At 41.5% G+C, this 288,358-nt stretch overlaps 1 protein-coding gene and 1 long non-coding RNA gene across 4 annotated transcripts; one reads left to right on the plus strand and one right to left on the minus strand.

Annotated features, from left to right (window-relative positions):
• Nucleotides 1-66,829: 66,829 nt before the first annotated feature.
• NR5A2 (nuclear receptor subfamily 5 group A member 2) lies at nt 66,830-189,488 on the plus strand. Of its 3 annotated transcripts, XM_059728440.1 has the most exons (8): nt 66,830-66,981; nt 67,054-67,185; nt 69,122-69,240; nt 70,532-70,673; nt 73,418-74,064; nt 126,069-126,188; nt 145,164-145,311; nt 186,302-189,488. In XM_059728440.1, the coding sequence occupies exons 2-8, from the start codon at nt 67,104-67,106 to the stop codon at nt 186,547-186,549; spliced, it is 1,506 nt and encodes a 501-aa protein (XP_059584423.1). In that variant the 5' UTR covers nt 66,830-66,981; nt 67,054-67,103; the 3' UTR covers nt 186,550-189,488. The 3 variants fall into 3 exon arrangements, with proteins under 3 accessions (XP_059584423.1, XP_019346739.1, XP_019346740.1); XM_019491194.2 differs by lacking the exon at nt 66,830-66,981 and having other exon boundaries at nt 66,999-67,185; XM_019491195.2 differs by lacking the exons at nt 66,830-66,981; nt 67,054-67,185 and adding an exon at nt 68,162-68,574.
• A 23,912-nt stretch (nt 189,489-213,400) lies between these two features.
• LOC132250823 (uncharacterized) lies at nt 213,401-228,997 on the minus strand. The gene is made up of 3 exons (XR_009462466.1): nt 228,892-228,997; nt 218,974-227,067; nt 213,401-217,377 (listed from the first exon to the last, which is right to left on the minus strand). It is a non-coding gene; the product is annotated as an uncharacterized LOC132250823 (long non-coding RNA).
• Between the last annotated feature and the right edge of the window lie 59,361 nt (nt 228,998-288,358).

Genomic DNA, 288,358 nt, shown 5'->3' on the forward strand with positions numbered 1-288,358 from the left:
ATGAAGGCCCAGTTTTACTGCCTTGATCAATGCCAGGAACACCAGAGAGATTGTGATGGAGCACCAGGATGGAGGAGGAGCAGGGCTTCTTGGAGCCTGAAACAACATCAGTAATGGTTTTGGTGAGGAGAATGGCTGTTATGGAAGGGAAAGTAGACCAAGAGATGAGAAGTGACTTGGAGAGCAGAAGCAAAGGTCAAGAGTCTCATGGAGGATGGCCAAAGGTAAGAAAGAAAGGACAAAGAAAGGTAGGAAAGAAAGGTGTGGCAGGTTCAGCAGTTTTGGAGGAGATAGAGAGGAGGTCAGGAGGAAGAAAAGAGGAATGAAAAGGTGTTTGAAGGGAAGACTCATGGGAGGAACACTGGTGGGAGGAATAAAGCAGACCTGCAAAGAGAAAGAAGATGAGAGGAAGTGAGAGATGGAAGAGCAAGTAACCTACACCTGAAAATAAGAGCAGTAGTACCAGGGGAAGGAGAACAGAGAAGTGGGATGGTGAATAGATATGAATTTATGAAAAAAAGCATTGCCTGAAGTTTTGAATGTTGAAGTGGAGCATTTGAAAAGCCTGGTTACCTTTCCTAACTGGAAGTCTTGGGAAATTTCATATTGGAGCCAAAAAGGTTATGAGATTTTTGGAAGATGTATGCAGTAGTGAGAGAGAAGAACTTACAGGGATAGGTTTTATTGCAGGAGAAAAGACAAGTGAAAGGACAATAATTATTTGAATGTACATGGACATGCTTGAGATGGGGGAGATAGGAAAATGGTTGGAGAATTATGTACAAAAGTTATGTATGTTGAGAAGATATTCAATAAATATGGTATATGGATGGGATTGTGGAGAGCTCAAGTGGTAGACGGGTAGATGAGAGGAGTCCTAGTGGGATAATGCATTTACTGTCCATAATCCAAGTAGGACCACACCAAGGTTTTACAATGTATTTCAGATAACCTAAACTCTATAGCAACTTTGGGCAGGAAAGAAACTTGGCTGCATACTGTCAGTATACAATACAATACAGATGTGAAGAGACAGGGTACATTGCAGCAGAGTGTCAGGAAATACTGAAGTGTGTTGTTTTGGAGGAAGAGGGACACTTACATCAGTGATGCCTGCAGTCTTGCTCAAATAAAGCTAGATCTACAAAGAAGCAAGAAAGGGAAAGTGAGGAAGAAGAAGATGTTGAGTCAGAATGCATGACAGTGGAGGAGACTCCATAAAAAGGAAGAGCCAGGGAGGAAGACAATGAAAGTTCAGTGGTTGAAATGTCACAGCTGTCAACAGATAAGGGAAGAGAAGGAAAGATAAGTGGAACAAGGGACTTTGAGACAGAGAAAAGAGAAGGGAAAGAGGAGAGAATAATACAGGAAGGAGAAGAAGGAGTGAGGATAGAGCAGGAGAAAGTAGAAGAGCCAAATTGGAGAAAGAAAGAAATCATACACTATGAAACTTAAAAGAAGATGAAGGACAAAGGGGTGGGGGAAGGAAGATGGGTTGATGAAAACCTCAATGGAGTTGATATGGTCTGAGACTAATGGAGAGGGGAAAGAGGAGTAGAGAAGCAGAAAGGTGGGGGAGAGGGGGAAGGGGAACCTTTCTTAAATATTAAAGCAATAAAACAACTGGGGAATAAAAGATTATGGGGAAGTGAAGAGGGTGAGGATTAGAGCCAACAGTGTCATGCAGCAGCATAGAAGACTCAAAAAATGGTAGAGGTGTGTAATTTAAATGGACAACCATAATTTTGTGTATTGCATCTATAAATATCAGAAGTGAATGATCGAAGAAGAGGTGGGATAAGATTATGCCAATATTGAGTGAGGTAAAAGCAGACATAATATGTTTACAGGAGTGTGGAATCCCACAGGAGAGGGATTACAAGCATTTTGTAAAGAGATAGGGACGGGGACCATCATGGCGGGTGAGATCAGATTAAATAAAGCAGCTGGAATTGCAATTTTGCTCAAGAGTGGGGAAGTGGAAGTGTGGCAAGTGCAAGTGATTTTGGAAGGGAAACTACAATGGATGGTGATGGAGTTTGAAAAGAATGTGTCAGAGACTTCTAATATATACATGCTGGCTGAAAGAGAAGGAAGGGCCACCCTGTTTAAGAACCTGTATGTAGGCGGCAGTGTATGTAGGTGGTAGGTGTATGTAGGCGGCAGTAGGCAGCTAATTCTGGTGGGGGGTTTCTATTGCATTATCAAGGAGGGGGATAGAAGAGGGGATGGAAGAGAGGGACAGCTAGACAGCTTGTCAAAAGTACTGATTAATATAATAAAAGAAGGAAGTTTAAAGATTGTATGAGCTGGTAAGAAGATGATTGCAAGGATGGAACGAGTGGGAGACAGGTGTCGAGAACTGATTCTGTATTAAACATCAAATGGGCTTGGAAAGAAGGAGATCTTAGGTGTGACCTTCAGCAATTACCAAATGCTGAGAATGAAAGTGAGTTTAGATAAAAGAGAAGGTAAGAGGAAAGGGATGTGGAAGTTAAATGTTCAATTATTAAAAGATGCGAAGACCTGTCAAGAATGTATGGAACTGTATAAAGGATGGAGGACTCTGAAGAGATGTTACAAAAGCATCTGGGAGTGGTGGACTATGATAAAGAGAAGAAAAAGATACTTTTTCAGCAATATTGGTAGAAGAGAAGCAAGGTAGAGTGTGGAAGAGCTAGAAGAATTGCAGGCAATAAAGCAGGAATGATTAAAGGAGGTGGCAGGAAGACTACCAGTAAAAAAAGAAGTTTTAGAAGACATATAGCTTTGAGAAGACATAAAGCGATGGACTGAAGAATGGTTCAGAAGGGAACCGGATGAGAAAATATTTATGACCAGAGTACCTGGGGTGGAGAAGGGGGAAGTATGGTATAAGTATTTTTCAGCGAAGTTGAGGAACAGAAGGAAGGAACTGAAAGCAGTGAGAACTGAAGAAAGAATCTGAATAGAAGAGTGCACAGGTGTTGAACACAGTGGTGGAGTTTTATAAAGACCTGTATGAAAAAACAGAAGTGGATAGAAGAAAAATGAAGGTGTACCTTGAGGGGATAAAGGAAGGAATAGAGGATGGAAAGAAACAAAACTTATAGGGAAAGTTAAATATGAGAGTGGTGGAAGACTACTTAAAAATTTGCAAGAGAGGGAAGGCACCAAGAAAAGACAGACTTCCAGAGGAATTTCATGAAAAATATTGGCAATTGCAGGGAACAAATGTAATAGAGATATATAGGGAAATAATGGAGGGTGGAGAAAGAGGGCAGAGTTTTGCAAAAGGTGGGGTAATTTTGATATTCAAAAAGGGAAAGGAAAATGTGTTTGGCAACTGGAGGCCAATAATCCTTTTAGACATAGACTACAAATTAATGGGAAAAGTATTGTCCAAAAGAATGCGTGACTGTTTAATAGATGTGATACAAAAACAAACGTGTGCCATTCCTGAGAGGAGAACCCAGACCCTATGGGTAATAAGAGATGTCATATTGGATGTACAAGAGAAGAAAATAAACACAGTAATAATAAATTTATGATTAAGTTTGCCAGATGATAACAAGCTGTGGGGAAATGTGGGCACACCAGAGGATAGGGTTAAGATACAGGACAACATTGACAGACTGGTCCTATGGGCTGATTGGAATCAGATAAGGTTCAACAGGGCAGTGGCAAGGCGTAGGGGGTGCACACGCAACCCCTGAGATCACTGTTGCACCCCCTGACAGGCCATACTCCCTGCTTAGGCAATGGGCAGGAGGGGCAGGTGGGAGCACCAGTGCCCCCCCTGCAAGTGCCAGCTGGGGAGTGGGCGCACCGGATATAGGCTGCAGCCGCTTCCAGAAGTGCTGTGACCACTTCCAGGAGTGCTGTGGCAGCTTTTGGGAGCAACACAGCTGCTCACTGGCCAGTGAGATTGGTCGCGGGGGCACCCCTCCCCCCAGTCACTGACTGGTTGTGGGGGTGGGCAAATGCTCCCCTGACTAAGGTGGTACCAGTCACCCACACAACAGGGAAAAGAGCCAGGCCCTTCATCTGGGTAGAAAGAACCTTCACCACAACTATATGATAGGCATGAAGACCAAGCTCCTGATAAGGACACCTATTATGTGCATGAAGGTTTGTTAGGCCTTCAACCTCACCAGACATCTATATGATTCGGGACAACAAAGGGTTCATTCCCCTGGACACTGGCCTGCAGCCTGGCCTCACCCAGAGGTATACCATTATCAATGAGAACTTAACACTAAGGCAAAGGTTAACAAGAATAGATTATCAAGGTAAGTATAAAAAAATACAACAATAATAAATCCACAATACAACAATGAACCAGTCATCAGAGAGTTAAGAGAACACAATGTACAATAATAGATACAAGAAAGAATCAATGCAGGCCTGTCATCAGAGGTGGCAGGTAAGATCACTCTGAAGCTGACAGGCAAGATGGCCTGTCAGCCTGTCACAAAGTGCCTATTCCCTAAAGGATTTCTATCTTTTCCTCACTCTCACTGAGTACTCAGTATCTTGAAAGGGATGAGTGATACTTTACCATCCAAAGGTATGCAAGTGAGTACAAATGTGTAGAGGATGGCTCTGTGTATGAGCGTATACCTCCGCGAATGGATGGAGTTCAGTTACACACTCCACTCTACATAGTCCACTCAAGCAACTCCCATACTAATCGCATATATGAGCAGGTTTCACACCACACGCTTATCAAGTGACTCAGTTTCTCACAAGCTTTCAGTCCCAATTGGACACAATGCACACTGACACCGACTCAGTCACTATCTCAGGTGAGCAACCAGCCACCACATGGGCTCACAACGCACACAAACTCAATCACTTCCTCTGTAGCTCCCCAAGGGACAGTCCTGGCATGTTTTAGAGTGTCCACCTCATGCCACCTGTCAATCATATGCCAGAACCAGTTATCAATCAGACCCTTCCATCATTCATCTGTCCATCACATTACTGACCAATCTAGAGGGTTGTTACCTCAGGCAAGTATTTCATGCCACGCTTTACATTGGAAACATGTTCCCTCCAAATTCAACATGTATAATACAGGCTGATTGCACATGCTTGTCACTAGGTAGGTCAATAGACTCATAAGTTTAAGAGTTCACTCTCCTCCATGCAGCTGACGTTAACAGGCAATAGCCCACTGGCTGGCATGGCATCTGAATGGGGCATGAGGGGTCACAAATGACCAGAAGATGAACATGAGCCAACAGTGTGAGGAAGTTGTCACCAGTGCAAATCGAACTCTGGCATGCATCAGCCGATGTGTTGACAACAGATCCAAGGAGGTGCTTCTCCCTCTCTACTCAGCGTTGCTGAGGCTGCAACTGGAGTACTGTGCCCAGTTTTGGGTGCTGCACTTGAAGAAGGATGCAGATAAACTTGAGAGGGTGCAGAGAAGGGCCAACTGCATGATTAGGGACCTGGAGGATAGGCCCTATGAGGAGAGACTCTGGGATCTGGGCTTGTTCAGTCTGGGTAAGAGGAGGCTGCAAAGTGACTTGATAGCTGCCCACAAATATGTCAGGGGGGAACACCAGGATCTGGGGGAGCAACTCTACAGGAAGGCACCCCTTGGGAGGATGAGGACCAATGGTCACAAACTAATAGAGGGAAGATTTAAGCTGGACATAAGGAAGAACTTCTCCATAAAGGTAATTAGAACCTGGAACACACTCCCAGGAGAGGTGGTGCAGTCACCATCCTTGGAGGTGTTCAAAAGAAAGCTGGATAAGCACCTCGTTGAGCTAGTTTATGCTTTTTAACCTCCTGCCTATGGCAGGGGGCTGGACTTGATGATTGTAAAAGTCCCTTCTGGTCCATTGACTCTATGACTCTAAGATAGGAAAGGAGAAGGCAGAGAAAAGATGGAGGAAAGAAGAATGGTGGTGTTTCTTCCAAAAGCACAAAGAGACAGAGTGATAGTTGTTGCTTCTTCCTGGGTTGGGGGTGTCTTGTGACAAGTTAACATGTTAATGGTGAAAAGGGGTGTAAGAAGCACAAGGTGTTGTTGTAAGGGAGGTTATCAAGTTTTGTGTTAATGTAGTTTCTTTTAGTTGTTTTGTAAATTTTTATATAAAGTTCCCATCAGCATTTTCTCATCCTCTGGGTAAGATCAAGTGATCAGCTGAAGCCTGATCAATGTCTTAAGTGCAGAAATAGGGATCATCACTTCTTCTGGGTATAAGGAGTAGAGGAGGAAAACCCAAAACTCAAAATAATGACAGTGGTGGCAAGTAACCAAGAGGTGGAAAGTGAATTGAAAAGCAGAAAAGAAGATCTAGAGACAAATGGAGAGTGAACAAAGGTAGAGAAGCAGAGAAGAAAGATGAAGAAGATATGAGCAACAGTGGAAGTAGCAATGACAACAGAGGCAGCTACAAATAAGAGGGAAGACGGGAGCAAAGGGGAATGGGAGTTAGAGTGTGAACAGCAGGAGAAGGTACATCTGACCAGAGGCAGAAAGCAGCAGGAACTTGATAGAATGGCAGCCCACTGGAACTGAAACAGTGGGAAGACAGACGATGCACTGAGAGATGTCAGGGAGGATCAGGACTGTGGATAAAAGCAATATCAAACAGATATGAGTTTATAGAAAAGATACTGTTTAAGATACTGGAGGTGCATCTCACCAGCCTGATTGCAGAAAGAGTCAGAAGTTTACTTACTGGAATAGTGAAGGGCATGAACATTTTTGGAAAAAACATGCAGAAGACCATGGGAGGGAGGAATTAAGATGGATAAAGTTTATAGCTGGGGAGAAGTCAAGGGAATTAGTGAATATAGTAAGAATGTATATGGATTTATTAGAGCGTACGACATAGAAAGGTGGATGGAATTGCATGTGCAAAGAATAATTTGTGTAGAGAAGGTGCAGGACAAATATGGTATTTGAATGGGGTCATGCAGGGCACTAGTTGTGTTGAGAGCAGATGAGTGGAGCCCAGGTGGGGTGCAACACCTTCCATCTATGATCCAGCCCACTGTGGTGTTATAATATACCACAGGCAACCAAAGTAATTCAGCAAATGTGACAAGGAGGGACACCTGTCTGCACACTATCCCCTAATGGTGTGTTACAGATACGAAGGGAAGGGGGCAAAGATCTGCAGAGTGCCAAGAGTCCCTAATATGCACTACCTGTTTTGGGGAGGGACATCTATTCTGCAGGTGTCCCAAAGCCTATGCAAGCAAGGTCAGACCACCTGAGGAAAAGTGTGAATCAAAAAAGGACAGTAGGGGAGAAAAGGAAGATGAGAGTGAGGTAGAAATGGTGGACAAGATCCTGCAGGAGGGAGGAAAGGAGAAAGAGGGGAGTGTAACATCTGTAACTGAGGTGGCTCAAGAAGAAACACAAGAAGAAAGGGAGCAGGAAAGAGCCAAGACCTGGAGGTTAGGGTCGGGTGGGGGAAAGAAACCAAACACTCAAGAAATAAATGTGGAACAAATAGAAGAGCCTGGCAGTCAGTGAGGGAAAAGGAAGAAAACACAAGAAAAGAACCAGGTAGAAGAAACCAGGAAAGGAGGGAAAGGAGTCAGAGTCAGAGCTATAGAGCAGCTTCTCACCATTAACTGCCTTGGGCTCCGGCCTGGAGTAGTGAGCTGGAAGTGGTAAGTGGTGGGGAGATGGGAAAATGTAAGCCTTCCTGAATGCAAAGGCAACTGGGCAGCTTGCAAAAGTAACAGGCATGAGAGTGTGGGGGGGCTGGAGGGAGTTGACCACAATGAGCAGCTTAAAGGAACAGGCACATTCTTTCTAAAACAAGCATAATGGCACGGGCTATAGCATCTATCAGTGGCGACGCATAGCGGGTGCATGGGGGTGCACATGCAATTGGCTGCAAGGGAACTCCCTCCGGGCATTGAGATCTGCTGTGAGGGACCCCCCTCCCCTGATTACGTTTGCAAATGATACCAAGCTGTGAGGAAATGCTGGCACATCAGAGGATAGGGTAAAGATCCAGGATGACCATGACAGACTGGTCCTATGGGCTGAACAGAATCAGATGAGGTTCAATAGGGACAAGTGCCGGGTCCTTCATCTGCATAGGAAGAACCTTCACCATAACTATATGATGGGCGGTGGTCCACTGGCTAGCACTGCATCTGAAAGGGACCTGGGGGTGGCAGTCAACCAGAAGATGAACATGAGTCAACAGTGAGATGAATTCACCAGCAGGGCAAATAGAACTCTCGTGTGTATCAGATGATGTATTGCCAGTAGATCCAGAGAGGTGCTACTCCCCCTCTATTCAGCATTGGTGAGGCCACAGCTGGAGTACTGTGTCCAGTTCTGGGCACCGCACTTCAGGAAGGATGCAGATAAACTCAAGAGGGTGCAGAGAAGGGCCACCTGCATGATTAAGGACCTGGAAGTTAGGCCCTATTAGGAGACACTCCAGGAACTGGGTCTGTTCAGTCTGCACAAGAGAAGACTGAGAGGTGACTTGATAGCTGCCTACCAGTATGTCAGGGGTGAACACCAAGATCTAAGGGAGCAACTCTTCAGGAAGGCACCCCTTGGGAGGATGAGGACCAATGGGCACAAACTAATTCAGGAAAAAATTAGGCTGGACATAAGGAAAAACTTCTTTTCCATAAGGGTAACTAGAATCTGGAACACACTCCCAGCAGAGGTGGTGCAGTCGCCATCCTTGGAGGTGTTCATGAGGAGGCTGGAGAAGCACCTCAGTGAGCTCATTTGAGCCCCACAACCTCCTGACCATGGCAGGGGACTGGGCTTGATGATCTCACAGGTCCCTTCCAGTCCTTTGATTCTCTGATTCACTATGAGATTCAAAGTTGGTTCCAGAATATTTCTCCAGAATAATTGGTTTAGAAAATTTCCAGATGTAAACAAAACCTAAATCTATGTTTACGTTTCAACAAAAATTTGCCTCATTTTTATAAATGGAGCTTCCATGATAATTGTGTGTTGTTTTCACTGCTGTACTATTGGTCCTTGGTACAATCATTATGGCTCTTATTTTGGTATTTAATAGTAGACATGTCTACATTTGTAAACTGGGCCCTGGGACACAAAGCATCAAGGGTTGTTTTTCGAGAATCTTGTATACCAATTTCATGTAATGTATTGTTGATTACTGTACTTTGTACTAATGCAACACGTAAGATTGTCAGTTCCCCCCGTCCATTTCTGTAATCGTGATGCCTGTATCTTGTGAATGTAAGAATGCTGGCAGTATTCTTTGTAATATTAGTACATTGTTCCTTTGCCATTATCAGTTTTACATTCTTTATTGCACCTTTTCACAATCATAGAATCATAGAAGTAGGGTCGGAAGGGACCTTGTAGATCTTCAAGTCCAACCCCCTGCCTGGGCAGGAGGGAAACTGGGCTCAAATGACCCCAGCCAGGTAGGCATCAAGCCTCTTCTTAAAGACCCCCATGGTAGGAGCCAGCACCACTTCCCTTGGAAGTTGGTTCCAGATCCTACCCACCCTAACTGTGAAGTAGTTCCTACGGATGTCTAATCTAAACCTACTCTCCAACAACTTGTCGCCATTATTCCTTGTTATCCTGGGGGGCACTAGGGGAAACAAGGTCTCCCCCAAACCCTTCTGTTCCCCCCTAGTGAGTTTATAGACAGTCACCAGGTCCCCCCTCAGCCTTCTCTTGTGAAGGCTGAACAGGTTCAGGTCCCATAGCCTCTCATTGTAGGGTCTGCCCTGCTGTCCCCAGATTATGCAGGTGGCCCTCCACTGGACCCTCTCAATGTTGTCCACAGCCCTCTTGAAGTGGGGTGCCCAGAACTGGACACAGTACTTCAGCTGTGGCCTAACCAGTGTTGTGTAGAGGGGGAGGATCACCTCCTTGGCCCTACTTGAGATGCACCTGTGGATACATGATAGGGTCCGGTTGGCCCTGCTGACTGTGACCTCGCATTGTCGGCCCACGTTCATCTTGGAGTCAATAATGACTCCAAGATCCCTTTCTGCCTCCATGCTCTCAAAAAGGGTGTTTCCCTTCTTATAAGCGTGCTGCTGGTTACTACTGCCCAAGTGCAGCACCCTGCACTTGTCTGTATTGAAACGCATCCTGTTTTTGTTAGCCCACCCCTGCAACCTATCCAGGTCTTGCTGCAGTCCTTCCCTTCCTACTAGCATGCCCACCTCACCCCAAATTTTGGTATCCAGCAATATTGTTTCCATTATTCTTCGCATAATCTTTCTTCTGCCTAGCATAAAAACTGGAATGGGCAAAATATGAAAATATTAGAAAAAATATTTTTTTTACAGCCTCAGGCTGTATTTTTTTAAATCAGCCTTGGCTCTTCAGGCACAGAAGAGTTAATACAGAAGCATAGATGGAAACAGTATGGAGGAAGAGAGAGCTCTAATCTCTGTGCTAACTTGCCAAGAAAAGCAGTACACACTATTATTGAAAGACCCTTCTTCAGTGCCTGGAGAGGAACAGCAGCTCCAGATATTGAGATTGGCCGTATTGCAAATCCTCTGTAATGAGAACCATACAAAACCAAACGCCATAATGCTGCAATCCTATTTACTTTCAGCTGAAGGTTATCAGTAACTCTTACCAAAATATCATAATTATGTTGGGTTTTTTCCTAGAATTTTCTTGTTTAGAAAGGATGGTTCTCAGCTAAATCAAGCAATGCATGTACAGTCTGTGAGGACCAGAGTGACCAACTAAACAATAGAAGGGCATTGGAATAATTTGTCCACTCTTAGAGTAAAGAATAAACACTAGTTTATATACAATTAAATAATATTTTTCATTATGATGGCTTTTCTGCATGGTATCAAGGAACATGTAGTCCTTATACAATACTGCAGTTTTCCTCAAGGATAAAATCAAAATGACATTCGTATTTTCTGCTTTATTTAATTTTGATTAGAAGCTATAGACTAAGGACCTTTTATTGTTTCATTTGCAGTGTCTCTCTTTTATCTTATCAATAAAGCCAAACCCCATCAATCTAAACTGGAGTTAAACAAACTGGATTACATCTTCCCCAGATCCACATGCACCAACTCTCCCAAATTCCATTTTCTCATGGTTTTGTCAGCTATCTCCAAAGGTGGCTTGTTAGTGAGCTTGTGTTTTAGAACAGCGTTTCTCAACTGGTGAGTTGCAACCCAAAAGTGGATCGCAAGAATATTTGAAAGGGTCATGAGAAGGTCCCCAGAAAAACCTATGAAAGCATGGATTTTGCCTTGCAGGCTGGCAGTGTTCTAGCCTGTAAGCAGCTGCCTGAGATAACTGGAGGCAGGAGGCACGTGTGCAGCTGCATGGGCAGACACACGTGGCCAGCATAGAGCGAGGCCAGGTTGTGGGAACAGCCCCAATCACTGGACACAGGTAAGTATGGGGAGCAGGTGGGATGGATGCCCACGGGACTCTCTGGAGGGAGTGGGGATGGGGAGGCAATATGTGTGTGTGCACAGGGCTGCTCTAACACAGGGGGAGCAGGGGAAGAAGGTGCCTGGCCCTTCAGCAGGGGAAGGAGGCAGGGTGATCCTTCACAATGGGGAGCTACATGCCTGGGCCAGCAGCACAGAGCCAGAGACCATACATGTAAGGGCCCCCACTCACTTCTCACGCTTCAGTCCAAACAGGATGGGGGCAATAGCTCTGGCAGAGCTGGAGGCAGCAGGGGACTACAGATGGGAAGTGAGGGGCACCAGCATGGTTCTGGGAGGCAGGGGGGTGGGGGGCTGTGGCTTGAGGGTGAGGGGCACCAGCAGGGCCTGAGGGGGAAGAGGACTGTGGGTTGGGCACCAGCAGGGCCAGAGTGGTGTGGGTCAGGACAAGCCATCAATCTTGGCAAATGGGTCTCAGTATGAAAAAGGTTGATAACCACTGTTCTAGAAAACATTAGGAAGCCCTAAATTGGCTGCCTGCTAGCTACATACTTGTTCTAACAGATTTTTAAAAAGACAGAACATTTAAAATCACTGAAAACTGGGACAAGAGGACACATTCAAAGGCACAGTGGCAGCACAGTTCCCACTGAAAGTCAGTGGGAGCCAGGCCCAGGTGTCTAACTCCTAGGCAGCCTTGAAAATCCCCGCTCCCAGGTTTATAAATGTTAAAGGTTAAATATTATCAGAAGCATTTGCTATGGATCACAGTACAATTTTCAGTCCCTGTTTACATAGTAACCACTTGTAAAACAGTGTCGATGGATAAGAGTATCTGCAGCAATATAAAGACCATGGCCAGATCCAGACGTGCAGGCATATGCAATCTGTGGCACTGTAAACCTCTTTGTAGTGCCACAAACGGCACATACTGCACATTAATCTGTGCACAGCATTGCTAATTTGCAGCGCTGGGCCAAATTTGTTACTGGGATTTCCTGGTAACAACAAAAAAAAGCAGAGGAAAAAAGCAGTGCAAAGCACACCAGAGGACTGCCTGCTCCCCTGTCTCTGCACACTGTGAAGCTCCCATGCTGAGGCACCCTGCTCCCCAGCTGGCTGGGGCACAATATGCCTTAAGAAAGGGGAGCAGGGAGCTCTAGGTAGCTGCTCCCTCATCTCAAGGCACACTGTGCCCCAGCCATCTGCTCCATGGCTGACTAAGGTGCAGGGTGCTTCAGTGTGCCTGCCTCCCATAACCCTCCCCCCCCCCCCCCCCGCAACACATGGATCAGCAGGACAATGTGTTCCACTGCAGTATTACCAACCCCACCATGTCAGAAATCAAAAGACATATCTAAATCATGAGATGCTGTTTTTAAGAATGAACCAATATAGAGATATTGACCATTGGCTTATAAATCCCATTTGTCACTTATTTAACTTCTAATAAGTCAGAGATTTATACAAAAACTATATTACTACAACTGATAATGCTTCAGAATAAAAAATATTAAAAATTCCTACCAGTTGTTACAATTGGGACATCTGCTGGACTGTTGTACATTTAACACTTTCCAGATGCAAAGACACAGACAGTGTCCAGTAGGTAAGTCTGTGGAAGGAAAGAGGCAGGGGGAAGAGGAAAGGGCGAGTGGGGGCAGATTGAGGACCCCATGGAGAAGGAAGGAGTGGGGCAGGGGTTGGGGTGAATGGGGCCCTGGGGCCATGGTGGGTTGTGCAATAGAGCCACAGGCAGCTCATCCAGAGACATGGTGGGGGCACAGTTCCCCCTGGGGGAGGCATGAGGGCATGTAACCCCCAGATTGGTGCACAGGGCAGAGGCAGACTCTGCACCCTGCTGCCTTGGCCCTGGGAGCTGCATACTGGCCGTGCCGCACATCCTCTGGCCACCCAGCAACAGAAGGCACAACATGGCATTGTGCAGCTCCTGGGGCAAAAGCAGCAGGGCACAGAGCCCCAGCCTGGAACAGGAACCCCACGTCTGCCCAGCACACAAATCCAGGTGCACATGCCGCCCATGCCTCCCCTGTGGGTGTGCACAGCGAAGGGGAGTCATGCTCCCTCCCCCATGCCTCTGGACGAGCCACCCACAGCTCTGTCACACAACCCACCCCAGGCCTGGGGCCCCATTCATTCAAGTCCCTGCCCCGACCCACTCCCTCCCTCACCATGGGGGCCTTGATCTACACCCCTGCCCTTTCCCTCTCCCCCCACCCCTTCCCCTCCACAGACTTACCTGCTGGGTGCTGCTCTACATGCACGAGAAGAAAAAATCTTGATATTTGAGAGTTCTATCATGTGATCATGAGTCAGACTTAATTTTACTTAAAAATCACGACTCTCATGATAACTTCACGAGAGTTGGCATTACTGCCATTGCAAAGCACATGTGCAGGGGTGTGCACTGCAACACAAAGTAGCAGTACAAATCTGTGCCACTACTATTTATGCTGCTGCTAATGTATGCTTCTGCTCATGTGAATGCAACCTGTGGGTGCAATTCTTCTTTTTTAGTCTTCTATTTTACATCAGTTTTTCCTCTGCAATTCCATTGATACCAGTCAAGTTATTCTTGAATTGCACTGCCATGAGATTAATATTGGGCCCTTCTATTAAATCTTGTTTCTGCATTTTAAAGGATATCTTAAAACTAATGAAGCAGGCTAAACATAAACTGAAATGCCTTAGCTGACTATTTCTTGATACATAATATAAAATGGCCTGAGTCTCCCTTAACCTTCCCCTTCTTTAGTCACTTACAGCAAAGGAAAGCAAATACAGAGTGTATGGTTACACTCTCATAAACTAGGCAAGAAGGCAGAGCAGGGTGGCACATTATAGGTTAACTTGTTCAGAAAGGTAAATTACAACCTACTTCATCAAATGCTATGAATGGACTTGCAGAGAACAGGGGTACTAAATAGAAAGGAATAAAACCATTTAAATACAAACCACCACCATTATGATTTCATAGGATTTTACATCCCCTCATACCAGAGACGAAGCATAGGAGGTGCATGCAGGTGCGCACGCACCCCCTGAGCGTGGCGGTGCAACCCCTGCAAAAAGGCACCACCGACACTGTCAGCAGCATATTGCAGGCAGTTGCTGCTTGCCACCCCGCCGCTGACACAACTGGCAGTGTCTGTGGGCAGTCTGTGATTCCCACTGGCCGCTGCCACCACTGCTGGCAGCAGCAACGGGTGGTCACCAACCCTTGGTCAGAGCTCGCCATCCCCCTTGCCGCTGACAGTGCTCCCCCGCTTACCACCGCTGTGCTTCTGCCACCACCGTGCCCTGCCAACCGCTGGGGCCACACGCCATTCATGCCTCACACCTGATGTAAATGATTACATCAGCTGCCAGGCATTGGAGAATCAGGCATACTATTTCTTTTGCTGAGAGAGATTGTACATTTACTACTTCTGAAGGGATCCAGCCTAACTGCACTCAAAATATGTGCAAATTTAATTAAACTGTTCATCAACAGTTTTAAACAAAGTAATGGCTTTATCTTTGTGGCTTGGTCATAAAAACATTATTCACGTATTCTAAAGATACCATAAAAAATAGTCCACTAGCATAAATCAAAGGGGGCAAACCTTGCAAAGCAATATCACCAATGTCTATTATCTAGATATGATTGATTATCTGCTTATCCCAAACTCATCTAAGTGCCAATCTATGATGCACAAGGCAAGCAGATTTCTTTCTAAGAATAACATGAAAATAACTTGACCCGACAAAGCCCAGTACCATTGTCTTAACACTTCAGAAAATGCACCTGAATCAGAAAGTTTTTAAAAATTATATAATCAACGTCCTATTTCTTGTACCCCAAGGAAAACATGGGGAAAATATTGCAAGACAGACCAATGTTCATTAGACTTCAGTTAGCATGTATACACAAAGCAATGGTATCATTCCTGTAGTCATCAGTAAGCAGTGTTTGTACCAAATGAGAAATCATAGATATTTCTTCCCTGACATTTTATCAGGATGCCTAAGAAAACCCTATGTATCTTTAAGATTAGCATTTTGATTGCTGTTTAACAGAGTTCTTATAACTTATTTGGGAAAGAAGGTTTATCCACACATTTGATTATAATGTAAGGTCAAAATCATTTTGACCCTGAATTATACATCGAAGTTCAGCATGTGCTCACCTTCCATAAATCCTATACTTAGTGCCTCTCCAACCTCAGCTGTAATTATCAGGGAAGTACATTATACTGTGTTAAAAATTGAAAAAAAAAAAAAGAAAAAGAAAAAAAAAGAAAAAGAAAAAAATTAAAAGTACATTTTACTGTGTTAACTGAAAGGAGGCTTTGAATCAAGGCTTATACTTATATAAAATTACAAATGTCCTAAATGCTGGTGTATAAAAATACTCTACAGTTGTTGTCTAGGTCTGCTATATTGTCAGTGGCCACTTTCTAAGCTTCATCCTCCAGGGGATACGTGAATCAGCCCTACATACCTAATGCAGTAGGAATGTTAAGAATATAAATACAAGTACCTCACAGTCCAAATAAAACTACTATTTTGCTTAAAGACTGTAAGTGAGGTTTGCTGAGCTCTACCTATATCCAATGAAAAAAATATAGGTAGAACCACTGAAAAAAAGGCTGACAGGGTTGAAGTCCCTCCCAAATGTTTTTATTATCCTGTTGTTCAGTAGGACTTAGTTTCTAACTTTCCCTATATGCATAAACTGTTATAATGCAGCTGCATATAGATGTGTTAAGATTCTAGGAAGGGAAAACAACATAAAAAAGAATAATAATATTTGTTTTGAAAATAAATACGTAGCAGCACATTTTGATGGACCAAGAAGACTGGAGCTTGGATTTTCTGTGGAGCAAATGTTGTTTCACAAAATTCCATCCAGTGGTCTTGTTTTAGTTGTAATCTCTTTAAATGACTTTTGCCATGAAATATGGATTTGCCTGATGTATAGAATTGCTTCTTAGTGATTAGACCAATTACTGAACTGAAAAATGGTGTTTTGGGAGTCCAATCAAAAGCCCAATGAAGTTAATGGAAAGTCTTCCATTGACTTCACAATGCTTTGGAACAGGTCCTTTGTGCTTTGGTGCACTAGTCCCATACGTAAAAAATGTTCTTTCCTAGTATTTACGGTTATAAATTGGATCATATTTAATAATGTGATGTCATGGTATTCTACTCAGCTCTGCCAGCCCTCAGTCTGAGACAAAAACACAATCAGCTTTTCACTTGGTGTGAATCTGAAATTGAGCCACATACACCATGTCATTTGGGGTTTGTTTTATGTATGTCATGATTTTAGGCAACCTGTTTCAAATAAATGTACATCTGCACATGGGCATGTGCACATACACACATACACAGGAACCTAAAGTTTCATATCCAAAGTCACATTAAATATCAAAATATCAAGATAAGAATTATTTGTTTTTACTTCCAGATTCTGATGAGAAGTGGAAAGCAAAAATACCAGGCCATAGGCTGATGTCACAGTATTCCAAACAAGGCTAGAACCAGAAGTGATAAAATATCTTGGGGAGAAGTGTCTTTTATATCAGTTTATCCAGTACAATTTTGCTGAATCAAAAGGATGGGGGGAAATGTTAGAGAGGCTGCAGACTGTAGTGATTGGAAAAAAAGAACCAGGAGTCATGAAAACTAGGTTCAGTCCTTCCCTCTACTGTTATGGCTAGACATTCAGAGCTGCAGTCATCCTCACACCAGAGTAGTGGAAAGTATAAGGATGGGAGAAAATGGCCCTGCTCCATACCAGGTTTCTTCTATAAGAACCGGTTTTCTGTGTACAGAAGGTTTAGGTTTCCAGAGTGAAAAAAAAATCAATGCCTGCATGTTAACTGAATGTGTCCAGTAACAAAAATGTGTCCAGATTTATCAAAAGGTTTACATATTCATGTTCAAGCCTACTTAAATCAGTGGGGCTTAAGCATTTGATTAAAATTAAGCACTCAAAGTGTTTTACTAAATCAGGGACATACTAAATATACAGCAGTGATTCTCAGTCTTTATGAACTCAAGGTACCTCTCCAAAAATGCTAGCTCTTAGTATTCACTCATTTTTTTACTACAGAGAAATAATAAAACAATTCTTCTGTTGCAAAAAACTCAGAAAGACCACAACACAAAAGAGTACATTTGACATTTTGGATTTGGATTTGAAATCTCTAATTTATCTTGTGAATCATGGAGATGTTTGCAAACCTATCAGCATTAATATTTCACAGCACCCTTAAAGAATCTTAAAAGAATCTCACGTCACCGTGGTTGAAAATAACTACAATATAGAATTAGATTGATTCTGATTATTTAAAAAGAGTTTATAGATTTTTATTTATTCAAATTCTTCATATATTTTATTATAATATTCTCTTTCAAATAGAGAAAACATACAGTACTTTATCAGCTTCCACCTGTTGAGTCCCATTCCCCATACCTTCTTCAGAACAACTTGATTGCAAATCCCCAGTTTTAGCACAAAAATGGGTACAGATAAAGCTAGCCACTAATTGGAGCTGTAAACTCTCATTTAAACTTGTGTGATAGAACAAAGACTGCTGGTTTTGACATTGAAGTGTTCTGGTCAAACGAAGACACGGTTCCTTGGGTGAATTTGATATCTTTTATTAGACCAACCCAAATAGTTGGAGAATATTTATTAAGCAAGCTTTCGGGTTCAAAAACCCTTCGTCAGGCTAAGGAAATTTCCTGGATGGAATGAAAAGTCTATGTCCTTAGACCAACACGGCTACAACCTAAACCCCTGGTCAAATGAAGACAGTCTAGCCCTAAAGCAATCAACTGAAAGAATCAATCAAGATGGACACAGCCCTACAAGAGATTGACTTTAGACTTTTCTATGATAGCAATGGTTGAAAAGGAAAAATATTTTCTGAAATTAACCCAAAGTATTTCTGATTAGAGGAGGATTCTGAAGCCAGACAAAAATAAGGGGCGGGGGAGGAAATAGCTAATTTATTTTTTCGATCTCATACTTTAGAATGTACCCATTCAATGTGAGCTAGAACTTTTCTAACTTGTACAATATATCCTTTAGCAGGATATAATCACTTTAATCCTTAATCAAGGGCATATAAAAACCTATCATTCTGTTATTCCTTTATTTTAATGTAAGTGTACATGTTTTGTCTGTATAATCTATAGAGTCCATGCTGCTGTGATATAAAGCTTTTATCAGCAACAGTTTAGAATCATTCAAGTACTTTAAAGCAATAAAGCTATGAGTGATGTAGAATATCCAGATTGTGTGCTGATAAGGCCTGTTTATCATGGAGTAAAATATTCTGAATATGTATGCCATATATATTTCTGGAAAATGATAATAATATTTTACAGAGATATTAAAGGGGTGTTTTTATGTCACGGCAGCTTCAGATTGGTCCCATCTCTAACAACAACTGACAATACCTATGGCACAGCCTGAACACCATAAACATAAGATACTGGGGCATACCTTCAATTCTTAGTTGTGGAATTTATTCTAAACAAATTTTATTTTTAAATCATATAATTAAATTTTGTTCTCTTTTGTTTTCTATTGCAAAGCACATAGATACTATACTTACTTACAGTACTGACAGATTTTTACCTGCTTGTAAATCCTGAAAATATTGATCAGTTAAAAATATTCGGATGCTTGCATCCCTTGATTTTGCTTACTGCAGCCTTTCTTCCTGGTCAGCTAGAAGAACACTAGCAATTTTGTTATAATGATAAATGACCCTCATAGACAGGTCACTCTTTTTTACCTAAAGCCACAATTTGCTCCTTCCTTTAGGTCACAACCTGATTTTTCAGGGTGACAGATTTATTACTTTCTTTGTGTGCTAAAAAACAAATCACCAACAATTGCTCAAAATACAATCCTGTCACAATAACTTTGAGCACTTCCCAGCCAGAATGATGCACCACACAAGTCTTCCTGTTTTAACGTGAAACAGCAGAATCACTTGTAAACTTACCATATCCTTTCTAAAGTAGACTATGACTTATTTAAATGTATACAGTATATTCATGCACTATACTATTTATAAAAAATACAGTGTATTTAAGAACTAACTGAAAACAAAATGCTGATATTTATGAATATTAATCAAGATTCAAGGCTTTTTAAAAAGAGTTCCCCATCTTTAATAGGAGCCAGGATAAACTATTTCACTCTGGTTCGGGTCACAAAGACAGGACGGAAAGAGTATCTGAGAATTTTTTCGATACTTTTGAGGGTGTTGCAGTGGCCACATAGGCTAGGGACAGACATAACACATAAACTCGTTTAAGTGATCAGAAACTGGTTTAAACCTGTAACAGAAAAGATGTTCAGTGCACCTAAGCCAGTTTGCAAATGGCTGAAACCGGTTTCAGATAAACCTGGTTGAATGTCATATCAGACTTAACTGATTTGGCTCAAACTGGTTTATGCAATGTCTGTTCCACACCTTGCTAGTTTAAGTTAAACCATACTCCCCCAGCATGCCAGCATGTTCTGGGCTGGGCTGGGCTATCTGCTCCACAGCAGAGCTGACCCCTCCCCTCTGCTCCCTGGCTGGAGCTCAGCAGAGATTGCAGGCATCTTCCTGGCTTCCCACTGCTCCCCCCTTCACCTCCCCACTTCCTGCTAAGCAGGGGTCTCCTCTGCCTTACACAGACACCTCTCAACATTAGCTAGCAGACCACATGTTGGCTACTGTCCATGCTGTGGCAGACAGGACAAAGGCAGAATCAACAGGTAGCTAGTAATGTCCCATTGTTGTTTTCTTAATGAGGTGATAAACACTGAGATGGGGGGGAAAAACTCTGTGTTATCTATTCCCTGCTGGGCTGGTCAGAAGGTGGGGGAACCCCTCCCTAATCAGAGTATCCTGCTGGGGCCTGGCCACACCCCCTCAGCTCAGCACTTTGAAGGGAAGGAAGGGCTACTCTCCACCCCCCAACTTCTAGCCTGTGCCTGCATGTCTGGGATGTTGGTGCAGTTGCAAACTGATTTAGCCTAGCCAGGTTAGACTAACCTGCAAAGATTGAATCAACTCAGGCTTTTTGAATGTCTGTCCCTGGCCATATTGACTATGAGGACAGTGGGCAGTCTTACTAGTCCCATATTTGACCAGGTAGTACAGGTCATCTCATGGCCTTGCGGTAGTGCAAAATGATGACCATGTCAAAATTACCATTTAAAATTCATTGTATACCTCTGAGAAGAACTTCTTCCAATGGTTGTGGGAATGATGCAAAAACCCCAGAAGCCCAGTCTAATACGGCACACGCAAACAGCAAGACTTCTGTTGTCAGTGACTAAAACCTGAGACAAAGACATGGATCCAAGTACCTAAATTCTTATAGGATTTCAGTCTTAGGCTGGAAATCTGGGAGAGGCAGAGCCTCAAGCTGAAAATACAGTATATTGTGATATGTTCTCTTCCTCTATGAGAGCCTGTGAATGCTCAGCAGACTCAAGAGAGTGTCCAGAGTATGATGGCTTCCATCCAAATGTTTACATTCACTGACCAGGTGTTCTTATTACCCCTAACATAGAGCTGAAAACACTAGCCCAATAATAGGGCCAGTGCAAGACTATTTACTTGGTAAGGTTGCTCTATTATGAAATCAGACAAAAAAAAAGAAGTCAAAACAAATTAAATGCATCAGTCTCTTGAACCCCTGACAAATCCTGCAGACTTTTTCATAGCCCCCTACCTTCTAAAACCAGAGCTAGAACTACAGTTAGCTAAACCTCAGTGACTAAGACAATACATACTGCCAACAATCTTGTGACATAACAGAAGGTACAAGCTGAACAACTAATAATCTTTACCACTTATGATTTCAGCCCTGCCAGGAATTCTCTTAGCTTCTCATTATATTCAGTCAGATCCAGGACAAGTCAGAGAAACAACTTAGTCTCTTTTACCAGAGAGATAAGGGAGATTGAAAAACAGAACTCAGGATTCTGACAGTGGAGCTTGGGGGCTATTGAAAAGACTCATACTAACTGGAGGAATCCTACTGCATTAATTCCAAGGCAGCTGATACTACCCCATTCAGTACTGACATCAGAAGAGTCAACGTCATCTCAAAATTTGACAGTATCCCTCACCATAAGCCTATGATCTATTGGATCAGTGGTGCAAGAGCCAGTATATTACTAAAATGGATCTGATGAAAGGGTCCTAGCAAATTCCATTCACTTCAGAGTTCCAGGAAAATTATAGTATTTTCCACTCTTTGTGATAGTGTATATGGGAGCAGTGTTAGAAAAGCATTGGACACAAAATGTTTCCACAATTTTGTCTAACTCAAGAGTTGTTCCAGCAAAAAAATATAGACTCACGTCACAAATTTTGCTAGTCCCCAGGGCCATCATGCCTACAATAATGTTACCACAATAGGAAGGAAGAACACAGTTTCTTTTTCAGAGCCTTGGATGCCACCAAGAAACTGAAGCAGTTTACTGGTAGTAGGAGGTTTGTGATGGAAAATCCAGGCTTAGGAAGATTGATCAGGGAGCTGGACATTAGGGCTGTGCAAAATTTCACCAGTTGTTTAGATTCAACACTGTTTTGACTAATTTTGAGCTCGAAACAGTGAGATCAAATCAAAAGGAAGGGCTTCAAAACAGCCTTGAAACAAAACAAGACTAGTCGAAACATTTTGAAAGTTTTGAAACGTTTTGAGTTTCGAAGCCAGCAGTGAGAGACAGGGAAGAACCAGGGTTGTGCTCCCAGCACCAGCCGGGAGCACAGCCCTGGCTCTCCCCATCTCCCACTGCCGGAAGCCAGTAACAGCACAGGGGAAAGGAACTGCAATACGGCGGCGGGCACTGCAATCCAGTGGTGGGGTGGAGAGTCAGCCCAGCATGGTGGGGAAGGTGAATCCAACTGGGCTGACTCTCCGCTCCCCACTGCCCAATCTAGCAGCAGGGATGAGGAGTCAATTCAGCTGGGCTGACTCTCCGCCCCCTGTGCGATCTTGCACTGATGGTGGGAAGTCAGCCTAGCTGGGCTGACTTCCCACCCCCAGTGAAATGTCAAAACAGCATCGAAACAGCCTTTCAGTTTCAATGGAACAGAATGGAGCAGCTGTTTTGAATCAAAATGAAATTCGAAACGGTACGCTGTTCCTTTGAACCAGCAAAACTGAAGGTGAAATAGAACAGTGCTGTTTTACACAGGCCTACTGGACATATGGAGACTGACGTAGGAAGACAGCATAGGAAGACAGGGATCATGTAAAAACTCCTATTTTCACTTTGTTTTCTTCTATCTTTTGGGGCTCTAATACATTAAAGAGAAAAGAACTGATCTGTGCCTTAGCCAGGGGAATCTTGCAAGAGATACTACTGAGTTAGTAGTATCCCAGGAGGCAAGGGAGCATGTGGCAGAGGCCAGCCTAGCCAGCCACATACACAAAAACACAGGAAGAGGCACATATTAATAATGGTGCCTTTTTTAAAGACAAAGTAGATATTAGGAGCCAAACTTTAAAACTGTTAACAGACAGCACAGTGAGAAACATTTGCCCTTTGGCTTCACGTGAACTGGGAAACATCTTTCAATAATATATTTAGCATGGAAAGAAACTGCAAAACAAGGTAGCATTTTACCTGGACAACAATAAAATTAAAAGAAATTTCTAGCACAAGAAGACAATACCTCAATGTTCATGAAACAGGTGGAATATATTACATTCATTGAAATAAATGCAGCAAACAGTAGTAATTCTTCCTAAACCTGCATGTTCCAGTCATACAAACAACTACCTGCATTGCTAGTGGCTATTCCCAACAACTATCCCTCTTTCTTTGGCAGCAGGAGAGATAAGGAAAAACTTATTTAACATAACAGGATTGGTCTTCCTTTGATGCTTTGCTTGATCTTTATAGAATGATTCCCCAAATTTATCCGAGATAAAATTATTCAGAGAATTTTACTTCCACATTGTGATAAAGGTCCAATATGTTAATGCCCCAAAATGGGAAAATCCATTCATTCCTAGATTTTCTGGGATTAGGGCAAATGATTACAAGGCGCAATAGTTTTGGCAAGCAGGTTTGCTGTTCTAAAAGTACTTCATTTCTTCCCTGATTACTGCAGTATCAAACACTAGATTCAAGTCCCAAAGAATCTTACAATAGTTGACTATGTGTAAGAACAAGGTTGTTATTAATTCAAATGCAGAATCACAGTGTTAGGCCAATTTATCTTTTTGCAACTTGTAATATCTAATATCTGTATAACAAGCTTGAGGCATGCTGATGGGATTTAAATTCCCCATTTCACAATAAAAATATAAGGCATGGCATACCAACTAAAGCATTTGTGTTTGTTTGTTCTTGTACAGTCTATAGAAACAAAGGAACTGCCACACTGGACCACAGAGGCCAATATCCTGATTTTGATAGTGGCTAGGACCAGATGCTTCACAAGAAGGTACAAATACCACTAAGTCAAGTGTGGCCAACCTGAGGCATACATGACACAAGTGTCATGGGCAGCTTCTGTGCATGGCTCATAGCAGATAGGGGAGAATCCAAGCAAAACAGCAGCAGATACATAAAGGAGCAGAAAGCTGAGCAGCAGATTGGGCAGTGAGCACATGGCAGGGAGCAAAAAGCAGAGCAGGGGATCAGGCAGAGAAAGGAGATTGAAGTAGCACCCAGGGAGGGCTTGAGACTTAATTTGTGGCACACCTGCCAAAACGATTGGCACTGAATCAAGTCTAGGGGCAAAAATTACACACAAACCAGTATAAGTGATCAAAAACTGGTTCAAATCTGTAACACTGTCACAACTCAACTGGCCGAGTGAGCCGATTACCCCATGAAAGGATCAAAACCCATGTTAAGGGGCCTCAACCCACAAGGGGAATTTGCCCGGTAAGGGCTGGTGGCAGGCATGACTTACCCAGAGGTTCAGGGTCCTGCAAAACAGAGCAGCATACACAGAGGCAGCCCTGATTTAAGAGTATATGCTCCCTGTGTGTTGGTGTGTACACAGGGAGTGACATCATAAAACCACAAGTGGAGTGTCAGAGCTGGGAAGCGAGAGAGCTGAACTGGAGTGGATCTGAGAACCCTGCAACTCCCTTGGTCCAGCAAACCCTGAGCAGGGAGAAAGTGCACCCAGAACTGCAGACAAAGAACCCACAGGGGTTCTTAGCCCCATAGGCCTTAGGCAGGGAAGACCCAGGTGATAGTTGGACCCCACATGCTGACTGGAGGGTATAAAGCAACATGTGAGTCAGGCACCCCATTTAGTGCAGGACTGCAAGCATTGGGGTTGCACCTTTCCTTTTTTCTTCCTTTGGCTTCCCTCTCCTTGCAAAAATCTTAGGCAACTGGTCATACGTTGCAATACTCTGAGAGGCCAGAAGAGTATTCATATATATATTAATTTAATAGCCCAGCTTCATCATAAGAGGCTGACATATTTGATTTATATACACGGATAAATTGATTGGAAAACAGTTGATATTGATATTAATATTGACAAAATCTGGAAAGAGATTACCAGGGCAGATTTGGCCCTTACACTTATAATTGATCAGGGTTGGTGTTGAAGGGATTAGGGTCTAAGACTTGGGATCGGCAAATGAATCTGAATATTTCCTTCGGACTGGAATAAGGTCCTCATGACTTATAAATTAAGTCAGGGAACTATTTGCCTTCAAAATTAATGCTAAAAGCGCACATTTATGAATTGACTTGGAAAGTTCTTACAGGAACAGCTAGCTCTTGAGGGTGGTGGAGGCAACCCAACATAATGCTTCTATTATGAAAACTTTGCCGTGTTGATTGAGCAGCAATACTACACACACTGGTTGAACCTGCCTGTAACACCGTGCACCATACAATTGATTAGATCTAGCTGGCAAGGGGAGGAGGAGCCCCAAGGATTACTCATAGTGAGAGCATACCCAAGGGTGGCATACCACTTATTTTTCAAATCTCCTTTTTTTTCTTTTCAATCAAGATGTGGCAGGTGAGTAGAGGGAGATCCCCCTAGGGAAAATGCTCAAGGTACCAAGCCACTAGTGTAGTTAGATCATCAAACTTACACAGAGCCATTGCAACCAACTCATCACCTGCTGCACTAGCATAAGCAGATACAAACACAACAGAAGTTCAGAGCCCATAAATTGCTTTCAAAATGGCCAAAACTGGTTTAAGATTAACCTGGTTGGATGTAGTATCAGACTTAACAGATTTAGGTTAAATGGGTTTATTAAACTTCTGTCCCAGATGCCACATAAAATTCAAGTTCACTCACAGTTCCCCCACCATCCCGGGATGCTTTGCACCTCCCCCACAAACTTCTCCTTACAGGGTGGACATTAGCCTTGGCCCAAGCTGTCTGCTCCAGTAGAGCAGGGAGGTGTGCTCTAGTACCCCTCTTCTGGCTTGGGCCACTGCAGGCATGTGGCTACATTTCTGTAATCAAAAGGGAATGTCTGTTCACTTGCTTATTGGTTCAATCTAGGCATTTTAGACTAACCTGTGAAGATTATACTAATTCAACCTCTGGCTTTTTTACTGTCTGTATTTAGCCTAAGTGGTTAGTTATGTTATGAAAATATATTGCTTACAATAGTTACCTGGTTTCTGAGCAGTTAAATATTAATTTTATTTAAAAGACAAAAAGATAACTTGACTAGGAAAGAAAATTCTGAAGATTGCTTTCTGGAGGAAATGGTCTATTGATATCTTGTATCTACAGTGGTAAGTATGGGTAATAATTTGAGTTGGAGCTAAGGAGATTTTTATTCTCAGCTCAGCTACAACTTTCATCTTTGACCTTGGATAAGATACTCTTGTACCTCCATTCCCCATCTGAAGAACTGAGAAATACACTATCTCCTATCTCTCCTCTATGCCTGTTCTATCCATTTAAACCAGAACTGATGCTCTCCAAAGTAAACATGTCACTTATTGTGCATATGTCATATTCTTAGTAAAACAGGGCCCTGAATCTTCGTTGTGCCTCTAAATGTTACTTAAACATGAATACATAATAATTATGAATGCCATATCAATGGCAGATAAGGATCTATAGACAACTGCCAAAGCCTCTGTGGGAATTGTTCTATTCACTAGACTGCCTTATTTAAGATAAAGGGCAGTTTCACTATATTTTTCTTTTTACACGGATAATTATCATAACTTCACAGGATTTGGTCCTGTGTTGCCAGTGTTTTCATTACCTGTATCAATACTTGTTTGATAGCATGATGATAATGCAAACCTCTGCAAAATAAGTGCTTAATTAAAAAGTCTTCAGATATCAAAATATGTCCAGGTAAGTGAAAATGTAGATTCAAGTAATTTTAAAAAATGTAATTTTCTATTGCTGTAAGGCCTACAGCAATACAGTGGTACTTCAGTCCCATGATCCTTACTCATTGAAAATTCCCATTGAGTTGAGTGGTTTTTGCCTTAATAAGGACAGCAAGATTCTATTCTATCTGTATGTGATCATAAAAGGTGCTTGTTCCAGGGGTGGCCAAATTCCTCCTAGTGACTGCTCAGCCCCTGCTTGAGCCTCACTCCTCAGGCTTGTCCCCCTTCATCTCACCTACCACACCTTGTTGTTCTTAGCTCTTTAGAAAGGAAGGCTGCCCCAGGGATCCCAGTCTCACGTGGGCATTCAGATGTTTCTGCTTCACCTTAAGGGCTTATAACATGGCACTGACTACCCTTTACAGCATGCCCATGCCTCACAGATCTTATCAATCATATTGATCATTAGCCCTCTTGAGCCATGGCCTCAGACCCTATGACTGGGCCTTCCTGCCTGGGCACTTTGCCAAGCTCAGCTACTCCCAAGTGTAGTTTCCAGGCTTGGCTTCTTCACCCAGGCACTTCACCTCCTACGGCTACTCCTGAGTGTAGCATGTTTTCCTGTACTCTGCACTTGGGGACTTTGGCTATGAAAACTACTCACAGGCACCATGTCCTCCCCTATCAAGCTCCTACTTCCATCCTCTTCTGGGCTTCAGGTCCCTGGCCCCAATCTCTGGGCTCCCTTAACCTACTTACACCCCTCTCTGGACTGCAGGTCCCTGGCCTAATCTCTGGGCTTCTTTGCCCTGCCTATACCCCTCTCCAGGCTCCAGGCTCCTGGCCCTAATCTCTGGGCTCTGTTGCCCTGCCTACACCCTTCTCTGAGCTGCAGGCCTCTAGCCCTAACTTCTGGGCTTCTTTGCCCTGCCTATGCCCCTCTCCAGGCTTCAGGCCCCTAGACCCAATCTTTGGGCTTCTTTGCGCTGCTCCCAGGCCTCTGATCCTCTCAACCCTGTTTCCAGGCTCCAGCTTTGCTCCCAGGACTCTGGTCACCAGCAATGTGTAGGGGGTGCACACAGGTGCACATGCACCCCCTCAGATTGGCAGTGCGGCCCCTGCAATTGACCACCATCAACACTGTAGGCGGTGCCTGCAGGCAGTCACTGCTCACTACCTCCTGCCCTCACCGCCAGTGGCATCTGCAGGTGGTTGCTGACTGCCATCCCCCTGCTTCTACTGCCAATACCGCTGCAGCCACCTGTAGGAGCTCCCTGCTGCCACATCCCCACCACTACCACCTGCGGGCAATCGCCGTGTCCCCCCAGCCTCCAGGGGCACACGTTGTTCATGCCTCTGGTCCTGCCTCCAGGACTGTTGGGACCTCCTCTACATCTAAGTCCCATTTACAAGCCTCCAGTGCTGCCTGCCCCAGCTCAGCTGTTACCCAAGAGCCCTGCTACAGCCCTGGTGCCCAGGAGCTCCTCTCTCTGTGGCTCCCAGGCCAAGAGTACCACACCAGCTCAGGTCCTGAGCTTATATGCTGATAGCCCAGCCCCTTGCCAGTCAGGTGACTCCCCTGATTTCCACCTGGGCCCTCACTGCAGCTTCATCTCCACTTAAAGTGATATTTTATTCATTGTAATCCATTTGCAAAAAAAAGAACAGTTGAATCTCTGCTATTGAATGCATATCTCCAAAGGTGGAGCAGTTAAGCATTTTCATCTTATAAAAAAAACATTCATTACTAAGCTATTGTCTTAAAATGAATTAATATTTATAACCCTATGCAATTAAACACATTTGTTTTAATTTTATACTTCTGATTAGCGCAGTTTAATGGAACAGGTTTGATAAACTAAGTATTCTCCTGCAGAAGATATAAAAGATATAAACTACTGTAGAGGATATAAAAAAGGTAGAAATGAAGCTGAACTATTTAATTTAAAGGCTAGTGCACCTTTGGAATAAACTGTCCAGTCAGATCTTTAAAATGAATAGCATAGCTGAACTTAAGAAAAGACTAGATACTTAGAGAGAGAGAGAGAGAGAGAGAAAGAGAGAGAGAGAGAGAGAATGAGCATTGAAAGATTCAGTGACAAGCAGTTAAGTAAGACTGAGAAGAAGCCTGTTGGGGTAAATGGCTTGCTTCTGTGTAGCAATTCTATGCAACATCAGACCTAAAATGCTGAGCTTAAATATGTTATATCTTCTTGACTTACAGTGTTTCATCCACATTATGTTCTACTTTTTCAGATAAAAATAAGGAATCTTTTCTTCCTGTATATCTTTCCGTACCTATCTTTTACAGAAGTGTGACGGCAACCTGGGTATAGACATACCCACACTAACTTTACACTGCTAGCTTGGGTACCAAATATAAGGATTAGCAGCACAGGTTTCAGCCTGGAACCCTGGATAGATACTTGGGAAACTAGCCCAAACCAAGTTCCATGCTGCCATAGCTACACTGCTATTAGTACCTCAGCTAGCTAGTTTAAAGAGAATGCAGATATGTCTACACAAGCTACTTCTGGACTGCAATGTAGATATACCTGAAAGAGGAGCCATTTGCCTGTTGCTAGTAATCAAGCTGGCACTCTGAGATTCCCTTCCAGTTCCCTTCCAAGAGCACAACAGTAAATTTAGAAAATGGTTTATGTGTGCATTAGGAGGAAAGGCTTCCAGTTCCCTCAGTTAAATATTTTTGAAGGATAACAGAGGTGGACCCTAGATGGTGAGTGTTTAGGGAAGTAATGAACACACTCTGAGATTTCATATTACTGCTTCTAGATCCTTTATTCCATTTGGCTAGGGACAGAAGTTACATATAAACCAGTTGAAGTGATCAAAAACTGGTTTAAACCTGTAACAGAACAGAAGCTCAATGAACATAAACCAATTTCAAAATGGCTGAAACTGTTTAAAATAAACCTGGCTGAACGTAGTATCAGACTGAACTGATCTGGGTCAAACTGGTTTATGAAACTTTGGTCCCAGATCCTTTCCTGGTTCAAGTTAAATCACAGTCCCCCAGCATCCCAGCATGCGTTCCAGCCCTGGGCTGGGCTAGGCTGTCTGCTCCAGAGAGCAGAGCTGGCCATAGCTGGAGCAGTAAGGGCTGCCTGACCAAGGGGGTGGGAGACAAGCCCAGATGGGGATGTTACCAGTCTACAATGAAGGGGAACTGCCCCCCAGCCAGGCAAACTCTAGCTGGGGTCTGGGGCTAGGTAGGGGAGTTAAACACCCTTTCCCCCCACTCTAACTTACTGCTGGCTGTGACTGTGGACTAGAAATCCCAGAGGCACCTGAAAGCATGAAGAGGAAGTGATAAGCAACCCTGCAGAGTCCTGCTGCTGTAAGTCTGAAAGAGGAAGTGAGCACATGGGCAGAGAGCTGTGCTCTAGCACCCCCCAGCTTCTGGCTTGACTCATTGCAGGCATGTGGCTGCATTTCCTGAATCAAAGGCAAATGTCTGTTCATTTCTGTTTCAATTTAATCTGTGCAGTTTATGCTAACCTGCAAAGACTGAATTGATTCAGCCTCGGGCTTTTTGAGTGTCAGTACCTAGCCTTGGTGGCCAATATGTATATGTCTCCTGATCCAAATCTATGGGAGCCAATGTAAAGACTCAAATGTGTGAGGATAAAAAGGGTATTTGCAAACCAAAATGAAAGGATTTTGCGCTGGAAGGTACTTAAAGAATCATTATTGTCAGTCTCACTAGTGCTAACTATATGAGTCACTTCTGAGCTGTTACTAATAAAATGCCAAGCACTGTTGCAACCACATGTGACTCCTTGCTCATTGCTCTTGCTGCCCCACAACACAACGGATTTCCCCACTCCTGTATTATGTGCTGCTCATAGTCTGCAGCAAATATAAGCATCATCAAAATGCTTTTAAGGAATTTAAATTGCCCTACCAGCTGCAATCCTGTGTACACAAACTGCTGCCTCCAGCTGACAACCCTTCATTTCAGGAGACCCATATAATGAACATAACTTGTTTCCATTTCTCCCCTATTGTCCTACCAACAAATTAGTCTTTTCTGAGATTGTTTAGTAAAAAACAAAATCCTGCTGTCATAACACAGGCATGACAGAAGTTATAACACAGGCAGAAGTCTATAGGAGTTCTGCAAGTATAGGGAATACAGAATCTACATTTACTCTTAATACATTTTATAATGAATTACTGACATAGGAGTGGTTAGCTTTCCTAAGGAGAGTTACTTATCTTTATTGATATGGGATGAAGATTGTTTTCTCTCAGATGCTTTTAGTACTGTTGAAAGAACTTACTATTTTTTTCAAGCCCATCCTCTGCACAAAAACAAAATGAGGTTGGTGATCATTAGCCAGTTTTATTTTATTTACTGAGATAAGGTTTACAGCCCCTATATGAGACAAAAATCTCTTGAGCCTGCCTACAGCAACCTTTTAACACACCAAATGAGTATCAGGATGCTAAAGGATGATGCCTCATAAGTAATGATTCTGCTGAGGTGTTATAGCCTGCAACAGTATGAGTTACTTAAATAACAACCCACAATAACTGAACTTACATCACATCATTGTTGATTTATTGTAGAACATTTTGGTTAGCAGACAAGTATGTCATGGTCACAGTAAAGTGTAGGTTAAATTGTGCTGCTTGCTTGATTTTGCCAGGATTACCCACATTTTATATAGATCCTAACCCAGGGGTGGGCAAAATGATGGATCCAGCCAGTGGCCAGACTCCATTTCCCAGTAGCCCCTTCCGATGTGGCTGGAGCCAGTTTCCATGAAGATCCCAACAGCTGCACTGTGATAGCTGGAGTTTCCATGGAGACCAGCCCAAGCAGCACTGGCAGGGCACACAGCAGGGTGCACAGCTATTCCAGAGCCCGGCTGGGATCTTGCAGTAGTGGCAGCATGATCCAGAACCAAGGCAGAGCCGCGATCTGCAGCCTGCATGCTCTGGGCAGGGGTGTGCAGGCAGCAGATTGTAGCTATGCCCTGGCTCCTTGCAGCCGTGACAGCATGGTCCAAAACCAGGGCAGAGCCATGATCCACTGCCTGCACACCCCTTCCCAGAGCATGCAGCCTGCAGATCACAGCTCTGCACTGGATCTGTATCTTGCGGTCACTACTGCAAGATCCCAGCCGGGCTCTGGAGCAGCTCCCTGCCCTGTTGCGTGCCCTGCCAGCAGGGGTGGTGCTAGGGAGGGTTTGGTATAGCCACCCCAAAATTCCCGGTAGCCTCCCATAGCCACCCCTCCCAGCATACTGCTGCCACCACTGCCTACCCCACGCGGGTGGTGGCAGCTGAGCCCACCACACTCCTGCCCACAGCACAGCCCCCCCCCCTGCAGCCCCCCCACCAGGAAGAGGCTGGCACTGCTGCTGCCTGCCAGTGTTGCTGGGGCTGGTCTCCATGGAAACCCTGGCCCCTATATCACAGCACAGTTGCTGCTGGGGTCTCAATGGAAACCAGTCTCAGCCACATGGGCAGGGTCTGTTGGGAAATAAAGTCCACTGCCTGCTGGAACCATCCCACAGGCCAGACTTTGTCCATCCCTGTCCTAACCTGTGCCCTGGTTTCTTCTATTTTCAAGCTTTTGCAAAATGATGGCCCTTCGCAACAAGTATCTACTGTGCATTCAGTTATCAGTGCAACAGAGCAAGGGAAAAGTGGCAAGTACATTAAACTGCAAGTCTTCCCCCTCTTTCTTGCCGGATGATGCCAAATACTCCCTGAGCAAATGCCAAAAATGAATATCAAAAAACTTGCCTGATTGGAAAACTTTTGCCAGTATAGCAAAACAAGGCACAGAAAACAAAACTGTAGGGGAATGTTCACCAGTCATGAGCAAGCAAGTATCTCAAAAGCTCATCTGCTAGACACTCTCATCATTACAAGCCGGAATGTACCCATTAGGCTCAGAGCAAAATAAAAATCATACTACTTTACCAATACAGTGGAAAATGCTAAATTTCCTTGCATGGATGCCAACACAGCTGCTAGAACAAAAGTTAATGCTCAGGGTGAGATTACTGTGTTGTGATCTCATTCTAAACATAATTGTTTTGTGAGCTGAAAGACAAGACATAGAGAGAGAGCTGAGAGGAAGCAAGCATTAAGGCCTGGTCTGCACACAGCACAGAGTTATACTGCTTTAAATAAAGGTATGATTTTTTAACCTGATCTAACACAACTAGTAAAAATTTGTGTGCAGATGCTCTTAATTTGATTTAAATCACAATCATATGGGTTTCATATGGCCCAATACGTCTTCAGGAGTAAATGAAATCAGTATAACCAGCTTTAAACTGATATCAGCATCTACCCACAGGCTTGTTCCAACTTACCTGAACGAGTTTGTGTGTGACCCCTGAGAATGCTTTATATAAAAAAGAAGAAGAAAAGAAAGATGCAGCATGGCATAAAGAATGACAAAAACCTAAAAACAGAAACAATTATGTTGACCAAAAATCACATTTCTATTTGCCTCAGTCTTTTCTAGTGCCTGCAATTATTCCCTATTGACTCCAATTAAGTTAATCTCCAATTTAGAAGGAACTTGGACAGTTTTGCTTCTTCAGCAGAGCAAGAAAGGCAATTTTGCCTACTGATTAGAGGCCTAGGCATCAAGACTCCTGGCTTCCATTCTTGGCTCAGTCACTGACTCTGTTTAGCCGTATGTAAAATGTTGAAAATCAGGCTCAGTACTTACTACTTCTACTGCAAAGTGAGGTTTAATTAACATTGGCAAAGGGTTTGCAATCAAAGTGCAAAAGTATAACTACTTTTGAGATCACAGATAGCACAGGTTTACCTAAACTCACGTATCTTAAACAGGAATCCACTTTAAAGTAAGAAAGAGAACGCCATTTTATCTGCAACAGAATAAGAATTGAAGAGAGGCCTTATCAAAAACCTATTGATGTTAAAATAGGTGTCTTTCCAATGATTTTGAATCAAGTTCTTAAAGGCTTTTGACTGCAGATTATGCAAAAGTGGGGGGGAGTAGGAAAGATGCTACAGGGAAGGTCTAAGAGACCTTGACAAATTGAAGGATTGGACCAAAAGAAATCTCGTGAGGTTCAATATGGAGAAGCGCAAAATCCTGCACTTGGGACAGAACATCCCCTTGCACCAGTACAGACTGGGGACCGACTGGCTAAGCAACTCTGCAGGAAAGGACCTGGGGACAATAAGCTGGACAACAAGCTGAACACGATCCAACAGTGTGCCCTTGTTGTGAAGAAAACTAACTGCATACTGGACTGCATTACTAGCAGCACATCCAGCAGATCAAGGGAAGTGATTATTCCCCTCTATTCAGCACTAGTGAGGCCATATCTGGAGTCTTGTGTCCAGTTTTGGGTGCCCCACTACAAAAAGGATATAAAAAAATTGGAGAATCCCGTGGAGATGAACCAAAATGGTTCGGGGGCTGAGGTACATGATGTATAAGGAGAGTCTGAGGGAGCTGGGTTTATTTAGCCTGAAGAAGAGAAGACTGAGAGGGGATTTAATAGCAGCTTTCAAATACCTGAAGAGTGGCTACAAAGAGGATGGAGCAAGACTGTTCTCAGTGGTAGCAGGTGACAGAACAAGAAGCAATGGTCTCAAGTTGCAGCAAAGGAAGTTTAGGCTAAATATTAGGAAAAACTTTTTCACTTGGAGGGTAGTAAAACATCCTTGGAGGTTTTCAAAACCTGGCTAGACAAAACATTGGCTAGTTGGAGATGGTCCTGCTTTGAGTAGGGGGTTGGACTAGATGACCTCCTGAGGCCCCTTCCAACCCTAATTTTCTATGATTCTGTAATTCTATTACTATAATGCTCACAGCACTACTAATGGCTAATGTTATCCTAGCTCATTGTAAATTAACAGATGAACAGTGCCACTAGACAGTTCATCAGCAGGGAGTGAACCCAGGACCCGTGCATTCACAAATATGAACTGCTACTCTTTGAGCTGAGGAACCTATTCTGAACAAGTGATATCCCTCAATTTGTCATCTGTATCAGTGGGAGTGGAAGGCATTCAGCACCTGACATAAGTGCACAGGACCTTGCAGAATCGCAGTCTGTTTAATTTTGAGGGTTTGATACATGGCTTTGTGTTTAACTGGAGTGACAAAATGCCAAAGGGAAAAAGGAAGCTAATAGCTTGGGGGAGACAGTAGCAGCTTACAAAACCAGAGTACATGAGGTCAGACAGCCGTTCTGGTGTGGAGGGAGGTTTTGGAAGAAACTCATGTTTGCATTTGATTCTTTCTCTCATGCTTGAATAACCTCTCTAAAGCCTGATTCAAATTCACTGAAATCTATGTCAAGTCTTTCCAGTAGTGTAACTAGGGTGGAGCAAGCAGGACACCAGCCCCAGGTGCTGATTTAGAGATGCCAGTTGCATCCCACAGTGTTCAGTACCTCCACTCAGGTGCTCAGCACTCCCTTGTCCTCTGCTTCAAAGGTATAGCAAGACATTTCATCCCCAGGGAAGGGGTGGGCAAAGGGGATGAATTATGCTAACTACTGAAGAGCGTGATGGTGGGGAGAAGGCGGAGGGAGAGGGAGCAGAATCTTACCAGCTCCTGGTCTCTTGTGCTCGAGCCACAGCTGCTATAGCTCCTGGCGTAGGAGCATGATCTTGGCTGCTGTAGCTAAGAAATAGGCTTGCTGCACGCTGGTGCGGCAGCCCAGCTGGGGCAGAAACCCCAAGGACACTCCTGGTGCCCTGTTCACTCCCCTTGTCCCCTCCTTGCTGCACCTCTCATGGCAAGGCCTGGGGAGCACTCCTCACTTACCCCCTCCACCCACAAATATACTACAGGGCATGGGCTGCTCCTGCCTGGCTCCCTATGCCTGGGCTGCTCAGAGCTGTCCCTGCCACAGAAGACTTCTGTGGAGGAGGGGGCCTCTAAGTTGGCACCTGGGGCTGGTGCACCCCTCATCCTGCCCTAATTATGCTTTGCAGCAGTTGGCACCAGCACCCTAGCCCAGGTGCCCAGGGCATTGAGATTACTAGTTATGCCTCTGAGTCTTTCCAAAGCCTTACATGTAAAGACTTACATTTCCAAAGACTTAAAGACTTACATGCCCATAACTTGGTCAGCTATGGACAGAACAGCAGAACCCAAAACTTAAATCACACAGTGAACTGTTTGGACTAAGATTTTGGAGGAACAACTGTAAACCAAAGTACACATATATTGAGAGCAAGTAAGAGTGATTAACTGGAGACACATCTATACATGCTATTAATGTACAGCAATAAACTCCAGCACAGTTCATGCCAGAGTTCACTGCTCCCAGGCTCACCTTTTGCACATGCACCCAGGACCACAGCATGTTAAGTCAGGGCAGAGCAGCCTTGGTTAGCAGGAGGCCCCAGGAGTCAACGTGCCAGCCTGGGGCTGCTCCTACCCAGTTCAACGTGCTGCAGAGGGACTGCCTGAGGCACCAGGGACATTTTTACACATGCAAGCACCCGGTGCTGCATCACTTACAGTTGTATAAGCAGCAAAATGTGCGTCAGTGGTGAAAAAAGTGGCAGCAGCGTGCTTTTGAATAAAACACATACATGTTTTAGTTCAGAAGTGCGCCGCCACCATTTTCTGCGCACTGACATGCATTTCACCACTTATACAACTGCATGCAGCACAGCACAGCTCATATCAGCTCACATGTGGAGCAGTCTTGATTAATTGAATCTCTTTCCAAGTGGCAGATCTCCAGTGCATCACGGGACAAAAAGTTATGTACAGGTTTCCCTCGCTTTATGCAGGTTCTGTGTGTGCATATTCGCTCTTATGCAATGACCCTTGTTATACCAAAAATTGGTTATATGCATGGTAAGTTTACTCAAATGCGATTGGTGTGGTGAAAGCCCGCAGTCAACTGATTTAAGTGGTGCATTGTGGGAGTGACACACACCAAAATATAGTGTCTTCTGGGTGGATCTGTGCTCCTTGCTCATTGTCTGCAACACGTGCTTCTATAGTTCCCATCCCCATTATGATAATGCCCTGTGCTTCTGTGTACTGTCTGCTGTTGGTGAGTATCAAAATTGTCTTCTAAAAGGGTTCTAGGGGTCAGTACAGTCGAGGTCTTGGAAAGTATCCCTACTTGTTATATTGTAAAGTGGGTTCCCTTTATGCAAATTCAAGTTATGCACCGTTTTCCAGGAACGCATGTACAGCATAAAGTGAGGGAAACGTATATAAAATGCCCAAGGGTGCTTCAGTGTGGGACTAGCCAGCAGGCAGCCCCCACCCTGAAGAACCCTTGTGCCCCAGCCAGCCCTGTCGGAGTCTACAGGTGGGTTGCTGTGGAGTAAAAAACTCCACCATAGGATAGTACTTGTGTTACAAGTACTATACTACCTCAGAGTTAATTAGTTTACTCCATCCTAATAGCACTGTACATGTATATGGTGACATTTTACTGCAGAGATCATTAGGCAACTCCACAGTAAATGTCTCATGTAAATGCAAGTATACCTTGAATAATCAAACAAATTAGAATGTTTTAAAGTGAATATACATGCTTATGAAAAAAAACATAAAATGTGAATTTGGGATAACTGATCTATGGAAACTAAAAGCCATTTGTGAGATTTGCAACAAAAACATGTTCAGTTTCTTGCAAAATGCAACCCTAACTTTGGAAAATACTTCAAATGAACTTTCCACAAAAATTCCTTTCAAATAAAGAAAATGAATTTGCCTTGGCTCAGTGGTTCCTCTTGTGATCATAGAGATAAACATGTGTATCAATGTTTGCAGGATCAGGACCTAGTCACTACTGATAAATTCACCCTATCCTTTACTTGCAGATTACAAATCAGAATGCTTACAATGGGGTAGAGTCCATCACTATTATTTTCCATATATGTTGAGAGGTTCTGCAATGTCCAATGTGCTATTTTAGGGCCAAATCATGCACCCATTGCTTTGCCACTTGCTTCAATGTGAACAAATTTAAACCAAAAGCTTGTAAAACCCACCAAATTTTATTATAAATAATTGGCTATAAAACTGTATTCTGGGCTTGTTAAGTATCCTCTGTGGGACCTTCATACTTTTTACATGATTTAAGAATGTAATGTACCACATACTTCTTTGAATGGTATAGTGTTAATGAAGTTGTGATGTGTGATGCTATAATTTTAAGGCATAATACCCAGTTTTATTCTTGTGTCTTCAAAGACCTTTTCCCTCCCTTCCTCTGAGCTCAGTAATCACAGAAATTCTTCACACTGGTTTGCCCCATTTCTGATCTTTACCACCTAAAAATTGACAGTTCTCCTCTTCTAGCAATATCCATTTAAATGGGACTCACAAGTTAATGGTTAAACTTGCTGTTTGTTGTGCCATTAATATAGGTCAGGCAGCACAATAGTTACAACTGCTGAGAGGGAAGGTACATAAAGACACAGTAAGCAGTTCAAGACCTTATTACAACATGTCTATCAAATGCAGAGGTACAAACAATGTGCCTGATTCATCAAAAAGATAACTTCTGCTGACAGTACATGCTGTTCCCTGGAGTCTCTTACACATGGTTCAAAAATTAAAATGGGAAATGTACACTATCCAGACACATACTTGTAAATATGGATATGTTTCAGCACTGTGAGTGTTTCTATGCAAACTGCAAGATACAGTCACTGGGGTACATCTCCATCAGTGAGAATCTAGGGAACTCAGCAATGTTTGTAAAGTTACTGGATTTTCTGTAGTGTCATTGAGGGATGAATTTTTCCCATAAGGCCTGAAGACACACATTTTTCACCATAGGATGCCCATGCTTTATGAGACATTACTTTATACTTTATTCAATAATATTCTAAAGAGCAGACTTCTGTTCCACAAAAAGTTAGTATTTGAGACATACTTTTCTCAAAATTAATGCCACCTTATCAGAACATGGATTACTTATTGCCCATGCCAGTTATTCACTCTCTGCTAGCTAAAAAAAAAACAACCCACCTTTATTCTTGACTTGGTTCCCAAACAGCCTGGTGGAGATTCCCAAACTAAAGTGAATTCCCAGACAAGCTACCAGTACTTAGATAGCTTAGAATTAAAGCTGAAGTAACCTATCATGTACTTTACCTGAAAATCCTTGTGATTATTAATTATGTGTATTACAATCATGCTTAAGAGACTTCCATCAAATTGAGGTCCTTTTAGACAGAAAATGTACAAACCAGAGTAAGATGTATAGTCTTTGTCCCAAGGAGTTTAAAGTCTAAATAGACAATAAAGACAAGGGGAATATTAGTGCTTCCATTTTACAAAGGGGTAACTGAGTCACAGAGAGATTAAGTGATTTCCCAATGTCTCAGATAAAACCTGTGGCAGAGCCCAAAATTGGACTCAGTTCTTCAGAGTCTTTTTTTAATGCATTCCCTGCAAACCCATATATTGTCTTGGAAATAAGTAGATTTCTGCTCAACTGGAATTAAGGGTTTTTTTAAGGTGACTTCCCCTCTCCATTGTCACCAATATCCAATCCATTCAGAATTCATAAGCTACACATCAAGCAGTTCTTAATACATATTACAGATAGATGTTTCCACTGAAATAATTACAAGACCAATTATAGCTCTCTCACACACACAAAAAAGAAAAATATTAGTGAAATATATTACTTTTACAATACCAAAAAAAAAAAAAAGCTGGCAGTTTCTAACAAAACCATTTAGAAAACATAATGAGCCAAAATAGCCCATTTTATTTTTAAAATTTTCACCATTTTATATCCACCTCCAAAAATCTCTTCTCCATTTTGCGCCAAACTTGCAAAAACAATATACTGACTATTAAGAACAAAGAGTTTCATGAAGGTTTTTATCATTGTGAACTGAAGGAGGGGATGTAAGTGGCAAAAGCCATCTTTTTGAGTAATTGCATTATGTAGGATCCCCTATTATGTGTGATAAAAAAGTGCAACTGATAATTAAAAACTTAGTAATGCACAGGTGCTATAACTTTTATATCACCTGTACAGTAATATGTTGCATTTCTATAGTACACATTATCTAAGATCTCAACGCTTTTTATGAACTTTGGACTAGATCTTCAGCCAATGTAAATGAACATAGCTCAATACTGACTTTAAAAGAGCTCCACTGATTTATTATACCAGCTGAGAACCTTTATTGACTGACAAAACTATACAACATCCTTATGTGGTTGAAAGGAGATATGCAGAGATCTCAACCTCTCTGGCTCTGAAAAGCAGTGGATCATATCCGCAGCTTCAACCAATTTAAAGTCATGTGATTTTACCTTAAAAGTATGGGAGTATTTTTTCTAGATGTGATATCATGTGACAGTTGTACTAAGATATTCAATATGTATAATATACCCACATGATTATCTATGGATTTCTGATTTTGAAGGAAAGGCAAATTCAATTCATGTTGCATCAGTCCCCTTTTGTGTTCTTTCATAAGAAAAATCAAGTAAAAAAAGCGATAGACAAAGCTTATTAAAACATTTAAAAAAACAGTTTTATGTAAAATCAACTCTATGTTATCATGTTGTTGTGCATGATTTGTGTGATGTTTTCCCATTAAAATCAAGGGAGTGACATTATTAAAATGCACTTGTGGGAATTACTGTCAGGCTGTTTACAGATGTTCAATTAAAGGCACAATGGAATCTGATCCCTAATCCCAAAAATTGTGCTTGCTGCCATGCCACAGAAGGCATGATTGTGGATTGGGGTTCAGATCCCAATTGTACCCTATTGCCAGTGCAGGGGGGCCCTGAGGTCATGATGATGATCATAAGCATGATCATGACAATCACAGGCTCACCCCTGTACCAGCAAGTAGCAAACCGGGTGCCTAATGCACCTACAGATGGGAGCATCAGGCTTTTGACTGGCACTCCCAGCATTGGGAGTGCACCAGAACCCTGAAAGGTGCACTGTCAACATGTTCAATTTAAGGCACAATAGGAACCAGCCACAAAATAATTACACAAATAATTATTACACAAATTTTGTGTAGCTGTAAGCTGTTCCTGGTAAAGTAGCTCCTACTTCATAGCTCTGCATGCTGTTTTTAATTCTAACTAACCACAGTAGCTCAGGTGTGGAAACATTAACTCAGGTGAACATTAACTCAGGTGTGGCAAAAACTTTCAACGAAGCATTGGATGCACTGTAAAGATGTTCAAAAAGACTTCATTCTATTGTATGAATCTGAAAGTCAGGTACATTTCCTTCTAATGACTGCAGGCCTAAAGAAGCAACATCCTTTAATTCTTTTTGCCTAGTTGTGTTTTTTAATGCATAATATATGATCTAGCATATCATATATTCTAATGAAGTTATTGGAATATGAATTAATTAATGCACATTCCAGTAAAGTTATATTTGTTTTTGCTTCAATCTTAAACTGAAAAATATAGCCCAAGGCCCCTAGCATATTAGTAAAGCTTCTACTTTCTTTTTACCTGGAGAAAAATATGTGTTGTTATATACGACCATACATCATACCACCTCCATCATACCACTATACCATCTTGCAAAATCCTAAATCCACCCCTGTCTAGTTCTCCCAGTGAGAGGGCAATCCTGGATATAATCAACCATTGGTGAAGAAATATAAAAAGTATTAAGTGGTGCCCCACTGAAGGTCTGGTTAATACTCCATAGGATGAAGCCCAACATTTGTTTCTTTTTTAAAGCAAAAAAATTCCAATTCTTCACCATATTAAAGGTATTTCTAGTTTGTGGATGCAGTTTTTAAATTGTCTGGTAAAACATTCAGATAGCTGCAAACAGGAAAGTCACCATTACAACACTTCAGCAACCTGTTAAAACAATAGGGCTTTTGTATTTTTACTAGCTGTATGACTGAATCATATCATCCTAGAGATTAAAATTCTCCCAATAGCTTATCAGAACAATGGTGTAAAAGCAATTGGGGCTTAAGGAGAAGTACAAAGTACCACCAATTAGCAGTCATCTTTCAACATTGGTAATCAAATTAAATAAGATAAAACAAGGAGTACATAATTCACTATCAAATCATCTAAGGTCTCTTGTCTTTGAGGAAGATGCACGCTTACACATCTGGACTGCCTATTTTTCTAAAACTCAGATAGACCTCAGAGTTCCCTTTGGCTCTTCCACATAAGGCTCAAAATTAATGAGGACTTTATTTTAGTATTCTTAATTTATGTGTTCTAGTCAGTCCCACTCTGCAGTGGAGTTGAGATAAGTAGATAATATGGCTATAGGTACTTTTAGGCTGTTTATAGCTAGGGTAGATGCATTGATCAATTAACACACGTTGAAGTCTGATTAAAATTACTTTTATAATACTGAAAGTGCAGAAAAACTTTAGAAACACAGAAGAAAATAAGGTCCTTCATTTGAAGATTGTATAACCCCAAGGTCCTTCCCAGAAGCGTTGAATGTGTTTTCACAACTGATTACCTCACATGTATGATGTAGTAGTTGCAGATATTTATAACACTGTCTGAACTGCCACTTCTCTCAACAAACAACCTATAGCAATAGAACAAGGATTATCCTCAAATCCCATAAGAATCTATTATAAATCCCCACAGCCAGAGCCATAAAAAAACAGTTTTTTATGAGAACAGAGCTTTCATAATGGCAGATGAACCAATGGGTTTAGCTGAGTGTATGTCTTACCTGGGGTATAACACATTTAAAAACATTTTCTTTTTCTTGTGGTAGTTTTAAAACATGTGTAGGTGAGGCTCCATTATTCACAGCTACTTATGAAAATCTAATATAGCCAGAGGAATTTGGGAATGGTAAAAACATTGTGGGTTGCAACTTTCCTACTAAAACTTTTGTGGATCAGAGTTTCATGCAGGGAATGATGAAATCTGTGTCAAAAGAAGTAGGAAACAAAGCACAAATAGCAGGAATAGTCACAAAGGTTAGAGGCAGCCCTCATAATGTGATGAATCAAAATATGAGCATTCAGAATAGTGACATCACAGTGTTGGAGCCTATTACTGTAGCTTGCTACACTTTTATGGGGGAAATTTTGCTCACCACACTTGTACTAATGGTTACCACAGGCAATCCAAAGGTCAAATCTTGGAAAGTGGTGAGCATCCTTAACACTTGCCTTTCAGGCAGTCTTTCTTCCAATCAAAGATCTTGAAGCTAGGTACAACACCCACTGAACTTAATGGAAAGATTCCCAGATGAGTAAAGGTAAAGACAATAAAGGAGGTGGCAAAGAGAGAAGAGATCTAAATCAGAAAGGAAAAAAGATAGGATTGGAAAGTGAAAGAATGAGGAAGAGACAAGAAATATAAATTTTTGGATTTGAAATAAAATGTACTTTATTCAGTTAGAAACTATTGAGTTTAATCCTTCCATTTATTAAATCCCACAGGTATCACAGGGAAAAAAGCTCAAAGAGCCTTTCTTGTCTGCCAAATTGTAGGGTTTGTTGCAAAATTTCATGGTGTTTTGCAAATTTTTGAGGATTTAAAAAAATAGCCCCAATGATCTCTCAGCATTTTACGCAATACTCACAGCATTTTACACAACTACAATGTCAACAACTGGAGCAAAAATTTTGTAAGTCATAGGAAGATTCTGGCTCAATATTATTTGAGTAGCAAAACTCAAAAAATTAAAAACAACTGTTACTTTCAATGGTAGCAGAATTAATTTTGAAATGTAAGCAATGTAAATAGATTGAAGTGTACTTTTGACATGAAAACAATCCTTAGTGTTTCCAATCTCTGCTTTCAGTTTGTTGCCAGTAAAAAATAGAAATGTCACTCTATTTCCAATCTACAAAAAACTCTACTATTTCAAAATTTCCTATCATCCTGAATTAAGAACTGAATTTTAAATTGCTTGTTTATTGTAGAATACAAATCTTGATATCTTTTGTTTCAGGAATGTAGAATCATCTTATCAAGCACCTCATGTAATTATCAAAACAATATAAAATATACTAGATATAATATAAAACAATGTTAAAAGTAAATGTTAAAAAAATCAAAAAGTAAAACCTGAAATTAAATGGTAAAACCAGAACAAAATGAAAGAAGAAAACTGAAACAAAATGAGGAAGTCAAGCCAAACTACTCCATTTTGCATTTTTTCCATCAAAGGTATTTCTAAAAACAATATTTGACTTCCTATAAAACAATACTTTCTGGTAGAAATGTTTTCTGGCAAAAAAAAAAATTTGACCAACCCAACTGATAGTACTTATCTTCATTCCCCTCCTCCCACCTTCCCTATCATGAAATCCATAGAAGTCTTTCTATTGACTTTACTAAGCTCTGGTTCAGATCCCAGGTCTTCTCATCTCTGCTCCACATTACCTTTCCAACTACTCTTCCGAACTTCCTGTGTATGGGTAGCACATACATTTCTACTCACTCGCTTCCAACCTGAACATCTTACTCTACTATTTGTGTTATTTCCCTGTTGCTTGAAAAAAGACTTAGTAAAGAATTGATCCAATGGCTTGCTTCCAAAAGTTTCCAAATATTTTTTAAATGAACACAACCTTGCTTATAAAATGTTGTGTAGAACCTGAAATTTTGTAATATCTTCTATGCCCTATGAAAGAATTTCCACGCAACTACTCATGTGGTATTTGCCAAAAGAGAAGAACTTTGTTTTCTTACTTGTTAGGTCACAAACTCACAAAACAATAAACTGAGAATGTTAACTCTGGAATCCTCCCATTCTAAATGTGACCAAAATTTGTCATGCCTGTTAATGTGAAATGAAGATCAATATTCATTGTTTAGTCACAACTCCCCATCAATTGATATGCCGGATCTTGAAATCAACAGTAGATTAAGGACATGCCAGGAGCTACCAGTTAAAGAACTTAAGACACCCAACAAGGCAACTGGTTTGTAATTAAACAGGCTGAGTCTTCAGGCAGCACGCTAACCCTAAGGCAATGATTAATCACTTTTATAGGGTTTGGCTGTACTTGGCAATTCAAGAACAATAAAATAATGTACTATAAACCCTGAAATAAGATCCTTCCTAGGTTTGGCTGCTTGTAGGGATTTCCTCCAGCACTTCTTGTCTTGCTCCCTCATTGCTTCTGGTCAATGACACCTTCAGAAAGCCAGTATGGTAGACCTTAAACATCACTAAGCAGCATACAGCATATACCACCAAATGCTGCAGTTCCCTTTTACATGTGGGCTTTCATTTCCTCCTGTTACATGGCATAGTTAAACCATTGAGAAGGGCAATAATCTCAGGAAACCAACCACTTGGTGATGCCTGATCTAAGCTCACTGAAGTCAATGAGATCCTTTCCAAATGTATGCTGTCACAGGGAGAGACAAACCGGGGAGACCCCAAAGCTCTCGAGGGGAACCCTAGGGCCAGGAAACAGGGGAGGAGCAAAAAGAAAACTTACCCACAGCAGGACTCAAGGAAAAACAAGAGCGACGGGAAAAGCCCGTGTGGATTATTAGCTGCGCCTTTATTCAGCGGCAGCCAGCAGATGACATCAAAATCAATTACCGGCCGGCAGAAACAAAAAGGATGGCACACAGAGAGGCAGGCGGCGGGCAGATACTAAGGGAAGTCCCAGCCGGTGGAGTCAGTCGGAGGCGCGGGACGGTGGGAGAGTGGACGATCGCTGAACGAGGAGGAGCTGACGACTTGGGCAACGAGCCAGTGCTGGGAGCAGGAGCTCCAGCAACAGGTAAGGCAGAAATAGGTGAGACAGTGAGGGGGAAGCTGCACGGGGAAGACCTAGAGAGAGGGCAGCTGCACGGGGAAGACCCAGAGAGAGGGCAGCTGCGCGTGGAAGACCCAGAGAGAGGGCCGCTGCACAGGGAAGACCCAGAAAGAGGGCTGCTGCACTGGGAAAACCCAGAGAGAGGGCAGCCACATTACGAAGACCCAGAGAGAGGGCAGCTGCACTGGAAGTCCCAGAGAGAGGACAGCAATAGTGTGAGACCCCAGAGAGAGGGTCACAATATTGAGAGGTTGGAGGGAGAGCGGCTCTAGCCCGGGCAGTAGGAGCTAAGCCATGAGGCTAGATGGTTTAGAGAAGACCCTGTGGGGTGAATAGGAGTACGGAAGGGTTATCTGCGTTCCACAAGGAGGCACGGTGTTGGTGTGGTGGTTTCCTTGGATTTACTGGTTCTTTTCCTTGGCTAGGGAAAGGGTATTTTATGTTTCCCCGCGTCAGAAAGGGTTGAGGAAGACGGGAAACAAGAAAGACGGGAAGACTAGCTGAAGGTTTGCTGCTGGGCGGGGATCGTGGAGCAGGAGATTGGCCACAAAAGCAACAGCGATCCGCCGGGCTGGGTATAGGGCGAGGTATAGGGGAGGTGGAGCCTCACGGAAGACCCCAAAGGAGCAGGCATCTAATGAGGGTAACCGCTCAGTATGAAGCCCCCCTCCCCCACCCCGTAAGAGATTCAAAGTCGTGGCAGGTGAGAAAGGGGCAACTTGCAGCTCACGTGAAGACCTCCCGCAAGACCACCTGCAACGGCAGGACGGGTCCCAGTGAACACCCAAACGAAGGAAGCACAGAACAAGATGTTCGAGGCTTGGTGGGCACATGCATTTTACACTATGCATCTAAGGACATCATCAGGGTCTTTACAAAAGATGCTCCTCTTTTCCTCATCTCCTTCTAATACATATGATTTGTTATAACCAAATAAATCACTCTCCCATTTCTTTGCCTTCCTTTTGGACCACAGGATCAAAGTGACTTCACACTGCTTAAACTAGAAAAGCAGAAGTTATAAATGGTGGTAAACAGCCCCAAGAGACACTGCAATTTGAACAGCCTTGGCCTTCTAACTTAAAAGCATGGACAAGTCCAAGCAAGTATGTGTGTCTCATTATACAAATTGTTATTGATCACTCTGGAAAAAGATGAGATGTATCTGAATAAACTCGTCAGAGTAGGGGTGGGGGGAGGAATAGAATAATGAATGATTTTATTGAATGGTATGCTGTTCACCTGAGGAGTCCCACTGAAGTAACTGGAAACCAGTAACAGTCCACTCTAAATGAAGGAAAAGAGTTGCTTATATAAAAGGAAGACTATTGCTGTGGAAGAGGAACACCTAGACTAATTAGAGAGAGGGAGCTGATAAAAAACAGGTTTTTAGGGCCAGGTACTAATCTGGCATATATCAGCCTTGCTTCATTGACTTCAGTGGAGCTGGATTTCAGTTACAGAAGATCTAAAATGTTTTGGGTTATGGATAAATGGAACAATTATACAGAATTGGATGGGATTTACAGCTCATAAGAACATATCAGCTAATCCCAGATGTAAAAACTATATGATTTATCCGTTGTGTCCCCGTAGTAAGTGGAAATGACAATTTATCCATGAATGAAACAGTTCTATATTACCACTGTTTAGCTTCCACTTACTGTAAGTAGCGAAATCACATGAAACGGTTACAGTGGATCAACTTGACATGTGGTAAGTTCCTCCTCCTTGCTTTATGATCTAGAATTTTGGCTGGATGTTGCAAAAAGTAAATAATAATGTGTCTGGGAAGAGGGAAGTTCTGTTGGTGGTTGGATTAATAATTTGGTTTTTAAGTGATGTCAGTGAACAAAGATGCCCTCTGTTATCCACAGAACAAGGAAAGCAAGGCCAAGAATGTTGTGAAATAGCCAGTTCTAAAGGTAAGAATCCAGTCTCCAGCGTCCTTTCTTTTTTGTCCTACTGACAACATGAACAATACTGCTAATTGTTGGGGGGGGAGGGTGTAATTTGAATACATTACAAGGAAGTAGACTGAGAATGTCAAACTTTTCTCATATTAAAGCATCATAAACACACAATATAATATCTCAGGGGTGTGGGTTGTAGCCATGTTGATCTAAGGACATAGACAGACAAGGTTCTTTGGGTAAATCCAATATCTTTTATTAGACCAACTCAAAATCATATAATATTGATTTTTGTCTTACAAGAGATCAGAGATGGATCTCACATACTAGCTTGGAGGTAGAAAAAGCTTTCCCTTTCATCAATCTTATTTTATTAGTATTATTAACTTAGCGTTAGAGCAGTGTTGTAGTCATGATGGTCCAAGAATTAGGTAAGAAGCAAGGATTTTTTAGAGTGGTATCTTTTATTGGACTAACACCATAGTTGGGATAGAGTTAGATAAGCTTTTGAATAAAAGATGTGAAAAATGTCTTGCATTTCAAAGCTTGTCTAACTCTATCCCAACTATGCCATCAGTCCAATAAAAATAATGACCTAAGAAATCCTTGCCTTTCACATATTATTACTTATTATTATAGAAGTGTACAATGAATATGGATCAAGACCACAACCTCATTGTATGGCATGATGGCACCACCTTTCTTCCTGCAACTTAGGGTATAGTAGGTATATCTAGCTGTCATGAAAATATTAAACTTAAAATTGGTCCTACCCAACAGAGATTACAACATAAATAAGGAACAGACAGAATAGTCAGGAGAGGAAAGCAAGGGTTCAGTAATAGAAACACGTTATTATTACTCTATTAATAACAATCCTAACTGGTATTTTGCTAGGTAGGTCATTGTGAGGCAGCTATTACTGGCTACAAGTAATAACTGAGTCATGGAGTATCTCATAATTTCACTTGGCACTGTACATACATATTGGCTGTACTGTGAGCAATGCCTAATAAAGTCTGATTTTCAAAAAGTGCGGAGCAGCCACATTCTGCACACCAGGCACTTTAAAGACATCTCAAGATGGGCCCCAAAAAATGGAAGCACCCACACTCATGTCACTTTTTAAAATCTTGCTCTCCTTAATAATATCTAATTCTCACAATAGATTATGAAGAATTTTCTACAATTTGTATGAAGAAATGACACGAAGTATTATAAAGATACAATAATAATCCATTAGTTATGTGACACTTAGGAAAACTATGTTCTTGATTAATGAAATATTTCCCAAATATGCAATCTGTTTGTACTGGCTATAAAGAATTAATATTGTATGCAGTACTTTCAAGTGGATAGTGCCTTGATGACTTTGAACAACAATGATAGAATTGTTCATATTCAATGTAAATTATAGTAATTCCATATATGCAAAATATACATTATTTTATTGTGCAGCTCACATCTAGATATATAATAGTTATGTACCATAAATGATTTTAGATGTCAGCATAACAAGCTACAGAAAACATAAGCTACAGAAAACCACCTTAAAATTTCAATTTCCAAGAGATAGACTAGCATGCTGTTTAATTATTAGTGCCATAAAACCAAACAATATTTACCTGGCCTATATCTGTGCTTCGTAAAATCCACTTATCTCTCTTTCCAGGTGCTACATTTCTCACAATTATTAAGAAAATGGCCAGAAATCTTTCTAAAGGGTTTTATCCCACCTCTCTGTACAATCTATTGTTTGTCCCAGGGAAAGTCTATTTAAAAATAGGGAATACTGTGTGTTTACACCTTAAGAAAATGTTGACTGTTCAACTGCAGTATCTCCCTCTCAGCAGATCCCAGTGATAGGGGTTTAAAACTTGATTCCAGCTTTATACAAGGTTGTCATTTGGCCTACAATGTACATAATGCAGAGCTCAATTATTTGTTGGCCTTCAGAAACATTTCTACCCCAATACAGTGTACAAACATCAATAAGAAAATATTCTTATATCTATATATAAAGCGCAGCCTCTGAACACCCATCTTTCTCCAGTCTTATGTTCTACAAATATACCACATTTCCATTGCTTCACAGTTCTTAAGATCCTGATCCTATGAACTGTAGAGATCCTTCAGCTTCCATATAAATCATTAAGTGTGCAAGGTATCTTACAGGGCTAAGTCTTATGAATTAAAGAGTTGATATTTTAATTCAGTCTTACCAGAATTTTTTTCTTTGCAAGTACCATATTTACTCAAATCCAGGATGAGGTGGATTTTTTTTTCTCTATTCAACATGGGGAAGAAAGCCACTCATCTTGGAGTTGAGTATGGGATGGGAGAGGGCAGGCAGCTGCTGCGGCTCCAGCTCTAGGCCTAGTGTGGGTTGGCGTCAGATCTGCAACAGCCTCCTGTCCCCCACAGCCTCTGCCCCACCTGGGCACCTTCCCCCTACCTGCCCCTTTAGCTTCTGCAGCCTGCCCTCTGCAGCCTCTTCCAACTCCCTCCCTGCTTAAGCTATTGCTACCACCATTGCAATCACTTCTGTGAAGGTAGGTTGGACCCAGAGCTACCATTTGCTATGTGCCCCAGGCTAGAGTGGGGCCAGGGCTACAGCTGACAGTTGGGGCAGGTGACAAAGGATTCTGAGGGGAGCCAAGGCTGCAGGAGGAAGCAGCAAAGGGAAAGGTGAGCAGCAAAGGGAAAGGGCCAGGATAGGAAGCAGTGCAGGCACTACAGGGCAGGTAGGGGAGCAGAGGAAAAAGGGTGGGGCTCAGGCCAATTGCCCCCCTCCCCACCACTTGCCCCCTTGCCAATTCCCCCCACCCCGCTGTCGCACTGCAGAGGATGAATTTAAGACAACCTGCCAGTAATTAGATTTTCTATATGGAAAATTCTAACAAATTTATAAATTTTCCATGTATAGAATCTAATTATTGAGAGGTCATCTTCAATTCAAAATCATCTTAGATTTGGTAAATATAAATATGTGCAGATAGTACTTACTCATATATGGCAAATAGTCAGGAGGCCTAGGGGTCAAATTCAAAAGTTGTTAAACAACAGACTGGATCTATTTAAGACCTTTTTCTCCTGTCTCCTTGCAGAGTAATAAGGTCCTGGTTTTTTTATTAATAGTGTTATAAAAAGGAATTGTTTGCAGCTCACCAGTTCTGTGTACAGTGATGGATGAGTTCAAAGCATCTGCCATTTATGCCATAGGTGGAATCTTTTTCCTCCTGCCTGTTTCACAAAAATCTGCTGTTTTCTCACAAAGTCAAATACTAAGCTTTTATTCCTAGTAAACGAGCCTCTCAGATAAGCTTCAAAAGGCTAAGTAACTCATTAATATCATTTTTCTTTGTATGCCAATAAGTTAGACTGGTGAAGAGAAAGAAGGCAGGCAGTAAATTAAAAAAAAAAAAAAAGAAAAGGTTTTAAAGATACAAGACCAAACTTGCTACCTTTGCAAAAGTAGTTCTTGCTTCCAGTCACAGCAACTCATGCCTTTACAGAGGGCCATCAGACATGTGCATCATCAAATCTCACAGAAAACCTCAAATTAAGGCCTAAAAGTAAAATGTATGTGGTTCATAGACCTTACACTGGCCTTTTGCAATGAGGTGAAACTCATCTGTGAGCAGTGAGTAGAGCAAATCCTGAAAATCTGTATGTGGGAGTTAATTTTATTGGAATATTTCAATTATTTTATTTCAGCCCTGTTCACATTCCTTTTGTATTTGCAAGAATTGTAAGAATTGCTGGCAGAAATATTTACTGAACTAGGCAACTATTTCAGAACATTCATGGAATGATTTTGGAAGTTGTAATCGTCAATATTTGCCTTAAATACCCAATTCTATAAATTATGGTAATTCAAGTAAAGAACAGAAATATGCATGAGAGTTATATGACCAGTAAAACTTGAATGTTGAACAGTTCATGAACACCACATATTCAGAACATTAAAATGACATGGTAAAATAAAATTAGGTGATCATAATAACTTGGAAGCATCTGAAGGAAATACATTTATTAAATAAAAATGTATTTAACATGAAATCCAGTATTATTTTTTGACTGAAACACTCACAAAAAAACCATAAATATCAATAGGTAGATTAGATTTTCTAATTTCCTCTACAGAGCTACATAACTTTCTTTTACAGGGTAAAACTAATTAACCTAATGTGAATTTTCCAATGAAATCTATTTAAACACAAAAAATAATATAACATGTTTTAAGAAGGAAAGAATATACTGAAAATTATTTTCTCCAAAAAAAACAGTTCAGGAAGAATAAGAATATTGGAAAAAAAATTAACTGAAAACAAAGTTTTAAAACAAAGGAAGCTTTTCACACGCAGCTAATTCTTGCCCTTGGTCCCAGCTAAATTACCCATACCATAGGAGTAAATACTCTAGATACAAAGACAGTAATGTTTAAAAAACTGAAAGAGAAGAGTAAATTCTTACTAAATTTAGAACCAAAGATTGAAACAGGTTTTAGAGTTTTTTCTGAAGATCTGTGTGCTCTCATCAAGCCACTTCCCAGTCTCTTATGCTTTAAGAAAAGGGCCACACTCCTATCCTGCTGAGCTTTGGCCCAATTAAAATGCCTGTACTGAATTACAAGACTTAAAGCAAACAAACAAACAACAAAAACCTTTTCACCCTGCCTTGTGATAAATGGCTGAAAAAGGATTTCATATGTAAAATTCAGTCTGGACAACCTTTTGAAAATCAGGCAGTTTTGAAATCATGGACTTTTTCCTCTTGCAATAAAGGAAAAGCTGTGGGTGAAATGTGTTTCTGTTTGTCACCTTCCCATCTCCCTTCATGACCTCCATGACCATGGACAGGAAAACGTGTGTAAAATATAACTGTAAAAGTATTATCTTCCAAAAGCCTTTTCTTGCTGTTGTCAGAAGGAAGTAGCCATGGAACACGGAAAGGTAGAAAATTATTGCATAGTGCCACAACTACAAGGGAACTTTGTTCTCATTTAAGATCAATGTGGTTTTTTTTACCATTGGTAGGACTCTAAGTTCTGGATTCAGCAGAGTACATAAGCACATGCTTAATTTTAGGCATGTTTTTTCAATAGGAGTACTCACATGCTTAATGTTACACGTGCCCTCATGTATTTTGTACAGTTAGAGTGCAAGTCTTTTTTTGCTACATATTTAGGAGCCTGGCTGTCCTTAATGATGTAGAATGTCCTTGAGCTTTCATACAACTTTCCTCCTTCCCATTGGACAGGGTACTAAGGAAAGTTAAAAGTCTGTTTGCCTATGCACCTGGCACAGATTCTTTTATCATTGGAGACAATGTTTCACAAAGGGAAGGAGGTGCATTTTTAAACGACCTTGACATTTTATATTGATGCAAAAAAGGAAAGGAGCTACAGACACTGAAGCCAAAAATGATAGTTTTCTTTATAATTCCTGTGATTTAGTGTCTTTCCCCCATTTACAGCAGATTCCTTTATAGATATTCTTGTACCTGGGCCAACAGAGCTTACATAGTCTCAGCTGACACAGGGAAAAGTTGTTAACTACATCATTTGTAACATTTCTCTTTTTTATTTTATTGTCTCTCTCATGGCAAAACAGTCTCTGTTTTTATAAGTTGAAAGCCTTGTGATCATCAAATTAATTAAAATAAAACATAATTTGAATCAAATAAGATTTTATGAAATATGTTCTAACTATTCTTGATAAACATAAAGTCACTTCAGTATATTTCAGTGACTGTGAAGACTCAGCTGAATTTTTATTAAAAGTATCTACTTAATCAGGCTTGTAGATTTTGGCTTTAACTATAATAACAATAATAAACTTTTACATAGCACTTTCACTTTCAAGACACTTAACAAACATTACAATATTCATAATACCCCTGTTAGGTGATCAAAAATAGGTGACAAGGGAAAAGGAGGAGTTTTAGATGCACTAATGTGCATGGATTTATATTGTCTCATGCAAAATTATGATGATAGAATGCACAAATGAATATTTATGAACATAACACATTAAATGTATGAAAAAATATCTGATTGACACATGCTACCAATATGATACTATGGTAAATTAGGCATTTTGTATATACTTGTACTTACACATTTGTTCATTTCCAATATTAAAAATCAGGACCTGTAGCATTTAACTTGCTAAAAACAGATTGTTGTAACCCAAATTATAAATCAGGTATATAATTTCATAGTTTCATCTTGGCTCCCAAGTCAGACCTTTAGGCGATTGATTCAATCTTTGCAGGTTAGTCTAACCTGGCCAAGCTAAATCAGTTTTCTAACCAGACAGACATCCCAGAATTGCCAGCACATGCCTGCAGTGGCTCAGGCTAGAAGCCATGGGGTACTAGAGCAGCCCTTCCTTCCCTTGTATAATACTGAGCTGAGGGGGCGTGGCCAAGCCCAGGCAGGATGCTCTGATTAGCCCAGCAGGGAATTGATAACACAGTGTTTATCACCCCTAACTCACTGTTTATCACCCCACTAATTAAACAACAGAGGGACATTGCCATTTACCTGTTGATTCTACCTGTTGTTTCAGCATGGACTGTAGCCATCATGTGGACTGCTAGCTAATACACAGACACCTCTCTGCAAGACAGAGGGTAGGCGGAAACTCCTGCTTAGCAGGGAGTGCTGAGACAGCTGGGTGGAGCAGCCCGCAGTCTTGGCAGAGCTGCAGCCAGGGAGCAGAGGGGAGGGCCAGCCCTGCTATGGAGCGGAGAGCCCTGCCCAGCCCAGCCCAGAGAGCATGCTGGGATGTTGGGGGAATCTGATTTATCTTAAACCAAGAAGGAAAACCACAGCCCATATTTGCTCGCCCATTCTTAAAAATAAAAGTCCTTCATCTCTAGCTCCATTCCTGAGCAGAACAGGGCTGAAAAGCATCTCAGTCTGTGTACTATATGATATGAATCCTGCCCAAATGTGTAAAAGTATGTGTATGTTGCTTTAGGGCCTGATGAAAATTTCATTGCTTAGTGCAGTAAATGTTCTCCATTTTGGAAGAGAGGAGACCTATCAAATTAATAATGTAAATTAGGCACAATGGATTTGATTCTGATCTTGCAAAAAATATCCTGATATGATTCCACTAACTTCAGCTGAGTCATTCTTGATCTTCACTAGCATGAGAGGAGAAACAGCCCCTATGAGCAGAATTCTCTCATCAATGACATGGGTGTAAAGTGCTGCATAACTACTAAAACTGAGTTCCATTGCATTTACACGTTTCTGAACTTGGCCCACTGACAGCTTTGTTGAAATGAATTGTAATGTTCTACATTGCTACACAGACTAACAATATTTCTTTTTAGCAAAACATTACTGACACCATTTATTTACATTCTGGAGAAAGTTTTTGCATTAAAGCTGCTTTAATTGGGTACATAGATATTGGCCATGCATTACAATCCCAGGATACCAGTATTTAACTATGTTGTAAAACCCTACTTTATTAGAAAAATAGCACATGCTCTTAACTAAATGGCTGTCATCCAAACACGTCTCCATTCTAATGAGTAGGTACAATAAAATGGTTTTGTCTGACAAAAAAATCACTTAGGTTTGCTGATGCTATTACTCTAGGTGTAGCATCCTAAGTAAATTCACAACCCTGGTTTAAGGAATTAATGTTTGTTTGCTTTGCCATCTAAGGAATATTTACAGAAACCAAAATAGCCAAGCTTGTTGTCCACTGTGCAAAGAGGTGATGACATAGAGAAGACAGGTCACAAGCCTAAGTTTATAGTTATTACGCTTACATTGGTACAGTTTTATCCACTTAGTATGATCTTCTGACCTCAGAACTTTACAACCTTCCACACTCTGTGCTTCATAGCACCTCTCCACTTCCAAGTTAATCATTTCTCTGCCATTATCTGCCAAGAGTTCTTATCTCTTCTGCTGTCACATTATAACAGGGTCCTCTTATCAACCTGTACAAAGTCATGTGACCATGCCAAACCTATCACAAGTTCCAATTCTTCTGATTAGAGACTATCATGAAATGGGATAGATGGTTTACAGCAGGTCACTAGTGTTGGAAAAAGTACAGAGTCCACTGAAAGACATGCTTTCTACTTTCTGAATTCTTGGATAATTTTTTGTTGTTGTTCGTCACGCTGACTTTCACTGAAGGTTATTGTAGCTTGGGTCCCAAGGCCAGAGAAGTTTACAGGCCGCACCTTTTGCCATACCCAATGCTGTATACCCTATACTCAAGGGCACTTTTTATTTGTACCTAATAATGTCTTCTAGTTCTCACACTGGCGACTTCCAGGAATCTATAAAGCATGGACTTACACCGGTTGGTAAGTAACCACTCTCTCTTATGTTTCTGTTAGGCATTTTGCCTAAATGTACTAACCTGGAGCCTTATCATCTATTCCAACTTAAAAAATCATCATTATTAGAGAACTTAACTCTTTAATTTGTGTTTATATTTAATCAACAAGAATATCAATCCACTGAGAGCATTTAAAAAGCTAAGTAAACTGTCAATGATTTAATTGACTCTCTTTTCACCAAGTATGCCATCTGTCCTTATGCTAATCTAAAATAATTGAAAATGCATTGCATAACATTATTAGGTTTATTATTTATGAAAATTACTAATAGCTGTGCAATTGTACAGAGATTTATAAGATATACACAGATGTACAAAATAGGTTTAAACTGAATTGTGTCTTCATTTTGGGTAAAGTCCACTCCATGCACTCTTAGACACATTGTCTGTTTTTGCACAAGTAGAAGAGATGTCAAATACATCTTCGGTTAGGTACTATAAAAAAGGGCAGATAGTCTTCACGGAGCCTGAAAAAGTGGCTCCATTGTACAAGTTATTTAATATTGCTACACAATTTGTAAAAACTTGGAAACCCCAGCTTTCTGCCTTGAAAAGCTGGAAGGCATTCATTTTACTGCATTAAAGGCTTTGCAGAATATGGCATGCTGGTCTGCGTTTTGTTGTGGTTTCACTTGAATGTTTTTTGAGGTTTTTAGGGGCATGCGCTTTGCCCCTTGTAGATTCTGCCTGAAATGCTCTCCCTGATTTTCATTTCTATTTACATTCATTCTGATCTTCCTAAAAGTGCTGAGTATCAAGTTATTCTCCCTTGCCCCATCCACAGAGTTCATGGGCACTTACAATAGAGGGTTTTGTTTTTTCTTTAATGAGAAGCTAGCATCCTAGAACGGGGGAGCTGAGGTGAGGCGGAGATAATTAAGAGCCCTGAAGTTGTGGAGGAGTCTCGGGTGCATGTAGTCAGGACAGCAGAGAAAAACCACAGTGTTGAGAAGCGGTCACGCATGTGCCAGGGCTGGAGGGGAAAGAATATCACTTTAGCAGCCATTCAGCTCACCTTGTGCACCCACTGCACTTCCATGGACTCTTTGTTGCCTTCCAGTTCCCTGTGCTCTCTAGTTCTTGCTTGCCCCTGACTAGCTTGCAAAGGGACTGCTGCAGCTCTTGCACAGGAGTTGCCTGTAGATGACAAATCTGGGGTTCCCCAACCCTGGCAGAGAGATCCTCCAGTTGCAGTTTAGAACACCCTGACTGAGCAGCAGGCAGGTAATTCCTCAGCACCATTAAACATGTGACCTATGGAGACAAGTATGCAAGCTCTGAAAGGAGTGGGGTTTTAGCCTGAACTTTTGGGACACAAATTAGAACCTGCACCCCTTCAAACTGGTTTTCAGCTGGAAAGTTTCCGAGGAGGCAGGTCTCCTCCAGTCCATGAGCGACATGCTTGCTTTGATGGTCTGGCCACAGAGGATCTGAGGAACTTTGGGCAGACAGGGCTAGTGGGCTGTGGAGTAAAGATCTTAATTTTCAGGAAATATAGACAGGGAAATGCTGCTGAATCCTGAGCTGTATCTCTTGGGAGGAGCTGCTGCAATTCCTTCCACTGGAGCCCAGTAGAGTATCTCAGACCGGGACTCTTTTCCAGGAGCCAGTGATCAATGAGCCCCAATTTCTTCCTAAGGCAGCAGCAGTCCCAGAGGGGCCCTGTTGGGAAGGGTGGCTAGCAGGTCCAAGGAATGATGTCTCCTTCTGAACCAAGCTGTTGCGTTTCATCGAAGACCAGCACCTGAGATCCTCATCCCCATACAGTCAACCAGGAGCAACAGGGCATGAGGACCAGCATGTCCTTGTGCTCTCCAAGGATGGCTCACTTGCCCGCAATAGCGAAACTGACTCCTGCCTTACAGGTAGAAGGCTCCCATAGGAAAACGTTCATCACTATGTAAAATCCGAGATCTCTTAGGCTGCAAGCAGGACCCCCGCTAACCCATCCTCTTTGGAGCTGCTTCTCTGTGTCCAGCAAAAAAAAAAAAAAAAAAGGCCTCTCTACCTTAACTAGATTCAAACAAATGGACCTGATTCCATTCTCTCTTGCGCCAGTGTTTTCACTGCAAACCAGTGTGGGAGACTTAACTGTGCCCCTGGTCTGCTTTTGGACATTTTAACAGTCAGAGTTATCGGTTCTCAAACTGCATGTTGTCAAACTGTGCGGGGGGGATTACTCCAGAGATACCAAGAGCGGCTTCTGGCTCAAGGACTGCATATATCTTCCAGATATTGGACTTCTTGACCTGCTGTACTTATCTCCGGTCATTTGTGAGATTTTAATGCAGATGTTCTCAGTTCACTTTAGCAGTCATCAGTTTGAATGAGGCTAAAGACAGTACAGGAGCTAAGCTGGGCTAGTCCACTACAGGTTTTTGTTTCCTGACTTGGTTTAGCATAGAAAGAACTGACCCTCCACCCCCTCGATCTTGCTCTTCAAAAGAGTGAAAATACAATCATGCTGTAAGGTGCCTCATGTGCTTCAGATCTATCTACATGCGGGCAAGATCCTGAGTTGGTATAAACTGGCAGAGCTCTATTGACGCAAGTTTATATTATGTGCACTTGCGCTTCACAGATATTGAGATAAATTCAGCCTGGAGAACACAGACATAAATCCCATGGAAGTTTCTGAGTTAAATCCAATGGAAATTCATGTCCTAGTCCAGATCCTGCTCTCTTTTTCTTTGGTATGTCAGGAAGAGGGCAATCAAAGGCCAGAGAGAGACTCCAGTTTATTACAGTATAATTGAAAATAGAATGTCATCCAGGGGTATAAAACAGGTCATAAACAATAGCAAGGAGGAAATAAATGCAACTTTCACCAATTTGGTACTCATTCACTAAATCTGTATAATTTGCAGGTTATTATTTGGAAATGGGACAGAAATTAAAGCAGCTGTTCTCATTTACACTAGAATAACTTCAGTGAGGTTAAAGAAATTATACTGATAGAAAATCAGTGTCATTGATCTTTTAGAATCAAGCTTATATTTTAAAGATAAAAGTAGAGAGGAGTGACTTAACTTTCTCTTACTCATTCCCAGTACCTCTTTCCCCTCTGACATAGTATGCACAACACTTAAGAAGACGGATTTTTTTTTATCCTTCACAGCAGTGTAACTCCATTACTGTCAATTAAATAACTCTTACTTTACACTGGTGTATAAAGAGAATTAGGGCAGTTGACTTCCATAGGAATTATTCCTTAAAACCAGAGCTGCATCTAGTCTTCCCTTGCTGAGTGAATTCACTTTGTACATAGTCACAATATTTTGCCATTCACTTCCATTCTCTAAAGAATTTAAAAGTAAGTAATGTATGCAACCGTTTTATGACATGACTGTAACTGGCCCATTAGTCTAATTTATTCATATCAATCAATTACTAGGTTTGTACCAGAAATTAGAATGGATGATCAAATCTAAAACTAATTTACCTTTAAGATAAAGGCCTGATTCTACTCCCACAGGTGCTCATGGGAGTATAATTTCTAATGATTTCAGTGGAAGTTGGGTCTGGTCTGGAAAAGTGAGTATAATTTAGAATATAAGCAGACTGCTCCTATGGGTTGGCTGTCTTTCTAAAAAGTGCAGACAATCCAAAAGCCTGAGGCTGAATTAATTCAATTTTTGCAGGTTAGTCTAAACTGCACAGATTGAACCAATAAGTAAGTGAACAGACATTCAGTTTTTATTCCAGAAATAAGCCCCATACTTGCAGAAGCTGGGAGGGGAGCAGGGGCGCTAGAGCACACTTCCCGGCTCTGCTGGAGCAGACAGCTTGGGCCAAGGCTGTGAAAGAGGTTGGCAGGTGAGCTGCAAAGCATGCTGGGGGACTGTGACGTAACTTGAATCTACAAGGGATCTAGGACAGAAGTTCGAAAACCTGATTTAACCTAAATCAGTTAAGTGTGATACTATATCCATTCAGCTTTATCTTAAACTGGTTTTAACCATTTTGAAAGCAGTTTATGTGCACTGAACTTCTGTTGTGTTACAGATTTGAACCAGTTTCCTATCACTTATACCAGTTTATGTGTAATTTCTGTCCCTAGCCCTTATTTCCAAACTAATCTCAAGGTTGGCAACTAGAATTCAATAGTTCTTAATAGTGCTCAAGATGTTGTGGAATCCTAAAGTGGACTTTTAAAATAGTCCCTATCTGATTTATAAGCAATACAAAGGCACTTTAATGGAGGACTTTTTTTCTTTACTTAGCCTCCTGTCTTAGGTATCGTCAGCGACACAATACAAATTTTAGCAGCTTTGATTATAATTATTTAACAAGGTTAACTGTTCCATTAACTTGAAAAACTGGTTACATGGAAAGAGAAACAATAATCTAGTTGTAGCTTCTAACTGTGAATTTTCCCTGCTTGTATAATATTTACTGCCAGCCTAATTTGAATGTACATCCTCAGGATATGACATGATATTATTGCAAAATGCTCTTACTAGAGTCTGGCAGGAAATATTTCCCTGTATAATTATTAGCTATAATAATTGCATTTAATACACTTCAGTATGCCATGACTAACAAAACATCAAAGAGTATATAAATAGTTAAATATGGATGTATGTGTATCTTTTGTACTGTAGCTAGCTAAAAAGGAAGTGAGATTTAGTAGGAAATATGGATTAGAGTCTCAGCATTAGTGGACAGTTGTAAATGCAGGTCTCGCTGCAAATTCTTGGATTTCCAGCCCCTCCCCCTAGCAGGTCGTATTCAAGCAAACTCCCATGGAAGTTAATGAGGTTAATTTGCCCGAATGAGGACTGCAGGTCGTGGCTTGCGGGGTACTTGTTTACGAGAGAGATTTTGCTACTGCCAGTCTTGATTTGTAGTATGTGAAACTCTACTCAGGAAACTTTTGGAAAGTTAGATCCTGATTGACTAACTTGTAACTTCTGTTGCCATTTTATATGGGAAAGAGTAAGATGACATCCTCAGTGTGCTGGTGTAGCTCTTCAATTCACGACATGACAACCGATTCCAAAGACCAGTAAAACAAGGCAGGTGAAGCAAAGTAATAGCCTGAGTCACCTGCCCTGCAGGGACCTCCGGGATCAACTCAAAGAAGAATCATCTTTGTAAAATGGATAGGGAAATCGCTGCAATTACATAGAGTGCACACACACACGCGTGCATATTAATTAACATAGGGATATAGTATTAATCTAGGAATATATTAATACAGACCTATTCTTAATATATTACCTGTATGCATTACACAAAGCTGCATGGATCGATCTATAACTATCTTTCACCCATGATTTCTCAAACGTAAACTTTCTGTTTATATAGTTTCTGTTGCAGCGGTTTACTTTATGACTTTGTATAGCTTTGTATACGTGTGTGGAGACATCATATACCAAATATATGCACGTATATTAGCGTATATATACATCTGGGAACAAACTGTGATCGTGACAGAGATGCACTTTTTTTTTTTTAATAAAAGTTTTCCAAGCTTCATTAGACAATTGAGATGCACGGGGTTCGGAGAAAGGCAGATGTAAGTGACTGTTTTGAGATCAAGGTCAGTTGTCTCAGGGGGGAAAAAGGTAATTTCTTCTTTTTTAAGCCTGGGTCTAAACTGTCGAAATCAAGTGTCTCAGTCTACAGAGACGTGGCCAGCCCTGATAGGATCCTTGTTTTATTCATACAAATATAGAGCTGTATTTCTGGTCTGCTCCAGCCTTACTTTTACTATGTGATCTGACTAGCCCAGATAAGGAAGCAGCAAGGCGGTCAAAAGACCCTAACCAGAAGAGCAGATAAACAGCAGTGCAGTTAGCCTGCAATAAGTTTGCAACAGGAAAGGTAAGTGCAAACACAGTAACCAGAATCGCTTTAAATAATAAAGGAAAGTGGCAAGCTCAAAAGCTGCGATTTTGCAAGCCCTTACTCACAGGAGTAGCGTTTACTCGTCTGGATAACCCAGTTGGGACGTCCGAGTACGATCTATTTTTACGTGCGAGATTTAAGCATAGGGTCCTGCATTTATTTGAATCCCTCTCCTCATTGCCTATTGGGCAAACATTAAAAACTTTCTAAACATTAAAAAATTATCAAAGCCGGGACATTTTCCCCTTCAGATTTGTTAATGGCAACAGGTCCGGGCTGCATTTTAATCCTGCTGCATTAGTTCATATTTTCCAGATGAAAGTCAAATACTTAATCACAAGGGGGAAAAAAGACCTAGAAGCAGTTCAGTGAGAGATCGGCTCTTTAGGTGTCTTAATGGCACAAGGGTAAAAGCTGCAGCCGAGGAGAGCTTGCACTTTGCTATTGATGCTATTGGTTCAGTTAATTCCTTTTGCAACCTTTGGGCACGTGTGTTGTTCACATCATAAAATGTACCAAAGGTTGGCTTCGCTGTATCTCAGGCTGCTTTGCAGTTACAGCCTCTCTTTCTCTCTTCCTAAACCCTCCACCCTAAGTCTAAGCAGGCAAGCTCCCGGGCTGCCTAGCAAAACATTGCCTATAAGAAAGTTGCATTGCAAACTAAAAGGGAAGCGGTCCCACCGCAGCCCCTGCTCTAGGTTTGAAGGTGGGTAGATGTTAAAGTAAAACATTGCAAAGGTGAAATGTGTTTTTGAAAGCCCATGATTTTTTTTAGTGACCTGGTTGCAGAAGATTCAGATTGCAACCGGGTGTGTGAAGCGAGGAAGGCAGGGTAGAGCCTTGCGGGGTCCCCACCCGGCTGGGCTGGGAGGTCCAAGGTGAAGTCATTACAACACCTCGCCGGTGATGACTCATTTAGCAATAAAAGAAAAAGAATCAAAGAGAGCCCCAGCCGCTAACTTAACCAGCTGTATTCCTCCTTCTATAAAGCCCTCGCTAAGTTTCACTCTCTGGGGTGTGCGAGACATCAGTCCATGCCAGTGTGCAGCTGTAAGCTTTATTGTTCTTTAAAAATAGTTGGGCAGTCAATAATTGACTGCTTCGAAACAGTCCTGCCTTTCGGAGTAGGAGGATCGACATCTCAGGAAGACATCCGCGAAGCACTCAATATAGACCAGTGTAATAGACTTTTGAAAGGACTGATCACCTCTGATGTACATTTTCCCGGAGAAAGTATTTCAGGCCGGACCCTCCCCCCCTTTCCTGTGTTATTTACATCAGATGCAAAGGGCGGCTTTGTTTTTTTCCCTGCGGTTGACTTTCTAAGAGCTCCTAAAGCACTGAGTCCCTGCCCAAGGAATCTCAAGGTGCGCAAAGTCCTTCTTCCAAGCGGGGAAGAACTAGGACTTTCTCGGCAGGGATTCGCCCTCCTCTCCTCTCTGCCTCCTCTGGGCTGGCCGGGGCGTGCTTAGTACTAGCTATATCCGAGAAAGGGATCTCCTAAAATGCGGTGCTGGAGGTCGAATGGACGGTTCATTTCCCGGAATAAATGTGCCCGAAATACTGGGAGAGGGGAAGAAGGGCTGGGGGAGGGAAGGGCACTTCTCCGGTTGCAAAAAGCTCCCTCGCACTCCGTGCTCCGCGAAGTTGACGCAAAGTGCCTCCTCTGTTGTGTTGTATTTGGGAGGGGAGAGGGGGGAGATGCATCAGCAAGTGGACTCTGGACAGCGGGGCTGATAATGGCTCTTCCCCCTCCCATCTGACTACAGCCTCCGTTTTTCACCATCTGATAAATTTGATAGACTCTGTTTGCAAACGTGCCGCTTTAACAGAGGCGAGGCAGAGAATGCAAACTTTGCTCCTTCCTGAATCTGTCCCTGTAACACTCTTTAGGAGTTAGACTTCCCAGCAGCACTTACAGTCTGCTTCCATTTATTTCTGTATGAGGGCTGGGGGTGGGGGGCAAAAAGTTCCCCTTGCCTGCTCTGATCAAGGGCTCCTTTCTGCCAGATTTACCTTTCCAAAAGAAACATATAAATAATGTGTGTGTGTATGACATAAATAATATATATGTATGTGTATGTATATATATAATACGATATATCAATAATGTATGTGCATGTATGTGCATGCACATATATATGATATATAAATATGTATGTGTACATATGTTTATGTATATATGATATATAATGTATGTGTGTATGTATGTGTATGTGTATATATATAAGATGATATATAATGTATGTGTATGTATATATAAAATGATATATAAATAATGCATGTGTGTATTTGTATATATATGTGTGTATGTATATAAATATGTGTGTACTCATATATTTGTATAAATATACTCATAGTCATACATACACACTATATATAATGTGTATCTTGATTGATGCATGTATATATATACACAAGCGTTTGGCTCATACACACACACACACACATATATATATATATCTCTGACTGTGTATAATGTGCGTGTGTGTGGGTGCATGGGTGCATACACGGATACATATATCACTCTCTCTGCAAGATACTTTTTCTGTACGCAAAGATAGCACAGCGTTTGCCCCTGCTTGGTGAGAGACCCATTAAGACTTATCCAACTCTGGCCTCTGTAAAGTGCTCGGAAACTAGAGCTCGGGACACAGAAACCAGGAGGGGCTGAAGAAGCCCGTGACTTTAAAAGAACTTAACTCAGCCAATATTGTTAATGTAAATGCACATACATTGGAACAGGGAAACATCACATATTCTAGGTCCATGCTCCTTGTACTGATCAAGGCTGCTGGAGGCTCCCCAAGCCATCATCTTTTATAATTATAATTACACGCGTCAATCAAGACCTTCAGGCAAAGTCAGAACAAGGCAGGCAAACTCAGGAGAGAGCTCACATAAAAAAAAGTTTGGAGAACTTAGCAAGGAGCTTAGAAGAAAGGGTAATTAAGGTTGCTCAAGGCAATTGCGAGAGCTAAAAGTCCAAGCTAAATTAAATGTAGCCACGAGGGACCAGGTATCTTTTATAATGCGTACTGCCCTAAACCGTTACTTCGGAGAAATGGAGCTGTGCAATAACCGCTCTAAAGTATTTCCATGTCGGTTAATAACTCGCGGGGCAGCTCTGCGATGCGCAGTCTGAGCTGGGGCCAAGTCGTGCCCCGCTGCGGGCACTGCCCACGCCTGGGTTTCTACCAGGGTTGTCCTGGACAAACCCAGGGGCTTGGGGAGCAGAGACAGGCTGGTCTCGGTGTGCGTAGAGGAAGAAAGCCCGAGCCTGAAGGGCTCGATCTTCCTGGATCGGTGGCCCTCTGGGCCACGGGGCTGCCGGATGGTCTCTGCTGAGCTAAACGAGGGCAGGCTTGCTCCAAGCCCCCTGCCATCCAGCCCCCTCCTCGCCTGAAAGGGCAGAGAAAGCGCACCCTATTCTTTTCCGAAAAAAAACCTTCGCGAGCTGCAGGACCGACGATCTGTTGTGGATACGTATTAATCTAACTTTCCAAGGTCTGCTGTAAATACTGTCATAGGCTCCGGTTTTAATAATCCCTCTCCCGCAGCAGGGAGGTGCGGGAGGCTGAGCTTCCCGCGGGGGAGCAGCCCGGCGCCTGGCGGGGCGCGCGGGGACGGGGCAGCTGCCGGCTGCCCCCGGGGCAGGTCCCGCGGAGGCTCGGCTCAGCTTCCCCCCTGCCAACAGCAGGGGCCGGGGACAGCACAGTCCAAACCTAAATCAGATCCACAGCAAGGAGGCTTGAAAACCCTGGGCTTATTTAACCAACTGGTAACAGCAAAGTTTGGGAGTATTTTTTTTTAATTAAGTAAATGATATGTATAAAAGGCCAGAGCAGCGTGCTCTCATTTCATACCTGTCCAAGAGAAGGGGAGGAAGGAAGACATCTTCCAGGGGATAGATTCAAGCCCCCCACCCCTTGCACCAGGGCTGGATGTGTGTAAAACTTACTTTCAGCAGAGGTGCTGAGCTAGGAAATGACGGCTTTGAAACTAGCCTTGATAATGGGCAGGGGGTTTCCTACTTTTTCTCCCAACTTGGCTCTTTCAAGTGTCTCCCCCGAAACCCACGAGGGGCTAAATGCCCCGGGTCCCAGCCTGGCGATCCCTTAGGCAGAAAGGGGGAAGGAGCCTCTCCTGCAGCGGCCACACCAAGATCCGCGGTGAATCGGACTTGGGTGTAGATCCTGTTTTGAGTGGCTCGGCAGGAAAAGTTCAGATGAACTAGACACCGAGCCCGTTGTCGCCTGTTAAAGGACCTTTGTCTGGCAGCACCTGGTTGGTTAATAAATGAAGGCAACGACACCGCGCTACAGTGGGGGAGCTGGGTGCTGCCTGGAGCCCCTTCTGGCTTGTTAGGTGCGTTTTAGTGCTCAACCCGTTTTGCTTGAAAGGAGGCACCCATGCGTTATTATCACTGCTTTTATGGGGCGGGGGGAGGGAATAAAGCTCGTCTAATCTCAATAAATATCTAATAAAATATCTATAAAGATATAAAACATGTGAACGGCTAATGGGGCGGTCATGCATTGGCAGCTCCCCACACTCCTGGGGCCCGGCCGGCAGATTTGGAGTGAAGCCCTGCCTTGCCACGGCATGAGGCTTTCAAATCCTCCAGCAAATGTCCAGATCCCCGTCCCCGGAGAGCTGGCAGGGCGGATCCGACTTCTGGAGACCAAAAAATGCTGTGGGACCCGCTCCCGGGAAGAAGGAGGGGGTGTCTAGGGCGCTCGCCGGGGCTGGGAGGGGGGAAACTGAGGCTGAGCCAGCCCCCGCTCGGCTCTATAGACTCATAGCTTGTCAGGGGGCTAGAAGGGACCTGGTAGATCATCGGGTCCAGCCCCCGGCGCTGGCAGGAAGAGCTCAAGTGACCCCAGCGAGGTGACCCTTCGTGGGGGCAGGGAGACGCCGGGGGCGCAGGTGCAGCTTGGCAAAGCCCCCCCTCGGGAGGCCTCAGCTCCGCGCACGGCCGGCTCTCGAGGGGGTCAGAGCCAGACGAGCCCCACGGTGAGGGTGAGGGTGAGGGTGAGGGCGGCCGGCGAAGGGGCAGGGCCCCGCACCTCCGGGGCCGGGCGGGCGGTGCGAGGCGAGGAGGCTTTACCAACCGCGAGGCGGGGGCGGAGGCAGGGGAAGGGGCAGGGGAGGCTTTGGGGAGGGCGCTCATTGGCTGGCGGGGCGCCCCCCCGGAGCCCTCGCACACTCGCTATCTCCCACCCCCGCCCGCGGCCCCCGGCCCCGCCAGCCGGCTGGGAAGCGCCGCTTCTCCCCGCCCGGGCGCGGACGCGGACGCGGCAGCCGGGAAGGTCCCAACTTCGCAACTCCGGGAGCCGCCGGCCCCGCATGGCTCGGGCCGCCGGGCCGCCGCTCTGAGCCGCCGGGCCAGGTGCGCGGGGGCAGGGGCGGGGGCGGGGGGCAGCGCTGCCGGCCCCGCCTAAACCTCTGCTGCCGTGTCCAGGTGCGGGTGCCCCGGAGGCGCGCGGAGCCCCGAGCCCGGCCCGCCCGGTCATGCTGCCCAAAGTGGAGACGGAAGCCCTGGGACTCGCCCGGTCGAATGGGGAACAGGGGCAGATGCCAGAAAACATGCAAGGTAAGGGGCGTGCGGCCGCCCCCCCGCTCCTCCCCCGGGCCAAGTTGGCTCAACTTCCCCCGCTGCGGGGCACAGGCGGCCCGATCCCCGAAGTTGGTCCCGCGGGGGCTGCGCGGGGATCCCCGCCAGAGGAGTTGCATCCCGGGGCCCGCGGGCTCTCGCTGCGCGCCGCTCCGAGGCAGCGGACGCTGGGCTCCCGGCCGCCCTCCGAGACCCGCGCCCAGGCCACGGCTTTTATTCCCTCCCCCGCGGGAAGATGGGGGAGCCGGTGCTTGCCCGAGGCAGGCAAAGGGCGGGCGGGGAGAGGGGCAAGGAGCCTCTGCCCACCTGTCCGGACCTGCCCCCGCGCTGCTCGGGGCAGGGCCGCGCCCCGGGGCAGGCTCCGGGCTCTTCCCCGCTGCCTCGGGACCGCGCGGCTCTCCCCTCCCGTCCCAGCCGCCTTCCCCGCTCCCTCCTCCCTCCCTCCCTTCCTCCGCTGCTGCTGGACTCGACTGTAGTTTTGAATCGCTCGGGCGATTCGATATCGTGACAGCTGCTGAATGCTAGTGGAAGGAGAGGGAAAAAAAAACCCACCCTAACTTTGCCGCCCCGGGGTCCATCACCGACTCTGCCGCCAGCGCTCAACCGCTGCGGCACTTCTGGCCAGGCTCAGCGGCAGGAAAAGGGAAGGGAATAGGCTCAGTGCTGAGCAGCGGGGGCTTCTTTTGGGGAGTCACCAGCTAGTGCTGACTGAGCTCTTTGCTACTGGGAGGGGGAAGGTGGGGTCCAGCTCAAGGATCCCTTTCCCTCTCCCGGTTTCGTGTGTTCATTCAGGTCCTTGTGCACCCCTCCTCCTCCCCACCCCTCCTCCGCCTTTCCTCCCACGGGCAGGGGTTTTGTTGGATTCCTGCGCGCAGGTTTTCCGAGCAGTTTTTTCTTTTTTTGCCAGTTTTCCTTAAGGCTGCACAGGGATGTTTGGGGAGCTCCGAGTTTGAAAAGTACCAGACCTTCCTGTTTACATTCTGGGCATCTTTCAGATCTCAGCAAACACTGCGGTTGCTTGTGTCTCCTAGGATCATGAACCTGAATCACTGGGGTTTAACTTTGCCTAAACTTCATCAGAATGGGAAGGATCTGAAATGAATTAAGTTCCCATACTTTACCACCCAAAATACACCCAGAGTCCCCTGCATGTCTCTTCTGTTTTGCTTCTCTCTGCTTTGGCGGACTTAGAACAATTTCGGAGGAGAAAGTCAATGAAAAAGGAACCAATCCATTCAAAATACACTTCGTATTCAATCTGATCAATTGGGGCCTTATGGAAAGACAGGATATTGTTACAGGTGGGGTGATGATCAGAATCCAGCATGAATGGTTTTGGGCATCAGGATAGTATCCTAAATTCATCCTGTAAGTGATTTACATTAAACACACCACAAAAGTGCTGACTATGTTGATTTCAAGTTTAAGTTAGACAAATATTTACAGATTGGTATTCTAACCGAACTTCAAAGGAAACCAGTGGAGTTAAAGTTAATTGAAATACATCAGTGACATTTAAGCTTGACAGTTTTCATTCTGACTTCTAAAAGCATGTTTCATGATAAGTGGTGAAATGAAGTGACTTGACTTAGTTTTTGTTTCCATAGGCTATAGGTTGGTCCAAGAGCACTGCAGTTCTGTCAAACTCTACCTTTGTTTCTTAAGAGTATAAAACTATGACGTTTATGTTTTTGTTCACTTGTTAAGAAGCTCTATTGCTTTGCTGATCATGAAGAATTACATATTCCAATGTGGACTTTTCTTCTTTAAAAAAAGTTTGTATTTAATTTGCAGAGGGTGGTTCTCTCTCACGAATTGTTTCCCCAGATCCCAGTGGATATGATAGTTGGAGAAGGAAAGGATTTGAACTATTTATGTAAATGATCACTGAATGTGTTCTTTCTGCTTTTTCCAGTGTCTCAGTTTAAAATGGTGAATTATTCTTATGATGAAGACCTTGAAGAGCTGTGTCCAGTTTGTGGTGATAAAGTGTCTGGGTACCACTATGGACTCCTCACCTGTGAAAGCTGCAAGGTTTAGTATAAATTACTTAATAGATGATGAAGCAAAATAGTTTCATATAAGTAAAGGAAAAATGTTGGTTTAAAAAAAAAAGATGTGTAGTTTGGCTTCTTTCTGATTCTCTTGATTTGATTGATGCACAAAATTAAAACAAATCCTCTTCAGAATACAGAAGCCTCTTGGAGAGAGAGAGAGAAAGAGACTTCATTTGCAGAAATGTAAAAAACACCAGTCTGGTTGTTTTGCAGTGTGGCTGCCTCTGCCGCTTTTAAATATTTTGTTGTTGTGAAGTGATGTAGTTGTAGAAAGACTTTCATTCCTAACTGTCCTAAATATTGATTTTAGTTGATTTATATACATTCAGAGTATTATTGTTCTGTAGGATAAAGTGAAAAAGTAGTATCTTCAATAAATTTCAACTTTACAAAATCTAATGTAGTTGTTCTAAGATGTTAATCTTTCAGTATAACAATATAAAGTTCTGTTGTCATGATTTAATGCTTATTTTTTCTACAAAATATTCTATTTCAATATTTACTTGGAAGCAAGCAATGATAGTCAAGAAAAGTTATCTTATAAAATAATGCGTTAATATAAAAGTATATACTCACCTTCAATCTAGCCTATTGGAAACTAAATTCAGATCTAATGATGTTAACTGTTAAACAAGGAGCCTTTTAAGTAAAATAATGAAATTCTATAGAATAGGTTGTCATGAACAAACCTCATAAGGTTCTATATGATCATGTAAATCAATGCACTGTAAAAACACTTCACTGGATAGAAAGTAAAATGAATCTGGACAATCATACTTTTGTAAAAATCTGTAATTAGATACGAATATCAAGTATCTGTTATGACTCTAGTATACGTCATAGCTATGTACAATGAACAGATATAGTCTGTATTCCTATTATATTTGCACCAACATTCTCATTTACTCTATATAGGGTCACTTGATATGCAAATTTCAGTCATTTTAGAAATGCTGAAAAATACACAAAAGATACAGGTCAGCATCAGTAGTTCTGGTCCCCATTGTTCAGAATACAGCGGTTTACAGGCAGGTCTCTCCAAGCTTTTACGTAAGTCTACAAAAACGCAGCACTCATACCAGAAAACCTCCTTGATGGCTTGCCAGTTTTCTCCAGGGTATATCTCGCTGAAATCTAAAATAAACCATGTAACCTCATAAGCACTTGAGTGGTGTTTGAAAAATATTTGACAATGTTTTCCATAAAATGAAATGCTGAAGCCTACTGTTAAAATGAAATGGGCTAACTTTTCTTTATCTGTCATACAGGGATTCTTTAAGAGAACAGTCCAAAATAACAAAAGGTACACATGTATAGAAAATCAGAATTGCCAGATTGACAAAACACAGAGAAAGCGTTGCCCTTACTGTCGATTTCAAAAATGTTTAAGTGTTGGAATGAAGTTAGAAGGTAAGAATTGTAGTATTGTTTGTACTATTACCTATACAGTATGTTAACTATTAAAATATTGCATGTATTTTTGCTCTATGCACGTTATTATACACATCATTTACCTAATAATTTTTAAATATTTGGTATTAAAAGATGACATGCCAGTATTGTATGTTTTAAATCAAGGTGTTTTTTTTCCTGTTTATAATTGTTAAAAAGTCGTCTAAGTTAAAAAGTAGTTAAAACATACACAAATTGAAAGCTGTTGAATTAACCAGATTTGTATTGTTCAGTGAATTTAAAAATTCACGGATGAAGAGACATTATAAGCTGGACACTTTATTTGTTCCTATAAAAGCAAATAAATTGGGCTAAAAATAAAATACACTTTTTTCAATACAGGAAACATTAGTAGTTGTTACTAAATTCTGACCTTTGTTGTGAGGAATAATTTTATTTTATAAAGTGTATTTATGCTATATCCATTTTAAAGAAAACATGAAATGAAGAGAGAAATAGGAGTTTTTCCTCATGCAGAATTACCATTTGCTTCAACGGGAGTTCTGTCCAGCGAAACAGTACAGGATTGGGATAAACTATTGTTAAAACAATCTCTAAAAGCATGTCCTAAAGCTAATATAAATGGGCACATTTTCATAATCATATATAGTTTTTGAAAAGTTGAAGGAAAATGAAAGATTTGTTTCACTATGATCACTTACACATAGAAAATAAGAATGTAAATACTATGAAAAATTACACTCAAGAGACTGAAATCTTGCTGGTTCACCACAATATATTCTTCACTTTTAAAATCAAATATATACATTTCATAGACGGTAGCATTTCTCCTGGCAAAGAACCACAGGATTAAAAACACTCATTCCTTTCTCATGCAACACTTTAATTTATAATGGATGGGGGTTTTGTCTGAGGTAGTTAAACTTCAGGATCAGGCTTGACCATCCCCATAATAATGGCATTCTGTGGATATAAATGAAGACATACATTCAAAATAAGAAGCAAATTTGTGCAGTATAGTGAGTATAATGCTCAGTATGCATGGCCACAACATGCAGCTAATATGAATGTTTTGAACATCTTGGGTTTCGGTATATCCCTTTTAAATGCAGATAGTAAAATAACAGGCCATCAAGAAATACATTTATCAGTACTGACATTTAGAGCTAAGTAAACTATATATCTACTTGCTGCTGCTTTTAACTCTTTTTAATTACTGATAATCATATATAGCTAATTCCTGCTTTTAAATTATTACATTAAACTCATTTTAATTGCACAGAAGTATGTGCAAGTAACATTTGGCCTATGGAGTTAGTTGTATAGCACATTACAACTATATTGAGAATAAAAGTATGTGCATGTGTGTGCAAAGTTAGTTAGTTACTTACACCAAGAAAATTATTATGACTTTTTCATTTCCTGCAATTTACCCATGTGGTATAATGCTAGCAGCAAAAATATTTATCTGCAGCAGTTAGTAAAATACAACTATTTTTCAGGTTCCTCTAAAAGACTTACCTTTATATCCCCTTTCTGTGCCATCTGTGCAGCTTCCCTTCCTCTATCTGAAAAACTGGAAGAATGTGGCTTTCATAATTGTAAATGCCTGTGACATTTATATGTGTATTTCCCTGATAGTGATATATGGTCTTAAAGTCTAGTCCATAAATTACTGTGTAGACCAAAAATCATTAATTGTTAAAGTCTTTATGATAATGTACAGTATTATGTGTACCTAGGATTCATAATAAATTTTTAATGTTACACTAATCCCTAAGATAAAAAGCTCAAGAACTTAACCTCCAGCAATCTCAGCAGTCTCAACATGTCACCAAGCTGTCAAAGGTTCCTCTTTCTACCTAATTGCCAGTGGGCAAGGTGGGCTTGGTGAGAACTACTCACTAGTCCATTGGATATATGCCACAGTGACAGATACTGCTGTGACAGAGACCACCAATATGACTCCCAAGGCAGCTGTTGAAATGGATTTGTTTTAATTATTTTTAATTCCAGAAATATTACAAGCCAGAACAGTGTCAATAGTTCCTGAGTCAGTTCAGTCTTCTGCACAGTATACAACTTGCTGGCAGCCCTCCTCTAAGTGCATTATAGCATTTGAAAACATCTCTAGAAACAGGGAAAACTGGAAATGTTCCTTAAATGTTTGCACAAATGTGACTAAAATAACAAAAAGGAAATAGTATTTCCTGTTTTGCAAGAAAAATTATATTCACTTTTATGTCTTTTGAGCATTTTGTAGCCTGTTTCAGGCAGTTTTTTGTGTAGTGGTGGCAAGCAGTACCTGAATGATTATCATGGGATAATGTGGCATTCCAGATACTTCTCAGACAAGTTCTGGCCATAAGCCATTGCTTCCTAAGGATATTGTGGCTTGAAGTAAAATATATATGAGGCGATCACAACAGAAATCGCAAGTTATCTTCTGATACGTGTGAAATTCCTATAGCCCAGCAGTATTTGTCCCTAATCTTTATACCTCAGGTGATGTAAACAAAAGGCCAGATATATTAATATGCATCTGATGGCTAAATGTAATCAAGAAACTTAAAATTCAGTAAACTCTTTTTTTCCTCCTGGAACAATAATGCTGTTTGATCAAAGTATAATAAAGGAGCACTGTTTAAATTGCCACTATTTTAAAAATTTGTATTCCTCTGAAGACTGGCATTTCTTAAAGTTTTAATTATTATCTCACTGCCTTCTCTTCCCCCCAACAGCTGTGAGAGCTGACCGAATGCGTGGTGGTCGAAATAAATTTGGACCAATGTACAAGAGAGACAGGGCACTAAAGCAGCAAAAGAAAGCTCTTATCCGTGCAAATGGACTTAAACTGGAAGCCATGACTCAGGTGATCCAAGCAATGCCCACCGACCTGACAATATCCTCTGCAATTCAGAATATCCATTCTGCCTCCAAAGGCCTACCTCTGAACCATGCTGCCTTGCCTCCTACAGACTATGACCGAAGTCCCTTTGTAACCTCTCCAATTAGTATGACAATGCCACCTCATGGCAGCCTGCAAGGTTACCAGACCTATGGCCACTTTCAAAGCCGTGCTATCAAGTCTGAGTACCCTGACCCATACACTAGCTCCCCAGAGTCAATAATGGGCTACTCATACATGGATAGTTATCAGACAAGCTCACCAGCAAGTATTCCACATCTGATATTGGAACTCTTGAAATGTGAGCCAGATGAGCCACAAGTCCAGGCTAAGATCATGGCATACTTGCAGCAAGAGCAAGCCAACAGAAGCAAACATGAAAAGCTCAACACATTTGGGCTTATGTGTAAAATGGCTGACCAAACCCTCTTCTCCATTGTTGAGTGGGCAAGGAGTAGCATCTTTTTTAGAGAACTTAAGGTAGGTAACAAACTTATGTTATCATTCAGTCGTGAAAAATATCATTTGCTGCACTGATCTAAGCATGCACTGTTTTAAGTAGGACAATATGATTTATATTTTGTCACTGTACTTTCTTTATTTTAATGTTATTTAGACTTTAATGTCATAGGAATAAACTTTCAGCTGATTTTGCTATTTTAGCTTACTGTGAGAGATATCAAAAAGACTTAGAGCTTTAGTCAACCTTTCATATTTATTCTTTTTATTTCTTTTTATTATCATAACACCTAGGATGCTTTTCTCTCCATCACTCCCTTTCCATCTGATGATAAATCATTTACTCTTCCAAATAATCCGCTCACAGCACTGTAAGCAGAATTTCACACAAGCAAATTATACCACTCTGTGCATTTATGTAATCCATCCTGTTACTCCAAAGTACATATATAATAATGGGGAAAATTACATTTTATAATTGTACGTATATACGATATACAGCCCATATCTAAGACACTAGCTTTCCTGTGTACTGCTGAAATATTATTTTGTATAAGTGAACAATACTAAAGGCTGGAGCCTCATTGTACAGGACCCAAGGAGGTTTAAGGCCTGCTTTTTGGTCCCCTGATCTTAGAACACCAACAGACTGCTGTTTTTTGTATTGGCTGCCGCACCTCCTTAGAAGCACCCCTGCTGTTGGAGCGCTGAACAGCCAAACCACCCCAACATACCCTGACACACAAGTGGCTCTGACAGCCAGAAATTCCATTTTACTGTGGAAATCCCAAGATGATTTTTAGGTCAGCTTTATGGCCCTGTTGTGCCACTTGTTTGGCATAGAAAATGTGGGCTGGGAGCAAAAGATTTGGAATGTTAAAAGATCAATTAAAAGAATTCTATATAGAAAATTCCTTTAGATTTGTGCAAACAAACTTACTCCATCCCAAAAAGAGAAGATGTATTGTAATCCACTTCCACATTTCTTATTAAACAGCTGATCACTGCATTTCCTGTTATGAGTTAAAGATATGCTCTTGCTTCAACGTCATTTGTTGCGACAGCCAGTGCCTCTCTGCAGGCTCTTCTATAGCCAACTGAAGATGTTCCCATCACCCAAATAACTGTTGCCGCAGTGTCACTGAATCATCTCCTGGGAATTAGGAGCACTGAAGGTGGATTTGGTTAAAAAAGGCACAAGTACAAAGCAAACAGGGTCCTCGTCCAATCAACACTGTTGAAAACACAAAGGTGCTCAGACACATATGGAGTGATCTGTAAAGGCTGATTAAGAGGAAGCTAAGAGAACATCCCTATGCTGCACATGAAGTGTGGGCATGGATGGCCTGGACCTCAGATGTTTGTTCTGACTTCATTCATGACAGTGTTTGTAGGAGCACTAAATATTCAACCCAAATGAAGAAAAAGGTGGGGAGGTTTAATGAATATCAAATCTCATTTGATTTCTTTGCCAACATGTTATTTAAGATTTTATAATAAACCACAAGCTTTCTCTTAACTAATTTAAAACCCTAAACTGCAGATAAGATACATTTTTAGCCACCCCCACCTTAAGAGTCCCCTACTCTGTGAGTAATCCCACTGAAACCACTGAGGCTACCAATGGGATAAGGTATTATTTCAAGCAAATAAGAGTGACCTGACCTCACCTAAATTTGTTGTGTGTTTTGTGATAAAAACAATACTCTGAAAACCTGTTTAACTAACACTCACTTAGAACTCATCTTTTCGGGTTCTATAACTCAATCTATATGAAGAGTCTGTAATTGTCCAGACAGCTGTAACAAGGACAGTTATCACAGTTAACCACTGCTTGCAGCCTCAGCCTGGAGAGTGTAAGACAGTCTCGTTTCGTCCCAGCCTCTGAAATCGCTATAATAACCACATATTACAAGTGTCCAGTACAAGTGATGATCAGCTTCTTCAGACCCTAGAAGTACATGCACTACAAACACGGTCTATTCAGCAAGTAGATTTTTTTCAATAGACTTTATTTTCAAAAGAGACATATTTCATCTTAATATTTGTACCTTTTAAATCATAGGACCTTATACTTCAGACAGTTTTATATCTTCTGGCAGAGATCATTCCCTTGGACAATGAGCTACTAAACCACAGAATATCCCAGGAGAATCATAGGATAATGAAGCACATCAGTACATACAGGAAATCACTCCACCCCTGATAGATTTTATGGAACAAGATACTTAGCACCTTTCCACTTCCAGTGACTTCAGTGAGACTTGATGATGCTCAGCATTTGTCTGGCTCTGGTCCTATATTAATAACAGCAATAGAAATCTCAGTACCACAGTGAAAGGCAATGGTACCTCCTTTTGCATCTGGGAGAAGATGTGAAAAAGAGAACTAAAGCAAAACTTGCATTTCTATCTGGGTTTGTAATCTTTCCTAGAACCCAGTTCCCTTTCATCAGGCTGAGATATCTTTTCTTTTTAGCCAGTGCAGAAAGAGAACAGTCCACAGCATATGAATGCTGTAGGAAGTAGTTTTAGTCTGTGGCTATAGCTGAGCAAGCTTAAGTACAGTGTGGTAGGGAGAAGCACTTGTGAAGAAAGAGCTGACTAGGTTTCCAGATGAGCTAAACCTGTTCCATATCAATAATCACAGTTGATCGATATGCATAAGCATGAGAAAATATTCCTCTTATAACTCCTACTTTTCTAAAGTTAGAATCTGAATCTTTGAGATCTATTCCATACGAGTTAAGTTTTTTAAAAGATTATTGAGAATAAGAACTTTTTGTGATTGCCTCAAATATTGAGGGGGTGTGGATAAATGGTAGCTTGTGTCATGTTTCTTTCTATATAGATCATGTCATGCACAAATGGGTGTATGTTTCAAGACACTATGTTAGTAACCATGTACTGCCACCATTTAACTCGTTCCAAACTGTTTCTTGCATATTTACCTGTCTTATGTATGAGAAAAGAGGATTTTTTCTTTTATCCTGTACCAGGAGATTTGCAGCCAGAAAGCTTTAACTCAGAGGACAGGGAAAAAATGGTATTTGATGACAGTTCTTTTCTGGCCCATAGGTGGATTCAGCTACATTGGTAGAATAACTTGTTGCATTTTTCTCATTATTTCTGTTTTTCCTTTTAGTCTTCCCTTGTATTAAACGATTGCTTCTTAAAAAGAATAATTCACAAGATAACAAATGCATAATTTCTTTTAAAGTGTCTGTTCCTTGAAGCATCTGTTCAGTTTCTCATTGTCATCTTCTTTACTGTACCAAAATGCCATGCCAAAACTGTGTCTAGTATGCAGGGAGCAGAAAACCCCTACTAGTAGGAGAAACCAAGTTGTATAGCATGCATACCCTTTTAAAACATTCTGGGCTTTATTCCAAGATCCCAGAATTATTCTCAAGCCATGTACCATTATTTATTTGAATATAAGGTGACCCTGATTATAAGACAACCCCCCAATAATTCGATGCTATATAGGGAACATTTATTAATTTGATATCATTTTCCAAGTATAAAATATAATTATTGGAGGTTTGCCTTGAACTCGTTTCCCCTCCCACTACTACAGCAGGAAAAACAAATTGAGGGGGGAAGGGGGTGTCAGGTAGCTGCTTTTCCCTCTGTTCTCTCCAAACTTCTTCCCCCTGCAGTCCCTTCCTTTCTCTTTACTGTCAGACCCTGCTGTCCCTGAGCACATGGAAGTGAGGAACAAATCTGAAAACACTGACTTTGAACTAGACACATCTGGAGCAATTTGTGTATAGTATAAAGACTTAGATCACACAGAATTGATGCCTTTTACCTTTTTTGAAACAGCTGCAAGTTTTAGCACAGGTACTTTATAAACACACCTTTAATTACCACTTTAGCACCTCCTTATATGTAGCACAAACTATACCAAAAAGCTCATGTTTTACCATATAGAACATTGGGCTGGGCCCCAGCAGAGTCAGCAGGATTTCAATTCATGGTGACCCCACAGCTCAGCACTGCCAACTATCTGTGTGTACTCCAGATACACCACACAAAGGATCCATGTACTAATTATCCCCCCACTTATGACTGGAACCAAGTGGTCTTGTCATGAGTCCTAGGATACTCCAAAATATATATGTAGACGAGACGCAGGACAATGCGGTCCAGCTTCACCTTACAGAGGGTGTGGACATACTAATCATATGCAACAGGCTGAGAGATGGGATGACAGAGGGGTTCTGGGTAAACTGTTTAGGGCTTCATTTGGTGATGTTTGCCATACATTTAAGACTAGTGAAGAAATAGGACTTATTGGAAATGGGAAAGAAAGGTGCAGCTCAGCTGTGGGACTGAAGAAGTTGAAATGTATGCAATGAAGCAACTTACCATGACTTTAAAAAAGAGTGGGTGCTGAGGGAGATTGCACTTAATGGACACTACCATATGTCTTATTCAGATAGGCTGCACTAACATATCTTTTTGGCAAGCTCCCATCAGCATCTTGGCCTTTTAGCTAAATGAAGCATTTTTAGTATCAAAGGGAGGGTGTCAGGTCCAGCTCTGGCTCTCCCAGTGTTGGCCTATTATTGCAGTACCTCCAGGCCTGGTGCCAGTTCCCTGCAGAGGGAACACCCGCCCATTCTTTTAATGACCACAAAAAAAAGGTTTCCATTTGTATTTTTGGCACCAGGGTAGAGTTTCAGAGCTTGTTCCAGCTTTCCTGAGTGCCAGCCAGTACTGCAGTACCTCCAGGCTGGCCTAGTATTGCAGTACCTCCAGGGCTTGTACCCTCCTGGGGAGGCAATTGTCCATTTTTTTAAGGGCCATATGCATTAAAAAGTGGGTTCCCATCAGCATGTTTGTTCCACATGGACCATGTACTTGACAGTTATGCTCACTATTGGCTGCATTTAATCAATTTCCTGGTTGGTTTCTATTGGGCACGTCAACATGAGACAATTAATGCACATTGGACTAATTCTACTGCATATTAGCGCAGCTGGCAACAACTGTGCTAATGCATTAATGCACAGTAGCTTTAGTCCAGTGTGCTTTAAATGTCACACAAAAGGTGTTCATCTGCGCTAATGCACAGTAGCACCGAATACAGTGCATTAAGTTAGTACCTGTTATTACAGGTAGTAAATTTACTGCACCATATTACAGCACATTAATGAACATGTAGATGCACCCATTATTGAGCATTTGTTGCTTTTAGTAATAGTTCAAAGATATGCAATGTATTTAATATGATTTCCTTATATGTGAATGTAAAATAAGGGCTTTTTTCCCATTTTGACTGGGGGGAAAAAAAACCTTGTCTTGTATTTGAATGAATATGGTATGTATTAATTTTTTAGGATCACCGTTTTTGTGCTGGAGTAATATAAAGAAAGGATTCATGATATTCTTTAAATGACATTCACTCTTACCTGCTTAATTAACCCATGCAGGATGCATAGCAAATACTCTTCAAACTTGATAGTAAAGCAGTATCAAGAAATGTACTGTTTTAAGACCAATGTTAGGTCTTACTTCTCAAGAGTAAGATTCTGCCACCTTTGGAATGACTAGCAATTTAATTTATTTGAAAGTATTGGAACTATTAAAGGTATTACACTTGAAGAATTGTGATGTTAGAATATGGCCATGTATAGATGAAACAGGGGCCCTAAATTGAAGTGGTGGGCTTTTAAAAACACCGCTTCAATTTAGGGCCAATTAAACCCCCATGCTGTGCACACACCCGACTTACCTGCCTCTCTGGCAGCAGGGAGGGGAGGGGGAGCTGCCGGAAGGTGGAGCAGTCCCTGGGCTGCAGGGGGGATTGGTGCTTTCTCCGCAGCAGCAGGTAGCACCTACTCACAGGCACCCGGCTCGGGCAGTCCTGGGAAGCACCAGGTCCCCGCGCAGCTCAGGCAGGCAGGCAGGCTCCAGGCGGGGGTGGGGGGAAATCAGGCTAGCTGCCTTTCTTGGTCAGAGCCCGCCTTTCTGGGCTGCTACCAGGCTGCCTGCACAGACTTCCTGCAGAGCTGCAGAGCTCCATGGAGCTGCTCCGCAGCTGTAGGGGCAGCAAACTAAAACTACTTGGAGGAGTTTTAGTTTGCTGCACCCCAAGTCATTTAAGGTGCATTACACCACCGAATTTCCTACAGAGGCTGGAATTAATCCACAATACGCCATTGAGGCATGCAAACACCAACACAGTTAAAGTGGTGCAAAAGCATTTAGCCCGCTTTAAAGTGTCATGCAATCACGCCCCTCATTTTGTCTACACATGGCCTATGCCCCTAAGTTCCCAGCTGGAATCTACTGACTTTGATTTTAATGTTTGGCTAATATTTCAATGTATCTTCCATCAGAATCCTGGGTATCTTGCAAGAACGTATGTTCTTGAAATAACACACTACCTTTTCATGTTTAGGAAATATTTCTATAAATCTTCTTGTACTAAATGAAGATAAAGTGAGAACACAGAAAAAGCCTCCCAGTATATTGGTGTCACAACTAATCATATAGAAACCTTTCTTTTGCTGTTGTGAAGTGATTGTGGGCTCAGTAAATATTATAGGAAGGTTACATCCATGGTATCCTGGGGTATGAAAGTTCTCAGGGGCCAAGACCCTAGATGTATAGCAGGCTGTCCTAGCCAAGAAAAAACATTTTGTGCAAAGCTAAAAAAGAAAATATTATAGGAGATTCGAAAGCCCAAAGGCTGCATGGTCCCAACAAAAAATACAGAATTTTCCAGAGGCCCCCATTTTCTCCGACTAAACTATTATCCAGTCAGTCATAGAAGAATTCACCACCTGCACCAAGTCTAAAGTATTCCCTACTCCTTAATAGGGAGCAATCTCAGCTGCTTCATAGATCAGGAAGACAACAGCGCTTCCATGAGTCAGTAGCCATCAACTCTGCAGAAAGTGTCTGTATACAGACTTTACCGTGACTTATTCAATTATTTTAGAAAGTTCATGTAAGGTCAAAGTGCTATCTGAGTCCAAAATCCATTTAATAAAAGATTTTGGGAAGATGTCATGTTAAGAGGATTAACCCTTTGGAAAAGCTATGAAATATGTTGCAGCATCAGCTTGGCTAGAGTTACCATTTAATTTTGGGGGGAGCTATTGAATCATAATCCCCTGCCCTTGTCTAGGATGATGCTGTTGCCACTGACAGCTTCAAGGAGTGATCCATTTTCTTCTGTTTTATGATGCTTTAAATAGATGGAAAGAAATCATATATTTGCTCCTTAAGGAGATGGGGACCAAAATGAGAGGTATTTATGCTGCATTCTTTTGCAGAAGTGTTAAGTTTCCAGTTCCACCAACAACTTTTCCTCACTGTATTCCCTAAAATGGCCATTTTAGTTATGTTGGTGACAATTTGATAATGTTGTGAAGTTAATAAGAGTGAGGGAATGAGATGCTGGTAGGGTAAACACATAATTTAAAGCTGGATTCAATATCTTGAACATATGCTGTTTAAAACAAATTGGGAGGACAAATTCATGAGCACAAAACTCCCTCCCACCATGGTAGCTGAGAGGAAAGGGATTCCCAAGTGGTTACCCTTAATAAGCTATTCTTTCAGTCAGTTCCTCTAAGCAAATACAGTTTTGTCCCTGGGTTTGCAGTTTGATTCAGAGAATATTGCTGTTCAGATGCATCAATCCTGAGCCAGAATCTTGTATGTTGTAAGAGAATGTAATTTCATACAAGTCAATGGAGCTGTCTACATTTGCACCAGGACTGAATTTATCCAGTTATCTAAAATCATATTTCTTTGAAGATTTATAATTTCCTAAGAAACAATGGTTTGACAACTTACCTTTATTAAGCAATGTTTACACTGTTTCTTCTGACATGAACATTATCACATGTGGTTGTAGTCTTTGCGGGAATAGATGACAGAGAGGCAAAAGCTATTTAAACAAACGTATTCCATATTCACTGCCAGCACAACTCCATTAGCAGCAAGTAATTGTTTCCTATGGTGATAGACAGTGGAGTGTGAGCAAGGGTTAAGATTCCTGAAGTCCAGTCTTCTATTTACTCTAAAAGCATAACCAACAATACTATATACATCACCTTCTAATTCCAAGTGTCTACTTCCATGCAAACAAACCAAAATATAACAAATCAAAACTCTTGGAAAAAGAGAGTAAAATTACAGAAGCCCAAGAAATATTAATTTGTCTCTTGTAAGATTATGATATAGAATAGGAAATCAATATTTGTTTTTGGAGGAAAATATTAACAGTGGAACTCTTCTAAAAGTTTTCCTTTGGGAGCTGAAAGGTTATTACATTATTTAGACTAACTAATCAAATGCAATTGGTAGTTTGATGTGCTTTACATTTTCCTTGCAGTGTACATTTATCAGCTCAGGAAATGTAACTAACAGTTGATGAAAGGAATCTTCTGCAGTGTTCTTTCAATCAGGGACCTTCCAGAGCAAATAAAGAGAAAAGAGCTCTGCTGCTAAAAACATTGAGGGTAGTACTGCCCTTAGTATCAATGACCATATTAGCTAGTTAAAATACTATCATATGTATTTGTGGATTTCTGCTAAAGCTTAGACAAGAAATATATGCGTTGATTGCTGAGAAGGGAAAAAAGTGTTTCCTCCATCCTTAGTAAGCTGTTCAAATGCGAAGAAAAAATATTGGGAATAAAATATTAATCTTTATACAAGCAGATGAATTCCTCATTGAAAAATCTTTAATCTGACAAAGACTAAGTATTCTTTGACCATGAAGAACAAATGTTTATAATAACAAATATCTATAGATCTCTCTCTCTCTATATATATATATATTTATATTTATATAAAAATATACATACAATTATCTCTTTTGATGTATTTTTCTCTATATATATCTCTCTATTATAAATGTATATAGAAATATATATAGAGAGAGAGAAAGAGAGATCTATAGATATTTGTTGTTATATTTGTTTTTCACATATATTCGTATTTGAAAAGACTTAGAAGGGAATAATAAAATCAATATTAGAAAGGGAAAGCCACATAAAAAGGCCAAGGATTGATGGAGGTGGAACTTCACAAACCATCTAGAGTTGAGTGTTCCAGGTCAGCACAATGTTGGGATGCTTACTTTGCCATAGTCTCTACCATATCTATTCTAAGGCTAAACACAAGATTTTAGTATCTAGAGCTGTCATTCTGGCATCCTTTTTAAATATTCAGCTATTCAGTCCTGACCTATAAGTTCTTCTTCACTGGATGAAAAGAAGGCTGAATTTCAATGCTCATTAATTTCAGGACTTTTAAGATGGAGTTTGAGAAGTTAGCTTATAAACAAATATACATGATATTGTTGCCTGCTGTAGCAGGGGACTGGATTGGATCACCCAAGAGGTCCCTTCATTTCTGTATCTTATGCTCTTATGTTGTGTCAAGACATCCAACAAGGTCAGTACCTGCTGGTATTCCATGTGACGTGGACATTTTTCCATTAGAATAGACACTCTACTCAGTGATTTTGCATAAGTCGCGTATAGCGATCAGTTGATAATCTTGATTAGTCACCAACTATGTGATAAATCAATGACTACACCCTGAAGCTAATCTGGCATAATTAGCAAACATTATATGAAATAGAAATACAGAACTTCATTCGTTTAACTTTCCCTTTCAAAACTTAGATGCAAAACAAAAAGTTCAAGTTCAGTGCTTAGCACTGACTTTTGAAACATTCTTTGAGAGATGCTAACTATTTGTGTTCCATTTTGGTCCAGGATAGAATAAAAAAATGTAGTTCTTTAGGGACCTGATACTCCAGGCTTTGTTCAGGCAAAAATCATATTGAAGTCTATCCAAATAAAGATTGCAGAACTAGATCATAGTCAGAATGTAAGCTACAGAGAACACTCTGTTCGGTTTTCAACATTATTTAGATGTTTAAAGAGGCAGAAAGCTGCCTGGTAATTTTTCAAAGCACCTAAGCTGGTTAGGTGCCTAATTTTTGTTGGTTTCACCTAACCTAATAAGACATGTTTTAAAATTCCATTAAGTAGCTAGCTATCTGCTGTCTTAGGCTTCTTTAAAAATCTGTCCTCCCATACCTATAAGTGAGTATAGGAATGATCTAGAGGTCCAGAATAAACTTTTAAAAATCTGTACCAACTGTTAGACTCAGAATCCTCCAGCTGGCTGAGGTTCCAAAGCACGTAGGTTGGAAGATGTTCCAAACTGGGGTGTGAACACATGTAACAAGTGAACTGTTCCAAAATATCACTGACTGGGAATTGGTTCATATTTGTTATGGGACAGAGTGTGTCCATATGAATGAACCATTCCAAAATGAACCATTCCCAAATTTCAGGGATGTATTTGGTAGTAGCCATGTTGGTCTGAGACAAAAAGAAATGCAAAAATCTAGAACTCTTGGTTCAGAGATGATACCTTTTATTAGAATAACTAAGAAATCACAAAAAATTGTCTTTTTCTGCAAGCTTTCGGGTTAACACACCCTTCACCAGGCTTAATTAAAGATGGTAAAAAGTCCCCATAGGTAGGAAATAAACTTCATTTTTGCACAGAGGAAGCTGGAGATGGAGGTCTGCCCCTCTGGGTCCATGAGAGAGTTTGTCAAGCGCTCTTCGTTGTGCAGATCAGGCAGGATGCCTTCCCTGGTGGTTTCAGATGGCAAGCAGGGAGGTGTAAAAACCTTTCTTGATGTTCAGCAATGAAGGTTAAAATCCAAAATCAGCTAAAGTTTGGCATCTTCCATGTTTCAGGGATGTATTTGGTAGCCATGTTGGTCAGAAACAAAAAGAATGCAAAAATCTAGAACTCTTGGTTCAGAGATAATATCTTTTATTAGACCAACTAAGAAATTGCAAAAAAATTGTCTTTTTCTGCAAGCTTTCGGGCTCAAACTTCTTAGCTTGCAGAAAAAGAGTTTTTTTATGATTTCTTAGTTGGTCTAATACAAGGTATCATCTCTGAACCAAGAGTTCTAGATTTTTCCATTTCCAAATGTCACTTAACTGTGAACTGATTCACAATTGTGTGTGAAGTGCTACAACTTCAGCATCAGGAATTAGCACACAGCCCGGCATGGTTTGCAGTGGACAACTGGCAGGGTGTTCTTACATCCATGCTTTGCAGTTTCCAGAGGGTGTATAACCTACATCAGAGGCATTTCCAGTTCTTTTTGCTTTCCTTTCTCTCCTAACCTTCAATAGCCTGGGACTGGCTGAAGTCTGCAGTGTTTGCCTGACTTAAGGTGGTGGGGGGGGAGTGCTTGGACCCATGAGGAGCTACAGTCAAGTAGGGAATAAGGACACTACTGGTTTTGAGAAAGTTTGACAACAATATCAGGAAGTACATAAGTATGCAATAAGGCTTAAAAAGTGATGGGAAGATAGAAATTTGGACCAACTCTCAAGAAAAGCTTCTTACTGATGGCATACCATGCAATAGTTTCCCAAATGAAGTTGTGAAGTTCTCATTGGTTGAGTTCTTTAACATGGGATAGAACAAAATATATAGCTGTATGTTACAGAAAGCTATCCAACCTATGTGGAAAAGTAGAATAGATGACTTTCACTACTTATTTTCCATTTTTACTTTAAGACCCACAGACAGAAAGAAGATGCTAGGTAAAGAAGTAGATTGTATTTCTTAATAATCCGGAATGACTACTGCTGCATTTCTTAATTTCTTAACTAGTATAAAGCAGTTATCGGTCCATGGACTTTGATAGATCTATGCTATTTTACACCAACTGAAGGTCTATCCTTAAATGTTTTTAAATTATTTTTAACATTTATTTAATTAGAAATTGCTCCATTATACCAATCTAGTGCGTTCAAATCGTTGCCACCCTTACTCTAAAACTCAAGTGGGTCATAATGGCATGGGCTACATACTGAATTCAGTTGCCTAAATATTTTCCAGGTCAGCTATTCTACCTGAAGTTATCTCAGAAGCAAAAAGTGTTTCCTGCATCAGGTTATAATTTGGTCGTAGAATCTATTGTACTTTCCTTATGTAAGGCAAAGAAGTGACAAATATTCAATAATGGGCATATATAAATGCAAGTAAGAGTATATATGTTGTCCAAAGCAGAAGACAGATATTTATCTTTAACTTTATTAACACAGTCAGCTAAATTTAAGAGAGTGGTGCTTAATACAATAGGTGTCCAAAGTCCACCATCCTATTACAGTAAAATGTCAGACAAATTCTGTATTAGAAAGTGAAGAGTGAAATGACTGCAGTCACTTTTCTTTCTTCAAAACTTATCACCATCAGATGTTTAAGAGCCAAATACCCCAATCCAAGATGTTTGGATGGCCCTCCAATAATTAAATTCTACACATGGACAATATAAATTTATGCATTCCCTGAAGAGGGTGGGAGGAGGGAGGGAGCAGAGATGATGCTGGGGGTAGGCAGGGGTAGGCGGGGTGTGAGGCAGAGCTGGTGAGAGGCAGACGCTGCAGTGGGTGCAGCGAGTCAGGCTGGTGCCACAGCCATAGCCAGCCTCCTTCCCCCCCCCCCCCTCCATTTGTACTCAAATCAAAGGCAAGGGGCTTTTTCCCCATGTTGAATGTGGAAAAAAACTTGTCATAGATTCAAGTAAATATGGTACTTTTACTAAAAATGCATCTTTGACAATGAATGTTCTGATTAACTGCCTGTCTCAATTATTGCTACATTGTGGTACAGTTTGCTTAACTATGGTTTTACCACATCATAACATGCATGTAGAACTTTTGTACTTACATAAATATGATTACTGTTACTTAAACATGGTCTCAGACTATCTTCATTTTAGTATTTTATAGTTTCTTGATGTGCTACTCGGTCAATTTAACTTGGCAACAGGATTGTATTGCCTGTGTACAATGCAGAAAATAGATATGCATGACTCACTCAATCAACACTTCAATTAATATCAATAGGAATCTTGGCTAAGCAAGGGTGTACAGGGTTGTGGCCTAGTTGTTGAAGTTATTTCATCTTGAAACAGAGAAAATAAAAGTCAACTACTTGCTTTAAAAAATCAACTTGCTTCATGGAGGCTGTACCTAATAGATCAGAATTTCAGATCCAACCGTCAGCAAGTTTAGTTCCAGTTCACCTAGATTTGTCTTACAGTGTTGATCCTGCGCAGTGCAAAACATGTAAGGGAGGGCATAATAGGTACATAGATGATACAAGTGTAGACCTGGGAGACAGTATCTATCCTGCATAAATTTATTCTATGAAGAAATTAAACTCTTCATTTCTATTAACTTCTCTCCTGTATAAGATGCCAGAACAAGGCCTGTGCATGATGTATGCATAAACGTAGGCTTAAGTGAGGCTAACATGGTGCATAAGGCCTGTACTGGCTCTTGTACAAGCATATATTGCACTCCATGTACAAGCCTATATTTCACTCCATCCCTTGCCCCTGCCTTCTTTTCATTTTGACACATAACAAAGAAGAGAGTATGACATGGGCATGAATTAGGAAGTGGTTTAGGTAGACTTTCTTGAGCCTGATCTTGAAAAACAGAGCAGCCATTTTAGGCATAGCCCATGAAACCAGCAGGTAGTAAGTAGGTTAAGAAGCTAGGCCATGACCTGCTCAGATTTATATTTGACAGAGGTGTGGAAATGTGGAAAGAAAGTCCCTTTTCTTTTCAGCCAGGGTTGGATCTGAATGAATGCCGACAACTGAGAAAGAGTTCCTATTAAAGAGGGATAATTTTATCATATTTTTCTACAAACTGTCCCCTAATCCAACTGATTTGAGTAGACTTAAATTCTTTTTTAGAAAAAAAGAAAGAGAAAGAAAGAAAGATGATTGTAAATTTTTACATGCATGCTCCCTGCCTCTTAATGTTTCTACTTTTCTTAGATATTATAATGATTTGTGACATAGTAGGATGATTGATTGATATACAGCTGGTAAAGCTAACCAGATGGGATAATTTTGAATGTTTCTGTCTTGACAGGGCATCAATACTTACTCCAGCAATTATACACAAGAAAAGTTAAAGTAATCTAGTAAAGTAAGATAAAATAAATAAGCATGTTCTTGAAACAGGGATTATTTCTTTTAGTTAATTTTGGGAATTCCTGTAGTTCAGCACTCCTATATTTGGAAAAATACTAAAATCTGTCTTCACTAGTACAGAAATAGAAATCTGTTATGTTTACATCTAAATACAGCTCTTGCATTTGTTGAAAGAAAAGTTACAGAACTTTGAAAATTTGTTGCTAAATACAATCTTGGATCAAGCAAATTTAATTAAAAAATGAGCTAAGGCAACAATAAACACAGGAAATATACATGAATAAAGTGTTCTGAAAGTCAGGCAAGTCTTTTAAGACTATTAATATCACCTAGGCAGGGCCACTATAATTAGCAAAGGGTGAACAAAAGAAGACGTCCAGAAATAGATATGATGGGGGGAGGGGAGGGTGAAATGTCTTGGTTAACCTTATTCAAGTGTTCTTTCCATAGCATAGGAAATGGTTCTAGCTAGCTCATGAGTTCTGTTGGTATCAACTGATTTTAAAAGGACGTTTCCATGTTGTCTGTTTGCCAAAAAAATTATTTTACTGGAGAGTTTGTAATATACAGGACGTATCTTCCTGCTTAAATGACACTGGATGTGACAGAGAATAATATTTTCATTCTGTTGGTACAATCACCAGGGCCTATGCATCTCATCTGATTTTTTGCATTTATCAGTGAATCCCTATGGTCATATTGAAATTGTACAATCTGCCCTGAGTAATGGGTAACATAGTGAGCTGTAGCTCGTGGGTAATAGTTTGTTCCCTGGCTCTCACCTTGCTCCAGTGCAAAAGTAAATTGCTATAGCCCTTGTTCAACAGTTTAGTATTTACCCCTTTCAGCTGGCTCAGCTATACTTGCCTGAAATGGAGAAAATAGAGTCAGCGCTCTACTCATTCCCAAATACTGCCTACCTGAGTGTTGTACGAAAGAAGTAGAAGCACTCAAGCGCCTACTCTGCCCCCCATCTTCCTGCCATTCTGGCAGCCTACACAAGGAAGTTCACCCCTCCTGCAACTCCAGGCACCCCTAAGAAAATGCCAGCTTTTAGAAAATGACAGCTCTTAGTTTTCTCTTGGTTTTTTACTACAGAAAAGTAAGAGAGCAATTCCTCACTATGGATTCCTCTTTGAAATCTCGGGGTTTATTTTGTGAATCACATTTGTACACCTAATAGTCCTAACATTGCATGACATCTCAGGGCATCCTTGGAAAGTTCTCAGGGCACCCCAAAGTGCCACGAAACCCTGGTTGAGAATCACTGCTCTAGGTGTTCCCTTGGTAAGTTAACTAGTTTGTCTTTTACTTTTTCATTTTCTAAGATGCTCTTCACCCAGTTACCAAGTTCCTCCACATTCACCCTCTTTTTCCTTTCATAACCCTGGCTTTTGATAACAATGGGTGCATCTACACATGCACACTTACTGCTCAGGAATTTAGGTTACTGAGCAGTAACTATGGCGACTTACGCGCGAGTAGTTACTGCACAGTAATGCACATGTAGATGTGTTACTGTGCAGTTACACTGCGTGTGGACTGACTTGGGACTAACTTTACTCCCAAGTCAGTCCACACACAGTGTTACTGTGCTGTAATGCCTGCATGTGTAGAAGCTGGCATAAAAACTGCTTGAATGTATGTGTAGACACACCCACAATATGTATCACAATTGTTACCAGAGAGAAAATATTAACCGTTGATGTCTATGGGCCTTATTGCCTGTCTCCCAGAGAAACCTATAGCAGCAGCCAGAAGAGATACCTCTGAATCTTTTCTCAAGAGGAAGCAATTTTGCGGTTATGAGGTGAGCCCCCCCCCTGCAAATCTTGAGAAGCCAGGGATATGTAGGAAGGGGATCTTCTCCATGAACAGCGGTCTCCTTTTCTGTTGCCTCCCTGGCTGTTGCTAGAGTTCAGTCACAGCCAGAAAGAAGTCAATAATCTAAACTATATTAACTGGCTCAGGTTTCAACCAAATAAATCAAGGGGGTTTAACAGATAATGTCTTGGGGAGTAGTCTGGTTCTTGGGTCCCTTCCCCCCCCAAAAGTACCTGCGAAGCCAAGGGTTCCAGGGTATGCTAGAAAGGTGAGTTAGGAAAAGATTTGCTCACAAAAGAGATTTTTTGGGCTCATGTGTTTTATTTAATTAGTATAAATGTAGTAGTACAGCTGCTCATAAAAACCGTCATCAAGCTACTAAAATATTTTGGTATTACTTTTTAATGTGAATGATACTGGTTCTGCCAAGACTTTTTACTACTAGAGGAATCTGACATTGATGCAGGATAGACAGAGAGACTAACTTTTTGTTATATGTTTCTACAACACCTAGCACATTTGACATTTATCTCTAAATACTAGTGATAATGAAAAGCAAGAATAGGTACACTGAACTTAATTTAAACAATCTTAGTTTTGCAGGGTTTTTTTCCATTGGTAGCTCTTGTTGCTGAGAGTAACAATAAGCCTTGCATGGAATTATGCTCAGGGCCGATACGCAGGGGGTGCACACGGGTGCACATGCACCCCCTGAGTGTGGCGGTGCACCCCCTACAAAAGGCGCAGCAGACACTGTCGGCGGTGCTGCCATCACTGTCAGCGATGCTGCTGGCAGCACCCATGGGTGGTTGCTGACCCCTAGTTGGCATTCGCCACCCCCTCCCCGACAGCACCAGCCACATCTGCAGGAGCTCCCCTACTTACCGCTGCCATGCTCCCGCCACCACCGTCAGACTCCTGCTGCCGCCATGCTCCCCACAGCCACCGGGGTCATGTGTCATTCTTGATTATGCTCATTGGAAACTCTAGACCTTCTAGTGAAACTTTATGTGATTATTAGAGCTGTCAAATGATTTTTAAAATGAGCACAATTAGCAGCATGATTTAAAAAATTAATTGCAACTAATCATAATTTTAATTGCACATCTAAAAACTCAAAATTATGTACAAAAAAACTCAAAAGTTATGGAAAATTATGCAGGTACTTTTTGGGGGTAGGTTTGGGGTGTGTGGGGAATTTATGAGGCTGTGAGGGGATATGGGTGTGTGTGGGAGGGGTTTGGAGCCTGCAAAGAGGGGTTTCCGCATGCCCTGGCAAGATGTGGGGTACTGGGGAACAGGAGTGAGAGGCAGCAGCAGGGGTGGGAGGCTGCAGCTTCTGAGTGAGAGGCAGACACACACACACACACACACACACACCGCCCAGCAGGTAAGTCTGTAGGGAGGAAGGGGCATGGGGGACAGAATTGGCAGGGGGTGCAGATCAAGGCCCCCACAGTGAGGGAGGGAGTGAGGTAGAGGCAGGGGCAGGGACTACGGTGAATGGGGCCCTGCAGCCAGGGTTGGTCATGGGTTGGAGCTGCGGGTGGCTCATCTATGGGTGTAGGGGGGCTTCCACTGCTGCGTGCACCCTGGGGAGGCATGGGGGGGCACGTGCTCCCAAGATTTGTGCAGGGTGGAGGTGGGCTGCCACTACAGGCTGATGCTCTGTGCCCCAGTGCCTTTGCCTCAGGAGCTGTGCGCTGGCTGCGCCATGTCCCCCGCCCACCCAGCGTCAGGAGGCACAGCATGACATTGCGAGGCTTTTGGGTCAAAGGCAATGGGGCACAGAGCCCAGCCCACAGTGCAGACTGCCTCTGCTTCATGCACAGATCCAGGGGGCACATGCCGCCCATGCCTCCCTCAGGTGCACACAGTAGCAGGAGCCCTTCCATGCCCCTGAACGAGCCACCCCTGGCTTCATCCCATGACCTGCCCCAGCCCTGGGGCCCTATTCTTCCCAGCCCCTATCCCTACCTCTGCCCCATGCCCTCCCTCACTATGGGGGCCTCAATCTGCCCCCCCATGCCCCTTCCTTCCCCCACGCCCCTTCCCCTTTACTGACTTGCCTACTGGGTGCTGTTCCACATGCTGCGCTGGGCTGTGTTCCTGGCCGCCTGCAGGCTGTGGCTGCGTTTCTGGGTCTATATCTGTGTGTGCCCCTCCCCACCTGCTGCAGTCGCCCAGAGCCCACTCCTTGACTGCCCTGCAGTCCCCTGTGCTGCCACTGCTGCCCTGCAGGGCAGTCCAGAGGTGGCAGTGATGGCAGCAGAGCGGAGCCCAGGCACAATTAACACATTAAAAAAAATAACTTGAACAACAATTAATGCATTAATAATGTGCATTAATCGTGATTAATTGGCAGCCCTAGTGATTATCTGTATTTGTAATATTGCATAGTCTGTATTTTTCATTTCCATTTGTCTCCTTAGGGCCTGCTTATCTTCTGTTGTCTGTTACAGAAGACATTTGATCACTCAGTCATATTGGTAACTCCCTGTGAAGATAATGGGAGATTCTAAGATAGGATTAGTGGAGAATAAGCTGTCAAGATTAACAGTCATGAGTGACTGGTGCCTCCTGAATCTGGGGGGCACCTGCAGAAGCCGCCAATGGCAGTGGCCCTGTCAGAGGGGGCACCAACCCTGCTGACTGCGTCAGTGTCAGCCATCAGAGGGGGCATGTGCACCCCCAAGCACACCCTACCAGTCGCCTATGTTCACAGTGTATACTGAGCAAGAGACATTTGCCTACCTGACTGCCATTATTTCCCTCTCTGTAAAAAAGGACAGTTCTTAATAGTTTATGCTGGTGCTAGCTGGAGTATTTACAGTTCAGGCATAGCAACATTGCTAAAGAAGCACAAATTTCATTTTCTCTCAGGATCATCATCTTTATTCCTTTGTGGACTACCCTTGACAAAGTGAATTTGATCTTTTAAAAAAAAAAAAAAAATTAAATGACCAGATAAGGAACTGTGCTACAGCAGTTCAGAAAAATTTAAACCCAGTATTCTTACAAAATCATCTCCATTATAAAAAAGATGATTTAGTATTAGTTTGTATTTAAAATACCCAAATACATTTATATAGCCTTTGTAATTATCTTATTCAAACAGAATCTTGGCACCCTATGCTTATCACATATTTATTTTAAAAAGATCAGTTCTCTCTCAAACAGGCCAAAGTTCTACCTTCTTGAGGGTCAGCTTCTACCACACTTACTCATCTTGCGTAATAGTGTGCTTCGCAGTAAATTTCACTAGGACTCTGCAGACTCTGCATAGTAAGATTCTTCTCAACTCAAAACTGACTGACAGAGATCTGCTTTGAGTTTGTAATGTTTCCTGCTTTGCTTTAAAAAAAAAAAAAAAAAGAAAAGCTTATATCACTGTAGCTCACATCTTGAGAACAAAAATATTGTTCTACTTAGGGATTTTGATCTCAAGCGTGCATGCTCACATGTACCCGAGAACATACTGAAGAAGAGGCATTTTTCTTTCTCTTCAGAAGTAGTATTCCACGTGGCTTTATGTGCTAACATAACCCTAGTTCCAATATTTCAAAAGATACAGAATTTCCCAGCATGATGATAAAGTTTTCCTGTGTTCCAATAATAAAAGCTGAGCATACCAGTAATTTCCAGTTCCTTTGTGGTTGGGGAGCTTCTGAAGACTAACTCACTCATAAGTACCCAACCTGCAATATCAGTGTGGGAGTCGGAAACAGATGTTCACTGCACAATACAATTTGTTGTCACTGTCGATACTATGTGGCACTTTTCCCAACTGAAATTGTTTGTGGGTGGAAAAAAATGTAAGGAGTGATTCATGTCCAAAATAATTATTTTTCATTTGCTAGATTCTATATTCGCCTTGTTTTCTTTTGTTTTACAAGACTGAACAACCAAAACAGTGAATCAGTCCTCTTAGTATCTATGTGATACTTTACCCAACTATATTTAAAGCATTTTCCCCCAGAGATATTAGTAGTCTTATTATGAAAGCGTTAAATACACAGAATCAAATTTGCTGTGGTAGAAATGGATGATATTTTGCTTAAGTAAATTGTGCTGTGCCCACTTACACCAACCTCAGTAACTATCTATTTTTATAGACTCAGCACACAGCCTTCCTTTGTGAAGGTTATGAATTATCATTCTCTTATGATAAACATTTTGGAGTTTTTTTAATGGCTTCTCTATTTCTTGGCAATTATTTTAGGATTCTTGAGGCATTCAAACAACCTAGAAAAATTCTCTTTTAAGACTTGCATACAATGCCTAGCCTTGATTTGAAAATTTCATGAATATTACAAAAGCAAATGCACTAGATAATACTCTGAGAGACAATGGATTAGTCTAGGTGCTTTTTGAATTAAATATTAATTTTTCAGAGATGCATCAAACATATTTAACAGTGGATTGGATGCAGAAAAGCTACTTGAAATCAAACCTACCATGTGACTGTATCTATGAAAACAATTTCTTTACAATAAGTGCCCTAATGAATGTCAAAGATGTGATTGTCATAACTGAGGGGCATTCTTACTGTATCTTTACATCAGAATCCTATTATATAACATTCAAGATATGTTTAAAAATTAAACATCTAGGAATATGATTCTGAGCCTACTGAAGTCAGTGTCAGAACTCCATATGGTAACAAGTAGTTGACTTTTGTAGATTCAATACAACATGCTTCAGATGTGAAAATAAAGAAAAAAAGAATTGTGTGTAATGACAGGGTCCTAACAGGAGTAAAACAATTTTAATGCTATAAAACCAAAATACTGATTTATTTTTTTATAAAGGCATATGGTAATACTTGGCCATATTTCTGTAAAAGTGATTTTGGTTTTACTGCTTCGAGTGTCCTGACAGTTCAGTTTAGTACCATATGTAAGAAATACTTTTGTCAATGCAAAACATGAACTGATTTTCGACTTCACATTTTTCAAACTACCACAACATTCAGCTTCAGGATTCCCACATGGTCCAGCAGCCTTTATAGTTTTAAATGCAATGTTCAGGAATATTTTTAATGGTGGGCATTATTTCTTCAAATGGATTTCCTTTAAAAGCTTAAATTCTGTTTCTGACTTTCAAATTCTTCATGTGAAAAAAAATTTAAAAAAATAATTAGGTGACCAGATAACACACACTGTGCTTACAAGCAGTGCATTTTTGAATGTGTGCCTTCATTTGTACATGGATTTCATTGAGGTTTTCATCACGTAGGTGTTGGCAAGTGCCAAAAGTGACTCAGGATGAGACTTATGTCTGCATTAGAACAGGGATTTAGATGGATCTAGCTGCAGTTACATTTCTCACTTCATCATAATGCCTTGGATTCTACAGACAGATTTTTAATTTATGAAATAGACAAAATTAAATGTCCATACCAGACATGTCATTAGGTTAAGGAGAGTAGAGGGGAAGGACTGTATTAGGTCTTGTTCTTTCAGCTGCACCCAACAGAGAAGGAGAAGCAGCCCAGAATGTACAAAACAGCTGGGAAACTTCATGTATAGTTATATGAATTGAATAATGACTCAAGCTAGAAATTCATTCTAATTAGGGTTTGTTTCAAATGACTGTTTCCTGGGGCTCTGTAAAATATGGATTTACATCTATGCTATGTTGTCTTGGTACAGTAAGCCGTTTTCAATATTAATACTGACCTCACTTTGGCTATCAGATAAATTGAATTGTAATAAACACTTCAGGACTTCTATAACTTTGAATTGTATTTCTGTGTATAGAATGTGGTTCTGTAAAGTTTGACTGTAACTTAGTATTTCAAACATGACGGGATTTTTAAAATCTTTACTTTGTAAAAGTAACTGTTACTTTTTTAATGTTTTTGATGTGAATGAGTTAATCTTCTATTAAATAGGTTGATAGTCCTATCCTGACAATTAACATTTCAGTGTGAAAAAAGAGGATGTTATACAGGAAACAAATTTCAATGTTTATGTTTCAGGGCAAATTTCAGAGATGAACAGAAAGAGAAATTACTTAAATTAGAAAGAAACTGACTTACCTTTTATTAACTAGGACAAATAGTATTTGGAAAAGATTAAATCCTTGGCTGCTGTATAATATCATTTTTGTAAACCAGAGTTAGTTAGAGTGCTCTGAATCTCATCTTTTGATCTCGGGCGATATTTTTCTCTGTTATGTCACAGAGGTCACCTGGCTCATGTGTGACAAACTGCCTGCATAAGTCACAGTGCCAGTGGCAGAGATTTGTAACCATGTCCCTGGTCCATTGCCTTTGAATTATTTCACAGGCCCTCTGCTTTACATTTACACTCTGTCGGAAGATGAACAGGGGAAGGGAGTAAAATCAAGGGCAGGGTCTCATCCTGAAGGACAAGGGGAAACAGGTGGAAGGTTAATGGCCCTGGAGCGTATCCACAAGCCTCTCAGGCTTGATATATGGGCCTCAGGCCTAAAACGGGCATTGGCTTTCAAAGATATATTATTTCATTTGAGGAGAGACATTCTGGAGTTCCTGCATTTGTCTGCTGATAGATGATCCTCTGTCCACAATTGGTTATGGCGTGTGAGTTTTCCTTGGGCCTGCTCCCGTACATAAAAATTTTGCTGAGCTCTCCAACCTTTCACATGCCTTTAAGGATGGGATGTGTGCAGGCCCTTTTGGCAGGCTGTTGAATTTTTGTTGCTGCTATTTTAGTAGTTCCTTTTGAACCATGAGGCAAGTGGGGGGATGAAAGACACTTCTGTTCATTCATACATAACTTGATAAGGGTGGCCTTGTGGAAAAAAAAAAAAAAAAAAAGAAAGATGTCAGGAATCAATTATGCATGTGCATGTCAGATTCCTAAGATGAGCTCAGATCCTCTAACCCAATATTTGTATATTGGCACGTGCCTCTATAAAGATGCAGATGGTGAAATAACAATTGAGAGAACTTTTTATAGTCCCCTGTTGTTTTTATCTATAGGATTTCAATTTTACCAATAATTTTGAAATGTACTTTGATATTTGGAAATGGGGAAAATAAATCACCCAATCCATATTTAAAGGTTACTTTAATAGAGCCTTCTCTAGCACCATGCTGAATGCCTAATGGGAACGGTAGCACACTTAAACCAAGGGGTACTCACTATTCTGTAACACTCAATCCTTTTTGAATATACCTTAGTTAAATTGAACAGCCAGCGCCCAATCGTTCTTTCATGTATGAGAGTAATCTCTGACTGAGATCAGTCAGCAGGTTTAAGTACATAGGTTCTGATCATGCAAAAATTTATTACTGGATTTAGCATTTAAAACCAGGCATAATCCTACTGACTGTAATGCGACTGCTCAGTGGTAAGCATACAACTAGCAATTAATGGTTGCAGGATCAGGCCCCAGTGCTGAATATTAATAAACATGTTCATTTAGGCCCTGATTCAATAAAGCACTTAAATAGTGCTTAAGTGCCACATGATAAAGGCCTCAGTTCAGCCAAGGGACTGATCCTGTTTTATCACACAACCAAAATTCTCACGGGCTTTTCTTTGGCTGCACGACCATAATAAATTATGCACCAATTTGTTTTTAAAAAAATAGTCCATAAAAACATTAGAAGCTGTAACATATTTTATGCAGTGCCTTTGGCCAGTTAGCAGATTGTTTAAAATATTTTTACTTTGATTTTTAGAATGTTTAAATATAAACTGTTTTGTATCTCTCTTTCGTGATAATTATTTTAAGATTATACTTCTGAGAAGATTTATTGTTGTACTTTGACAGCATGAATTAAGGAATCTGAGATATATCTTTTTGCTGCAAAAAACATTCATTTAAAATTCTTTGCAAATAGACTCTACCTTAAAGGCTAGATTTTATATTAAAAACAGTGCACATGAACTATTTTAAAATCCACCATATTTCTATTTTTTTAAAACTTGCTATAAGTATCTTGGTAAAAAGGGAAAACACTTGAATTATAACAAGTCAAAATCTTGTTTGTTTTGGTTTTGCTACTTAAGCGATTTTGTATTGCATTTATAGAAATAATTATTTGATTTTATAATTTGTTTGTTAGGTAAAATCTAAACCTAGATTCACATGAGGCTCAAATTTAATTTGAAGAGAGTATTACTATGTTACGTATATACTTAAGATCTGATTCTACTCTCATTAAATCAATGGCAAAAACCCCCATTGATTTAAATAGGAAGAGGATCAGGATCAGTTTTGTATTTGTCAGTCTCTGTAGATAATGTAGAGTTATAAAACAATTATTCTCTTTTCCTTTAGAAACCTGCAGAGTTTAGGTTAGACAAGCAAGCTAAAGACTTCAGAGACATGGTTAGTACCTACTGCAGCAGTAGGAAGGAAATCTGAGGACTTGTTAAAAGGGAAGATTTAGAATCAGAAATTCTACAGAGAGAACTGAACAGAGAGTGTTAGCAGTCAGGAGGATCTGCTTTTCCACTTGTTGCTTTGATAATGGATAAAAGGCTGTCATGAACTACAAGCTACCAGCTGGGAGCAGATAGAATAATCCTGGCAGAGGGCTGGTCCCAAACTACACAGGCATTCTTTTAAATCTGAGAGAACATAGGAAACTTGTTTTTACGATCATCTTCATTATTCATGGGGGTATCTTTCATCCATGTTGAAACTGTTTGTCATTTAAGTTCATCCAAAATATTTTGTATTTATCCCTTTTGTCTTTGCCTCTCATGCAACAGACGAAATATTTAAAATATTTCATCAACTGAATGAAGAATTCCAAAGCTCCAAAAAACTAGATCAGATAGAGGATTCTTCTGCAGTAGTGGATCCCTGAGTTGTTTTGAATATAAAGATATTGTACCTAGAATTCAGATATTTGTAGGCATTCACTGTGAAGTTCACCTTCCTTTTATTCAGTTGCTCATTTGTTTCTAAAACTGGAAAGAAAATTGCAGTAGCAATGTCACCTGTTAAAAAAAATAAAAACAGTCTCATGATACAAATCTGCAAATACAATGACAGGCATGATCCTGTGAACAAACATACAAGCGCACGTGCCCACACACATACACACACACACATGCAACTAACTGTATTCATATACATTCTGTCACTGAGTTCAAGTTACTGACACACGTAAATATTTGCAAAATTGGGCCCATGGCATTTGCTACCATAAGTGCAAATGCTTTTCTGGAACTGAGTTGTTTCAACTTGCATTCTTCCAGCCAAAGAAAAAGGCATACTTAACACTCTCTTTATCATTCTGTACTGTTCATTTTAATGATATATTTAGGGCTTCATCTTACTTTGTATTCTTCTGTGCAATTACCCGTATAAAAAAACCCACTCATTAGTGTTCTGTTCCACTGACTTAATTATACCCCTTAATTAAATCTTGACTAACTGGGGGTCACTGCAGTGTCAGTGGAATTTGTCACTGTTTGTCAGCAGGTGTCTGGTCACATCTATTTCTGTTTTCCCTATTGCAGCAATCTATTTAAGAAGCTGATCTTTTCTAAATACAAAGGGCTGCTATGAATTAGCTTATTATGCTTATTTCATAACAAATTATACAAACTGCCAGTGAATCCATTCAGTAATATTAGCATTCTCAGACTCTTTATATGCAGGAATCAGAGAATTAAAAGAACAAATGTAAATCTTACTGAAATACAGTTCAGTATCTCAGATGTGCTCCTTTAAAAGACTCTCTTCTTCTATAGACTACACATTGTAGTTTTATTAACTTACAAGATAATTCTGTGTGCAACAGATGTAAACAATACATTGCAAATATCAACTCAGTGATACGTTCTCTCTTCCCTGACTTGTAAACATGAAATATATCTGAAACCCCATCAACAAGGACTAGCTAAATCTATATTGTATGCATAGCACATACACCCTGACAAATGCAACTATTTCTGTGTTGCTTAGAGTCAAAATACTTAATAGGCTGATTCTGCATTGCTTTTATAATACAATGTGAGTTTCACATGTACAAAGAGTAGATAGTAGTACCATTTATTCTATTTCAAAATTGCACGTTTTGGGTTTGTTATTTTAGTAAGTTACTTAAGGGAAATATAATTCCCGTATTTATGTGTATAATAGCCACCTAATGTGCATCTGAATAATTAATTAGTCAACTCAGGCTTTCATAATTAGTTGTTGGTATTCCAGTGTAAGCCCACAAAACACTTTCTGTCAGTCTACAAACATTTTTAATTTATTAATAGATATGTTATCAAAAAAGCTGCAGTAGTTACCTGGAAGGCATTTATTATTTATTCTGTGGAGGTGAAGATAGTGTTTGCATCCTGGACATGTATTTTCAGTTTATTGTAACTTTCCCACCAGGATCCTTTTGGGCTGAAAGCTTCTATGGTTGTTCTCTAACTATAGGGATGTACTTCTGCAAAGTTATATAAAATGTCATTCTGCCAAGCCTGAATTACCCAAATGTAAAAAAGTAATGTTTCACTGGTTATAAAATTATACAAATATTTATTTGTACTTGGATAATAATAGTCATTTAGATACATAGATGTGGGTAATAGATATTCCTAACAGCAATACAGATTATCAACAAATAGATCTGTTGGTATCACCTAGGTGGGTAATGATAACCAAGTTATAAAATATGGAACATAGTGATAAATTTCAGAATTATATTATCATGCACTTTGATTGACTCACCTGAACTCTGCCCAGCAATCCATCTTCACCACCTCCCATTCCAAACCTCTGAGCAGCTTTCAAACAGCAGCTTTTATTAAATAAAAAAACCCTTGCTTGCAAAAAATATTTCTTATTTTGCTCCTAACATTAATTTGCTATGCAAAATTGTTTGGTGGTCTAGGATGAAAAAAAAATCAGTAATAAATATTAAAGTGCAATATTTGATAAACCATCAGGGTTTTGCCCCACAAATGAGTGGACAAAACCCTCATCCCACTAGGAGGTAACATTTGCTTCTGCCACTTCTAGCACATAGATATTGGATCTTGAAAGGACATTATGATTTATAGAAAATGTATTTGAGGTATCTGTAAGCTATACATTTCTTTCTCTAGCCCAGTTAAAAGGCAGCCCTATTCATAAAGATTCTTAAGTATGTGTAATTGAAGTACACTGGCCCCTAATGTTGGACCCCCAGGACTCAAACACATGGCTTTATAGGTGATGGAAGTATGCAAACATAGCATTGTTCTCATGTTTAAACACTTTCCAATCTAAACCATTTCTAATATTTTGTCTACTATAAACACTACAATTTAATTATCAAAAAAAATTAGATGGCCAGATGTATTTAATCATGGCTTCACCACTATTAATGATGTAGTTGCATACATTCACTCCACAAACATTTTAAGCCAGCCCTATCACAGCTCTATGTATATACTATGTATCCCTACATTATGATTGCAATGTATCCATGTACGTGTATGTAGAAGAATAGATATCACATGGCCTATACAAAAATAAGAAAAGTTGATGAATAAAACTTTTTTTATTATTTCTCTTAAAATGAAGTCTAATTGTGTACCTTCTGATGCAAAAAAGAAATTTCCTGCTAAGAATGTAGGGAGAGTCCATACTTCATGGTATTATTTTATCTTATTAATTCAATTAGTGGCAACATTTATTCCTAAATATTATAGTAAATGAAGGACCATGTTGAAATAAATGTGTCTAAAAAGGGTTAGTGCTATATTTACTGTGTCTATTTTCTTATTTGTGTGTTTTTAAACCCTTGAACATAATGTTACCTTACTGTAGAATATTTTAATAAGATATTATTTTAAAAGCATCAGTAGTTACCTGGAAAGCATTTATAATTTATTCTATTGAGATAATTAAGGATTAGAGGTGTGCAAACATTGAAATGTCCTTGGTCTCATATTACCACACAAAATTCTCACCGTTTCTCTCGTCTATTAACCTGAGAGTTCAAAAAACATTTCCAGTGATACTATATGGCTAGCTTAGTTCTTCCATTTAGATTTTGAAATGGCATCATTTTAAAATAGTGTATTATGAACATGAATAAATATATTTATTAAACATGTCTATGTTTTCACAGTTAGACAAGTGAACTGATCAGAAAACTGATCAAAAGGAGGATTAGAAAACATATAATCAAACAATGAATTTTTAAGGTGAATAGGATCTCTAAGTCTTTTTTTTCTAGGATACAGTTAAATGAGAGCCATTAAGTAGGCTTTCAGATAAACTCACAAAGCTCTTATCTGTACAAATCTGACAGATCTGCCATTATTCCTGGTGAATAAAAGAAGTCATATCATTCAGTTTCATTAAAAATGCATTAATCCTTTTTTAGTAACCTTCTTCTAATTCATTGATTCAATTATACACTGAACAATAAAAATGTTTGGTATAATAAAACTGCAGTATTAAAATGTGTTTTGTCCATAAATATTATATTGCTATGACATTATAAAAGGTTTAAAAATATTAATAATAATTAACAAACATCAGGTTTTGGGGGCAAAAATGTATTTTTGGACATGTATTAAATGGAAGTTCAATATTTAAAAAAATAAAACCTGACATTGTTGCTGAGACATCCTATATAAATTATATTAATTGCTGCCATCATTTCATGTGTAGAACTCCTACTAAGGCTAATGGCAGTTAAGAATTTTGATTGGTTAAGGGACCAGAAACTAGCAGATGAAGCATGCATGCACCAGTCTTAAATACTATCAACCCACTTTTTCATATGGATCTTGAAAGCCGGTGGAACCTCACACTCTTTTGAGCCATGTCCACATGAGCACAGGCATTTGTTTCCCCAGGGACAAGTAGCAGCCGCACACTTTGTGCGACTGCTACTTGTCCCTGGGGCATGCCTGTGCCACAAGCCCTCTGGCATGTAGCAGGTTACCCTGGTCGGGTAGGGGAGGCTGGGGCCAGCAACTATGCTGGCCCCAGCAGCCTTATCAGGGATCCTGTGGGGCTGCAACCACGGCATTCCTGCAGCTGGGAGCCTGGCCAACAGCCAAAGCATGACTATGGTTTTGGGTGGCATGCATTGCCACCATATGCGCCACCCCACTTTTGTTAGGCATGGGGTTTTTTGATCCCAGGATCTCCCGGGCTCAAATATACCCCTGTGCTGCAAGGTAGCAGTGCGGGGAACACCTGTACGTGTGGTGTGTGGCGCTGCAGACAGATCCACGCTCATCTGGATTTGGTCTTGGAGTCCATTTATTTGAACCGGAAATTTCATGGGAGTGTCTGCCTCCAAGAATCCCTTTAAGCCTACTTTTGAAAGTGCCATGCCAATGTAAGGCCAAATCTTGATGAACTTATCACTTTCACCTCAGTCCTTACTCAGACAAATCTCTATTGAAGTCACTAGAGTTTAGGTTGAGAGAGAACCAAGTGAGAACCTCAGGATTTGGCTCAGATTTAACAGGGAATATTGTGAAGGTTGTATTTGTCAGACAGTAATTACAATACCTCAGAATCTCAAAGGCAATTTTAACAACACTGGCACTAGATCCAACTTGATCTTAAAGAAAATGCACTAAACATGAACTCCAGGATTTAAGTATTGCTGTTCGTTTTGCTGCTTAGGTTAAATAAAAGAAAATGCCTTGCAAGCGTTCCACTCGTGGATAGCTTTTTTTTCTTCCTTCTATTTTTGACACAATATTATTAGTTGACCTTTCTCCATTATGTTAATTGATTATGGTAAAGGGAAGATGAGTAGATTTCTGTCTAAGATGGTAAATTTTCATGACAGTTGTGCAAGGCTGGTATCATTTCTATAAAAATTCCAAAGCGAGGCGAGGGGGAAGAACACTGTATTTTCATTAGTCAACCCTTTCCAGCTTTACATTCATTTCTCTGCAGTAAAGCAGAGTTATTAAAAGCAATGACCTGAGGTCTTCATTCAGATATCAGGCTTGTGGTACTGTATAATTTGCACCATAGGGCAGAGGTCAGACTGACGCGTCTGTTAATGCAGTCACTCTGGGATAAGATCAATCTCCATACTTCACCATATTGATCTAATAGCTCATTGGCACTTCCCTACTTGAATTGATTAGCTCATGTGTGAAAAGAGATTGATATGTTTCTGACCCTGAGGATTCTATCAGGGGCACCACTCATGACAGGAGAAGTGGTTGTTTTCACTACTTCATTTGGGTGGCTCATTATGTGCATGCCTCGCAGGGAATAAGGGTCATATAATTGTTTTATCAATTATTCAGCACAAAACATCACATATTTTTTTCTCTGTTTTGATGCGTACTATTACTACAGTGAACCTTTTACAAAAAGGGCATTACAAAGTAAGCTTGACTAACCTGAATGCTATAAGCATGACCACATTAAACAACCACATGCAAGTGATGTTAAGATGCTGTTTTTCCAGTACACAATAATCATAATAGATACGAGGGTGGGAATGGACTTAATGGATTATGTAGCCCATTCCCCTTATATCATGAAAGGATACTGAAGGTATATATAAATTAATCACATTTGAACTGCATATACCAGGGGAATGGTAATATTGTAGGTAAAGATCAAGCTTTTAAGTGATCTTTATGTAAGCTATACACTTTAAAGAGATAGGATTTCCATGAAAAAAATGGCAAAAAGCATAAAACATGCACATTCTAAGTTAAAAAAAAAGTAATTTCAGGATTCCAGATTCAGTCTAATTCATCAGCCAGTCATATGGTCATATGTTTGCAAAATGCCTATATTTGCTGCAGTAGACTGCATGTAATGCTTTGTAATTTCATACAAGAGATGACAGGAAAAAAAGCTGTTGCCAGAAGCCAAATTTAGAAGTTGGCCAAAGCTGGACTAGTTTAAAATGTAGAAATTATTGTATAGATCTTATAATGATCAAGTCATGCAAACTAGATATATAATTCTGCAGTTCTGCCTGTTGAAGTCAAGAAGTTTTGTCCAACCTGAATGGCCTGATCAAGCTCTAGTTTATTCATAAAGTATTTACTATAAAATATTATCAATCCAATTTCAGATATGTAGAATGGCAGAACACAAAGGTCTGGAACATTATAAAAATATGGAGCTAATCATTTATATTTTATTGCTAAGATGTCCGTGTGTGTAATAAAGAGATAGAGAATTACTAACAATGTCTTGTTGTATTATTTCATTGTACATTCTTTGTATGGTGAAAGGTAGATATTTTTTCTATTTACAGAGAAGTGTCCATGAATGTTCCACATAGTGAGGCAGCCCTTTACTATTACTGTATTCATAGTAGCATATAAAAAAAAAATCAATTGAAGCGCGGGCTACATATTTTAAAGACTGTATTAACACACAGTGGGTGCATCTATACAAGACACTTAATGAACAGTAGACTAATTCTACTGTGCATTAGCACATCATGGCAACAGCCATGCTAATGCACAATAGAATTAGTCTACTGCGCGTTAAAAAATCACAAAAAGACCATGTGCCTTTGCTACTTATATTAGAGGTATTAAACTTAATGAGCAGTAGCAAAGGCATGTGTAGATGTACCCAGTGAGAGGCAGTCATGCCTTGCAAAGTTTACAGTCTATATAGACACAATAGACAAAACATAGGATGGGAAACCAAGGCACAAAAACTTCTTTGAAGTCATAAAGCAAGTTAGTGATGGAGTCAAAAATAGAATTCATATCTTGCCCTAGATGTGTGTTCTCATCTTCATTTATATTTCTAAATCGGTTCAGCCTATGCTTCATACCCAAACATTCCTACTTTCAGGCCCAATGAAAAATATCTTGCATTTGAAAGTTTTTTAATCTAATTCTATCTCAGCTAGGCAGTTGATTCAATACGAGATATCCTAAGAGATCCTTGCTAGGATCCAAACCCGTTCACTTCCATTGAAATATTATTGCACCTCATGAAAAGCTGTTAAAATTAGATCATCAGTAACTGCACTTATGTTTGAATGCCACATTCTCTTTGTAGTCATAGTGAAATTTGATAGATTAATTACAACAAAGTAATTAGCACACAGACTTCTCAGCTTTATTATGAATTACTAGATCCTAAACATATGTTTTGTGAAAATTGAATTCCCCACATTTTCTTTCACAAGCTAATAGGAACATAGGACTGGAAGGGGCCCCAGTTCATATTATTGTCCACTGAATAAATAATAGGTAATAACTGAGTTCTTGAAACATCTAGTATCTCTGACAAATTACTTAGCATAATACTGTAAGCAATGAGTGAAAGCAAGATTATCCTCAAGGAGCTTAGTTTTTTTCCTCATCCCCTGGCTGACAACCAGAAATGAGCTGATGAAGCCCAGTTACTTGGGGGCACAGCTTCTTTAAATTAAACTAAGGATGAACCAACTCTTGCATAATGGCATTTAGGGACTAAGAGGCTAAGTGCAGACATTTGTGGGGGTGTTAGGGGGAGGTTAGATTGGCCACCTGATCTAAGATAAGTCGGGATGGGGGGAGCTAGCAGGGGTGTTGAGGGGGCAAGCAGGCTTGGGGGAGATCAGGGGATGGGGGGCAAGGAGGGGCAGACAGTGTCTATGGGAGCAATTGATGAGATCTGGGATGCAGGCGGCATCCATGGGGGTTTGGCAGGATCAGGGGGCTTGTGGAGTCCACAGGGGTGCTTGGGGGGAAGCAAGGGCTATTTTTAGCCCCCTGACCTCCTCCCCCTGACCTCCCCCTAGTAAACCTACACCCCCATCCCTCCAAGACTTACTTGCTCAGCTCCCAGCAGTGGTGAACACTGACAAATCCAGTGGCACCCAGAAGAGCATGCAGGATGGGAGTTTTCATGGGGTGGCTAGTTCACAAGGGGGAAGGCAGCAGGGTGCTAAAAATAGCTTGATGCTGGGTGGGGACAAGAGGTGTGAAAAGCACAGCCCTGGGCCTGGGGCCAGCAGCTGGCCTTCCCCAGCCCTGGGGCTGTACAGGTAACTGTACTGAAGTTCCATACCCTGGTCTAACCTAGATCAAGTTAGTCTGATACTACATTAATTCAGGTCTATCTTAGACCAGGTTTTGCTATTTTTTAGACTGGTCTGTGAGTGTGGAACTTCTGCATAGGTTTAGATTGATTTCCTATCACTGAGACAGGGTTGGAGTGTAAGGTCCACACCAGGATAAAGTTATATTGCATGGCCATTTTGAACCCAATTTAACCTCCCCATAATCTCCTTTGAATGTCTACACTTAGCCAGAAACATTTAGAGATGTCCCCCATAAGACTATGACAATGGAGCAAGCCAGAGACTATCCAGAGACTACTTCAGAGTTCCATAGTCACTTTTGGTTGTAAAGTCCCTCTTCATATTCTGCTTTGTACAGCAGTAAATCCCCTTACCAGCACTTAATAACAAGCAACCAGAATGCTAACTAAAAGAGAATTTTTTTTCTTGTCATTAAATTGTTTCTGAAGCAAATATAATACCAGAAATACCAGTATTTATCTTTACTCTGACTTTAATATCTGCATAAAATGTGGGTAGAATAGTAGCAGTCCTATTTTAATTATACTTGGGAGATTTTCAAATTAGAATACAGGAAGCAAGAGGAGTAAATGAAACGATATCATATAAAGTGAAAATGGGAACAACATTTTAATGTTCACATGTCTATTCCTTGAACCTGTTCCTTGTCTCAGCCAATGTCACCTACTTTTAAAAGCACAGATCTGTTTGCTCTGTTACAACGGGGGGGGGGGGGGGGGGGGGGGAGAGATAACCAAAAAATAAATAAATAAATTATTTTACTTATTGACATTTTAAGTTGAAAGAATTTAGTCAAATGACAGTAGCTGGGGACATACCACTAAACCATGTATGGCATTTCCTAGAGGACCAAAAATCATCAGTCCTTACTTTTCCTGCCCTGTTTGCCCCGGAGACTTAAGTAATGGTATCCCCTCCTGTGCTTTTAAGCAACTTTTTCCTGTTAAATCATTCACTATTCACTCAAGTAACCAGCTTACTTGATGTCTTACAGAAAAATAATGCTATATATTTTTTCTCAGTTTTGTGCCCAAAATCTGTCAGTCTCATTAGACGACCTTTCTAATTTTATCACTGCCATTCTCTTGTTATGTGGTTTTGAGAAAGTCAGACTAAAAGATGCTCTCATTTATACTGGTCTAAAACCACATGAAATCTACTTACTGAAAACTAAACTCTAGCCCTCTGTTCCTCAGCTTCTTCATCTGAGGATAATGATGTGTATCTACTTCTCAGGCCATTGTGAGAATTAACTTTTTTTTTATTTATTTACTGCTTTCGGAAGATGGAGAGATTCTAAAATTGCAAGCATGTAAATAGCAAGCTGATGAATGCGTTATGAATATCAAAGACAGACAGAAAGTATTAGATGATTGACTATTTTGTTGTTATTACTAATACTGGCTCAAGTGTCTGCTCTTCACTCTTGTCTGCTGCAGACAAACCTCATTCCCACTTCCATTACATTATTTTTCCCTAAATCTGTTCTGCAGTATAGCCTAATAGTTGGGGTAGTAGGCTGAAACCCAACTGCCCTGAATTCTATTCCCAGCTCTGCCATTAGCCTGGTAAGTGACCTGAAGTAAGTCACTTTCCAGCCTATACCTTTGGTATGATGATCCTGATCTACTTTTTATAGTCATTTCAGTCACACTATGTGAAAATCACTCTAAGAGCTATGGACTATACCGGATTATTATTTTTGGCAGCTTCCTAAAAATCCCACCCTCCTATCTGTGACACTTTCGTTCTATAAAAAAGATACCCATCACTCCTCCAAAACTAAAAACCACTTTCTTTTGGCTTGCGGTGGTTTCTCCTACTCCTCATTCTCATTGAGCTTGGTGAAGCCTTTCATACCAGGGCTCCCTTCCTCTTCTAGAGCTTCCTCTTCTAGGTCCAAAGCATACTATTTTCAGTCTGTTCTTGTATAACTGATACTTATTCTTTGTCATCATGTCTCCAGTCCAACCTTTCTTTATGGTCTGTTCCCAATATTCTGCACAGGCTACTACTTCTGGTGTTGGTGTTCCAGGTTTTGGGGGGTGCATTGTGGTGCTACAGGGCATCTCACGAGATAACTAATTACTCTTTCCATGTCTCTCCTGATGACTTTTCTCAGTATCAAGAGTCCTCTGTACACACAGTACATTTGTTGATCTTCTGTTTTATTTATCTGTACCTTGTCTCTGCTGTAGCCTAGCATTCTGTGTTCATATGGATAGTACCTACATATACCAGTTCATTGATACACATTTTTCTCAGTCTCCTCATATGTTCATTTTGATCACATAAGCTTTTGACTCACCTGCTTTCATCCAGTTGTGTCAAACACCTGGGGTAACAGAAGCATCCTTAAGTTCTAAATTCTTCATTGCCATTAATACACCCCTAATACCATTCCTGAGTCTGAAGCTACCTTATTCCAAATCATTTATATTTTTGCTCCTCTGACCATCTCTCCAGCATTGCTTATGTATGTAACTGCCTCAGTTCCACCTATTCTGTAAATTGCATTAGTACCATTATTTCCTAATTCATCAGCCATTAATGTTTCCTTCTCTTCATCATCTTCAACTCCAACAGCCTCTCTCCACTGCCCTGACCAAGTATTGGCCTCTACTGTATCTCACCATGAAGTATGGATGCAGTTAGGATGGGAACCATCTCCCTTGCAGCTCCTGGCAACTGAAACAGCCTTCTTGTGTATTTTTACTTCATTAATAAATTGTCTCCTTTCAAATCTCAATCAACAATACATCTTTTTCTCTCAGTTTCCCTCTCCCTTTGCTACAGTTCTTTTTCTGTAGCTGGTCTATTTAACTTTGTAAAGTACACAGCAGTAGAATTTGCATGAAAAGTGCAATGATATATTGCACCCTCAGCCTGGATGGCTAACAGCAAAATACAGATATCAGTCCTCCTGTTTTCTATTACTGTAGTCACCAGTGGGCCCTAACATTTTAGAAGCACCCATATATGGGCACAGGGAAAAAAATATTACATGATCATATATATGTCAAAGGAGTTGGGGAGGGGGGGATTTGGATACTATGACTAAAATGCATTTTAATTCTTGAGAAAAAATAGATCTACATACAAAGAGTACAGACCTTCTCTTTAAAATATAAATTTGATCATATTGGGTGCATCTACACCTGCTATTAGCATGGAGCAATAAACTCCTGCGCATACCGCACCAGGGTTTATTGCTTCTGGGTGTTGTGTTTGAAGGCACACCTGGGACCACAGCAGGGACCCAAGGTATCAGCCTGCCAGCCTGGGGCTGCTCTGACATGGTTCAACGTGCTGTGGAGGGTCTGGCCGGGGCATAAGGGTGCTCCAGTGTGGGGTAGCGGGCAGGCTACCCCACACTGAAGCACCCTCATGCTGCAGCCAGCCCTGTCAGCCTCTGCATGTGCATTGCTGCACACTGAAGAACATAAGCTAGTACTTGTAATCACAAGTACTAACCTGCAGCAGAGTTAATTCGTTTCCTATGGCCTAATAGGGCCTCACGTGTAGACTTTGAGTCTCTACTGCAGAGCTAATTAGGCAGCTCCGCAGTAAACATCTCATGTAGACGTGCCCACTGTCAGACATAATGCTTCCTATATAATATATTGATTATAATTAAGCAAATAAACAGTATGGTTATAGCACTAATGGATCTTTATAGGAATCCACATTTTAAATATTTTATTATACACTCCTGAGAAATTACACATTACTGTGGGCATAGTACATATAATTACAAAAATACCCCAAACCTTTATGCCATTCAGCATAAGTCTGTTCCAACTTAAGATCTTGGTGTTTATTAGAGATGGCATGAGGCATCCAACATCTTATGTTCTTTCTGTATTCTACCCAGGTATATAGGTTTAGCCATCTATAGTTTAATACCCTGGAAAAAATTTAAAGCCCACATATACTACTGTAATGTCAGAGTAATTCCAGAGTCATATTTACAGGTGAAGTCAATGAAGTAATTTGCAGACTAACATTGATGTAGCTGAAAACATAACATAGCACCTTCTGTACAAACCAGCTCTTGGAAAATATTATAGATGTAATTTATTTAAAGGAGCTATATTATTCCTTCTTTTTCTTGTTCCCAATTCTTTTTCCATTATCCATACTCCCTTGAGTAACAGTAATGGAAAAGAAGAGATGTAGAGTGTATTAGACAGGAGAATACCCGCATAGCATAATTTAAATGAGAGCCAATTTAAGCATCTCTCGTGTTAATGCATGCAAAAATCAGCACTACAGGGCATGCAGCACTTGAAAGTACAGAACCCTAAGTTTGTAGAGAGATTATTCTGGTTGTCTTTTGCCTTGATAAAGATTCTTTCTAAAATTAGCACATCTCTGTTGAACCACAAGTTATACATATATTTTCCATATTATTTTAGTTGACTGAGTGTTAATGGAATATTTCTTATTGTGAAAAATAAATTTGGTTCTTACTAGGACCTCAGCTTTAATCTTTCATACTATTAACAGTGCAGCTCTATGTGCTGTATTGATTCTGTAGGGTTTTTATGTTCCTGGTTTCTAACAAAGTTCACAAATGAGAGATAATACAGGTGATAAAATTTACATACAAACTATTACAATAAGGACCAGCTAGAAAAACAAGTTAGGTATGAAAAGAATGACAGAATAATTTATCCAATAAATCACTAAGCAGGAGATAAACATTAAATATTACTATTTTTTCATAATGCTAAAATACTTGTGACAAAAGAAGTCAATAGAGGCCTTAATCAAAGGCTGTCATAGCATATTGCATAACTGCTGATTCATTGTATTCAGAATAATCTTTCCATCGATGCTTTAAAAATCACTGGGATTTATCCTGTTTTGATTCCCAGGAGCACACCAGTGTGCATTCCATACGCTACTTCAGTCCCAGAAGCATACCAGTGAATTTAATGGGCCCCATTCTGATTTCCTTTATATTGAAAACAATGGAGTTGACTAGTGTAAGTGAGAGAAGAATCGGGTCCATTTGTATTTTTGCGTTTGTCATGTAAGAAGCATAAGCAGGAATACATAGCTTTAACAGTTTTTTTATTTAATTATGGGCCCAATTCTGCATAGTTTTTTTACCTTCTCTACTGTAATGTAGTCACTCCCAGGAGAAAAGATTAGGCACAAGAGTAATAGACTGGGTTCTATTGCCCAAGTCCAAAAGAAGGTTTCTTCTGTTTCACAGTAAATGATGTACAGGGAAGTGCAATGTTTCTCCACTCTTACTTTTTCATCCACATTGAGAGGAAAGAGTCACTGCATCATAAGCAGAATTTTCAATTAAAACTCAAAAGGGCTCCTTTTTTAGTAAAAAAAAAAAAAAAACAAGGTAAAACAAAGCAAAAAAAGAACCTTAGGAATACACATCTATAATTCATCAAAAATAATGCTGACTACAAGATAATATATAATCTATGTATAATCTAACACTGTATACAGAGAGACAAAGGTGTTTTTTCAGAAAAGCCAGTTCTAGTATTTTTGTATGTTGTGTTTGATACAATGTAAATATGCCAGTATGACCTATTTTAACTTTCAAGTCACTTGTGTGAAATGTTGAGAGCTTTTCTTTGCCTCTTCCATGGAGCTATATTCTCCTGACTGTGGAGGTCTGGAAGATCTTATGCTTTCCCCACCCCCTTCCACGGGTAAGAAAAGATCCCTCTCTTCAGTAGAGCTTCCATTTGCTGCTCTCCATAGGTCCCCTTTGGCATTATGGGGCCCCACACATACATCTTTGTGCTGTATAACCTCAGAAGAAGAAGACAACACAAGCAGGGGGAGGGGGTTCATGCTGCTTTTTTTTCTGGAAGTGCTTTGCTGGTTTGGGCAACATACAATTTAGACATGGCCCTCTTCCCCCTCCCACCAGATCCAGACTTCTCAGTGGCTTTATGTACAGCTGTCAGACACAGAAGAGAAGATGCTGCTGCTCTCCCCTTGTGTATTCCTTAGCCTGGTTTCTCCAGCCTTTCCAAGATCAGTACAGAAACCCAACCCTCCACCCCCCCATATCAAGACTGTTAATGAAATATTTGGTCTTTAAACATAGCTCTATAAAATGCCTACAAATTCACAACAGGAAACTATGACACAGTAACCAGAACATTGCAGTTGCAGGTCTTTTATACTGCATATTCTTTTTTCCTACATGTAACAATAGTGGCAAAAATGGAAGATGCAGTCAGTGTTTGTCTGTAGCAGCATATCAGTCCCCTGATGTTATGTGCTCATAAGTGGCTGTTACTGTTACAGGGAATGTTATCTACCAACAATGGTTAAAATGTTTCTAAGGGAAAAAATGTTTTTTTGGTAAGATTTTTTAACTCTTTACCAATTGCTGCTGCAGCTAGGCATCCACTATATTTTAATTTATCAAATGGTTAATTGAATGCTTAAGGGCTACAGCATTGCCTTGCCATGGGAGCATCATAAGGTCTGGTCTATATGATCTATAGGCCAGTCTCTTACACCATGGGTTGGGGTGGGTGAAGCAGTTTGATCAAGCCTAGCTAAACAAAAAGCATCACATCTCACTCTGAGCAAAAATAATTCAGCCTCTGACTAGAATGTTACCTCATGCTTCCTTCTTCCATGAACTGGTTTAATCCTTGAGCAGTAATGTCCCTATTAAAGTCCTGAACTGACTGACAACAGGGAGTCACAGCTAGATATTCCAAATGTTGTTTTTTTTTAAAGTAAAATATCTTTCTAAAGCCACTTTCATATGCCATCAAGGAGCAGTAAGTGGTGCATAATACATATTTTTATTCTTCATTTCTGGTTAAATCATGTTATAATGGACAGTTGGCTAGTTTACCAGTTAGCACCAAAGTACACTAAGATATCCATGTTTGACGTTATCCAAGGCCTGATTCAACAAATGCAACTACACTAGTGCAAAGTGAATACAAACTTCTATCAATTCATAATTGGTTTTATACCCACTTTGCATTAGTATGAACTGCTACAACAGGCAGTGACTCAAAGTACTATTTTGTTAACTTAGATCCTTTTCCTTGTTTTAGAAGGGGCAATTCAATTAGAATGTAACATCATAGTACAATACCAGATAGAAAGCTGAAACAATCATGGTTAATATTCAATCATTTTTTCTTGGACTTTGTAGCATTTTATGACTGAGGTTACAGATAATCATAAAACTGGATGATAGCATTCACTGATGCAGAAAGTTATATTCATTTTCTTTTAAAACTACATTGATTGCTACCCCCTGCACTCTTAAGTCAGCTTTTGCATAAAAAAAACTTCCTATTGTTATCTATGACCCATCTGGATATGCCAAATCTTTCCCCACCTCTGTAACAATTTAGAAACCATGCATGCATTCAGGGGAAGAAATTGGCCCTTAGTGTGCACTTGTCTTATAAAACTTTGATTTGGGGTGATCTGCTTCATGATCACATAAGAAAATGTAATAACTATTTGGGTTATATATCTACAATGACTTTTGAGTGATCTCCAAACCATTCTTGAAAAAAAGTTAAATCATTCCTTGAACTTCTGTGCTTCAGGCTGAATGGTTCAGACAGATGTTTAATCACTTCAGATTCACTAGGAAATGGCTACTCAATGGCCGTAGAATTAAAAAGTGGCATTGTGATGTGAATCCTTCAAACTACTTCTACATCGGCTTTGACTTTTAGAAGCATAAGTAAAAACAATTCAGCTGCATCCAACACTTACAGCATTTTTATCATGTCAATTTCACTCATTAGATTTTAATTTTAAATCATTAGATACCCTCTTGAATTTTTACTACCAGAAGAGCACAAAGATATATTGCTGATTGATGCAAATTCAAAAAAGCAACTGATGTTTGCATGCAAAAAAAATCCTCACAATTGTCAAGAAAGGAGATATAGAATGGATAAAGGGGGAGTGTAGTCTTTGACAAACCCTTCAACAATAATTATAAGTAAAATATTGAACACTATGCAATACACATAAATGGTTAATTCCCACAAAACTCCTAACAGGTCATTCATCGAGTTCCAGTTTGCAAACACTACTTGAAGAGAACTGAAATAAATCTGCAGTTGTTGATTGCAATAGGATAAGTATTGTGAAATTATTTTTTACAAAGAAGGATACAGTGCAGTTTTGATAAGATTAAGGTGCATTTCAGCAAAACATACACATTTTTCTTCATTTTACTGCTTGCCAGCTTCAATATTCTTCAGAGAAAACAAAAATTTATAATGATTAACATTCAGTGGTGTGGGAAGCATATATTCTCCAACAATACTACTCTTGTATTTTGCTAGCCTCCCCATCTACGACACCACCACAAATAGTTTTTCAGACATTTCTGAGATAACTCCTTCCTTTAACTAGAATGAATAGAAATTATTATATATTGCATTGTTAAAAAGGGACTGATACTGGATCACAATGGAGTCCTTTGGGAAAAAATTTGGCCCACCTGAGCAGGAGACTTCAGATAGGTTTAATTCTAAGAAGTACTGTGCTGTCACAGTGCTCAGGATTGCTAAAACTACACACATATAAATATCCTGCAGTGTACTATTTCATATGTATTATACTACATGACAGGCATAACCAGCCAGGACTGCACCTGGGGCAGTCCTCCCTTCTCCTTCCCCCTGAACTTTCTGAGTAAGGAGCCTGAGCTTTGAGCATGCAAGAGTAGCAGCTGAGGCTTACTGCTGCTGTGGGGAGATGTTAACTCATTTATTTGCTGCAAGTACTCATGTCAAGTGGGCAAAAGAACTCCTGATTTCAGTGGCAAAAAATGGAGTGACAGAAAACTGCTGCCACTCTACAGAACTACATTTCCCTGAGAGCCCTGCATTCACTGATACATACATCTACCCCACTGCTGCTGGTTGAGATGGGCTGGAGTCAGTGGATTGGGGGACGGGAGAGTGGGGTGCTGCCCAATCCATTCTGGTTCCCCTTTCCCCCCCCATTAGGACCTGGCTGGGGCTTGTGATCCACTCACCCACATATCCATATGATATTGCTACATTTAAAAAATGTAGAAAAAAGTTATAGGTGAATACATTTAATCCTGCTTGCCTATTTTCTATGATTATCCTTTTTTTATTTAAAGTTAACATAGAGCCTAAATAACTTACTCCAGGTTACCTACATTAGTCAGTGGAAGAACTCAGGCATAGAACTAAAGAGTCCTGTAATCAGACTTGTGTCTAGGTACTTAACAATCTTAAGCTCACTAAAGACACATTCTGAGCTAACGCTGGAAAGAAACATGCTCACATAATTACCAGCAAATATAGAGGTGCAATCTTCCATCAGCCCACACCGATCAATGGAAGTCTCATGATACAAATAAATGGCAACATGACTGCATAGTGAAGATAGCTACAAATTTTCTTTTAGCATCCCATGTGACCAGGAGATTTCTATATAATGCTAATATTTTGTTGTTAAATGAGGAGGCCCCCCCATCAGAGAAGCAGCAGGCAGGCAGTGCAATGGGTGATGTTTTCTGCTGGGCAATAATTATTATGTAGGAAATACATCACATTGTCAAAGCATGATGGAGCATGAGGTCCTGGCTGGCTCCCAGTTCTATCATTCTCTACATCTCTCTTTCTAAATTGAACTTCTGAAGTGAACACACTGGCAGAGGTGAAGTGATGCTTGTATATAATGAAGCTTGAACCCTTGAGTCTCCTTCTCTCCTTTTTTTAACTGTTTCCATGGCTCACACCCAGTTAGTCGCTCAGAGTTCAAGGAGTTTGCCAAGGAGTTCTATCTTGGCCTCACACCTAGGTTTGGGGCAAACAGTCTGTTTTTTCCTTCCCCACATAAACTAACATGTGAACTTACCTCATGGGAAGGATGGAGTCATAGTCTCTATGCTAACCTCTGCCTTACCAGGATAAAGCATTGCACTGCTCATACTTTAGGCCCCTCTCATCCTGATTATGGTGACTTTCTCTACACCAGTCTATTCCAAGCATAAAATAAGCCCATCTTGCTCATTAACCACTCCAGAAACACTCTCATACACACACACGTGTACATGCATCCACCTTGAATTCTTCAAATCTGCCACTAAGTCCTAGTTCATCATCCTCATCTTCAAGGTTTCACCGTGCATCCACCTTCTCCTATGTCTTCTCGTAGCTCATCTCCTCCCACTTATTCTTCTTTAATTCTTCTTCCTAATGGCTTTGTTTGGGTGCAAGTCCATGTCATTTCAATAGCTTTTGTACTGGGCACAGCTTCCAGCTTCATGTGAGCCAAGCACCGTCTCAAGTCTTCACTATTTCTATGGTGAAAATTCTCAGTGAATTCCATTGGCTAGACAGGGACTAAATTTAACTATCAAAGCACAATATTCACTCAGGCTTTTCCTTGCAGCTAAATAGCTGTCAAATGAATACGATATCTTGTTAATAAATCGTTTAGGTAATGCTTTGGTTACATTATACTTGTGTCAATGCTATATTATGGGAGGAAGCAGGTGCAAATTTGGGCCATGTCCATGCTGCAGCCAGTTGTTTGGAAGTTTGATGTTAAGTTTTTATTTATACAAATATACCCAGAGGATGGGCCAAAGAGCATATTTTTAATATAAATAAACAAGGTCAGTTCAATTTAAATCAAATTGATTTAAGTTATGATTTATATCACTGGTCAGGAAGACTCATTTTAATCATTGTTTTCTATAAAAAGTGCATTCCTGTTGTTTGATATCCTTTATTCATTTAACTTCTTGAAACTTTGCACTTTTAGAGAAAGGTAAAGGCTTGACTGTGTGTACACAAACTTGGAGAGAGCCAGTAGGGCTGAGGGTGGGTAATCAGGTCTGTTATCTCTCATCTCCATATACTGCTATTAACAAGGATGTTATCTCTGGGGACAAAAAAAACCTTCTTATGCCTGAAGAAGGGTGTTTATGCCCTAAAGCTTGCAAAGAACAATTTTTCCAACTACTTAGTTGGTCTAATAAAAGATACATCTACCCAAAGAACCTTGTCTGCCTACAATCTCTGGAGACACAATCCATAGTTTAAGAACTGAAATTAAGCATCACAGAGATGCTTAATGGGATCTTCTAGACTGAGCACTGAGTCCCATTGGGTAGAGTGGTTTTCTTTAATCTTTACTAACCTATACAGGATCCTCTGGGAACACCATAAGATAGGGTCCCTAATATAGTCCATGGCCTGTTGTGACCTATTTATATAAAACTTCTAAAAAAGTTACATCAATATATTGTCTCAAATAACATATAATTAGAAGTTATAATCCCTATTCCATGATTATATCTTTGAGTTTTAACATATCTTAAATTAAATATATATATATGTGTTTATTTTTAAAGAGTATCTTTAAAAAAATCAAAAAATACATTTAAATAAAAAAAGATTTAAATTAAAACATCCACGTTTTAATTTTTTTTAAATCATTGATTTTTAGCCACCCTGTAAATAAATGCAATGTATAAGTAATTTTGTATTCTGTTGTAAGCCTCTGTGAGCTTTTGTTGGGACAGGTGGCATATAAAACCAATAAACAACTAAATAATACTAATAGAAGTATCCTCTGTGCTCATTATTTAATATAATCTTTCCAATAATGTAAGTCCTTGCATTTGTTTCTAATTCTGTTTCTAGTGTTATTCATATTCAAGGGTGCACATAGGTATTACATTTAGATTGACCTAACCAGGATTAGGTCAATTTAAATGCCCAATTCTACAGGTGGGCAGAGGGCTTAAATAGCCCAAAAAAATGGCATGCCCAATCTTAAATTAGTTCAACTGAGTTAGTGCACTAATTTAGATTGAGATTGGGTTAATCCAATCTACAAAGGGATTATTAACCCAATCTTGCATATGCCTGTATGTGTTTGCAGCACAGCCCCAAGGCTGGGAAAGCTCAGATGCTCCCCTCAGCCCTGGAGCTGCACTCTTCCCACCCTCCACCAACCCTGATTGTGCTATTTTTAGCCCCACAATCCCATAGACCCCCCACCCCCGCCTCTGACAACCTCTCCTCTGGATCCACCAACCCTTTCCCACACCCTCCCAGGGATCTGCTAGCCCCACCTAGTCCCACCTGCCCCTGCTCCCACCTCAATTTACTTACTCCAGTTTTCCCGCACAGCTCCCACAACCAGCAAATGGCTGCACACACCACTCCCACTCTACATCCAGGTGGCTTAAAGTAAGCCACATAAACATAAACTAGGTATAGTGAATGACTGTATGCATCCCAAGATGTTAGGGACATTATATATAAAGTTCAAAACAGTCTGGGGTTAAGTTTTTTGACAGGTGAGCTCTTTTCTTTTAGCTCAGTCTCACTGTTGGAACTGGCCAGCCTGCTTTTGTTTTGGATCCATAAAACTAAAATCAACAGGACTTCAATAAAGAGCTGACACCTTAGGAATTCACTTCCCTTGAATGTGCCACCAAATCTGAGCCTGTTAGCCATCAAGGAACGGTGCAAGACCTTGCTTCAGCCCGAGGCTGATTTTGGTTATGCTAGGTGGTGTGTTCACATAACTTGCCTATTAACATGCCCATGGAGGCAGTAAAGTCCTTGCAGATTAACAGTGCAATGTATTTTTGCCTTTGTAAACCAACACCTCATTTCTAAGATTATATGCTGCATTCATTAGTCATTATATTCTACCATGTTTTCCCCATGCTAGTTCAACCAATTTCACTTATTCACTACAATAACATAGTGGTATCAAGTACCTTTTCCTATTTTACAAAACCTTACAGGAGTATTCCATAAATGATAACTTCCCAGACATTATAGTAGAGCGCTACCACTTTTAAATTAGACTCTGTGTTTTCCAGTGCAAAAGTGTACAGCATTCTCCAGCTGAACCAGTTTTTCTGGAATGTCAAAAGCAGATGCATCAACTAATTCTCTCAAGCTGACATTAATTTGTACATCTGCACTTTACTTTTCCTCTATTCATTTTATGGGCTCTTGCTGATTAAACTAAAATAGGTACAGATTTTGTAAGCCACTGGCAGATGTTCACTGTTCCTACTTTTTTATGATTCATGTACAACAGCAGGAACAGCCTATGTGCGAAACATGAATTTTTGTAAATTTGCCGTCTCATACTGCTCTCACAGCACCAGCTTTCTAATGATAAGATAAAAACTTGGGAGGTAAGCTTTGATTATATGTTAGCTTCTGCTGGGTCCTTCAAAACCCAGAAATGCAAAATGCAGCTTATTTTCAAAAGTTGCTGCCTGTGGTTGAGACAGATGGTTTTTGGCAATATATTCTGTTTGCCATGGCATAATACTGTAGTCAAGTGTTTGGCCTCTTATCTGTATATCAGTTGAATATCTGTGTATTGCATGAATATTATATATTTAAACTCACGCCTCAAGGCTTGTTTCATTAGGTTGTAAGCAATGTTAGAGACAGTCTTGTGTGGACTGCAAATTATGTTTGAAATTGTCCTATATTAGCATGTTTTATAAAATTTGTAATCCTTGTTGCACAGATTAGAGCTCATATTTCCACGTGACAGGCCAGATTCTGTTCCACTTATGCTGGTATAAATTCCAAGCAACTCCGTTTTCTTAAAATCTGGCCAAAGCTTTTCCAAGGAATCTACAGCAGTGAAGTGGTAATTTACAATTTGCTCTCAAACTAACCGGTTGCTTGGTTGAAATGGTGTCATAGTCAAAAACATGTTGTGGGCAGGGGAAAAGAGATCTTTTTAATATAGACTCAGCCTTGCTCTGAGCCCTGAAAAAAATGAATTATAATGGCCAGATGCAGTATGGGAACAGAGCAAGGCTGAGTTTGTGATAGCACTAGCTTCACTTTGACTTAGTAATATATCCATCTCCTAGGTCCACACCTCTTTCTCTCTTCTGTCTCTGTTGCCAATGGACATATGACTTGAAGGTGATATCCAAGTATAGGCATATTAACTATAATGGTAAGCTAAACAGCAAGAGATCTTCAGCATATTTGACATTACACACAAGGCAAAACCATGTTCAACGCTATCAAAGTTGCAAAGTAGAGCACTCAGAAGTGAGAAAATGTCAGCATTGAGGTTGCCTGTGCTACATCAATTAGTCCCTTTTGTGCATGTGTATCATGGGATAGTCTTTATTCTATGCTTGTGTACTGTCTTTCCCATAGAACCTCTGTCTCATTTAGCATGCAGAAAAAATGAATGGTGCTCACTGAATAAGCAAGAATTCAGGGTTTTTTTCCTCTGTTCAATGTGTGAATCATGCCTTGCTGTATATTATTATTCAAAACCTTCTTTCAAAACAGGTTTGTTAATTTCCTCCCAGGCTTTTTCAATGGTGCTCCTCACCGGAGCATCTGAGGTCGTCACAAATACTAATTAATTTATTTTCACAATACCCTTATTATTTCCCCAGTTTTATAGGTAGGAAATTAAAGCATATTGGAAGTACAATTCCCAATATAAATGTTTTTTTAGAATCCTAAGCATTATATAATACCATATACATTCCTAGTAAAGTTCCTACTGACTTCAGTTGCAACTGTATTTTGTCTTTTGCAAATAAGTACCCTGGTTCTCAAGTCAGGCATCCAAGGACTCAGCAGTATTCAATATCTTAATCATGAGACCTTGCTTTCTCTTCTTGCCCCTACCCCATTCTCTCCACACCTTCCAGCTTCTGTAACAAATGAGAAAAAGTTCTACTAAGAGTAGCTTTCTTTATGACACTGAAGATCATGCTATTAAACATGCCATCAAAATCTATAGACACAAGGGCCAGGTACGGACTTTACACTTTTACCAGCATAAGCGATCAGGAACCAGTCTATATCCATAACAGAACAGAAGTTTAGCACACATAGACTAGTTTAAAAACAGTGGAACCCGGTCTGAGATTTGCACCCCCCTCAGCCTCATTCCTCCTCCTGACCAAAGGGTGAATGTGTCTTCTGTACGCTACTGATCTAAACTATGCTGCTTACGGAAAACTGTGTAAAAGATCAATTCTGCCTCAGGCTTTTTGAATGTCTGTCTGTATCTAGCAAGGAGTGGCAATTAAGATTTGTATAATTCTGACATTATATAACTTTTCAGTACTTGACTTTGTAACTTATGTCAGCTCTCTGCCTATGTAGGATTGTTATATAAAATACATTTTCTAGTGTTTTTCACAGTCTACTTTGGAAGGTATCAAATGATGGAGTATCCAACTCTTCCCTTTAAAGATGTTGCAGCTTAATGTTCAACTTATTTTTTTCTTTCTCTATTTTAATTTTTTCTCCCAATTATAAACATTTTATTCTCGACAACTACTGTCTACCAATGGAGTTTGAAAACTATATATCTGTATACCATAATCATATCTTCTTCTACTTCCATTTTTTTCTTATCAGAGTTACTAAATATATCATCCTTAACTCTGAAAAATCTGCCTTAAAAGTCTTCTAAACAAGCAAAGCTCCATTGGATTTCAACAAAATGCTGTTTATAGTAAGGCAGTAGAGTCAGTCTATTAATCATTCCATAAAAGTCAAACCCTCCACCTCCCTATTAATATGTGTGCTGCTTTTGATTCACCCACAATTTCTTTATAAAAAATTGAACAGAACTGAACATTATATTCTGGGTATAGCCATCTCCCAGCTTTATTGAGAGACTTTCCAAAGCCTCCTTGTGTGATATGATGACTCTACATGCACAGTCTAAATTGCTTTGCACCAGTGTCTTACTGCAAATCATTTGCTTGCAGCTCTACCAGATTTTAAACCTGCATCTAACTTGCTATTCTCTAATACCTGAACTGAACTGTATCAAATTCATTGTTCCCTAATATCTGAACTTTTACTTTAGTAAACTAGATTAGGCCCTTAGCATCATTTGAATTGCAGTTGTATGAAGTATACTTCTATTTATTCAGCATTAAGAGCAATATCAAATCTACTTGAATTAATTTTTAGATGTTTTGCAATTATTTCCTCTTAATTTTGATCTAAGGATAGAAATTAAAGTAAAGGAATAGCAGCAGCCATGATCAGATTTTTTTTTCAAAGTTTTTTTCTGTAACATGTTCACATTATAAACTCATGCCCCTCCTTATTTGGCTTATATACTTTATGCCAAGTAAACTAATGTTTAGAAAGAATACTGCCCTCAACTGTCTTTCACTGCATCAGTTCCCACTGATTTCAAGTACTCATCACTTTTTTAAAACTAAGCCTTTTATGCTGTTGCCTGAATAAGAATCTAAGTGCCTAACTTTAGCAATATATTTTTAAACATCTTTCCCTCAGTATACAAATACTCTTTAGATTCAATCTAGCACTGTTTATCTTCTCTAATCATTGAAACAGATTTTATATAAAATATATCCTTACTTTTGTGTGCTTTCTCTTCTCTTAAAGAAGAGGGATAATCATGTCTCCATTAATCTCAACTTCTTCTAATCTGTCTTCTAAATCATATTCAAATCTTAGATGATATTTTTCATAATTATTTCAATGTTTAAGCAGTATTCTGGGAGGATGCATCTACATGTGCAATTAATACAAAGCGATAAACTCCAGAGCACTTTGAGGTGGAGTATACTATTCCTGGGTGCAGCCTCTACACATGTGCCTGGGACAGCAGCACTTTGAGCTGGGGTAGAGCAGACCTAGGCTGGCAACAGGCTGGGAGTGGGGGTGGGAAAGGGGAAGGGAATAAGCTCTGAGCTCCAGGGCTAGGGACAGACATTCAAAAAGCCTGAGCCTGTATTGATTCAACCTTTGCAGGTTAGTCTTACCTGACTCAGCTGAACTGGTTTGAAACTGGACAGACATTCTCTCTGGACTAAGGAAATACAGGCACATGCCTGCAGTGGCTCAGGCTAGAACTTGGGGAGTGCTAGAGCAGCCCTCCCTTCCCTTCTGCAGGGAGCTGAGCTAAGGGGGGTGTGGCCAGGCCCCAGCAGGAGTCTCTTATTAGGGAGGTCTGCCTGCAGGCTTCTAGGCTTTTCCGCACTGGCTGCTCAAGGGGCAGGGGTATTACTAGCACCCAGCCTGGTATTCAGTACAGGCATCTGTTAATGATATGGAGCTTTACAAACTCCCTCCCTGGTTTGTCATACTGTCTGTAGCAAACTAACAGGCGAGCAAACCAGCCGAGGGGGAGGAGCTGATAACAGTCTTTATCACCTGATTAGCAAAACAATAGCCTCTATCCATGTTACTTCAAACTTCTTAAACAGCTTACTGGCAGACCTGTTGGTTAGCTCCAAAAGCCCTAAACGGTCATTGTTCTGTCTGCCTATCCCAGTGAATTGGAGAGACACACACACAGACACCTCTAGGCCTTAGCTAGCATACCACATACTGGCTACTGTCCCTGCTGTAGCAGAGAGGAGGAAGGGAATCTCTGCTTAAGCAGTGAGTGGTGAGAGGAGGAGGAGAGGGAGGCACAGGGAAGCCAGCAGACCCTGCTGTGCCTGTAAATCTGTGCTGAGCTCCAGCCAGGGAGTGGAGGGGAGGAGCCAGCCCTGCTATGGAGCAGAAAGCCCTGCCCAGCCCAGAGAGCATACCAGGATGCTGAGGGACTCTGATTATCTTAAACCAGCAAGGGGTCTGGGACAGACATTGCATAAGCTGGTTTGAGCCAAATTAGTTAAGTCTGATACTACTTCAACCAGGTTTATCTCAAACCAGTTTCAGCCATTTTCAAACTGGTTTATATGCATTGAACATCTATTCTGTTACAGGTTTAAACCAGTTTCTGATCACTTAAACCAGTGTGTGTGTAATGTCTGTCCCTTGCCCGGACGGCAGTATTGGGTGGCAGAGGAGCTGGCTGGGGTATGAGATGGTTCTGCATGTTTGGCAACGTGATTAGGTGGCAGGTAGAGGTCTGGTCCCCTGCTGCATAAGTTGACTGGACACAATTTCTGCCCCCAGTCGTCCATCTACACATGTGTTTTGGAGCAATAAAGCACACTGCCATAAGATAGTACTGTGCTCAACAGTACTATGCTACAGTGGAGTGAATTAATTTACTGCACCCTAATACCAGCACACATGTAGACTGTTACACTTTAATGCAGAACTAATTAGTCTACTTTGCAGTAAAGCACACATGTAGATGGATCCAATTAGTACTAATATCAGGTACATTTCTGCTATTGTCAAATGCAATAATTCCTTACTGATACGCATTCTGTGATCACTGCCTATACTCAGCATTTTCTTTCCTGAACATGATGCCTGTGACCACCCTGCTTCATTTTACTTCTAATGTATAGGAAAGGAGCTATCCTTCCTTTTTCACCACCATTTTCTTATTCTTATGTCTTAACGTATTTTATTATTCCTCAGCTTTTTGCTTAGAAAGGGGCTAATCCTTGACTTGGGCTTGTCAAAGCATTTGTACTTTTGATATTTTTCTTCCATTTCTACAGTACTTTTCAAAGGTGAAGCTTAGCGGCAGGAGTATGGAAAAGTGGCATAGTCTTTGCTGTGCCTGTTTTGTACATAAATAAGATTTTGCTGTTGGACCATCTCTTTTTTAATTGCTTCCTGAAGAACGTATCTTAATCTCAGTTATTCAGTATTTGTGGTTCACAGCTATAGTTTAAGTTTGAAAGAATGTCACTCTAATAATTTAATAAACATATAAAAATACTTAATGCTTAAAGAGAGCTCTTTTTTGTAGATTTCAAAGCAGTTTACAAAGGAACTGCTTTGTAAATTACTCCTATTCTTCTGATATAAGCACCTACTAATAAGTACCTTGGTCACTTGATGTTCTACCCCATACATTGTTGTCAGTACTCCTTACACCAATGCCATGGATCACATTTTTGACAGTTAATTAGTTGTAAATATTTTACTTGACCATAGATTATGTCATTTATTGACAAGGACCTATATATTCAGTTTAGATTGGTGTTCTAACACCAATAATTATTGATATCACTTCAGTCCTGATAACGTTAAATCTGCATATCTGTGACATCTAGAGTAGGTTAAATTAACTAAACTAAATTAACTAAATTAAACTAAAGTAACCAGACAACTAAAGTAGGTTAAATTCTACCCAGTTTGCCATCAGCAGCCTCTGCAATCAGAATGAAGTAAGAATTACTACCAAAGTAATGTTAACAATGTTTATGTTTGTTTTACAGGTTGATGACCAAATGAAGTTGCTTCAGAATTGCTGGAGTGAACTCTTAATACTAGATCACATTTATCGGCAAGTGGTACATGGGAAAGAAGGCTCTATCCTTCTGGTTACCGGGCAACAAGTGAGTGTGCAGACTCAAAGGAGTATTGATGTGGGGTTTTTTTATTAATCATTTTCAAAATAGCAGGGGTTTAACTAGGTCAGAAGCACTCATATGCTCTGAAAGAGAGAGATTGGCTACAAATAATGTAGATAAAATGACTTGTGCGCTCTGTTTCTAGTCTGATGATTATAGTTAAACTTATAAAAGCAGATATAATCATAAGCACTTTGCTTTTCCAATATACTTGTATACTACTATGATTGAAAGATAGTAGATGAGAAGTGAGTGTGCAGAACTTATATTTCCTTAGGGTTAAAATGGTTTCTGACAAAAATACCCTATGCTTTAGGTCTAAGCAATTACAGTTTATTTTCCCTTGAGAACTGTGGTTTAGTCAAAATAATCACCAGCCAATTCAGAAACATTGGTATCCTGCAGGTATTACCTCAAACCTTTCTTGTGCCTTAGAGATATGTGTGGGTGTGTAAAAGAGAACAGGAAAGAGGGAATAAAGAGGAATGCACACAAATCCATGAGATAGAAATTAAACACTGACTCGGAAGCAAGTATTGTGTACTGTAATATTGCTGAATAACCTCCAAATGGTAGTGTGTCACCAGGCATCAGAAGTCCAGGTTGTCTGAAATGTAAGAGTAAATATGTAGCCAATTTATGAAATTAAGGAAACTAAGAAAAAATCCAAATAAAATAGGGAGCTTTGTATCATGTATAGTTTCCAAAAGCACAATGGACTTGACAACGAAAATGAGAACCTCATTCCTGGAAGACTTATTCAAACCTTAATGGAAAAAAATGCACAGTATCAATGAGAGATAGACTGGGTCTGTACATTTTATTCCTGATTCAAAGTGAAAACAAATGATGGTCCACTGGCATTTAAGTAGCTGCAAACAAAACTGCCTAGATTTATATGCACATGGGAAACAGCTCCTTTTTCTAACTACAGAGATACATCATGTTTGTCTGTATGCTGTATGGAATTTGCTTAGAGCCTTAGTCATAATTTTAAGAATGCAGCTATTTCCCTATGCACAGAAGAACTGTTCTAAGTATCAGAAAGTCAGAAGGACAATCGTTTAGGTTTGTGAACAGAAGATTTATCCGAAGAGGAACACATGGTTTAGAGGTTTGGGAGTATGACTGAGCTCACACAAATCTCCAGATTCTAACTCTGGCTGTGAAACTGCCTCCTCCTGAAGTCTTAGGCAAATCACTTACCCTAATGAGCCAAAACTGTGCTCCCAGTAGCCCATTTGAAGCGAAGTTAGTGGTTTTATATTGTTATTAGTGAAAGGACTCATTACTGCTTTATGACCAGCACCCTCAAATGGCTGTTAATGTTTAATAGCATATCTGATTCAGATGCTGTGCATTTCTATTTGTTAATTAAAATCTATGTGAGGTGTAGTGGAGAGTAGGCCATGAGTGCAATGTACAGTGGCTCACTCAAAGGAAAAGACATTAAATGTTGTGTTTTCTTTTGTTCTTGCTATGTGGGCTTCTCTATTCTATGAACAAATTAAGTTCAAAGAAGAGTGTTTCCCTGTTTGCCAAATAGGGATGATTATACTGACTTGTCTAACATACAGGGGATGTTGAGATCATTAATGTTTATCAAGCCCTTTCTGAACAAAAAATGCTAAGCATTATTGTGGGCATACTAACAATTTTCTGTTCCTGGGGATTGTAGTAAAATACTGCCAAATTTGTTTTCTGATTAACTTAAGGCCAGCTTTTGAAAAATTATTTAGGCAACTAATTATTGTTTATCATCAACATGTATGCATTGATTTCTGTAGGAGGTAGGCACCTAAAAAACTTCAAAATCTGTCCCTCAGTCCCTCACAGTGCATCCATTTTGCACTATAATAATTTCTTACTGCATTAGCCGCTTTTATCCTTTACTTGAAAAAATAGATGTGCATGTGCTCAAAGACAAAGCAGAGCATTCCATCACTGAAAGACAATAACAGGCGGAAGGCTATATATTAAAAGCACAGCTTACAAATCATCAGCTGTGTTTGGAAATTTTATATTTCCAGGCAGAATTATAGTCTCAAACTAAATCAAAATATGACTAAATTGGACTGATTGCATCCATTTTTGCCCCAGCACTGTCAAGCTGGTCTAATATGTCCTCCTTTCAGACCCAATTTCATGTATGCCTCTGCTAGTATTATTCATTCTGAAGTTGGTTAAAGCTCTCCAAGAGTCCTCTGCAAAGAGTTTTGCCTCATCCATTGTGCACTCTTCCTCGAATGTAACATGTTCAGAGAATAGAGAATCCCACACACCAATAACAGAAAGAAAACACAAAATTGAATGGCTTCCCTATGGATGGGGCATTGGTCACTGCACTGATTGCATTGCACTATTGGCCTAATCTCCACTGCCATCTCATATGGATTTTCATTTGCAAATAGAGACACACAGGGTGTGTCTACATGAAACGTTCACTGCACTTGACTAATTAGCTCTTCCGTAAACATACTGGCATCTACACATGCAGGACAAGTAGGCTGGAGTAAACTAATGAACTCTACAGCAAGATAGTTATTTTGCTTGCTCTGCAGCAAAGCACATGTAGATATTGATGTGGTTGGCTGGAGCACAAGGATGCTTCCGTTTGAGGGCTGTCTGCCAGCTAGCCCCAGACTGGAGCACCGTTGTGCCCCAGGCAGCCCCTCCAAAGCCCATTGAGCCCGCAGGGAGCAGCCCTAGGCCGGCAGGCTGACCCCCTGGGTCCCTTGGCGGTAAGGCTTCTCTGACCTGGTTCAACATGCTGTGGTCCTAGGTGCACATTCAAATGGCACACCTGGGAGCAATAAACTCCAAAGCAAAAAACTTTGGAGTTTCTTGCTTCACATTAATTGCTTGTGTAGATGCACCCACAGCAGCGGAATCAAATATGCTATTAAAGTCAACAGCCATTTGAAGGTGCAGGTCATAAGGTAGTAACGAGTGTGAAACCTCCCCCCCCCCCCCCCCCGGTGCAGCATAATTGGTGGGTTCTAGTCATGCATTCACATCTGACTTGAATCACTAGGAACATGGAATCAAATTCAATTCTGATGGAACTAGTCGCAACTCCACTGGCTATGCCTGCTTCCATCGGGGTGAATTTGGCTACTCTCTCAAACACAGGCGACTGGTAGGGGGAGCACAGGACGGGGCACATGCCCCCCCTGAGATTGGCCCCCAGCTTGGCACTGCTCAGGGTGGCAAACCACAGCCCCGCAGAGCCAGTCTCTAGAGAGGCCATGCAGGGCCCGCAGCAGCCACGGTTTGGGCCCACCCCCCTGCCCAGGGGGTGGAGGTAGCTTTACCTGTGTTCTGGCCAGTGGTCCACAGTTTGCCAGGCCAATGGCTTCCAGTCTGTAGTTTCTGGTCTGTAATTGTGCCCCCCCAGACTCAGGAGGCACCAGTCACCCCTGCTCTAGAGCATCAGCCTTGTAATCTTGAAATAATTATGGAAATACCAAAACTACTACAGTATATGAGTAATTTGCCATTTGTGATTTGAGAGCCTTTAATTTAAAACACCATCTGTTTAATTGAAACTCAGGAGTAAAAGTTACTCATTAAAGGAACTGTTTTACAGAGAAGCTGATGGATTAACTTAAGCATCGGGTTTAAAATATCCAGACTTGCTAGAATCAAAAGTTTGAATCCAGGCAAGAATAATGTAGCCTATTGTCCTTCTAAAACAGAAAAATTGAAACCATGACTAACTTCAGGGAAAAGATTGACTGAGGGACCAGAAGTTGAGAGACTGCTTGTCTACATTGACACTAAAGATCCTGCAATGCTTGTAAGGAACCCAGTGTCCAGCTGAGGGAACTATATCAGTCAGCCCACAGGGCTCCTGAAGGGGACAGAAAAATCAGGGACAGGGTGAATGGTGGTGTAGCTCACTGCAGTGGTGGTGTATGAAGCCCTGTTGTGAATATATGCTAGTGACAGAAGGGTAAGCAATAAGTGCTTTAATTCTTACTCTCCGGAATGTATAGCAGTTACGTTGCTACCTCTTACCTTGCCACTGGAGATGGATCTGGGTCTGGGTCTGAATTTGGTCCATGAGGACCCCTGCAGTCTGGATCCAACCTGAGAGCCAAAGGAGTTTGACATCCCAATTATAGATCAAAATACTTTCACCTCTGCTATCATGCAGCATGCTTTGAACTTACTGTTTGCTTCCCCAGTACACTCTATGGGCATGTGTAGACGAAGCAGGGGGCCCTAAACTGAAGTGGTGGGTTTTAAAAAACACCGCTTCAATTTAGGGCTGATTAAACCCCCATGTTGTGCACAAACCCCACTGACTTACCTGCCTCTCCAGCAGGGAGGGGAGGGTGAGCTGCTGGCAGGCGGAATGGTCCCTGGGCGGGGGGGGGGCTGGTGCTTCCCTCCATAGCAGCTGCAGTCCCCCACAGGGAGCACCTGCCCACAGGCACCCAGCTCGAGCAGGCCCGGGAGGCACCGCAGATATGGAAGGAAGCATGGGCCCCCACACAGCTCAGGCAGGCAGGCAGGCTCCAGGGGAGGAAAAAAAATATCAGGCTTACCGCTTTTCTTGGGCACAGCCTGCGTTCCCGGGCTGCTGCCAGGCTGCCTGCAGGGCTTCCTACAGAGCTGTGGAGCTGCATGGAGCCTGGTGCTTCACTCCACGGCTATAGGGAGTTTTAGTTTGCTGCGCCCCAAGTCATTTAAGGCTCATTATGCCACTGAATTTCCTACAGCAGCTGGAATTAATGTACAATACACCACCAAGGCATGCAAACACCAACACCATTAAAGCAGTGCAAAAGCATTTAGCCTGCTTTAAAATGTTGTGCACGCCTCTTGTTTCATCTACGCATGCCCTATGGTAACCCTCTGCCACTGTAAAACTGAAATATGAAGCCTACATCACAGGATCTTTATTTTATGTTTGGAAAACCTTTTGCATTTTATGATAGAAAAGAGCTATTGAAGTTATTTATTTATTTATTAACAACCTTGCTGTTATTGATATTACTACAAACAAGATTACAGCGAAACCTTCCAGAGCAGGGTTTGTTTCTGGATGTCACACATTTTAAATTCAAGCCGGGTCTTTGATAATCCAAGTCCTATATTATTTTGTAGAAATTAAGGGCTCAATTACAAGGTGAAAAATCTGATGGAACCCATGGCCTTCCTCCTTAAATCCCTGCTCAAGAACTAGTCATACTCATAGCCCATTGTTCTCTCCTGCAAAGGTCAGGGGAGAAATAGAGTGAACAAGAATTATAACAGCACCCAATTCCATGCAGCAAGCCAAAATGGCCCAGGAGCAGGAAGCAACCTCTGTAACTCCCAGCAGTACTGAATCAAATACAATAACTCTAGGTGTTCCCATTAGGTTGCCATACTTCATGGAGCTGTGCCTCTCTTCAGCCATTATTTAGCCACTGAGGAGAAAAAGTGCAATCAGCAACAAAGAAGTAAGCACTGGGCCTTACACATAAATACTTTATTTTGTTTTATTTTCATTTATTTGGCTGGAATTTAAAAAATGAAGCTCTTTTGTGCACTTATTTGCAGAAAGCAGTTTTTCAACTCATTACAACTCTTCAGCAGTTCTTCAGAAATTGGTTCCTCCCTGTGCTACACATTTCATTTTCTGCACTAAGTGACGCCCCTCAGCAATAGTAATTACCATTTCAAAAGGAAATAAAGTAGCACACGTACATTTTACAACTCTCCAAATTTCATAGTAGAAAACAACCAAAGAATGATTTGCTTTGTAATAGTTAACTGGAAATCATAACCAAATTGGTTCTGAATGTCATATTTCACAAGCTAACTATGTGGTATATGATGGCAACAATTCCTCCTAGTTAGAGAAACTTTAATTCTCCAAGATTAAAAGCAGCACTTTGCTGTATTTTCTACACTAACAGTATGCTGCCATCTTTCCTGTATCCAGGACTCAAAAAGACTGATACATTACAGATTGGTACAGAATACCATTGTTCTTGCATTTTGCTGCAGTAGTCAACACATACCACTTGACATATAGTCCAGGCTGCCCATATGTGAGTCATTCATTTTGCTCTTATCCGCATTTGGTTCATTCTTGCTGCAAAATTCTTTCTACTTAGTATGGCCAAAGCAATGCAGATAAAATAACCAGCCTGAATTTTTACCTAAAGCTCAGGGTTATTTGAGGTTATATTCTCACCCTATTGACTGTCAATATTTGTTTGAAACACACCACATGGTTGCATGTTTCTAACTAAGTTTGTAATGCAGAAGGTAGATACAGAGATGGGCTATAATTGAAAACCCAAATCTATAAATGTCCACAAGTTTTGGAACAAATTTAAATCTGAATTTCAATGTAGATTTGAATTCTGTAGTTTAATCTTAAATCTAGATGGAAGATTTTGCAGATCCTTTTCAATTCTCCTGTGTTTTTCAGTGTTGTTGTTTTGAATTTGCAGCTTTGTTTTCTTTTCTTTATGCTGCTACCATGGTATCTCTGCTATATATCTGAAATATATTACTCTTTACCTTATGTTAAGGATTCCCATCTGCACTTGCAGTGCAGTTTCTCAATTAATACATTTCATGTGCTTAAGGCAGAACTTTTGAACTAACACCATATGTCCCATTACTGTGCAATATGGATGTGTGATTTTGCTTTGGAGCAGTCCACATTATCAAAAAAAAATTAGGCCTGAATGAGAACTAAGTGATACATAGACCTTATTTTGGCAATCTAAAAGGGATGAATGTCACCACTACTTTATTAGAGAAATAGAATTTGCAGCCAATATTTTATGATGGAATCTAACACAATAGCTATTGTCTAGGGCTGTCCGAAGCTTTGGTCCCTGATTTAATTCGGCAGAGATTCAGCCTAATTCGGTGGCCGAATCTCCAAATCCAAATAAAATCAGAGGACCTTTTAATCTCTCCGAATCGAATCAGAACCCTCTGAAACAGTTCGGAGAGATTCAGAAAGATTCAGTGATTTGGACATAGACACAGCTTTAAATGTTCTTTATACATACCTCTAGGTAGCAGGTGGCTTGTAAACATTGTGATGATGGGGCACATGGAGTGTCCCACAGGAGTGCGGGGGGCTCCCCAGCATGCTCGACAGCAAACCTGGAAGTGGACCATAAGCACTTCTGGTCCACTTCTGGGTCCGCTAGAGAACATGCGGGGGCCCCCCCTGCACGCCCTCCTGGCTCAGTGCCTGGTGCCTCCTGGATATGGGGGGACACCAGGGGTCCCCCCACAGCCAATTGTTGAGCTGAGGAGGTGTGGGGGGCCCTCCAAAGCACTTCCAGGTTCGCCACTGAGCACGCGCCCCCCCCCCCACGCACTCCTGTGGGACACTCCATTTGCTCCAGCATTGCAGTGTTCACGAGCCATGCCTGGTACCTTGAAGTATTTAGGAAAAACATTTAAAGCTGTGTCTATGGCCAAATCGCTGATTCTCCAAATCAGCATCGAATCTTCAGATTTGGATTTGGCCGAATAAAATCGGGAACACTGATCTGAATCAATAAATTGAATCAGGGCAGGGGGCTGGACTCGATGATCTTCCGAGGTCCCTTCCATCCCTAATGTCTGTGAAATCCGGGCCAAATCCAAATCTGAATCGAATAGGGCCCATTTCACACACCCTTACTCTTGTCATAATTTATATGTAAAGCAGGCAATGGTAATGATAATTAGGTTTTCATAGATTTCATAGACATTAGGGCTGGAAGGGACCTCGGAAGATCATCAAGTCCAGCCCCCCGCCCAAAGGGCAGGAAGTCAGCTGGGGTCATAGGATCCCAGCAAGATAAGCATCCAGTTTCATCTTGAAGGTGTTCAATGAAGGCGCTTGAACAACCTCCGGTGGCAGGCTGTTCCAGACCTTGGGGGCTCGGACAGTAAAGAAATTCTTCCTTATGTCCAGCCTGAAACGATCTTGTAGTAGTTTGTGACCATTCGACCTCGTCATCCCTTGGGGTGCTCTGGTGAACAAACGTTCCCCCAGATACTGGTGGTCACCCCTGATAAACTTGTAGGTGGCCATCAGATCACCCCTGAGCCTGCGCTTTTCCAGGCTAAAGAGCCCCAGGGCTCTCAGCCTGTCATCGTAGGGTCTGCTTCCCTGACCTCTGATCATGCGCGTGGCTCTTCTCTGGACTCTCTCAAGCTTCTCCACATCCTTTTTGAATTGTGGAGCCCAAAACTGGACGCAGTACTCCAGCTCTGGCCTCACTAAGGCCGAGTACAGGGGGAGAATGACGTCCCGGGATTTTCTTGAGAAGCATCTATGGATGCAAGCCAGCATTTTGGTCGCTTTACTAGCCGCAGCATCGCATTGCAGGCTCATGTTCATCTTGTGGTCAATGATGACCCCCAAGTCTCTTTCTTCCATAGTGCTAACCAACATAGCACTGCCGAGCCTATAAGGATGCTGCGGGTTTTTCTTCCCAAGGTGGAGAACCTTGCATTTATCGGCGTTGAACACCATCAGATTCTCGTCCGCCCACTTGCTGAGCCTGTCCAGGTCAGCCTGGATCACCCGCCTGTCTTCTGGTGTGGATGCTTTGCCCCAAAGTTTGGTGTCATCTGCGAACTTGGCCAGTCCGCTTCTGACTCCAGTGCCCACATCATTAATGAAGATGTTGAAAAGTATGGGTCCAAGGACAGAGCCCTGGGGGACCCCACTGGTCACAGGACACCACGATGAGTGACTTCCATCAATTACTACCCTCTGGGTCCGACCCCGGAGCCAATTTTCCAGCCAGTGGATCGTGGAGGACCCAAAGCGACAATTGGCCAGTTTCTCCAAGAGACGATCATGGGACACCAGATCGAAGGCTTTTCTGAAGTCAAGATATATGACATCAATCTCATCTCCCTTGTCCAGGTGATAGGTCACCTGGTCGTAGAAGGAAATGAGATTGGTCAAGCAAGACCTACCCGCAACAAACCCGTGCTGGCTATCCCTTAAGATGTTGGCGTCGGCCAGTCCATTAAGGATGGCCTCCTTAATAAACTTTTCTAAGATCTTCCCCGGGATAGAAGTCAGGCTGATGGGCCTATAGTTAGCCGGATCCACTTTCCTCCCTTTCTTGAAGATAGGCACCACATTGGCCTTCTTCCAGTCTTCGGGCACTACACCAGAGCGCCAAGAGTTTTCAAAGATCCACGCTAGAGGCTGTGCTATGATGCTCACCAGCTCCTTGAGTACCCTGGGGTGAAGATTGTCAGGGCCGGCTGACTTGAAGGTATCCAGCTTCTCAAGATGTTCCTTCACAAAGTCAGCATTAATGGAGGGCAGGGGATCACCCTCACCCGGACTTCCCGGCCCTGTAGCGGGCACGGGCGTCCCATGGGGCTGATGAAAGACCGACGCAAAGTACCTATTTAATAGGTTGGCTTTTTCCTGGGCGTCAGTTGTCAGTTGCCCCATCTGGTTCAGCAGGGGTCCAACGTTGCCCCTGCTTTTCCTCCGGCTCCCCACATATCTGAAAAAGGACTTTTTATTGTCCTTGATGCTCAAAGCTAGCTGGAGTTCAGTTGCAGCCTTGGCTTTCCTGGTCTGCTCCCTACAGGGCCGGACCAGTGCAGAATAATCCTCCTTGGAGGTGACTCCCATCCCCCATCCTTTGTAGGCCTTTCTTTTTAGCCTCAGGAGGTCTGCTAGGTCCCTGGAGAGCCAGGGGGGCTGCTGTGCCCTCTTGCTGCCTTTCCTCCAAGATGGAATAGACTTAGTTTGTGCATGGAGGATCGCTCCCTTGAGGAGCAACCACTCTTCTTGAACTCCCCTCTCCCTGCAGTCACAGTCCCTTAGGGCCTCACTGACAAGCCTCCTGAGCTTGTCAAAGTCGGCTTTCCTGAAGTCAAGGACTTCCGTGTTGCTGACTGACTTGCCAGCTTTTCGACGGATGGTGAAGGTCATCAGCTCGTGGTCGCTGTCACCCAGCTTCCCATCGATCACTAGGTCACCGACTAGGTCATCCCCAGTAGCCAGCACCAGGTCGAGCAGCGCTTTGCCTCTCGTTGGCCCATAGACTTCTTGAGTCAGGTAGAGGTCATCCACGCACGAGAGGAAGCTCTGCGACCGCTCAGATTTTGCTGAGCGATCCTCCCACGAGATGTCTGGGTAATTGAAGTCACCCATGACAACCATGGTCCTGGAGCAAGCTGCCTCAGCCAGTTCCCGGGCAAACTCCTGGTCAAGCTCAGGACTTTGGGTGGGAGGTCTGTAATAGACTCCCACCATTGTGTCCCCTGTGCCGTGTTCCCCACGGATTTTAACCCAGAGGGTCTCCAGCCGTCCACCCTGGTCGCCAATATTGGCTTGCAGGGACGCGTAGCTTTCCTTAACATAGAGAGCTACACCCCCGCCCCTTTTCTCTACACGATCCCTCCTGTACAGGGTATAGCCATCTATCCCCGTGATCCAGTCATGGGTGGAGTCCCACCAGGTCTCCATTATCCCTATGACATCATAATTGTTTGCACTGAGCAGGAGGATGAGCTCCTCCTGCTTATTCCCCAAGCTCCTGGCATTAGTGTACAGGCAGGCAAGTGCCCCCTGGGGGGCTCCTTCCTTGCCCACAGATTTTACCAGGGCTGGGGCCGGGGTGGGCTCCCTTGAGTGCCGTGATCCGCTGGCTTTGCAAGGATCGCTCAGCGGGCCAGCAGTGGCGGTAGTCCCCCCATCCCCCAGCAGGCTTAGTTTAAAGCCCGGTGGAGCAGGTCAGCCAGTCTGGCTGAGAAGAGCCTCCTCCCTAGGGGAGAGAGGTGGAGACCATCTCTTCCCAGCAGCTCGCTGCCTCTCTCGCCAAAGAGGGGGCTGTGGTCATGAAAGCCAAAGCCTTCCTGACGACACCAGCGCCGCAGTCTTTGGTTGACCACATAGATCCTCCTGTCCTTCTCAGCCCATAGCCTGAGACTGGGAGGATCGACGAGAACACCACCTGTGCCCCCAGACCCTTAAGCCCCGCTCCCAAATCCCTGTAGCGCCTCATGACCTGTCTGGGAGTGCTCCGAGCCGTGTCATTGGTGCCTACATGAATGAGGAGCATGGGATAGTGGTCTGTGGGTTTAAGGAGCTTGGGGATCCTCTCCGCAATGTCCCAGATGCGGGCCCCTGGGAAGCAGCAGACTTGCCGGGCTAAGGGGTCGGGGTGGCAGATTGACCCCTCCGTCCCCCTCAGGAGGGAGTCTCCCACAACAAACACTTTACGTTTTGTCTTGGGGAGAGCAGGGGCGGGAGCTGCAGTTAGGCCCATGTTGCCTGTGGGGGCCGGCAACTCAGCAGGCTCTGCTGGGGCAGCAAGAGGTGTGTACCTGTTGCTCAGTTCTGGTGGGGGAGAGGCCTTGGTGCGGTGGGCCTTAGGGCCCTTGACCACCTTGGTCCATGCCCCTGGCTGGACACAGCAGGAGGTCCCAGAGTCCTCCTTTGGCATGGAAGGAGACTGTGATCTACCCTCCGCCTCCCGGGGCTGAAGGGCCTGGCAGTAGGAGTCTATCTCCTGCTTGCAGTCCCTGATGGCACGCAGTCTCTGGACTGTGGCCTGGAGCTCCTCCAGCTGGCGCACCAGAGACCCCAAAATGGAGCAGACCCCGCAAGGGGAGGCCACCATGCTCCCAGGCCCCAGAGCCTGGAAAAGGGACAGGCAGCCCCCGCAGCCGAGAGCCAGGGGCTCCGTCTGCGTGGAGCCTGGAACCGGGGGCTCCGTCCGGGTGGCCGTCTCTGAGGTGCCAGAGGGGGGGGCCGCGGAACCCGAGGGGACCCTCGGGGTGCGGCGCGTGCCCATCTGTGTCATGCCTCTGGTAGGCTGGCTACGGCTGGGGCTGTCTACCTTGGGGGGTGCGCAGGCAGGGTCCGGCGCCCTCCCGCACACCCTCCCGCGCAAACTCCGTGCTAACTCATGCGCCGGCAGAGAAGTGCGCCTGTTTACGCAGCCTGTTCACGCGGCTCCGGTCGCGTGGCTCCCTGGAGGGCTGGGCGAAGTAGGGGCCTGGGCGGGGCTTGACCCGGCCTAGCTCTACTCAGCCGCCGCCTCCCACACACACACTAAGGGGTTAGTCCCCTCTCTCCACGGGCCCCGCTTACCCTGGCTGTGCTGGGGGTCAGCGGGGGGCTCCGCGGCTGCTGGAGGGTTTCTGGGGGGCTTTGGGGGAGCGGGGGCGCAGCGAGCTTTCACCTGCGTGTCTCTCGCCGCTCCCGCGTCTAACCGTTTTGCATAAGTTTGTATTGTCATTGACCAACATACTCCAAAAATACTTGCAAACAACAAAATGATATTTCTCCTTTGCTTTCTTATTAACTTTATGACAAGAACATATTGCAGTCAATGCAGGTTATGATGCATGAGTATATTTTAAAATGGCAATAGCATAGAGAACATTTGGTATTAACTGGTATAAAGGATCCAGTTCCTTTTGTCTCATCCTTACCAGGCAAAAAGATGAGAGGATTTGGCTCAAGATGAATACAAACAATGCTAAGCACCCATTGCTTTATTGTTCAATTTGGAGGTATCTTGTGTTCATGCTTGCACATTTCTAACCTAATCTAGCAATGTTGGACAAACAAGAAGGGGGCAAAACAGAATATTAACCTACGCATTCAAACCAAGATTAGGTTTGATTTTAATAATCTTTTGTCTGTTATGATGAGACAGTGTTTGCTCCTTCTAGCTGCACCAAATCTTATCAGTGAAACTTGAAGCTACACAAAATACACTAGACTACAGGCTTAACATGTTCCCAGTACTGTACAGGTTTGTTGAAATATTCATTAAGGTCCTGAACTTTTTAAGCAATTCTGGACACAGGTTAGAACAAACTTCACTCAATTAGTGATGGCTTTACAGATTTATACATTTCAGTACATGACCAACTTAGCATGAAGATATCAAGTTTAAACATAAAACTCAGAACATAAGGATGCAGGTCATCACAGAAAAGATAGCCCCTTCCATGAATTCCTGTGCAAACACAGTGCTAACCCTAAGGCACATTTAGACATCAGCTTGCTGAACCTAGTCCTCGCTTGAAAATAAAGTGAAGCTGGAGTGACTCATGCAGGGCGCAAAAGCCTGGGCACTGTATATGGAGACACCGAGCTGCCCACATACCAGTGTCCCCCTCTCGGCCTTGCTGGTTTAATCCAAAGGAAAGGCAGGTGCCAGTATGTTTGGAACCAGCTTGGTTTCAGGAGCTGCAGGAGCAAAGATCATCCATTTGCCCATCTATCTGGGTTTCACTCCTAGACTGGCTGCCAACCAGAGTTAAAGAGCCTGGTCTATCCTATCATGGAGCAGATTTCAGTTCCACAACTTTTTGGCAGGATTTCCTTCACCAGGGGTAAAACTAGTAGCACCTCGAAGGTGCTAATGGACAAGCAGTTTGGTATCTTCGTGATAAGGTTGCCACAAGGATGATGCCAGTAGAGGTCACATATCAGGTTCCAAGATCTTAGATAAGCAAATGGTAGGAATATCTCAGAGGCAGTATCCTCTGCTGCTGAATGGAGAGAAAATTGCATCACACACTAGAAAATCCTTGGGCCCACTGAAATAGTTCTACTAATAAGATCCAGAGAATGATACACCTCGCCTGCCCCCCTCTACCACTCCATTGTGGATGGAGATTTATAACAATATAAGAAAAAGGGTAGTGACAGGGAAAATATTGAATCCTTGGAGTTAAAAGGATGGCCCCCTCCCTACATACTACTAGTGGAAAAATAGTTTTTTAGCATTGCCATAGTGAGTTAGCATCTTGTCTAACTATTCAGAAAAGATTCTGTCACAGACCTAAACTTGACTGAAGTTTGTGGCTGTTCTAACTCAGGATTTTGATTCCTGGCTATCTCCAATTAAAAGCATAGATTATACTCCAAGAGGGGCATTCATGCTCTTCCTACACTGATTTAAAAAAGGTCTCAAAATGGAGTCTGATGGTATAAAATGGTCTAAGGCAAGTTAAGGATAAAGTGGCCACTTTAACTATCATTTGTGCTGATATTGTGTGTTAGTCAGAACTTGTAGGTTACCTTAACATATTTATAGTATTATTAATTTGTGGAACTACTATTATAGAAATTATATATTAATAATTAAAACTACCGTCTATACAGCATCTTGAGATTACTTTCCAATAATAGGTTCTATAATGTAAAAGCAAATCAGTTATCACAGTAAACAGTATAGCCCAGTACAGGAAACTGCAGTTCATTCCTATCTTAATGTACTACTGATCTTTAAACATAAGTTAGACAAAGTAAATACTGCACTTTGAAGTGTTATCAGTTTTACTATTTGCATAGTATAGCTAATTAGGAAACAATAACATCGTCCTAGGGGAAAGGCACACTGGCAACTTAATTCATTATCTTTTATTATTGTGTATCATGTTAAAATGACAGACATCTTATACTGTTTAAGTCATCACAATTTTAATTAATATAACTAAAACAGACTTAACTATACCTGCTCTCTTTGCCCATGCTGAGCCCATCTCAATTTAGAAACAACAAAAGTAGCTTTTAAAGTGCTTTTCTATATTTGTTTAGCAATGTAATAGAAACGTTAATACAAGTTATATATGGGAAGACTGAAATGAGTTAGAAATAGTACAAAAAAGTTCAAAGTCCATAAAAGTTCAACAGAACATAGAAAGTCTCATACTTGAGCAAACAATAACTTGTGAAAGAAGAAATTGTTATTCTTTCTGTTTACCACATGGTATTGCTTGCTTCAGAGAAAGGAATTTCTTGCCCATTTCACCCAAAATTCAAATAGGAGTCTAATTTACCACATGGGCTATGAATTAAATGTCAGTAACTTGAAACAGAATTGCTTCAGCCAATCAGTGTGTTCATTCACTGCATGTTTATTGACATAGAACTGGAGCTTTATTTCTCAGTTATGCAGTTCCTGGGACTGAAGAGAATGTAATTCAGTGGTACAGTCAGTACTTGATAAATAAGAGCCTTAGTCATTGTTAAAGGACAGAAAAGTGATTATGCAAATCAATGAACTATGATTGGTTCCTCCACCACAACCATTCATCCTCAGCAAACATGACCACTTCTCAACTTAAACTTCCCCCACCTTTCTATGTACACACTCCCCACTGCACCTTTTGTGTCCTCCCACATGTTAAATACAATTTAACCTAAAAATGAATTATGTTTAGGGTCGAGAAATGATGGACCTTTACACTGTAGGTTTTGTATGCCTTTACACTGTGGGTTTTGTAACTGGGTATAGAGAGAGAGCTACACTGCAGTGGCATCCTTTGGGTTGACTCACCCAGTTAACTCGGTAGTACTCGGTAGTAGAGTGCCTCAGAGTTCTAATAGTTCAGGATAGAGTTCTGTGTTTTAAACAAGGTTTGCCCTTAGTTCTTCCAAACTTTCCTTGATGTCAGTGTGAACTTAATGTGAGCAAGGACTTCACGGTTTGGCTGCATCTTTATTGATTGCCAGCGATTACTTGATATCTGACTTTTTATATGTGTTTTTGCTACTTGTCAGATACTAGCCAAGTATTCACGGTCTTCATAAGCAGTCAACACACTCTTTAGTCAGGGTACATGAAAATGCCATCCTTAACTATCTACATATGGATTTAGGAGCTTAACTTTAAGAACCTAGTTTTGAAAAGTTAGATCATCAAGCCATCTTTTACTGTACTAAAAACTATTGTATAATAGAAAGTCATCAGTCTCGAGGCAAAAATCCTCACTTGGTTTTGTCAGGGTTTGGGCTTAATTAACCAAAATTAATAGTACAGTAATTAATTAATGGCCTATTAAGTTGTGCTTTTCAGTATGAAATTACAGCTTATCTGCATTTCTGGTTACATATTATTTATCCTTTTAATCCCATGTTATGTGGAAGGTAAAGGTGCCATTACAGCATTAGTATTAAATTGGGGGCTGGGGTGGCATGGGCACTAAGGCACCCAATTGACAACCCAGAAGTCGCAAGTTTGAGGACATACTGAAGGCGTGGCCCTGTCAGATACCAATGAATCTGTGAATTTTACTAAATACCTTGTCACAAGGACATGAAAAAGGAAGGTATTAAATTCTGTGAGCTAGTATCAGCACATGGATAAAGCAGGCAGAACAACATCACACTGCTTAATGCAAACACTTTCTCAGAATAGACATTAACTGAGGCTTTTTCATGCATAGTTGACTTTATATAAACTGATTGACACCTTTGGGGGTCGTCTTTCCACCGACTCATAATTTTGCTCACTCTTGAAAAAGGCTTCTGTACACCCAGTATTCTCTAGTTAAAGCTGAAAATTCAACTCATCATATTTACACAATAAAAAAAATCCATTCTGCCTTGTTTTTAATTGCAAATACTACTCAAGGGACCAATTCTCCTGCTTAGGAGGCAGCCCTGTGCCTTCTACTAGAGAACCAACTGCAGTCAATTATGGTAATGAAATGTCAATAAATATAAAAATTTAATACAGTCTGTTCTTGGTGAGTGGCAGATGAGGACTTGCCTCCCAGACAAATTTGCTGTTGCTGCAAATATTAAATGCACCTGAAAGAGGAGCGGGTTGCCTGAGAGCTCTCCAGTAGAGGGATGGTGGGAGATACAGACACCTATTGGGTTTTCCCATTATGGCATAATCGCTGCAGCAAGGCCAGTGATGTTCTTGACATCCATCCAAACATCTTAACTTATTATTATGAGGTGAAGATCAGATTTTCCTCACAAAGCATTTAAAATTGGTACCTCATTGAGGGACATATTTCCCTAACAAAGCAGCTCAGTTATAAAAAAGGAATTAAGTTACAAATGCGATGATTTAGCTGTGAACTGTTTCACAGAAGAAAGTAGTTGATATGTCATTATTTCTAAATGATTCATCTGATAGATGTCATTTGACTATGCTATCATCACAATGCCTTACAATTTATATTAATGGCTAAAGAAAAAGTAGTTTATGAGGGCAAGCTTAGCTTGGAGGCTGAAATCATGGGACTCCTGAGATCTAAATCCTATTTCTGTCACCATCTCATTTTATGGCATCAAACAAGAAATTTAAATTCAGTGCCTCAGTTTCTTTAGGTGTAAAATACAAAACAGTAATACATCTCAGAAGACACATATATTCCATAGAGTGCAATGGCCTTAAGCATGAAGTGAAGAGCTTCACTGAATCACAACAGTAGTATTTCTTGACATCCATCCAAACATCTTAATTTTTCATGCACAGTTGACTTCATTTAATCAATGTAATGCATATTCAAAGTTTTGATTATGGTAAATAACATATAAACACAAAGCATTATAAAGGAGAAGGATATATAACCATGTATGTAATAAAGGTTCCTTTTAACCCTTTTTAACTCTTTTATTTTTCATATGAAATTAGGCAGGTTGTCAGTCTTGTAATTATTCTTTTTTAATTTTGAGCCAAACAACAGTTTTTTAAGAAAGTTGTATCATTCACTTCTGTGTGCTCTGAATAAGACTGGCCTCATTCCTGCTTTATTCCTGTATGAGGAATCAAGTCAACTGGAATTCAACAAACTCAATAGGACTCCACTGGATTTTGTGTAGGGATAGAGAAAGAACCACCCCACTGCTAGAGACTTATCTGGAACTACAGGTGTGCCTTCAGTTCAAGGACCATTTGTAGAAATTCCAGTATATTGGACTACTACCCTTGAATATTACCACTTCTTTCTGGGAAAATAAACTTAGACCAGGCCTCTTGCAATCTACCAATATCCTCCAAACAAACTACCAAGATGGCATATCTATACCTCAGTGGCAGCATCTCTGACATGCTTAAGACCAGTCACTACAGATGACTCCAAAACAGCCTCCTCAGTGCATTTTCCAGTTTGGAGTGCATCAATGGGAGAGGGTAGGCAGGACATGCTTGCAGCCCCTCACCCATAGTTAAAGCCATGCTGTAGGTATGCCCAAGGTTTCCACAGTATAGAAGGTCTCACACATGACTTCTGGGGGAATTGCACTCCAACTTGAGTACATGGAAATACCTCCCAAAATGAGTGTGCAGTTTCATCCTATAATACTTCTCGTGCATAGTTTCAAAGGCTAGTTACAAAAATTACACACATTGGAAACTGGTTCAAATCTGTAACACAACAGAAGTTCAGTTCACATAAACTGCTTTCAAAATGGCCAAAACTGGTTTAAGATAAACCTGGATGGATGTAGTATCAAACTTAACTAATTTAGGTTAAATTGGTTTATTGAACTTCTGTAACATATCTCCTCCAGATTCAAGTTTACTCATGGTCCCTTGGCATTCCAGGATGCTTTGCAACTCCCCCGCAACTGCCCCCCCCTGCCGCCCCCACAGGATGGGCGGGCTAGCCTTGGCCAAAGCTGTCTGCTGCAGCTGAGTAGGGAAATGTGCGCTACTGCCCCCTGCTCCTGGCTTGTGCCACTGCAGGCATGTGCCATGTACTTAGCCACAGTGTTTGCTACTGGAAAAGAGTAAAGAACAAGAATCCATATTACTACAGCACCAAGAAGTCCCTTTCAGGAATCAAGCATTGAAATATACACATAGGGAAAATGGAGTCTTCACCCCTAAAAAATTTTGCAATTAAAATGAGAGGGAGAAACAAAAGACAGATACAGCAAACAGATGGGTGAGATTAGGTCAATAAGCAGGAGTTGGATAAAATATTTTTCCCATTAATTTTAAGAACACAGTATTCAAAGATGATGTTACATGCCATAAGTTACATGCTTTAGAACAAAAAATACTGTGAAGGCACAACGATGTGCTAAAATTTATGCTTCTAAATAAAATCTTCCTGATTTGGTTCTATAGTTACAGTTGATGGGAAATGTTTTCTTCATGGGATCTCTCAGTTGCATAAGATTACTTGAAAATTTCTAAGTGGACCCAAATGTGAATATGATAAACAGATAGAAATGTGATACTCTTTTTACAGGTGGATTATTCTGTAATAGCATCTCAAGCAGGAGCCACCCTCAACAACCTTATGAGCCATGCACAGGAGCTAGTGGCAAAGCTTCGTTCCCTTCAGTTTGATCTACGAGAGTTTGTGTGTCTCAAGTTCTTGGTGCTCTTTAGTTTAGGTAGGTAAATCCTTTTATTTATGCATCATTTAATTTTGATATTTTAATTGTTTTTACATATGTTGAAAATCTTAGGCTTTGTGATTTTTTTCTACTGAAAAACAAAATAAGGCTCTGAAATAGATGTATACGGTTGACAGTTATCTGGGGATTATTATAGAATTATCACCTTTAGGAAATGCTATAGACTGTATGCAAGATGAAAAATAGGTTTCTATAGACATGACTCTTGAAACCCATAAAATGTAATAGAGCATTATGTTTTCTATATGTGCTTTTTTATTTCCTATAGAATTCTAGGGGCAAAGGTTTACTCCTCTACTAAATTTCAGGAAATGGTTATGAAAAAGAAGGATGGTGTGGTGAAATAGGCATGTTTTTAGATGAGAGTAGATAGCAAGTATAAACAGTCTTGTTAGCATATCCTGTCACTTTTGCAACATATAAATCAACAATGTAACTAATAGTTTTAAAAAGCACAGTGAAATGCACTATTACAGTGCAAATTAATGACTGTAGTTTTATGAAAGATCTATCTAGGAAATGGCCTTTAAAAAACTGTTTTGTACAAGTAGAAAGGACTTAGAATAGGAAAGATACCTATTCAAGACAAATTAGTTAAATCAGTGCTCTCAATGAATCAGTCAAGAAAAATTACCATTGCCAGGAATAAAAAACGGATTAGGGAGATGGATTCTGATTGACTTCACTAGAACAATTTTTTCTGCCTGACTTCTATTTTAGGTTTGCATTTTGTTGACTTCATAATGCTGACTTAAATAAACTTTTACCTAGGAAATTTATTATTGGTAGAGAGCTGAAGGAGGAGATTTAAAAATATAAATAAGGCCAAATCCAGCAATCCCTCCACAGTCAAAACTACCATTTATTTCAAAGGGCATTTTCTCTGTGTAGCCAGTGCAGACCTGAGACAAATATAACAAAGAAACAAATACCAGCAATGATGAAATTTACTAACACACTTTTCTTTGATTTTCAGTTACAAAAGCTTATGTAAAAGAATAAAATTCTACCAATGAATAATTATATTAAAATTATAAATCAATTTCAAGAATAAATGATTGGTGTTCAGTGCAAACAGTAGACTTTTATCCTTACCTTCCAGCCAGAACAGGGAAACAGCCCTCCACCCCACTTGGTGGGTGGACCAAATGTCAAATGCGACAGCCGTGTCCACTTTGCCCAGCTCTGTGGGGCCCCCCAAAGCGTAGGGCCCTGGGTGGTTGCCCCAATTCTCCCCCCACAGGGACGACCTTGACCTTGCATAATCAGGGCAACAGTACTTTAGCACTTCATATGCTTCTTGAAGTTAACACACAACATTTATTGAAAATCAAAGTGTTTTAAACATAAGCACCTTAACAAAGAGTATTTTCTGTGGTTTATGACATGCAGAATGTGGAGATAAATAAGATAACTAGATTTTTTTTCTAAATACAAACAAGTCAACAGCGGTAACTGTAGGAAAGGCCTGTATATTTTAAACTGCAAGAATGGATAATGTGCAATTTATCTGCTAATCACAACATATTATCGTTCCATATTTGGGAAATGGTTTCTTCCCACTAATCAAGTTCAGAGAAGGAAAAGAAGAACTTTTTTGGCAGAATTAACAATTATCTTATGAATTAGTTTGGCAGACATCAAGCAATCCACTTCTTTAACTCCAGTACAATATGTTTTGAAGTTATTACAGATTGTCAAAGATGTCTAAGATGACACTGCTTTTTGCTGAGAAAATAGAGAGATTCACTTCATTCAGTAGTATTCTAAATTAGTTGAATAACTGAATTATATTTGGCAAATGTTCATGCTTAAGAAGTCTTCTCATGTCATCACTTCAATCATCTCTTCAAGTACATATAGGAATTATTCTTTTTATTTGCTTACTGTTGCCCTGATTATGCAAGGTCAAGGTCATCCCTGTGGAGGGAGAATTGGGGCAACCACCCAGGGCCCTATGCTTTGGGGGGCCCCACAGAGCTGGGCGAAGTAGACACAGCTGCCGCATTTGACATTTGACCCGCCCACCAAGTGGGTTGGAGGACTGTTTCCTTGTTCCGGCTGGAAGTTCTGGCCACCACTACTGCCACCATCCAGTGTGCCAGGGCTTTCAGTCCCTGGCGTAAGTGTGCCAGGGGATGGGGAGTGGGGCCCTGCACAGGCTGCTTTGCCCCGGGCCCTGCACCCTGCTCAGGTCATCTCTGTGCAAGGTACTGAGCTTGGCTTCAAAATGAGTTGCGGATTCATAGCAACACTGAGCAGCATCTGACACCTTGAAGAATCCACCTCCTCCTCTTGTTTACATTAGTGTAAACTAGAACTAATTCCACTGAAATTAAAGAAGTTGTAAATCAGAGCACAAAAATGGTGTACCATAGACTGGTACAGTACTGCTGAAGCCGATTAACTCACAGGGCCAAATTCAACCCTAGCTTATAGTCATGTTCAAAAGTGCTATTACATATTGTATGATTTTAAGCTACATGTTAGCCTACAGAGAATAAAATATAAAAATATTAATACTTTTCATAGAAAGTTACATTCCTACTTATGCAACTAAGGTTGATATTCTATAGGGAATTGGGAGACAACTGAAGTTATAAGCATAGGTGCTGTAAATGCTTAACTATAGGTTTAATTTCCAGGCTATGAATAGTCCTGCTGGCAGTAATGAGATTGGTGGCACACTTAAAGTTTTTATTTAAGAGTCAGATTTCTAAAGGTACAGGAGTGCTTAAAATGTAGGTAGGTACCCAGTGGTATTGCTAAAAGGACCAAAGTGCTGAATTCATAATTAAATCAATGGGAGTTAGGTGCCAGAGTGCTTATGATAATACCATCAAGTGGCTAACTTCATCTCTAGGCATTTTCATATCTTTAAAATAATCTTGTTTTCAGTGAGCATTTTTTTTATCAGTGCCTTTAAAAGTTTTGCAACTCATTCAGCATAGGCAGATACAACCAGGTCTTAAGGAAGGGGAAAAATAAAAAAGAGGACTGTAGTCTTTTGGTGGAGTGGAAAAACAATAGTAAAATAGAAATGTTTATTTTAAGGAAAATTAATTCCATGTATTGGCTTCTCTGATGCAATAAGTGATATCAGGTATGTATCATCACTTATGAAATGTTTAATCAGTCAGTGCTGCTTAGATTCTAATGACATTATGAGCCAAACCCTAGTCCTGCTGAAGTAACTGGAAGATTTGTCATTTATTTTAGCATGAGCAGACTGTTAGCCAGATCTTCAAAAGAAGTTTTTAAAAAAGGGTCAGTTATTTTGGTAACTAAATGACAGATGACCTCTTTTGAATGGCCTTACTATAATAAGCACATATGTGTTTTACCATAATAGAAAGGACTCCCAAAACACATTTTTCTTTCTCAAATTCTAAGCATGTGAATGGCGTTAATATTAATCAAACCAATTAGATCTTCATGCTCTCATTATATTCATTTAAATCCCCACTGAAAATAAATTCCTTTCAGAAAGCCTTTCAATAGTAACTCATAGTTAATAATCCTCATAGTTAATTTTGTATTTTTTATAACTCCACAATTATGAGTATTTCTGTATCCTTAAGATATGTCATCCATTTCTAATGAATAGCGCCTTCTTTTCATAAGATTGCAACCCACTTGAGTACAAAGCCTATAGCTCATTTTTGTCAGTAAAACAGAATTCAGAACATAGACACTCCATATATGATTAGCAAAGTAAATGAATAGAATCACATGATAAAATATGTAATAAACATTACTAAAAATATCATAAGACCCTAGAGTATATGCAACACTATTTCAAATGAAAGTTAAATCAAATCTAATGTGCAGTCTAGATTTAAATTCAAATAGTAAATTATTAGTTATCAATTAGTAAAGCACACCAAAAAACTTGTAACAGCAAAATGCTTTGTACTAATTCTAAAGATAAACAAAAGTATGTAAAAGCTTAGGTTGGGGTGTTTTACATTGACCTTTAGGTCTGTTTCCCAAAACCGTCTACACAGATTCCACTGTAGGTACATATGTATCCATATGCGCAAGTTCAGATGTTTTTGAATATCAATGTCTGTTGTGGCAACGTTGTGCTAACATATTCTTGTAACCAGTGGGCACGTATACGCTTGATGTTTACTGAAGAGTTGCCTAATTAACTCCACAATAAACATCTCAGCATCTATACGTGAGGCTCTATTAAGCCACAGAAAACTAATAAACACTGCATGCAGCAGGTTAGTACTGTAAATACAAGTACTATCCTGCTGCAGAATTTTTTCACGTGTAGCAACTCACATGTAGACACTAACCCAGCTGACTGGGGCATGAGGGTGCTTCAGTGCAGGGGCTGCCTGCCAGCCAGCCCCTCACTAGAGCACCTTGTGCTCCAGCCCCAGGCTGGCAGGCTCTCCCTCCCCACCGCCTCCCCCCAGACCTCCTGCCAGCCAGGGCTGCTCTGACAAAGCTCAATGTTCTGCAGTCCCAGGCACACATGTAAATGCAGTACCCAGGAGTAATAAACTCTGGCACAGTATGTGCCAGAGTTTATTGCTGCACATTAATATGCACATGTAGATATGCCCAGTGTAGACAAAGTATAAGGAGTGGAGAGAGTCTCATTTGCCACTCTGTTCCTTCTGACAGTCCACAGATATAAGACATACCACTGAAGTATATGTGACCCTTGCCTAATATAGATATAGTTTTTCCTGTGCTCAGTAGTAGGAATTAACTTTTTTTTTCTTGTGGCTATGAAAAAATGAATCCAGAAAGTGCCATATTTACAATTAGATCATTTATATTCCCCTCTACAAGGTGTAATCCATGATGTACAATACATCGTCATGACAACAAAATTAACACTGCTAGACTTCAAGAATTTCCTGCCATTTGACTCCATCATATACAAAGAAGACATAAATAATACCTTCTTTTCCTGGGAGAGAGGCATGTAAGAAAGTTGCTCTTTAGGTTACTGTTTCTTTAAAAAGAATCTTAAGAACATGGAGGCAGAACCTAAGTTGTCCCTTTTGGAAATACTTATGTATCCTAGTCCCTTCACCTCTGCCTCAGAGAAACCTGAAACAAGTCTGCTAGCTATAGCTAAACTTTCCACTCCTCTTGCTCCTGGTACAGACCCCATTCCCCACCATCTACACATGCGCCAGTGTTAGGGTGCAGTCAATTAACTCCAGCACAAAATAGTATGTTGGGTACAGTTCTATATTACAGGAGAATAATTTACTGTGCTGAAACGTACATGTGGACGCTGAGCATGGGCATAACTTGTGTTTGGTCAGCCCAGCCAGCGGTGGGCCTGCTCCACTCCAGTTCCAATTGATGTTGTCCCAGGCGCATGTCTTGACCCTGTTCCCAGGGGCAGTTTCCCCTGGCTCAAAACAGCTCTGGAGTTTATTGTGGTGCATTAATTGCATGTGTAGATGCACCCAGTGAGTGATAAGAATGGAGAAAAGATGTTGCTATAATAGAAGATCCAGGGACAGGTTGCCTTTACTGATCCCAAGTGAAACACAACATTTCTCCTCAGGCCTCATCCACCAAGAATCATAGAAGTGTCCTATTACAGCAGTAGTGTAACTAAGGATAGGTGATGAGGCCATGAGCCCAGAGTGCTCTGTAAATGCCTTGACACCAAGGGCAGATCACCAAATGCCTTGGCACCAAAGGGTAGATCAGCACTGATAAGTTACTTCAACCTACAAGGACTACATAGCCTCCAGTTCCAAGCTGGTGTTGTGCTTAGCAATTTATTTTTCAATAGTTAAATCTTTAGCATCCACCATCTTGCCACCAGAGCTGGTCATAGCTTAACGTTACTGATAGACATCGTAGTTTGTTAGCTACCTTTAAGTCCCCAGTCTTCTCTACTGGAAGGCCCCAGAGATATGATCTATAAGCCAACAGTATCTCTGCCTTCACCAGGCTGAGCACTGATTCCTTTGTGTTTATTTGTCATTTCAAATTATGTATAGTCAGCCTACTTTCTTTAGTATCTTCCCTAGGTCTTATAGAATGGTTTTGTGACTCCTGACCTTTAAGATCTCTGTCTGTTCTACCCATTAACATACTTGAGGTTCATGGTAAGAGTCTCACTACCAAGAGAAACTCATTAGGCCTTCCTGTCTGAATAGCTTCTAAAGCTTTGGCCATAGTTCCAGCAAAAATGATTACACATTTCTGCAGGCAAAGAATTCAGGCTCTCTCACCTGGACAATTGTATGATTTGGGAGATTTCCCCAAAATAGGTCACTGACTATTATCAGTTATCCCTCAATTTCCTCCTTGGGGCTAAAAATCAGTAATAAGAAATCCACCCTGATATTCATCCAGACCACAGCATTAAGGGCAGCTTTAAATGTCAGGTTAACAAATTACCTTAGCAAAGATTTTAAACCACATTAGAGCTCTAGACATAACCCAGAACACCAGTAAGCACATGCCTCACAATTACAGGCCACATAGAAGCAGCCACCTATATCGCAGACTTAACCCTCAGCTTCTTCCAAAGGTACCCCTCATGAATATTATTCAAGTGATGACAAAAATACCATCGCCATTCACTGTTTCAGCTGACAAGAGACACGGGGTAAATCTTCTCCATTCTGTAAAGAGACAACCTATCTTCGAGATATCACAACACGATTGTAGCCATCCACCTTCTTGATCTGCAAGATAACCTAGCAGGCCCATTCACTAGAGATTTTTCAAAGGATCACAAATAGTCCTTCAACAGCTCCATCCTCCACAGCAGCTTCATCATAAGATGATGGTTTCTAACTGTAGACCTTATTCACTAGGACTTCAACAACAAGTGCTGGCTGTTTTGCTCCAGAGTGATGTAAGCCAAAGTTCCCCAACACCCACCCTTCTCTGTCCATCAACACCAGGACTGATCTGTGCCTTCCTACCAATTACACTGATATCCGGGGTTCTCAGAAATTGGAAACAAGGTGCAGGCCTTGTGAGAATGATAGCCCTGACATGAGCTAGAAATTTCTTGTTCACTATCCTGATAAACCTATCAGCCTGTCTTGCCAGTCACCATCTCTTTTCCAACATGCTCTCCCAGAACCAAGACTGAATTCTGTATCTGGACCTTGCCTCTGACATCCTGCAGGCTCATTGAATGATTTCATTGGAAAAGAGCTGCTCTCCAGAGATTCAAAGGTAGTATTGTAAAACCCCTTAACCCAACTGTCTTGCAGAAAAAGTTTTCTGTTTTCTGTCTGGGGAGCCTAGCCTAGCATCCTCAGTCTCCATTATCAACTTCAGCTGCAATTTATCTCAAACTATTAACTTACCCTGAAGCAACTCTCCATCAGCTCTGTCAGGATACATTTAGCAGTGTTCTCCACTAATTATCCTCCAGTTCAATATCCCATTCCAAAAAGTCAAGATTTTTGGAGGGCCTCACTCATGCCTTTCCATCTGTGAGGGAGCCTCCTTGTGATATCACAACTTCATCCTCAGTAAATTAAGAAGAGACTCAGCTTTGAATCTATGGCAACCTGCTGTGTTTTTCCCATAGATTTCATAGGTTGCATATGGACATTAGGGCTGGAAGGGACCTCGCTAGATCATCGGGTCCAACCCCCTGCCCCAGGGACAGGAAGTCAGCTGGGGTCAGATCACCCCAGCAAGATAAGCACCCAGGCATTTCTTGAAGTTATCTGAAGTAGGTGCTTGCATAACTTCTGTGGGAGGAGTCTATTCCATACTCTGGAGACTCAGACAGTGAAAAAGTTTTTCCTTTATGTCCAGTCTAAAACGGTCTTCCAGCAGTTTGTGACCATTAGACCTTGTCTTCCCTTGGGGTGCCCTGGTGAACAGACATTCTCCCAGTTCCTGGTGCACACCCCTTAGATACTTGTAGGCTGCAACCAAGTGCCCCCTGAGCCTTCTCTTCTCCAGGCTGAGAATTCCTATGCCTCTCAGCCTCTCCTCATAAGGCCTGTTCTCTTGACCTTTAATCATGTGCGTGGCTCTCCTCTGGACTCTCTCAAGCTTCTCCACGTCTTTTCTAAAATGTGGAGCCCAGAACTGGATGCAGTGCTCTAGCTGTGGCCTCACCAAAGCTGAGTAAAGCAGGAGGATGACTTCTTGGGTCTTGCTTGAGATGCATCAATAGATGCAAGCCAGAGCTTTATTTGCTTTGCCAGCTGCAACATCGCATTGGTGGCTCATGTTCATCTTGTGGTTAATCATGACCCCCAAGTCTCTTTCGGTCATGGTGCTAGTGAGTGTAGCACTGCCAAGCCTATAAGTATGATGTGGGTTTTTTCTCCCAAGGTGGAGCACCTTGCATTTCTCTGTGTTGAATGTCATCAAATGTTGATCTGCCCACCATGCAAGTCAGTCCAGGTCAGCCTGAATAGCACCTGTCAGTTAAAACTTATTTTTCTAACTGGTATTATTTCAGCTAAGAGAATGAGAGAAATCCAAACCCTTATAGCCACCCCTATACACTATATTTCAGCAGGACAAAGTCATCCTTAAGCCTCACCCCAAGGTTCTTCAAAAATTGTCTTGGATCTTCGCCTCAATCCATCTATTTCCAAGTTTTATTCTTGAAGCCTAGCAAAGCAAGACTTCACACACATGCTGTGATAAAGACATTGCCCTGTTCTTTAGATAAGAGTCCCAGAACACTCAGATCCAGTTTATAACTTAGATCCAGTTATTTAGAGGCAGAAGGTTTGTGGCTCTCAAAGAGATGATCTCTATCCTCCCAGAGAGTATCTAAGTGGGTCTAAGACTTAATTCTTTCTTGCTATCAGATTGTCAACAAAGATCATCTGCAGTTCACTAAAAACATTTCTTCTCAAGCTCAGGCAGTTTCTGTTGAATTTAAGCAACTTACCAATATCTGAAATATGTATTGCCAGTACCTGAATCTCACATGATGAATTTCTTAAATAATCATTACTTATGTTATATGGTTCCACCAGCTGTCCTCCGTCATTGAGAATCTTATTGGTAAAGCAAATGAGAGGCTGTTGAAGCCATTCAGCAACTTATGTGTGTGAGAGAGCTCGGGCTCATGAAAGCTTGTGCATCTCTGATTTAGTTAGTCTAGAAGTGTCTCTCTGCCCTGCTTTCTGCCTTACTTCAGTCTAACATGGCTAATTGCCTCTCTGCTCATGGATAAAACAACATGGCTATCTTGGTGTTTATTGCTAAAACAGAAATAGGTAAAAATCACTCCTCTAGAATACATTCTTGGTCCTATTGAAGCAAGGAGCTTTACCACTGATGTCAGTGGGACCAAGATTTTATCCCTTAACTTGTCTTCCTGCAAAAGAAGTGTTCCAATTAATTTTTCAGTTTGTATTAGGTAAATTTAAGATGGTCTTTTTAATGGGTAAGTAAGATTCTCACTGGGTTTCTTTCTATTATCTCCAGTTTTCAGGTGCAATACAACTCTTTATTTTTTACGTCCAGGATTTTTACAGTCCCAACACTGAAGCTGAAATCTAGCTATGGTTTTCCCTGTACCACAACTTCCCATTTGTCCTGTTAGCTTTCATTATTAGAACTCAGCAAGGATGATTTGTCACAGCTTCCATCAGACCAGTTTGTAAAGTGAAATGCCAATAGGAAGAAAGTTAGACATCATTTGACCCATGTCCAGCCACTTGTCTGTCTGTGGAGCTTAATGCTAGAATAGGCAGCAACTGACTGGTACTGTTCTCTTATCACTGTCAGGACACAGATAAATGTACTTCATTTAAGAAATGAAGGCTTTATCAATGGGCAAATAATTGCGGAGCAACTATTGATCTCACATCTCACTTAACATGAGACAACAGGGAGTTGTAGAAATGGTAAACGTTTAATCATTATGTATGGCAAACAATGGGGTCTTACTTAAGCAAAGCAAAGAAAGCCTTAGTTTTCAAACAGGACACAGTGTCACATGGGGAGATGACTGTGACTCACCCAGCCTGGATGTTACATTGTCCATAAGAGATGTACCTTGTTTCTGCTAGTGGGAAGTATGTTAGCTATCTCTTATGTCTATGGGTTCTCTGTAGTATTAGAGTCCAGATGGAATGTGCAAGATATTATTGTGTTCCAACATTTTTTGGAAACACCAGGTGTAATAACACTTTTTCTTTAGTTTCAAAAGCTCAGGTATCAATAGAGTTGGGAGCTGGGAAACTGTTTTTATTAATTATAACTATTATTTACTTATGCAGCATCAACTGATAGGAGATCTTAATGAAAAGAAAGGACCTGTGCCCTAAAGACAAAAGGACAAAAGATAGCAAAGAATGCACCAGTGAACTGTGCTAAGCAGTATGGTTCATATACAGTCACTTCTATTATTATTATTAAGGGTTGTTTGACATTATATGGATAATTAGCCGTTCTGGGCTGAAGGGGGAAAGACTGTATAAAAGCATCAGTTGGAAGTAGTATACTTACAAATAGCTTGTAAAGGAAAAATGTGGACTGGTCTGTAGTAGAGTAGCAAGGCCTAAGGATACATGGGCCTGGCAATTGGGAGAATGAAACAAGTAGTAATCGAGTCATGTGACTCAGTCAGGACAAGGGTGTTTGAGGAGGGAACAGAAAACAAAATCAGGGAATTAGACAGAAGCTAATCTGTGCAGGGCTGTGCAAACCACAGTTTGGCATCACAGAAAGATAGCCTAATAGCTGCCAACAAACAGACCCTTATTGCAGCCTTCTCAGAGATTATTCTGCATGTATTACATACAACCATTTGCACTTCCTGGTAGAAACTGCTACTTCATCTGTTAAAAGGACAATCCCTTAAAAAAAGCTTTAAAAATGGGAACTTAAAATAGTAGAAAGAAGCTTAGGGCAAAAAGACTTACTTCGAAAAGTTACATTTTCAGTAGATGCATGCAAGTTACATATACTGTCTCTGCATCTAGGTTGTCTTCTGTAAAATAGGAACAATAGCTTTTTATGTTACAGAGGTTAGAGGTTCACCAGTGATAATATCAGTACTTTGCATTTACACAGGAACATTTGTCCAAAATCAGATGCTACGTGGTTAAAATTAATTGTACTGTGGGATAAATTCTGCCCTTCAAAACCAATGCCAGTCTCTAATGAAGTTCAATAAGAATCGCTTGTACACATACATCAAAAGGCAAAATTCATAGCAGCAATTGTGCTTCTTTCTTACTGAAAGCAACAGAAAGTTCTTAGATTTTAAAGTAATCTTAAATAGAATGAGCAACATGGTCCCTGTACATTAATTGTTTTATCTTTGACGGTTTGTAAATGACTCTTTATAACTGGTCTAATGTACTGAGGATTTAGTCTTTGTAATAAATTCATCACATACTGTTACCCAAGTGCATTAGTAAAATTGTACCTAGTGAACTCAGATAAGCAAGAGGAATATCCTGGGGTTCTCAGTGTTATTAGCATTCAGCCACAGCTTTTAACTTTCCACATATGATATTCTAATTTACAAAAATAACCTTCTGTATACTTGTCAAATGGATGCACATATCTTGATCCTAATATATAACTAATGTATGCATCTGAGGATAATACTGGCAGAAAAACATTTCCTAAAATTTATGTAATCATTTGGAATTCAGAAAAGATTGATTAGCATTCAGGAGATGTGACCGTTCAATATTTATACCATAGAGACTTGGCAGAAGCAAATAATGGTACATAAAGCTGATGCTTGTCTTAATTAAATGCAGTATAATAGGTGTTGGGGGTTTTTTTCCTAGTGAACAAAGCAGTTTAGCAATGACCAGATATAACTCATTCCGAAGTTCAGAGTTTAAACTTAATCAATATATATTTATATATATTTATAACAAGGAAAGGAGTGAATATGGTATATGGTTTATTATTAGATTACAGCTGACTGAAATAAATAAAAAATAACTCCATTTATTTAAGAATATTTTTCCAAATAATTGTTTCTGCTTAAATATTTATCTCGTTTGACTCTTGCAACATTGATAGCATTTTCTTCTGAACTGTCAGTAGTTAGCAGAGGTGACTTTAGAAATGAACAATTCTGCAGATAGGCTGATAATAAAGATCAGGGAATGTAAAGTGAGAGTGACTTGCACTAGTAAGGAGAGACCTTTTACCATAACAAGCTAGTTGCTCAGAATAGTGTGTTTTTATAGTGATTAGCTAATTACAATTACTAATTGCAATTGCAATTCATGTGTCAAGTAGGAGCCCTGGTCTGACAAGGAACCCAGCATGCTAGGTGGTGAATTAACACCAAACAATAAAAATGGTCCCTATCCCAAGAATTCACAGTATAAATATAAGACAAGAGACAGCCAATGGATACAGGGCAAGGAGTACAAAAGAAACAAAACTGGCCAAGACATTAGGCAACACTGTCTACACACAAGCAGCCTGACCATTTTTCTGTAGTTGCTATTGCAAAGGAGAGTTTTAAAAAGGGGTTTGAAGAGCAATGAAGAGGTCTTGCAGATGCTTACAGGGAACTTCTCCCAAGAATGAGGATTAGAATGGGAGAACGCACAAAGGTGCTTGTTTGAAAATTTAGCAAGTGAGCTATGCAGGCTGGTCTCATGGGGCAAGCAAAGGAAGGAGATGGCCTCTAGATACTGAATGAGAATTGATAGGCTAGTAGGTATAGGCAGCGAAGAGCCTTGGAAGAGAAGACAAACACTCTATGCTCAATGCGGGAGAGAAGAGCTAACCCACTGCACAGTCAAAGCAACTGGGAAAGTTGAAAGCAAAGAAAAATTCTCTTTGGAGCAGCATTCTAAATAGATATCAATGTGGCAAAAACATCATTTGTCAAAAACAGAAAAAGATGCTGTGGTAATTGAAATGTGGTATGATGAAAGCCTTTGGTACTTGTAGGTACTTATTACTGCATGTAATCCTACTGAAATCAATGGGATTACGTGTCTGTAAGATTGCACACTGAATGGCAATAGTTTACAAACACTTTGTAAACAGGTTGTATTAAGTGAGCACGCTAAATGGCCTAAAATAAACATGCATCCTCAAATTCCACAACGTTCAAAATATTTGCTGAACGGCCTAGCGCAGTTTTAATTTTTGCTTTTCTACAGTATGTTTGCGTATGGGTGTACATTTTCAATGTCTTGTGTAGCTATTTACTATTGCACTACATCAGGTTACACACCATAAGTGACTGCCTGACACCTGAAAAGTGGAGATAGGGAAAATGTTTAAAGCACTTAGGAGTCTTCAGGCAAATCAGGTGTTTGTTTCCATCTCAAGCTGCTTAACTACACTTCTGTGTTGCCGATTTAGGAATAGATGTTTTACTCATTACTTTTGCTTATACTTTCTCTCTCTCTCATCCAGTTTACACTGGATCAAAACACATTTAGGATTAACTCAATGTTATAAGGTATTTTCTCTTTTGAAGGAAGCATTATTCTCCAGTCTGTTAAGACAAGGGTTGATTTCTGTTTCTGACTTTATCATTGCCCCATGACTTCAGATATGTCTCACTTTAGTCCTCAGTTACCATATGTCTAAAATGACAATAATACCTACACACTTTCTTCAGCAACAGTGAGATGCTTGGATGAAAGCCACTGTATAATTGAATATGTTAACATAAATAAGTAAATGAATAAAACTAATAGCATCATTTAAAATAACTAATAGCCACAGTTAAAAATATAAAAATATTAAAAGTTTTTAATTCAGTTTGGGGTTGAAGGTGTTTTCCTTTGGCAATTAGCTACATGTAATTTTGACGGAGTCCCCTTCCACTTTGAATCAGAAGGTAAAACAGGGCATAATTCTTTGAAACTGCACCCTTTAAAAGATCATTTTTTATACCTGAGCTTTGACATCCTGCATTATGTGCAGTACATGTGGAGTTTCATATAAAAAAATCTTTCTCTTTTGCTACACTTGAGTTTTATAAATTCATTTTAAGGAAAAATCAAGCCTCTTCCTTTTACATCGTCTATCATAACTAGCAAAAAAAGCCAAATAATTGAAAATGAGTCCTGATTCCAGAAGTTGTTATGGATGCTAAATGATGATGTATGGAGTGAGAATTGTAATAAATTACTTTTTCCTTCTGGAAAAATACTTATTTGACAAGCTGACAGGTTTTTTTAATCCAGTCTTCGATGCTAGTTTCCAAACACAATATAATCAACTGAAAAGAAATGGAAAAGAAGAACAGCTGTCTCTTACTTACTTTTATTGAATGAGTCCAAATCTGTTTCTTATTCATATCTCTTGCAAAACTATAGTATTAATATTTTAGTGGAATTATAGTTGTGAAAGGAAGAGATTAATAAATTATGATAAATGATTAGGAGGCAAAACTCTCTTTTGTTTTTCAAACCTTTGTAATTCACCCCAGCCCTGCATTTTAGAGTCACAAATAATAAAGTCCTCAAAAGAATTCTGAAGATCGCCTCCTGTTTTACGGTTTCTTGTGTTCTAACAAATAAACTAAATCAAAATCATGTAGAGATTTTAAATAAGTCAGTATGTATTTGTCTTGATTTTATTTGATGAGGTACAGTGAATTCATTTCTAATAGAAGTCCTCTGCATTCAGTGGAATTACATCAGATGTGAACTTAGCCCTGGACTGTTAGTAGAGCTTCATGTATACCACTTGCTTTGGCAGCTGAAAACCTTGAGGGCAAAAAGTTTTTGATGGAACAATAAACATGCCATTTCCTTAGCCAATTTTTCATATGTGTATTTTAAATGATTTTCAAACAACAAAAGGATTAGATGTTTAAAATAAAATTAGGTCACACATTTAGATATAATTGTGTAAGTAATTAGAAACATGGGTATCCAGCAATATTTGTATTCTATATCACTTCCTTTATGTGTAGATGATGGAGATTTCACAAGCCAATCAGTATCTTCTGCAAACAAAATATCATCTCTTTCCCATTATTATCTCTCTTATGTCCTTTTAGAATGCCAGTCACCTTAATATTTAGACATTTCCAGTCTTGGAAAGGTACTTGACAACACTTAGGCTAAAAACTACAAGGCCAGATCCAACCATGCAGGCATGTGCAGTTTGTGGCACTGCAAACCTCTTTGCAGCACCACAAACAACACCCCAGGCACATTAAAACATGCCCCACACTGCAAATTTGCAGTGTGGGGGCAAAATTTGCTACCAGGAAATCCTGGTAGCAAAAAAAGTGGCTCGACGCGCACCACAGGAACATGCACCAGCAGACACAGAGGCTCAGTCTTCCTGGGAGATGCTCTGGCTGCTGGTTTATTTACAAATACTAATTTGTGATTAATCATAGGTGGATACAATAAAAATTTGCAAATATCTATGAGATAATCTGCATAGTCTCATATGAAATGTGGAACAATCTACCATAAGTAAAGCCTGGCCGATTCTGGAATCAGAGTCATTGCTACCAAGGTGATCCAACACCTAGTAACTGGGGCTTCTTATCTGCAAAGTAATATAATCTTGACCATTATCCACGCTGCAGAGAATGTCAAAAATCCCCTTCAGATGTCCCTTGTCTCACTGAGCTGAGGAAGTGCTAAGAGCCAATGTAGAGTTGCAGTGTGCAACCATTTTTATTGATATAAGCCATTTTTAAGCACCATCTTCTTGCACCCCACTGATGTTCAATGTGAATGCTGACATCTCATGTTGCAACAGAGAGACTGAGCAGAAGAAATTAAAGGAGACTTGAAATAGGTGACCTGGAAGGAGTGAAGGGGAAAAGGAAGAGACCTGAAAAAGGTTCAAGAAAGAAAGGAAATGAACTGTGCACAGGGTAGAATGTACAATTAGCAGCAGCTTACTCTATTTCCTGAAATACAGGATGAGACTTTTGTCCCAATCAGCATGGGGGGAAAGCCCCTCATCTTATAACTGCACATGAAGCAGAGGGGGGAGTCCAGGTGGGGGCCAAAGTCAGACCCACAGCATATTCCTGCCCCTCTCCTCCCCCCCCCTTCTCTCCTGACTTGTCAGGTGCAGAGCATATGGAAACTCCTTCCCCTGTCTGGCCAATCAACGACGCCAATACTACTGCATTGCAATCAGCAGTGCAGACATTGCTGACAGCTAAGCAAGGTCTGGGCTTCCACAGGCTATGTTCTGGGCTGGAGCAGTCTGAGCAGTGTCTGACAGTAATGGCAGGGAGGAAGGGGCAGAGACTGGAGGAATAGGGGAGGAGAGGCAGAGACAGGCAGGAGCCAAGGGAGGGCAGAGGCTGTGGGGAGCTGAGGATGAGGGATATAGGTGGGGGGCAGAAAGGCTGCAGGAGGAAGAAGTGGGTGGGGCAGAGGGCAAGGGGTCCACTTGCCCGCCCCAACTCCTCCCCAGCCAGTGCTTTCCCTGATGTAGCAGTGTGGGGTACAGGGATTCAAGACAAACCTCCCATACTTTAATTCTATACCTGGAAGTTTATAACAAATTTATATATTTTCCATAATTATTGGGGAGGGGGGCATCTTATATTTAGGACTCATCTTATACTTGAGTAAATATGGTATATAGCATTCTAGTGAAGAAGGAAGGTAAGTAACAGATCTGAGGGAGGGAAAATTAAGAGTGGGAGGATTAGGGATGAATATAGGTAGAAGGAAAGGAAAAGGGAAGCAAGAGGAAGCCAAGAAAAATGAAGGAGACCAAAAACAGGAATTTCAGGGGAAGGAAAAACAGCAGTTTACAAAACTAGAGGGATTGATGAAAATGTAACAGATAAAAAGTAGAGACATCAGTGGTGTTGGGGGAGGGAAGGGGTCAAGGGAAAGTAGAGAGAAGGAATGGAGGGATGAAGGAAAGAAGCTGGAAAAGACGTAGGGAAAAACAGACAGAAAAGAAAGAGAAAACATGGAACAGAGATAAAAGAAAAGTAGAAGATAGATGGAAAGGAAATAAATACATAAACAGAGAAAGAATACTGAGTGGAAACTGAGACAAACTTTAGGCTAGAGGTTTTATTGCTATGGGCTCGCAGGGTAAAGGGCCCATATCTTTCGCTGTGTTTGCACAGGGCTTACATAATTGTGCTGAGGGGCAGAGTGTGAGCAGTATGTTCCAGCTTGGTAAACCCTCAGAGTAGCTCGTAATGTTTGCCTAAGCCTGGCTTTGTTCATCATCCAATCCCACTAGACAGGATCAAATTCTTAAATTGTTTATATAAATATTCAAGAATTATGCTAATTTTAGCAGCAGCATCTGAATAAGGCAGTTTTGGGGCCGCTTGGAAACCCAGATCCTAGTATACTCCCCCAGTATAGCATGAATAGGTAAGGAGGGGGGAAGTGACACCTCAATGGTCCCCTACCATTCACCCAAAGAAATTTTTACTGGGAGCTCTAGGACTTGCTTGGGGCAGGACATACTAGGACTGTCAGGTTTCCTCCTGATAATTCCTCTCCAAAAACCCCATGGCCCAAAACAGAATAAATGACTGCAGTTAGACTTTCTCTCAAAGGGCCGTTTCTGTCCAGGTTCAGCAGTGAGCCAAGACAGGCAGGTGGTAATTCTGAAGTCATCTATTCCCTTTCTGTATGTCCATTTCTTCTGGAAGACCACCAGTTTTGGAAGGGAAAACTGCCTGTCATCTTTTGGGGGTTTGAAAAGGACAAGAATTACACCCCAAACTCTTTAAATAAGAATGCAGGCTCAAGGTATTCCTGCTAGTAAATGGCTACTGTGACAGCCATAGGAGAGGTATAAACAATCCAAAGCTCCGTATAGTCATGTATGTTGCCTGTTTTGTTTCCCCCACCCCCCTCTATACTGTCCCATTTTTACTAAGGCAGCTTGCATTCAAAAAGTTAATAGGGAGCTGAACCCTCACGGTTGATAAAACCACAAGTAAAACAAGCGGACCTGGGGCAAAGGGTAAAAAGGGAACAAAACAACCAAGAACATTCCAGGTGACAACCTTATTAGGTGTAGTGTAACGTTTAGACATTTTTTGTGCCCTGAAAACATTCTGACACTTAAGAGAACTACCAATTATTCACATGATTTCAGGCACCCATTCAGAACATTGCAGAACTGGAAATCATTATGGTAAACCTGTTTGCTGGACATTTGCCTTTTCTGACAGAACAGCTCCAAGATTTGGGCTTCAACTATAACCAGTTCCTTGGTGTTTCCTCAACTGCTAGCTGCAAACTTCTGCAAGTGAAGAATTAACAGCACATCTTTTCATTTGATCTATTTATTACTTATCTGCCTGTGATCTTTTCTGGAAATAATCTTTGACAAAACTTCAAATCCTAATCCTATTCATTCAAACCATTCTCTCTTTCTCACTGCAATGAGGTGAAACAGATTCTGGTACAACAAAACAACCAGGCTTGTGGAAACCATTACTTTGAAGATGAAACATTGTGTTGTGTCCTTTAGCACTATTACGGGCAGTCAGTCTGTTAGAACATATTGGGCGATTATGGGCTAGTCTTTTCAGAGAAAGCCATGGGTTTCAAGTTAGCAGTAACCATCTATCAATTCCTGAGATTATGCCATGATTTACTGTCACAGCATCATGTATTCTCTGATTTTCTGCCTCCTATGAAACATTGTGCTTTCCTTTTCTATTGATGTATCAACTATAATAGTTACAAGCAGCTACAGAAAAATCAATAGTGAACTTTCATTACTGTGCACATAAAGTAAAGAGTACCATGCTGTGAGAGCACCTTGCTGTTAAATAGTCACCAAGAGTAAGGTACACAATAAATGTCTGTTGTTTCAGTCTAAATGAAGGATGTCTGAATTTGAAACATCAAATATCTAGGAATTTTGATGCATCTGAATCCTATGTCAAGTTACTCTGGCTGGTGATTCTTCTGCGGGGCAGATGCCAAGATTAATTTGTCTTTTCTGCTTTGGGGTCTGTATTTTTCTAACCCCAAAAGTTGATTTAAAAAACGAGTAGCAAGATGAAAACATTGTGTGCTACATTCTGCAATAATGTCATTAGCTTCAGCTGGACAGAAACAGTAGCAGTTACATTAATGTGCACTGATCTAGTCCATAACCAGAAAGGTACACAGTGCAGTAACCACCCAGATAAACAGCAACTACCAAAAAAGTTTAGTATAACATTACCAAAGACTTTGAGATACAATTATGCTACTAGGAATATGCAAAAGGATGAGTTGCCTTTTGAAGCACATGCTGGGAAAAAAGTAGTATGACTTTAATCTTAAATATATTTATTTGCTTTTGAGAACATATTAATTTCTAAACAGTGAATGTAAATCAAGAATGCAAAGAAACACATGAAAATATATGAGTTGATAGCCTGGAATATGAGGAGGCCCTTAGAATTCAACAGCAATTCACTACCTATTTCTAGCAGGGTTATGTAACAGAAATGTTAGCAGGTACTCAGACATTTCTAGATTATGACAGTTTAACTGGAGAATCCACTGTTTGCTACCTTGAATCCCTTTGAACTCGAAATGTGAAGTTTATATTAGCTTTTGTAACATAAGCGTGATTGTGCATATGCTTCCCCTATGAATTATGTCCCATGAAGGATGAATACAGACATTTGGGGAGGTTATGGGAGGTTAGATCGAGATGAAAATGGTAACCCAATCTAAGGTAAATCAGAATGGGGGAGAGGCTAGCAGGGAGGGTTGGGGGGTCAAACTGTGGACTGCGGGAGAAGATTGGGGGACAGGAGGGATCCACAAGAAAGATCAAGGGACAAGTGGTATCCTCAGGAGGGATCAGGGGGGTGGGCTAGTGGGGTCTATGGGTGGTTTTGGCAGGATCACAGGGGCTCATGGGGTCCATGGTGGGCTTGGGGGCTCTCTTCCCTACTCCCCAGGACACAGGGCTATTTTTAGCCCCCTGACTCCCAGTCAAACAACCCCCCCAACCCACCTTACTCCTCCCACCACCCCAATTTACTTAGTGGTGAGTGCTGGTAAAAGCGGCACAGGGAGAGACTTGTAGGATGGTGGGTTTCAGGTGGGGGGCACCTAAAGATAGCCCAGTGCAGGGGTGGGAGTAGGGAAAGCTCAGCCCAAGGGCTGGAGCTGGCGCCTGGGCTTTCCCAGCTGTGGGGCTACACTGGGAACTGTACAGAACTTTGTGACTGTTAGATCAGTCTAAAAAGTGGTCAGCCCAATCTAAATTGAGGGTGCAGATAGAAGTAATAATTTTCACCTGATCTGGCCACAGAAAGTGGTCTATAGCCATGACCAAACACAAGTGCAAATCAGCTGCAGACTGCTTAAAAAAATGACTGATTGGGTGAAAAGCTGAACCCTCATTGCATGAGGGTTCAGATGAAGTCATTTCAAAACATAGCATCTTCTGTAACTTCTGTCCACACTGCCGTCCAGCTTGTCTGTGTGTTCAGAATGGGAGGGGGGGAAAGGGAACAGAGGGAGTTCAGTCTAGGTGGTTTCAGCCCCCACTGGAGGGTGAGGCAGGTGTATTGGGAGCCCCCGCAAGATGAAGAGGCTCTAATTCACCCACTCAACCCTCCCATGCTGGCTGGGAAATCCCTAGAACAATCTCTCTCTGCTCCCTTTTCCCCTCCCATTCTGAAACGGGGACAGACTGGAAGACAGTAGGGGCTCTTGCTAGGGGAAACTGGCTGCAGGCTCACAGCCACCATTAGATTCCCCTCCCCCTAGAACCAACAGTGAACTTCTGTTTGGTGTGGGGGATCATTGTAACTCAGAATGCTTCCTGCAAAGCATTCTCAGTTACAGCAGGGAGCTGCACTGCATTTCTGTCTGTGCCCTTAGTGTACCTCGAAGTGAGGGTTAACTTAGATCGGGTCAGCCATTGTTAGACCAGTCTAACTGTCCTGAACTTTTTTAAAATTCACATTTAGATCCATCTAAATAATGCAGGTCCATACCTAGGCAAATTCAGATCGGGTGTCCATTTTAATGAAGGCCGCATTTTGCCCACTCCTGTACTAAGCAGTGCACTTGCACTTAACAGAGCTCACCAGAACCTACCAAAGCCCCAGTTCAAAATACAGGAAAGTAGAAGCAGCAGTAAAAGTTGAAGCATTCAAAAAGAAGATGGTACAGTAGATGAAGGACCAGATTCTCAAGTGTTTAGCATTGTTAATTCACGCTGATTTTATCAGGAATTAAGGGAACTCAGTAACTTGCAGAATCTGGCCATTTATGGGCACAACTTATCCACAACCAAGCAAAGGTTCCAGTCTGACTTGAGGGGTGAACAAAAATTCAGTTCTCCCATCCCTGATTAACTGTGTGAATGAAAACTTTTTAAATGTGCTGTTCTGCTACCCTAGTTGAATGGTCCAGACCATGAGTCAGCAACATTTTGGCAGGGGCCACTTTCACAGAGCTTCGCTCTGAGCATGACTGCTTCTAACCTGGCCCCTGCCACCACCACCAGCACAGCCACATTTCCTGCTCCTCCCCCTGCCCGGTTCCTTTTGGTGCTGCCACTTCTCCCCACCAACTGGCTTCCATGTGGGCAGTCCACCAGCCACCAAAAAAACACAGAAGACCCTGCTGCAGAAATGCTGCCAAAGTGCCCTAACCCTAAAATGCCATAGTATGTCCTTGAGCTCCACTGGCTGGATAAAATGGCTCTGTGCACCAGATCCATCCATCAAGCTGTCTGTGTAAAACAGAAATGTAGGTTAAATACAATATTTAGAAAGCAGGGACTGTATTTTATGGAAGGCTCTGGCATCACAAGGTCTGGTTTCTTAGCTCCTGGCTGCCACAGACTTCCTGTGTTATCTTGGGCAAGTTATTTAATATCACTATGCCTCAGTTTCCCACTTTCTTTTTCCAGCTTGTCTGTCTCATCTATTTAAACTGTAAATCCCATGAGTACAAATCCTGACGTGTTTACAACTGTTAGATATTGTTATATGCGTATGCACTTGGTCACACCTGCAAAGTGCCTCTGCTGTTGTGAAAACCCCAGCAGAAATTTGCCAGAGCACATCTCCATTCAAGATCAGACAAGAAGCCTTGGTAGAATAATGCTGTTTACATTTTGCAGTCCAATAGGTTATGTGAAGAGAAATATGATATGAAAGATGACAGCAGTAAATTACTGGGTTTAACTATTTTTAGAGCATCTGAAAAATATCAGGTTGATTGGATAAGACAGTGAAGATGTCTCTTTATCCACAAAATAGGAAATATCAGTGGCCAGTTGGGACCTAGGGGATTACCTCTAGAGGTGAAAGAACAGTCCTGTGTCTCAGTACCTATTCATTCTCTGGCTTCTCTACCAAGGGCACCAAAAGCAGTACACTTTGTCTATACAAAAACAGAGTCTCATATACCTTTATGCCCACTCATGATGACAGATTCTGTGACATGCATTGACAGTGGAATGGAAGGAAGCCCACCAACTCATTTCACAGGAGCCACCATCAAATTACTAACTTTAGATGGCCTTGAACCAATGCTTTGAGCTGAAGGCCCCGTATTTTATTACCAATCTTTGAGCCATGTTGTGTACTTAATAAAGTTTTCTTGTGAATAATATAAATGCTAAAAATAAAAACTGTTTCTCATATTTAATATTAGTAGAGTTTAAATGTCTCATTAATATGAGATTTTAAAAGTCTAATGTTATTGCCATAGTAGTTATATGATACAATACCGCAGTAAGTTATAGAACTATAGCCATTATTCAAATCTTTATTCTCATTTCAGTAATTGTTATATACAGTAACATAAATATTATGAATTACATATCCCTACTGTTAGCACTTAAAGCATGGAAATGAGTAAGGTTCTCTTTCCATTCTTAATGTATCTCATTGTACTCCTATAATAAACACAAAGGTAAGAGCTACAGTGGCTCCTATCATAAGTGACAGATTCCTTCTTTGGTCATATGCTTTGGAGTGCATAAGACAAAAATCACACTATGGATTTACTGTCCTTCATGTACAAAATACATATCCTTAGGCATGTGGATGAATTATTAATTTAAATGATGTCAAAAAAGTATTGATAAGAACACGGTTATAATGACCTCATTAGGAAATGAGTCTGACATCTTGTTTTAACCAGAATAACTTGCCCTTGTATTATTTTCCTTCACTTGGCCCCCTGTTTTGTAATCTTTCCATGTGTAAATTTTAGAGCTTAATTTTGTCCCCTTTGAAATTGATAGCAAAATTTCCACTGATTTTCAGTTTCATAGAAGGAAGCCCAAGAAAGTCAGTTATGAACATGAGCATATACACTGTACTTTTCATATAATGAGGGTATTCTCTTACAATGCTGCAGGAAAACTGAATCCTATAAGAGACTGAGCATTCTGGTCCAGGTACAGTAAAGTACTCAATACATGTTCACATATTTAAAGTTAACCATGTACTTAAACGTTTTGGTGGATCAGGATCAGCAACTCTTACAGAAAGAGTTAAAATGTTAAATGAATGCAAATAAATTACCGTAAAAGGAAAGTAGTTGGTTAATGTAATTTGATAAATGGAAAGCATGCTTTTCTCCTCACATCACTACAGAACGTGCAAAGCGTCAGAGTACAAACTCTGTATAACTGTGTTCCATTAAGAACACAGGCTGTGTGTTACTACATCTTATTGAATATTTTCCTGCAGTTGCTATGGTTAGCACTTAAAACTAAACAGGCATAGAGTTACATATGACCAGAATACAAGTTATTAGTAGATACAAGTGAAAGTTATTAGAAGTAAAATGTTCTCTCTATATTTTTAATTGCTACATTTCACAGTTTCATCTCAAGTAGGCAAGGAAATCTTCCTTTTACTCTAGCAATTTCCACTTCTATCCCTAACACTCACTTACTTTCATCTCTTTTGTATCATCTAAAACAGAATCCACTTCCACTGGAATAACTTAGTGGAAAAAAGACACAGTTCTGCTCAGCTTTACCTCAATGCAAACACTCTGAAGCTTAAACTAAGTACAGACATTTGTGGGGTTGGGAGAGGTTAGATTAGATTAAAAATGGCCACCCAGTCTAACTTAGTTTGCTCCTGGAGCAGACCTTACATTTAGACCCATTCTCAGTGACCAGAAATCAATCTAAACCAGTGGTCAATTATTCCGGGTGAAGGGCCGCTTACTAAGTTTTGGCAAGCCATCGAGAGCTGCATGACAGGCAGCCAAGGGAAGATAAATATTAATTTTCAAATTTTTTTAGGGGCCCCGCAGGCCAGATAGAATGACCTGGCAGACCACATCTGGCCCGCAGGTCACATTTTGCCCGCCGCTGATCTAAACTCATAACTATATAGAAGTTCCATTCATACAGACTAGTCTAAACATGGCCAAACCCTATCTAAGACCAGGATCAATGTACACTCAAACTTAATCATTCTAGGTTAGACTGGTGCATGGAACTTCTGTACAATTACCTGTGCAGCCCCGGACCTAGGAAAGCCCAGTCACCAACCCCAGCCCCTGGGGCTGAACTTTCCATACCTGCCCCCTCCCCCCCAGCACCAGGCTATTTTTAGCCCCCTGGCCTCTTGCCACCACTCACACACCAGCCAGCTCACCCATCTTGCAAGCCACTCCAGGGCCTGGATTTATCAGCATTCACTGCTGCCAGAAGCTGAACCACTAAGTATCAATGGGGGATGCCTGCCCCTCTGGCCCCCCCAATTGCTCCTGTGGATGCTGGCTGCCCTGCCCTCCTGTGGATCCCGCCTGACCCCCAATCCCTCTGCAGATGCTGCCTGCCCCCACCTCCCCTCCCCCAACCCTCCTGCAGACCCCAATCCCCCAACCCTCCACTAGCCCCACCCATCCTGGCTTACTTTAGATCAGGTGGCTATTTTTAATGCGAACTAACCTCCCCAAATGTCTGCACTTAGCCTTAATCACATATTATGCTATTGAAAAAAGAACCTAATTAGTGGCTCATGAATACTAGCTTATTTCCCAATTTAAGACAAAAAGCTATTATTAAAATTCTAAATAAGTGTCTATTATGTTGGCAGAAAACCATGACACTACATTGGATCTCTGAGATTAACTAAAGCATCTTTACCTAAACAGTATTTTCTCCTTTCAAAGAAAATTAATTGTAGAATCTCGTGCTGTTGTGAGGACTCAGTTTCTTCAAATCCAGAAAGTGTTGTGTAGCCAAACAAAATTAACAGAGTAATACAAAAGTAGTGTGCACTGCAGTTCTACTCTTATCTGTAGACCACAGTAATAATATAATCAGCTGATCTAATATTTTAACAAAGTTCATAAAAGTTTTCCATATAATAATTAAATGCAAATACAGTCCTCATCCCAAAGACCAAAAGAATGCCTTTAAGCTAGTATTTATAACAAGAACTGTTCTACTGAGCTCTCTTGTAAATTTTATCATACCTGAGGCAGTTTTCCTCATTCGATTAGCTGGAAAGCTGAATTTATCCTGAGGCAAACCAGACATCTAGTATAGGCTAAATTCAACAACTGGAGCTTAAATTTAGCTTAATATATCCCCACTTGGATCTGCCTGTTTAATTCTCTTTCATATGATAACGCTGGTTTATTCATAGTCTGGACTTGCCACCTGAACAAACTGAACTTCATATCTTATTCTAATAGAATAAGAAAACTTTGCAAAAACCACAAAAGTTCCTGAATGAAAATCAAATGCAAACTTAGGATTTAAAATGTTTTGTAAAGTGACTTACAAGGTTAGCATAGAGAGATTTTCCCCTCAGGAACGCTGCTTTTTATGATCATGCATTTTTGATATTCTGTAGAGACAGATGGGCTTTATAAAAGGATACAGCCTGCTACTCAAGAGGGTTTCAGTGGCAGCTGCACTACTGTGTTTTAACCACAGTAGAAATGTATATAGGCTATTTTCTCAGAAAATATTTGTATTGTTTCTTATTAAGTCATATTCATCTCTGGAGTAATTTCATTGACTTTGAGTGAAACTATGCCTGCAATTTACCTGGTCCATTATTCTGATTTTAATCAGTATATAATTAGAATGGGAGAAGCAGTTAATATTTCAACTTCCTTTCCTTCTCCCCTTGAAATACCTTCTTTCTTTGTTCCAAATATTCAATATCTTCCCAGTCACCTATTGTGTATTTCCTCCTCCTCTCCACATTTTATTAGAGTTTGTTTCATCACTAGCAAAATACTACATAACATCTTATTTACCTCAGTTTATAACATCAGCCCTTTTAAGAGATGTCCACATACACACCATCTCTAGGAATTTAATAAATAATTACACTTATTTAAATTATTCATAATCTACATATTGCAGACATTACATGTTGACAGATCACTTCCCTGGAACGACCGCTATTTCAGTCAACAACTCTAGATCGCCAAGGATGTGAAGGGAGAATTTTACAAATTATACTTCAAGGATGAGTTGCAGACGCAATTTGATCTTAGAAAAGTGCCACCTGTTCTTACTTTGTTAGCTTTTCATTAAAAATACAATCTTTTTTTTTTCACATGATCATTTTCTTCTAAAATACTTGCTAGTGGTTATAAGCTGAAGAGGTCAGGACAGATCTGTAAACACAGAAATATTTGGCGGCTTGCTACTGCAGTGACAGCTATCTGGTGCAGCATAGGAATGCAACTGGGCTACCAGGGCAGCTACCATATACAGGGGCAGCAATCACAATCACACAGCTGGAGCAAAATCCCCTTTTTTCACTCCTGTTGGTGCACAAGATGGTTGCCCTTGTTGCCCCAACCCTAGTTATACCACTGGTTATTAGGCAAATTAAAGCATTATTTCGCTTAACAAACAAACATTTGCTTTATTTGCTAAGCTAAATATTTCCAGGAAAGATAGCTACTGCTTTCCAATATTAAAAACAATTAATTATATATTAATATTATAATAGTAATATATTATATTAATATAGCATCAATACTATATTAATCATTAAAATATTAATCTATTACGTTTATGCAATATTCATAATAATAATATTATTAATACAGTGGATAGAAGCCAAGAAGAGGAGTGAGGTAAAATGGGTTCTAATCCATGTTCTGTCACAGACTCCCTGCTGCACACATTTTCCAGTATGTTCTAGTACAGGGGTTGTCAACTGGGGATGCGCATACACCTAGGGGTACTTAAAAAGGTCATAGGGGGTACGTGCAGTGGGCAAGGATGGAGCGCACCCTAGGGTGCAGCAGCGGCATCTCTTCCACCACGTTCCTACACTTTGCCTCTTACCTGGGGAAGGGGGATGGACACTGCTGCTCTCGAAACAGAGGGTCTGCATGGTGGGGGGAGTGTGTTTCTGTGCCCGCTCCCAGGAGCAGGGCCGGGAGGTGGGGGGCAAGGTCAGCAGCACCCCTTTGCGGGCCACACAGGTGCTGCCTACCACAATACAGATGGGGGCAGGGGGAAATTGCATGCAGCAGCCACCGCCACCACTACAGCCTCACGCCGCTTTCCCACAGTTACATGTGTGGCTTCGCACAACTGACCGTGGGAAAGTGGGGCACAGCAGTGGCAGTGGTGGCACAGGGCAGTGGGCGGCAGCAGCACAGGGTGGTAGCTGGTGGCAGTGGCACAGGGCAGCGGGCAGCAGTGGCATGGGGTGGTAGGTGGCAGCGGTGGCCACCGCATGCGAGACCCTCCCACACGCCAGGTCAGCTGGGGGGCGCCTATGCGGCCCACAGAGAAATGCCTCTGTCCTCATCCCCCCCCACACCCTGCTCCTGGAAATGGGCACAGAAACACCCCATCCCCTGCAATTTAGACCCTCTGCACCTCACTGCCACTGCTTGCTTCGAGAGCAGCGCCATGTGCGTCCTGTTGTTGGGCAGGCAGCAGCCCAGCTGTGAGCCACCCAGCAGCAGGATGCACCTGGCCTCAAGTCACTCTCAAAGCTGCAGCAGCGAGGCGCAGAGACAGAGCACAGCCCAGCCCACCCTCGCCCCATGCACAGATCGGGAGACACATGCCCCCCACTTAGCTCCCCCATGTTGCATGCAGTGGTAGGAGCTCCCGCCCCCCCCCATGCCCCATGCCCCTGGATGTACTACCAGGTTCCAATTGTCCCACGGCTCAGCTGAGGCCTCATTCACCCCTGCCCCTGCCCCACTCTCCCCTGCCCTTTGGTGGTCTGAATCTGGCTGGCCCCAGCCCTTTCCCTCTCCACCACCCCTTCCTGAGCTTCCCCAAGAGCCACATGATGCCATGTGCCTGCTGCTGCTGGACGGGCAGGGAAAAAAACATACACATATGCAGACACACACACTCTCTCTCTCTCTCTCTTACGTATTGCAGGGGCAATGTGTCTGTGTGTTCATGTGTGTCTGTCCCCTGCCCGCCTGGTGGCAGCAGGCATGCGACTCTTGGGGCAGTGGCATTGCGGTGCAAAGTCCAGCCTGCAGCAGCAGCTGCCTCTTCCCCGCCCACAGAAGTGGGGAACATGTGCCCCCCGGGCCTCCACCGGGGTGCACGCGGCAGCGGGAGCCGCTCCCCCTCCCAACACAAGTTGCTCTCTCGGCTCCGTCCCATGCTCCACCCTGGCTGTGCAGGTCCTGTCCCAGCCTCAGCCCCATCCCCAGCCTCACTCCTTCCCTCACTGTGGAGGCCTTGATCTGCTTCCTCCCCACCCCTTAAAAACAAAAAAATATATATAAAGGGGTACATGAACTGCTACTTTGAGGCAGAAGGGGTACGCTTGTTAAAAATGTTGAAAACCCCTCTTCTAGAAAACAAGATGGAGCATAACTCTGGTACCTAGTGGTTAGGTTACTCACCTGGATACTCACCTCCCAGTACACCTGGGATATGTACTCCCATAATATGGCCCAAAGCACTTTACTTGGCTATAAAATAAGTTTGTATACAACTGTAACCATACTATTGTAGTTTCCCATAACTTTTTACTATAGATGTTAAATGGACTTAATTTATTCATACTTAAATACCGACTGTTAATATCAGTGGCTGACTTTCCAATTACTTCAGTTTGCTTTGGCTCAGAACCTAAGCACAGCTCTACTTTTAAAAAAGGATTAGTGAATATGCCCTTTATGAAGCTCTATTTTTATTATATTTCAATTATTTCAATGCAAAGGTCTCCATTTAAAAGTTCTAAAAGTATGTTTCTGGTGTATTTTTGTTTTCCTTTTCTACTGCCAGCCCTGTAAAACCAACCTGGGACATGGAGGTCAGGCTGTAATAGAAATTATAGTCTCTAGTAATAATTATGTAAATAATAACTGTCGCAGGGCACCTCGGTACCCCTGCTCCTAAGAGAGGAGAAACTGCCAGGGAGAGAGCCCTGGCAGAACCAAGTGAGCACAGCTGTGGGTTGCCGGAGCAACCAAGCGGAGCCAGCTGCCTGTAGGGGGCAGGGCCGAAGCCAGGCTGGCAGTTCTCTGCCAGCAGCCTAGGAGGCAGGAGCTCTGAGAGTGAGGATGTGGCAAGTACAGCTCATGATAGCCCTGGAGGCTTGAGCTATGATGATGAGTTATGGCCAGGCGGCTTGCATTTGTGTTACAGCCTAGGGGCTTGTGGTTTTGCTTTGTGTTTGTATTATTACACCCGGAGGCTTGGGCGAGGCTGTAGGGGTTGGAGGAGGCCTCAATTACTCGCATGCCACTGCGTGAGCAGCTGGCGGCGAGGAGCACGGCCAGTGGGTCGCGGGCGCAACCCGTAGGTTGCGGACGGGGACCGAGACCCCGGATTGCGTGTGGGGGGAACATAGCCCCCGGCCCCAGGAAAGGGGCGGTATTACTAAGTAGCCCAGTTTGGGCACGGCGAGCCCCAGAGAAGCGGGGAGCGCCATACTGAGCAGCCCTAGAGAGCGGGGCCATACTGAGTAGCCCAGTATGGGCGCAGCGAGCCCCCAGAGAGGGGGAACGCCCTTGTACGTTATTGAGTAGCCCAGTGTGGGCGCGGTGAGCCCCAGAGAGGGGGAACGCCATTGTGTTTTATTGAGTAGCCCAGTGTGGGCGTGGCGAGCCCCAGAAAGGGGGAACGCCATTGTGCTTTGTTGAGTAGCCCAGTGTGGGCGCACGGGCATAGCGAGCCCAGCCGCAGGCTAGTGCGGCAATCCCCCTCAGACGAAGGCAGGGCGCTGCGGTTGCCCCTGAGAAGACGGGGAGTAGCAGTGCGGGGAGCCAGAGTCAGGGAGGGTATCCGTGCGGTTGGCCCATAGGACCGGAGGCCCGCTGGAGAGTCCCGGAGCGGAACCACACCGGCAGGGGAGGCCCAGAGTGGGCCAGGTGAGAGTCCCAGCAAGAGGCTGGGCACGAGAGAGGGAGCCCAGAGTGGGCCACATTAGAGAGGAGGCCCGGGAAGCGGGCGTATAGACCAAACAACGTCCTTTACATCTGCGAGGCTTGGGGCGTGGTATTAGGGGCTGGTAGGAGCCATGCATAGCCCATAAGGCTAGGGCGCTTGGGTAGCGCCCATTATACGGGGAGACCCACGAGGGGTCCAGGAACTGACAGGCCCGAGGAAACACAAGGCAGCCTCCCTATTACATATTCCATCAAGACGTGGCGGGCGAGAATGGAGGGTGCCCTCGGGCCGGAGTAGCGCGGTGAGAGGGCCTCAAGGAGATCACGGCCCTCCGTGAGGACACCACTGTGACAATAACGAAATATTTCCTGTAGTCATATTTATTCAAGAGTAGGGGTGTCAAACTCACCCTTTGCCCCAGGCCATGTTCATATCACAGGGTTCTTTCAGGCTAGAACCAGCCTGAGGCACAGCAAAATAGTCACAGCAGCAGTGGAGAACTTGGTGGCAGAGGCAGCAGATTACATGGCAGTAGCAGCAACGGAGCATGTGATGGTAACGACGACCATGCAGTGGTGCCATGCAGTGGTGCCTCCAGCCCCTGGTGCATGCCCTGTGCTGCACCTGGAGCTGGAACTGCCTCATGCCCTGTACCACACTGGCAACTCTAGATCTGGGTTCACCATAGGGGGACGTGATGGGTGCTGGAGCAGCCACTGCATGCTCTGCTGCTGCTGCCACCACCACTGAAGATGCCGCCACTGCCACCATGTGCTCTGTTGCCACCACTGTCACTACCACCACATGCTCTATCGCTACCATGGTGTGATACGTCACTGCTGCCATCACTGCCACCACATGCTCTGTTGCCTCTGCAACATATGCTCCCAACTTTCAATGTCCAACTGGTAAACTGACAGGCTGGATGGAGTAATTGTGCAGGCCAGATCCTGCCCACAGACCATGAGCCTGACACCCCTGTTCTACAGGTAAATTAGCCCCCCTCAACTTCAATAAAGTGGCACAAGAAAAAGCAATAGGAATTTAGAAAATAATTCTGAAATTGCACAAAAATCCAGCTCACTTCCTCTGCTCCATTTTCTCTGCAAATATAATGGAAGTAAAAAGCTGGTATTTTAATATTCAAAGTCCTAGTTGGTTACTTTTATTTTATTTATATATATATGTATGTTTGTTAAGCCACATTTCAATCTCTGTTATAGATGGATATTCCATTTGTTTCAAACCAAATCACAACTCAAATGAAAACACATTTTATTTACATTTCATAATAATTATTTACTTACTTTCAAGCATCTTCCCTCGTAAAAAAAGGCTATAAAATAATGCATTCTTACTCAACAGATCTGCACCATACATATGAAACAAGTGGAAGATCTGTCTCTGATGGAGGGACTGAAATGTGGGTTGGATATCTAATCCCCAAATCCCCAACCTAGTGAACTGGATTGAATACTGGATTGAAAAAAAATATGTGTACCGTTGTCTAACCTGTTATTTATGCATGAATGAAAAGCACTGAGGTGTCACAGTAGAAAAGTTTAATCAAGCGTTCCAAAATAATATATCTATCACTTAATTCTAAATTCAGCAAAACATGAACATTACCTTGTGGTCCAAACAGTCCAAGATTGAAAATATACTGCTATATTGGGTCCTAAAAATAGCAGTCTGTAGCTATACCTGGAGCAGTGATCTCAACCAGGGTGGTGAGGTACCGGGGGTGTCACCAGACCCTTTGAAGGGTGCCATAAAGTATGTAGAGATAAACAGATAAATTAAGCTGATGAGCAGAAGGCTCAGGCTTGCCTCTGCCTGTATGAATCCCTACCCCCATTGCCCAGACTTTCTGCGCTGTAATATATTAATTAGGTTTTTTTTAATTAGTTGCCACTCAGTTCACAAAAGTTATGGAGTCCAATGAAGGGTATCTCGCGTCTAGTGAAGAGTGCCTTGAGTCCAAAAAGGTTGAGAGCCACTGATCTAGAGATATAGCAGTCTCCAGCAATATTCTAGAGATCGGGAAATCATTCTTAGCACTGCACTCAGATTTGTACTTCTAAAGAAAATAAGGCTGGTTCCCAGTTATCTTTTTAACATTTTTTTCTATAGAATCGTGGTAAGCTAGTGAAACACTTTTTAAATTATTAAAATATGGTATACCCATGTAATAATAATTTCCCATGAATGTCAGGCAAATGCTATTGGGCCTGATTCTGTTTCAGTTGAATTAAGTGGGAGTTTTGTTGCTACGGAACAGTCTATATTGACAGGTTTTTGCTCCACTATATGAGCTCAGACATAAAATAGTATTCATCTATCTTGAAGGCAATTGTGTTATACTAAACAGCTTTTGCATCTGTAAATAGAGGAGAATTGTGGGAGACTCTCAAATATTGGCAATTTATAAATCATTTTATTCTTGTCCTGACACTGCTTTCTGGAGGGAGTCCGAGCTAAAGTCTTTATTTCAAATTGTACAGCTTCCTGTGATTTTGAGAGGCTAAAAGAAATGAGACAAAGAAACAATGGAAACCTTTGGAACATTTGAAAAAAGGAACCAATTATTACAGGTTCTCATCTCAAACATGTATATTCCTATGCCTTTGAAATCTTCTGAAAAATTATATTAATTTTTTTTAGAATAGTAGCATTTGGAGGTGGGAAGGGTGTAGTGTTTGAATAAATGATCAGTGTCATAGAAAGCCCCAGCTGAAAACTTAACTGGTGAAAACTCTCTGCTTATAGCTAGAGAAGCGACCAGATAGGTAATGAGTTCTTACCTCCCAATGTTCCACAGTAGGTAGGATGCTAAGCATTCTGCACAAACTGGTAATTATTCAAGGCTTGTCTATTCATTAGATCTGGTCAGGTAGTTTCTATAGGAATTCATTTCTGAAAAAAAAGGAAAAATTCCTCTCTCCATTTGCTCCATTTTTCTCCCACTTTTAACATCACTTCTCATTATCAGGTATGGGAGGTTTGCAGTAATGGTACTTGAAGGTTGAAGAAGCATAGGTTACCATGATTATGTCCATCTCTCTCAAAAAGAGAGTGCAGTCCCCTAACCAGCCACATAGATGAAAATTGTGTTCCTCAGAGCTATAATGATATGTGTGTCTAGGATCAACAAGGAGTTTACAAGGAGGTTGAGGTCTGGCCATTTTGACAGTCTGCAAGCTGACTCCGTCTAGCATGAATGGCAATATGTTGCTAGCCAGTTCTGCAAAGGGAATAACTCTTCTGTCTTGCTGAGTTTTAGCTTCAGCCCACTTTTGGTCAAAGAAATAGGACCGCAACCATCTCAGTACAGTGTCTCTTAAATGGATCAACAGAAGCTAATAGTCAGCGGTAAATAAAACGATGTATATATGTCAGGGTGGGCACATCTACACATCGCCCTACAGCTACGTAGCAATGCGCTACTTCACCGTACAACACGCTACAGCGATGTAGCGATTACGTGTGTCTTCATGTAATCACCTGCTACATCTCTGTAGTGGCACACTCCCCAGGTATAATGCACCACGACAGTGACATAGCAGAAAAATCTACCCATGCACTGCATGCACAGCGCAGTAACCACCTGTACTGTGCTATGCTTTAGTACTTCTCAAATGAAGTACTAAAGGATAGCGCCATAGCAACATTGCCTTATGGCAATGTGTAGACATGCCCTGAGAGTATGAATGTCTGTCCTCTGCCCCTAGCTAAGAGAAGACAATCTACCAGGGTAACCAAAACTATTTTTGGTGCTACATCTGATTTAAAGCCTTAGTAGAATAGATCCAGAATATTAGTATGATACAGGTGCTGTCAGAAATGATTCTTTGTCTTAAGTATCAGGCCACTACATGTTTTGTGAAAGGTAGAAGTTTCGCTCTTTGAAAGGTGAATTAACTTTTCCAGTAATTTAGAGGTTTAATTCTCAGGTCTGTCTCAGAGTAGCATGTGATGGTTTTAATTCTTGTAGTGCTATCTACTGATACCATAGTCAAAAGCTTTGGTCAAAAGGCCAGAAAGGAGGAATGAGGAGTTTTGTAAATATGCCTGTTCATCAGTTCATGTGATCTTGATAGGACTATCTATTAAAAACAAATATGCAATAAAAATAAATTAATTTTCTTTGAAAAGTATTTACACAGCTCCTGAACAGCTATGATTTTTCAAAGTTAAATCTCTCATTCTCTTTCATTTTCCTTTTAAAAATTCCCAAAGCAATGAGAGCTCTCTATAGATTAATACAGAGACAAATTTCAGTATTTCATGTTTTGAATATGAGGGAGAGAAAATCTCTCTGAAACCTAAATATTTCTGATTTTTCCCCTCTAAAGGCCAGACCCATTTTTTGGAGGATATGCAAAAACATTCTCTTCATGCTGAATCTTGCATTGAAATTTTCAGCTTAGAGCAGTTTTATAGCAATGTTATAAACTCCAGGAAATTGGGGGTTTTCTGGGAATATTAACAGACCTTTACTTTGACTGTAGAGCAGATAGAAGCACTACTATAATAAATTGTTGGCTTCATTTTTACAAGTAAACTATAGAGAACACAAATTCTATGTTTGACAGAAAAGCTATTGCTAGTTCTTGTAAATCATATAATATATTCCAGAAGACCTAAGGGTTTACTCTCCAATAAGGATGGAAAAAGATGTGTGCCCCACTGTGAGCTCACAGTAAGGCTGTTTCATGTAAAAAGTTGATAATTAGTCCCTGAGTGAATAAAGTAGAAGAGATAAGAGACTGGTACTTACTGTAGCAATACAAAATGCTTTCTTGGCTGCTAAAATGTAAAGGGTATGTGGGTGAGAAGGGGGCTATTCCTGCTCATTTAATTTTACAAATCTTTAAAACTTGGAAGCAGATTTCTTACACTAAATTTAAACACATGTACTTTAATTTGTCATTAAGAACTACAAAAATTGACATGTAAAGTGCAAAAAGCAGAAAGAGTTAAAGAATATTTAAAGAATATAAAGAAAAGTCATGAAAGACTGTATTATTATATGTACCAGGTAGATTTCATCTCAGTGTATACCGTTGACTTCTCTGGAGTTATATCAACAGTTACTGATGTTTCATCTACATAAGCAATTATTTTCATGCAGTCTTTAATCAAAAAATAAATTATTTTGATAACTGAATCCATTTATTTTAACCAGAGGTACAACCACAAATATTAATAAAGGATAAAATTAAAATCTGGAATAAAATAAATAAATAATCATCATAGAATATAACTTGAATACATATATAACTATCACAAATGCATCAGAATCAAGAATCAGTAATAAACAAGTGCCATAGTCTCTTTTGCTTCAGCTTGGAAATCTTAGTAAGATTGAATAGTTTAAAATGACTTTGTAGCTCTATATTTTTAGCCCTACCATATATTATAATGTCTAATGCATTTCGTGTTTCCCCTTCACTATTACTCATCCTTGGCAAAGGTGGCCTTCTGGCCACAGCCCCTTGATGTCCTTGACTGCTTCTTAAAAAAGAACTTTGCATTGTTATTGTAACTACCTTTAAGTAATATCATATTTTAGACAAAAGTAAATGTTGTACCAAATGAGAGCATTCAGCATCCCAAATAGCCCAAATCATGCATTGCCAATAAAACCTGGAGCCTTATAATTATCTGCCTAGTTTTTCTGCATTTGCTTTGCTACATAATTTATTATCTGTGTATCTGAGACCAGGGAGTTTTGCTCAGGGGCACACACCAAGACCACAAATACTGCCAATACTTTATGAATGAAGAATATCCTCACTCAAGACTACTCATCCAGCAATCCATCCATCCACACACTTCTGATTGCAGTACCTGGGAGTTCTGCACACAAGAGAACTGGGGAATCATGGTCCAAATCATAATAATTTGGAGCTATGAGTAATTTGATTCAGAATAGCAACATTCACAGTATTTCAATTCATTTTAAATAGCAAAGTCTGTTTACAAACATATGATCCTCACTGTAGTTATCAGGAACCTATCTTGACCAGTATTAAGAAACGTATTCTCAGGGCTTAGGCAGATGACACGCACAGTTACATGAATATAAAAAAGGAATATAAAAGGAAACAAACATGTGACAGATAATTATATGCCAGTCTAACTTACTTGAATCCAGGCAAAAATCACAAGTAAAACTACGCTAGTGTAAGTCTCACAGGTGTAAGCATCGTGTCAATAGCAATGCTGGAGCACCCGTTCACTTGATGCAGATAAGCTATTACCTACACTCCCAGCTGTAACATCATCTATTGCAATAGATACCCTTGGTTAGTGGTTGTCTGTTTATTCTGGGTCCCAGCGCAGTCTATACTGGCTGTACAAAAGTGATGTAAATTACACAGGTGCAAATATGTTGTGCATCAAGGCCCACAGCTTAGATATGATGTGGCATCACAGATACAAAGTTGGCATTGAAATGTAACATTTAACATTCATTGCTGTTGTTTATGTGCATTACTATAGTGCTTGCCACTGTCTTGAGTGTTTAAAGGACTGCTCACTGAGATAAGATCACCAAGGGAGAGATTTCATCTCACACCTAGGCACCCTCCCTGGAAGCAGATCAAATGGCTGAACTTGCACAGTTCCACAGTTGTAATGAACATCATACACAAGTATAACTTGGGGGAAGGGAGGGAAAGGAGAGGGAGGGGAGTGAGGAAAATGTGGCCCAGCTGATTTAAATATAATAAAGGCACATCTGAGAGCAGAATATATCTCTGTAGAGCACACAGTTTGCCTCCATATCTTTAAATAAACATACAAAATATATATCGTCAGATATTGGTTTTTCCTAGTCTCTATGGGGAAAAATGAAGTTTTCATGATGCTCCCCTTGAAACTGTATGTAGTGTCTAGAAACACAGACCAAAAATTAGAATTAATCTTTTATTTCAAGATATTACATTAATTTAACTTAAAATCTCAGCCTGATCAAAAACCCACTGAAGTCGATACTAACTTCAGTGGGTTTTGGATCAGATCCATAGCATCTCAAACCAGCCACTCTTTTAAACAAATTTTGTAATAGTTTTTCATCTATCTTGCTCTTTAATTCAGAGTAAAATTCTCCACAGTGGGCACATCTACACAAGATGTTTACTGTGGTGTTGTCTATTTAGCTCCGCAGTAAATGTCTCGGCATCTGCACGTGTGGCCCTATTAGGCTGCAGGAAGCTAATAAACTTTGCAGCAGGTTAGTATTTGTAAATATAAATCATATGGTGTTGCAGAGTTTTTTCACGTGCAGCAGCACACATGTAGATGTTACCCAGTTGGCTGGGGCACAAGGGTGCTTCAGTTCAGGGGCTGCCTGCCAGCTAGCTCTGTTCTGGAGCACCCTTGTGCCCCAGCCACTCCCTCCGCAGCACATTGAATAGGATTGAAGAAGCCACAGGCTGGCAGGTTGACTCTCCAGGGCCCTGCCAGCCCATGGATGCTCCAACCCAGCTTAATGTGCTGTGGTTCCAGGCACACGTTCAAATGGTGCACCCAGGAGCAATCGACTCCAGCATCATATGTGCTCAAGTTTATTGCTATGAATTAATTGCATGTATAGATGTGCCCACTCCATACTAATATATATATCTAAAGTTTTCTTTCTCTTGTCTGGGAATGCCTTATATCACAACAGTGATTCAATGGTTGTATTTATTATTGGAAAGTAACCCATTTTAAACAACTCTGATACTTCATACTATTCGTTTTCTTTACCACCCCCCAGAAATATGTTTAAACCAACAATGAAGACCTGGTTATCTGAATTATAGGGTTAGCAAACCCTTTCCATTATACCAGAAAACTTTGTATAATGGAAGGGTTTGCTAACTGGGGAAGCTAGCTTTGAAGTCTAGTTTCATGAGCTTCTATCTCTGAGTAAAACAAAGTTCAGAGGCTTCACTTCGGTTATCTGTGTCACAGGCCAGCTGGGCACTGTGAGTGTATCAATTTTGGATCAAGGAGGCAAAGTTGGGAGTGGAATAAAGGCAAATTTATTATAGCTTACACACACACAATAGTTAACAGAAAGATAAATGCGATAAGCAGATAAGGCAATACAAAAGAGCTAATAGTAAAATAATAACAACAGATAATAATAACAGATAGATAGATCAATCTGTCACAGGCCAACTGGGCACTGCGAGGGTATTAGCCACACTGGGGTGTTCAAAACAACAAATAGACAGACATGGGTTGGCAACTTATCGATAGTCCCTCAATGCCAGGTGTGCGCCAAGTGGTTCCAGCGAAGTCAGGCGTCCCTGAAGATCAACGCTGTCAAACGGCTTACCGGGGAAGGGCCCTTGCTCAGGATCCGATCCTCACTCACACTGGGAGTCCGGGGTCCAGGCGTGGGACAGAAATGACCGTTCTGTTCCCTCCTTCCTGCTGGTTACCTGATGCATGTGTTTTTTATACCTAGTTTTATGCTAATCTGTTGGCCTCAGGACCACTCACAATCTTGCCCTATAGCTGTTACCCTATGGGATTGAAAGGTGTCAAAATCATCACAAAAGGTTACTACCCAGACTCAGGTTTATCCAATAAGCAAATTATGATGCAACACATTTAGGTTTGAAATTGACATCGCTCCGCCTAAATCCCAACCCCTTTTAGGCTTCAGTTGAATATGCTTTCCTGGGATACCTCTTCCTGGAATGTGTTTGGGTGTGCCTAGCAGTTAGATCTAGGTTTTATCGCTAAGGCTGAACCCTGAGCAAAAAACCATTAGGCCAGCTAATCTCACAGCTACAGCTGTGCCTCTGGGGCCCAGTCAGTTCCATGAATAGTTAATTGATCAGTTTGGTTAAACTTATGACAGACAAGTTACATTTGCAAAGTTACAAGCTTATATTAAATAATATTACCTATTTAGGCAAAATACCAAATGCCTCCAAGAAGCACACATTATTGCTTATTAATCCCTCTGGTTCTGGCTGTCACAATCTGACAATTTTATATTGGCCAGTGGCTTCAAGGCCAACCAGCAATTCAGGAGGAGGCTATGGTCCTGGTTCCTCAGGCCTTTGGCACAGAAAAAAAAGGAGCCAGGTGGTTTCCCCAAGGCCAGTTTGAGGACTTAAGCAGTTCAGTGCAGACATATAGGCTACTCCTAAATTCAGGCAGAGAGAGGATGAAACAGGTGTGCATAGCAGAATTGCCTACAGGACAAAATATATCAAAGACATAGTTATGAATATTACATTAGGCCTAAGTCTGCTGCAGACTTAGGAGTCTGAAGAAGCTTAAGAGTGCCTCAGAACCTTTTGCCCAAGTGGATGGTCAGAATTCTGTTCTTCAACTATTCCCATAGTTGTCCTGCATATGGCAAGATTGATTAAGGCTGGATGCAGAAATGCAGATTTGCTCTATCAAAAGCACTTTCAGGAACAGGTGCAACCAGGGCTGGTCACTGGCAGATGGCTCAATTTCCATATGTATCTAAGACTATGAATAAGTTAGCAAGAGGCATACTCATTCCCATTCTGCAGAGTGGAAAATTCCATTCTCCTCCTTCCAACAATGTGATCCAGATATTCCACAGGTGGGAATTCACCAAATTCCCTGCATACTGTGCTGAAGAAACTGTAGGTGATCATGCACCCTTAATTTAATCTTAATTAACACTTTTTTGTTCTGTGCTATCATTCATTTATTTTGATATTACATGAACAAATATCAAGCAAAATGGGTTCTCTCTGCAATTGTACCTTTACCAGTTTGAACTTTTGCACTGGACAGAACTCTAATTCACACTTTTGTTACTGGTAAAGGTAAGGATTATATATTTGAGACTGAACAAGCTCCAGATATATCAAAGAAAGATGCCAAAATACATTTTATGGAAGTAAAATAGTTTTTAAAAATGTTAATACATCATCATTTATCATCTACTTATGTATTTCTAGAGAGATCTTTAATGCTATAGAATCGATGTAAATAATCAAATACAGTTACAATGAACAAACTGCCAGTGTCCACCTTACCAATATGAATGGCACGATTGTCCAGTAGCAAAGAAAACGAATGTCTCAGAATTCAAAAGCCATATTCAGGTTAAAGGCCACCATCCTTATCTTTTATTCTGCCCAAAGGACAAGGGCTTCATTTTATAAAGATCATTAGTCACTGAAATATATATTTTAGAGAATTTCTAGTAGGGAAGATTATTTTTGCAGTCACTGGAGTGTACCAGATGGTTCATTAGCATAGACTAGACAAGTCAAAGGCTTTCAAAATCATTTAGAAAATGTCAAACAGAAACAAGAACCCTGTCACTTTTTATTAGAATTAACTACATCATACCCTGGACACAGATTTCACCTTGGGTCAGAAAAATTAATACAGAATTATATGAATTGTGTAATATACTAGGTTAAAGATAGGTCTGCCTCTGGGGGCTCATTTTCTGGCAGTACATTATGGTCCTCTACTTTAGGAATCTTCAACCTTTCCTTTTGTGAGATATGAAGAGGGTTGACCTTGCTCAAACTCCATTGGAGCCTAATTGATCTGAGGTATATGAAGAATTTCAGACACACTGCTAAAGCGCTTTTGCAATCATTTTCTCAGGAAACTGGGGCAAAAGGGTTTGCTGAATATTCAACAGTATAGAAAGTATGCTTTTGTCAGGAGAAAAATGCATCCATGAAGTGAAACGCTGCTTTGGTAAATAAGAATTAAAATGCATTTAATTTTTCTTTTTTTAATCTAGATGTCAAAAATCTTGAGAACTTCCAGCTGGTGGAAGGGGTTCAGGAACAAGTGAATGCTGCTCTGCTGGACTATACAGTGTGCAACTACCCACAGCAAACAGACAAATTTGGGCAGCTTCTCCTGCGGCTACCAGAAATCCGTGCCATCAGTATGCAGGCTGAAGAATACCTCTACTACAAACACCTGAACGGGGATGTGCCATGTAATAACCTCCTCATTGAAATGCTGCATGCAAAGAGAGCATAAATTATACCCATTAGAGCTTCTGCTTTCAAGAAAAAAAAAATACTCTGAACTGCTCCAAGCAATGCTAATTAAAAACTTGGTTTTAAGACTTTGCAAAATGGTATAATAATCAAATACTTAATAGTAAATAAGTGATGTATCAGGGTATTTGTATTGCAAACTGTGAATCAAATGCTACATATCCCCAAAGGAATCTGTATAGGACTTTGTACCAGAGTGAAATGAGCTTACAAGTGGATACTATCACCAATGTCAACATGAAAAAGGACAGAACAAGTCTTGTATATTTAACTTTCCTGATCACCAATATGAAGAAATTTAGGAACAAACTGATCTGTGTTATTAAGCTAATATAGTGGGGAATTTGAGTGCACTGAATTCCTTCATTGTATAGCCGGACTTCTAAAAGAATTCTAAAGGATGCAAGACAGCATCTCCAACATCTTTCATCCTTCCAAGGACCCAATGCCTACTTCTTCTGGGATAAATGAAGTGACATCTATTCAACAATCTGAGTAGGCCACACGCTATAGTAGCTCCACCAAATCATAAAAGCCTGGTTTTGAATGTCTGTGTCTCAGGCCTGCAAATAGCTAATATGAAGTCTGTTAATCAGTTAGCTTGACATTCTTAATATGTTCTGAGGTTTGTTTTGTCATGTGTTCATGTTGGTAAATCAGGCAGTATCCCTCTTCTGCTACTATTATATGGGATGGCTACAAAACATCAAAAATAGCTGCTCCAAAGCAAATTAGCCAGTTCAATTATGTTTCTATTGCGGTAGCTAAAACATGGTTCTGGCATAGGAATTTCTTAGATTTTCTAGCAAGTAAGCTTGTTGAAGATAATCAGTCTTTTAACCATCATGTTGGAAGATAGCTTCTTTAAAAACAATCTTTTCTGGGACTTCAAATTATGACATTTCTAAATAATGCAAGCCAACAACTGAAGTGTATTTAGCTATGCAAAAAAAGAAGCCTAACAATATATCAGCTGACAAAAACAAGTAGCTCATTAAGAAATTATCTTTATAATTACCAATAAAATAAAGAAAGTAAATTTGAGACACAGGTCCTCAAGTTAACACAACTTTAAAAAAATAAAAGTTAGGTAATTAAAATCCTTTACATGAGGAAAGAAGAGTGATACTGCCATGTCTATGTAGACCAAAGTCTGCTGCAGAACAAATATTGGAGAAGGACAAATAAGTACATCTCTATTCAAATGAAGATATCAGTATTATAACATGTAGTGCCACAGTTATGAAAGTCTTGCCTTATCTCATTATCTTAAAAGGTAACTGTGCAGGTGTGGATCAACATATGTTTAAAATAAAGTGTTAATACTTTACATTTAAAAAAACCCATAGTGTTTACATTCTTTAGGTCCTGTGGGGGAAAACTGTGATAAAATTGCAAAGCAGTGATTTCCTTAATGTTGCTTTCAGATTGGTAATTACTTTACCAGTATTTAATTGCTGTATGTCGTGAGACACTAAAATCAAAAGGGGAATTTCATTTCAACTTTAATTTTTTGAGATTATTGGCTGCACAATCACTTGTAGAAACTGTAGAAACTCTTAATCCCTTAATTTCTTTCATGAAGATTGCTGGCTTTTGAGTAGTTTATTTATATTGTATATCATAGTTTTCACTGTAGACAATTATGATGCTAATTTATTGTTCTTTAGTTTCATCTTTATATAAAATATAGCCAGAATAAAGAAGCCAAATATATGTGTTTACTGTAGCATGTCTTCAAGTTAGTGGAACATAGTTCAGGGACATACAAGGGTCTTGACAAATTAAAATCATTCACTTGATTAAGTGTCTGTAAATCTTCATAATCCTAAATGTAGTTTATTTAAATCTATTGTAAATTATGTGAGTTGTAGCTTCTTCTGTTTCATGTGAATTTAAAAAGGTGCATTCTTATCTTCAATTCTTTTCCAAGCATTGTACATTTTATACCAAAGACATCAGTTATTCCATATGTAATAGTACAAAACAGATTATTTTAATCATCTGTATTAATCAGTTCTACTGGTCTGTCCATGTGTAGGGTACAAACCTAGAATTCTGTCTCACATCACAGAACACTGCTCACTCTGTCATACTGACCAAATGTAATCTGAAAGTAGTTCATCCAAATACCATATGCACTCAATAGGAAAGGACACATCAATTGAAAAAAAACAGCAAAAATAAAAAAGATGAGTGGCATTTGAAGGTGGTTGTGAAGTTCTGTAGTCATATATGTACAACATAGGTATAGTGATTTTTTTTTTTACATTTCAGGTTTTGCATTCTGTACATTTACAGTTTTTATTGAAACATGATGGTGAACCTCACTGAATATTAAAAATTTTAAAAATATAAATAAAAATGTGTTGCTAACTCTATACAAAGCACTATAATCCATATAAAGGACAAGATTACTAATATAAGGATGTAAAAGAAAAGGAAAAGTTTGCATATAATTTAACGGAAAGAGTTTCAGATAGAGTATGTTAGCCAGAATCTGTGGTTCCAAGAATCCCTCTAGATTGCCCAAAATTTGCAAACAAAATGCTCTTAAAGGTTAATTGTTAACCACGTTGTAACTAGACGTTTACTGATGACTGCCTTATTGATTACAGGACATATTAGTAAATGCAGACTAAATTACAAAGGTTTTAGTTTTGGCTGGTTTATTATAGTTCTGTGTTTGTAAACAGACAATCTGTAATGTTTGAATATTTGTATTACAGATGTTCTGCAGCTGCCTTGGATTTGAATCCATGCAACTTTTAGAATGTGCAGTTAGTTACTTGTTGAAGTTGAAGTTCTCTTACTGTATCAGTGAAATACATATTGTCATGTCAGTTCTTTCCAGGAGCTTCTCATCACCAATGGATTTTTTTTTCAGTATTTCAATAAATATTGATATGCCCATCCTGATTATTTTAAACTTGTTTTTATGATAATTTCACTGCATTGGAAACATCCTGAAGCAGAAAACGTTACTAAAGGAGGCAGCAGTAGAAAACACAGAAAATTAGATCACCAAAGAAAATCTAGTACAGACAGGAATGTAAATTTAGATGTGTACAACCATACCTTTAGGATCCCAGGTAGGACAATGAGCACAGTACAGCACATGAGTGGCCAAACAATAGCTTCCAGTGGCTTAAAATAATGGCAGAAGAAAGAATAATAGGGGGAAAAGTGTTTTTATTTTTCTGTGTATTTATTATTTTGTATGTTTTTACTTTATATATACAGTTCCAACTTATTATTTATTTGAAGCAGTCATCAAATGATAATTGTTTGAGCTGTTCACAGTGCACAAACCATTTACTCTGGGGCACACATATCTTGAAAGCTTCTGTATCCCACAGCTCTTGGTCAGGTCAAGACTGATTTGTGGGTAGGAAGGAGAGGAAGTTTGGCTAGTTCAGCAGACTGAGTGCAATACACATGGCTAGATAGACTGGTTATCAGGACTCTTTAATCACACAGTTGCACAGTAGTTTATAGAGAAATATTTTTATGATTACTCTTAAACAGCACACAGCTTTCTAATAGCAATTTAATTTTGAATGTTATCTGCAAAAGGGTAAATGGCAAGGGTCTTGGGGAGAAAATGACAAGACCAAAGAAAATCAGGTAACACGGTGCAGGAAGATAAAAGTTCAGAATAACCTCTCAGCAGTGTAAATACGTGACACTGGGGACCAGAGGCCAATATAGAGCTTCCAACACAATTTCCAGAGATGACTGCCAAAGAGATGGATGCTGCTGCTACTAGAAAAATTATTTTCCTATGGTTGGCCCCTTGTTCCTCTGCTTGCCATCTCCAAAATAAGCAGGGCTATACAGCTTTTCATTAATATCCTAGTATTCTAAAACTAAGTTCACATTTCCCTAACTCCTTATCTGTCTTCAGTGTTTTCCTAAGCACTGCATTCCTGCTCCAACTGAAGGCAGTGTTACAATTTCAAATGTACAAGAAGATCAGATCTATAAAAGAAACCTTTTTTATTACACTAGAAATACACAAAAATAAAATTAGCTTAGATGTTGGAGAACTAAGAATGTATTTTTATTTAATGTAATTACAAGGGAAAATGTTGGGATAAAGCCCACAGATTATTTCAAGTTTGGCACATCAGCATCATATAAGAAAAGCTTCCTAACAGCAGTGTACACTTTAGAGATATATTTAGTATTTGTGGTGCATACTTAAACTACAAGGGGATTTTGTTTTTAACTAAGTTTGACATTGGTTCTGGAGCAATCTGATGTAAGTATTCATTGGAAACATAGAAAGAGTGAGTTCAATGTAACACAGGTCAAAACTATACAATATTTAGTGGTCTTGACAATTTCCTGGAATACTATACAGCCATTTTCTTTAATTTTTAACTGGATGCTTGCATTTTAGACTCATGACACAGAAATTCCAACAATATTTTTACTCCCACAACAGCATTTGCTCTGTGCAAGTTTATATAATTATGGACTATTCTTCATAGGAAATGTGTGGCTAGTAAAGACCAGTATCAAAGCAGGTAACATGGAGTGTTAATACAACAGTGATTACAGCGAGGCACAGCAAAATTACACTATTTATAGAGCACAGTATTATAATAAATTTGTAGTTGTACCCCATAGAAGGGGATGTCAGAAAAATCAAGGACACCTCTATGCCAAACCAGTACTCTGGCATCTCTGTATAAGCTGGGTACAAGGAAGTTTACTTAAATATATCAAATTCCCATTCATATAAGGGGAATGATAAGACTTTGGAGGGCCAAAACTTCAAGTGGTGTAAACAATAGCTATGCCAATTTACCCCATCTAAAGCCCTGACCCAGATTGCCTGAAGCAAGCAAGATAGTAACAGGCTATCAGCTTCAAGGGGACTTCCCACAAGTACGTATACAGAAGTGGTCAATGCTGGCACAAGGCAAAGCAAAGGGGCAATTGTATGCTAGCTCCTTATGAACAAGAGAATTAGTGGGAACTGTCCCTGAGTCAGGGCAGTCAAAGATCTATACCATTTTGCACAGTGTTAAAACACAGAGTGAGGTGCACTAGCAGAACAATTTAGCAAATGCTGCACAGGTTATTTATTTATCTGTTCCCCCTTCACCTTTTTATGAGCAGGAAATTCACACTCTAATGTAGGAAAACAATTCCTAATTTCAGGTGCAGGATGTTCTGCTACTGCCACCATACAAAAGAAGTTGAGAACATACCCTTTATATTAGGTATTTGAGTGTAGTATCCTGAAGCAAAGCCTTAAAAGAAAAAGAACAAGAACTTTCCTGGACAGTTAATGTCAATCATGCAATAACTTGCTTCAGAACGTTTGCTGGGATGGTATCAATCCATAATGTTGGTGATAATAATATAACAAACAATAACACTGCACTGGAGAGATTAAATTGAAATTGTGAGATAGACTCAAAAGAAACTACAGGACGTGTGATACAAATTGCTTAATGATATTCATTGAATACGTACATGTAAACACCTGTATATGTTCTACGTACACAGGTGGGCATTCTTATGTCATGCATCAGTTCCACCAAAAATATTCAATTAGCTTAAATTAAAAAAAAAAAAAAAAAGATCCTGGCCTCACATGTGTTTATAAATTCTCTCAAGCTTCAATTGCAATAGCGAAGAGGTTTAATTTGCCTATAGGATAACTCGCCCCTATTGTTTAATCGGAATTGTTCCAGTTCTTCATCAGCTTCCCCTGCCAATTGCCAACACCTGCTAATTGGTCACTACTGGATAGTTCAGCATTATTTGCATCCCCTAGGAATGGTGAATTAACCAGAGTTTACTTTACTATCCTTTGTTTAGAAGCCCTTTTATCTGTGACATACGCGTGCATAATTAGAAACCCTGACTGCTAACTGTTACCTTCTGTTTTTGGAATGGCTATTTTAAAGGCAGAGTGTTTCATCTTTTTTCCAGAAAGGATGGCCTCTCTTTTGATAACAGGTATGGTCCATTAGGTAACAATAATTATATTTAATATGTTGCTAGCATTGAGACATAATACATCAACATCTCACTAGGGATGATTCAATCAATATTACTATCCTACAGGAAATCCAAGCACCAGCCTCTGCACCCAGGCCACACTCTAAGTAGACTCAATTAAGAGGCAATAGAATATATTGGCAGACCCTGTAGTTCTGCCAAGGGTCCATACCCACCCTTCCTATACATTAGTAAAGTACTCTGAAAATTTCTGCTATGGAGCACAGTATTGTTACATGCTATTTTTTCTCTTACTATTTGTTTAATATTTCCAGATTGACCATCTTGCTTTTAATGTTTCTAAAATTAATAGAAGGGAAATTTTTTGTTCACCCACTTTCTTTTCTGCGTACAATGGAGTAAGGTCAGGTCTCTGAAGAGTTAATTGGTGTTCTTTGATTGTCCTTTGGTGTAGTGTTCAGAAATATAGCAACCTTGATGGAAGTCATTCAGCATCAATCTTCATGAAGGAAAGAGATTTAGCAGAAGGGAGGAACCAGCTGCACTAGTAAAATGCCTGTTTCCTTGACTTAGTTGCCAGCAATGCAAAATGTGGGGTATTCACATTTACAGTTGTTAGGTAGAATGCAATTAAGGCCAGTACAAAAATCTTGCAAAGTTTTTCAGTGCTTTTTATTCCAGAGTTCCAGCAGACTCCAGATTATTTTGAAGTCAATCTGCAAGTAAATGGCTACTACATATTTCTTTAAGTGTCATTAAAATGCACTTAATATATTGGTTTAAATTTGGCTAGGTTTTTTCCTAGTGGATCATAGTAGGATAGATGCTCACTTTTTATATAAAAGTGTTCTAGGGCAGAACTTCTCTGTCATTGGGCTCAGATCTATCAAGCTGTTAGGCTTCGACTCCATGAGAAGCAAAATGTGGTTACAGAATTTCCTAACTTTGTTTTAAGGTATGCAAAATGAAATGCTTAAGGTTTCCATTCACACTCTGATTTACTTTCCATCATGATGTCAGCTTCCTTGCTTTCAAGCACCACAGAAAAATAGTCTTCCAAACATGATATGAAATTCAATTAAGATTAAGAACTGTAATAAGACTACAATGGAGCAGCTGATAAACACAGCAAAAGTAACACTGTGGTTCTCATGAGCAAAGGAACTCAGACTTGAAGCTAAAATATGTATTGTGTCATGGACACAAAATAGTTCAGGATTTAGAAAACTGTCAGTTCTTGATTCCTTAGTTTGTTGCCCTGGGCGGTCAGGCCAATGCTCAGGATCTCAATATTGCACTGTTAGACAGGAGTGCATGGTGTACAATTGCACATGCACACATAAAAATCAATTAAGCACACATACACTCACTAGGTGCATACACCCCTACTAGGCATACACACTCACACTAGTAACTCAGATACACACACGTTCAAAATAACCAGTCTAGGTTCATGCACAGTTGTCACCAGTTTAAGCCCATATATGCTACACATACCAAATTTAGACAGAATCAGTTACCAACACCTGCACATCCAATACACATACATGGATTACTAATTCATATACCACACACACACAATGATATCTATATATGTGTGTGTGTATTCCACCTACACATACACACAGGTGAGTTCCTAAGTTGGGTGTTGTGATATGTATGTATGCATGTATGTGCTTGGTGTACTTGGGATACCTGGGGAAAGGTTAAGGTAAGAAAGTAGAAGTGTGGGGAGTGAAAGTTGCTGTCAGTGAAAGTTACCAGGATTAGAACCGGTAGACTAGAGGGGCCTGAGCTGAAGAACTGAGGCTCCGGGCTAACTTTTGGTTAATTGATCTTAATTGATTAAAAGGCAATGCCCAGAGCCTGCAGAACAGGGAAGGATGCCGGCACAGAGGCTGGGACTGGAGCCAGAGCTATGGGGGAGCTGAAAAGGTAGGTAGGGAGAGGGAAAATGGGACTAAGGGAAAGTGTGGTTGTTAAAGAGGGGCTCTGGATGTGGGGAGCCAGAGGATGGCTCCAGGGCAGCGAGACAAGTTGCAGGGAGCAGCAGTAGGTGCTGGGAGCTGAAGAAAGGCTCTAGCTGCTGGAGAAAATTGCAGGACAGCCATGAGGAGCTGGGAAGCTACTGGGGTGCGGGGGGGAGGACTACAGAAGGTGCAAGGGAAGCCTGAAAACAGAGAGATGGACAGCAGAAAATCACAGGAAAAGCAGCAGGAGAGACTGAAAGGTGGCAGGGGCAGCGGAAAAGCAGAGAAAGGCAGCAGAAAGTCACAGGGAAAAGGCAGTAGGAGCGTGGGGAGCAGGGGCAAAACAGAAAATCACAGGAAAAGTGGCAGGAGAGACTGAAAGGCAGCAGGGGCAGCGAGAAAGCAGAGAAAGACAGCAGAAAGTCACAGGGAAAAGGCAGTAGGAATTGAGAGGAGATCGGGAAACTAGTGGAAAGGGGTGGGCCCTGGAGCTGAGAGAGAGAGAGAGAGAGAGAGAGAGAGAGAGAGAGAGAGAGAGAGAGAGAGAATGAGGCTGGAATTTAGGATAAGGAAGGGACTGGGATTCAGTAAAACATGACCCAGCTTGGGGTTGCAAATGACAGTGGTTTTATTGAACAGGGGAGATGGTGACACAATGTCTTATTGGTTCCCTTGCACACACATACAATGCCAGCAGGGGTTAGAGAGGCTTGGTGCAGGGGCTGAAGTCCACTGAGTCCAGGAGGAGAGAGAGAGATGGACAGAGAGAGAGAGAGAGAGAGAGTCCAAATTGTAGGAGGAGGTGTGCAGGTAATATCTACCTATTCAGGCTGGAAACGGGTCTTGTCCAGTAGGTGTTGTCCAGAGGGGGGTCTCTGGCAGGGCCTCTGGGTGGATAGGTGGTGTGGCATGATGCTGGTCCAGATGGAAAGGGCTTCCCACTGGGTCTGTCTTCACTGCCCCTCTTTATAGGGGCAGACCTTGTGTGACCCGAGTGACAGGAGGCATGCCCAGGCAAGGGTCAGCCCCTGGCGTACTGAGCATGTGTGCTCCATGCAGGGATGTGCAGTTTCGGGTGTTTGTAATAGTGGGGTACAATGGTAGAGTTGCTGGTTCTGCAGGGTTTTTTGTGTTGCAAATGCTGGGTTCTTGCCTCTGTTCCTGAGTGAGGTCCGTGGTTCCTGGATGAATCAATGTGAGGTGATGGCCCAGTCATTACAGGCCATTCAGTAGAGGCCTGCTACCATTGTATTTCAATCATTCCCAATCATTGTCATTTATCCGGGAACCAATTTACATGGGAGGGGTACATGACTCATACAGCTGCAACATGGGATGCCTGGGCAGAGGACACAAGATAGAGGCTTGACATATAAAATGGAAACTTGACATGACTTTAGTACACTTACAAACACAGGCCTAAACCATACAATATCCATATGAAACAATAAGAATCAATACAAAAAAATTATAATAATACAATATACAACAGTAAGAATCAATACAAACCTAATAATAATACAATATAAAACAGTGGATATCCAAAACCAAAAACTTGCTACCAAAATAAAAATGTTAAAGCTTATCCTAAGTCTGAGTTCACTTATACTTATCTATAGGGAATAGAGAGGGAGGGAAAGTCAGAACTGGTTGAGGAAAGGGAGGGAATGCATTATAAAATAAATTAAAAAAAAGAAAAACTGGGGGTTTTGCTACAAGTTTAAAGAGTTACAGATAATAAAAACAACCAAATATAGTGTATTTGTGCCTTTGGAAACACTAGATGTGTCTACACATGCATTAGATCCAGGAGCAGTTTACTCATGAGTAAACTACTTGCTAGTAAATGCTCCCGGGCAGGTGTCCACATGTGCAAGGAAGCAGGAGATATACTGCTAATGGCAGCAAACTGCTTGCACATCCTGGAGCCCTGTAATGGGCCCCTGCCATCACCAAAGCCCAGGGGCTGGCAGGGAGCACCAGGCCAGGAGACAGCTGTCCCCTGGCTGGGGCTGGGACAATGTCCCCCTGCCCAGGCAGCAGGGAGCTTCTGGCCCTGGCTCCCCAATCAGGGGCAGGGGACTTGGAAAGAGCTGCAGGAAGGAGCAGGTCCCAGCCCCCTGCCCTGATCCTCACTGCTAGCTGCCCCACTGGTAGATTGGGGCAGGGAGCTAGAACCTGCTCCTCCCCTGCAGTGCTTATCAAACCCTGTGCCTCAATCACCAATCAAGGCACGAGACTGGGACCTGCCCCTGGCCAAGACAGTTCCCAGCCCCTGCTCTATGATCACAGAGCAGGGGCTGGGAACAGGCTCCCCAGCCCCCAACAGCAGGGAGATCCCACTGCCAGTGACCATGGAGCTGGCACCGGGAGATAAGGATCTCCCAGCACCAGCTCTGCAACTGCAGATCTAGCACTGAGAGGTACGGATCTCCCAGCCCCTACTCCCTGATCGCAATCTTGGAATAGGGGTCTTGGAGCTCCCTGCTGCCAGGGCGGGGGGACATAGTCCCCACCCAGGCTTCAGTGGCAGAGCCCACCCCAGGAGCAGGCAGTTCCTGGGGGCAAAGAGTAATCTCCTGCCCTCTGGTCCCAGGAACAGATTTGCTCCTGGTCAGGAGTCTACATGAGTGCTACTGAGCAGTTAGTAATTGCAAGTAAATTTGCTAGTTGCATTTGCAAGTAGCAAATTTATTCATGATTAGTGAGGTTTACTGCTCAGTAAATGTGTGTGCATATAGATGCACATGCTTACTGCATCGTAAACTATGCTAGTGCTCAGTAAAGCATCTCATGTAGACACCCACTGATCATCATTTGCCAGTACCACAATGCTGAACAGCATGATTCTTGTCTATGTCCATCACATGATGCAAGAGTCTAGTGCACTCTCTCTTCCATAGCATCAAATTATTTTACTGTTTTGAGCTAAAAAAAACCTACAGGACTATTAGAAACATGCAGCTAATATTGTGAAATCTGCCTATGCACTGTAACACGGAGGGAATGGAATAACAAAGCAAGACAGAAAGAATTTAAAATAAAATACAGTACAATGAAAGGACAGCACACATGAAGGAAAAAATAACAGTTTATGCCTCATAAATATTTAATTTTGATTCACTTTTAATCTATAAGAAATAAAACTAAATAAAATATGCTAGATTATTACCATTGCTTTGAAGTGTTAACAAGACCTGAATAAATTATTGTGTGTGTATTTTAGCAAGTTGCCACATTAAGTGATATTATTTGTGATTTACTTTTAATGCAAGTGGCTTTCTTTTACATGGCTTATATAAATTTAAAAATACAAAAAAAAGTGTAATTTATTATATATGTTCAATCAATTCGCTCAGATCATGCTGTGAAAACTGAAGTCAATAATTAAATTAGATTATGTTTTTTATTTAAAACCATACACCGTGACTATCTTAAAGACTATTGATGGTGCACATGGTAAAAGGACCGTTTTTTTCTTTAGGAAAAAAGCCCCCCAAATAGTCAAAACATTTTACAGTAAAATAGTTTATGCCAGAAACCTTCACTAAAAGTACATTTTCACTTAATCACCAGTTAGCCTGTTACTATCTTGTTTACTTAAAGCAACCTGGGTCGGGGCCTTTGTCGGGGTAAATTTACAACATTTGAGGCTTTGGCCCTCCAAAGATTTATTGTTTACTACACCTCCTTATATTCATAGGTAGATCATATATTGCAAAGCATGGGACTGTATGTTATTATAAACAACTTCACAATACCCAAGTTCACTAAGGCTCTGATCCATTCAGCAGGTCTTTATCTTTAAAACGCATACATTGTTATACTGAAGTCCACAATATTTATGTTTAAGCAGTGGGTTTCAATCTTTTTTGGACTCAAAGCACCCCTCACTTGACTCACACCACCCCTCCATAATTTTTGTAAAATGACTGGCACCCAATTTCAAAAACTAATTTTATGGATTACATTGCTTACTACATTGCAGAGGGGGCTGGGCAGTGGGGGCTGGGGATCCATCAAGCAAGGACAAGCCTGAATCTATACTTATCTGCTTATCTCCTCACACCTCAAGACACCCTTCAAAGGATCTCATGGCACCCTGCTTAAGAGCCACCTTGGTTAAGCATAAGCTAAATGCTTTGCTGAATCATAGCCTAATGGGAGAAACTCATCTGGTGCGGAGATCTTGTGATGGCCCCCTGCAACAATGAGGTTCCACAAAAATCTGCAGCATTAGATTTACATCCGGTTCTTAACTGTTGTTAGCTAATTATTTTCCCTATTCTTGGCTTGGGTGGGGAGGGAGGGTAATTTAATTCTGCTTACTTTTGCTTTGGGGGTTTCTGTTTGTTTGTTTCTTTCTTTCTTTCTTTCAAACATCCAGTTTTGTTAGTCAATCATTTCTGCCCATCTCATCATTGTCAATAATCCCTCAATTTGAGGATGAACTCTGCCATAGCTCATTGATGAGCCCTAAGGTGACTTAAGAGTCCAATCCTAGAGCCACAGACCCATTTGCAGAATTTGCAGGTCTTTCTGCAGGGGAGAGTAGGCTGCAGGCTGGGATTCTTCTCCTTTCTCTCCTCTGCTCTCTCTTATCTTCTTCAAGGGCAAGATGCTTTGCCTTGAAATGAGCTGCCACTTGGCTGAGGTTGCAGTACCATTGGGGTTGGCTGGCAGCCAACTTGATCAGCATCTGGTTTCTTGAGGTATGCCTTCAATGTGTCCTCGTATCATTTCCCCTAGCCACCATGAGATCTCAGGTCTGTAATCTGCCCGTGTATTTCACCCCAATTTCAACAATTCACTCAAGCCCTCTCTCCTACTCAGAATAAAGTCATTCTGACAGAAACATACTCTGTTTCTGTCTCTACCTGCCATTTCAACTGCTTCTCTCTCTTCAGTCTTCCCCGCATTTCAGATCTCTAACTAATTTCAGTGTCTTTTTATTTCCTTTTTTTTTTCTTGTATATAAAACTCACAAAATCAAATGCACCAAAAGAGGTAAGGTTTTCATGAAAGTTATCTATCTAAAAATAATGTCAAGGATTCAAAATAATCTGCTGGCATGTTCGTAAGCAGCACAATGATTAAAACATGGCTAAAGAAAAAAAAGCAACAACTTTTTCTGGGCAGACCGTGTTGAAGAATTAAATACAAAACCTTTAAGATGCAGAGTAAATTACTATGGAGTAGAAAGCAGGCCAGTGTAGCACCTTATAAGCTAACTCTCATTCTAATTAGTCTATACGCGCACCTATACATGTGCCTGATGCCTGTTCTGACATGTGTTGGAGCAGACTCAATTAATCGAGTCTGCTGGAGAATGCTATTGCATCAATGTCACATGTATTTAGCATCCCCACACTTCAAAATGGCAGCAGGGACTCTTTAGTTAATGAGCTTTAGTTAAAGTGCCACTGCCGCAATTTTGAAGTGCAGGACGCTGAATACAGGAAATACTGTGGGCACTTTAATTAGAGCAGCTCTCAAGACCCACTCTAATTAAAGCACCTTCCCCCAGCCATGGAACATGTGTAAAAACACTGTATGGTGCCACAGTGCCCTGCCTTCCACCTAACACAGCTAACTACCTCTCTACTATGATGTAATTTGCCTTTGATTTTACTGTCATAAGGGAGAAGCAAAGGTTTTTTAGGGGTGTGATATCTTTTATGTGACCAACTCTATAGCAGGAAGAGATGTTAGACAAGCTGCCTATAATAAGGAGCACACACACAACCAGTTCTCCCGAGTGAACTGCCAGCAGTAGGTGCTATTATAGCACCTGGCCACTAGAGGTGTCTGTAGGCGTGTTGGGAGGCTGCTGCAACACACTGTAATTACTGTTTATGATGTGTCGGAGCAGATTCAATTAATCAAGTTCCAGCAGCCTCCCACATCTTGTGTATCAGCGTCCCCGCACTTCAAAATAGTGGCAGTGGCACTTTAACTAAAGCTCATCAAATGAGCTTTTCTTCAAGAGCTCCCACCGACATTTTGAAGCGCAGAGATGCTGTGATGCTTTAATTAAAGCACCCCTTCCCCATCCCCGGAGCATGTGTAAAAGTGCCCTAGATGGGAGTTTGCTTTGAGGGGATTGAAATGAACTTTGGGAGCAGACACATGACCCATACACCAGTGTAACTTATGTTGTTATAAAGTTACTCCTCATGCTCTGAGGGACAACTTTACCCAAAATGGAATGACTTATATTAATACAAGACTGTGCATTGAACATCGACTCCATTTTTACTAGAAATTAGTTTACTTCATAGAAAGTAGTTCATACATCCACACCATTAGTTCAAGAAATGGATCTCAGTGTGAACTGTTGATGTTAGGACCTGTTCTGAAAAGCATTCATGCTCTGCTCTTGCAAGAGCCTGGACCTTAGCCTCATTGATGTCCTACCATACCAGGAAGTTCCTGCTGCATCATCCAGACTGCCTCCTAGATGCCACACTTCTGGGACACACTGTATTTCCACGACTTACTTAAAGTCACACAATCAGCCATGATTCTAGATAAAAGCTTTTATTTTCTACATTCTGCCTTCCAAAAACAAGATACATTTTTTATTCAGAGCTGTGTGATATGTGGAAAATATGGTAATTGCTTGAAGAACAGATTACAATTTCAGGGAGCAACAAAGAGGTGATTAGCCATGTTAGTTTGAAGTTAGGTAGAAGGTAGGTAGGATGGTATTTTAAAGACTAACTGGTCCATAAACCTGACAAAATAGGTTTGGCCTCCAAAAGCTCACGCCTCTCTGAATCGGTTAAATCTCTAACATACTATCCTCCCCTACCTTTTCTTAAAGAGGGCCTCAACAATTAAGCACACACATGAAACCCAGATCGGAATTTGGTCCTAGAATCACTTACACAGATGCATTTAGACCTGTGGTGCTTAATCTTTTGGCTCATGGAGTAAATCCATCCTGGCACAGGGCCAGTCTGCATGATGGATTGGGTCCTGCAACAGGGGCCAAAGCCCCTGTCAGTTGAAGAGGGGAAGAGAGCCACTGGTTGCTGCAGCAAGCACCTGCAGCTTCCACAGCAGAGGAGGGCAAGGCCATCAGCCTCAAGTGGAAACCCCTGAATGTGGCTGGGGAGCCCCATGGCAGGATGGGGTGTGCTTCAGGGCACATAAACCCAGGGTCTCAGGCTGAGTGCATAGTCTGCTCCTGCACGTGCAAGGAGAACAGCTCCCAGGACAAAAGGGCTGCTGGAAACAAGACAGGCAGGCAGTGCCAGCTTTAAGGGTAGGTGACACGGGAAGCTGCCCAGGGTGCCGTGACCCAGGGGGCATGACACACAGCAATGCTCTGTCTCTGCCCCACCCAGCTGATCCCTGCTTCAGGCAGGAAGAGCAGTGCCTAGTCCAGCCTCCTCCCTGCTTCCAGCTGCTGCATAGGAGGAGCTGGGCCAGGCATATGCAAGTGGGGGGGCACTTGCTTCTGCAAGGCAGCAGTGGTTCCTGATGCATGGCGCAGCATGCCACTCTGCCTCCCTGCCAGACTGCACCCCATACCCCTGCCTGCCTGCCTCTGCCTGCAGCAATGCCACTGACTTGTGGTGGGGGGCACCAAAATACAAGTTCACCCAGGGCACCATTTTCCCCAAGGCCAGCTCTGCAGGCAGGCACCCAAGCCACCCCAAGGGGCTGGGATGAAAGGGCTCCAAGGGAGGTATGGCCTGTGGGCCACATTAAGCGTCAGCATGGGAGAGTTTTTGTTTTGAAGCAGCTTGCTTGTGTTTACATTCTGTTTTAAACTTGATGCTAGAGGACTGGATTGTGGCTGTCGGGGAGGTGTGGAGCCCTGGTAGGACACTCAGCATCATGCAGCCTAGCCTGGGTCAGAAACCAGAGGTCTGAGGACTGGGGCAGTGAAGGCAGCCCAGCCTGGGGTCAGGGACCCTGGGAGCTGAGGGCTGGCCCCGAGCACACAAGGCAGTGTCCAGGGGACCAGAGGGCACAAGTGCAGGGCAAGGCTGGGACTGACAAGCCAGGCCAGTGCAAGTGGGCCCAGGTATAGGAGTCTGCAGCTAGAGTAATCAGTGAGCCAAGGCCAAGAGGGCTGGAGCCCATACAAACCAGTATGAGAAAATCTGCAGCCATCCGTGAGGTATGGACATGGCTATAGAGGCAGAAGGAGGCCACAAATATAGCCTCTAAGACAACTGGTGCCCTAAGGCACCCAAGGGGCAAGAATGGGGCCAGTCAGGTACAAGAGATACCAGCCAGAAAAGTATAAGGGCTCACTTTGGGACCCTGGGGCAGCCTTCCTTAACATCAAAATAGTACTGTCAAGGAATAGCATACAAGGAAAAGGGAGGGTCCTCTGAGGAGGTACAGTAGGGAGGCAGAAGCCACATATCCACCAGGGGGTGTCATGATTGCCCCGGGGCATGGTCCTGCTGCAGGTCTTGTGTCAGGATTGGGCCCTGTGGTCCCCCATCCAACCCTGTGCACCAGGATTGGGCCCCACATGTCGGGATCAGGCCCTGGGGCCCTGTGCGGTCCTGCATGCCTAATCTAGCATGCAAGGCCATACTACTGGACCAACCGGTCCCCCATGGGTCTAGAAACTAAGCAGCAGGGGCGTGGTAGCACTGTTCCCCTGCTGCCAAATTTTTGGACCTTTGGGGAGCCCCATGGGCCAGGTGACATGATGCCAGAGCCTGTATCTGGCCTGCTAGCTGGCAGTTGAGCACCCTTGGTTTAGACAAACGGTTTTGGTGGAAAAAAAGAATATGTAAAACCAAGCAGTGCTTCAAAAACTACTAAAGAAAGAACCTGTAGGTTATAACCAGGGATCCTAGAATTCTGCAGGGGAAAAAGCAGAAAATTTCTATTTAAAAAACTCAAAAATCTGTGTTTTTCTGTGACCTACTAAACGCACAGCAGCGTCCCATAGCAAGCAATGTTATTTCTGTTCTCTTTTTATTTTTTCCAGTGTATGCCTCTCAGCCAATCAGCAGCATGCCCAATGATTTTGTTTACAGAAGACCAAATGCTAAACAGTGGGGAGCCATGAGCACGATCAGAAGGCAGGAGAACAGGCCTTATGACAAGAGGCTGTGAGCCATGGGACTCTTCAGCCTAGAAAAGTGCAGGCTCAGGGGTGACCTGGTGGCAGCCTAAGTGCATAAGGGGTGTGTATCAGGATCTGAGGGAATTACTGTTCATCAGAGCACCCCAAGGGATGGCAAGGTCCAAAAGTCACAAACTCCTCCAAGACTGTTTTAGGCTGGACATAAGGAAAAACTTCTTTACTGTCCGAGTCCCCAAGACCTGGAATAGACTCCCCCCAGAAGTGGTGCAAGCACCTATTCTGGACTCTGTTAAGAACTGTTTCGATGCTTATTTTGCTAGGATCCTTTGACCATAGCTGACATCCTGCCCTAGACCCGATGATCTTCTGAGGTCCCTTCCAGCTCTAAAGTCTATGAAATCTTTTAAACAAATAAATACTATGTTTTACAAACTGCTCTACTTTGAAAATTGATCATTTTGGGAAGCTAGGACTGCCCTTGAGTTACAAAGCCTAATGGAAAACTCTTGAGCCATGCAGAGGCTCTTTGTCCTCTTTCCACACATCTATTTAGCCATTTAGTTCTCCAACAGACCCACAGCGCAGTGATTCTCAACCAGGTCCTGTGGCACCCTGAGATGCCACAAGCTCTGCAGAAAGGCGTCGCAGCACCTAGCCCCTGTGAGAGGCAGCAAGTGCTGGCTTCTCCACATGCCCGTGCCTGCTCCAGCATCCTGGCAGCACTCCCCATGGCCCCTCCCAAGAGATGTGGGAGCATGGGAAGAGCAGGGGAAGGGCAGTCCCCACCCCATGACAGCTCCCAAGCAGGCCACCCACCATGTTCTGAGCAGCATGGTCTGCCATGGACAGGTAGATGTAGGGCAGCAGTTTTTCAGCCTGGCTCTTATGCTCCTGGGCTTCAGGGAATGGTGGCTCCAGACTGGTGTTCAAGGCCCCAGAGGAATGCCCATGGTGAGCAGAGGCTGTGCTCAACCCTCAAGGCACAGACCGGGGGCCCAGAGGGGACAGACAGAAAGAAGAGCAGAACTCTGCCCCCACCGCCTTTCCCTGGCACTAGCCTCTGCACCTCCAGCAACCTGCTTTCGCCTCATGCAGGGACAGCTGCCCTCTTTAGAGGTCTAATGTTTCTGAGAACAGTGCTGAATAAACATCATCATCTCCAACATCTGGGGCACTAAGTATTGTCACTAACAAAATTTAGAGTTTGGACAGTGATTTATGGATCCATTCATTCTCTTCTGAATTCTGTTGAAAAAAAGAAAAAAGAATGGAAAAGAACCAAGCAGAATCACCCCAAAACAACCAAAAATTTGCAAATTTTCACCTAGTTGCTTTTAAATAATTTTGTCTGGAAAATAAAAGATATCAACTGGATATCGGCTTTTTATCCCACAAAGGTATCCTTATCTTCCCTACCTCTTTCCTTACTTTCCAGAATGCCCATTGAGTAGTTCTCAGTACTCTTAGCATCATGTTGCGCCTCTCAGTCATTACTACCTTCTGCAATAGAAGTGTTATGCATGTTAAGGCAGTGCCCACTGTGCACTAGATGCTTTTCCCAACAGAGTAACTGTTCTTGCCCATAAGAGTGTTTGCTTTTGAAACAAGCTATTAATACTTCCACCCAGGGAATAAACATAAACTGTGGCCTAAGCAGTTTTCAGATATTTTTCAAATTCTGACATGTGGCTTTGATTAAGACAATATTCAAATTATATAGGGTCCTCTCCCAGCAGCAAAAATCAGACCCTAGACAGAGACACGAGAATTTGGCTTCAGTTTTTTACCCATGTCTGATTTAAATACTATTGCAGCTTGAAAGCTACAGAACGCACACAAGTTGTTCTGGGCCTGACATGATCTCGAAGCAATCCTTCCAATGAATATGCCAGTGAGAATACCAGTGATATAGTGCTGGATTAACAGCTTTAATTTCTCCTTTGCTGCATGAACTTTTAAAAAAACCAAGACCTGCTGTCCAGATAACAAAAAACTGATGATTTTACACACAGACCTATCAAATGCTCTGATTGCTTCATTGCTTAAATACAACTACAGTAATTCATTCAAATTTGTGTAAGACAGAAAATCTTAAAAAGGTTCCATTGGGGGAGTATTGGGGAATTCACTGTTCTACATAAAGACAACTGATTTGCATACCACTCATTTGCATAGCATGGCTTATTTACTTCATGGTCACTCCCACTTAGGTCCACTATTCCACAAGATAATCAATTCATGACAGCACTGCATTGGAAAGTGGAGGTACATATTTCAGGGAGAGATTTAAAAAATTACAGCCAAAACTGAGTGTTTAAGGTATTAACCTCTTTGGATATAAAAATTCACCAGTTAGCTTTCACCAGTCTGATCTCATCATGTATTTGCTGGTTACAATCACAAGAACAATGACTTTGTGGATGCATGTACCTTTATGAAGACACAACATGTTGAATATTAAATCATTATTTATTTAATATGCCTTCATTCCTTTCTTCTATATCCAATCAGGGGAATTCCCTAATTGTTTTTTAAGTTTAATTCTGAACAAACCTTAAATAATAAATCTTGTGATTAGCAGGTAGTAGAAGGAGCCTTTAGATTTGACAGTTAAAGAAGAGATGTTTTCCTGACAGCTTCCACCTGAAAAATGTACGCTTTTATGCTGCGGTGGAGAATTTCAACAATTTGCACTAAAAACTAAAAGTCAGATGATCCCTTCTTATACACCAGTTTTACATTGCTTTATCACCATTTGGCTACTCCTGATTTTCAATAGTGTAAGCAGAGAATCAGACTCCAGCCCTCAGACAAAATGACAGGGATTTTTTTTTTATTTGTGCTGTAATCTTTATACCTTATAAAGTGGTCTCTTACTATTAAAGGCAAGCTGTTTTTCCTGATTTGTCCTGCTTCTACCAAATATCTTCTCAGCTGCAGTAAAAGAAATGCCTGCTCAGTCACAAGAGAATATTTTGCAGTAGTTGATGTGCACAAAGTTTTACTACTGAGCTTAGAGGCAGTTTGCACACCACGCAAATATGTAGTCTACTGGGTCGCTGAACTGTAATAAAAGACTCCATTAAGTGAAACATTTGATAGAGATGCTTGGCTCATTGGGTCGGTGGTTATAGTCATAAGGAACTCCTTGTGAGGCTAATAGATAAAAAATGAGCTATTTTGATTTTCAAGACCAGCCTCTCTTTTTAAAGAGGGATAGTAAGTAATACACATAATAACTTCTAACACTGTTAAGGAGAGTACATAGTGCCACCATACAAGGTATTGTAATATTTAGGCCAGTAACAAAGAAACTCAATGAGCACTGTTGTCATCACTGAATTCACTAAAATAAAACTATATGACTAACCTCTGCTATTGTGGTAATTGCTTTTCAAAAACTATCCCACTACAACTCTTAGAGGTGGCTATAAGGCTAGACAAATCCATATTAGTTGCATATTAATTTTTTCCCAAAATTAGGTTCTATATCCCAAATGTAAGTTACCAAGGATCTGTACTCCCACACTTCCCACTGTCCTTCTAAGCAACCATTCCTGATCCCATGTACACAGAAAATCTAAAGCCCATCATGAGACTAAACTTCAACCTAAGCAATACAATTTTGGCTTGTTATTTAGGCTTGGTAGATCATAATTCTGACATGAGACAGAGGAACGCATCAAGAGCAAAGGACTTGGTACAAGGTAGACAATGAACAAGCCATTACACCACTGCTTTTGTCACCGTACAACACAACTATTTGTTAAGTATTGCATTATTGTATGAACTGACCCAAAATGAGCAGGCACACAGAACAGCTAATAGGATATGTTTTTTCTTCTGTTCAGGAGGAACTGTTCATCCTACTTCCTCATCTCCCACAGTACTCTCCTTTCCAGATGAAACCAGCATTTGCAGTATTTGAAAAAGCCCCTAACTTTTCTTCTTTCACTTAAAGCAACCTTGGAACAGTTACCAGCTAACAATGAGGCTGTGATGTAATTCAGAGACTTGGGACAGCAAAGAGTCACACCATATGAAAAACTTTTAGGCAGGATCAGTCAGCTGTTTAGAAACACTAAAAAGTCTGAAAATATAGATAGAAAGCAAGCATATATTGTTTTACAACAGAAGAACAGGTGTGTTTAACAAAACTGTAACTAAATCCAGCCTGAAGCTGGGAGAAGACAGAGAAGCTTGAAACAAGTCATTCAGTTGGTACATTTTTTCTTCCTTTTACTTTGATAAAAAGAAGCCTACACTGGAAAGACAAAGGTACTAAAATCGTGTACCTCCAGTACTGGGCTTTCTAGTTCAATTCAACTAGAGGTCGAAACTATCCGCTCCTTCCTTCTGTACTTGGGTAATCAAGAAAAATACACAAGTGCTTCAAGGCACAGCTCAAGCTCAAAAGGATTCAGGAAGGGAATTTGTAAGAATTTGTCTAAAATATAAGACATTTGGCATTTCAAACACATTGGTATGAAGGAGATGGAATTCTGATCCAGATAATAAGGAAGGCAGTGGAGTAAAGCATTAAAGGGAGTGAAGCTCTTAAATCTCAGAAGTATTTTTGTAGCAGCAGGTGATCTTTAGTAAGCAGCACTCTTGGGGATGGTGGACTCTGAAACTTAGGGCAAGATCAGACTAACCTTGCAGAAGAAGAAACATTAATGATGGAGAAGCAATGCCTAATTTCAAATACAGTAGTGAACGTTTTCAATAACCACAGACTGCTGAGGTTCAGAACATTATTCTCTTTGTGCCAGAAAAGTGAAAAAAGAATGGCAAGAGTATTGTACAGAAATTTGTTCATTGTGAATGAAGCAGTGAATACTTATGCCTACTTTAACAGAGCCCTGGCATGCTTGAGGCCCACAGCTGCTAGCACAGTATTAAATAATGTGGCTTTCTAAAGATAGGGCAGGCATCTAAGAGTGGGCAGTAGCATCAAACCCCTGTGCTTCTGTTTATTTTGGACAGCATTGCCAGTTTATCTAGACTCACTGTGATTTTTCATGGTTTGTTGCCTAAATTTCTACGCATGCCCCTACGTCAAAATTTCTAATTATTTGAAAGGTGGAAAACAGTCACAAAATGCAAAAGACTTTTCTCACAACCCATTTACCCTTAGCTCCAAGTCCAATGTCACATCACTAAACTGCCATTAAAATAATTGCCGGTAATGGAAAGTTATAAGTGGCTTCCCACTCAAAGACACATCTACTACTGCAAGATAGGGGACAGTGCTTTAAAAGAACAAGTCATTGTTTCATAAACATTTTATTTGCTATTTATGATATGTACATTCTATAAATAATGCAATTCATGACACAGTTTAGAGGGGAAAAAAAGCACGTATTATATTTAGAAAAGTGTGAGGGCTAGTGCTCTCATCCTAGCCCATCATCAAATATGAATGGCTTTTTAAATCCCTTTTCCACACAAATATCTCAGAAGAAATAGGATCAGTTGGTGGAAGGAAATTGTTATTATGTCTAGTTTATACCCCAAGGAGACACCAAGTTCCCCTGTAATGCAGACTTGCAGTCTCAGTCCCAGCAGCAGTCACTTGATATCAGAAGTAGTCAAGCTCTGAAATGAAAATGACACACTTACAGCAGCAATACCTCCTAAGCAGGCATGTAGTGATCAAAGAGAATGGTGAAGTAGCATCTGTTAGGTCTGAAAACTGCTTCTTGTCACAAAATGTGCCAAACTGTCAAACAGTCTGTGACCTATCACAGCTACCACTTGTTACACAGCCATCCTCTATGAGTTGCTGTCAAAACCAGCAAGGCTCTCATGAACTATCACGTAAGAAAAGACTATTGGCAGAGCGGATTTTTATTTTGTTTATACTTCCATATCAATAAGGAAAACATGACCTAAGAAAACAAAAACAGCTTTCACCTCTACCCCCCCACACAAGCAATAGTTTTCCTTGTGTTTCAAAATTCCACCAAATAGAATTATTGCTTCCTGAAAAGGGCTTAGCCATATTTCCTACTATCAAGAAATAAAACTAAGTTTTCCATTCCTAAATGTGCAAGGAAAGGAAATCAACCATGAGCATTGTATAATAGTGGTCAACTGATTTGGTCCAAATACTGCAAGACATCAATCAGACTGCCTTGGCATGGAAGCTTTTGCATGGTCAGGGCAACAGCAAGCAAGATTTTCGGAAAAATGTAGGCAATCCTTAAGCCCCACAGTTAACACCTGTGCATTTATGTGTGTTCAGAAATGTGTTTCTGAAGGTGGTAAAAATTGTAACATGAGCTTGAAGGTTCCTTGAATAAGTCATGGTGCAGTGCATGGGTGGTTCAATCCGCCGTGCATCAGTCCATGCATATAGAGCTCATCTGAGATTTGAACCATAGTAGACCTCAGTTCAAGGCCAAGGTACTTTCCAGCAGAGGAAGTATGTACCACTGATGATAGTGCGTTGCAAGTCCCCCTTCTGTGCCAATCCAGAATATAAATGCAGTTCCATTGTAATGCAGAGAGCTTTAACTTGTCAACTGTACCAACCCCAACTTTTAACTTTGGAGGTGTGCACTTCAGTCTCAGTGTGTCAGTTAAGGGGCAGCAATGGCTACTTTATGGTCAGGATTCACTGCGTGTCTCAGAGATCAATAATCGGGCATCTCACCAGTATGAGGCAAGGAAATTTATTAAAATTCCCTACCCGCAACCTAGGTTCCTACTGGAAAACAGCAGTAAAATTAAAACTTCTACAAATACACAAGAGTAGCATCCACAGGCCTGCGGACAGTGAATCAGCTACAAGAATTTTTATAAGCAGTTTAAAACTTCATTTTACTATAACTGGAACTTAATTCTTCAAACCTCAGTTATCCAAAAACCTGTACAATCCATAGCAAAACATAGCTGCTCTTCCATGAAAAATCCTTTGATAGGCCTTCAGCTTGATGGTTCACATTTATTTTGCATAATCCATAACATTTTGATAAGTGAGGTTAGATGGAACACACAAACTTAATAAAATAAAAAAAAATAAACAAGGACTAGTTTCTCTTGTCAGCTCTGGTCATTTGACACTATAAAACCACTAATGGAACAAAATAGCTTTGCTGAATACAGCCAGTAGAGAATTCCCTCTACACACTGAAGTCCTTCAGGGGCTTGACCACTGCTGTGCCAACCACTACAACCAGTCCTCCCCCAGGGGACAGAGGGGCAATAGGAAGGGGAATGCAACAAAATGGAATTCTACTGTATTAGATCCTCTTAATACTACTGAACAAAATACCAGTGCTTCGGATAACATCACTTATAAATATTTCCAGGGATAGATCTCCAAGTAGTGGCAGGGCCTGCCTTAGTTCCCCCAAAACCTAGAGAGTGGACATATGTCTGCTCATTCTACTGATTACAAGTCTCTGTTCTCTTTTCCTCCTGTCATAAAAGCTTTTTACCCTTATTGTATCTTTCTCCAGGTCTCTCTCGGTATTGTCTAATACTGTCAGCTAACTCCTCACCCCACCTTGACATATATTCTACAAAGCTCTGTCTTGCCAGTCTTCCAGGTCTCTAATCTCTACCCTCAGCTTAACCTCACCCAAGGATGGAGGCAGATCCCACAACCACCTAGAGCTGTAACGAACCAGCCACTCATCCAGCCATAAGCTTTGCTCAGTCATAATTTTATAAAAGAAAAAGTGTTGCAAGTGGCCACAGTTAAAACCAATATTGATAAGGATACCGCTTTGATTTTCCAAGCCGCAGCATCCATGGAAACAAGATGCTGTAAGACACTGCTCATTTCTTTTGACTTGGAAAAAATGTAACCTATGCACATACCACACTGCATTCTGATGAAATGTCCTCCAAAAGTAATTCTAATTACAAAATTTCTTAGTAAAGGAAGTGATTTTATTATCCATGATCTTGCAACAAAAAGTTGGTAATTTCTGGGTTTGAAGGATTAACTTAGTATATGATAGGTTACTTGCTACTAGCTGGAGATTCCTTCTCTAATTTTTGAAAATCTAGGCCACATGCAAGATACTTCCAGGGCAATGGCACTTTTGATGCAGCTGTCTCATATAACAAGTTTGATTTTATATGCACACTCCAGCACATAGATTTAAAGACTGTAAGACCGAAAGGGACTTCAGAGCATCATCAGGTCCAGCCCCCCTGCACAAAGCAGGAAAGATAACTGGGGGTCAAGTGACCCCAGCAAGGTGACTGTCTAGTCTCTTCTTGAAGATTTCCAGGATAGGCGATTGCACCACCTCTGGAGGGAGCTTCCATAGTCTGGACACCCTGACTGTGAAGAAGCTTTTCCTAATGCTGAGCCTGAATCAATCTTCCAGGAGTTCATAGCCATTACTCCTGGTTTTTCCCTCAGGTGCCCTGGTGAACAGTTGCTCACCTAGCCCTTGATGTACTCCCTTAGTGTAGTGGTAAGCTGCTACCAGGTCCCCTCTCAGCCATCTTTTCCTCAGGCTGAAGAATCCCAGAGTCCCTTAGCCTTTCCTCACATGGCTTACCTTTTAAGACTCTGATCATATGGGTGGCTCTTCTTTGGATTCTCTCAAGCTTGTCCACGTCCTTGCTAAAGTGTGGTGCCCAGAACTGGATGCAATACTCCCACTGCTTTCTCACCAGTGCTAAACAGAGTGGAAGAATCACCTCCTTGGCTTTGCTGGAGATGCATCAGTTAATGCAAGCCAGAGTATTATTTGCCCTACTGGCTACAGCATCGCATTGCTGGATCATGTTCGTACTGTGGTCTATTATTACCCCTTTAGCTCAAAGACCAGGATTCTGCTGCCAAGAAGTAAGAGTACTGAGACCTTGAAAATGTACTACTGTAGAGTCTCCCTTACTCACCTTTGGCTTTTTCCCCCCTCATTTTGCTCCCTCCCTTCCCTGCTCTACCTTTTATTTTCTAATTTCCACCTATTTACATTCTCACTGACGTCCTGTCACACTTTTGGCTTCTCTCATTCCTTGGAGTCTCAGAACACCAGAGACTCCCTATGCCTGAAGAAGAGTGATTGCACCCAAAAGCTTGCAAAAAAACTTTTTTTCCAACTACTCAGTTGGTGTAATAAAAGCTATCAAATCTACCCAAAGAACCTTGCCTGCCTATGTCCTTAGACCAACATGGCTAAAACCCAGACTCCATTTCTATAGTTTTTGTAAAGCACTGAATGACTATACCCCAGAATTACATAGGTATCTATGAATTTGTGAAGGTCTTAATTCTATCAAGTTAGTTGATGGGGGGAGAAGAAGAAATTAAAGAGAGGTGATATATCATAATATACATACTCATGACTTACATTATTAATATGGGGGCTGGGTGGCATGGATGCTAAGGTCCATGGTCAACAGCCCAGAGATTGTAAGTTCAAAGCCATAGTAGAAGTGCTTATACCTTAAATACCTTGTCACAAGAACACAAAAAAGGAAAGATTACTAATGTCACCTAGTGGGGAGGGTAACATGAAATAGGATATGACAAAGGATATACATTCTACTAGGTACTTAAGTCCTTCAGTGCAAAGATGATAATAATAATAAAGTAAATGATATGATATTTCTTATTCCCTCCAGGGTTTCTTAAGAGCCTGGTTCAATTGGCCTTACAAGGAATGGTATCTTGTGCCTGTCTTCCCATTTTTTAATGTACTAGAGGAACAAATGAGCCTCATATATTAGTAATGAATGAACTTGGGGAATCAATTCTGTGACTTCTAACATGGGATCTTACCTTCAAAGGATAAGAATTTAAAAGTTAGAAAATATAAGTAATAATGAGCTGACAAATCTGACACGTCACAAAAATATTTTTATTAACAACAATTCTCAACAAACAGAAGGATCCCAAACAAAGCACATTTTATACTTATAAGAACAAATATAGTGTTGGGCAAAAAAATACATTTTTTTTTAAACTAGGGTGGGATTTTATTTCATCATCTAATACATTTTATGGTCAAATTTGGTAACCAATTCATACTTTTTTTTTAAAAATTACTTCAAATTTGGGGAGAACCTCAAAACATCAGCAATTTAGTTTAGGTACCTTGGATGCAATTTGTTCTGGAAATGTTGTTAGATCAGACTTTTCTGCAAGACGTCACTACTTGCCAATTTCAGTCATGATCAATATATACAGCAATAACCAGTCTTAGAGAAGAGAAGAATTTTCACTTTTGTATCCAGCTGAAACTAGTAATTGCAGATGCATTAAGAGAAGACTCCCAGACACACACAGCTTCCACTGAAGTCAATTGGAACTGTGTGCATAGTATAGGGTAGGCTTGAAAATGCGGCCTTTCAAAACAAAAACGAAACAAAGGAAAGGAGCCTTACTTATTCATATTAGTTCTGAAAAGAGGCTCAGGTTGGTTCACAGATATTCTAAACCTGTCTGCCCAATTTTGCCGCTATCTTTAATGAGAGTAGGATTAGGCTGTTTCCTTCTTTCTCTCACATACATTTCAAACACTTTTTTTACCCAGAACAGAGTGTAGATGTAGGTCTCACATCCCCAATCAATTCAATCATTTCTGCAAAACCCATATGGCTCCAAACCCAACTAAACTGTTCTTATGTAGAAAATATTTTGGATACATTTTATTGTTTTTTAGGACTTAGAGACATTTGCAGTTTTCCTGCACCCTACACATGGATTCCTGTGTGTTGACCCAACCAGTTGGTAATATATCATAAAAGCAATGGCACCTTAACGATGTATTACATTAATACATCATCAAAGCTATGGCATTCTTATGATATATTAATTTAATACATCATAGGACTGCCATAGCTTAGACAATGTATTACTCAAAAACATAGCAACAGCTAGAAAGACCAAGATAAGTTTTGTATTTTTTCAACTTATTTGCATTATATGATTTTTTTTTTAAGTTTGAGAATTAAAATAAGTGTTCTCTAGGGACCAAAACTTGCAAGTGCCTCCTGATAAATGTGGACATTCCCAAGAATCCCCTTCACATTTCTCTGCTGAATATATCCCTCAGAAAAAGAAATTTCTTTACCAAGTAAATTAGCAAGGAAAACACCAGCTGCTAAAGAAGCAGTTGTGATACCTTACATAAATTCTATGCTTTGATGTCATACTTTATTATTCCAGTCAGCGATACTTTTACAAGTTTATAGAGCATATTTTTTATAGAATAATTCATTTTATTTCATGCTAATTCCAGGAGAGGTTATCATATTACAGTCTAGCCTGTTGTTTGAGACAATGAATTGTTGCAGCAGGAAAAAAACAGGGGGAAGATTATGATTTGGGACTGTGTTCCATTTCAGCCATCTCTACCCTGGCCCCTATGAGACACAGAGGAAGAATGGAGCAAGTAATCAGCACTCCAGTCTCTCCATGAGTGACATACATCCTTCACCTGAAAATGCATCAGAGCATAAAACCAGTAAGACCAAATTTGAAAAGATGAGAAAAGGACCAATAAAAAAGGATGGTTCCCTAAAAATTCTTTCCTCTAATTTTTTTTCTGAATAGGAAGGAAAGTTGGTGCTGAAAATATGACTGTTTAAAAATATTTGTTTGTTGCCCTGGTTACAACACATTAAAAAAAATAGCAGTGAAGGTGTGTGGAACCAGTAAATTTGTAATTCCTGTTCAAACACTACACAATCCACTAGTTCCTCTGTTATGCTTACAATGAAATGGAAAAGCATTAGTTACCCAATTCATCCTCATGACACAAATATAAGATATAGCCCATACCAGTGAAATATATGTTACATTAGTAGTAACAGATTTACAGATCTCACCTTTACTGAGCCGACTAGAAAAAGAACACTCTCAAGCCAAAGCTTTTCATACCTTGTGTGTCACTTCTTTTTCTTCTATAGTTAACCACTTTTGTTTCATCTACATGAGGTCTTTTCAGATATTTGATTTGGCTAGTTAAATACTATAGCACCTTACAGCTTTAGTGATATAGGCTGTAATGCAGATTGTCAGGGTCCATGTGGCAACACAGTTAATGGTTGTATAAATAGATTTCATAGACATTAGGGCTGGAAGGGACCTCAGAAGATCATTGAGTCCAGTCGCCTGCCCCAGGGGCAGGAAGTCAGCTGGGGTCATAGGATCCCAGCAAGATAAACATCCAAATTTCTCTTGAAGACATTCAATGTAGGTGCATGAACCACCTCCGGTGGCAGGCTATTCCAGACCTTGGAGGCTCAGACAGTGAAGAAATTCTTCCTTATATCCAGCCTGAAACGGTCTTGCTGAAGTTTATAACCATTCAACCTTGTCATCCCTTGGGGTGCTCTGGTGAACAATTGTCCCCCCAGATCCTGGTGAACAGCCCTGGTAAACTTATAGGTGGCCATCAGATCGCCCCTGAGCCTGCACTTTTCCAGGCTAAAGAGTCCTATAGCTCTCAGACTGTCAACATAAGGTCTGTTTTCCTGACCTCTGATCACACACATGGCTCTTCTCTGCACTCTCCCAAGCTTCTCCACATCCTTTTTAAATTGAGGAGCCCAAAACTGGATGCAGTACTCCAGCTGTGGCCTCACCAAGGCCAAGTACAACAGGAGAATGATGACCCAGGATTTGCTTGAGAAGCATCTATGGATGCAAGTCAACGTTTTGCTTGCTTTACTAGCTGCAGCATCACATTGAAGGCTCATATTCATCTTGTGGTCAATCATGACCCCCAAGTCCCTTTCATCCGTAGTGCTAGCCAGCATAGCACTGCTGAGCCTATAAGGATGCTGCAGGTTTATCCTTCCAAGGTGGAGAACCTTGCATTTTTCGGTGTTAAACACCACCAGGTTCTCATCCGCCCATTTCTTGAGCATGTCAAGGTCAGCCTGGATCGCCGTCCTGTCCTCGGGTATGGATGCTTTACCCGAGAGTTTGGTATCATCAGCGAACTTGGCCAGTCCACTTCTGACTCCAATTTCCACATCATTAATGAAAATGTTGAACAAGATAGGTCCAAGGACAGAGCCTTGGGGGACCCCCACTGATCACAGAGCACCACAACGATTGACTTCCGTCAACCACCACCCTCAGGGTCTGACCATGGAGACAATTCCCTAGCCAGCTGATCATGGTGGACCTGAGGCCATGGTTGGCCAGTTTTGCCAATTGGTGATCATGGGATACCTTTTTTGAAGTCAAGATATATGACGTCAATCTCCTCTCCCTTGTCCAGGTGATAGGTCGCCTGGTCGTAAAAGGAAATAAGGTTGGTCAAGCAAGACCTACCCGCAACAAACCCGTACTGGCTATCCCTCAGGAACTTGCCATCATCCAGTCTGTTGAGAATGGCCTCTTTGATAATCTTTTCCAAGACTTTCCCTGGGATAGAGGTCAGGCTGATGGGCCTGTAAGTTTGCCAGATCTACTTTCCTGCCTTTCTTGAAGATAGGCACCACACTGGCCTTCTCCCAATCTTCAGGCATTTCACCAGAGTGCCAGGAGTTCTCGAAGATCCGTGCCAGGGGCTGGGCTATGATGCTCGCCAGCTCCTTGAGTACCCTGGGTTGGAGACTGTCAGGGCCAGCTGACTTGAAGGTGTCCAGCCTCTCAAGGTGTTCCTTCATGAGGTCAGCATTGATGGAGGGCAGGGAATCTCCCTCACCCAGGCCCCCCTGTCCCGTAGTGGGCAGGGCCGTCCCATGGGACTGATGAAAGACTGACACAAAGTACCCATTTAATAGGTTGGCTTTTTCCTGGGCGCCGGTTGTCAGTTGTCCCATCAGGTTTAGCAGGGGTCCAATGTTGCCCTTGCTTTTCCTGAAAATGGAACATATAACGTTGCTGAAGAGACAGACAATACAAAAAATCAAAATGTGTGTCATTAAATCAATGCTGTAAAGAAGTTAAACAGTGAATTTGCCAAGTAGAAATAAAAAGAATGAAGAAAAACGGAGAAAATTTTAAGGCAGGCTGCATGCAGTCCACAGGCTCCTCCTGCTTGGCCCTTGGCTCCCATCATTGCTCTGGCTGCTATAGTGGACAGGAACTCTGGGCTCTCTTCTGGCTTCTGCTTCCTGCCCTGCTCAATGGGGGGCAGGGAGGAACAGCAGAGGCAGGATTGCTAGGGAGGGGTCTGTGCTGGCCATGCTTTGCGTGTAGCCGTGGGGGAAGAAGCAAGACTACATGTGTATCTGGGAGTAGAACTCAGCTGCTCAGGCTGCACAGATGGGCTACACGATGGGGGAACCTCAGAAGAGTGGCCCCTGTGGCATGTGGCCCATGTAGCATGCAGCCTGGGGATCTTCAGCCTGTGGGGCATGCAGCCTCCAACTGCCCAAAAGTTGGATAGCCCTGTTTTAGCAGTAAGCGTATTCCTAAAAATCTCACAGGAAAATCATTACACAGAAGCAGAAGCCAGAACCAAGTAGATAGGAAAATCTCAAGCTCATGATTCTTCCCTGCTGCCACTTCATTAGTATTAGCAACAGTGGAAGCTATAAAATAGAATATGAAATATTTGTATATATGACTAGAAATGAATTATGTCTATGATGTGTCCTACTCAAACAAGGCATGGGAAACTACCGATGCTCGGCTGCTTGCTGGCCTCTGTTTTCAGAGACAAACAAGCATATTAAAAATATTTTTTCCTCCTCCCTTTTATTTGAACCAACACAGACATTATAATCCACCTACAACATAGGAGAGGGCAGCATGAAAGGGGCATAAGGGCACTTCTAGCAGAAAGAAACAGAAGGTGTAGACAGGGGCAGATCCAGGATTTGGTGAAGGGGAGCAGTATGGGAGTAGCTACTGTGGGGTAGACTGCATACGTGTTCCCAGCTTCCCCCACCCCCTTTGTCATTAGCCCACACGCACACGTACACACACACACACACACACACACACACACAGAGGACAGGCATACTACATACACCACTGGAGCAACACCTGGGAACTTTAAGTCCCTGCAGCAGGTAAGAATTCCACCCGCAGAGGGACCCGCTCCCTTTGCCTCCAGTCTCAGTGTCACGTCCCCTTCAATTCTCCCCCCTCACCCACCATGGTCCCCAACTGCCCCAGGCATGGCAGGAGCTTCAGAGCTGCTCCATCAGGGACAATGGCAGCAGTGGCAGCAGCAATGGGTGGGTTCCCCCTCTCTGAGGCTGCCCCCATCCTTGCAGGGGACACCCAGGGGGACCGGGCAGGGAAAAGGAACCCAGCTATCGCTTGCACTGCTGTTGTCCTGGACTGAGCCCAGCTCCCAGTGCAGCTGGGCTGGAGTGGCTCAGGGTTGGAGCTGGAGTGACTGAAGACAGCCAAAGGCAGCAGGCAGGGGAAGGGGGAGAACAGGAGAGGAAGGGAGGAGAGGGGCCATTCCACTGAGCATGGAGTGGGGGCAGGAATTCTTACCTGATTCAGGGATTTTTAAAAAGACTCCAATTGCTGCTCCTATAACATGGTCCAAGAGAGGGTTGGGACCACACCACCACCCTTCTTCTGCATCTGCCCTTGGGTGTGGAGGACTTGAAGTGCAAGGAGTGAATAGAGGAAGAAGCTTTTGCCTCACCTGAGCCTAGGACCTATGCCCTAGGTTAAGAAGCCTTGGGGAAAAAAAAAAAAGGAAATAGAAACTAGCTTAATGAAAACAACTTGGCTTTTACTTTGGACAAGTCTTCAAATGAGAGGTGAAAGTTTTAAAGTTTAATCCAAAATTGTTTCTGTTACCACATTGTAAATCCTTCCTCTTATTATTCAATTACAAATGATTCATTATTTTCATTTACCGATAAAAACAATAAATTAGTGTCATTTCAAGAATAGAACTGGACAGGTGCTGAGGCCATTAAATAAAACAATACTGACACATGCAAAGCTTTCAGCTTCACATGCTTTCCCTCAAACCCATGTTCTTCATTCATTTCCTCTTCTGGCATTGAAAAAGAAATAAAATATGGCAACGTTTCAGGATTTAAAATTAACTATGGGGAAAAAAACAGAACTCCTAGACATTAGTGTAGAACCAGACACACAAAGAGATTTTAAAAAATGCTATAGATATAAGTAGGTAACTCCATTAAAATACTTAGGTATGAATATTACTAAAAAATAGCAAGACTTTTACAGTTTTAATTATATTCCTTTAATTGAAACAATCAAAGTAGACTTAGAAAATTGGTCAAAATTTGAAATTTCATAGTTAGATAAAAGTGCATCAGTCAAAACAACTATTTTAGCCCAAATTGAGTTTCTGTTCTAAACTCTGTCTATTATATTGCCAACAAATCTTAGATGAATGGCAGACTATGATAAATAAATTTATTTGGGAAAATTAGGAACCTAGATTTAAAAGTCACATCCTGCAAAGACCTTAGTGAAAGGGGGAGACTGATGCTTCCAAACGTTAAATATTACTACCAAGCCAACCAACTTAGACGTTTGTTGTATTGGATTATACCAATTCACAGTAAGTGCTGGGTAGAAATACAGCAAATATACCATCCAGCAGTGAATCTTAACATACTACTATGGCTAAAGAAACCTTCCAGGCTAAAGTCTATATGATCACCCCTTTATGATGGCAACAATGAAAACTTGAGATAACACATATAACAAATTAAGCTCATAACCATCACCCTACCACCTATATGTAATAATACTGAATTTCATCCTAATAATTTATTAGAAAGCTCTAATAACTGGAAACATATTATTATCATATAGTTTCAGAGTTGTTAGGAGCTGAAAAGGACCTTGCAGATCATTGGGTCCAGCTCCCCTGCACTTGAGCAGGAAAGACTGCTGGGATCAGATGACCCCAGCAAGATGGGCATCAAGACGCTTTTTGAAGATCACCAGGGTGGATGACTGCACCACCTCTGGTGGGGGATCCTGTTCCAAACCCTCAGCATTCAACTTGTAAAGAAGTTTTTCCTTACGTCTAGCCTGCAGTGTTCCTTAATCAGCTTGTGCCCATATTTCTTGTTCTCCCCTGGGGGGCCTTGGTGAACGGATGCTCCGCCAGGCCCTGACGTATGCCCTTGATATACTTACAGGCTGCCACCAAATCTTCTGTTCTCCAGGCTGAACAGTCCCCAAGTGTTTCAGCCTCTCCTCATGTGACCTAGTCTCTAGGCTTCCAATCATGCGTGTGGCCCACCTCTGGACTTTCTTGACCTTTTCCACGTCCTTTCTGAAGTGCGGCATTCAGAACTGGACACAGCTGCAGTCTCACCAAGGCCAAGTAGAGAGGGAGGATGACATCCTTAGCCTTGCTCGAGATACCTCGGTAGATGCAGGCCAGTGTTTGATTAGCTCTGCCAGCTACGGCATCGCATTGGTGGCTCATGTACATTTTGTAGTCTATCATGACACCGAGAACAGTTATTCAAAAATATATATAGTTAGATCTTGTGAAGAAATACAACATACTATAGATGACATGAAAATCCCATTTTCCAATACCTGCAATTAAAACACTTTCCAACACATTCCTACAGAAAGGTAACTTAGTAGAAATATGACAGAATTTGGGAAAATATTGGTCACACCTATTAAACATACAGGACTATTGCCTGTGTTATATAAAGCAAATAGTCATATAGAAGAAAAACCTGTTCATACAAGGTGGGTGTCACAGCAGGTCATGGGCATCCAGGTCAGGGAGTTACCCAGGGTCTGGAGAAGCAACTGGGAGCAGAAGGAATATGTAGAGCCTGACTATAGGGGAGCCAGGAAGCCAGAAGCTAGGACATCAATCTCTGGAGCCAGATCAGAAATCCAGAGTGTTGGGCAGAGTCCACAGTCAGAAGGGCAGGCCAGGTATCTGAGAGATAAAATCAGGAGCCCAGTTAGGGCGCAAAAGGGTCGTGCCAAACTCAGGGTCTGTGGGCAAGCCAAGTCAGACAGCCAGACAACCTATCAGCGAGCCAGGAGAGGTACAATCTAAGGGCAAAGCAGCCTGAGTACAAGACTGAACCTGTTGCCCAGACACTTCCTTCTCCAAGACAGGGTTTCTTATAGGAAGGGGTGACGGAACAGCTGACCCTGGCCAGCCACTCCATGGCAGAGTGGGTGGGTGGTGAGGCCCTGGAAGAAGGTTCCAATCACCTGCATCCACCTAAGTACTCAGCCAAGGTAGCAGCAGTCCAGGAGCAGCTATGCTGAGCAGGCCAAAGCCCTGGGTTCAAGGCCACAGCCTGACAGTGGGTTAACAAAACTGGATCAGAAATGAGTGAAAAATGGGATACCATCTGAAATAATGGTTCTCACATGTCCATCTGCACAGTAATAAAAGAAAATTATGTTCATTTCCTGTATTGATGGTATCTCACCCCACTTAAAATTAAATGCATTTATGATACAGGAACAGGCAAATGTTGGAGGGAGTATGGTCAGTTGGGAAGATTAATTCTGCAATATGTCTACCACAAGAAACTGTTTTGGAAGAAGGTTGGAGATGTACTGAAAGAAATAGCAGGATGCCAACTATCAGATAACCCCTTCATGTTCTTATTCAACCTTCCTCAGAACTCTGCAACGTATATGTGTCATAAGAAATTGATCACTTCTACTAGCTGCAAGAATTACTGTTGCAAAAGCCTGGAAGAGAAGTGACACCCTTAGAATCACTAACTGATTTCAAAAAGTTCAGGACATTTTAGTAATGGAAAAGTTGCCCTATCAAATCAGTGTTCTACAAGGGAAAAGGCAAAAGATGCTTATTTGGAAATCTGGTGGATTTTTTTGGAATTTTCTAAAAAAAAGAAGCTTATATCTCTGAACCAAAACATTTGAGAAACTTTTTTTGACTATTGATGGGCAAATACCATGAATGAACACTTAAGAATAAATTTAAAAACTAAAAGAAGAAATGAAAAGAAAATAATGAGGTTTGTTGGTATTCTGCAGTTATAGGGAAACAAAGGTGGGAATTACCATATAGAAATGAAGAAATACTGGCTGAGAGGAGGAGAGGAAGGGAACACAAGACTTCTGTGGATATTGTTTCAGATTGTGGCAGGACTATTCATAGACAATTTATGTCTGTCTGTGTGTATATATTTGGGGAGACTGGAAATGCTTTTCAATGTTAAATCTGTTATTTTATGAGTCGGATTCATTAATATTATGAAGTTTTAAAAAAAGAAAAGAAAAAGTTAATTTTGCCAGCACCCTTTGTGTATAACTGAAGTCAGGAGCAACATTCCAGAATGCGTCAGTAAAAGAGAATTGGACCAGGCCATTTAAGGATTAGGCTGTCAAGTGAGTTTATCCCATTGCTGAAAATACTGAAAACATTTGATAAAGTTGCCGACATGCATCAGTGAAGAGTTTCCAAGATCACACACTTGTGTACTTTACACATAGCATTTTTATGACTCAAAAAAATATAGTCTGTACTTCTAGGCAAAGTTGTTTCCCTACTAGCTCCACTCTCTTATTGACTTTCCTTCCTGCTATCCCTGTAACTTCCTTTTGTTTACAGTCACTTCATGGGGCACACAGGTTACTGCAAAGACCTGGCACTTTCTCTGGTACCCACTCATCATTTTCAGTATCCTGAAATTCCTTCTGATCTCAGACAGACTCTTGATGCATGATTGTAATTCTAGCCAGTTGGTACTACAAAATGAGCAGCTAAGACTACAAAAGCTAAGAGGAATGGCTCAATTCTGCTGGTGCTGAACACTTTTGATTACAGCTTAGATCCACCTGTATATAAAGTCAGTACTAACAAATAACTCTTTGGTCTATGTAAATGGATGGATAAGTGGAGCTGAAGTAAAAGATGCAAGAGAGGTACCACTCCAGGGGAAAAATGAGAGAGAAGAGACAAGAGAAGAGATGGAAACAAAGGGAAGGCAGAGAAAAATACTGAAGGAAACCAGATACGGAGGCTCAAGGCAAAATTATTGCTCACAAAATTTCACAAGCCTCTGGGGCTGATGGTATTTTCCTCGTTTCTGCTTCAGGTGTTGCTTCAAATAGCAGTCTAGACCATAATGGCTACCATCAATCCAACTGGTCTGTCAGCTGGTACAGGACACCAGGTTACATGGAGGTGGGAGGGATGAAGTTGCCTTCACCTTGCTGTGAGGGCCCCAAGGTAACAGGAGCTAATTTCTTTCAAGAGGTCCAGTGATTTTGGAGTGTCTGACCTTTTCTTGTTAAACCTACTTCTACTAGCACAGTTGTGGCTGCTTCTGGATAAGACATGTTCTAGGTCTAGCAGGACTGTCTCAGTTTCCCTTATGTCACAACATCCCAGCAACTTATTTCCAGACACCTGAAATACCTTGGTTGTTTCATCAGTCAAAACATTTTTTTATAACTACAAAAAAGTTTATACATGCCAGTGTCCCTCTTACCATGAAGTAAGCATGTGTTCTGTGCCAACTGTTTCTTGGAAGTTCTGTACCAGCTAGCCCCTTGGAAATTAGGAAAGAAGGGAGTGGGTAGCTGGCAACTGCCTCTTGTCTCTTTTTGTGATTGCCAAAAATGTAAAAGGGGAAATGCAGAAGTGGGAATGGGAGGAAGGGGCATGGTTCAGCTTCCCTTTGATCTACTGCCAGATAAATTTTCCCAGCGCAGGCAGAGCAGCCAGGATGCGCAAAGCTCTTCAGTATCTCAAACCCCTAAAATGTTGCTACAAAAGTGACCTACTTCTTATTTCTATAGGAAAGGGGAGGGAAGGAAAGGAAGGGTTATGCTTTCCAGGAGTATATCTAAATAAGTCCTGAGCTTTAGCTCAAAGAGACATGAAAAGTAAATAGCCAAAGAGATTCATACCATTTTGTGCATGACAATCTGTTATTCTTGTATCCTCATTGTAAAGTTTCTTACACTGACAAACTGTTTATCCTTTATCATGACACATTAACAACCATATTCTTAAGAACAATATACACTGTACACCTTGACTGAGCTATGTAGTTCATGCTACTAATTTGCTGGCAAATGTGGGTTCTGGACTTTTTTCCCCCCCCCTTCATTTAATTATTTTTCTATTGCCTTTCCAGAGACCATCCTGTATTTTCCTGTGATGCTGAACTCCTTGGAATCATAGGAAAAGCACAGGAAGTAGATAAACAGATACATTCAGAAATTACGCATTTTACTAAAATAAATCATTAGTATATCTCCTATAACCCAACCAGAAGACAAAAAATCAGGCCCTCCATCTGAAAATCTAGCAGTACAAGCCAGCTGCAAGCCCCATTTTGAAAATATATGAGATGGTCCAGTTAAAAACAGATTTGTTTGCATAAAGAACAGCTGCAGCAAGACTGAAGGAATGACAGTTCTCAGCACTTGTATGACATAGGATCATAGGAAAGTAGGTCTGGAAAAGATCTCATGAGGTCTTTTAACCCAGCACCCTGCCCAAGGCAGGATCAGCCTTTACTATACCACCCGAGTCAAGTGTCTGTATAACCTACTCTTGAAAATTTCCAGGAATAGAAATTCTACAGTTTCTTTAGATAGCTTCATTCAATACTTGACCACCCTCATAGTCAGAGGAGATGCATGCTTTGAAACTTTTCATACCTCTTTAATCTCCAACCTAAATTTTCTCTCCTGAAGTCTGAAGCCATTGCTCCTAGTTGGTGTCCACTGTGGAGGATAGGCCCTTCTTTGAAGGCTCATTTGAAGACTCTTATCAAATTCCCCCTTGGTGTTCTCTTCTCCCAAATAAACGCTTCTAATCTACCCTGTCTCCTGTCTAGATCTTTCAGCCTGCCCTTGAATATCTTTCACCTCTAGATTCCAAAGTTCTTGACTAAAGTGGAGACATGTCACCATCCCTACTTTTAGAAGACACAAAACACACAAAAATTGAGTTACTTAGTCAAGGTGACAGTGAACCAGAGGATTTCACTGGGAACAATGGAAGCAGCCTGTACCACATGGATCATCCTAATGTGAAGATCCTGCAGTTACACCTCCTCTGAGGGGCAGCCCAGTCACATCTCCATTCCATTTTCTACATCCAGCTGCAGCCCAAGGAGGAGGCTGAGTTGCCATGGGACTCATGCTTAGTCTCATTTGCACAGTGAATACTTACTTTTTTCAGAAATTAGCCACCTGCATAAACATCTTTAGGACTTCATCCAATAGGAAGCAAACTCTCCGAGAATAAATGGAGCTAAAGGAAACATTATCAAAACACCATAATGCCATAAAAATTAAACTAGTAATAGGTTATGTGTAGAAGTACTACCTACAGGCTTCAGTGACAAGTTTGTAACCTAAAGCAATGCTAGACTTTGTCTAAAGATGCTAAAGGAACCATTTAACAAAGTAAAACCTGTGTTAGTACCTATCTTAATATATATGCTGTAAAGCACCAGCCCATATGCCATTGATGGACTTTGTTCTTTTTTGACATCTTAATGCCATCAGTCATTTCAAGAAAACTGTAATTCAGAAAATAATCCCAAAGAAAACAAATACTGTACCCATGCACAGGACCATCAAATTTAATAGGTGAACAGGATTTCAATTTACTTTTTAGAATGGAAAGTTACAAAGAAAACCTTAAACACTGACCTGACCATAGAAGTAAGTTCCACATGCACAGTGTATGAATGGAAATAACCTTTGGGAAGAGAGAATTTATAGCTCCTACAAAATCTTTTAGCCAGTTCCAGGTTCACTGCTGACACTCAGAATGCATCACTGTTGGACATCTCAGCTCAGCTGTTACAATAAGACAGCCCATAAAGTCCAGACAAAGATATTTTTCATGTACATGCATAGGGAGAGATATGAAGATAATGACAAACAGGAACCTTTGAAAATGCTTTCCCATTCTAGAAAATGAGTAACTCTTACTCATAACCCTATGGACCACCTCAGTGCACTGAGGAGCATTCTGATGTCTCTGATGTCAGCAGCTAACACTGAATCAGCCAGAACGCTTTATTAGCTCTATAAAGAATTTTTAAGAGGTTTCTTCTCCTCTTAAACAGATTTAGGCTTATTCTCTTTTTCTCACACTGCTGGGCTAGGAAGTAGTGCTCAATTTTCAGTTTTTGGTTCACTATGAAAGTTTGCTTAGTAATAGCAGTAGTAATGATAATAACAGGAAAGATAATAATAGTAGGTTGCAATAACTATGCCCAAAAGTTGGTACTAATTCCAATAAATGTTGTTAATGTGACTTTAAAAGAAAATTCTGCATATAGCATGAAAACGTCAAAGGACTAGCGTTTGCATAAAACCACTCACCCAAATCAACATCTGCAGACTCGGAAAAGCACAACCCCAATGCAACATCAGTGAAAGGTCTGGGTCACCTCAGACTGAGCATATGGCAAAGCCTATTAAAATCAGTGGAAGTCTTCGCGTATGTGGGAGCATTATGCTTACCCCTTTTTTCATTGTTGTCAGCAATCCCTTGATTTGAAGATGATTTCTACCACAACTCAGTGATGGGTCTTGAGGTGACTTAAGAGTCCAATCCTTGAGCCAAAGACCCACCCACAGAAGTTGCAGGTCTTTCTGCAGGGGAAAGTAGGCCATAAGCTAGTAGGGCCATGCAAAGCTTTGGGTGCTGATTTGATTCAGAGAAGATTCGGCCCAATTTAGTGGCCAAATCTCCATATCCAAATTGAATCAGGGAGCCAGTTAAAAGGTCTGAATCAAATCGAAACTCTCCAAATGGATTCGGGAAAGATTTGGACAGCTTCAGTGATTCAGGCAGTTCCTGCCCACTGCAGCAGGGAACTGGACCCAGACTCTGAGTTGGTAAGTAGGGGTTAGGGGAGGGGAGGCTGGAGGAGCGGGGAGGGGACAATGGGGGGAACCCCTGCCAGACCTCATCCCCTGCCTGCTCCCCCAGCATCCCCATGGCTGCCCCGCCCACCCCAGCTCCTGACTCTCTAAAAAAAAAAAAAAAAAAAAAAAAAAAAAGCCCCCACTCACCAGGTGTTGCTGGGCAGGGGGGCAATCCCCTCTGCCAGAAACCCCCTGGGCTGCCCCCCTGCCACGCAACTCCCTTCACATTGCTTTTGGCTGCTTTTCATGTTTTGGAGCAAGCCAGATGTTCATAATGGATCTGACAAGACAGTGATTTTTTTTTACAAAGTGTTTAGTCAAGACAGAGAGAGGTTAAATGATTTCCCAGTATCTCACTATGTGTCAAACAGTGTCAAGAGCTAAACCCAGATGTCCTGACTCCTTGGCCTGTGTTCCATCCATTCAGAAACAGCTATTCTGTGTTTATGGGGTTTAACAAGGCTTGCTGAGAAAAGCTTGGAAAGCTACAAGTACTAAGTGAAAGAAGGGGGGCGGGAAAAAAATCGATCTTTCAATTCTATCTATAAAAGGAAAAATAAGGACTGTCTGCTAGGGCTGTGTGAAACAGCACCATTTTGTTTTGACTCCCATTTCGCTGTTTTGAAGGGACAGTGTTTCTTTTTGATGTTTCATTTTGTTTCAAAGCAACAATTCCGGTTTGTTTAATCGAAACAGTTTCGACACGTTTCGACCATAGGCTATAATGGGGAAACATGAAACTGCCTATAACTGTTATTTCTTGCCTGATTCAAATGAAAACAGCAGGGATGGTAGCCCCTGCAGAGGCCACAAAGCCTGTCAAGTTTCAAGGAGATTGGTGCAGGGTTTTCTGGGAAACTGCATCTCAAGCTGCTGATAAGCAACACTTGTGACATGTGTGACTTTGTATGTGTGTTAAGGCTCACCCTCACTGGCGCTGGGGCCTCTACACAACATGGTATTGTGTCCCAATGAGGTCTCCTCCTCCCCTACAGCCTCAGTTCAGTCCATCACTTTAAATAACAACAGGTAAGTAAGCAGCACAGTAGCACTAGCATCTCAGGCAGCCAAAATGTCAAAAACCAGAGACTTTCTTTCCTTTCCTGCAGGAGCTTCTTCTCCAGCAGCTGCCAAAGAACTCTCCCTGCCAGCCCCTGCCCTGGGGCTTAGATGTGCCCTGCCCTGCCTCCTTCCCATCAGCTGAATGGGGACAGGTGCTAGGGGTGTTGGTCTAAGGACATGACACTGGCAGACAAGATTATTTGGGTCAATCTGGTATCTTTTAGTAGACTAACTGAATAGTTGGAGAAATATATCTTAGCAAGCTTTTGGGCTGAAAAACCCTTTATCAGGTTGAGGAAGCACCTGCAGTTGGTGTGTGTGCTGTTCCTGGATGGAAGGAATAGTAAAGAACCCAGAGGCTGGCATGCAATGCAGGAAAGAAAGCCAGTCAGTGAAAATGGAAATGGAGGTGTCAGGGGGTGAGGGACAGGCTGGGGTGTGGTGGGGAAGGGGGATGTAGCAACGCAGGTAAAAGTGGAGAGGTACCTGGGGAGTCAGATGTCCGGCAGGTTGTAGTGTGTCAGAATTCCAGTGTCTATTTTGAGTCCATGAGTTTCTGAACCTCGGAGGTTGATGAAGTGCGGTTCATAGGCTCGTCTGTGAAAAGTGATTTGTAAATTCAAACAAGCACTGAACCTCGCTAACCTCATCATCAGAAGCCAACTGCCTACAGCCCAAAACACACCAAACGGATCCAGACCATTCCATGACAAGACATGCAAAACCTGCCGACAATATCTCCAGTATGAAGATATCTTCACAATACAATACATATCTCCATCAGGGCACTTGGAGGTGCAGTTTCCCACTTGGTGCCCTGATGGGAAATACATAGGAGACAACAAGGAACAACTGCACACCAGAATGAGTGCACACTGAAAATCTATCAAAGATAACAACACATGTCTCTAATCTTTCAGGCCTGATCCACAAAGGGAATTTACAAACTACTTTTCACAGAACTGTACTTCATCAGCCTCCTAGGTACAACCTCCTAGGCTGCTGGTCAGAGCTGGCCCACAGAGCCCTATCATCAGGCCAACAGTGCTATCTGTGAGTCTGACTGGCACACCATATGCAGCACACACTGGTCCCAAGCCCACAGATAGATAGAGCACATCTGGCACAAGCTGCACATAGCGCGAACCTAGTCTGGAGCATGCACAGCATGCAGCCCCTGTACTGGACCATTCTGGAATGCTGGGGCTGGGGCTAAACTAAATCAGGCCCATAGACCAGCCCTGCATGCTAGAGCCAGTGCACAGGACTGGTCCAGCATAGGCAGCACACACTGGACTGGCCCCATGTACTCTGTGTAGTGTGCACACCAAACCAGTCCCATATGCTGCATGCCACACATGAGGCTAGGGCTGGCATATGCTGCTTGTGATGTGGGGGGCTAGAGCTGATGCATGCACTGCAAGCAGCACATGTGGCCAGTCCAGCGTGTGCACTGAATGCAATGCCCCACAACACCAGCCCTCTGGGCTGGATTCAGGATGTGAGACTGGTTTGTGAGTTGGACTGGCTCCATGCCCTCATCTGGCCCACAGTTTTATACCCTTGTCTTAGTCAATAACAACAGTTAAATGTTGTAGTGCATATGGAACCTGAGGTGGTTTAGATATGTATATAGGTCTTGGTCATTTTTAGAGTTGGTTTTTAATACCTTGAGATGGGCTTAGAAACTGCAGTCATTACAGAACTCCAGAAAAAGAGGTAAGAAGAAAATAACTGTTATATATCTGCAGAAATCCCCTATTAGAATAAGGCATGCAAAACATAATCATAGGAACATCATATAGTTTTTAGCAGCAGAAGGCACACAGTATACAAAATTAACCAAAAAGTTTAACAGGTCCTCATTATCCTCAATATAACAACTTGTATGTTACTCTCCTCTTATGTCAGCCTTCCCAAGTCTTGTTCAGATCACCACAGAAATTTATTGCAAATTTTGCAAAGCTTTTGACCTGTATCATCTTATTAAATTTTTATGAAAAATCAATGGAGTTCAATCATGTTATGGGCTGTTCTTCACACACATGTCAGTAGTAAATGGAGAAGTCTATTTATCCCAAAGTGTAAAGTGAAGATGTTAGAACTGATAAAAGTCTCTGATTGTAACTACATGCCTGTGCTACCTGTGAAATTAAACAAAGAATTTAATAAAATGGAATAAAGAAATTCAAGTTTGGGAAAAAGCAAGACAGAAAATTTGAATTCAATGTCTGTATGAAGACAAGGATTTTATATAATTGGTAACCTTGCAAAAACCATAAAGTGTATTTTCTACAGGGTAATTCAAGGATAAATTTGTAGGTTATGTTAATTCTACTAAACTTCATTATCATTGCCTGGAGAGAAGCAGAAGAACGTGGAATCATACTTTTTTAAAGAAATAGTGCATTTTTAATAACATGAACTACAATATGAATGTATGTGAATAATACAAAGTATCAAATGTTTACAACAATCCATTAAAATCAAAACTGTTACCATGTGGCTGACAATAGAGAGATACACACCATTGGCATGAACTACATTAATGTCTATTCTCTATCCAGTTCGGGTGGAAGACTGGAGTAAATGAGCATAGAATAAGCTTGACAACTGAGGGAGGGGATTTGAAATGAAAGGAAGAGGAACTTGATTGGCTTTGCAGAGAAGACAGGTAGTAACATATTTATATTCTCATGTATATGAACTCAGGCAACTTGACATGGCAGCTTGTACAAGTCACCAGTACTTGTTAGAAACAAAAATAACAACAAAATATCATTTTTTGTAAAATTATCAGGGGCACAAGGGCAAGCCTTGACTGCTGATGTCTTCACAGTTTTCTGTAATCCATCGTTCTGTAGGCAGTTACTACAACTGCATTATACCATTTTGGAAATACAAAAAGTACTAGGAGCACTGGCAGTATAGTCTTAATGTGTGATAACAGACATTGAAATGAATGAGACCAATACACTCTTATGTAGAAAATTCACCTCAACAGGGAGGTTCCACTAGTGTAAATTGTTACATTTTCAACAATCACTGAAGGATACAGCAGAAATATATGGAGAGATACTGGTTCATGTTTGTTCTATATTTATTTTTCTTACCTTTTGATTTGTTTTTTCGTTTGTTTGTTTTTTTAGTTTCCATCCCGTAGGCTTCCAACTGGCCAGGGGAGGCAAAAGGTATTTTTTGCAGTAACTGCAAAGTACATTATTATACAGTATGAAAACGAAAAGAGTATTGGTTGAATGAAGCCAAAGTAGAAGGCAAGGCAACAGATTTAGCTTCCAGGGCTAGGGACAGAAGTTACACATAAACCAGTTTAAGTGATCAGAAACTGGTTTAAACCTGTGACAGAATAGAAGTTCAGTGCACATAAACTAGTTCCAAAAAGGCCCAAACTGGTTTAAGATAAACCTGGTTGAATGTAGTATCAGACTGAACTGATTTGGGTCAAACTGGTTTATGAAAATTCTGTCTCAAACCCATTCCTGGTTCAAGTTAAATCACAGTCCCTCAGCATCCCAGCATGCTTTCCAGCTCTGGGCTGGGCTGAGCCCCTCTGCTTCCTAGCTGGAGTAGTTAGCGGTGGTGACACATAGGAGGTGCATGGGGTGCATCCAGCAGTTTGTTCTCATTCCACATGCACCCCCTGAGTGTGCTGGTGTAGCACCTCACAGCCAGTGTTCCCTGCTTAGGCAGTGGGCAGAGGGGTGCAGGCAGGAGTGCTGGTGCCCCCCCTGAGTGCCAGCTGGGGAGTGGGGGCACCAGGAAAAGTGTCACTGGCACTTTCAAACATGTCCCTGACCCTTCCGGGTACACCACTGGCACTTCTGGGCAGCGTTCCCTCTTAGAGCCAGCTTAGAGGGAATGCTGCTTCTGGGTCAGGGTATGCCATGGGAGGATGCCCCCCCCCCCCCCAGTCAGTGCAATTGGCTGCAGCGGGACCCCCCCACCCCACTCCCCCGGTCTCTGACTGGCTGCTGGGGGGCAAGTGTGCCCCCTGACTCAGAAGGCAACAGTCAGCCGTGGCAGTGAGGGCTGGCTGACAAGGGGGTGGGGAAGGCAAGCCCACCTGGGGATAAAGCCCAGTCTATTGGGGGGGGGGAGGGGAACTGCTGGGGCTGGGGCCAGGGAGGTAGGTTAAACACCCTTTCTCCTTCTCAAACTTACTGCTGCCTGCAACTGTGGACTACAAATCCCAGAGGCACCTGGAAACAGGAAGAGAAAGTGATGACAAATCCTGTGGAGTCCTGCTGCTATAATTCTGGACTGCAAATCCCAGAGACCATAGGGGCAGCAGGAAGAAGAAGTGAATACACAGCCATACAGAACCCATGCTCTAGCACCCCCAGCAGGCATGTGGCTGAATTTCCTCAATCAAAGGTAAATGTCTGTTCTCTTTTTTTTCAATTTAATCTGTGCATTTTAGACTAACCTGCAAAGACTGAATAGATTCAGCCTCTGGCTTTTTCACTGTCTGTACTTAGCCCAAATCATTAAGAAGACAGATCGTAACTTTGGAAGGTCTGGAATTTCTCATCAAAACCTACCCTTGATAAGGGGTATTTTGTATCAGAGCTTGGATATGAAGAATTTTTTTTAACAGCCTTAAGCACACTTTATGAAAAATAATCATGAGTGGTCTCTCTCTCCATGTTCTATATGCTGTAATAAAGTGAAACTATAACCCATAGCCACCAAGCTACACACATAATGTAACACTCACCACCAGTGCAAGAGCATTTCCAAGGATCCCCTTGAAGCTAACAAGTTCTAATCTCTCCATGCTCACCAGCTTGCCAAATCCAGCAGTTCGTTCTCATTCCAGTCAGTTATACCAGGGCATAGCAAAGTAAGCCTTTGTTCTAGAAAGAGTGGATATGATAATAAACAAAGGAACAATCAATAATATTTTTAAAAGAAAATATCTGGACCTCTTAAAAACAGCTAGCCACAAATCTTTCATCCAAAAATGAATAAATAAGAATCAGGCACAAATTACTGTTAGTTATATTAATGGAAACACCTGGAAAGAGTGTGATTAGCAAACAAAATCCTTATATTAGAACAGTAAGGACCAACCTTTTTGTCAGACGTGCTACAAATCAACCCTGCACCCTCCTTGAGAACTGCTCTAATACCTGTGCCCTGCCTGATCTGCCTCACCGCTTTCTGCTCCCTGCCTAATCTGTTGCTCTATTTTCTGCTTCCTGCCCTGTCTGCCAGGATTAGAATACAAACTATTAAATACTCCAAGGGAATTTCAAAATAGGTACACAAACTGGGCTAGATCCACGGATGAAGAAAATCAGTATAACTCTCCCAATGTACACCATCTAAGGATTTGAACTGTAGGAGTTTTATGTGAGAGGGAAACAGATCTTTTGGCAAATTGAAATACTACAATAAAATACTCAATTTTTTAAAAATTAATAATGTTTTTCAAAAACTATCCATTGTGGGTGGCTGCACTGACAAAAAGTCAGCTCATGATCAAATTATATTGTAGAAAGGAACTTGCCCTTTGGGTTAGCTTCAACCACTGCTGAGTTCATTTTGTTGATGCATCCTCTGAAGGGAATTCTGTCTTGCTCTGTCTTTAACCTTGATTACTATAGGGAAAAGCCCTAAATGGGATATACTTTTGGCCTAATAGACAAAACATGTGGGCCAATACAGCTCACAATATGATGATCCTCAAGGGCAATGGCTGGTTAGCTCTTCTATAGTTAACTCAGTTCTGTACAGGGTTTGAATGAGGTTCTACTTCTTAAAAGAAATATTGAGGGAAAAGCTTTAAAATGCTACTTTCTGCTTTTTAAATCAGGTACTTCTATGGTCTATGGGGCAGACAATAAATGAAATTAAAAATAGAAGACAACAACAGCCAAATAATACTCACCTCTGGCTCAAGAGACAAATACTTCTCTCAGTTGTTATTAAATAAAATTCCCAAAAAAACAGGGACTGGGATGGAAAAAACTAAGCACATGGTCCATGAACACCCATTTGGCTTTGAAATGAATGGGCGAATAAACTTGATTGCATTTTAAAGCAAATTAAAGTCAAGTTTTCAACCCTTTGCCTTACAACATCATTAAAAATAATAATCCCTTGGGTATGCAGGAATTCATTCAGCTGTGCTTGTGAATGATATTTTCTGTAATGAGTTTTCCAAAGCTGACTTGTGGGGTGGGGGGTTTATTTCACAGGTATGAATCAGGACAAGAAATTCAGAACATTGGTGTCAAACTGCAAGCACTGATGCCACAGTAGGAAGGATGGTTTCTTGGATATGACACTGGATTGGGGCTCAGGTTCTGTTTCAGATTCAGTCTGTTTTGTGACTTTGGGCAAGTCACTACATTAGCATTTGTTTGCCAGTTCCCAGTCTGTAAAATGAGGATAAAAGTACTTCCCTACTTCATGTGGATGTTGCTGTGAGGATAACAACAATTAGTGATTGTCCAGTGTTTAGCTATAACAGCAATAAAGGCCATAAATACATAGATAATTAGTTCCATTAAATATAATGGATTAATTCACTTGCTAAAAGTTAAATAATTGACAAAACAGAACCTTAATTTGAATTTTGCAGTTTTATATTTTGATCTAAGTCAGATCTTGGACTGGCATAAACATTACTTTTGATTCATTTCTGTTGAGTAACTTGCTACCAGTGATCTAACGTGATTAGTCTCTTAATTATGTCAACTTCACTGGAAAAAAAACAGAATGTCTGCTACTTTGTAAATCATGCTGATACAAGACACCCTGACTTTTCATTACACAATTACTGAGCTCATATTATCTATCAGTTATAGTATATGCAAGCTACCATTGAATTAATAAAATCCTTCCAGCTTCAATCTTGTGGTCTTTTAGAAATCAGTGAACCATGTCCTAAAAAAATTAACTTGATTATATAATTCAAGAAAAAAGGTTTTTATTTGGCTCATCACCTTTAAGAGACACCATATAACTTTGCTCAGAAGCAACCCTTAGTTAGTAATCACCCTTAGGCTAGGGACAGAATTTCCACATAAAGCTGTACAAGTAATCATAAATTGACTCAAATCTGTAACACAGCAGAAGTTCAGTGTACATAAACCGCTTTCAAAATGGCCCAAACCAGTTTAAGATAAACCTGGATGGATGTAGTATCAGACTGAACTGATTTAGTTTAAATCAGTTAATTGAACCTCTGTCCCAGATCCCCTCCAGATTCAAGTTAACTCATAGTCCCCCAACATCCCAGGGTGCTTTGCACCTCCCTGTAAGCCCCTCATTGCAGGGTGAGCAGGCTAGCCTTGACCCAAGCTGTCTGCTTCAGCAAAGCAGGGAGGCATGCTCTAGCACCCCCCAGCTTCTGGCCTAAGCCACTGTAGGCATATGGCTGCATTTTCCGGAATCAAAAGAGAATGTCTGATCACTTGCTGATCGATTCAGTCTAAACAGATTAGACTAAACTGCAAAGATTGAATCAATTCAGCCTCAGGATTTTTGACTGTCTGTAATTAGCCTTATTAAATAACCATACCTTTAAGATGTTAACTATACATTTAACAGAAGCTGTTTTCTGCATACAAGAGAAACCTGTTCACTTAGTAAAATATTGGCTCTGAAGGAAAGGCACATGGTGACTGGTGTCACAGAGTTCACACAAATTGAAAGGCTTACAGTGGTGAAATGGAAGTTTCTGAATTTTTCACTATGATCTCATTTATAGAGGAAAGAGGGAAGGGAGAAGTCATAACAGACTCTCTCAAGTTTGTTCATTTTTCAAGAATTTGGGGGGGTGATATCTTTTATTGGACGAACTGCATGACTGTAATAAAGTTAGATAAGTTCTCAAATGCAAGATACTTTTCAGTTTCCTAATTATTGAAAATGAAGCACTAAAATATAAAATGACCAAAAAAGGTATTAGTAAAGAACAGAAAAATATCAAGACATCTCACCTACAATATATACATTCTGCCTCTAAATAAATATACCATAATAACCATTTGCACTGAAACTTTCCTTCTGTAATGGGAACAATTTCAATTGACCTTTACAATAGATTATGTAGAAAGAATTCTTAAACTGTAATGAACAAAATACTTCCCTAAAGCTTATTTTTAAGTTGGTAGACCAGGTTTTAATTGCTGATAACCTCAGGTCAGATATACAATAGGCCAGGTCTCTGTGATGCAGTAAACTTGGCATCAATTCTCTTCATTTCATGGGCTCTCTGATCAGGTTTTGTTTTACAAAGGTCACTTAATTAGTAGTATCAGTAACAGTTACTACCTTAACATTATCTTCCTTTAGCTAATGATAGCATTTTGCATGTGTTAAGTAAAACAGGAATTAACAAAATTCCTATGGCTTACTTACATGATAAATAATGAGCCATTTTAAGGAAGAAATCTCCTAGGGAGGGCGGAAAAACCTGCAGCTGAAGGCAAGCGAGTCAGGATGTGTAACTCTGCACAGGCATAAACAGGAAATGGAGCAGCTTGCGTTTGGATTGACAATCTGGCTCCAAAAGGCTCATCTAAAGCGGGCATGATGCTTGACCCCTGTCAAACATGAAAACTAAGGTTTTGTAACAGGTCTATATCCTGACACCTCTAAGCCCCCTTATATAACAGAACTATTTCTTCCTCTGTTATTCTGAAAGTTTAAAAAAAATAAAACTCAATTAAGTTAGTGAAAATGTTAAAATAATAATGCCACACTTTTAAACTATTTTTTTTCCACACACACACTTGTCATACAGTCTCTGTGATAACACCAGCAGAGTGGAATGGTCATCCATTAATCACTTTGTCATACAAGCTAGGGACACAAGTGATGTAGAAACAGGGCAGTGAGGATGGGAGTGCTCCATAGAGAAAAGGATGGAGCCCCTTCACCTGGCATAAGCTCCTTAGGTCACCCAGCACATCCTGCCAGAGCCCAGCATCAGCAGCAGTTGGAAAGATGTGTTGGGCAGCCCTGGGGGCTTGTGCTGGGCAGCAGAACCTGATCCTTCTTTCTATGGAGCCAGCCCAGCTCGGCGGAGGGGGATCCTGGGCATGGGGCTCCCCCCATATGGGCAGATGACAGGCTCAGTGGCCACTCCAGGATGGGGGACTCCTTTTCCTCTGTCCCCTGCATGTCAGTGACTTGCACTGGCCTGGCCTGGCCTTGCAGGGAAGAAATTACCCTCCCTTTCCCTCCACCACCACCATATCTGGTCAGACCAGAGCTGTGGATATCCCAGACCAGCCTGGGGAAGAGGCATGGAGCTCCCCCCTTGGTCAGATACCGAGCTCTGGAGACCAACACCAGAAGGTGGGCTCTCCCCATACATGCAAGGGCAGGCTGGGAGGCATGGTCTAGCATCCCCACACCGCTTCCCAAGTGCAAACTGAATGTCAGGTCAGTTCGTTATCAGTTCTATCTACACAGCTTAGAAAAACCTGCAAAAACTGAATTGATTACACCTTAGGCTTTTTGATTGTATTTAGCCATAGAAATAATATCTGACTCCTGTATTGCAAAGTTCCAACACCATGTAGGAAATAAGTTGGCTTTCCACACAGAGACTTAAAGGCCTAATCCTGCTCCACTAGTTTCCAAGACAACAACAGGAGTTGGGCTTGTTTCTTTTTCTATGTATTAATGATACTTCCAAGACACTTATGCCCATTCTAAGGAAGAAAGTAAGCATTACAGAATGGGAGGCAAATTCTGCTCCCATGTCCCAGGACCACTGTAAAAGAAGAGCCCTGTGCAGTGAAGTGCTCTGTGCCACAGTGCTTTCAGGGGTGGAGAACTGGCAGAGTTGCCCAGGAGAAGGAAGTGAATGAAAGGTTTTTCATAATACAGATGCACAGGGCATTACCCCCTACCTACTCCATGGAAAATGCCTGGGAGCCATAGGAACTGCTTAGCAGAGTACAAAACAGATTTGTAAAGTGGTAGTTCTGGCTCCAGTTAGCGGGTGTGATGTGTGGAGTTATGCTTGCTGTACCGAGGTTGCAGAGCAGTGTAGAGGGTGTTTGGTTCTTCCCATGCTTCTGGGCTTTGTTTGTTGCCACATGGGGCTGGGAAGGAATATTTTCCCCTCCTGTTGCTACATGTGTCAGGGGGGGTTTTCCAACGTTCTCAGAAGCACCAGGTGTTGGCTGCAGCTAAAGATGGGGATATTGACTGGGGTGTCAGTGCTCTGAGACTAAACCCCAGAGATTCCTGGTTAGAGGGCCTTGTTCCTCTACTCAAGGTCAGCCAGATGGTCACACTGGGGGTCAAAAAGGAATTTTACACCACAGTTAGATTGGTACAGCTTGGAGAGGAGGCGGGTGCCTTCCTCTGTAGGGGACATGTCCCTCTTCCTAGTATCCCTTGAGTATATTTTAAGAAACTTTGCAGTGGCAAGATATTGATGGCATTCATCCCCCTGCTTTACCTGTAGTTGATTAGGGTATTCTGTGTTCCTGGGCAATATGCCTTGTGGCTGTGCAATAGGGTTGCTTGTGTAGTTTTAGGAATAGAAAGATAAGCACTTCTATGGAGTGGTTTGGAAAGTGATGAATCATGATCCTGCTTTGAGAAGGGGCTTGGACCTAGACCAACACCTATCGACAAAACCTATCAACTATCAAAAGGGATAAACAAATCAGCAGCAGCACTGTTACCACCATCAACACCACAATTAATAATGAAAATAGGTGTTAACATATATTTTAACTTTAAAATGGTTTTAATAAACTGTATAGCAAATCACAACTTACTCTAAAGAAGAAAAATTGCAAAAATCATGCATTTCATCATAAAACAAAAGATATTCCTACAGCAACTATTAAACTTAGAACATGCAAGCCAGAGACAGCTTGGACCACTCATTCTTATGTTTAAAGAAAGGTAAACAAGAAAAAAAATTAAAATCTTGTTAATTTAATAGAAAGTGATAACTTCTACAAAATTTGGATCATGAATTTAATTGAAAAATATAATCTTGCTACAAAATTCTAATGTGTGGTAAAAACAGTTCAGAAAGATTACCTCTGTCTATTAAATTCTACATAGGATTTTAGACCATTTCCACAGCTTCTATTTAGATGCCGCAAAACCCTATTGATCGAATCCCTATAAAATTATATAGGATTTTTTCACAGGAGAAATATGATTACAGGGTTCTGCTTATCCTGTGAAACCAGGATGACATTCACTAACACCTAAATCAAGAAGCTAAAAGGCATATTCTGAATTAGGTGATACCATGATCTTACTGACATCACAAAGAGAATACATGCTCAAAAATTAGACCCTACTGGTGTCTAAGAACTACAGCTATGAACCAAAAACTTACTGCACTACAATACCACATGAATGCATAGCAAAAAGATGGTCCCTAACCAAAGAATTCACTGTCTAATTCTCTTGACAACACAAGACTTTTAACATACTTTTGTATATATTATTAAAAGATTTTGCTTCACCTTTACAGCGAAGTAGAGAAAAATTAGAGTTGATTTAGCAAATTCTGCAAAATTATATTTTCATCTGTTTCCATCTTTGTGCTCATATATGTCAAAGTTTCAAAGAAATAATTTAAAAAAAAATCAGACTACTTAGCGAGTATTCACTACTTCATTCATGTTTTTCCACTGTATCAAGGCACATTATGTAATTAGCAGAATGTAAGATACTTTTTAAAGAGTCTTTCTCCTTCCCCACTCCGTCCCAAGAATTTCATCTTGAAAACAATAGAATGAGTTAAGCATGTCTGTCCCTAATGAATGTATTTAACGAGCAGAACGCAGAGACTTGGAAATTTGCAAAGTGGATACCAGGAACAAGGGTCAGAGGAAGGAGATGTAAAATGTCCATTTGTCACTCATGCATCTTAATCACTAATAAGACAGCAGTAGATATCTTGGAGTCTGCTGGGGAACAAAACAAACTATCCACTGCACAAACATCCCCATCAAACAGCCAATGAGAATTCCTGGCACTGTGTGCAAAAGCAGATAGGCAATTAATGAGCTATCCATTATATACCCTAGTCAGAGAAGAAAGCATGGTGTTGTGCAAACCAGAAGCATGTATAGGGTAGGAGGCATTGTAAAAGTTGCACTGGAGGAACAGAAAATGGAATTTAAAAGGTATAATCAATTCAAATATATTAAAGCACACAATTAACATACAGTGAGCAATATCCTGGTTTTTTTATACATTTAAGGTGTTTAAAATACTATTTTAACACAAAGCAGCAAGAGTTTATAAATGCTTGATATGAGCTGAGGATAGAGCTAAGCACCTCAGTAGTGACACAATATAAACTTCAGTACATGAAATACTGGAAGTTGATGTAAACAGCTTTTAATAGCAGTGAACATTTGTTCGCTTTGTTTAGACCATCTGGATGTTCCATTGTGTTCAGTTCAACACTGACTGCCGTCGGGTGACAGTTGATATATGTTAAATACAAGCAAAGTGCTGCGCTCCACTCCAGGGACCCTTAGGAGAACTTTTCAGTGTTTTGTGGAATATGCTGTCAGATCGCAGCACAGTCGCCTGCATCCTTAATGGCTCCGTGCCAAAGTCCTCCGGCTTTTTTATCAAAGGAGAGTTTTGCTTTTACTGTTTGAAAGGTTAGGAAAACTATGCCAAAGTTCTTCCAGGCAGCTTGGAGAGCATCAGCTGACAGGAATGATTTTCAATATGGAGCAAAGAATAAAGAAAACCACTGGTCCTCAGAGATTCCAGGTTTCACTCATTTAACATGCAATGTGCCTAACAAACAAGCCTTTAGAATGTAACAAAAGAAAAAAGTTACCAATAAACATGATGATGTTATTGTTCTGAAAGAAAAAATCAAAATTAACATTTAAAGACACACAGAGATTTTTCTCCCTGCATATATTATGTGCTACATTGTATCTGCATTGCAATGTAGATGGTGGGCTATGCATCTCTTAAGGAATTCAAATCTACCTTTCAGAACTGTAAATCATTTGAAGCTTAATTAGTTTTTCTGAAATGCTTTGAGATCCTGGAATGAAAGGAACTGCATAAAGCTAAAGTTGTACTGTTAGACAAGACTTCAAATGATAGCAAATTAAAGACATCTTTTAGGCATCACTTGTTAAATATCCAAATACCTACATGAAAAATTGTTGCATAAAAATTATCAGCCTTATTAATCAGCTTAAAACCTTGTTCAACACCGGCTTGGAATTATTTTATCATTACCTCCACTACGTGTTAAATCAAAGCTGGACAACTTAATGAAGTTACTCTGGCTTTTGCAATATAAAGAGTGGATAAATGGGATATTTTTATTTAAAAAATTGTGTGACAGAGCTGGTGTTAACGTGGGGTCTTAGTCATGTAGTGGTTTACATCCTTCGATACAAGTTCAAATCAGGACTAACTGGAAACTATGTGAGATGGAGGAAAAATCCAGATATTTATAATGGGTGCTATTCCTTTCCCCTCCTTTAATTATATCCCTAGACCATTTAAGGTTTTAACAAGCACAATGACCCATTTATAAACTATTCCAGTGATAAGTTATTCCGTGGGACAGGTACAGCCCAAGCTGGAGGCTTCCCCCCCTCAGTCTCAGTCCCCTATATCTCAACCATGAAATAGCCAAGTAAGGACAAGTCAGTTTTCATGCCCCTCTGGTTGCTGTCTTCTCTACTGAGACAACTATAAAGGGCACTAGTTGATACCAACTATGATAGAGGCTTTCAGTCATTTCAACATTTGCCCACACAAAGCCATCCTGAGGACAAGCTCATTTTGTGTACTTCATGCTATCAAGCAAATATCAAGATCTGAGGCTTTACACAAGTGGACTTAAATTGGCAACCTAGATCCTCTTACCTCAAGTGCAAAAAGGGCGAGGTGGAAAGAAATGACTCTAAAAACAAAAATCTCAAGTTCCCAAAGGCTATAGATAGAAGCACTCAATAAACTACCTCTTTCCCCAAAAAAGTATGTCCCTCAAATTAAATGTGAGCCAACTTTCAAACCAACTTAGAGGAGTGAGGATTTCTGGACTTGTTCCTGTCCTTATGTGAAGTCACTGAGAAGTAAATGTTTATTTAATTTTAAATAAAATTTAATTAGAGGCAGTGGGCGCATCTACACGTGTTATTTGTTCTCAGTAGACTTACTGCATGGTAAAATACTGTACAGTAAGCCTTACTGGGAGCACAGCTACATGTGCTCCTGCTGGGAGTAGATTTGCAGGACACACACATGCCAGCAAGCCCCCTGCTGGGTAAGGCTTTGCTACACAACAGGGGCTCACTGGGAGCTGTTCGGGGTGTCGGGCAGCTGCCGGGAAGCCTCCTGCTTGGCCCCCGCCTGTCCCCCAGAGCAGCTCTGCACAGTGCAGAGCTGCTCTGGGGGATTGTAAGGACCCAGCCCCAGTATTGCCAACCCCACTGAGTCAAAAATCTTGAGATAAACTCTTAAAAATCAAGAGATATGGAATGTAAATCATGAGAGGCTATTTTTTGAAGTGTGTGTGGGAAGGGTTGTGAAGGTGTTGGGGGCTGTGGGTCAGGAGTGAAGGGCAGCAGCAGGGGTTAAGGGACTGTGACTTGGGAGGGGCGCGTGCACACACACACACACACACACACACACACACACACACACACACACACAGCTGCCCATTGCATGCTTTGCCCCAGCCCCGGGGCCCCTTTCACCCCAGCCCCTGCCCCACTCCCTCCATCACCGTGAGGGCACCTATCTTCCCCCCACCCCTTCCCCTCCACACAGCTTGGTGTTCTCTACATGCACCAGGAGAAAAAAATCCTGAGATTTGCTCTATCAGGAGATCATGAATTAGAGTTCATTTGACTTGGAAATCAGGAGTCTCCTGATCTTTTCATGAGGGTTGACATTACTGCAGCCCCACCCACTCCCCAGAGCAACCAACTACACATGGCATGGAGCTGCTCTAGGGAACAGGCAGGGGCAGGATTCCTAGTTCTCCTGCCTCCCAGAGTAGCCAGCTCTGCTGTTCCAGGGGACAGGCAGAGGTTGGGTTCCCAGTCCCCACCCAGGGCTGGATTAACCCTTTAGTGGTCCCTAGGCAAACAAACGTATGGGCCCCTACTGAATACTGTATATTTTTTTTCACTCAACAATTATAAGATGTAAAATAAGCATAGCTGGGCCCCTTCTTCACTTGGGCTCTAGGCATGTACCTAGTTTGCATTAATATCTGGCCCTGCCCCCACCCACACTGCACAGAGCTGCTCCAGGGGAAAGGTAGGGGCTGGGAACCTCTGCTCACCTTCTAGAGCTGCCAGCTCTGTGCCAGGAGCTGGGACAGGGGGCAGGGACCTCCCTAGTCCCGGCACTTATTGGCTCCCAGCTCCTGTGGGGAGCCGGAGAGCAGAGCAGCACCAGGACTGGGGACAGAAAGCTCCTTGTCCTGTGTGGTACACTGCTGCCTAGGCTGCCCAGGAGCAAATTTGATCCTGATCAGCATCTACACAAGTGTTACTGCATAGTATCTACTGCGCAGTTAGTTTACTACCTGTATTTACAGGCAGACTAATTTACTGCACAGTAAATGGTGGGCACGCGTAAATGGTGACACTTTACTAATGCACAGTAAAGCATCTCATGTAAACACACCAAGTTTGTACTGAACTTCAAAAATATAGTGTGTTTAGACTCTAGATCCTACTAACCTCAGTTCCCACTGGAATCATTGGAGGCTGAAGGCACTCAGCATATTATGAAAGCAGGCTCATAGGCTAAGTCTGGACAGTCAAAAAGCCCAAGGTGGAATCAATCATAGGCCACAGAACAGGGTGGGCCACCCAGGCCATGGCCTAACCAACTTTTAGCACATTAATTTAGTTAGTTATACAGTTTAAAAAATAGCAATACAGTTTCAACCAGAATGGCAATTGTGCATTTGTGGGTTGTATAAATTAATATGCTAAAAGTTGGTCGGGCCATGGTCGGGGGGGCCCACCCCATTCCGCGGGCTATAGAATCAATTCAATCTTTGCAAGTTTTTCTAAGCTACATAGACTGGACTGATAACAAACTGAACTCATGTTCACTTTTCAGTTGGGAAAGGCAGCCAGATGACTGTACTGGCCAAGCCAAAAGGTGGAAGGCAGTAGAGCATACCTCCCAGCTTGCTGGCCATTGTTAAGCCCAGCCAATTGAGGATCATCCCTGATTGGCTGCCCAGCATACACCCCCAACCCCCTGCTGTTCCCCCACAGGGAGAAAGAGGAACCCCATCCAGGTGCCAGCACCCACAGCTGGGTGTATGCCCATATGAGGGAAGCCCTATGCTTCAGGGGTTTCCCCCACCCTGGCCCAGGATCCCCTGAGCCCTGGTCTGCCCTGCCACAGGAGGAGGAGGAGGAGAAGGATTTCCCCCCACCCACTGCCCCACACAGACCAGGGCTCAGGGAACCCCAGGCTAGGGAGGGGGAAAACCTCCTGAGGCATGGGGTTCCCCCCATGTGGGTTGACACCTGGCTGTGTGTGCTGCTCCCCCCCACACCTGTAGCCTGACCACACAGGGGAGAGGGTGGAGGGGAATCCCCCTCTGCTCCCACTGCAGGGCAGACCAGGGCTTAGGGGACCCCAGACCAAGGCGGGGTAAACCCCCTGAAGTGTGCGGCTCTCTCCATGTGGGCAGACACAGCACTGGGCCGGAACAGCAGAGTATGAGCCATGTTCCTGAGGGCTGCCCTGTGAAAGGGGTTAGCAGGTGGGGCCTCAAAGCATCCTGGGATACTGGGGGACTGAGAGGTAACTTGTGTCAGGAGGGGATCTGGGACAGAATTTCGATAGACTGGTCTAACTTAAAGTGATTCATAGATTGTAAGGTTGGAAGGGACCTCAGAAGATCCCCAGCCCCCTGCACTAAGCAGGAAAGATAACTGGGGGTCAAGTGACCCCAGCAAGGTGAGTCTAATCTCCTCTTGAAGATTTCCAGGGTAGGTGATTGCACTGCCTCCGGAGGGAGCTTATTCCACAGTCTGGACACCCTGACTGTGAAGAAATTTTTCCTAATGTTGAGCCTGAATCAGTCTTCCAGGAATTTGTGGCCATTACTCCTGGTTTTCACCTTGGGCGCCCTGGTGAAAAGTTGCTCACCAAGCCCTGAATGTACTCCCCTAGTATAGCAATAAGCTGCTACCAGGTCCCCTCTCGGCCTTCTTTTCTTCAGGCTGAAGAGTCCCAGATCCCTCAGCCTTTCTTCATATGGCTTGCTGTGTAAGACTGATCATACGGGTGGCAGCTCTTCTTTGGACTCTCTCAAGCTTGTCCATGTCCTTGTTAAAGTGTGGTGCCCAGAACTGGACACTGTACTCCAGCTGCGATCTCACCAGTGCTGAGTAGAGCGGAATAATTACCTCCTTGGTTTTGCTGGAGATGCATCAGTTGATTCATGCCAGCGTATTATTTGTCTTACTGGCTGGCTGATTCAATCTGGTACTCACTGATTCAATCTGATACTGATCAGACTCATTCAATCTGATACTATGTTCATCCAGGACTATCCAGTGATGGCCTTAGGGTTGTTGGGGCCCTGGGCAAGAGAATCATTTGGGGCCCCTTAGAGGCTTAATTTTGATGACTTCAATTTCACTTTGCCCTATCCATGAAATTGCAATGAAAGTATCTTAATACAATATTGATAATACAAATATTCAATGTAATTAATTTTTATTTTTAAAAAGGGCAGGGCCCCGGGCAGTTGCCCAATTTGCCCTCCCCTAAGGCCACTACTGGTTCATCTTAGACTGGGTTCAACCATTTTGAAACCAGTCTACGTTCAGTGAATTTCTGTTCTGTTACAGGTTTAGATTGGTTTCCAATAACTTATCCCGGTTTATGTGTAATTTCTCTCCTTAGCCCTAAAGCACAAATATAAGTGCTAAGTACTAGCACACACAAACACATACTGTTAAAACCGCATAAGAGTCTCTGCCTGTATGCTTTGGAGTTACGATGCTGTTGGAGCCAAGACCAAACCAAAGATCAAATGTGGCTTACCTTACTCAAGTGAGCAGACCCGTTGAAATCAATGGGGTTACTCATGTGAGAAGTCAGCAGGATTGGAAGAACAGCACTGTATTTATAAACACTCTCTTCTACCCCTCTACTGTATTTAGGTTGAGTAAAAAGTTAGATGTTTTTAAAACTGCAGTTAAAGCAATTAAACTTCAAACCTTCTCTATCCCTTCTTCATGGTTTCTGTGAGGCATAATGGAAAGATGGATAGAATAAAGTAAATCTAGTAATCATTTCAATTTATGCAATATTTTTCATCCTAGGTTCTCAAAGCGTTCTACACATACTACTAAATCCCACACCAATTCTGAAAATCTTATATTAATTTCCAGATGGGTAAACTGAAGCCAAAGAAAAACAGCAGTTCATTGGCACACCAAAACTAATAGCTCTCTGCTCAGAGAGCTATGACACATTCAACACATTTCAAATGCTCATTCACCTTCTTTTTTGTGCTATTTGCAATATAAAAGGGCATATTTAAAAAAAAATTAAACAGTTGAGTCCCTAACTATCTGTTCCACTGTGACTTGTGCTGAGCTGCAGCATATCACAGTGCCTGCTTTAGTTTCTGTTGACTAGAGCTCACAAATTACATTAATGGAGACTGAAGCTTTCTATTTACTTACAAGCCAGATATTTTGTGAACAGATATTTTACACATTTTTCCACATTGTCTTAAACATATATCCCATTTTTAATTGGATTACTTTATTTCTTTTTAATTCTCTTTCTTACCCAAAATTAATTTGCTTTCTATGCATGTTCTATGCAGAACTGCCTATCACAGCAAACTTCAAAATCAGCAGCAGCCTGCCTTAGATCATTACTTTCTGCTACACAAAGCCATGTGCTGAAAGAGTACAGTCTAACAGCCTTAGTGTAATAATATAGGAGTTTTTTAATATTATCAACTGATTAATATTCTACAGAAAAAATATCTATGGTAAATTAATATATCTCATTAAATGATTTGGTCTTTCAAAACCAACATAATCGATCTCTCTGACACTGCATTTATGTTGCTGTTAAGGAAAATAAAAATATGGGGAAAATATTTCTTAATCTTGGAAACATACAAAAAGCATCTTTAAAGAATGCAGTCTGTATGAGTTTATCTGCATTCTCTTGTAAACAGCTTAGTCCTTGGTTCCCTTATATTTATACCATAATGTAATCTTACAAAACATTTTACTTTAAAAATGAAAGTGGTTTGTCTTTTGCAAAAAAAAAAAAGAATATTTTGACAGAAAAAGCTAACAATTAAGCACAGTAGTATAAGTTATTGAATAGCTGATAAATATATGTACTGTAAAATGTAATGTCACCTAGTTTAAAAAAAAAAAAAAGAGAGAAGATGCTAATTCTGCTGATGAAGATATTGTTTTTCCCCTCTTGTGCCCTATTCATTATGCAAGACTGCAGAATATGAAGTGTAGTGTGTGATCCGGGCGATCTAATGATCTCCCACACCTGCTCATCTGGTACAATTTTAATTAACACTCCAAGGAGGTTTGTCAAGAGTAATCAAAAACATTGTCGCTTATAAAGCTGTGGCAAGAAATCAATAGTTTTCATCAGAAAAGGTAAGGTCTGGCATAACTGAACCATTTAATTGCTTCATTCCAATAAACAAAAACTGCACATTTTAATGACTTGATTTTGGAGATCAATATCTAACCACATATTGCATTAAACAGCAACATGTGGTGGGATATTCACAGTCATTTCAATTCAGAATGAAGCATTCCTCTTTTTTATTTCATCTAGAATGGCAATAGGTTGCTGAGCCTATGCAGTGCTATGATTTATATCAAATGAGTGACCTCTAGGGCCGTAAGACTAGAACGGGTGACTAGTTCTCAATGGTAAGCTACTGGCACTTGACAAAGTGCCTGAAGCAGAATGAATTTACTTCTCTTTTCCTCAATCATCAACAGGCTCTGCCCTGACCCCCATACTGACTCCTATAACAAGATCTCCTGTCTCTGACTGAAAAATTTACTGTCATGTCTACTTTTCATTGAGCTCAAGTGAGTACTTCTGTCACCCTCAGTGAACTGAGTCTGTAAAAGATTTAACTAAACACCAGTCACAGTTTAAAAACTAAACAAGTACATCTCATATAAAGATAGCATTTAAGGACACACATTTCTTAAAAGCCTTTCTTTATCTAAAAATGGTGAGTTATATTTTTTTATTTTGCTTCTGCTTGCTTACAGATTTGTTGTAAACGACTCTCAACAGAAGCTGCTACCTGAAAACATGAATGAAATGTAACTGTAAAATGTAGGTATCATAAAATTAGGCATTGGAATTTAATACAAGTTAAAGCTCCCCCTTGGATACAAAAATGTAAGGCCTATTTAACTGCTTCTGAAACAATGACACCCTAAAAATAAGTTGCCTTTCTTATAGGTTTGGAAATGTGAAATTTTGCATACAGAAATACATTGATCTATGCATGTCATATAGTAATTTTAATTTATTACATGATTTATCTATGCAGTGTATAGCATAAACATGCTAAAAATGTTCATACTGTAACAATATTGGGAAACTTTTTATCATTTTGGGGACCCTTCATCTTAAAAAAGCTATTAGTAAAACATTTTCTCTGAAATTATTTCAACAAACAACAGTCAGTATAGAATATATGAAAACCAGCCACACATAAATGCATGTACAGTATCTGTTAATCATTTTAACTACAACTTTTACTAATATTTTCACTTTATAAAGTGATAAAAATTAAAATTTCGCGAACGCTTTATATCAACAATAAGGCAATTAAAAAATGACATTTGATGGTTTATTCCAACATCTTACGAAAGCCTTACACAAAATTTTCACTCCCTCTTTAATTTTCAATTCTTCTACCCTCCCTGCTTCACAGCTTCTGGCTATTGGCTTTTACAATCTGTCCCTAGAGAGCCAGGAGTTATTACCCCTGTCGATGGAAAAGAAAGGGATGTTATTCCCCTGTCACCCTCTTCGGCTCCAGCAGATTCCTAGCTCTGATCTATAGCCTTCATTGGAGAAAAGCGTCTGATATGCTGTTAGTTCTCAGCCCTGTCAGATCCATCTACCTGTGCTACTGGCATTACTTACTGGAGCCAGAGTAACACTCAGAGTCAAAGGAGTCAGACTGAAAAATTATAGAAACAAATGACAGACAAGGTTCTTTGGGTAAATCTGATATCTTTTATTAGACCAACCCAAATAGTTGGAAAAATTCTTCTCGGCAAGCTTTCAGGCAACACGGCTACAACCTACACCCCAGAAACAAATGACACACAGGACTACTTCCTGGGTAAATATCAGAGTGAATTGTCTTTCAAAAAGAGTGCAAGTTTGCCAGAATGCATCATAGGACACACAGCTTAAATCTAAGTTCAGAGGTGAATAGCAAAATAATTTTTTAAAAAATTCAGCTATTTTTTATTCCACATGCACATAATTTATTCTGCAAATTTAGAGATTTTTGGACTCCTTTCATTTAACTTAATAGTTTTAAACAAATGTAATAAATTTTCCAATTTTTTTTTAAAACATATCCCTCTTTTTATGTATCATTTTCATTATCTATTCACCTAGTTGCTATGTTTCATGGACAACTCGGTTGACATGGGAGAGAAACTATGTGATATTTATGACTAATATTACTATACATGCTGTTTACAGTCATATAATAAAAGCTATACATCAGTAGTTAAAAACATTATTCTACTGTATCTTAACCCACTAGTAAAATCATCTTTGTTGTTTCAAGTACTTGAAAAAATCATGGATTTTGAGATATAATATCATTAGAAAGACTTGCTGGACACTTGACTCAGTTCATCAGATAACCCACAGCATAAACCAAACAGAATAGTTTCTTTTGCAATTTTGTTTGATTAACATTGATTTATCAGCCTTAACTTCAATCTTAACATTATCTCTTTTCAGCAGATACCCAACTTGTGACATTAAAAAGTTTGAGTATAAATCAAGATTGTCCACAATGTAGGAACCAACATCAGAGAGATTTTTCCAACCAATTTTGGTGCCTGTGGACTGACACCTTCAGCCATCAGAACATGTGGATGCAGGTGCTAGCCAGTGACAGGAAATTCAGGACCCAGCCTGTGCACTGATTCTAAGGAGTGCAATAGTGTCTACTGCTGCCTCTACTAACAACACTCCTGGCTTTGAATATAGATATAAACTACCAAGGCCACAAAATCTATTTGACTTTCAAGCTATCGGAGAAATGTCTTGATACTTTGGAATCACTACTTCCATTTTAAAACAACACATCAATATGAATACCAAGTGGAAAGTACATAGGAAAGCAGTTTTCATGCCCTTTTTTGTTTTGTAAACATGATAAAATTGATAAAAGAAAGAAACACAGATGGATTTAGGATAGGGAAATGGATTAGCATCTGGGCAATTCTGGGTAGGTAGTTCCTAAATCAATTCATAATATTCCTGTACATCTAACATAAGAGTCAATTAAAACACTTTTCTGCAAAGATAAGAAGGTGAGAAAAATCCAACCTTTAGGTCGTAGATGTTATTGAAGCTCAGCTGAATAATATATTGCATCTCTTCTTTATTAAAATGATGTGTTGAAATTCTTTGAGTATATTTGTCAACTATTAAACTGATGATCCTTGACCTACTGGAAGGCTCATCCTTGAACCAATTATTCACCAGTAATCATAGACACATGCTAAGTGGTAACTGGGCAGCATAACTACACCTCTGTGCAAGCACCTACTCTGGACTCCTTCAAAAAACAGGTGGATTTATTTCTTGCTGGGGTCACTTGATCCCAGCTGACTTCCCACCTATGGTGGAGGGGCTGGACCTGATGATCTCATGAGGTCCCTTCCAGCCTTTAATGTCTATGAAATCTATGAAATATATTTCTTAAAGGAGAAGCCACAAAAAGAAATAGAAGATAGAAAAGTGAGACTTTCAGGGTCAACTATATTGACTAAGGTGTATTTATCTGAAAAAGACCCCTGAACATTCCTAAATTTGGCAACTATAAAAGCTCTCCCTTTGCCAAAAACACTAAACAAGTAAAAACATGTTTGAAATAAATACAAGTCTTAAAATTCAAATCAAGATCCAACTCAACAGGAATGGAAAGAAATGAGTGAAAAAGATGGTAAATACAGGGGTAAAAAGAGACATATTAAAAGTACTGTGTGAGGATAGACTTGGTTGCTTTTTAAGTGTGGGGAGAGATGAGCTGAGATTGATGATACACTATATATAGCTTTGATCTGGTGATAGCTTTGTTTTCTCTCCAATGTAATTTCCACTTCCCAAGCATTCTCCTTGTGCATCGTGTGCCACTGTCTCAGATTTGCTGAGGCCTGTACCAGAAAATACACAGACTGGGTGACTTCTCATGTGAATTTTGCCTTTATTCTCCTATATTGTGGTTTTCTTGAAACAAACTGCTCTGTTTTCTTTGCATGAAAAATGCAATGCTATACATAGCAGCTGGGAGCGAGTCCCATGTATTAAAGCTCTTCGCAAAGGTCAGGTTAAAAGGCTCACATGGGCCAGTCTGTTTCTGTAGTGAACAGCACAAGAAGTAGCAATGTGTAACATGTCAGATGGCTTTTCACAAGAAAGGGACAATTAGCTGTCAATTTCAGACACTATGTATAGCAAGACTTCTAAAAGAAAGGGATTATGGTCCAAACTGATTTTAGAACTAATTTAATGGTTCAAGTAAGATTCGGGCTTGACATTGTGTGCCTGATGTTGCTCTACTGATTCACAAAGCAGGTTATATAAGCAGAACTCTGAATTTCCTCCTGCCAGTGGGTTGACAAGATAATGACAAAAAATTCTGATCCTCCCTACACTTTAGATTCCACCTACACTATTGCCAGCAGGGCTTTCCCATCCAGAACTCTGCAAGACAAAGTGCCTTCTTCCCAATCTAATCATTAGAACCATAGTTCTCAACCTTTTCCGAATCAGGGCACTCCTCCACAACTTGTCTGAATGCAGTGGCACCCCTGGTGGAGAACCATTGTGTTCAGCTTAACTCACAGCTTCTCAACCGTGTGCTTCTGCTTCTAGGTAAAATTGCCCTGTGTACCTGCTGCACAGCCAGAGTGGGAAGGGATGTGGTATCTGTGCACACACCTCCTGCATTACGGCTCTCTGATAACCCTAGAGGAGGCAGGAGAATGACCTCATGCTCCAGCCCTTCCCAGTCTGACCCTGCACAGCATCTTACAGAAGCAGAGGCACATGGGGCAGGTGGAACTGTCCTGCACACTTATTTCCAGGAGGAGTCCAGGGGAAGCTGAACCAGGAAAAGCTGTAGCCTAAGCCAGCACTCCCTAATGCAGAAGTATGCACGTGCCTCAGCCCTGCATTAGAGTCCTGCGTGGGTCTGATTTTAAAGGCCTACTTCTGACCCATACCCAATAATATACAATCTGACCCAAACCCTCAACCCATATTAGCAACAAGTTCTTACCCACAGACCGACCTGACCGACTTTAGGCAAACCCGATCTGATCTCTGTTCAAGTTAAACACTGCTGACAGACTGGGGTGGGGGGGGACCAAAATGATGCTTTCCCAGAAGCAGCAGTGTATTAGTTCAACCTAGTTCTGCAGCATCTGTATAGATCAAACACTTTAGCAGGGCTTTTTGGTGCTTTTATCTAATAGCTGATTCAGCTATTAGATAACAGCACCAAAAAGCCTTGCTAAAGTGCCCAATCTATAGACATTGGGCAAGCTGGGTCAAATTGATGGGCTGCTTCTTCTTGGCATGTGTTGGGCTCAGCAGGAGAGTGCACCAAGTTCAAAGTAAAGCACCATTTGGGTTGTTTTTTTTACTTCTGTAAGCAGCATGTGAATTAATTATTTGAACATTATAAGTTTACTGCAATCAGTTAATTTTTAATTAAGAGAGTATAATGCTCTGAATGCTTGATAGCAATTACATTCTAACTTTTTTTTAAAAAAACAAAATTTAAGCTGAAATCTAAAATTTACCCATTCTATGATGTCCTGGTCAAATTACTGTGAAGAAAGCGGATGTTGTCCACTGGTTTCAGACGACTTTTCTTGCAAAGCTAATCCAGCAGTTGAAAAATCCCTCTCACCTCAGGGCACTGGTTACTGGGATTGCCAATACAAAGCAGCCTATTTGTGCCAGGTTTGGGAACATAAGATAGTGTTCCTTCCATCAACAAAGATCAAATTCTTCATCTTTGGCCATTTTGATAATCTTGTATTCAATGTACGATTGTACTTCATCTGAAGGCAAACTGTCATTGCTAGAGTCATCAACATCAGATGAATCTTAAGTCTTGAACATTTAAGTTTTTTTGCAGGTATGCAAACTGGCGTTGGTGATCCTCTACTTGTAGCACAAGATTGTTTCTTTGGGTCCTGAATTTCCTTCACGGGCCATCACACTTCATTATGGACAAGCAGGACATCTACTTCGTAACTTTCAAGAAGCTTCAAGCTTTTCAGTTTTCAGTGAAAAAACATGGCGATTTTATGTAGGATGTAAACCTTGAATTTTTCCAGCAGAATGGGGAGGCATTTACTTTTCAGTGAAAAGGTGGTCAAGTTGTCATTTGAAGAAGGGTAAAGGTGGTGTTTTACCCATTTGAACCAGACAACAGTGAGATGCAACGCCAGAATTTTGGAAGCTTCCAGAGCTAGTGTTGCTCCCCTGAAATGTTGGAGAAATGAAACTAAACTTCCAAGATAATCTAAACTCAAAGTATTGAGGCAATGCTTTTTGCCCCTCTCCACTAGTACCATGTGGATTTCCTCATATTGGGAATGGATTGATTCCAACATAAAAAAAAAAGGCTGTTCTAACATGTTTCAACAGATGCTTTCAAATGTCTTCAGGAGCCAATTCTGTAAGTTGGACTGTTTGAAGAAAGTCACTAAAGTCTTTGTAGCATCAACAAGGCTGTCAACTTCCTGGGAGATGGCTTGCATTTCTATCGAGTGTGCACAACACAGTAATTAGCAGATGTGCACTGCAGTTCAGATGCGTAACAGCTCTCAATGCTGCAACAATGTTAGCCATGATCCGTCATGTAAACAAGCTTTGAAAAGAGGTCATCCAAATTAAACTTCTGTAGTGCCTGTATGATATCTGGCTTAATGTTCTCTGAAGTTTTTCATAATGAATTGTCCCATTCAGCTGTACACAAAACTTTTTCCTTCAGCAGCCACTTATCATTGATGTAATGCAGTCACACAAAGGTTAACATTTTGCAATAATCATTGGTCCACATATCCAGCATGATGGCCCCCCCGTTCAGTCCAGGAATAATAGTATGGTGAATTTCTTCCACATATTTACTTGTGTTTCAAGAAACAGCAATTGGAGCAGGCAGTAGTTTAGTTGCATCTATACACCCCACATAAGCACAAATGTCAAACAGGCTTTGTGCCAAATCACAAAATCCTTCTCCACAAACCGATTCGAAAGAGCTTACGTCTTTATAAACACACTTCACCGCCAATTTTACTATTAAATCCCTGTCTTCTTTGCTGGGCATCTTTAACTCACTTTTAAACTGCAAATACCAGTCAATTCCTTTCGTGCTGCCACCTGAAAGGGAGCTACACGTGTGCTTTCACAGAGGTGATGTACCAGTTTTGTGGCTGTCATGCACAAAAACTTGTTTACAGGTTTTGCAGACAACAAATCCGGTTACATGTTCATTTTCTGTTTTTCGCAACCTGATACACACCCTGATCTACCTTTTGTTTGATCTGCTTTGCAGCCATTCTTCCTCCTTTGTTCGATCTCATTCAACCTGCTTCTTCCAGTAATCACAGCACTCCTTAAGGGCTCTCACAGCACCCCAATTGAGATCCATTACATTAGAGCATAAGAAATGTGGTAATGTATCAAACCAATGGTACATCTAGCCCAATAGTCTAGAGTGGCAGGAGTAGACGCTTTGAAGGAGAATATATGAAAGGAGCACATCTAGAATGATCCATCTCCTGCCATACCATCTCTGGCATCCGCACTCATTGGTTTAGGGATGTCAGAGGATGCATCTCTGACTGTTATATTTAACAGCTATTAATGGACCTGTCCTGCATTAATTTATTTAACCATTTTTTGAAACTGGTTATACGGTCTGTCTCTACAACCTTGTGTGGCAACAAGATCCACAAGTTAACTACATGGTGCAAAAAAAAGTACCTCCTCTTCTTTTTTGTTTTGAACCTTTTCAAGTGGGTGCCCCTTAATTCTAATATTCTGGAACTTGATGACTACCAGTTCCCTATAAATTTTATTCATGCTCTTCAACCATTCCTTGATCTGCAGAAACTACTGGTGAGGGATGAACCAAAGGCGCTGCTGAGATTTTTACTATGTGGCATGAATACTAGTCTCCTAGTACAGGGCTGTCCAACTCCAAAGTAGTCGAGGGCTGTATGCTGCACAGGTCATATGCCATACAGGCTGCACCAGTGCAAGCCAATGGCTCCCACCCAGAAGTGGCTGCACATTTCCAGAGTAGTGCAAATGTTAAATCAACAATATTATTGTTGACTAAAAACCTCTGTAATTCCTAAGTGACAAATCAGACCAATGATATGGCTGCTCTCTGAGGCCCCACCTCTGAAAACACACTGATGCCGTCACCAACTCCAGCTAGAATTACTGCCTAAGAGTAGGTCATGTGACTGCACCATTGTTAGGATGAAAAAGAGTCATGTCTATTCATTAATTTGGTTGTTTGGGTTGGCAGCAAATCAACTCCTCAAGTCTAAACACTCATGAACTTTACATTCAAATTTGACTTCAGCTATGAATTTTGGAAGCAGTCCCTAATTCTACTACAGGCTCAAAGCCTCAAGTCTGAAGCCTCCACAAAATGTAGGCTGTTTGAATTCGCTTTAATTTGTTTTTTGTTTACTTCCATAGTAATCAGTCTCCTGTTGTTGTGTCAACACCATGGAATGCTTTCAGGAGCTAGATGTGGTACTGTATTACAACGATCCCTCAGTTAGTTGCCCCTCTATCAATCAGTAGGAGGCAACTCATCTAGAGGGCAGAGAGAAACTGATCCACAGATTCGACAGATGGCTACTTCAAAGAGCGGGTGAGAATCAGGAGTCACCAGGGCCTTTCTTGAAATTATATGATCTTGAGTTTGAGTTCCTCACTTCCCTAAAGACATGACAGGAAAGATGGTGAGTGTGCCTTTGTTAGGTCTCCATTACACAGATAAACAGAAAAGAAAACCCAGGACATGTTCTGGACATCAAATTTTAGGTTAAAACTTTTTTTTTTTAATCAAATAAAACCTGGATGCTTTTTTATTTTTTTTAATGAGAACTAGGTACTCAAAATCACTTTTGACAATTCTTTTTTCAAATTTCAGCTTTAATGATTATATATTTTTAAGGAGTTAGTTTCTAACAGGTTTGATTTATTACATCTGATGAATGACTAGACATTCTCCCGTCTCTTGCAGAGAAGAAAGGCTTACAGAGAAAAGATTTTTATTCAGAGAATAATCAAGAGGGACACAGGTTAGCCAGTCACTGAATCTCTTCTCATTCAAGCTAAAACCTCCCTTACCTTCTTTTCACAAGCCAAAACCAACTTCCACCAATAGCTAGGTAAGACAGTACCACTGCCCACTAACCTGAGCTCATTTATCTAGTTTGACTGCAATACCATTCATGGGGATGGATTAATTACAGGTAGTTCTCATTTGCTTCTACTTGCTCAGTGGTAGCTCACACTTACATTATCCTAAAAGTGGTTCAAGTTTAGTCCTGGTTGATGGAGTTGGTCTGGGCTGAGCTGCAGTTATTCAATGCAATAATATATTGCGTCTTGGATAAATAATTAATTAGGTCTACCATGGATTTTCTCCCCTGGATGCTGTTGAAGGTTGGTTTTGTCTGGGGGTCTAACCAGCTGGAGATGGTCCCAATATAAGCTCGTAGATTTTTGCCATGTTTTCTGGCTTTATCTCAGGCTACTTCAGTCTACCAGGATAGGAATATTGATATACAATCTAGGCATAGGCCCTTAGTATGGATAAAGCTGTACTTTGTAATGGAATAGTAAAACAACACCAAAAGTGTAACCAGATTTACCAATAAAAGTACTGCTTCCCTGTATAACCTTCTACATATAAGTGACACAGCTATGCTGGAAAAGGTCTGTAATGTAGACATGTAATTAATTTGGTTCAGCTGAAGACAGTTTGCCAAGATGCACTCCACCTGCAATCAGCCAACAGTCAGTGACCTCAGTGATTTATGGCCCACATTTCCTGTGGCACAAATAGAACACACAAATAATTTTGAATCTTAAACATTATGGGGCAATTTCCACTATTCTGGAACAACCTCAGTAAGCTCAGAGGAGTATAAACAAAGCATGGCTCATCTCTTCCACTGAAATGTTCTGTGGAACTCCCAAACCTTCTTGGATATGATATTAAATCAAGTTGTCCAATTTTTCAGGCTCGCACATGCCCAGGAAGCATAGATAAGTCTTTTTTCCAAAGCATCTCCTCTGTACTTGGATAACTGATGCTCCTCTTATCTCTCTAGTTTTCTGAAACATTCTACAGTGAGAGTGAGGACACTTTTGAGATCCCCTTTTCTACTGGATGTGACTCTGGATGCTTATAGCTAAAAAGGACTGTGTATTCTTTTAAATACCATCTTTATTTGAATCTAAGATGATCCTGAATTTAAGATGAATCCCCAGAAATTAGAGTCTATATATGAAAAATGTATAAATTTGTTATAATTTTCCAGATATGGAATCTAATTACTGGAGGGTTGCCTTAAATATGTCCCTCTCCTACTGCTACAACAGGAAAAATAGTGGCTGGAGGACTGCCTGGAAGGATCAGGTGGCCCCTTTGCCCTCTGCCTCCCTCACTTCTTTCTCCTCCCCACCCCATCCTTGGTACCCCTCCACCCTCAGCTCCCCACAGCCTCTTCCCCTCTCTCCCCATTCCCCACAATCTCTGCCCCTTCCCCCCACTGCTCCCGACAGTCCCCCACTCATCCCCCTGCCGCCACTCGCTGTCAAACACTGCTCGGTCTCTGTTCCCTGGAGTCCAGCATGTGAAAGCTCAGCTCTTGACGGGCCATGCAGCAGTGTTGCCATTGCTGATTAGCTGCTTAGGGGACAGTTTCCATGCGCTCCATGCCTAGAAGGGAACCCAGTCCAAGCCAGAGCTGAGCTGTGCATGATAGTAAAGCGATGAAGGGGTCAGGGGAAGACAGAAGTTTCAGAGGCCAAGTATAATGGGGGCAGGAGGCTGCTGTAAGTCTGACTCTGACCCCAACAGGGGTTCAGGGACAGACTCAGAGCCGCAGTAGCCACCTGCCACCCCCACACCTCCCCACACACACACACACTCACTTTGCAAATCTAAGACACAGGGCATTTTCCCCCATGCTAACTATGAAAAAAACCTCATCTTGATCTCATCTGAATAAGGGGGTGGTATTTAAGTGTTTTTCATTTATTTTCTATTTTTTTTGCCTGAATTTGTGCATTACCCACCATACATTTCCTCTCACCACTCTCATGCTAGATTAATTCATACCTTTAAGTAAGGTTTCACACACAAGTTTACAATACATTTCAACTGTGTGATAATGACAAGTTGTAAAATGAATACATGAAAAATATGAAAGCATAAGAAGAAATTCCATCAGGTAAAGAATGACTGGGAACTGCAAAGCTGTTCTACTTTTTATTAATTGTCTTCTATGCATTCTTGCTACTTGCTAAATAACATGCAGGAAAATATTTGATCTGAAATGGGGCCCTCATATATGGCCCAATTTCAGAGCTTTAACATTTATTGTAACTCTTACAATATTTTGGATTTTCCCTTAAAGTTCTCTCCCTTGAAATCAAGCTTTTACGAAAAAAATTAAATGAAATTAAGATCCTAGCCTATATGAAAGGTATCCGCACTGGGAAAAAGAAAAGGTATGTTGTCATCTGTGTTTTGTTAGTTGTCACTTGTTAAGTAACAAGTGACAAAATCCTAGTATGAACAAAGCAGTTTACAGTTTCCTTGTGTCTTAGAGGATCAAGGTAAACACTTGGGGAAGCCCAGGCCCCGCAGGTCAAAGGCAACAAATGATAGTAAGGAAAAGGTTTTAATATAAAAAAACCCAAAAAACTATAAAACAATCCTCTTTTTTAATTTACTAGCAACTAGATATTGCCAACATGCCACAGAAATATTCAGACCTAAGATAGGTTTTTCTGTTTAATTTGCATGCCTTCTGGATAGGCAACATTATAATGGAGATGCCAAGTACAGAGCTCAAGAACTAAAGAGTCTTTTTTCAAGGCGAAGAGTATAAATCCCTTTAAACTTTGGAAAATCAACATGAAATGCATTTTAAATCATTGAGAATAAATCCCAACACTGAAGACCTCCAGCAACCTTATAAAGTAATCTCAGCATTAACCATTTATTCATATATAAAAATTGAGTCATATATATAACACACACACATGCATCTAGAATAATATTAAAATACATGTTAGAGTTTACAAGACTCCTAACTATGAAAATATTATTCATTTATATTTTTTACTTCATCATTTCCCAATAATAAACAATAGATTTAAATCTGAGTGTAATTGCATCCTGTTCCTGAATTATACCATCCATCCATAACTTAGTATTCTTATGATATACATGCTATTTAGATCAACACAGGGTGTCTGCTGTATGTTGTTCTATCTGGATCCTTTGTCCAAGCTTCCACGTGGTAGGCATATAGGCTGGGCTGAACCAGAATCAAGAAGTGGGAAAAAGGAAACAGAAAAAAGTTACATAAGAACTAAAAGGGGGATGGTGGACAAAAGCACACTCATGCATAACACTGGACAGGAGGACAAAAGAAAGTCATGTAACTGATGAAGGAAGTAAAAAAAAGGAAAAGAAAGTAATAACTGCCTATAAGTTCATCACGGGGACACAGAAAGGAATTGGTGAGGTTTTATTCACCAATGCGCCCCCGGGGGTTACAAGAAACAATGGCCACAAGCTAGCAGAGAGCAGATTTAGATTGGACATTAGGAAGAACTTCTTCACAGTTCGAGTGGCCAAGGTCTGGAACGGGCTCCCAAGGGAGGTGGTGCTCTCCCCTACCCTGGGGGTCTTCAAGAGGAGGTTAGATAAGCATCTAGCTGGGGTCATCTAGACCCAGCACTCTTTCCTGCTTATGCAGGGGGTCGGACTCGATGATCTATTGAGGTCCCTTCCGACCCTAACATCTATGAATCTAAGGAGAAGTAATGTGTCCTGAGCCAGAGGTGAAAAGGAAAGCACTGTATGACCAGCATTATGTCTACACTTAAGTGATGGAAAGAGAAGTAAGGCTAGAGAGGAGGAAGATGTATTATTCAAGCTGATAGGTTAACAAGGCAAACCTTGTTAACCTATCAACTTGAATAGTTCTAATATTATAAAAGCCTTAGTCTGTCTTTCTGTCTGTAACTTTATTCGCACTGTGATTGGTTGTCTTTGCAGTCAATCAGAGTGCTCTGCACAGAGCCACATGGCGGAGTGCCACCATAACAGTGGGGACTGAGAGGCCGGAGTGGGGGATGAGGCCAGTGGTGCTGGCCTTGCCACGCCCCGCCCCCCGAGCCCTGCTCCTTGGAGGCAGTGGCGGTGCTGGGTCCTGGCAGCGCAGTGCTGGCCTCACCCCCCAACACAGCTGAGTGCCACCATGACAGCAGGGATTGAGGGTCCAGAGCAGGCCCCCATCCCCAACAACAGCTGGCAAGGAGGGGGAGGTGGCAGGGAAGAGGGAAGGGAGGGGAGTGGTAAGGGGAACAGGGGGTTACCGGTGGCAGTGCACCACTGGCCATGGCCCCCCATTGCCACCGCGTGCAAGCTCCCCTTCCCACCGGTCCTGGGAGGTGGGGGAGGTGCACAGATCCACACCTGAAGCAGTGGGGGGGAACTGGACAACAGAAAACAATGGGGGGTGAGGGGAAAGTGAGCCCGGGCCCAAAGCAGTGGGTGGGGAAAGGAGGGAGTGGGCCCAGACCTGAGGCACCAGAGGGGAAGGGGGGAAAGCCAGACCCCAACCTAAGTTGGGAGGGGGTGACACAGGCCTCTGTCCCTGCCTGCCCCCCCTCCCCCCTATCATGCTTGACTGGCAATTTGCTAGTATATAAGATATGCAATTTATATCCTTGGGGATGGCAAGCAAGAGGTGGCTTTGGGAAATGCAGAGGACAAGTCAACCGGATCTGACAAAAGAATGGTTTTAAAAAGACAAGAAAGGAGTCAAGAGAGCCAATCTAGTGATACTGATCTTTTTTACTAACCAGATAGCCAAGATAAGAAACTGGGCAGGCAGGTGAAAATACAGGGAGAGTTCAGAGGAGAAAATGAGAATCATCACCACAAAGGTATGATTTGAAACTTACTGAGTAGAGGAGGTCATCCATGCAGAAAAGTGGAGGTGATGGGAAGAACTTTGAGGAATGCTGGTAGACAAGATAGGAGAGAAACCACTAAAAGTGAACATGAAGGAGCAATCAGAAAAATTAGGAAGAAAATTACGAGGATTTAGGGCCCTACAAGATAAAGGAGGGAAGGAAAGAAAGTCCAGATTAAAGACTGTCAAGTATATAGCATGTTTGGCCTCAAAAGGGAGAGGAGGGAGATAAGAAAGTGCTTGAAGAAACAGGCAAGGTTAAGAGACAAGTTTTAAAGAGAAATTCAAGCATAGAAAAGTCTATGGAAGTTCAGACTGGAGATAATATACCAGTGTTTGTTGGAAGTCCCTAATTCTTTTTTTTTGGTCCCCATAAATTGTCCTTTGTCCTTCACCATAATATACTGAGGCAGGCCATTGAAAGGAACAAAACTAGACACTTTTAGAAATAAATAAAAAAGACCAACTTTCAGAGGCTCTAGAAGGTGCAAAGTAAAACTCTAATTTGAGGTCTGTTACAGCCCCAAATTTCTGCCTTCTACATGACACCCCTCCAGCTGAGTTTCATTATTGCCATCTCTAGAGTTTCCTTCCTCATTTCAAGTTCTGTTTATAAGCTACAACATCTTTCATACATTCCACACTATAAACACATTACAACTCCAAATGACAATTTCAGACCTAATCAGTTAATTTTACCTACTACAAACAGCTACAAATTATATTTCTCTTTACTCCACATAGTTATGTGGTGCTGTGTCCTCGAGAAGATGAACCTAACCAATAACAGCTGTGTCCAATTGCCCTTAACATTACAAGACCAATATATTCAAACAACCTTTTATAAAAAAAGAGGGAAGTTAAAGCTCCCTTTTAAGAGGAATATGAAGGTCATAAAATTCAAATCCCATACTTTAAATAAAATTTCTCATTGGCCTTTGTAGCTAACAGAAGTCGTATACTCACAGCTGAAATTAAAACGGCATTTTCCCTACTCCAGCTATAACCAATGTATGGTACATGCCCCCAGCAGCAGCCAAGTAGATGAACTGAGGCATTTCTAGCTCAACATACTAACTCTAGTCAAATAAAGCATTTGCAATCACAGCATTTCTTTTCACAAAATCTGCTTCTTTAAAAAATGTGAAAGGAATGATTAATCTGAAACAATATAAAAGATGCTGATAAATGTAAAGGTTTGGTTTTTTAAGGGTTTACTTACTAGAAAATAAACTTCTCTCTCCTATAGACAATACAAGCTACAGGCAGTCCTCGACTTAAGACATTTCAAGTTACAACAAATGGCACTTACGACATTTATAAATTGGCACCCTGTTTCGACTTTCTGATGTCAGTTTACACTTTACAACGCTTGATCCGATGTAATGCCATGCCAGCAAACAAGTTTGCTACGTCTCCCATCTCCCTGGAGAACATCTGTCCAAACTTCCTTGGATACTTTCTTTAAGAAAGCAGACAAGACTCCAGAAAAACCTGCAGCTAAGACTTCTGAGAAGACTCCAGCCAAGAACCCTTCACAAAGTCCAACCAAAAGCCCTTCAAAAACTCCAGCTAAGTCATCTCAAAGAAGTCCTTCCAAATCAATATGATTGCTATTTACAATATAAATACATTAATGTAGCTGTATTACTCATCTATAATTGATTGAGTACAACATTCTGGGTTATTTTTGGTGAAAATAGGGTGTCAGGCCTTGGTTCAAGAACCAATCCCCCATTTACAACATTGTTCCTATAGGAAAATCGGTTCCGAGTTACGAAGTTTTGACTTAAGTCACGGTTTTCCGGAACCAATTATATCATAAGTCCGAGGACTGCCTGTACAAGAATCCATCTATACCAGGGGTGTCAAAAACAGGTCCATTGCCCCAATCCAGTGCATGGAGTTCCACCATCTGGCCCCCAGTGATGCCCTTGGATCTGATCAGATTTTATTGGGCCCAAAGACCGCCCCGCCCTGCCCCTTCTGCTTCCTCCAGCATAACTGAGCTGGCAGCCACTCCAATCAGTCTGGATCTTTCACTGTATGCGGCATGGATCCTGAAGCAGCCGGAACTGGCACCACATGTGGCGCAGTCTGGCCAGAGTGGAAGCTGAACTGCATGCGGTGGCTGCCCCAGCCGGTCCATGACCCACAATACATGTGGTATGAGTCCTGGACTGGCTGGAGCTGTATGCCATATGCGATAGAGTCTTTGAGTTGCTGAGACAGCCACTGTGTGTAGCACGGCTGATGCTCCAGCCAGATGGCACCACACGTGGCACCACATGTGTATGTATGTGTATGTCTGTGGGCCCAATCTGGCCCATGCATCAGCCCCACACCACTCATCCAAACCATGGTCTCAGATAAATTTGACACCCTAATCTACACTATGAGTGTTTTCTTTTATGTACACTTGAAAGATCCATAATATAAAAAGGTGTTGAGACAGAAAGCAGTCTTTGATCTGGTAAGCAGCCTTATCAAATCATTACAGAGACTGACAAAATACTTCATCATACGAAACACATAATGGCTGCCTCTAGATGTTATTTTTGTAGGGCTACAAAAAATAAAGTACAATAGATGGCCACATATTAAAACCCCTCTGGAGTGCAACAAAGGGCTGCTGTACAAATTCTCCCAACACCCAGGGGAGCCTGTCAGTGAGACAGGCAGTCCACCTTACAGGTTTCTGAGCCCAGCTTCTGGGGAGCCCAAAAGCTGCCCAGAGCCAGTCTCAGGCTGCCCAGGAGCCCTTTAACATTCCAGGTGCTCTAATGAGCTACTGGTGTTGAAGCAGCAGAAGTCCTTTAACATTCCTGAGTTGCAGGCAGCACAACTGATGGGGCTCCCTGATAGCTTCCTGTGGCAACAAAGGCTGATGGGAGGTCTCCAACCCCATCAGCCATTGCCTGCACAGAGGCACAGTGTCGGGTCTCCCCACAAGCTACAGCAGATATTGATCAGAGGCACAGATACAATCCCCATCACCACTTGCAGGGACCCTCCTGAACCTTGCTGCCAACCAGAGCTGTTACTGTACAGCAGTGGTCTCCAACCTTTTTAAGTAGATCACCTTTGACATTTAAAAGCAACCCAAGATCTACCATGCACCACTGCCACCCCTGCTCCCCCACCCAGCATGAATGCCACATGCTCACGCAGTCTTCTCCAGCATTGAAGCCATGTTTATATGGCACTAGTTCCACTGGACAAGATATGTCATAACATTACCTGACAACCAGTTCCCAAAACAGGTCCTATACTCCCAACTCACCAATGGTCACCCCGCTCTAGTGGTAAGCAAAAGAAGAGATTCAAGGACATATTGAAGCCCAGCCTGAAGAAATGTGATATTAACATGAATACTTGGGGGACTGGATCACTGAATCACCCTTGAGGATGCTGTGATATACAACAAGGCTTCACTGTGGAGGCAGATAAATGAGGCTCACTGATGGCTTCCCCGTTTACTGGAAGACTGTCATCCTTCCAACTAACATGGAAGATTTTCTGAAGACATCACTGATGGTAACAGTCCAAAGCTTTCAGACGTTTCTGATATGTCGTCCAAGTTTCACATTCGTACAACAAGGTAGGGATGACAGCCTGGTAGACAAGAATTTTGGTTTGAGTCCTGATACCGCGATTATCAAAGACAATTTCAGAGACATCTGTAGGCAGAACCAGCAGATTTATCTGGTGTTGAGTACTATTGTCCATGTTTACTTTTTGGGAAAGGCAGCTACCCAGGTAGGGGGAATGCTCAACATTCTCCAACGATTGCCCTCTAACTATAATATGTGGATGACCAGCTGCTGGATTTGGTGTGGATTGGTAAAGTATCTTGGTTTCAATGATGAAAAAATGAAACATCAATATAACTGAAACCAGAACTCTTAACTGTATTTTTTCTTTGCTATTATGCACATAACTACTTACAACACTATGCCTAGTTACTCTATATATAGAGTGAATTGTACTGCAATCTCAGTTAAACTAGTATAAGTCAAAGCAGAATTTGACTGTATATGAATGCAAACATTGCATGGTACACTGTGCTTTAAAGTTTCTACTGAAGTTACTATCCTGTTTTACTGATCAGTCTCATAGCACAAGATTTGGATTTCAGGATATAAAAATATTTGGCTAATTGTTGACTTTTGTCTAATCCTGAACTGTGAACATTTTGGCCCTATTTTCTTAAAGAGAAACAACAACAATAGGCCTGGTGTGGCTGCTCCTACCCTGCTTCAGTTGGGGGCTGTACGGAGAAGCTGCACGGGTTGCTAGTCTTGGCCAGGCGTATAGGTTGGCGGATCTCCTCCGGCGGGCTTTAAACTAGGCTCGTCGGGGGAAGGGGAGTACGAGGGCAGGGGAAGCTGTGGACCACCAAACCATGTGGCACCCACAAGGACAGACCAGCCTGAAGAAAGAGAGCATTGGGAACCTGAAAGCCATGGGGAGACCAGCACTACAGAACAGGTAAGAAACAAGAAGGTAAGAAACAATGTGCCCCTTGGGACTCGGAGCGGGGGGGCAGCAAAAGCACCAGTCGCAGGGCTCAAGTGCCTATATACTAATGCTAGGAGCATGGGGAACAAGCAGGATGAACTAGCGCTCCTGCTTGCACTAAACACCTATGACTTAGTGGGGCTAACAGAAACCTGGTGGGATTCATCCCACGACTGGGCGGTACATATTGAGGGCTATAGATTGTACAGAAAGGACAGGTCGGGGAAGAAAGGGGGGGGGGTTTGCACTTTATGTCAGTGAGCAATATACATCAACCCTCATCAAGACAGAATCCAAGGTTGAGGAAGTAGAAGGATTGTGGATTAGGCTACATGGGGGGCAAGGAGAAAGGGATTTGGTGGTAGGGGTCTGCTACAGACCCCCACACCAAGGGGAAGAAATAGATGCGGGGCTCCTGAGGCAACTCTCGGAGACCATAAAAGCTAAAGAGGCGGTAGTCATGGGGGACCTAAACTACCCGGACACCTGCTGGGAGACGCAGACAGCAAGGTCCCATCGCTCATGCAGGTTTCTAACCTGTGTACAGGACCTCCACCTGACACAGGAGGTACACGGTCCCACTAGGGGGAATGCCATACTGGATCTGGTATTGGCAACAGGGGATGATATGATAGGGGACCTCCAGATCGGTAGCCATTTGGGAGACAGTGATCACCTAATAATAGAATTCAACATAAGACATCGAGTGGGTAAGGTAACTAGTAGGGTGAAAGTGCTAGACTTTAGGAAAGCTGATCTCAATGCACTCAGGCGATTAGTCAAGGACGCACTGCAGAGTAGGAGTTTTGAAGGGATGGGAGCCCAAGAAGGGTGGCTGTGCCTTAAGGAAACGATCCTTCAGGCACAAAGCAAGACGATCCCCGAGCGAGGCAAAAGAGGGAAAGGGGCCAGGAAGCTTCCATGGCTGACCACAGAAATCCAGGGCAGCCTAAGGGCCAAAAGGGGAGCACATAAAAAGTGGAAACAAGGTGAGATCACTAAAGATGAATATACCTCCTCTGCTCGTGCTTGTAGGGAGGCAGTTAGACAGGCCAAAGCTACCATGGAGCTGAGGATGGCAACCCAAGTAAAAAACAACAAGAAATTGTTTTTTAGATATATTGGGAGTAAAAGGAAGGCCCAGGGAGGAATAGGACCCCTGCTAAATGGGCAGAAACAATTGGTGACGGACAGGGGGGACAAGGCTGAACTCCTCAACGAGTTCTTTGCCTCAGTGTTCCTAAGTGAGGGGCACGACAAGTCTCTCACTGGGGTTGTAGAGAGGCAGCAGCAAGGCGCCAGACTTCCATACGTAGATCCTGAGGTGGTGCAGAGTCACTTGGAAGAACTGGATGCCTTTAAGTCGGCAGGCCCGGATGAACTCCATCCGAGGGTGCTGAAGGCACTGGCCGACATCGTTGCAGAGCCACTGGCAGGAATATTCGAACGCTCGTGGCGCACGGGCCAAGTCCCGGAGGACTGGAAAAGGGCTAACATGGTCCCCATTTTCAAAAAGGGGAGGAAGGAGGACCCGGGCAAATATAGGCCAGTCAATCTCACCTCCATCCTTGGTAAAGTCTTTGAAAAAATTATCAAGGCTCACATTTGTGAGAGCCCGGCAGGGCAAATTATGCTGAGGGGAAACCAGCACGGGTTTGTGGCGGGCAGATCGTGCCTGACCAACCTAGTCTCTTTCTATGACCAGGTTACGAAACACCTGGACACAGGAGGAGGGGTGGATGTCGTATACTTAGACTTCAGGAAGGCCTTCGATACGGTATCCCACCCCATACTGGTGAACAAGTTAAGAGGCTGTGATGTGGATGACTACACAGTCCGGTGGGTGGCGAATTGGCTGGAGGGCCGCACCCAGAGAGTCGTGGTGGATGGGTCGGTCTCGACCTGGAAGGGTGTGGGCAGTGGGGTCCCACAGGGCTCGGTCCTTGGACCGATACTCTTTAATGTCTTCATCAGTGACTTGGACGAGGGAGTCAAATGTACTCTGTCCAAGTTTGCAGATGACACAAAGCTATGGGGAGAAGTGGACACGCCGGAGGGCAGGGAACAGCTGCAGGCAGACCTGGATAGGTTGCACAAGTGGGCAGAAAACAACAGGATGCAGTTCAACAAGGAGAAATGCAAAGTGCTGCACCTAGGGAGGAAAAATGTCCAGCACACCTACAGCCTAGGGAATGACCTGCTGGGTGGCACAGAGGTGGAAAGGGATCTTGGAGTCCTAGTGGACTCCAAGATGAACATGAGCCGGCAGTGTGACGAAGCCATCAGAAAAGCCAATGACACTTTATCGTGCACCAGCAGATGCATGACGAATAGGTCCAAGGAGGTGATACTTCCCCTCTATCGGGCGCTGGTCAGACCACAGTTGGAGTACTGCGTGCAATTCTGGGCGCCACACTTCAAGAAGGATGCGGATAACCTGGAGAGGGTCCAGAGAAGGGCAACTCGTATGGTCAAGGGCCTGCAGACCAAGCCCTACGAGGAGAGACTAGAGAAACTGGACCTTTTCAGCCTCCACAAGAGAAGGTTGAGAGGCGACCTTGGGGCTGCCTTTAAGTTCATCACGGGGGCACAGAAGGGAATTGGTGAGTATTTATTCACCAAGGCGCCCCCGGGGGTTACAAGAAATAACGGCCACAAGCTAGCAGAGAGCAGATTTAGATTGGACATTAGGAAGAACTTCTTCACAGTTAGAGTGGCCAAGGTCTGGAATGGGCTCCCAAGGGAGGTGGTGCTCTCCCCTACCCTGGGGGTCTTCAAGAGGAGGTTAGATGAGTATCTAGCTGGGGTCATCTAGACCCAGCACTCTTCCTGCTTATGCAGGTGGTCGGACTCGATGATCTATTGAGGTCCCTTCCGACCCTAACATCTATTAATCTATGAACAGTAGCATTTGCAAAAAACCTTAAAAGGACAGGCACACTTATTTCAAAACAAGCATAGTAGCACTGGTAGTAGCATTTATTAATGTCAGGAATATATTAACAGTAAAAAAATGAGAATGGATGAAACCAATGTTGAAACACATAAGGGCAGATGTAATCTGTCTTCAAGAATGTGGTATACCAGGGGAAGGGATTATAAGCATTTTGTGAAACGGTGAAGATGGGGACCCTCCTGGTGGCCAGGGGAAAATGAAAACAAAACAAGAATCAAAAGCTAAGAGCAAAACATGTGGGAGACATAATCAGTGGCAGGTTACAATGAATAAACAATGCTATCATTTGGCGTTCCAGAAGAACAGACATGTTTCCCTCTGTACTTTTGCTATCTGTTGCCATGTTGGTGGGAAGGTTTTTTGCAGTTGCTTGCTGTGGTTGACTCCGCCCCTCCCTCCAGTATAATGCTTCTTGCTTTTGCAAGCTGTCTTGACCACCTTTGCATTCAGAAAGGCTTACATTTTCCCACCTCCCAACTTCGTCCCATCCCCTGCTCTCCACTCTGTGCTGGAGCCCAGAGCAGACAATGAGCTGCTCTCTGGCTCTGACTCCAAGCCACCTCCCTCTTTATCAAGTTTCTTTTTCCTGATTTTTCTTACCCTGCATTTTCTTCCTTTTCTGTCTCTGCCTCCAGAATCTTTTACTTGCTCCCTCTCCATTTCTTCTGCTTGTTTGGATTCTTCTTTCCCCCACCTCCATAGCTAGGCACTCTGCCACTCCTCTCTCCCCTTCTTCTTCTCCTGTATCTTCCTGAGCTGCCTCAGTTACAGATATCAAACTCCGCTCTTTCTCTATCCCCCACTCCTGTGAAATCTCTTCCACCATTTCTCTCTCTCAGTCCCCTCTTCTTCCCCGCTGCCCCCTTCTGATTCTTGCTGTTCCTTTGCAGGGGTCAGACCTTATTTCTGAAAGCTTTGGGGAACCTACAAGTGTCCTTCCCTCTTATATAAAGTGTATTTTATAAATTCCTGGTAGTTTGCTGCTCTGTGCCCCTTCCCTTCACATCTGTAACACACCATGTGGGGACAGTGTGCAGTCATGTGCCCCTCCTTGCCACATTTGCTGCACTGCTTTGGCTCCCCATGGTACATTATAAACCCTTAGTGTGCCCCACCTAGATTACTGATGGGAGGTGCCACACACCACCTGGGCTCCACTCATTTGCTTGTAACACTGCTAATGCCCTCTGTGACCCCATCCAAATACCACATTTGTCCCACACTTTCTGCATACATATTACTCCTTGAACATAGCCTTTGATCCACCTTTCTATGTCTTCGGCCTCTAGTAAATCTGTATACATTCATACTATAATCACTTGTTCCTTTGACTTCTCTCCTGCTATAAACCTTATCCTTCTTAATTCCTCCCTCCCATATTCCCCTGCAAGTTTTTTCCAAAAATGTTCATACCCTTCTGTATTCCAGGAAGGGATTTGCCAAGACTTTCTGTTTGGAAATGCATTTAAGCTGGTCAGTGCTCCAGCTCTACCTCCAGTATCCCAAACAGTACCGTTTCCAAAAAATTGCATCTGTTCAGCACCAATCCCATCACCGACTAGTTCTGCCTTTATCCACAGTCTCCACTCCTCTGAAATTTCCCATAGTTTTTTCTGTCTTCCCGCTGTGCCACTACTGGTGCACCAGCATTCTATCCTGTTCTCGCTGTTCTCTGTCTCTCGCCCACCATACCTCCTCCTGCTGCTCCCACTCTGTCACCTGCTCTCCTCTGTTCCTGCCTTCCCTGCTGTCACCTTTTTTCATGCCCACTTCTCCACCTTCGTCCACTCTCCATCTGTCTCCGAGCCTTCTTTTCTGCTCTTAATTTATTTTTCCACCTCATGTTACTTGCCACCACAGCTATTATTTCAAATTTTGGCTCTCCCTCCACCACTCCTTACACACTGATGCTCTGTCAATGCCTGTCTCAGCCCTTAAGACATTGATCAGGCTTTCCATGATGATGGAAACCTTTGTTTTTTGTCTGACCCTTAAAAAAAAGGGGGGGGGGGGCAATTGCTCAAGCACTGAGCCTGGTGATACTACAATACCAAGCCAGCACTTAGAGAGGCTGGAGCAAGCTCTGACATGCTCTCCTCATGCCAATCATGCCAATGGGAACATACCACAATGAGAAGTTAGTGCAACCCACCTGAATAAGATATATGGTAGTGACCACTGAACCTAATCCCCCTCAGCACTGATTCTTTCAAGTCATGGTAAGCCACTTAATTACATACATTTCGACTTCCTCTTCACTCCCACATCTGAGTTTCACCTTTCTTTCCCATCTCCAATGATTCCTGTTTCACCACCCTCAAATGTCTGGCAAACATCACCAACTGGTCCCCAAACAATTTAGCCAGAATCCCTCTGTTGCCCCATCTCTCAGTATGCCACATGTGATTAGTGTGGCCCCACCTTCCATAAGGTAGACCTGGACCAGGTTGCACTATATCTCATCTCTGCATCAATTGTTGGAGGGTTCCAGGACTCATGACAAGCACACCCAGTTCCAGTCATGAGTAGAAGGCTAGTTAGCTAACTTGATTCTTTATGGTGGGTGGGTATCCGGAGTATACACACATTCTGAGCTTGACTTGAAATGCTGTTGACTCTGCTGGGACCCAGCCCAATGAAATATATAGTAGACCATGAGCTTTTTGACTTTGGACTAATATTATGCATAGTGTATACTATATATAAGTAGGTGCTGAAGTGCTACTTGAAAGTGTTTATGGAGTACTCATGCTAAAACTTATAGCAGTTTCAAACAAGTTAAAATGCATCATTTCTGGATGAACTAAGTCTATGGGTACTATATACAAATTACTACAGATATATTTATTTCAAGGCTAGGTTTTTCAAATTTGCTTCTCACTTCCACGTGCTCAGGGAGAGCAGTGTCTGACAGTAAGGAGGGGGAAAAGGGGCTACCTGACCCCCCCCCCCCACATTGATTTTCCCTGCTGTAGTAGTGGACAAATTCCATGGTGTAGAGGTCAAATTCAAGGCAAACCTCCAATAATTAGATTCTACACCTGGAAAAATAACAACTTTATCAATGTTCCATAAATAGAATCTAATTATTGTGAGGGTAATCTTATAATCAGGGCTGTCTTATAATCGAGTAAATGCAGTACTGTGGCAACTCTCACATTGTACAGATATTTAAAATCCTATACTATTTTGTGGAACTAGCTGTTTCTGTGGAAAGGGAAAGAAAAATGTTTTTCAAAAGGAATGTATTACTTTTCAAGAGGTATAGTTTTCTCCCCACAACATATATACCGAGGCAAAGTATACAGTGAGTGTACGTTTCTTTCGTTACAGGTAAAAGGAAATGACAAAGAACACAAAAAGATAAGAAAGTGCAATTTCACTTAGTAAAACTGTCCATCTTAGATGCCATCATACCTCTTCTGCTGACACAGCAATAGCATCTCTACTGCATTATCCCATGCAAAGTTACATTAAGGGGAGAAAATGTTCATGAGTGTGTTGGCCTACCAAATCATATATAGGCTGAGACAGATAAGAGGGCAAACCAAGTTTGTGCTTAAAATGATTGAATTGCACATTGTCTTTCAGTTTCCAGCTGATAGTTCATATCAGGAGACAAATGGAAGTGTATTAAATGCATTCCAAATATTCTTTTTCCATATAAGCAGTTACTTTATTTGCCACAGCAATACTACATGATTATGAATAGAAGGGAAAGGTGGTCATGTGATCTTGGAAGGGATGGAGATTTCCATCTGATGGTCTCTCACATTGGCCCCATGTATTTCTGACATGCAGGCAACACCAGTAGAGTTGGCCAATAAAGAGACAGTTGTTTTTTTTTAATGTTCCCAGGTTTCAACCAGTTGTAACACTCAGGGACTTTATTCTTTAAATAACCTAAATGTCATTGTATTGCGTCAGGGGTGTCTGTAATTTTACAAAGAATGGTTTGGAAAAGGATGTTTCTGTCTCAGGCAGGAGGTTGGACTAGATGACCTATGGAGGTCAGCTTCCAGCCCTATTTATCTATAATTTCTGTGGCATAAACAAATTACTTTGGGGTGTGCAGAATCTGCATCATGTAGGTTTGGTGAGAGAAGTTGCTATTTAAAAAATTTGAAATAACTTGCTTATGAATCATCCAGAGGACCCCAGCAATGTTGCACAAACTTCTAATAGCTCAGCATCTGTGGCTTGATTCAAAGTCCATTGAACTAAATGAATCTCTCTTTCCTTTGACCTGAATGGACTTTAGCTCTTGCCCCTAAAACTCCAGCCTTTAACATGACAAATCTACAATGTAATCTATAGCCTGCAATCCTGTATTACACTACATAATATTACACCCTATTTATACTGTCACTTCCATAGCAGCAGGCCTTCCATATGTGAATTAAGCACCATGATTTACATCCCAGCTACATGTCAATAATCCAGTAAGATGTGCAAGATATTGAAAATGGAAGCAACTAGTACTTTAAGCCAAACAGCTACATAAAATGAAAGCTTTTTCCTTAAACTAAGGAAGACAGATTCATAACCAAAGTACTAACCACCCCCATTAGAGATAACAGATGGCATAGTACTGTAATACTACACACATTAACCTTTACACAGAGCTTCAACAACTTAAAACTATAATTGTATATACGTGTCCATGACCACAGGTGCCAAGACAAAGAGTTAAAACTGTAAATAACAATGTACAGTTCCATGCCCAATGAAAATTAAAAACGTATTTTATTTACAGAAACTGACCTGTAATTACAGAAAACTCAACACATCTGTTAAAAAGTTGACAAAGAAGGGAAGTCAGATGCTGGAAAGACATGCATTTTACGGTTCCTTTAGGAATCTGATTCCAAAAGCCAGCATGTGTTATTAAAAACAAACTTCTTGCAGTAAAAATCTATTTCTGGGGATTGTTTACTGAAATGAAATGTTAATTCTCTAGGGCAATATTTAAAACTCTGACACCAAGTGCAAACTATTACCGAAAAGATGCAACATGTAATAAAATACATAAGGGAAACAGTAAAAATACTTGCTCTGTACAAACTAATTTACAATAATTTTAATATTTCAGATGTAATTTAAAAAAGGAACTCCCAACAACAAGCTACTTATGAAGAAACAGAAGATTAAGTATATTTGTTTTAATTATAATTACTACATTTTCCATGCTTTTGAAAACAAAAAGTATGTGATTTCAAGTTCCTTATAGAGATGAGGTGCACAAAGCAAAATATGAGATTGAAATAGGAACTTTTAATTATTCTTGGGCTACAGATAAGATTCCTGGCACAATTCCATTTCACATCAAATTAAAATAAATTTGTCCTGTTCTGTTGGCAGGTCAGATGTTTATACACACCGGATTACAGGAGAAACCACACCTCCTGGTTTATTTAAAACATTTTTGTTAAACTGAAACAGTAGGTTCTGGTCAGTCTAATTTTGGGGTTGGCGAAACAACACAGGATGTAAACATATATGCATCTCTATCATAAAAATCAGTTCATCAGAATACCACATAATAAAGTGCAAAGAAACCTTATAGACTAGCCAAACCATAACAAAGTTTTATTACATTAATTTAGGGTTTTATTCTCAAAGCAGATACAAACTTTGATTTGGGATGAGAACATATTTCAGCATTTCAGATTATTCCCAGGCTGTCCACTGCAGCTATTATTTGGAGTAAATGTTATTAATAACTTATTACCATAAATTTGTCAACTTCATCGTGTTTTCTTTCTTCTAGATAACTGGATAATTCCTACAGTCATCAGGCATTTAAGACAGTTGTGCAAATCCATTTCCAGAGTTAATATATATTTGCGAGTCATTTATAATACTTTCTACAATCAGTTTTACTTGTAAATACTTGCTTCTGAAACTATATCCAAAACACCAATAAAATGGCATCTCCCCATTGAGAGAGAGAAAGAGAGAGAATAATTCCTAAATTTTATTCAAACAAGATTCCCATGCATCCCATGCCAGTATTCACCCACGTCCAGTTCCAGACCCAAGCCCTAATTGTCATCATGTGGCTTACTTGCATGCAAGTACAATGTACATTGCACATATAAATGCACAGCTCAGCTCTCTAAAATTGGTGCTCAACCTCCCACCCATGGAGCATCCCATGGGTCTGGAAATTTACCAGCAGAGGAGTGGTGACAATGTTAATTGCCACAGCTCTGGAAGCCATGGCAATTAATGCTGCCACCACTCCCCCGGTGCCAAATACCGAGACACGTGGAGGGCCCTGTGGGCTGGATGATGCAATCCCATGCACCAGTGTATGGGGTCGGGCGACCACCAGATGTGGCATGTGGAATTGGGCCAGCACAGACAGCCAGACTGCAGCCAGGCCAGCATGCCAGATCACACCTGTGCACCAACCCTGTGCAGGATCCAGCTCACAGACCAACTCCCATGCTACTTATCCAGCCCACCAGGGCAAGAAGGCTGAGCACAACTGCTCTGCAATGATTCAGCCCCACCTAGAAAGGCAAGACTATGCCATGTTTCAACACATTTGGAGGACTATTGCAATCCACAGCAAAATGGCAAGTCTGACTGTGCAGACTCCATAATCCAGTATCCAAATTGATCATAAAATCCATAGATTTACAAAATAAAAATAAAGTCAGGAAAGTAGAACACACAAAGAACAAGTTTCCAGGTTACTACAGCTTAATATAGTAGTTCCACAAGCCAGACATAGGAACACTTCTGGAAATCCTGTATCAGGTGAATACTATTTCAGTCTCTGTATAGCAAGTAAAGTACTACCCAACAGCCTTCCTATTCATAGAACTCTCAGTTTTAAAAACATCTATTAATCCATTCTATGGTGCAAAGGTTAATGTAAGGAGGTCCCTACCCCCATTTTTTAAAAATAACCCCCTAGTGAACACTGCACTACTGACTAATACATTATTGCAACAGAAGGAAACATGGTGAGAATGTTTGTCAGCCCTACTGTCATGGAAGTCAAAAGCAGATATGTAGGAGAAGAAAGATTATCACAATAGACATAGAAGAAGAAAGATTAACTTATGAGAGCTGTAGGAGCAGAAAAATGAGTGAAAAGTTGGGGACTTGATGGTTCAGGGGGATTGGTAATAGGTTACAATATCTTTTTCCTCTAGAACATTGGCTTATATCCAGCCCACATCAGTAGTGACTGACTGCCATTACCACCTGATTGATTTTTGGTGCCCTCTGTGAAAATGAGTTAGTATTTTCAATCCAGTTCCCAGTGAACAAATGGTCATATCACAGCTCTCGCACAGACTTAGAAGAAGGAACACAGCTGAGATGGGCATCAAAATTTAACCACCCTCATATACCTCTGAGTGGTCCATTCCAGACAGAATTGAGGGAGGGCCTATGCTAAGCCTGAGAAGTCACTAACAGGATTTGTGGCAAATGGACAAAGATAGTCAGCGGGCACATCTACATGAGACATCTACTGAGCAGTTGACTAATCAGCTACACAGTAAACATATCAGCGTCTACACATGCACCCCTATTAAAGTGTATAAAACTAATAAACTCCGCAGCAGGGTAGGACTTGTATTTACAAGTCCTACCCTGCTGTGGAGTTTATTTGTTTTGTCCAGCTGTGCAGTTTTGCTTTGTCCTATCCTGCTGTGAAGTTGTTTCACGTGCAGCAGCACATATGTAGATATTCAGCCGGCTGGCTAGGGCACAAGAGTGCTTCACTGCTGGATTTATCTGCCGGCTAGCCCTGCACTGAAGCACCTTCATGCCCCGGCCAGCCCCTCCACAGCATACTGAGCCCAGTCAGAGAACCCCTGGGCTGGCAGGCTGACCCCCCACCCCCAGGCCCCCTGACAGCAGGGCTGCTGTGACTCAGCACAATGTGCTGTGCTCTGGGCACACATGTAAACTATGTGCCTTGGATATTCCCAGGAGCAATAAATTGCTGCCCCCTAATGGTGCACATGGACGCACCCAGTTTCATGGGCGACTGGTGCCACCTTAGTCAGGGGGGCTGTGGCCACTTCCACTCCCTGGACGGTGCTTGCGGGGGTGGGAGGGGCAGCGCTCTCAGGGGGTGCATGTGCACCCACTATATATCACAACTGCCCAGTTTCTATATAAATCGGAAACTAAACTAACCACAAAGGTTCCTTAAACCCATTTTTACACAAAATGCCTGTACAGGACTCCCAAAGCCACAATTTTCTCCCCACTATGCTGCTACTTTACTAAAGGAACAAACCAAGGTTGCCCTGGGCTAACTCTCTGCCCCAAAATTTTCAGCTCTACTTCCCTTGTGGACACAGCAGAGGTGGCCCTCATTTTTGGGGCTGGGAAAAATTATGGGTCCCCCCTTTCCATGGAAATGGCAGCTCAGAATTTAACTTGCCTAGAAATCACTCTTTCCACAGGCAGGCAGTAAGAAGATAAACAACAAAAATATTTATTACATAGGATGAAAGAAGTACACCATAAAAACTGACTATAGGTTTGGAGACAGAAAATCAAACAAGTACCATATTTACTTGAATATAAAATGACCCTGATATATAAGAATTCCCCCAATAATTAGGTTCTATATATAGGAAGTTTATAAATGTGTTATAATTTTCCAGATGTAGAGTCTAATTATCAGAGGATTGTCTTGAATTTATTCCCCTCTGACTGCTCTAGAGCAAACAAAATAGAGGCTGGGGGGGGGTGTCAGGTGACCCTCTTGCTCTCTGTTCACCCCTGCCCTCTTCTTCCCTCTGCAACCTTCCTCCCACCCCTTATTGTCAAACCATTCTCAGGCTCTGTGCCCTCCCTGAGCACAACGTAGAAGTGAGCTGCATTTGACAATAGGGGGGGGGGGGAAGGACAGAGGAGAGGGCAGAAGCTGCAAACGGCAAGCAGACGGGAGCAGAAAACTGATGTGGGTCTGACTCTGGCCCTGATCTTGAGTGTTGAAAGTTTCAGCCCAGATACTCTATAAACACACTTTTCAGCACCATTTTTGCACCTACTTATGTATACCTCAAACTATGCTTAATGTTAATCCAGAGTCAAAAGGCTCATGACTAGAGACCTACCCAAATCAATTGGACAGATTTCGCAGAAATCATAAAATCAGGCGATCTCCATAAAATATGCGGGGGGGGGGGCAATACTTACTACAAATAAAATGCTGGCTCCTCAGTGGGAGCCACCAGTCCCTCCTGGCCATGTAGCCTGTCTGAGGGAAGGGCAGAGAGAGGTTGCCAGCATGAAGGCAAGGCAAGGCAAGGCAAGATGACTGCCAAACTCCCTCCCCCCGTCCCTTGCTGCTGATTGTCTGAGAGGGCTGCTTGTCACGTAGCCCCACTCCTCTCCACCAATCATCACTGAAGAGCAGGGATTCATGACAAACAGCCCTTTCAGACAATCAGTGGTGAGCAGTAGAGCCATATGACAGACAACCCTCTCCAATCAACAGTAGGGGGGCAGGGCCACCAGCTCCCCTCAGCCAATCAAAGGCATAGGGAACCAGCAGGGCCACCAGCTCCCTTCAGCCACTATAAGCCCTCAGAAACAGCAGCCACAACATGCCCACAAAATTGGCCAACTGCCTCCTCAAGTTGGGTAGAAACCTACTTATCATAATGTTCATTGGGTTCAACCCCAGGAGAGTCAAACCATGATGACCCCACAGCCCAGCACTGTTCAGTATGCGTGCGTACTCCAGATATTATCCACAAAGGATCTGTATGCTAATTAACCCCCACTCAAGACTGGAACCAGATGTTTTTTGTCACAAACCCTGGGACCCTCCAAAAGTGTATATGCAGATGAGGTGCAAGCAACCTGGTCTGGGTTCACCCTCTTGAAGGACAGGGTCACATTAATCGCATGCAACAGGCCAAGAGAGGAGGTAACAAAGCCTCCCACCTACAGAGAAGTTTGGTGATGTTTGCAAGACATTTAAGGTTGGTGAAGAAACAGGAATCATTGTGCATGGAAAAGAAAGGTACTACTTAGCTGTAGGAATGAAAAGGAAGTCAAAATGTATTTGATGTAATGGTTCAGCATGACTTGAAAAAGAGTAGGCACTGAGGGCGACTGAGTACAATGGGCACTGTGTCTTATTCAGATGGACTGAACTAACCAAGCCTTGTGGTATGTTCCCATCATCACTGAAAGCCTGATCTATGCCTTAAAGGCAGATAAAGGGATCAACAGAGCATCAGGGTGCAAGGGGTGGAGGAGGGAGACCTGAAACTCAAAACAATGGTACTGGTAGTAAGTAAGCAAGAGGTGGGAAAAAAAGAGCTGAAGAGCAAAAATGAAGATCTGGAAATAGATGGAGAGTGGACAAAGGTGGAAAAGAAAGGAATAAAGAAGATGACAGTGGAAGCAACAGCAGAGACAGCAACGGTGACAGTGACGATGCCAGAAAGAAGACAGAAGCAGAGAACATCAGGAGACAGAGCAGGAGCAGCAGAAGATGAGTTGAATGCGAAGCAGAGGACAGAGGGAGCATGATAGCAAGCCAGCTCCCTGGGAGTGGCACAGTGGGAAAACACAGAAGAGGCATTGAGAGAAACTAGAGAGGAGTACAGGTTGTGGATAAAGGCAACTTTAACCAGCAATGGGAAGCAGATGGGATCAACAAAGAACAGATATAATTTCCTGGAAAAGGTACTCTGAGATTTTGGATGTGCAGGCAAAGCATCTCACCAGCCTGATGGCTTTCTCATACTGAAAGACTTGGGAATTGACTTACTGGGATGGAAAAGGTAAGAGAACTTCTGGAAAAAATATGCAGAGAAACATGGGGGCAGGGAGGAATTAAGAGAGATAAAGTTCATAGCAGGTAAGTCAAGAGAAAGAGTGATTACAGTTCGAATGTACATGGATTTACTAGAGGCAGAAGACAGAAAGATGGATAGAAAAGTACTTCCAAAGGTAGAGAAAGTAAGGGACAAATATAATGTCTGGACAAGGTCTTGGAGGGCAAAGTAGTACTATAAGAAGATGAGTGGAGCTCAGGTAAGTGCTCTACATCCCATCAGTGATCCAGATCAGGACACACCGGAGTTTTATAATATACCATGGGCAACCAAAACAGTGCAGTTGATACAGAAAGGTGGGGCACCTGCCCACACACTGCACTACAGATATGAAGGGATGGGCCATAGAGCAGAAGAGTGCCAGGAGCCTTCAAAATGCAGTAGTTGTAAGGGAGAGGGACACTTGTATCACAGATGCCCCAAACCCTTTGCAAGTATAGTCAGACCCCCTGAGGAACAGCAAAACCTGGAGGAAGGAAGCAAAGGAAAGGAGGGATTGGACAATGAGGTAGAAATGATGGAAGAAACCCCACAGGAAGGTAGAACAGAGAAGGAGTGGGTAACATTTCTGCGATTGAGGCAGCATAGGAGATACAAACTGGAATGGAAGGGAAACAGTTCGGAGATGGAGGAGGGTGTGGGGAAGAAAGAAGACACGCTGCTGACAACAGAAGTGGAGATGGAGCAAGAGAAAGAACCAGAGAGACAACCAGGGAAAGAAAGAAAATGCAGGGGCTGAAGACCAGGAAGAAGAAACCTGAAAATGAGGGGGGTGAGCCGAAAAGCAGTTTCTGGCCACTAGCACCTCTGGGCATCAGCCCACAGTGGAGACCAGAAAGCAGAAAACAGGGCAGGGATGGGGAGGCAGGAATATCCAAGCCTTCTTAAACGCAAAACTGATCCAGCAGCTTGCAAAGGCTACAGGGATGTGAGTGAGGAAGGGGGAGTCGTACCACCCTGAGCAGTAGCACGGATGGACCTTAAAGGGACAGGTGCACTCAGCTCAAAGCAAGTGTGGACAAACCTTAAAGGGACAGGCATAATCATTTTTAAATAGGCATAAATAGCATTGACAGTAGTTTTGTTTAATGTCAGCAGTATCTTAACAAGGAAAAGATGGGACTAAATTGAACCAGTGTTGAACCAAGTAAGGGCAGACATAATCTACCTACAAGAATATGGTATACCAGGGGACAGTGATTATAAACACTTTGAGAAAAGGTGGAGATGGGGACCATCTTAGTGGTCAAGGACAAATCAGAACAAAGCAGCAAGGGTAGCAATATTACTCAAGAACCCAGAGCTGAGAGCAAGTACAAGTTATCAGTGGCAGACTGCAATAAATAATACTATCAGTCAGGGGGAAAAGAATTTGAAATTTTTAGTGTATATGCACCACCAGAGGAGGAGGGAAGAAATTCACTGCTTAGAAAGCTAACAGCGTATGTGGTTGGAGCATAGGCGCCAACTCCACGGGTGCTCCGGGGCTCAAACACCCACCGAAAAAATTAGCAAGTATTCAGTACCCACGCACCACAACCGTTTCCTGCTTGCAGACATTTAAAAAACAAAACAAAAACGGAAAATACATACACTTTACTGGAAGCAGCAGCACATTGCTTCAACCTGGCTCTGCAGCTCTGCAGCTTCTGTAAAGATTGAGTGTTTCAGCAAGGCTTCTTGACACTTCCAGCTGAAGCTGATGCAATCAGCTATTAGATGAAAGTGCCAGAAAAGCCCCACTAAAGCACCCGATCTTTACAAACACTGCAGAGGTGGGTTGAAGTAATGTGCTGCCTCTCCTGGGCATGTGCAGGGCTCATTGTGGGAACCCGGAGAGGAAGTAGAGTAGGAGGAGGCAAAGGCAACGAAAGAAAAGATGAGCCTAAAGGAAGTAGAGTGTTTAAAAACCTTTAAAAGAGGGAAATTAAAAGGAGCAGATGACCTACGTATGAAGTTTTGGGCATGAAGAGAAAGGTCTGAACTGTACAAACTGTACAAAGCAAGAGAGATAGGGGAATGGGAGCTACCAGACTTGAGATTGTTCATCTTTGCAAACTATGTAAGCAAGATATGCAAGGCAGTAATGGAGGAAGAGGGGAAAGTAGCATGTATCACCTGATTTCACACAATTCTAATTTTGAGGAAATAGGGAGTATATCAGACCTCATGGATGTGGCAACTGCTGATTCATTACATCAGAATGGAAGGATTCACAGAGAGATATAAAATAGGGAAGGTAGAGCTGGAGGTCCTGAAGGATCATAAAGAAATTGATGAAAGCAGTAAGAGAGAGAAACAGGATGGCGCCCGTGGGAAACTTCACAGAAGGACAAGTGAAGAAGGTGTGGGGAGCAGTGGCAGGTAAATAACTTAAAGGGGAACAGGCTGACCTAGTGTGGATGATTGTAAAAAATATCTTCCCAGTGAGACAAGTGCAACACAGATAGGGCTTGACAAGCTCATCAAGGTGCCCACGGGAGAGGTGCAGGGAAGATGAAACAGTGGGACGTGTTCTGGGAGTGCACATATGCAAAGCGAGTGTGGGGAGCCCCAAGAACGAGCTGCCTCTGCTGTCTTCCCCCCCCCCCCCATTCTGAAAACACAGAGCACTGGCAGACAGCCCTGGCCATTGCTATGGGAAGCTGGCTGCAGGCTCCCAGCAGGCAGCTACATTCCCCTCCCCTCTTGAACCAACGGTGAACTTGTTTGGTCTGGGGTAATGTTGTAACTCAGAACGCTTTGCAAAAATCATTCTGAGCTACAGCTGGGAGCTGCACTTCGGTCCATGAACAGCGTGTGCCTCCAACAGCTGGGGGGGCATGGCAGCAGCAGGAGCACAGCAGCGGTAGGTGAGGGAGCTCCAGCAAACACCGCCTGCACTGTCAGTGGTGGCGGGGAGGGGGAGGAGGAGGTTGCGAGCACCAACCAGGGGTCGGCAACCACCTGCAGATGCCACCAGCAGCATCAGCAGCGGCCAGTAGGGATTGCAGACGCTGCCAGGGGGTGACAAGCAGCAACCACTCACAGGTACCACCGACAGTATCGGCAGCGCCTTTTTGTAGGGGATGCACCACCACGCTCAGGGGGTGCACGTGCACCTGTGTGCACCCCCTACGTGTCACCCCTGCTTCTGTCTGCACCCAAAATTGACAGGCATTCTGTTCAATGAAGTGTCCATTGTGCAACTGGCTCCCCGGTACTTATTCTTACAGACGCAACTAACCACACATCAGAAGTAGAGGGCAACAATACTCCCTCTAGAACCTGACTACCCACCTTGGGGATGGGTGGGATAATGCTGACCATGATATAAAATATCAGCTATAATTCTTGATGCCTGGGGCTGACAGCAGAGACTGTATTCATATCATAAATTGAAATTAATTATGTCCATGGTAAATTGGTGAATACTTTAATAGACTGCAATACAAAGAGGGACAGTGGCACTGCAAGTATCCAGACAGTAGACAATTTATCCCAAATATTGCAAAGTAGGTCTGTACAATTATCCCAGGATTGCATCATTTAATCAATGGCAGAAAAGTGACACTGCATTCAGCCACTCACTAAACCCTGGCGATATCTGTATATGCTAATTCAAGGACATTTTTGTTCCAGGAAAAACACAAGCACAACTTATCCAGGAACAAATGCAACCTCAGTTTCTAGGCTCTGTTCCCTCCCAGTAGCTTTTATGAAGAGTGCTCTCCACATACAGATTGTTTCAAAGTTCAAACTTATTTGTTCTCTTTACATGTGCTCTATAGACCAGGGATGGCTTAAAGCAGGTCTATGCCACAACCCAGAGTTGTGATATCCAAGGCATACCAAAAATAGCTTTAATCTACCTCACTCCCATACCAATAGCAATGTAGCCACAGGAGCAGAAGCTTTAGTGCACACTGCATAAGCCCAAAGCCCCTTGGGTTGCTGAACCCCGTGCTGTCATCGCTACAGCTGGCTAGGGTATGTGAACATGAGTTGCATTCACACCTCTGGATTGCACTGTAGACGTGCCTTTCATGCTGTAAATATCAGTTTTGAAATACAGAGATCTCCTGGGATCAAAGGTTCAAATAATAGCAAAAAGCAACTTCATTTTTGTGTAGGCACACTAAACTGTGTATTCATCCAGGTTACCAGAGATAATTGCACTTCAGTGGTGTTGAATGAACATCCTTTACACAGTATTTTGAGCTCTAAAGAAAAAAGGGAAAAGTACTATGAGAAACGTAAGTACAATTTTCACTATAATTTGTTGTTCTTCTGAAGATGTAGAAAAAGAAGGGAGTTGAAAATAAAACTTGTCAGATCCATTGATGAAACAGCTGAGAGCTGTGACAAACACCATGGAAGATAAGATTTAAATGGTATACTGTAATATTATTTAAGAAATATTATGCAAATAAGACTATTTCACAATGAACGTGTTCAAGGAAGCATAGTTAAGATTGTGCAAGCAATCTGAGCTTTGCCATTGCTTGAATATTATTGAATGCTAACTCCAGTATTATGTTGCTGTCTATGGAGAAAATTTGTGCTTGATTCTTCCATTTCTCTTGATCTTTAATCTCTCAACCTTTATATATAGCAAACTTTACACAGATTGAAGTTTTCCTCTTATACAAGGAGAAAATACATACATTTTTATCAAACAACTTAGATAAGCATGTGTACCCTGGAAATGCTATCTTTCTCTTGTACCATGGAAGCATAAAGAAGATGCCAAGAATTAGTATATTAGAATTTGCCTACTCATTTATCTACAGACATTTTATTGGCATAAAGCAAAACAAAGATCATTAACATATACCCTAGCTATTGTAAATTAAGGATCAATTTTGCAGCTTTTACTAACACTGAATAGTAATTGCTCGAGTAAATAAATACAATGGCACTATTCATCCATGTACATACTATTCCATGTGAGTAAGGGTTGTAAAAATCAAGGCCCATAAGAGCTACGATGCATATAAAAGTAAAGAATCTACCAGCCTGCTACAATAATCACTTGAATTCTGAATAATTTCCATGCATCACTTCTACCTCATTCTTTAAAATACCACCCCACCAGCAAATAACTATATTTATTTGAACCAAACAGTTTATTTAAACAGCAAGCTCTTGATAAGCGTAGAAGTGATAGACATAGCAAAATAAGTGATTACTCCTGGATGCTGCGAGTAGCTAAATGCTGCTGGTTTTGATTGTCTTGCTGTACCTTATACTTTCTTTAATACCTTTCTTCTAATAGCCACAAAGATGCCACTAAAGACTTTTATTAAAGTAGAGCTCAATCATTTGCTCAATGTAATTACAACAAAGTGAGCCAAATTAACCATGTTCAGCCATGTGGAACCTCTTCCTCTAGATTCTGTTCCCTTTGGGCCTGGAGACTCCGTCTATTTCCCAGGCAAGACAAGATCCAGAAACTTGCTACTACAGGACCTTGATTACAATTCCCAGTTCAAGTAGCACTGTCAAGGATTCTATAGTATTTTCTTCAATGCAGCAGACACTACATTTAGTCTCCACACATTATCACTGACCCATTAAAGTTGTTGCACTATAAGTCAGAAGTCCCTGATTAAATTTTAGGAGCAAAGATGCATGCAGTACTCTTATTTCCAAGACAGGAGGCCTGTACCAACTGACCTTAAGGATGACCAAGACACCACAAGCAGAATGGCTGATCAGAACAGGGCAAAGAGGTTAGGCAATCCACATCCTTTTATTCCTTTGCCCAGTAACCCAATAGGTTGATATTGTCTAGGGACAGGAGTCCTAGAAAATGTCTTGCCCAAGGAAATAGAAAGGGGGGATGCTCAATGATCTGTGCCAACTTCGTTTCCTGTCAGACTGCCTCTCTCCTCAAGGATCTCATGAAGGCCAAGTAAAGGTGCTTTATAGCTGCTCTAAGGCACCCTTCATATACATGACTGCAGGGTTTATTCAGTGATGCACTCTGCTTCTGGAACCATGCGTCTCTTATCCAGCAGACGTAGAGACTGTTGACCCTTTTTTCTTTTTTTCTTTTTTATAAAGGAATATGTTAAGGAGGAGTGAGTTGGGCCATGGAATGATGCTAATGCTTAAACATCAGTAGAAGCAATAGATGGGAGTGTTTACAAATCAACATTAGTTTATATTTTTGTTATTTTTAAGATTATTATACCTACTCTCGTAAGCCGGTGAAGGGTTTTATATTTTACCTGCCCCTGTAGCATAAATGTGCAGCCTTAAAAACTAAAAGAAAAAGCAGGGGAAAGACAAAATATGATGGAATAAGGAAGAAAAGTTCATTGTTTCAGCTAACCCACTAATGTGTAGTTAGTGCAGTAGAGTATGTCTGTCACATCCTATTGCTCCAGTCATTAGAAAGGATGTCTCATAACAATAAGCTTTCAAGTATTAAACAGTTGGCTAGTCTACAGAATAGTCTTTCAATTATTGAGAACTCTTGCATTTATTTAGGAGAAAGTTTCTCACATTTTTAACATTCAAAAAAAAAGAGAAAAAAAGTTTCAGGAACCCCACTTGCCCGTAGTTTTGAGAGTTCTCTTCACCCCAGCTCTTTCTAGAAAAAAGTAAGGGGGGGTCACAAATCTCTGCGCTGGACCTATTATTTGTAACTCCCACTTTAAAAACTCATGAATTCAGTTATTTATTATAAACCTGCTTTGAAATGTACCAGCTGTCACAGTGGGCACATCCCCACGAGCACGCACATCCAGTTTGTGGCACCTCAAAGCCATTTGAGGTGCTGCAAACCACAGGGCGCATGTGCATTTGTGTACCACACTGCTTAACTACAGTGCAGAGTTTTTCTGACACCAGGAGATCCCAGTATCAAAAAAACCAACCGCCACTAATATAAGTGGTGCGGTGGACACATGCACCACCAGAAACTGAAGCCTAGCTAGCCAGAGCCCCGCTTTGGCTGCTGGCCAGGCTTTGAATAGCCAGCTCAGCACTGCTGCTGCCCCAGGAGGCCCCCAGAACCCCAGGTAAAGTGGCTGGGGCCAGTACAGGTGCTAGTCCCAGCCTCCTCTACTCCACCCAGGTCCCTTTGCCATGTGCCAGACCATGCGTGCAGGGAAGTGCAGGGACAAATAGCAGCAGCAAAAATGTGTGCCATTGCTATATGTCCCTCAGGAAACATGCACCCCTGCACATGTGCAGTCATGGGGATGTGCCCAGTGGGTCTATCAAACTTAGTTGCACTGTACTTTGTTGAACAAACTCTTTGTGTTTTACATTATTTGGTACCAAAGTAAAAAGTAGAGTTAGATTCACTGAATAAAAAAAGAAACTTTCAAATACAAAATTTAAAAAAAGTGAATTTTCTATATCTAGGGAGCAGGGGAAGATTCCTAAATATTTATCTTGTCCCTAGTCAAGTGACATCATTTTACAAGATGTGCTATTCATAGATTCATAGATTGAAAGGGGCTGGAAGTGACCTTACAGATCATTAGGTCCAGTCCCCCTGCACTAGGCAGGAAAAGACAACTGGGGTCAAGTGACCTGAGCAAGGTGACTCTCCAGTCTCCTTTAGAAAAATTCCAGGGTAGGTGACTGCACCACCACTGGAGGGAGTTTATTCTACAGTCTGGACACCCTGCTGTGAAGGAGTTTTTTCCTGGAATTGAAACTGAAGCAGCTTTCCAGGAGTTTGTATCCATTGCTCCTGGTCTCCCCCAGGGGTGCCCTGGGTGAACAGCTATTCACTGAGTTCTTGATGTACTCCCCTGATATAGTGGTAAGCCACTACCAAGTCCCTTCTCAGCCTTCTCTTCTATAGGCTGAAGAGTCCCAAGTCCCTCAGCCTCTCCTTATATGGCTTGTCTTGCAAGTCCCTGATCATACAGGTGGCTCTTCTCTGGACCCTCTCAAGTTTTTCCATGTCCTTGTTGAAGTGCAATGCCCAGAACTGGATGCAGTACTCCAGCTGCAGTCTCACCAGTGCGGAATACAGTGGGAGTATCACTTCCTTAGTTTTGCATGAGATGCAATGGTTAATGCATGCCACCGTGTTGTTTGCCCTGCTGGCCACAACATTGCACTGCCGGCTCCTGTTC

The sequence above is a fragment of the Alligator mississippiensis genome, chromosome 5, assembly GCF_030867095.1.
Source record: "Alligator mississippiensis isolate rAllMis1 chromosome 5, rAllMis1, whole genome shotgun sequence".
NCBI classification, from domain to species: Eukaryota; Metazoa; Chordata; order Crocodylia; family Alligatoridae; genus Alligator; species Alligator mississippiensis.

Coding starts and splice junctions, on each gene's coding strand:
- NR5A2 (XM_059728440.1), top strand. CDS start 67,104: ATGCTGCCCAAAGTGGAGACGGAAGCCCTGGGACTCGCCCGGTCGAAT. Junction 69,241..70,531: donor TCACCTGTGAAAGCTGCAAG/GTTTAGTATAAA, acceptor TCTGTCATACAG/GGATTCTTTAAGAGAACAGT. Junction 70,674..73,417: donor TGTTGGAATGAAGTTAGAAG/GTAAGAATTGTA, acceptor TCCCCCCAACAG/CTGTGAGAGCTGACCGAATG.